A 255,888-nucleotide genomic window follows, 5' to 3' on the forward strand; every position below is an offset into this window, starting at 1 on the left:
TCCTCCCATTGGAAGGCAGGGATCTTTGCTCCCTGCTATCTCAGATTCTACAATGGTGCTTGGCACATAGATAACACTCAATATCAGCATCCTAAGACAGGAAAAAATGAAAAAGGAAAAGTACTCAATATATATTTTTGAATAAATGAATTAGTGTGTTTGTTACGACAATTTATGATAATCAAGGGGTTGGGTACTCATTACTGCTAAGTTAATTGAGCACTGTCTCAATTAATTGAGTTAATGTCTAAGCTTTCTGCATGTTTCATTTAATACCCACAATCACCTGTGATGTAGTTCATTATTTTTCCCATTTTGCCGAATAGAAAACTGAGGACTAGAAGCTGATTCCCACAGCACGTTTCAGTTGAGTTGGATTTTGTTTTCCTGGGCCTGCTTCTTCATAAAGGGACTGGACTAAGAATACTCTTGACCAGCCCGTAAGAACTTGGCACTCGTCTCAGTAATCTGAGATAGCAGGGTTTGGCGTCCATAGCAACCACGGCGACAGGACGCGCTCGAGCAAGAACCAAAAAGCGAGAACAGGTACAAGGCCAAACCTTCTACATTCACAGACACCTACCAAACCCCGAACATGGAACACCAAATTAGAACGCTGACCAGTCCCTGGTAATGTAGAAAATACCCAAGTTAAAACGGTAACAGAGTGACACAGCAGCCATTGAAGATGCCCCACTTCAGGCACCGACAGGCGTCACGTGACGGGTGGGGAACGCCAACCGCCTGGGCCTAGCGCAGCCTCCTCCGCCCACCACGGAAGTGGGGCGGGGATACTAAAGCGACGGAGCCCGGTGGACGGAAGTGGCTGTTGGAGGTTTTAAGGTAGCTTTAAATTCGTGCTGTCCTGGGAGCTCGCCCCTTTCGGCTGCAGTCGGGCTTTACGGTGCCGGATGGCTCTGGACGTGAAGTCTCGGGCAAAGCGTTATGAGAAGCTGGACTTCCTTGGGGAGGGACAGGTGAGGCTCTCTGGAAGGACGGGGAGGGCCGCGAGCGGACAGCCCCGCGCCGCCTCCACCTTTGCCGGTTTTCCCGTGGAGGCCGGAGGTCTGGCTTGGCTGCTCGTTCTCGTTGGGGGAAACCGCCCAGACGCACTTGCTGCCCCTTCTTTACATCCTGGGAGTGAATCCCTGAGCGGCCTCTCCTTGCTGAAGAGTACCTTGGAGCTGGACGGAGACTGACCCGCCACGTTTCCAGCCGCCGCGAGTCTGCTCAGGAACTCTGGGCTGTTTGCTTCGCGAAATGTAAAAATGCAAAAAGGCAAACACAAAAACTCCCATAAACTTATGTTATTCCTATTTTTCTTTCTAGTTTGCCACGGTTTACAAGGCCAGAGATAAGAATACCAACCAAATTGTCGCCATTAAGAAAGTGAGTTACCTTTTTATGTTGTTTTTCTTCAAGTCTCCTTGAAGATGTCTGTGTTATTAATTGACTGATAGCCATTTTATTAGTCTTGACCATACTCTGATAATGAGTTACTCATGTCATTTTCAGAGACAAAATGATTAATTAGTGCTTTGTGTTCCCAAACGGAACTCTAGGGTTGAACCCGTTTTAATTTCTATTGAAATGAAGAAGCAGCTCTATGTTATTTTCACTCCATAAACTCATATGTTGTGGGCAAGTACTGCCCATCTTTTCGGTCCTCAGAACTATTTGATACCATGATCTTTCTAGGTCACTGTTTATACCTCACCTGCATCCACTTAGTGTGTCGTATCTGTATTTTCTGTGTACGGATTTACCATGAAAGACTTTCACTAACATTAACAACATTGATGTGAAGTCTAAAATGAGTTCAGTAGCTTCTTACATTCATTCAAAAGACTTGGGACGGATTGAGTAGCTTCTTATATTCATTCAAAAGACTTGGGTCGGGCCGGCCGCGGTGGCTCACACCTGTAATCCCAGCACTTTGGGAGGCCGAGGTGGGCGGATCACTTGAGGTCAAGAGATCGAGACCATCCTGGCCAACATGGTGAAACCCTCTCTCTACTAAAAATACAAATATTAGCTGGGTGTGGTGGCACGTGTCTGTAATCCCAGCTACTCGGGAGGCAGAGGCAGGAGAATCACTTGAACCTGGGAGGTGGAGGTTGCAATGAGCCGAGATGGCGCCACTGTGCTCCAGCCTGGTGACAGAGGGAGACTCCATCTTAAAAAAAAAAAAAAAAAAAAAGACTTGGGTCATAATTACATAACTCACGTTCACCTACATTGTTTCTTTTAACCTTCAAAACAATCTGTAAAGTGGTTAAAAGTAACCCTATTTTATACTTGAGGTACCTGAGGCTGAGCGATTAGGTGATTTGTCAAGATCACACAGCTAGTAATTGCTGAAGCTGGGATTTAAATCCGGGTGTCCTGATACTGCTTTTGTTACGGTTGCTACTTTGAATCTGCTTCTCCTCCTTCAAAAACCCTAACTCCTTGGAAGTTATCCATATTTAACATTAATTCCCCCCTTTTTTGGTCATCTTCCAGCCTCTAGGCACTCTCTTGCATTCATTTAAAACCTGGCTGACTCCTTCTTCTCAATTATTCCTGCCATAATTTTTTTTATTTTTTATTTTTATTTTTTATTTTTTTTGAGACAGAGTTTTGCTCTTGTCGCCCAGGCCGGAGTGTAATTGTGCGATCTCAGCTCACTGGAACCTCTGCCTCCCGGGTTCAAGCGCTTCTCCTGTCTCAGCCTCTCCAGTAGCTGGGACTACAGGAACCTGCCACTACGCCCAGCTAATTTTTGTATTTTTAGTAGAGACAGGGTTTCACCATGTCGGCCAGGCTGGTCTCGAACTCCTTACCTCAGTTGATCCACCCACTTCGGCCTCCCAAAATGCTGGGATTACAGGTGTGAGCCACTGTGCCTGGCCTTTTTTTTTTTTTTTTTTTTTTTTACTTTTGTTATGTCCTTGTTTTCTAGTTTATGTTTTATGATCCACCACTACAACCACTCCCTTTAAAACCCCTAACTCTCCTGAATCTTTCGTCATCTTTCTTTCTTTTGTGGTGGTGGGGCGGGAGGAGGTCTCACTCTGTCACCCAGGTGGAAGTGTTGGAGTGTAGTGGCACAGCCATAGCTCACTGCAGCCACCAACTCCTGGACTAAAGTAATCCTTCCACCCCAGCCTCCAAGGTAACTGGGACTATAGACACATGCCACCAAGCCTGGCTTAGTCATCTTTTTAATTCTGTCTCTGGTTCACTATATCATAGCCACACTGACTTTTCTGTCCCTGTACAAATTAAATTTATTCCAGTCCGAGAATCACAGGATCATTGCATTTGGTCTGGCTTCTTGGTTGGTATATTTTCCCTCTAGAACATGGCATGGCTGATTCCTTATCCAGATTTCACTCAAATGTCTCCTCCATAGAGGCCTTCTTTGTTCATTCCAGCTAAAACAGGTATGCCTCCCTCCTTCCCTATGCTTTGCTATATTTCTGTCATCGATGTGGCATTTGTCGAAATTTGAAATCCTCCTATGAGCTTATTGTCCGTTTAATTCCATTCACACTGTACCTAGGGCCATGGCTAGTACATTTGTAGACACTGTTAAAAATGTATTGGCCTTTTGGCTGGGCGCGGTGGCTCATGTTTGTAATACCAGCACTTTGGGAGCTCGAGGCGGGCGGATCACCTGAGGTCAGGAGTTCAAGACCAGCCTGGTCAACATGGTGAAACCCCTGTGTCTACTAAAATACAAACATTAGCCAGGCATGGTGCCCCTGCTAGTCTCCTGACCTCAAGTGATTGTCCTGCCTAGGCCTCCCTAATTGCTGGGATTACACGTGTGAGTCACTATGCCTGGCCTACTTCTTGAGGTGTTTTTTCTCCCCCAGTTTTAGACGTTGTCTATACTTTCTACTATGAACATTGAGGATTTGGTGTTGTAGACCTTATTCCAACACTCATAATTTCTACTCCCATTCATTTGCTAGCATGTGTTTCATTTTATAAAAAGGGAAGGAATCATTAAATAAGTTACTCTGTACTCATTCACCTGTTGTGTCTTGGACTTTAGAAATACTGATTTATCTCATCCTTTTAAAAAGATTATGTGGAATTTGTTTCCCAATTTATTTAACCAATCCCCTACTGATGGCCTTTTGGGTTATATCTCATTTTTCAGTGTGTGTCTTAAATCTGTGTATCTCGAAACAATATATCGTATTGCATACTTTTTTTTCCTTTTTTTTTTTTTTTTTTTTTGAGACAGCAACTTGCTGTGTGTTTCCCTGGCTGGAGTGTAGTGGCTGGAGTGTAGTGGCACAATCATAGCTCACTGAAGCCTTGACCTCCTGGTCTCAAGCATTCCATCTGCCTCAGCCTCCCAACCAGCTAGGAGTACAGGTACATGCCACCATGCCCCACTAAATTTGTTCTTTTTTTGTAGAGACAGGGTCTCACTATGTTGACTAGGCTGGTCTTCAACTCCTGGGCTCAAGTGATCCTTCCACCTTAGCCTCCCAAAGTGCTGAGATTACAGGCGTGAGCCACTGTACTCAGCCAGTATTGCATACTTTAAGCTATATATGTATATTTGGTATACTCTTCTGCAACTTGTTATTCTTTTATTTTTTTTATTTTTATTTTTTTTTTGAGACGGGGTCCCACTCTGTCGCACAGGCTGGAGTGCAGTGGCTTGATCTCGGCTCACTGCAACCTCCACCTCCCCAGGCTCAAGCATTTCTCCTGCCACAGCCTCTCAACTGCTGACCTCAGCTGATCTGCCCACCTCGGCCTCCCAAAGTGCTGAGATTACAGGCTTGAGCCACCACACCCAGCCTGCAACTTGTTATTCTGAGTCAACATTATTTCTGAAATCCTCTATATCATATGATACATGTAGATCCAGTTGATTCATGCTCATTGATTATTAGATTCCATTATATGGCTACACTGAAATTTTCTATCCAAACTCTCGTTGATAAACATTTAGGCTGCTTTTTAATGTTTTCCTTTAATACATTTCTTCTCTGGATAGTCACCTGTGAGTCATCTTGTATGCAGGTTTGAGTTTCTCTAGAGAATGTATCTATAATTGAAACAAATTATGAATTGTTGCTTCAGAGTATCACAACCATCAGCTTTACCAGATATGGTCAAATTGCTCTCCAGAATGATTGGACCAGTTTACTGTCCCACCACATTCTCAACATCATTTGCATTGTCAGACTTTAAAACGTTTGCCAATTATGTAGATTGAAAATGGTATGTACTTACTGTTTCAATTAACATTTTTCTGATTACTGGTAAAGTTCATCATCTTTTCTTACACTTACTGGCTTCTTAGATTTTCTCCTGTTTTCTGTTGGATTATGTACTTTTTTTGTCCTATTGATTTATTGGACTTATTCATACTTTTTGTTTTTTTTTAATAGAGACAAGGTTTCACTTTGTTGTCCAGTCTGGTCAAACTCCTGGCCTTAAGCAATCCTCCAGCATCGGCCTCCCAAAGAACTGGGATTACAGATGTGAGCCATAGCAACCAGTCAGAATTCTTTTATATTCTGGATATTGATCCTTTGTCAGAAATATACATTGCATATATCATCTCCCAGTCTTTGGCAAGGCTTTTAGTTTATTTATGGTATCTTTGAGTTACTGAAAGTTAAATTTTAATATGATTGAATTTGTTAATTTTTTTGAAACCTTTAAAGGTTTCCTTTTTATGTGCTTTCCTGTTTCTGGATTACAAAGAATTCTGTATTTTCTTCTAAAATTTTTAAAATATTGATTTTAATACTTAGATCTTTATTCCATCAACAAGTTTTTTCTTTGTTGTATGATATGAGGATCCAGTATTTTTTTTTTTTTCCAATAGAGACAGGGTCTTTCTATGTTGGCCAGGCTGGTCTTGAACTCCTGGCCTCAAGCCATCCTCCTGCCTCAGTCTCCCAAAGTGCTTGGATTACAGGCATGAGCCACTGTGCCTGGCTAAGATTGAGTATTTTTTCTTCAGTTGTCCCAGTACTATATTAATAGTCTGTCCTTTTCCCAATGAGTTGTAATGCCAAATTCCCCATACCCTTGCAATACCAAGTTCCAGTGTTGGAACTTGGGTCCAATTTCTGGGCACACTATTCTGTTCCAGTGGTGGGTTTGTTTGTTTGTTTTCCCATTGCTATTGAAATACTACAGTGACTTTAATAAGTCTTAAAATCTGTCAACTCCCATACATCTTGTTTTTATTCTTCAAAATCATTTTGGCTACTCTATGAGACAGTTGGGAAATCTGAATCAGGAAAATTTGAATAGGAACTAGATATTAGATGCTACTGTGGCATTATTGTTAATTTTGTTAGGTGTCAAAATGGCATGGTTATGTAAGAATGTCTATATTTTAGAGATGCTTACTTAAGTATGTTGGAGTGAAATGACATGAAGTCTGAGGTTTTAAAATATTTTAGCCAACAAAAAGGAGAGGTTGGATGAATGAAGTAAGTGTGGCAAAATATTGGTCACTGTTGAATCTGGGTGATGGAGTAGAGGGCTTTATGAAATTACTCTATTTTTTATTATGTGTGGAAAATGTTAAGAATTTTAAAATCAACTGTTCTTAGCTCCTTCCTTTTCTTTTTTTTCCTTTTTTTTTTTTTTTTTTGAGACAGAGTCTCCCTCTGTCGCCAGGCTGGAGTGCAATGGCACGATCTCGGCTCACTGCAACCTCCACCTCACAGGTTCAAGCAGTTCTCCTGCCTCAGCCTCCCAAGTAGCTGGGATTACAGACACGTGCCACCACACCCAGCTAATTTTTTGTGTTTTTAGTAGAGACGGGGTTTCCATGTTGGCCAGGATGGTCTCTATCTCCTGACCTCAAGTGATCTGCCTGCCTTGGCCTCCCAAAGTGCTGGGATTACAGGTGTGAGCCACTGCGCCTGGCCTCTTTTTTATTTTTGAATGGTACTCTTTGTGTATATGCACCACATTTTCTTTATTCATTCATTTGTTGATGGACGCATAGATTGCCTCCAAATCTTGGCTATTGTGAATAGTGCTGCAATAAACATGGGAGTTCAGATATCTCTTGGACATACTGATTCTGTTGGCATATATACATGGCAATGGAATTGCTAGATCATATGATAGCTCTATTTTTAGTTTTTTGAGGAACCTCCAAACTGTCCTCCATGGTGGTTGTACTAATTTACATTCCCACCAACTGTGTACCTAGGGTTCCCTTTTCTCCACATCCTTCACCAGGATTCATCCTTATCTTTTGGATAAAAGCCATTTAAACTTGGGTGAGATGCTCTCTCATTGTAGGTTTTTTTTTTTTTTTTTTGAGACAGAGTCTTGCTCTGTCGCCCAGGCTGGAGTGCAGTGGTGCAATCTCAGTTTACTGCAACCTCCGCCTCCCGGGTTCAAGCAATTCTCCTGCCTCAGCCTCCTGAGTAGCTGGGATTACAGGTGCACACTGCACCACCACAGCCGGCTAATTTTTATATTTTTAGTAGAGACGTGGTTTCACCATGTTGGCCAGGCTGGTCTCGAACTCCAGACCACATGATCCGCCCGCCTCAGCCTCCCAAAGTGCTGGGATTACGGACATGAGCCACCGGGCCCAGCCCCCATTGTAGTTTTCATTTGCATTTTTCTGATGCTCAGTGATGTTGAGCACCTTTTCTTATGCTGTCTGCCATTTGTATGTCTTCTTTTGAGAAATATCTACTCAGATCTTTTGCCCATTTTTAAACTGGATTATTAGATTTTTTTCATATAGAGTTGTTTGAGCTTCTTATATATTCTGGATATTAATCTCTTATCAGATGGGTAGTTTGCAAATATTTTCTCTCATTCTGTGGGTTTTCTCTTCACTGTGTTGTTTGCTTTGCTCTGCAGAAGCATCTTAACTTGATGTGATCCCATTTGTCCATTTTTGCATTGGTTGCCTGTGCTTGTGGGGTATTACTCTAGAACTCTGCCCAGTCCAATGTCTTGGAGAGGTTTTCCACTGTTTTCTTTTAGTAGTTTCATAGTTTGAAGTCTTCAACTTAAGTCTTTAATCCATTTTGATTTGATTTTTGTATATGATGAGAGATATGGGTCTAGTTTCATTCTTCTGCATATGGATATCCAGTTTTCCCAGCACCACTTATTTATTTTGTTTGCAACAAAGAAAGAGTTTAATTGTCACAGAGCCAACCAAGTGAGGAAGACAGTAGATAATTCTTAAATCTGCCTCCCTGAGAATTCGGAGGCTAGGGTTTTTCAAGGATAGTTTGGTAGGCAGTGGGCTAGGGAATGGAGAATGCTGATTGGTTGGGTCTTGGATAAAATTGTAGGGAGTTGAAACTGTCTTCTTGCCCTGACTCAGTTCCTGAGTAGGGGTCACAGAACCGGTTGAGTCAGTTTCTTCATATGGGCTCCTGGTCCAAGTGGCACCAATTGGTCCATTAAAATGCAAGGTCTGAAAGATACCCCAACCAACAGTTTTACGTTTTACAATAGTGATGTTATCTATAGGAGCAAATGCGGAGGTTGCAAAATTCCTGTTACTCTTGGCTACATAACTCCTAAACAATAACCTTGTGTAATTTTACAAAGATGCTTTTAGTCTCTGAGCAAGGAGTGGGTTAATTTTGGGAAAGGACTGTTAATCATCTTTGTTTTAAAGCTAAACTCTAAACTGAATTTCTCCCATAGTTAGCATTGCCAACACTCAGGAATGAGCAAAGAGCTTGTGAGATTAAAAGCAAAGATACGGCCAGCGCAGTGGCTCATGTCTGTAATCTCAGCACTTTGGGAGGCGGAGGCAGGCGGATCACCTGAGGTTGGGAGTTTGAGACCAGCCTGACCAACATGGAGAAACCCCGTCTCTACTAAAAATACAAAATTAGCCGGGCGTGGTGGTGCATGCCTGTAATTCCAGCTACTCTGGAGGCTGAGGCAGGAGAATTCCTTGAACCCAGGAGGTGGAGGTTGCAGTAAGCTGAGATTGCACCTTTGCACTCCAGCCTGGGCAACAAGAGCAAAAACTCCGTCTCAAAAAAAAAAAAAAAGCAAAGATGGAGTCAGCTATATCACGTTTTACTCACTGTTGTAATTTTTGCAAAGGTGGTTTCAAAAATATGCCTTTTTGGCATGTTGATTATTGTGAGCTGGTTATCCTGAGAAACTGCAGATACAGGAGTAGTTCTGAAAAGTTGCCCTTTTTTAAGGGAAGTGTACGTTTGTAAAGGAGTATCTCTTTGACAGGGTGTCTCCCTCTCTGCACCAGGAAGAGAAGAAAGACTAGAAAGACTAAATCTCTAGAGACTATCAATGCAGAAGGCATCAACTTAAATCTGTCCAGCAAACCTAACCTCTGCTTAAGGCACAGCACCATTTATTGAAGAAACTGTCTTTTCCTCATTGTATGTTATTGGCACCATTGTTGAAAATGAGTTTGCTGTAGATGTATGGATTTTTTTCTGGGTTCTCTATTCTGTTCCATTGGTCTGTGTGTCTGTTTTTATGCCAATATCATGCTGTTTTGGTTATTATAGCTTTGTTGTATGAAGTCGGGTAATGTGATTCCTCCCTTTTGTTCTTTTTTCTTAGGATAGCTTTGGCTATTCTGGGTCTTGGTGGTTCCACACAAATTTTAGGATTGTTTTTCCTATTTCCATGACAAATGTCATTGGTATATTGATAGAGATTACATTGAATCTATAGATTGCTTTAGGTTGTATGGACATTTTAACAATATTGATTCTTCCAATCCATGAATATGAATTATCTTTCCATTTTTTTGGTGTGTTGTCTTCAATTTCTTTCACCAATGATAGTTTGTTTTTTTGGTTTTTTTTGTTTTTTTTGTTTTTTGAGACGGAGTCTCGCACTGTTGCCTGGGCTGGAGTTCAATGGTGCGATCTCAGCTCACCGCAACCTGTGCCTCCCGGGTTCACGCCATTCTCCTGCCTCAGCCTCCTGAGTAGCTGTGATTTCAGGCGCATACCACCGCAGCTGGCTAGTTTTTTGTATTTTTAGTAGAGACGGGGTTTCACTATGTTGGCCAGACTAGTCTCGAACTCCTGACCTTGTGATCTGTCCGCTTTGGCCTCCCAAAATGCGGGGATTACAGGTGTGAGCCACCGCACCCGTTCAATAGTTTTTATTTTAGAGATCTTTCACTTAATTTGGTTAATTCCTAGATATTTAATTTTATTTGTAGCTGTTGTGAATGGGATTACTTTCTTGATTTCTTTTTCAGATTGTTCACTGTGGCATATAGCAGGGCTACTGATTTTTGTATGTTGATTTTTGTATCCTGCAACTTTTGTGAATTATCAGTTCTAGTCGTTTTTTGGTGGAGTCTTTAGGTTTTCCCAAATATAAGATCATATTGTCGCCAGGCGTGGTGGCTCATGCCTGTAATCTCAGCACTTTGGGAGGCCGAGGTGGGCTGATCACCTGAGGTTAGGAGTTCGAGACCAGCCTGACCAACATGGAGAAACCTCGTCTCTACTAAAAGTACAAAAAAAAATTAGCCAGGTGTGTTGGTGCATGCCTGTAATCCCAGCTACTCGGGAGGCTGAGGCGGGAGAATTGCTTGAACCTGGGCGGCGGAGGTTGTGGTGAGCCGAGATCACACCATTGCACTCCAGCCTGGGCAACAAGAGCAAAACTCCGTCTCAAAAAAAAAAAGATCATATCATCTACAAACAAGAAGAATTTGACTTCTTTGCTTGTTCTTGCTAGGACTTCCAGTACTATATTGAATAACAGTGGTGAAAGTGGGCATCCTTGGTGTGTTCAAGCTCTTAAAGGAAATCAGTTTTTCCCCATTCTGTATACTGGCTGTGGGTCTGTAGTATATGACTTTTATTATGTTGAGGTATGTTCCTTCTATACCCAGTTTTTTAGAGTTTTTATCATGAAGGGATGTTGGATTTTATCAAATGCTTTTTCAGCATCAATTGAAATGATTATATAGTTTCTGTCCTTCATTTGTTGATATGATGTATCACGTTGATTGATTATAGCATATGTTGAACCATCTTTGCATCCCCAGGATAAATCCCACTTGGTCATGATGATCTTTTTATGTATTGTTGAATTCAGTTTGCTAGTATTTTTTGAGGATTTTTACATCAATGTACATCAAGGATATTGGCCTGTAGTTTTCTTATTTTGATGTCTTTGTCTGATTTTGGTATCAGGGTAATACTGGCCCCATAGAATGAGTTTGGAAGTATTTACTTCTCTGTTTTTTTGGAATAGTTTGAGTAGTATTGGTATTAGCCCCCTCCCCTCCCCCCTCCTCCCTCCTTTTCCCCTCCCTTCCCCCTCCCCTTCCCCTCCCTTACCCTACCCTCTTATTTTTTTTATTTTTTTCTTCTCGCTCTATTGCCCACCCAGGCCTGGAGTGCAGTGGCATCATCTCAGCTCATTGCAACCTCCACCTCCTGGGTTCAAGTGATTCTCCTGCCTCAGCCTCCCAAGTAGCTGAGATTACAGGCATGCACCACCACGCCTGGCTACTTTTTATATTTTTAGTAGAGATGGGGTTTCACCATATTGCCCAGGCTGGTCTCGAATTCCTGACCTCAAGTGATCTGCCTCCCTCGGCCTCCCAAAGTGCTGGGATAGCCACTGTGCCCAGCCTAGCCCTTCTTCAAATGTTTGGTAAAATTCAGCATTGAAGCCATCAGGTCTTGGGCTTTTTGCTGGGAGATTTTTTATTATGGCATCAATCTCAATACTTGTTACTGGCCTGTTTAGGTTTTCAATTTTTTCATGGTTCAATCTTGGTAGGTTGTATGTGTCTAGGAATGTATCTGCTTCTAGGTTTTCCAGTTTCTTGGCGTATAGTTACTCATAGTAGCCACTAATGATCCTTTGGATTTCTGCGGTATTGGTTGTAATGTCCCCTTTTTTCACATCTGTTTTTATTTATTTGCATCTTCTCTCCTTTTCTTTTAGTCTAAAGGTTGGGTAAGTTCTTTAGTGGTCAGGGTTTTTATTGGGACTGGTCATGCAGGCATTTTCTGCCTGGCATGTACCAAAAATCCAGACTTAATAATGGCGGAAGGTGAAAGGGAAGCAAGGCACCTCTTATGGTGGCAGGAGAGATTTTTTTTTCTAGAGCAGGAGTGGAAGTTTGTTTGTTTGTTTGTTTGTTTTTTGAGATGGAGTCTCGCTCTGTCGCCAGGCTGGGAGTGCAGTGGCGCGACCTCGGCTCACTGCAATCTCCGCCTCCCAGGTGATTCTCCTGCCTCAGCCTCCTGAGTAGCTGGGATTACAGGAGCATGCCACCACGCCTGGCCAACTTTTGTATTTTTAGTAGAGATGGGGTTTCACCATGTTGGCCAGGATGGTCTCGATCTTCTGACCTCATGATCTGCCCGCCTTGGCCTTCCAAAGTGCTGGGATTACAGGTGTGAGCCACCGCACCCGGCCGGAAGTTTATTAAAAAGCTTTAGAGTAGGAAAGAAATGAAAGTGCACTTGGGAGAGATCCAAGTGGGCAACCTGAAGAACATGTGTCCAATTTTGATGGTCTTTTCAATACACCGACTTGTTATTTTGTTGATCTTTTGTATTTTTTTGTTTCAATTTCATTTATTTCTGCTCTGATTTTTATTATTTTCTTCTAACTTTGGGATTGGTTTGCTCCTGCTTTTCTAGTTCTTTAAGATGCGTCATTGTTTATTCGAAGGTTTGTTTTTGTTTTTGTTTTTGTTTTTCATGTAGGCAGTTATAGCTATAAACTTCCCTCTGAGTACTGCTTTCCCTGTATCCCAAGGTTTTTGGTATGTTATGTTTCCATTATCATTTCTTTGAAGAAATTTTTCAATTTTCTTCTTCATCTGTCCATTCACCCACTGGTCATTCAGGAGTGTATTGCTTAATTTTTGTGTATTACATAGTTTCCAAAATTCCTCTTGTTATTGATTTCTGGTTTTATCCCATTGTGGTCAGAAAAGATACTTGATATGATTTCAGTTTTTTGGAATGTTTTAAGACTTGTTTTGTGGCCTAACATATGGTCTGTCCTTGAGAATCATTCATTTGCTGAAGAGAAGAATGTTTAATCTGCAGCCGTTGGATGACATTTTCTATAAATATCTATTAGGTCCATGTGGTCTGTATTGTGGATTAAGTCCAATGTGTCTTTGTTGATTTTCTGCATTGATCTGTCCAATGGTGAAAGTGGGGTGTTGAAGCCTCCAGCTATTATTGTATGGGGTCTGCCTCTCTCTTTAGTGCTAAAAATATTTTATATATCTGAGTGCTCCATTGTTGGGTGCATATATATTTTCAATTTTTATATCCTCTTACTGAATTGACGCCTTTATCATTATGTAGTGACTTTGTCTCATTTTACAGTTTTTGCTTGAAATCTATTTTATTTGATATAACTACTCCTGTTCTTTTTTGGTTTCCATTGGCAGTGAATATCTTTTTTCCATGTCCTTCAGTCTGTCTGTGTCTTTATAGTTAAAGTGTGCTTCTTGTAGGCAACAGATCATTGGGGCTTCTTTTTTTTTTATCCATTCAGTCACTCTCTGTCTTATGATTGAAGCATTTAGCCTATTTATATTCAGTGATATTATTGATAAGTAAGAACTTTTATTTCTGCCATTTTCTTACTTGTTTTGTAGTTGTTTGTGGTCTTTCCTTCCTTCTGTCCTTCCTTCCTGTCTTCCTTGTAGTAAAGGTGATTTTCTCTGGTGGTATATTTTAATTTCTTAATTTTTATTTTTTTGTGTATCTATTGTATGTTTTTAGATTCGAGGTTACATGAGGCTTGCAAATAATATAACCCATTATTTTAAACTGATGACAACACTGATTACATAAACAAACCAACAAGCAAAAAGAAAACTAATAAAACTCAACGTTTTAACTTCGTCTCCCCACTTTGTTGTACTATGTCTTGAAAAATTGTTATTGTTTTTGATTGGTTCATTTTTTATCTTTCTGCTGGATATGAGTAGTTTACATACCACAATTACAGTGTTATAATATTATGTGTTTTTCTGTGTACTTACTATTACCAGTGAGTTTTGTACCTTCAGATGATTTCATATTGCTCATTAACGTCTTTCTGATTGAGGAACTCCCTTTAGCATTTCTTGTAGGACAGGCCTGGTGTTTATAAAATCTCTCAGCTTTTGTTTGTCTGGGAAAGTCTTTATTTCTCCTTCCTGTTTGAAGGATATTTTTGCTGAATATACTATTCTAGGTTAAAAGTTATTTTCCTTCAGCACTTTATCATGCCAGTCTCTCCTGTCCTATAAAGTTTCTACTGAAAAGTCTGCTGCCAGACATATTGGGGGCTCCATTATATGTTACTGGTTTCTTTTTTCTTCTTGCTGCTTTTAGGATCCTTTCTTTTTCTTTTCTTTTTTTTTTTTTTTTGAGACAGAGTTTCATTCTTGTTTCCCAGGCTGGAGTGTGGAGTGCAATGGCATGACCTTGGCTCACCACAACCTCCTCCTCCCGGGTTCAAGCGATTCTCCTGCCTCAGCCTTCCCAAGTAGCTGGGATTACAGTCATGTGCCACCACGCCCAGCTAATTTTGTATTTTTAGTAGAGACGGGGTTTCTCCATGTTGGTCAGGCTGGTCTCGAATTCCCTACCTCAGGTGACCCACCATCCTCAGCCTCCCAAAGTGCTGGAATTACAGGTGTGAGCCACCGTGCCTGGCCTAGGATCCTTTCTTATTCCTTGACTTTGAGAGTTTGATTATTAAATGTGTTGAGGTAGTCTTCTTTGAGTTAAACCTGCTTGGTATTCTATAACCTTCTTTTCTTTTTTTTTTTTTTTGGAGACAGAGTCTTGTTTTTCTTGCCCAGGCTGCAGTGCAGTGGCACAGTCTTGGCTCACTGCAACCTCTGCCTCCTGGGTTCAAGTGATTCTCCTGCCTTAGCCTCCTGAGTAGCTGGGATAACCAGCGTGAGCCACCGTCCCCAGGCCAGTGTTCCATAACTTTCTTGTACTTGAATTATTGGTACCTATTTCTGCGTTTGGCAAGTTTCCTGTTATCCCTTTGAATTAACTTTCTTCTTTGCCTCTCTCTCTCTACCTCCTTTTTAAGGCCAAAAACACTTAGATTTGCCCTTTTGAGCCTGTCTTCTAGATCTTGTAGGCATGTCTCATTTCTTTTTTATTTTTTTCTTTTGTCTCCTCTGTTTTCAAATAGCCTGTCTTCAAGCTCATTAATTCTGCCTTCTGCTTTATCAATTCTGCTATTAAAAGGCTGATGCGGCTGGACACAGTGGCTCATGCCTGTAATCCCAGCACTTTGGGAGGCCGAGGTGGGTGGATCACTTGAGCTCAGGAGTTTGAGACCAGCCTGGGCGACATGGTGAAACCCCATGTCTACAGAATATAGAAAAATTAGCTTGACATGGTGGTTTGTGCCTGTGGTCCCAGCTTCTTGGGGGGTCTGAGTGGAGAGGATGGCTTTAGTCTGGGAGGCGGAGGTTGCAGTGAGCCGAGATTGCACCACTGCACTCCAGCTTGGGTGACAGAGTGACAGAGCAAGACTCTGTTTCAAAAAAGGAAAAAAAAAGGGTTGGGCATGGTGGCTGACACCAGTAATCCCAGCACTTTGGGAGGCCACGGCGGGTGGATCATTTAGGTCAGGAGTTCGAGACCAGACTGACCAACATGGCGAAGCCTCGTCTCTACTAAAAATACAAAATTAGCTGGGCATGGTGGTGCATGCCTATAATTCCAGCTACCTGGGAGGCTGAGGCAGAAGAATTGCTTGAACCCAGGAGGCAGAGGTTGCAGTGAGCTGAGATTGTGCCATTGCACTCCAGCCTGGGCAACAAGAGCAAAACTCCGTCTCCAAAAAACAAAGACTGATGCATTCTTGAGTATGTCACTTGCATCTTTCCACTCCAGAATTTCTGGTTAATTCTTTTTAATTCTTTCAAGTATTTGTTGAATTTACCTGATAGGATTCTGAATTCCTTCTCTGTGTTATCTTGAATTTCTTTGAGTTTTCTGAAAACAGCTATTTCGAATTCTCTGACTAAAAGGTCACATATCTTTCGCTGCAGGATTGACCCCTAGTGCCTAATTTAGTTCATTTGGTGAGGGTATGTTTTCCTGGATGGCCTTAATGCTTGTGAATGTTCACTGCCATCTGTACGTTGAAGAGTCAGGTATTTATTGTAGTCTTCACAGTCTGGACTTGTTTATACTATTCTTATTGGAAGGTATTCCAAGTATTCAAAGGGAATAGAGTGTTGCAATCTATGTCTTTGGTCACTGTAATCGTATCTGCATTAGGGGGTACCCCGAACCCAGTAATGCTGTAGTTCTTCTAGACTTATAGAGGTACCATCTTGGTGGTCTTGGATAAGGTCCAGAATTCTCTGTATTACCAGACTCTGTATTACCATTCTTTCTTCCCCTTTCCTCAGGCAGAGGAGTTGCTCCTATGTCTACCAGCACCACAGGCCCATGGGGAGGGGAGTATTGCCAGGGTACCACCAGTGTTCACTTAAGGCCCAGGGCTCCTCAGTCAGCTTATGCTGGATGCTGCCAGGCCTGGGACTCACCTTCAGGGTAGTGGGTTCCCCTCTGTTCCAGGGGTAGGTCCAGAAATGCCATCCAAGAGCCAAGGCCTGGATTCATGGACCCTAGTAGCCCACCTGGTGCTCTTCCCCAGGGCAACCAAGCTGGTCCCTAAGCTGCAAGACAGAATCCCCTTTACCTCTTCCCTCTCATTTTCTCAAACAGGAGTCTCTCCTGGTAGCCACTATAGCTGTGAATGTGCTGTGTCATACCTGAAGCCAATATGTCTCAGAGATTAACCTGAGGCTTATGGTGAGGCCCTGGTTACCACTGCTGATTATTCAGGGCCCAGGGGCTCTATAGTGAGCAAATCATGAATCCTAAATGGCCTACTTTAAGAAATTCTGTGGTTTTTGTTTGTTTGTTAGAAGTAGGATCGCCTGTTCTGTTGCCCAGGCTGGAGTGCAGTGGTGCAATCATAGCTCACTGCAGCCTCGAACTCCTGGGCTCAAGCAATCCTCCCACTTCAGCCTCCCAAGTAGATGGAACTACAGGCACATGCAACCATGCCCCAGTAACTTTTTTTTTTTTTTTTTTGTGAGACAGAGTCTCGCTCTGTCACCCAGGCTGGAGTGCAGTGGCACGATCTCAGCTCACTGCAAGCTCCGCCTCCTGGGATCAAGCGATTCTTCTGCCTCAGCCTCCCAAGTAGCTGGGACTACAGGCGTGTGCCACCATGCCTGGCTAATTTCTGTATTTTTTAAATAGAGACGGAGTTTCACTATATTGTCCATGCTGGTCTTGAACTCCTGACCTCATGATCCACCTGCCTCGGCCTCCCAAAGTGCTGGGATTACAGGCATGAGCTGCTGCACCCAGCCAGTGCCCCAGTAACTTTTTACATTTTTTGTAGAGACGGGGTCTTGCTGTGTTGCCTAGACTGATCTTTAACTCCTGTACTCAAGCGATCCTCCTACCCAGGCCTCCCAAAATACTGGGATTACAGGCATGAGCCACTTGTGTTTTTGTTTGTTTGTTTGAGACAGTCTCTCTCCGTTGCCTAGGCTGGAGTACAGCAGTGTGATCATGGCTCACTGTAGCCTGGGCTCAAGCAATCCTCCTGCTTCAGCCTCCTGAGTACTTGGGACTGTAGGCACGTGCCACCACTCCTGGCTAATTTTAAAAAATGTTTAGTAGACACAAGGTCTTGCTATGTTGCCCAGGCTGGTCTTAAACTCCTGGGATCAAGCGATCCTCCCACCTTGGCCTGTCAAAGTGTTGGAATTTACAAGTGTGAGCCACCACGCCCCGCCAGTCTTTTCTTGATTACTGACAGTTTTCTAAAAAAAACAGTGAGAGAATGTTCTTTACCCAGGTAATTTATTTTGTGTAAGACTAAACCTGTTAATGTAATTTGTTATGTTTATTCAGAGTAACAACATTTTAACCATCACAATTTGTAATTTTGCTTTTTGAAAAATGTGGTGTCTAAGAGCATATTATTGGGCTTATTACCAGCTATACAGCATGTTATTTTCTGTATCTTTCCTCCCAAGTAGGCTAATTTGAAGTTACATATTTGTTTTTAATCAGGATACCCTTAGTTATTTGATCCACATTGAACCTTGAAAAGGTAAAATAGATTTTTCTTAATTTTATTATTTGAATGTGTAGTTCAGAAACTTAAGGGACAAGGGTAGGTATTTGATTCTCTCTTATATTGTTAATTGTATCTTTCTGATCATGATTCCTACTCTCTTTTTGCCTAGTAGGTACATATCGGTTGCTAATTGTTTTTTTTTCTGTGGCGAAGTATTTGAAATATTTACACATTATTCATTGATTCTAAATATTTTAACACATTTTTAATATATTTGGGTTTTTTTCCCTTTCTATCAGATCAAACTTGGACATAGATCAGAAGCTAAAGATGGTAAGTATTTCATGTAATATGTAATCTGACAGATAGGAAAAGTTTTCTCCTTTTTTTTTTAAAAAAAAAAAAAAAAAAAGACAGGGTCTTGCTCTGTCACCCAGGCTGGAGTACACAGACACAATCGTAGCTCACTGCAGCCTCAAACTTCTGTACTCAAGCAGTTCTCCCACCTCAGCCTCTTGAGTAGCTAGGGCTGTAAACATGTGCCACCACTTGTGGTTAATGTTTTATTTTTTGTAGAGACGAGGTCTGGCTGTGTTGCTTAGGCTTCTCTCAAACTCCTGGCCTCAAGCTATCCTCCCAACTCGGCCTCCCAAAGTGCCTGGGATTACAGGCTTGAGCCACCATGCCCAGCATAAAGTTTTCATTCTCACTGAAGAAACGAGCAAAGTATGAATTAATAAGAGTTAGTAATGGTTCTGGATAGAGTTACTGCAGGGTCCCCAAAGAGTAAAGATAGACTCAGCATAGAGAAGGAGTATTTGGTGATTTTTACCTACCGGATATTCAGAGAAACATTCCAGATCACCCACATAAATGGAAGGCAGCAAGCTTAATTAGTTTGTCTTTCTGTCTTCATTACTGTTTTAGGTGTTACAAGCCATTGTTTTTTCTGTTTCTGAGTTTCTAATTACTTTGAAAATTCAGGATACATTTTCATGAAAGTACATAAAGCTTACTATGGAATAGATACATGAGGAAAAGATTTCATTAAACTTTCTTCCAAAGTCTTATTTATTAGGAGTCATCATAAAATAGCTCTTACAAAAGAGACCCATTGTCTGTGTAAATGCCAATACTATATCTTATTTTTATTTTGTTTATTTTTTTTGAGACAGAGTCATGCTCTGTTGCCCAGGCTGGAGTGCAGTATCGCGATCTCGGCTCACTGTAACCTCCACCTCCCAGGTTCAAGCGATTCTCCTGCCTCAGCTTCCTGAGTAGCTAGGATTACAGGTGCACACCACCATGCCCAGCCAATTTTTTGTATTTTTAGTAGAGATGGGGTTTTGCCATGTTGGCCAGGCTGGTCTCGATCTCCTGGCCTCAAGTGATCTGCCCACCTAGGCCTCCCAAAGTGCTGGAATTACGAGCCACCGCGCCCGGCCTGTATCTAATTTTTAATTTTGAAATCTGTCATTTGTATTGGAAAATGTACTATCTTATCACTAGTTTGCTTTTAGCACAAACAATATGCCACTAATATTTGTAGGGCAAGAGTAGGGAAGCTTATCACCTATATGCTGCACACTTATATATGTTGTTAGTCTAGTAGTGGTATTCAGATCCTGATACAGATAAAGTGAAATTTTTTTCACCATTTGTCATAGTCTTTGTTAAGCTATTTTAAAAGTAAAGCAATATAGGCCTGGTGCCATGGCTTACACCTGTAATCTCAGCACTTTGGGAGGGTGAGGTGGGTAGATCGCCTGAGCTCAGGAGTTCGAGACCAGCCTGGCCAATATGGCAAAACCCCGTCTCTAACAAAAATACAAAAAATTAGCCAGGCGTGGAGGCGCACGCCTGTGGTCCCAGCTACTCGGGAGGCTAAGGTGGGAAAATTACTTGAGTCTGGGAGGTGGAGGCTGCAGTGAGCCGAGATCATGCCACTGCACTCCAACCTGGCTGACAGGGTGAAACCCCATCTCAGAAAAAATAAATAAATAAAAATAAAGCAATGTAAAAGAACAACAGATTTGACATAAAAAGTGTCAAAGTAGCCCTTATTTTTGTGTGTAGTGTTCACTATTTTCTGAGATTACTAACCTTTCTTTAAAAATATGTGTTTGGGCTGGGTGCGGTGGCTCACGCCTGTAATCCCAGCACTTTAGGAGGCCAAAGCAGGTGGATCACGAGGTCAGGAGTTCGAGACCAGCCTGACCAACATGGTGAAACCCCGTCTTTACTAAAAATACAAAAATTAGCCAGGCGTGGTGGCGCGTGCCTGTAATCCCTGCTACTCTGGAGGCTGAGGCAGGAGAATTGCTTGAACCTGGGAGGTGGAGGTTGCAGTGAGCCGAGATCACGCCACTACACTCTAGCCTGGGCGACAGAGCGCGAGACTCCATCTCAAAAAAAAAAAAAAAAGAAGTGTTTGTAAGGTTTGAGATTTCAGAATTATTCACTTTTTGCTTTGCCTTTTTATATAGGTATAAATAGAACCGCCTTAAGAGAGATAAAATTATTACAGGAGCTAAGTCATCCAAATATAATTGGTGTGAGTATGATCAAAACTGTTACTGGGATTTGGAACTCTGCCTTTTCTTGATATAATGGATGTTGATTAAAGGCTCAGCAAGATGACTTGTTCTAGATGAGCCTTGCAGAAGCTTAAAGGAAATACATTTTCTATCCCAGTTGTTTTGGTAGGCATTGTCTTTAAAACTATACCACTGATTAAATAAATGAAATATTTGACATGTAGGCTAATTTTGTCGGAAATAATTTTGAAGTCTAGGGAGCTCTAGCATATAGTGGCTGAGGGTGTCAACCTGAATTCAAAACCTTTCTTTCTGCCTGTGTGAGACCTTGAGTGTGTTCACTCACAACTCCCCGGAGTCCCTGCCTCATAGGGTAGTTGTGAGACTAGCCAATTGAAAAGATGTAAAGTATCTGGAATATTGCCTACCATAGAAAATGTATCCATTCATTCAGTGATAGCTGCTGTTATTTAGAGGATTTCTTAAAAATCACATTTGGGACTTTTCTTTTGAATTGGAGACTGGAATGAAGTTTTCGTTAGTTAATTTCTTAATTCTAACTCCAAATATTTGGGGAAAGAGGTTGGGTATTTTTTTTTAAGTAAAATTTAATATTTTTATGCTTCAAAATACTAATTCCTTTAGTACTGTCCAAAAAAGGACAAATGTCAAATTTAATCAAATGATTTAAGCTTTATAGGGAATTACCAACAGTTTAAATGCTTTTTAAATTTTTAAAAATTGCCTCAGTTGCTATGATACTGTCAGGTATTAAATAGTGAATCACATTTTAATTTTTTAACTTTGCAGCTCCTTGATGCTTTTGGACATAAATCTAATATTAGCCTTGTCTTTGATTTTATGGAAACTGATCTAGAGGTAAGACTAAGATTCCTGGAGAAATTCCTTTGTCCCAGTTTATCAAACAAGAACCTAAATATTTGTTTTCTACCTAAGAAGATACTGTAGTAAAAGAAAAAAAGCTTAATTTTGTTGAAATTTGGATGTACTTTGAGTCAAAAGGATCTCTTGAGTTATTTTCTTCTAATCATTTAGTGATATTCCCAGTGTTACACACAAAGATTTGGATTTCATTGGCATTGCTGCCTTCTAAGTTCCCATAGCTAGTTGACGTCATTTTTGGAGAAATGAGCATTAAACCTATAAGATTTTTTTGCTTTTCTTTTTTTTTTTTTTTTTTTTTTTGAGATGGAGTCTCACTCTGTTCACCCAGCCTGGAGTGCAATGACGTGATCTCGGCTCTCTGCAGCCTTCACCTCCTGGGTTCCAGTGATTTGCTCACTTCAGCCTCCCAAGTAGCTGGGATTACAGGTGCCACCATGCCCGGCTAACTTTTATATTTTAAGTAGAGACAGGGTGTCTCCATGTTGGCCAGGCTGGTCTTGAACTCCTGACCTCAAGTGATCTGCCCGCCTCAGCCTCCCAAAGTGCTAGGATTACAGGTGTGAGTCACCATGCCCAGCAACCTATAAGAATTTAAAATTTATTTCTGGCCAGTGCAGTGACTTACGCCTGTAATCTCAGCACTTTGAGAGGCCAAGGCAAGAGGATTGCTTAAGCCCAGGAGTTCAAGACCAGCCTGGACCACATAGTGAGATCCTGTCTCTACTTTAAAAATTATATTAAAAAATAAAGAAACTTATTTCCATATAATCAGAGTAATGTCATTCTTCTGAAAGCCAAGTTTTGTTTGTTTGTTTTTGTTTTGTTTTTTTGAGACAGAGTCTTGCTTTGTTACCTGTGCTGGAGTACAGTGGCACGATCTCAACTCACAGCAACCTCTGCCTCCCAGGTTCAAGTGATTCTCGTGCCTCAGCCTCCTGAGTAGCTGGGATTACAGGCACCCATCACCATGTCTGGCTAAAATAGAGAGACGGGGTTTCACTATGTTGGACGGGATGGTTTCAAACTCTTGACCTCTGGCGATCCGCCTGCCTGAGCCTCCCAAAGTGCTGGGATTATAAGCATGAGCCACCGTGCCCGGCCTCTTTTGGATAAATACCTAGCAGTGGTATTGCTAGATCACAAGATTATTGATTAGTGGTATCGATCACAATATTAGTGATGCTGTTATAGATCACAATACTAATGGTATTGATGCTGGAGGGACCTATCACAATAGGCTATGGACTCACCACTAGGCTATGGATTGCACCACTGCACTCCATCCTGGGTGACAAGAGTGAGACTCCCATCTCGAAAAAAGAAAAAAAAAACAAAAACGTATGCCAGAATTCAGTTGGTACACAGATGTTTGGCTTTATTAATAATTGTCAAAACTGGAACAATCCAAACATCCCTCATTCTAACTGTACAAACAAACTGAAATACTACTCAGGAATAGAAACACACTATTGATAAATGCAACAACATAGATGAATCTGAAATGCATTATACTAAGTGAAAGAAGCCAGGCTAAAAAAACTATGTATTGAATCATTTCATTTATATGATATTCTGGAAAAGGCAAAACGAAAGGAACCAGAAACCAGATCAGCGGTTATGGGGGCTTTGGGGTAAAGGAAAGGAGTAAGTACAGAGGGGCCTCAGGGAATTTTGGGAGGTTACGGAACTATGCTTTGATTATAGTGGTGGTTACATGACTGGATGCATTTGTCAAAACTCATGGAACTATACACTAGAAAGGGTATGCTTTACCTTAAATCTGATTTTAAAAAAAGGGGAACTTTTAGTTCCTAACTGATAAATCTAGAATAAACTGACATTAGGCACAGCTCATAAATAATGCCATCAAAACTCAGTCTTACACTTTAACTCAGCTCCGTTTTCTTCTCTGTTGCATTCTTCATGTGTACAGTTCTCAATATGGTGTTCCAGATGCTTCTAGGTATATGTTTGTAGAGTTTAATAATACCTGAGGAACGAAAGTGCTTTCTTTTCTTTGATTCTAGCACAAGTACTTGGCCTGATTGATTGACTTGGCTTGTATCCCTGAACCAATCACTTGGCCGGGAGACTGCAGTGTGATAATGGGGATGCCTGGGTCATGTGCCTACCTCTGGAGGCCTTAGGTTGACTCAGTCCTACCTTAACCATGTGGACTAAGCTGAGAAGAGATGGCTTCCCAAAGGAACACTAACTGCTATTGTCAGAAGACGCAAGCAGAAACAACAGGTGTTTGCTACTTTCATGCGAAAGCAGTAGAGGACAAAGCACTGCTTTCTTTTCAAACCAGAAATGCTCTCCCTACCCATCTAACTCTGGAGATTCTGACAGGGCTTCCTGAGGAAACTTAGATAACCTCTCTTGAGAGTCTCCTGTATTGATACTTACATTTTAAGTCTGTAAATTGTTTTATGTGGTAGAGTTTATTTGAAATAATAAAGGGTACCTGTATATTGTATACTTGCTTTACAGGTTATAATAAAGGATAATAGTCTTGTGCTGACACCATCACATATCAAAGCCTACATGTTGATGACTCTTCAAGGATTAGAATATTTACATCAACATTGGATCCTACATAGGGTAAGGTTTTTAATACTGCTTCTTTATACTAGTCAAGTTTTATATAGCCAATTTGGTACATAATGGTCTGAATATGTAAATTGTTTAACAATGAATTTATAGCTGACCGTTTTATCCCATCTTTTTCCTATATATTGTTCCCTTCACCTGTTCCAGCAGTTGGTGCTGTGAGGACTCCATATTACTTTGTGAATTTAGAACTGGAAGAGATCCAGTCCCTCAATTTTTTTTTTTTTTTTTTTTTTTTGAGATGGAGTCTTGCTCTGTCACCCAGGCTGGAGTGCAGTGGCGCGATCTCTCGCTCACTGCAAGCTCCATCTCCTAGTTTCACGCCATTCTCCTGCCTCAGCCTCCCAAGTAGCTGGGACCACAGGTGCCCGCCACTACGCCCAGCTAATTTTTTGTATTTTTTTTTAGTAGAGACGGGGTTTCACCATGTTAGCCAGAATGGTCTCGATCTCCTGGCCTTGTGATCCGCCCATCTTGGCCTCCCAAAGTGCTGGGATTACAGGCGTGAGCCATTGCGCCCGGCCCCCTCATTTTTTAATAGATGAAGAGCTAAGTTGCTAAGTGACCTGCAATGGTTATATTTTTTTTCAAGGTTGGCTGCTGATAATGGACAGAGTATTAAAACATAGGTTTTGACCCAGGCATGGTGGCTCACTTTTGTGTTCCCAGCACTTTGGGAGGCTGAGGCAAGCAGATATCTCGAGCCCAGGAGTTCTAGACCAGCCTGGGCAATATAGTGAAAACTTGTCTCTACAAAAAATACAGAAATTAGCTGGGTGTGGTGGTGCACACCTGTAGTCCCCGCTGCTCAGGAGGCTGCGGTCAGGGGATCACCTGAGCCCAGGAGGTGGAGGTTGCAGTGAGCTGAGCTGAGACCTCACCACTGCACTCTAGTCTGGGTGACAGAGTGAAACCCTGTCTCAAAAAAATAAAAAATAAAAAATAAGTCTTTTGGCTTTAAGTTCAGTATTCTTTGTGCCACAATGTTGTTGTGGGGAAAAAATATAGTAATGGTCTTGGATTAACTCATACAATGCCAAAATACTAGAAAAGTAATGTTTCTTGTAGCTCTAAAATTCAAGGTACAAAATACAGTTTATGAAATAGTGGGAACATTCAGCTTTTAGAACAAAGCTGATAATTTAGCTAGGTAGGTGCTAGCTACCTAGCTTTTTAGATAAGTAGCTAAGAATATATAATTTATAACTAGTAATTCTCATATCATAAGTTTGGAATCCCTCTTAGGTTATTGCTGATGTCTTTTTAGCATAGATTTTGAAGAATGTCATCCTCATTCTTATACATTAACAAATGTATATTATGAAAGTTCATATTTATTATTAAATTAATAGTAGGAACTATTTATTTAGTGCCTACTATGAGCCAGTTATTACACTAGACTATAGAAAATATCAGATTTAATCCTCACAGAAACTCTATGAAGTATGTAAATTATGGCTTAGTGAAATTAAGTTCCTTACCAAGGTTATATATTATATTATAACTAATCCAATTTTGCTTTGATGGGATTTTGTATCAGTGGAAAAAAATTGATTGTTTAGATTTCAGGTGTTACCTTGTTTTTGCTAAGTTTAAAGTTATGCCAACTAAATGTAGCACTACAGTGTTCTCCCCTACCCTGCTTATTTGTTTAAAACTTCCATCATATAGGATCTGAAACCAAACAACTTGTTGCTAGATGAAAATGGAGTTCTAAAACTGGCAGATTTTGGCCTGGCCAAATCTTTTGGGAGCCCCAATAGAGCTTATACACATCAGGTTGTAACCAGGTAAGAATCCCTTAAAGCTACATGTGCAGGAGGTTGATCAGAAATGAGCATCAACTGGCTTCTCTGAACTATCTTGGCAGAGTTAAGGAATCATTGTTGATAGATATCCTCTTAAAAAATACTGCCATTTGGCCAGGCGCGGTGACTCATGCCTGTAATCTCAGCACTTTGGGAGGCCAAGGCAGGCGGATCACGAGATCAGGAGTTTGAGACCAGCCTGGCCAACATGGTGAAACCTTGTCTCTACTAAAAATACAAAAAAATTAGCTGGGCATGGTGGTGCGCGCCTGTAATCCTAGCTCAGGAGGCTGAGGCAGGAGAATTGCTTGAACCCGAGAGGCAGAAGTTGCAGTGAGCTGAGATCACGCCACTGCACTCCAGCCTGGGTGACAGAGAAAGACTCTCTCTCAGGAAAAAAAAAGTACTGCCATTTTTATGTTAGGTGTACTTTACCATGATGAAAAAATACATAGTCCCTTTTCAAACAGAGTCTAACTCAATCCTAAGATATTTACCTTGTAAATGGGAACAATTTATACTTTTACATTTTAGTTAGATAATCTAGAATTTCAGTGGATATTCTTCTACCTAATCATCTGATTTATTGGACCCATGTTTATTATGTTGGTCAGTGCTGATTCTGTGTCCTATGTAAATGAAAATTCTCTAAACAGAGCAATGTTTGATATTTGAATTTTTCATATTGGTAATTATATTTTCCATTTGTATTTTTGATGTGAAAAAACAGAAAATCACATTAAATAGGAATGATAGATTTTATAATTTTTGTCCCAGTGGCATTTTGTTAATTTCCAAGACCGTTTTAAGAATCTGCAAAGATTTTCAAATTCTGTATTTTTTCTTTTTCTTTTTTGAGACAGGATCTCGCTCTGTTGCCCAGGCTGAAGTGCGGTTGTGCAAACAGTACTCACTGCTGCCTTGACCTCCTGGGTTCAAGTGATCCTGCTACCTCACTCAGCCTTCCAAGTATCTGGGGCCACAGGCATGCCCCACCATGGCTGGCTAATTTTTTAAAGTTTTTATAGAGATGGATTTCGCCATGTTGCCCAGGCTGGTCTCAAAGTCCTGCACTCAAGCGATCCTCCCACCTCAGCCTCCAATAGTTCTGGGATTACAGGTGTCAGACATTGTGCCTGGCCCCAAATTCTCTATTTTAAATTATTTTGCCACCTTCTTCCAAATAGATGTCACTGAGTATAAATCACCTAAGCCCTGAGTAAGAAGTAGGGGATGTGAGTAATTGTTTATGTAATTGCTAGAGCTGTTAAGCTCAACATTCAGGAACTCATAGAAACAGGGACCTGTGTACAAGAGCATTGTTAACAGAGCTTTCTTATCTACCAGTTTCTCATATTTTCTATGTCTGTAAATCAAATGCTGCTGGTAAATCAAATTAAGATGAAGACTCTGGGAATTGACAATGGGATTTAGCAGTGTGGACATGACTGATAAGCTTGATAAGAGCAGTTTTGGTGGAATGGTAAGGATGAAAGCCTGATTGAAAAGGTCTTGTGTGTGTGTGTGTGCTGTTTTGTTTTGTTTTTGAGACGGAGTCTGGCACTGTCGCCCAGGCTGGAGTGCAATGGCGCAATCTCTCCTCACTGCAACCTCTGCCTCCCGGGTTCAAGCAATTTTCCTGCCTCAGCCTCCCAAGTAGCTGGGATTACAGGCACCTGCCACCACGCCCAGCTAATTTTTTGTATTTTTAGTAGAGACGGGTTTCACTATGTTGGCCAGGCTGGTCTCAAACTCCTGACCTCATGATCTGCCCGCCTCGGCCTCCCAAAGTGCTGGGATTACAGGCGTGAGCCACCACACCTGGCCTGAAAAGGTTTTAAGAGAGGATGGAAGAAAAGGAATTGGAGACAGTAAGAATAGACAATTCTTTGAACAAAGCAGAGAATGAGGAGGCACCTATTAGGGGAGGTAAGGTCCAGAGATGTTTAAGACTGGAAAAATACTAGTATGTTTGTACATTGTTGGGAAAAGTCTAGTAGAAAACAAAAGACTGATGCTGTAGGAGAAAAAGGGAGAGAACTGCTAGAGTGTTACTTTAAAACTTCATGAAAGAGTATGGTATCTAGTCCTTAAAGTAAGGGATTGGCTTTAAAAACAGACAAGGATTGTTCATCTCTAGAGATAGAAGTGCTATGATAATTTCATGCTAAAATGATACTAATTCTTTTTGTTCTTTAGGTGGTATCGGGCCCCTGAGTTACTATTTGGAGCTAGGATGTATGGTGTAGGTGTGGACATGTGGGCTGTTGGCTGTATATTAGCAGAGTTACTTCTAAGGGTAAGTCTAAATTAATGTACACACTTGAATATTGTTGTTGCAGTTATTTGTTCTTATAGTTTGTATAAGAATTCTTGTCCTAGGCCAGGCATGGTGGCTCACGCCTATAATCCCGGCACTTTGGGAGGCCGAGGCAGGTGGATCACTTGAGGTCAGGAGTTCGAAGTCAGCCCGGCCAACATGGTGAAATCCCATCTCTACTAAAAATAGAAAAATTAGCTGGGTGTGGTGGCGGGTGCCTGTAGTCCTAGCTACTCGGGAGGCTGAGACAGGAGAATCGCTTGAACCTGGGAGGCAGAGGTTGCAATGAGCCAAGATTGTGTCACTGCACTCCAGCCTGGGCAACACGGGCAACAGAGCAAGGCTCCATCTCAAAAAAAAAAGAAAAAAGAATTCTTGTCCTGCCAATGTCCTTACAACAAAAAGCCTACAAATAGTCCAATTTTTAAAAAGCCAAATGCAGCATTTTTTAATGTTAATATGAAATGAGAATATCTTCCATTTAGGACAATAAGAACTTTATTGTAGATAGTTTTATACTTCAGAACATAGAAATTCACTTGTAATATGGCAGTATCTCTATAACAACTAAATACGTTCAGATAAACTTTTGTCCTCCTGAGGGGTTTTTTGTTTGGGGCTGTTTTAAGTACGCTTTAGGAGATGTATAATACCAACCACTGCAGCTACTACTCTGTATAACTTAAACCTTGTGTGAGACCATTATTTTAGTTCTGTTGAAACAGAACAGATACAATGTTACTATAGCATTTCTGTGACTGAGACCATCATCTTACAGTAAAAAAATCCCCTGCTTCCCCTCACCAGAGAAAAAGATGCTGACTTGGAAACTTCTCTTTAGCTATGAAGTTTAGATCTCCAGAAAGACTAGCCCTTATGAATGATGAAGGTAAAGGGATACAGGGGAATCCTTCTGAAGCTAGGAGTTTTTTTCTGTCCATATTCCGACCCCTTCTCTCCCTCTCCTTAAGCCGTATGTATTTAAAGAAATTCAAACCAAGATTGAATAGCTTTTTTATCTCCTTGAACACAGAAAACAACTTCTATACACCAAAGAGGAAAACATTAAACTAAAAATGTTTAGTTTAAGCATAGTGGTGGCTCACGCCTATAGTCCCAGCTACTTGGGAAGCTGAGGTGGGAGGATCACTTGTACTCAGGAGTTTGAGGCAAGCCTGGACAATATAGCAAGACCCCAATCTCTTAAAAAAAAGTAAATTCTGTGCATCATTTTGAGAAACTTACCCAATGGGCATTTGTAGAAGAAACACACACATTCAAACTTGGAAGGCAATATGGGACTCACAGTGTTAACGGGGGGTCCTGTGAATCAGCTGGCATGATAACTCTGCTACTTACCTGAACACAGAGTATACCAGAAATTCACACTGAGAATTTATCAACCACCACAATCCATTCATGGCCAAGAAGAAAACAGAATTCCATAGCCCCTAATGTTATGACTGATCACTCCATTGAGAAAGCAAGTGAAGAGAGACAGCAGTTGAGAGTAGACAGATTAGAGATTGTGGACCTGTTAACAGTCATACTTGGAAATTTATTAGCCATTGGCATTGTTGCTGGAATCATCTTTAAAGTTATAAGGAAAATTACATTCAGACTAAAGAATTGTACTCTTCTGCCATACCTTTTGTCCTATTTTAAGCTGTTCCTGTGCTCAATTGAAAAGGTAGAAATGTTGCCCATATGAATGCTTAGCCAGCGATCATCAGATAGTTATTAAGGCTCTTCAGATAGTAATGAATACTTCCAAAATGAAAGGCAGACTGAAACAAATTAAAAAGAAACTTGGAAAAATTGGAAACAACCAAAGCAGAAGAAAATTCACCACCCCCAGCCCCCTTTTCAAATCTTCAGAGATCTAAGAGATTATACTGCATCTATAGAATAAGCACACCATACTTTTTTAAAAGGGGAACAATCAAATAAGAGATACTTGAACTATTAAAAATAGAAGATAGCCAAAGGCAAACAAAAGCAGTGAAAAGGAATGGGAAAGTAAGCTGCAAAACTCTTTCATTAAGTAAAATCAAAAGATGAAGAGATGGCCAGGCACAGTGGTACACACCTGTGGTCCCAGCTATGTGCGAGGCTGAGGCAGAATCTCTTGAGCCCAGCAGTTCAAGACCAGCCTGGATAACACTGTGAAACCCTGTCTCAATAAAAAGATAGATGGACTATAGTAGAGAAAAGATAAAATTAACAGATTGATCCAGGATTTATTCGGAATGTACCAAGAGAAAACAAAGAAAATGGAGGGTAGGAAATCTCAAAATAGTGAAGCATTGCTAGATGTGAATCATCAGACTAAAAGTGCCATGAAGAGTACAATTATGAGGCTGGGTGCAGTAGCTCATGCCTGTAATCACAGCACTTTGGGATGCCGAGGTGGGCGGATCACCTGAGGTTGGGAGTTTGAAACCAGCCTGGCCAACATGGAGAAACCCTCTCTCTACTAAAAATGCAAAATTAGCTGGGTTTGGTGGCACATGCCTGTCATCCCAGCTACTCGGGAGGCTGAGGCAGGAGAATTGCTTGAACCCGGGAGGTGGAGGTTGCAGTGAGCCGGAGATCACACCATTGCACTCCAGCCTGGGCAACAAATGTGCAACTCCGTCTAAAAAAAAAAAGGCCAGGCGCGGTGGCTCACGCCTGTAATCCCAGCACTTTGGGAGGCTGAGGCAGGCAGATCACGAGGTAAGGAGATCGAGACCATCCTGCTAACACAGTGAAACCCCGTCTCTGTTGAAAATACAAAAAAAATTAGCCAGGCATGGTGGTGGGCGCCTGTAGTTCCAGCTACTCAGGAGGCTGAGGCAGGAGAAATGGCATGAACCTGGGAGGTGGAGCTTGCAGTGAGCCGAGATCGCACCACTGCACTCCAGCCTGGGTGACAGAGTGAGACTCCGTCTCAAAAAATAAAAAAAATAAGAGTACAATTATGAAAATTACAAAGAAAACTTTCAAAAAAAAATTCTAAAGGCTCTGCATAAATACATGAAAAAAAACCTGTACCAAGACACACTGTTGTGAAATTTCAGAATATGAAGGGATAAGAAAAATATTTTATTTCCACAGAGAAGAAAAGCAGCATACATAGAAAAGAAAATAAAGTATTAGGAAAAAGAATGGCATGAGCCTTCTCAACAGCAGCACTGGAATCTGGAAGTGTTCACATTGTGAGGGAATATGATGCTCAACCTAGAATTCTTTGCCTGTTCATATTTTCAGTTAGCTCTGAGGGTAACTACAATTTGTTACATCAGAAATTTACATCTAGGCCAGGCGGGGCAGCTCACTCCTGTAATCCCAGGACGTTGGGAGGCCAAGGCGGGTGGATCACTTGAGCTCAGGAGTTTCAGACCCACTTGGGCAATGTGGTGAAACCCTGTCTCTACCAAAAATATACAAATTAGCCGGGCATGGTATTGAGTGCGTGTTTTCCCAGCTACTCAGGAGGCTGAGGTGTCAGGATCACTGGAACCTGGGAATTTGAAGCTGCAGTGAGGTGAGATCGTGCCACATCACTCCAGCCTGGGTGACAGAGCAAGACACTATCAAAAAAAAAAAAAAAAAAAATCAAGAAATTAGCCAGACATGGTAGTGCATGCCTGTAGTCCCAGCTGCTTGGGAGGCTGAAGTGGGAGGATTGCTTGAGCCTGGTTGTCAAGGCTGCAGTGAGCCACGTTTGTGCCACTGCATTCCAGCCTGGGCAGCAGGCTGGGGTTCACCTTTAATTCGGCTCTGCAGGCGCTTCCGTGCTTTCCACCTGGTGTGTATAGGGCATTTGGGGCCTTTAGAAGGCGCACTTGCGGTCAGCAGGCTGAAGAGGCTGCAGGGGCGAAGGCTGGGGAGCTGAGCTGAGCTGAGCTAGTACAGAGACAGCACAGGAGAAAAACAACCGAAAAACTCACACCGAATTAGAGGAGACAGACCTTGTCTCAAAAAAAAAAGTTTAGGGCTGGGTGCGGTGGCTTATGCCTGTAATCCCAGCACTTTGGGAGGCCGAGGCAGGTGGATCACCTGAGGTCAGGAGTTTGAGACCAGCCTGGCCAACATGGTGAGACCCGGTCTCTACTAAAAATACAAAAATTAGCTGGGCATGGTGGCGGGCGCCTGTAATCCCAGCTACTCAGGAAGCTGAGGTGCTTGAACCCACAAGGCAGAAGTTGCAGAGAGTAAACCAACAGGAAGACATGAGATGCAGGGAACATAAGATTCAACACAGGAAAAAGGCAATTCAAATTCTCATTTAATAGTGAAGGAAAGTTCTGGGAAAGCAGGTATGCATCAGGCCTAGAGAGTAGCTAGTCCAGATTGGAGCAGGTGGGGTGAGGACTTCAGCAGGGGTGGCTTCCAGGGGAAAAAAAAAAAAAGGAACCGATGGATATGATTGGTTTAGTCATATAGAAATTGATATTTAATAACTGGAATATTTAGCTTTTATATAAACCAAGTTGCCAAAGAGCAGGCATTAGGAGTTGGTGGCAGAGGGCTAGGAAATCATTACCTTTAGGAAAACCAAATTGTATAAGAAAGGGAATTAATCTTAATTTTGGCTCTGCACTGAGCAAAAGTTACGTAATTATCAAAAATGAGAGGGAGATGATGGGTCAAAGAACCAATTTTTATTATAAGTCTTTAGTACTATTTAGTGTTTTAACAAGGTTCATGTATTTAATACAAATAAGACATTTTAAATGCACAGCTTAAATCCCAAAGCAGTTCTTTCTTTAGGGAAAAATAGTTTTTTTAGTATGGATATTTTCAAACATGCAAAAGCAAAGACTAGTAAAATGAGCCTCTATCTATACTCATCAACCAGTTTCAATAGTTTCAACATATGATCCATTTTATCAGTACTCTCCCACACTAGATATTTTTGCCACAAATCCCAAACATGTAATTTTATCCATGTTTCTTTAGTATTTTTCTCTATAAGGATTCCTTTTTTTTTTTTTGAGACAGAGTCTTACTTTGTCGCCCAGGCTGGAGTGCGGTGGCGTGATCTCAGCTCATTGCAACCTCTGCCTCCCAGGCTCAAGCGATTCTCGTGCCTCAGCCTCCCAAGTAGCTGGAATTACAGCCGTGCACCATGACACCCGGCTAGTTTTTGTATTTTTTAGTAAAAATGGTTTTGTGATGTTGACCAGCTGGTCTCAAACTCCTAGCCTCAATTGATCCACCCACCTCACCCTCCTAAAGTGCTGGAATTACAGGAGTGAGCCACCACACCTGGCCATCTATAAGGATTCTTTAATCATAACCACGATACCATTGTCATCTGAAAAAAGTGAACATTAATTCCGTAATAAAATCAAGTCTGTATTCAGATTTTCCTACTTTTTCTCATAAATGTCTTTTACATAGGCTTGTTCAAATTGGAGTGTGAAATCCATACATCAGACAGCTTAGTTTCATTTTTACGTCATACAAAAGCACACCAATCCAATTCTTTTTTTTTAAATTTATTTTATTATTATACTTTAAGTTTTAGGGTACATGTGCACAATGTGCAGGTTAGTTACATATGTATACATGTGCCATGCTGGTGTGCTGCACCCATTAACTCGTCATTTAGCATTAGGTATATCTCCTAATGCTATCCCTCCCCGCTCCCCCCACCCCACAACAGTCCCCAGAGTGTGATGTTCTCCTTCCTGTGTCCATGTGTTCTCATTGTTCAGTTCCCACCTATGAGTGAGAACATGCGGTGTTTGGTTTTTTGTCCTTGCGATAGTTTACTGAGAATGATGATTTCCAATTTCATCCATGTCCCTACAAAGGACATGAACACATCATTTTTTATGGCTGCATAGTATTCCGTGGTGTATACGTGCCACATTTTCTTAATCCACTCTATCATTGTTGGACATTTGGGTTGGTTCCAAGTCTTTGCTATTGTGAATAGTGCCGCAGTAAACATACGTGAAAAGCACACCAATTCTTAAAATTTGTTTAAATTACAAACTTGTCCACAATTTGGCCTGCAAAGTGAGGGTACAGGTGCCCTACAAAAAACAAAAGATAATCCTTTTGGATTTAAGAAGAAAATTAGCATGTCTAAAAATAGTTGTAATATTATTTAATATCCTTTTAGGTTTTTTTTTTTTTTTTTTTTTTTAAGATAGATTCTTGTTCTGTTGCCCAAGCTGGAGTGCAGTGGCTCCATCTCTGCTCACTGCAGCCTCCATCTCCCAGTTCAAGTGATTCTCCTGCCTCAGCCTTCTGAGGAGCTGGGACTACAGGCGTGCACCACTACACCTGGCTAATTTTTGTATGTTTGGTAGAGACAGGGTTTCAGCATGTTGGCCAGAGTGGTCTTGAACTCCTGACCCATCTAGAGTAAGTTAGGTGCTCTTTCGATGTGGTCTAGGATCTTGTACTTACTCAACACACCGAATTGTAAATGCTTGTTTATGTGTATCAGTACTGCTTACCACCTCCACCTAAGGGGAGGGCAGGGAATGTCTCCTTTTCCTCTTTGAATTCCTGAGGCTTAGCATAGTGCCTGTTATATGGAGAGTGTTTATTAAAATTTGGAGTGAATAAAATGGATAGTAAAGGTGCTGTTTTGTTGGTTAGCAGTGGTAGGATCTAATAACATACCCAATACACTTCGTACTAAATTTTCAATATTTGTTGCAGAGTTTTTAAGTTTTTCTTATTAAATTTATAGTATTTGTCTAATAGGTATCAAAAACCACCTTGAAGGCCAGGCGTGGTGGCTGACGCCTGTAATCCCAGCACTTTGGGAGGCCAAGGCGGGCAAATCACAAGGTCAGGAGATCGAGACCATCCTGGCTAACACGGTGAAACCCCATCTCTACTAAAAATACAAAAAAAAAAAAAAAAAAAATTAGCCAGGCGTGGTGGCAGGCGCCTGTAGTCCCAGCTACTCTGGAGGCTGAGGCAGGAGAATGACCTGAACCCAGGAGGTGGAGCTTGCACTCCTGCACTCCAGCCTGGGCAACAGAACGAGACTCTGTCTCAAAAAAAAAAAAAAAAAAAAAAGAAAAGAAAACCCACCTCGAAGGCTGGCGTGGTGGCTCACGCCTGTAATCCCAGCACTTTGGGAGGCCGAAGTGGGCAGATCACTTGAGGTCAGGACTTTGAGACCAGCCTGGCCAACATGGCAAAACCCCATCTCTACTAAAAATACAAAAATTAGCCAAGCATGGTGGCATGCCCCTGCAGTCCCAGCTACTCGGGAGGCTGAGGCAGGAGAATCGCTTGAAATGAGGAGGAAGTTGCAGTGAGCCAGGATTGCATCACTCACTGCAGCCTGGGTGACAGAGCGAGACTCTGTCTCTCTAAAAAAAGAAAAAAATTAAAAAAAAACCCCACCTTGAAAAGTCTCCCTCTTACTTTCTTTCAGGTTCCTTTTTTGCCAGGAGATTCAGACCTTGATCAGCTAACAAGAATATTTGAAACTTTGGGCACACCAACTGAGGAACAGTGGCCAGTAAGCCTTTATGCATTTTCTTTGAAATGTAATTAGGACTCTGTAAAGTTCTTAAACTGTCATATACTTTATATAGTGCTGTCACGTGAATATTAAAGACATTCATTATAATATGTACTCAGAACACTTTAAATGATAAAGTATATAAAGTAAGAAGTTACAATTGTGATATACCATCCAACCTCTTGTATACATGTAGTCCTTTCCCCCCACCCCAATAATCCCAACCTCAGGGTAATCACTATTAACAATTGATTGTAAAGTCATGTTAGGAGTTTATACGCACACTACGACATAAAAGGGTTGCACATTCTTTCACTCCTTGACAAAAATGGGTTCATGTCGTATATATACACGGTGTGAACCCATTATATATATAAAACCCATTACACACACATGCACACATGTAGGTGTACATATATGTATATATGTTTCTCTTAGATTTTTAAAAAATTTATTATTTTTTTTTTTAAATAGAGATGGGGTTTCACCATGATGCCCAGGCTGGTCTCAAACTCCTAGTCTCAAGCAGTTCTGCCTTGGCCTCCCAAAGTGCTGGCATTACAGGCATGAGCCAGTGCACTTGGCTAACGTGATTTTCTAAATAGTAATTGCTTACTGATGTTTCTCTTCGATTTTTTAAAAATTAAACTTCTTGGCGGGTGGGATGGCTCATGCCTGTAATCCCAGCACTTTGGGAGGCTGAGGCGGGCAGATCATTTGAGGCCAGGAGTTTGAGACCAGCCTGGGCTACAGAGTGAGACTCTGTCTCCAAAAAAAAAAAAAAAAAATTAAACTTCTTATTTTAAGAATATTATTCACGTGCAATTGTGAATATATAATTCACAATTATATATTGTGGCTGGGCACAATGGCTCACACCTGTAATCCCAGCACTTTGGGAGACTGAGGTAAATGGGTTACTTGAGCCCAGGAGTTTAAGACCAGTCTGGGCAACATAGTGAGACTTCGTGTCTATAAAAAACAAAAATTAAAAAAAAATTAGCCAGGCATGGTGGTGTACGTATTATGGTCCCAGCTACTCAGGAGGCTGAGGTAGGAGGATTGCTTGAGCCCAGGAAGTCAAGGCTGCAGTGAGCTGTGATTGCGCCACTGCGCTTTACCAGCATGAGTAACGGAGTGAGTCCCTGTCTCAAAACGATAATAGTAATACTACAGACATATTTCATGGACCCTTTACCTAGCTTTTACAAGATGGGAGCATTTTATAAAATCAGTACAGTATCACACCAGGATGCTACAGTCAAGATACAGAATATCACCACAAGAATCTCTCATGGTATTCTTTTATAGCTATGCTTACTTTCCTTCTACCCACTCCTTAACTCTTGGCAATCACTAATTTGTTCTCCAGCTCTGTAATTTTGTCATTTCAAGAATGTTATGTAAATGGATAAATGTAATCACACAATATATAACTTTGTGGGATAAACTTTTTCATATCCATCATAAATGGAAGTTCATTCAGGTCATTGCATGTTAATAATTCATTCTCTCTTTTGTTAACTGCTGAGTATTGTGTGGATTTATTTCAGTTACTTCAACCATTCACCCATTGAAGGACATCTGTATTTGTGTTGTTTCCAATGTGGGGCTATTACCAATAAAACTGCTCTAAACATTTATGTACAGTTTTTTATATAAGAATATATTTTTATTTCTCTGGGATAAATGCCCAGGAGTTCAGTTCTTGAGTCATAGGGTAGTTACATATTAATTTTTAAATAACCTACAAAACTCCAGAGCAGCTATACTGTTTTACATTCTCATCAGCAGTAAATGAATGCTCCAGTTTCTTGGAATCCTCTCCAGCATTTGGTGTTGTCACTTTTTAATTTTAGGCATTCTAATGAGTGTGTCATGATAGCTCATTTTGATTTTAATTTTCACTGCCCTAATGGTTAATGGTGTTGAATATCTTTTCTTGTGCTTATTTGCCATCTTTAGTTAAATGTCTCTTCCCCATTTTCTGATTGGATTCTTTGATTTCTGACTGTTGAGTATTGAGAGCTCTTCATATATTCTAGATAGTAGTCCAAAAAGTATATGTAGTTTGCAGATGTTTTCCCTCGTGCTGCCTTTTCATCCTCTGCAAAATTGTAATCAGGTTTGTCACTTTTTCTTTAATTGATCATCCTTTTGTTGTCAAGTCAAAGAGCTCTTTTGCCCAGCCCAAAGATTTTTTGACAATTTTTTTTTCTTTTTTTTTTTTTTTCCAAGACAAGATCTGGCTCTGTTGCCCAGGCTGGAGTGCAGTGGTGTGATCTCAGCTCACAGCAACTTCCACTTCCCGGGCTCAAGCCATCCTCCCACCTCAGCCTCTTGAGTAGCTGGGGCTGTAGGCGTGCACCACCACGCCCAGCTAGTTTTTGTGTTTTTTGTAGAGACAGGGTTTCTGCATGTTTCCCAGGCTGGTCTGAAACTCATGAGCTCAAATGATTTGCCCGCCTTGGCCTCCCAAAGTGCTGGGATTACAGGCATGAGCCACTATGCCCTTGGCTGTGACGATTTTTTTTGTATTTTTTTCTACAAGTTTTGTAGTTTTACACTTAAGTCCAAGATCTGTTTAGAGTTTACCTTTATATGATGTGTGAGACCTAGGGCAAGGTTCAATTTTGTTTTTGCTTTTTTCTTTGAGATGGTCTCACTCTGTTCCCCAGGTTGGAGTGGGGTCTCACTTTCTTGTCCAGGCTGGTCTCGAACTCCTGAGCTCAAGTGACCCTCCTGCCTCAATCTCCCAAAGTGCTGGGATTACAAGCGTGAGCCACCACACCCAGCCAAGTTCAGATTTTTGCACATGTATGTCGAAGTGCTCCAGCAGTATTTGTTGAAATGACTGTCTCTTCATTGATTTAGTTTTTCACTTTTTTCAAAAATCCTTTTGGCAGATTTGTGTGGATTTCTAAGTCCTTTATTGAGTTCCATTGATTTATGTATCTCTCTCTCTGCCAATACAACACAGTCTTAATCAAAGTAGCTATACGTTAAATCTTGAAATCAGGTAAAATGAGTCCTCCCACTTTATTGTTCTTTTTAAAAATCATTTTAGCTACTGTAGTCCTTTGCCTTTCCATATAAATTGTAGAATAATTGGTCCTATATCTAAGATAATTTTGCTAGGATTTTGATAAAAATTACATTAAACTTGCAAATCAATTTGAGGATAATTAACATCCTTCCTCTGTTGAATATTCCAATATGTGAACATGGTATGTTTCACCATTTATTGAGATCTTTTGATGATTTTCATCAGCATTGTATAGCTTATAGTATATTACCCTATACCTGTTTTGTTACATTTTTCACCTGTTTCATTTTTCTTTTTGGGGTGATTATAAATACTACTGTGTTTTTAATTTTGATGTCCACATATTCATTGCTAGTGTACAAAATTACAGTTGATTTTTAAATTTTCAATTTATATCCTTTTCAGCCTTGTCTTACTATTAGTTCTAGGACTTTTTAGTAGATTTCTTGGAATTTTCTGTATAAACCATCATATCACCTGAAAATGATTTATTTCATTTGCAATCTGTATGCCTTTAATCCTTAAGTTTGAATTATAAAATTATTTTTACAGGACATGTGTAGTCTTCCAGATTATGTGACATTTAAGAGTTTCCCTGGAATCCCGTTGCATCACATCTTCAGTGCAGCCGGAGACGACTTACTAGATCTCATACAAGGCTTATTCTTATTTAATCCATGTGCTCGAATTACGGCCACACAGGTATTTTAGTGTATCTTTTTTATACTAGGAAATATAAAAATAATCTTAACTGTAGCATTGATAAAAATAGAATTTCATAAAATTAACGTTTTTTAAATACTGGAAAGATGTGTTTTTGTTTTAAGAAATAACAAACTTTGTATCTTTTCCCCAAACTACAAACACTATTAAGACTGAGATTGAATTATATGCACACAGAGATACCGGAGAGTTTACACTTATTAAACTTGCTTAGGGACATTTAAATACATGTCTATTTCATATATTTGGCTTGTAAATACTTAGAAAGAAAAAGAAAACCAAGGCTTTTTATTTGTTAAGAAACTGGTATATTTCAGTTGAGCTCTTACAAATTCATTTAAATCTTGTAGCAAGCCTAATGCTGAGTAGTTTGTTCAGCTTATTTTTTCTTCCCTGTATAATGCAATCCAGGTATGCATGCTGGTCATTTTCACATTCAGAACATGGTAATGGGGAGGAAATGGTATAGTCAGATATAATTGTATGCTTACAAAAGCTTGAAAAATATTTGAAATAAAAACTGAAACTAACTGCTGTTTAAAGGAAATAATAAACTCATGAAAAATTTGGAAGACCTTAGAATAACTTAGGGCAGAGCAGTGTACAACACAGTGCAGTGATTTTACCTCATGAAGGGAGAGACTAATGAAAGTGAGATCACAGGTCTTTATGGAAACATATTAATGTACAGTAATATTAAGCATACAAAATAGATTTTTTTCTCTTTAGGTTTGTTCCAGGCTACAAAATCATTGTTTAATGCATTTGCTTGTATAAGCCTTCTCTTTTTAGCAATATGTGCTATGTGAATATAAATGGAGATGAATGGATGGATGGATGGATAGATAGATATAGATGGATAGGTAGGTAGGTATATGCTGGGTATTTACCATTAGAATTATTCTTCTAATTTCTTTTTTAAAAACTTTTCTTTATTATTTAATGTCCATGTGTACACATACTCTTTTAATTTCAAACAAGTAATTTGTTGCCTTTTCACTCATACTTCTATGTATATTATTTTCATCATAATAAACTTGAGACCACATTTAATTATCTAGAAAGTTGTTTTCATTGGTAGTATAGTTTGACACTTAACAGAAAAATACTAGTTGTTGTATTTGGGTTGTATTTTAATAGAATGAAGTTTTTAAAGTGAGTTTTGTTTCATGGATGTCTTTATTAAAGTTAGAATGAGGTATTTTCTTAGATCTTTAGCCCAGAATTAGCCTAATTTGCATATAGAACTGCTGTGATTTAGAAGTAATGCTTTAAAAATGCAGCTGTAGGCTGGTGCATCGGCTCACACCTGTAATCCCAGCACTTTGGGAGGTGAAGGAGCAAGGATAGCTTGAGCCCAGGAGTTGGAGCCCAGCCTGGGCAACACGACAAACATCATCTCTACAAAGAATAAATAAATAAATAATGAAAATGCAACTGTTGAAGTAAGGAATCTCTAAATTACTGCAAATAATATTGGGAGTGGTGAGGAATGCTTGCAAAGTTTATATGGGCTTCATCTTTCTTAAAGGATTATCCTAAAGGAAGTATTTATTTATTTATTTTTGAGACGAAGTCTTGCTCTGTCACCCAGGCTGGAGTGCAGTGGCACGATCTTGACTCACTGCAACCTCTACCTCCCAGGTTCAAGCGAGATTCTCCTGTCTCAGCCTCCCTAGTAGCTGGGATTACAGGTGCACACCACCATGCCTGGCTAATTTTTGGATTTTTAGTAGAGACAGGGTTTCACCATGTTGTCGAGGCTGATCTTGAACTCCTGACCTCGGGTGATCCATCTGCCTTGGCCTCCCAAAGTGCTGGGATTACAGGCATGAGCCACCCCGCCCTGCCAGAAGTATTTTTAAATCATTGTAGCCACTGGACAGCACTATGCTGCTGATGTAAATAGACAAGAATGTGAATCCGGGAGGTGGAGGTTGCAGTGAGCCAAGATTGTGCCACTGCACTCCAGCTTGGGCAACAGGGTGAGACTCTGTATCCAAAAAAAAAAAAAAAAAAATAGACAACCATGACTTGACAAACTTGTCATTTAGGATATAATTATTTTTATCAGAATTGTGGACCCAAGTCAAGAAAATGTCGTATTATATCTACAGCACTATAGTAGGGGGAAAAAAAGAGAAAATGTATTATAGAACATTGGCCTGGTAATTAATAGAAATAATCTTGGAGAAGCCCTTCCAAGTAAAATTTCTGTCCATTTGCAATGGATTGTTGAATTAGAAACCATTGGTTCCAACCTACTGTATTTTTTAAAAAGCCTTATTTTTTAATAATTTATATTTTACATGACTTGGAATTTGAATATATATGGATAGTGTAGCCAACTTGTAAGTTCTTTTTAAGTTTCTCTCTTTGCATTTTGAACTGTAGAGCTCAATATGTAGAGAATGGAAATGTACAATATTTCACTAAGGATAGCTCATAATTAGTATAGGTTGAGCATCCTTAATCCAAATATCTGAAATCTGAAATGCCCCAAAATCCAAAGCTTTTTGAATGCTGACATGATGCCACAAGTGGAAAATTCTACACATAAGGACATTAACACAAACTTTGTTTTATGTACAAAATTAAAAATTTTGTCAAATTAAAAATATTTTATAAAATTACCTTCAGCCGGGCACGGTGACTTAGGCCTGTAATCCCAGCTCTTAGGGAGGCGGAGGCGGGAGGATAGCTTGAGCCCAGGAGTTCAAGACAAGCCTGGGCAATATAGCAAGACCCCATTCTCCACAAAAAATAAGTGTAAAATTACCTTCAGTTTATATGTATAAGCTGTATATGAAACATAAATTTCATTTTTAATCTTGGCTTCCATCCCCAAGGTACGTCATGTATATGCAAATATTCTACAGTCCAAAATCTGAAGCACTTCTGGTCCCAAGCATTTTAGATAAGAGATATTCAGCCTGTATAGGCTATTTAATTATGGAAAAATTAGAAGGGAGTCTCTTTTTCTTTTTTTGATATGGAGCCTCGCTCTGTTGCCCAGGCTGGAGTGCAGTGGTGCGATCTCGGCTCACTGCAACCTCTGCCTCTGGGTTCAAGCGATTCTCCTACCTCAGCCTCCCGAGTAGTGGGGACTACAGACGTGCACCACCACGCCCGGCTTATTTTTGTATTTTTAGTAGAGATGGGGTTTTGCCATGTTGGCCAAGCTGATCTCGAACTTCTGACCTCATGTGATCCACCCGCCTCAGCCTCCCAAGGTGCTGGGATTACAGGCATGAGCCACTGTGCCCGGCCAGTCTTTTAATGGAATTATCAGCCAATCTTAGGATCCTAGGTGTTTATTTGTAGTAATTTCCATTTGCAAATACTTGACATTAATTTTGTTTTGTTGGGAATGAGGGCATTCACATAGTAGTTTTAATGCTCCCTATAATCTTGAAGGTAAGATTTTCCTTAACACATTTCAGATACTCACCTACCTTACTTTTGGTATCTTTTCTTTTAAAAGGCACTGAAAATGAAGTATTTCAGTAATCGGCCAGGGCCAACACCTGGATGTCAGCTGCCAAGACCAAACTGTCCAGTGGAAACCTTAAAGGAGCAATCAAATCCAGCTTTGGCAACAAAAAGGAAAAGAACAGAGACCTTAGAACAAGGTAAGATTCCCACTTCTATAAGAAATTAAATGAATTTAGAAAACTCCAAATAGCTCATGTATGGCTAGCAACTGAACAACAGCAAAGAAATGTAGCTTGCTAGCTATTTAATTTTTATAAATGTAATTGTATAAAGTAGAGAGACTGTGCTGTTTTAGGTATGTTTACTTTCATTGTGAATACTTCAGCAACTTTTGTGTATACCTCAGAATTATGGGAACTATGTATGTGTACCTTGTTCCCTTCATAAATTCCTTCTGTAAACTGCATGCTAAATGTTTAACAAGTGCTACTGGAAAAATGTGTCAGTGAAATAATGTAGTTGGAATACAGTGACTGGTTAAAATTGCTATGAGAATGTCAACTTTGTTAAATGTGAACAACTTCTTTTTTTTTCTTGTTCTTTTTGTTTCCTAGGAGGATTGCCCAAGAAACTAATTTTTTAAAGAGAACACTGGACAACATTTTACTACTGAGGGAAATAGCCAAAAAGGCAAATAATGGAAAAATAGTAAACATTAAGTAAATGCTGTAGAAGTGAGTTTGTAAATATTCTACACATGTAAAATATGTAAAACTATGGGTTATTTTTATTAAATGTATTTTAAAATAAAAATTTAATTCTGGTTTTTCTGATTAGAGTGCAAAAGTGAGAAAAGTTCAATTCTCTTGAAATGTAGAATTGAAAATGCATTAGGGAAAACTTAATAAAAATTATTACCAGTTATTTGGAAGATCTGACCCATATAGTATCACAAATCTGTAGTAGCATGGGTAGTGTTTAAAAATAAAAATGTTGGCCGGGCGTGGTGGCTCACGCCTGTAATCCCAGCACTTTGGGAGGCCGAGGCAGGCGGATCACAGGTCAGGAGATCGAGACCATCCTGGCTAATACGGTGAAACCCCGTCTCTACTAAAAATACAAAAAAAATTAGCCGGGTGTGGTGGCGGGCGCCTGTAGTCCCAGCTACTCGGGAGGCTGAGGCAGGAGAATGGTGAGAACCCGGGAAGCAGAGCTTGCAGTGAGCCAAGATGGCGCCACTGGGTGACAGGGCGAGACACTGTCTCAAAAAAAAAAAAAAAAAAAGTAGTAGTGGTGTAGTAAATACTACCTAAACTTAATATACGGAATGTACTAAAAAAAGAAAACATTACAGATAAAATTGAGATTCCCCCTAGCCTTTTTTCTGAGGCGGGGGATCAAAGTCTCACTCTGTCATTCAGGTTGGAGTGCAGTGGCGCAATCCCAGCTCACTGCAAACTCTGCCTCCCAGGTTCCAGCGATTCACTTGCTTCAGCCTCCCGGGCAGTTGGGATTATGGGCACGCACCACTACACCTGCCTAATTTTTTAAAATATTTTTAGTAGAGACGGGATTTCACCATGTTGGCCAGGCTGGCCTCTAATTCCTGACCTGAAGTGATCTGCCCACCTCAGCTTCCCAAAGTGCTAGGATTACAAGCATGAGCCACTGCACCTGGCCAGAGGTTCCCTCTTAATAATTCACTTTATTTTATTTTATTTTTTTTTTTTTGAGACGGAGTTTCGCTTTGTCACCCAGGCTGGAGTGCAGTGGTGCGATCTTGGCTCACTGTAACCTCCGCCTCCTGGATTCAAGCAGTTCTGCCTCAGCCTCCCAAGTAGCTGGGATTACAGGCATGTGCAACCACGCCTAGCTAATTTTTTTTTTTTTTTTTTGTATTTTTCGTAGAGATGGGGTTTCACCATATTGGCCAGCCTGGTCTCGAACTCCTGACCTTGTGATCCACCCGCCTTGACTTCCCAAAGTGCTGGGATTACAGGTGTGAGCCACCATGCCCAGCCAATACTTCACTTTATTTCTATTTTTTTCCTTTTCACTTTCCCCAGAGGGAAATGACTCTATGAAATTGGTGTGTATCTTTCCATGATTTTATGCTAGTATTCTGTAAGAATGCATGTAGTGAGATACATAACAATGTACAGCATTGTTTTGGGTCTCAAAATTGTATATAAATTGTTAGAATCTCTCTCTCCTTTTTTTTTTGTGTGTGTGTGTGAGATAGTCTCTGTTGCCCAGGTTGGAGTGTAGTAGTGCAATCATGGCTCACTGCAGCCTCGAACTCCTGGGCTCAAGCCATCCTTCCACCTCAGCGTCCCCAGTAGCTGGGACTACAGGTGCACACCACCATGCCTGGTTAATTTTTTTTTTTTTTATGAGACAAGAGTCTTGCTCTGTTGCCCAGGTTGGAGTGCAGTGGTGCAATCTCAGCTCACTGCAACCTCTGCATCCTGGGGTTCAAGTGATCCTCCCACCTTAGCCTCCCAAGTAGCTGGGATTACAAATATGTACCACCATGCCCAGCTAATTAAAGTAACACAAATGTATTAGCTCACGGTTCTGTAGGCCATATATCTGGCTCAGCTGTGTTTTCTGCTTAGGGTCTCACAAGGCCAAAATCAAGGCGTTAGACTAGTTTTATTTGGAGGCCCCTGGAAAGAATCTGTTACCAAGCTCATGCAGGTTTTTTTTTTTTTTTTTTGAGATGGAGTCTTGCTCTGTCACCCAGGCTGGAGTGCAGTGGCACGATCTCGGCTCACTGCAACCTCCGCCCACCGGGTTCACCCATTCTCCTGCCTCAGCCTCCCGAGTAGGTGGGACTACAGGTGCCCACCACCACGCCCGGCTAATTTTTTGTATTTTTAGTAGATAGATACAGGGTTTCACTGTGTTAGCCAGGATGGTCTCGATCTCCTGACCTCGTGATCCGCCCGCCTCGGCCTCCCAAAGTGCTGGGATTACAGGTGTGAGCCACCACGCCCGGCCGCTCATGCAGTTCTTATAGTTGCAATTCTTGTGCTCCATTGCCATTTCCCTTTTGACTGTTAGCCCAGGGCCTCCCTCAGCTTCTTAAGGAAACTTCCATGCCTTTGTCTTGTGGCAGTCACCACAGGACAGCAGCAGTGCATCAAACCCACTTGTGCTTCAAATCTGTCTGATTTCCTCATCTCTGTGTGTGTGTGTGTGTGTGTGTGTGTGTGTGTGTAGACAGGGAGCTGCCAAGGGAGAAGCAGCCAAGCAGCTAAGAGTTCAGGAGATAATAGTGCCAAAGGCATCTGAGGACACTCATAAAATGTGTCTTAACACGTGAGGCAGGATAGGAGTGTATTATTCTGTTCTCACACTGCTATAAAGATACTACCCAAGACTGAGTAATTTTATAAAGGAAAGAGGTTTGATTGACTCACAGCTCCACATGGCTGGGGAGGCCTCAGGAAACCTACAACCCTGGCAGAAGGGGAAGCAGGCATGTTTTACATGGCAGCAGGAGAGACTGCCATGTATGAAACCATCGGATCTCGTGAGAATTCACAATCATGAGAACAGCATGGGGGATACCACCCCCATGATCCAGTCACCTACTACCAAGTCCCTCTTTCAACATGGGGGAATTATGGGGATTACAATTCAAAATAAGACTTGGGTGGGGACACAGCCAAACCATATCAGGTAGTCAAGGAAATGACCATGTTCTCATGACCATACAGCCAACACAATAAACCTCAGCATTCACATTGTAATTGAGCTCATTTAAGCAAAGCTATCTTCAGTAGGGACTTTCCCTTCTAGAGAGCATGCACATTTTGATTTTACCTGTCCTCAAACTGATCCTTTGCACATTATAATAATAATAAACACAACTCTAGGTGGAAATTTAAGATGCTATTGAGACATGTGATGCATGAACAAGCATTAACAGCTACTGCACCTGTGCAGAGGACCACCCAGGACATGATTACTAGCAACACCTCACCTCCTTATGAATAATAATGCAAAACTCCCATAAAGGGAGTTTCTCCAGCAATAATCAATGCTGTCTCACCCTTATGAGCAGCCGGCCCTGAATGCTGTCTCTCAGGTGTACTGTCTATTCTGCACCTAACTTTCAAAATACTCCTCCTTTTCTTTTGCAATAAATTATGCTGCATCTCCTTTGCTGTCTTGTTTAAATTCTTTTAAACCAAGAAGACAAGAACTGAGGTATCACAACAGCTGTCAACACATGCATTTTGCTTTATTCATTTGCTTTATCTTATGGATCTCTCCATTTTGTAGAGTATTCCATTGTATGGCTGTACAGTAATTTAGATAAACTTGTATTGATAGCCTTTTCTTTTGGAGACGGGGGTCTCACTCTGTCACTCAGGCTGGAGTGCAGTGGCACAATCACAGCTCACTGCAGCCTCAAGCTCCTGGGCTCATGCCATCCTCCTGCCTCAGCCCCCTGAGTAGCTGGGACAACAGGTGCATGCCACCATGCCTTGCTGAGTTTTTGTATAGATGGGGTTTCACCATGTTGCCCAGGCTGGTCTTGAACTCTGGACTGGTCTGGACTTGAGATTCAGACCAGATCTGTGAGCCACTGCACCCGGCCTTGATAGCCATTTGTTTTCATACACAGAGCAGCAATTAGTAGCCATTTAAGATATCTGTGCGCCAGCCTACAAGAAATACAAATGTACAGGGTAAAATCCTAGCTGGATCAAATACGAGCTTTGTAAATTTTTAAAAACTTTTTTATTGAGTTGTGGGGTTTACGCCTGTAATCCCAGCACTTTGAGAGGCTGAAGCAGGGGGATCCCTTGAGGCCAGGAGTTTGGGCCCAGCCTGAGCAACACAGTGGGACCCTGTCTACACACACACCCCACCCCCACACACCCCAATTCACATACCACAAACAAAAAAACTAGAAATCACCTTGGTTCAGGCAGCTTCTTCAGATTCCTGAGACCCCATTTCCTGGATCATCACAACCATCTCACAGGATGCAATGAAAAGAGCTGTTAAGCACTTTGTAGACTTGGCTACAAATCTGTGCAGATTTGGTTGCAAAATGTTACTACCCTGACAAGAAGCCATGAACATAGCCGGCAATGACTCAGTATACTTCTGCCAAGGTCCCACCATCATAACTGTCTTATTGAAGTTAACTTAAGGAAATTGTTATTTCTAAACTTTATATGGCAAATGAAAAATACTGAACAAGGCAAATAAAACAAGATAAATGAATTCCAGAAATTAGCATTCAGTCACTCCTAGGTATTGTTACTTTTTAGAGCATTAAGATACATTGCTATATTGTTGATTTAGCCAATCTAAGATCCCTATAGTCAATCAAAATAGTTAAATAATTTTTTGTTTTTCCCAAAAATCATTATTTTTTGTTTTAGGATGTTGGCAAACATTGTAATGTGTTTTTTTTTTTTGAGACAGAGTTTCGCTCTTGTTGCCCAGGCTGGAGTGCAATGACATAATCTCGGCTCACCACAACCCCCGCCTCCCAGGTTCAAGCAATTCTCCTACCTCAGCCTCCCAAGTAGCTGGGATTACAGGCATGCGCCACTACGCCTGGCTAACTTTTTGTATTTTTAGTAGAGACGGGGTTTCTCCATGTTGGTCAGACTGGTCTTGAACTCCAACCTCAGGTGACCCACCCACCTCGGCCTCCCAAAGTGCTGGGATTACCAGCATGAGCCACCATGCCCAGCCTGTAATGTAATTTATAAATAAAATGTCAACACAGAATACTAATTTCTTGTAGAAAATGTAGAAAATAGGCTGGGTGTGGTGGCTCACGCCTGTAATCCCAGCACTTTTGGAGGCCAAGGCAGGCAGATCACTTGAGGTCAGGAGTTCAAGACCAGCCTGGCCAACATGGTAAAACCCCGTCTCTACTAAAAATACAAAAATTAGCTGGGTGTGGTGGTACATGCCTGTAATCCGAGTTACTCGGGAGGCTGAGGCAGGAGAATTGCTTGAACCAGGAGGCGGAGGTTGCAGTGAACCGAGATCACACCACTGCACTCCAACCTGGGTGACAGAGTGAGACTCCATCTCAAAAGAAGAAAAAGAAAATGTAGAAAATATTTGATTTAAGCGACCTCCTAAAATTTAGAAATACCTAGGAAACGTACAACTTCTCAAGATGCAGCAAAATTTACAAAATCATTTTTCAAAGTATCTCAATATAAACAACTCTCAGTTCCAATTTCAACTGGCTTGTCTTTAAAATATGATACTTGATGGCAAAGAATGGGATCTTTTAAGAGTTCTATAGTTTGGATCTATTTGAGAGTGCTGGATTGAACAAATGCAGCCCACAGAATTTAAAATGCAGACACTTGAATGTATAGGATCACCCAAAACAGAGAGTTCTGAAGTCTTACGCCAGGGGTTGTTGAAAGGGAAATTCTCTTTTATAGGATTTTTTTCTTTATTCTCTTTTGAAGCAGTGTCTTTGTCTTCCAACGCCCGAGCAAGCATGTAGCTAACTTTTCTTTGATGAGCCAAAGCTTCTTCTTTATCATTAAGCTGCATGCACAGAAATTAAACATGTACAAGTTAATAAATCACAGAATATATTCAGAGAAAGGAATATTGTACTATTTTATCAAAATATTCAACCCTAATATTCATATTGATCTGTCCATCAGTATGAATAAATTAGGTATCACCTGATCCCCAAACATTATACTACATGTTATTCACGATTCTTTTTTTTTTTTTTTTTTTGAGACGGAGCCTGGCTCTGTCGCCCAGGCTGGAGTGCAGTGGCGCTATCTCTACTCACTGCAAGCTCCGCCTCCCAGGTTCACACCATTCTCCTGCCTCAGCCTCCCAAGTAGCTGGGACCACAGGTGCCTGCCACCATACCCAGCTAATTTTTTGCATTTTTTAGTAGAGGCGGGATTTCACTGTGTTTGCCAGGATGGTCTCGATCTCCTGACCTTGTGATCGGCCCACCTCGGCCTCCCAAAGTGCTGGGATTACAGACGTGAGCCACCGTGCCCAGCCAATTCTTTTTTTTTTAAGACAGGGTCTGACTCTGTTGCCCAGGCTGGAATGCAGTGATGCCATCTTGGCTCACTGCAGCCTCTGCCTCCCGGGCTCAAGTGATTCTTGGGCCTCAGCCTCCCGAGTAGAGTAGCTGGGACTATAGGCGTGCACCACCACACCTTGCTAATTTTTGTAGGCTGGTCTCGAACTCCTGGCCTCAAGTGATCCACCCGCCTCGGCCTCCCAAAGTGCTGGAATTACCAATGTGTGCCACCATGCCAGGCCGACAATTTTTTTTTTTTTTTTTGAGACAGAGTCTTGCTCTGTCACCCAGGTTGGAGTGCAGTTGCACGATCTTGGCTCACTGCAAGCTCCACTCTCCTGGGTTCACACCATTCTCCTGTCTCAGCCTCCCACATAGCTAGGGACTACAGGTGCCAGCCACCACACCTGGCTAATTTTTTGTATTTTTAGTAGAGACAGAGTTTCACCGTTAGCCAGGATGGTCTCGGTCTCCTGACCTCATGATCCACCCGCCTCGGCTTCCCAAAGTGCTGGGATTACAGGCGTGAGCCACTGCGCCCAGCCCCGACAATTATTTTTTAAAAGAACAGAAGACAGCATTGAAAATTTTGCAAGTCATCTGGAAATGAAGGGAAAATATAGATCTATATGAAGTGTGTATATATAGATAGATATATAATATCAACATATAAATATATCAACGTGCATATTTATAAAAGAATGTTGAAGTTATTTGTATATAAAATTGCTTTCATATATTTGTATGCAAATATATAACAGTCTAGAGATAAGTATGTTCATATAACCTGAGTCTCAGTGTCTTAGTTTAGTTGAGTCATCTGTGGAATGTGGGTAGCAGGACTGTAAAGGATATAATGTGTGAGGAAATGCCTTGAACACTTTAAAAATGCCTCAATAAACAGGCAGACTTGTCACAAACTGTATATATATAAATGTAGATGGCAGGCCGGGCGCGGTGGCTCACGCCTGTAATCCCAGCACTTTGGGAGGCTGAGGCCGGCGGATCACGAGGTCAGGAGATCAAGACCATCCTGACTAACACGGTGAAACCCTGTCTCTACTAAAAATACAAAAAATTAGCCGGGTGCAGTGGCGGGCGCCTGTAGTCCCAGCTACTCGGGAGGCTGAGGCAGGAGAATGGCATGAAGCCCGGAGGCGGAGCTTGCAGTGAGGCAAGATCGCACCACTGCACTCTGGCCTGGGCAAAAGAGCGAGACTCCGTCTCAAAAAATAAATAAATAAATAAATAAAAATGAATAAATGTAGATGGCAAAGCTGGCTGGAGTTAACTACAGGAGCCCCCTGTTTTCCAAGATGGAGCCTTTAAACCTGCACAGAAAGAATATGGATGACGAGAAAAGAGAAGCTGAGGGAGATAAAGATCTTGAAGGTGGAGTCTGGTACTCCAACTGGGAAAAGGACACAGAAGGCAAGTGCAAGTCTAGAGAGATAAAGAGTTGAATTAACAGGAAGCAAATAGATTAGCTTAACCTAGGGGTGTCCAATCTTTTGGCTTCCCTGGGCCACACTGGAAGAAGAATTGTCTTGGGCCCCCATAAAATACACTAACACTGGCTGGGCACGGTGGGTCATGCCTGTAATCCCAGCACTTTGGGAGGCCGAGGCGAGCAGATCACTTGAGGTCAGGAGTTCAAGACCAGCCTGGCCAGCGTGGTGAAACCCTGTCTCTACTAAAAACACACACACACAAAATTAGCCAGGCATGGTGGCATGCGCCTGCAGTCCCAGCTACAGAGGCTGAGGCAGGAGAATTGCTTGAACCCGGGAGGTGGAGGTTGCAGTGAGCCAAGATTGCGCCACTGCACTGCCCGCCTGGGCGACAGAGAGAGACTCTGTCTCAAAAACCAAACAAACAAACAAAAAAACAAAAAACAAAAAACAAAACAAAACAAAACAAAAAAATACACTAACACTAATGATAGCTGATGAACTAAAAAAAAAAAAAAATCAAAAAGATCTCATAATGTTTTAAAAAAGTTTACGAATTTGTGTTGGGCCACATTCAAAGCTGTTCTGGGCTGCATGCTGCCCACAGACCGTGGATTGGACAAGCTTGGCTTAACCATAACCTGCAAAAAAAGAAAGCAAAGACACTAACCAAATCTATGAGCATCTTAAGGACCTCTTGAGGACTGTCCTGGTCTTCCATCCTCTTAGAACTGTTTTCTGAAGGGAGCATACCCAACAGTCTCTGCCCGAAGGTCTTCTTACTCCTTGGAGATGGAAATCCTAAAATTGAACATGAAAATCCAGCTGAGACATTAAAATATCCTCACTGATATACTTCCAGAAAAAGAGGTAACTTGATCTCTAGGACAAGTGAGTCCAGGAGCACACAGTGGAATGTAATGAGCAGAGCACTGCCTTCAGAGCCAGGAGCAACGCAGGTGAGAGGCAGCAAGAGTGCTGCCCTGCCATGCGGCACAGCCACCCCTCTGTGCCAGCTGACACACAGGCCACACAAGAACATAGTCCATGTCACTAGATCATCACAGTCTTCAAGAGCAGCCAGAAATGCAGATCTGTCATGACATCTTCCAATTCTAAATGTCAGCCACTAGTCTTATTGTTTGAATACACTAAGCCAACCTAACAAAACATGTCTGCAGGCCACAGGGGGCCTCTGAGCCATGCAAACTCTGCTTCCGAACCTCAAAGACCTGGACTTGAATCCTCTTTTAGCCACTTACTAACTGTGTGACCTCGGGTGAGTTTTCTCAGCTTGATTTCCTCATCTCTAAAATGAGAATAGCATTACCTTCTTCTCAGGGAACGGTGCCATTAAATAATAAATCACACAGGCTGGGGAAGGGGAAGTGAGTTACTGTTTCATGGGACAGGGTCTCTGTAAAGAAAGATGAAAATGTTCTGGAGCTGGATGGTGATGAAGGTTACATTACAATGTGAATATGCTTAATACCACTTAAAAACAGTTCAAATGGTAAACTTTAGAGAGATATATACATATATATATATATATATTTTTTTTTTTTTTTTTTTTTTTTTTTGAGACGGAGTCTCGTTCTGTCGCCCAGGCTGGAGTGCAGTGGTGCAATCTCGGCTCACTGCAAGCTCCGCCTCCTGGGTTCACACCATTCTCCTGCCTCAGCCTCCCAAGTAGCTGGGACTACAGGCGCCGCCACCATGTCCGGCTAATTTTTTTGTATTTTTAGTAGAGACGGGGTTTCACTGTGTTAGCCAGGATGGTCTCGATCTCCTGACCTCGTGATCCACCCACCTCGGCCTCCCAAAATGCTGGGATTACAGGCGTGAGCCACCGCACCTGGCCAACTTTAGATATATTTTACCACCATCACAACAACAACAAAAAATACCACAATTGTCAAAGGCCCTGCCCAGGTATTAGCATAATATTTAATATTTCACATGCTGACATCGATGTCCTTCATCTATTGAAGGAAAGTAATTTGCAGAAGGTACAAAATCTCAGATTGTACAAGGAAAATTTCAAGAATATTTTTGGAATATTCTCCAAAGGTGGTTTAGTGGGAAACTGAGAGCAGATGAGGGGAGATCCCCTTCCCACCAATCCTGACAGACCACAGTGACAAGGGCAGCCCTGACCCCTTCCACGAGGAGCTGTGGCAAACAGAAGTCAGAGAAACTGACACTTTGATGAGTGGATGAATCTGTGTGCCTATTTTCAGTCTAAAAAAAGAAATAGCTCCGTATGATGGCTCAAGCTGGTAGTCTGGAGGATTGCTTAAGCCCAGGAGTTTAAGATCAAAAAAAAAAAAAAAACCCCAAAAGCAAAAAAACAAAGAAAGAAGTATGCTTATAAACTACTTCCGAAAACTTGTCTAAACTGCCATATCAAAAAGAAAGTTGATATTAAGTGTTACTAAACATAAAAATAATCTGTATCACCCTGTACCTCTTAAGATTACTGAAATATACTAATAAAATGAATTAAAGTCTTGTCACTGAGAAACTCAGAAAGAACTACTGAAACTTGTATAGATTTATAAAAGCTGTGAGAGATCAATCAATTTTTTTTTTTTTTGAGATGGAGTTTCGCTTTTGTCGCCCAGGCTGGAGTGCAACAGCGCGATCTTGGCTCACCACAACCTCTGCCTCCCGGGTTCAAACACTTCTCCTGCCTCAGCCTCCCGAGTAGCTGGGATTACAGGCTCGTGCCACCACACCCGGCTAATTTTGTATTTTTAGTACAGACAGGGTTTCTCCATGTTGGTCAGGCTGGTCTCAAACTCCCAACCTCAGGTGATCCACCCACTTCGGCCTCCCAAAGTGCTGGGATTACAGGCATGAGCCACCGCATCCGGCTATCAATTTTTTTTTTTTTTTTTTTTTGAGACAGGGTCTTGCTCCATCACCCAGGCTGGACTGCAGTGGTGGGATCATGACTCACTGCAGCCTCAGCCTCCCAGGCTCAAGTGATCCTCCCACTTCAGCCTCCCTAGTAGCTGAGACCACAGGTATCTACCACCACACTTGGCTATTTTTTTTTTTTTAATAGAGACAGGGTCTCCCTATGTTGCCCAGGCTGGTCTCAAACTCCTGAGCTCAAGCAATCCTCCTGCCTCAGCCTCCCAAAGCGCTGGGATTACAGGCATGAGCCACCATGCCCTGTCTAAATCAATTATTTAAAATTCTGCCTTCAGTCTCTCAGCGCCTTACTGGAACTCAGAGTTTGGGAGCTATACCCCTCTGAATTGTATTTTTTGTGGGAATCTTCCTCAGATTTGTCAAAAGCTGAGTGTGATATTGTAATATAAGAAATATATATCTGGTCTTTGCCCTCAGTTCCTGACGCAGAGCTCCTAAAATCCTAGTAGATAGGGGTGTTAGGTGAATCTTTTCTCATAGTTGGTATTTGACCCCAGTTCCTAACACACAATTCCTGACTGTAATTTCCTCAGTGCTAGGAGCATCTGACACGGAGCCCCTAAATCCCTTGGAATTTCCTGGGTAATAGGAGCATCTTTTGTTCTAATGAGGCTCTTGGTGGGCTCCTGGATAGCCTCAGGGTGGGGGCTGGTTGTCAGGGGAACCAATCTTGTGATTAGAAAGCTGGAACTTTCAGCCCCAGTCCCCAAACTCTGGGGAAGAGAGAGGGGCTGAAGGTTGAGTTGATCACCAATGGCCAATGACATACCATGTCCGTGTAATGAAGCCTCCATAAAAACCCAAAAGGGTCTGGGGAGCTTCCAGATAGCTGAGCACGTGAGGTTCCTGAGGGGCGGTGCGCCAAAGAGAGCATCCCTTCCCACGTGCCTTGCCCTGTCCATCTCTTCATCTGGCTGTTCATCTGCATCCTTTGTAAGATCCTTTATAATAAACTGCTAAACGGAAGTGTTCCCGGAGTTCTCTGAGGCGTCCTAGCAAATCAATGGAGCCTGAGGAGGGCGTCATGGGAGTGCCAATGTACATACAGCAAGTCAGTCAGGAGCAGCAGAGACAATCCCGTGCTTTTGACTGGCATTTGGAGTGCAGGCCACCTTGTGGGACTGAGCCTTTAACTTATGGGATCTGACTCTAACTCCAGGTAGACAGTGTGAGAATTGAAGGAAATGACAGGATACCCAGCTGGTGTGTGGGGAATCCCCCACCCCCAACATCTGGTGTCAGAATCGCTGAGCTGAGTGGTGAGTGCTGTGTGAATAGGAAAACACTTTGGTTTTTCCTGTCTCTTACACTGAGGAAGGTAGGAATTATGGAACATCAAATGCACATATTCTCAAGTGCTGCAATGAGTATGAATCTAGCTCTTGAGAAAAATGCAGCTTTGTCTACACTGCACTATCCTAATGGCCAAGCTCCACACAGGGTTGCAGGCCTTGCATGCAGGTGACAGGGTCTGACAGGCTTTCCTAAGATTAAGATTACTTTAACCCTGACTTTCCCCTTCGTCTCTTCTTTCTCCCATCACTTTTCTTTCCACCTCTACCAAAACAAACAAATATTTACAATCTGACTTTCTAAGAAGATTTGCCTTCAATTAGCACAAAACACCAGGGCTGTCCTCAAAGAGGATTTTACAATCCAGCTGCTATTAAGGGCTTAGCTGAGAAAGGAAGTGTCTGAGGAAGATTATCTACACATAGCTGTGGTCCATGGTAGAACCAGGTATTCTTAGTGTTTTCCACTGGTTGCTAAAAGGCTAAATACATGGACCATGTTAGCTTTTTCCCTGGCAAAATCACCTACCCTGGATTGAACATTAAAGTTGTACCTTCAGCTTTTATCAAGAGATTATTATAGAAAATGACCATATTATCTAAATACATTATTTTGTATTTATTATAAGACATTGTTGGCCAGGTGCAATGGATCACATCTGTAATCACAGCATTTTGGGAGGCCGAGGAGGGAGGACCGCTTGAGCCCAGGAGTTTGAGACCAGCCTGGGTAACATAGTGAGACCTCATCTCTACAAACAAATACAAAATTTAGCCTGGCATGGTGGCATGTGCCTGTAGTCCCAGCTGCTAGGAAGGCTGGGGTGGGAGGGTTGCTTGACCCCATGAGGTAGAGGCTGCAGTGAGTCATGATCACACCACTGCACTCCAGCCTGGGCAACAGGGTAAGATGCTGTCTCAAAAAAAAAAAAAAAAAAAAAAAAAAAAAGCTAAAACACTGTTGGGAATTTAGCCATTACATTTTCTCAAAAGTTTCGTGTCAGAAAACATTAATTTCAGGATAATATGAATGACTTTCTCAGAATAAGTGTTACAAAACATTATATTTTTGTGTTTTGCCCTGGCTTCCATCTAATGAGCACTCCAAACATGTAGCTTCTATGACCTGCATTTCCCTACTCTAGTTCTGATTTACTGCTTCTATTTCTATCATCCCTCTGCATCACTTCTTACCCTTTTCAGCAAAGAAAAGGAGGAAAGCTTAGTTAACGAAACTAAAATTTACAACAGCTGACTTCTATACTATTAGTAATATATACTGTTTGAAAAGAAATATTTCAAACAAAACTACTATAAAGCTTTCATTTTATTATTATTATTATTATTATTTTGAGACAGAGTCTCGCTCTGTCACCCAGGCTAGAGTACAGTGGCGATCTTGGCTCACTGCAACCTCTACCTCCCAGGTTCAAGCGATTCTCCTGCCTCAGCTTCCTGAGTAGCTGGGATTACAGGTGTGCACCATCACACCCAGATAATTTTTGTATTTTTAGTAGAGATGGGGTTTTTCAATGTTGGCCAGCCTGGTCTTGAACTCCTGACCTCAGGTGATCTGCCTGCCTCAGCCTGCCAAAGTGCTGGGATTACAGGCGTGAGTCACTGCGCATGGCCAGGTTTCTTTTTTTTTCTTTTTGTTTGAGACAGTCTTGCTCTTTCCCCCAGGCTGGAGTGCAGTAGTGCAATCTTGGCTCACCGCAACCTCCACTTCCCAGGTTCAAGCGATTCTCCTGCCTCAGCCTCCCAAGTAGCTGGGACTACAGGCGCCTGCCACCATGCCCGGCTAATTTTTGTATTTTTAGTAGAGGCAGGGTTTCACCATGTCGGCCAGGCTGGTCTCAAACTCCTGACCTCAAATGATCCACCCACCTTGGCCTCCCAAAGTGCTGGGATTACAGGCATGAGCCACCGCGCCTGGCCACCAGGTTCCATTTTAAATATTTTCTATGATGGTGTTCCCCTAAGATCATTTTAAATATTACAAGATGTGTATTAGTCTTTCTAAATTCACCCGAATATAAGAGATATTAGAATTATAGATCTGACAGATAAGAAAATATTTAGAAATACAGTCATCCTAGAATTTTTCTACAAAACATTTAAAATTCTTATAAACTTCACTTGATTCTTTCTCAACTGATAAATGCTTTCAAATTATAATTTGACATTTTAAATTGAAGCAATATGAATTCTACAGAATACTGATAAATAAAAATTGATATGAATTACTTAGAGAAACTAAGATTTCTAAAAAATAACAGCTACTTTGTTTATACTAGAAGATCTACTTTAATTGTCTCATGCTATTTTAATATATTTTTTAATACACAGATATAATAATACTCAATACTGATCATTAACTTTTTTTTTTTGAGATGGAGTCTCATTCTGTCACCCAGTGCAGTGGCACGATCTCAGCTCACTGCAACCTCTGCCTCCTGGGTTCAAGCGATTCTCCTGCCTCAGCCTCCCGAGCAGGTGGTATTATAGGCATGTGCTACCACGCCCGGCTAATTTTTGTGTTTTTAGTAGAGATGGGGTTTTGCCATGTTGGCCAGGCTGTTCTCGAACTCCTGACCTCAGGTGATCCACCCTCCTTGGCCTCTCAAAGTGCTGGGATTACAGGTGTGAGCCACTGCACCCAGCCTGGCCATAAACTTTTGATGGGTTCATGAACCAAAACCTAAACCTAAACTTCTGCTTCATTTTTTCTAAGAATATTTTATTAATTTGTCCAACTTAAGGTTTTTCCTCTATTTCTCAATTTCCTTCTCAAAAGCATATATTTCAATAAAGTTTAATTAGATAGATACATTTAATGTCATGTTTAAATGACATTTTTCACATTATTTCCTTCTTGGCAGTTTCCTTTTAATCACCTAGCACTTTTATTGTAAAGTTTTTTCACTAAACATGGTCTTATTTAAATGAAACAGACGAGTACTAGAAAAGAGATATTCCTGTTATGTTATGGTTTATGGATTCCAATAGTTCACCTGCACATGTAATATCCAATGACTCCTTTTTTTCCATAGTTGCTAAATTTTTAAGTAAACCACAACCATATGTGAAGTTTCAATTATTTTTGCCCACATTGGATTAAGTGTGCTTCATCAACTTGGATTATAAACAAAACAACTAAAATTACACCTACTTATTGCCATTATAATATATAGTTACCATCCTCTTTAAGGTGCTTCCAATTCATCCATTTTGTTGCTTTTTTATGCATTTTATCCATTTGTGTCAATTGTAGTGCCTGGTCATTTTTTCTCATTAATTGTTGCTCAAATGCAATTCTGAAAGCATCTGCCATCACGTAAGCTTCTTCTTTACTCTTCTGCAAAAGTTCCAACTGATTTTGAAAGAAAGTTTGGGAGGTGTCAGAGGCAAAACCAGAACAACTCTTGCTGAATGGGGAATCAAATTAACATATGCAATCTCCCTGCCTAGCACTGGTTTATTGCCTGTGTCTGATCTAGCTTATCTGCTTACGCTAATTAATACTTGCTATTTCTGCAGTAGCAACTTACTCTGATCCAGATTATCAGTTTCCCTTGTGGTACCTGTCAACTGCCTGCTAATCTAACCCCTGGACCTCACTACCCCATGTAGGCCCTGCGTGTGTGTCCTGCTCAAGTCCTGGGACAAAGGGCCCAGCATGAAAGATAAGAGGATGCCAAAGGCTGCATTTCAACTCAGCTTTGGGCCATTCCAGACCACACCACTGAAAATAATGATGAATACCACCTTTCAAATACGTCTCATAGATGACCTTGACTTTGATCAATGTAATCTCATGTTTTTCTTTTCTTTTTTTTTCTTCTTCTTCTTTTTTTTTTTTCTTTTGACAGAGTCTCGCTCTGTCGCCCAGGCTGGAGTGCAGTGTCGTGATCTCGGCTCACTGCAAGCTCCGCCTCCTGGGTTCAAGCAATTCTCCTGCCTCCGCCTCCCGAGTAGCTGGGACTACAGGCGCATGTTGCCACGCCTGGCTAATTTTTTGTATTTTAGTAGAGATGGGGTTTCACTGTGTTGCCCAGGCTGGTCTCGAACTCCTGAGCTCAGGTAATCCACCCGCCTCGGCCTCCCAAAGTGCTGGGTTTACACGTGTGAGCCACTGCGCCCAGCCTTTTTTTTTTTTGTTTTGGAGACAGGGTCTCTCACTCTGTCACCCAGGCTACAGTGCAGTGGTGTGAACACGGCTCACTGTAACTGTGATGTCTTAGGCTCAAGTGATTCTCCCACCTCAGCCTCTCAAAGTGCTGGGATTACAGGTGTAACCCATTGCCCCCTCATGCTTTTCTTAATGAATGGCTACTGTCCAAATGTTGGCTTTCCTATATACTTTAAAGACTTTATTTTGGCTGGGCGCAGTGGCTCCCACCTGTAATCCCAGCACTTTGGGAGGGCGAGGCGGGCGGATCACGAGGTCAGGAGTTCAAGACCAGCCTGGCCAACATGGTGAAACCCCATCTCTACTAAAAATACAAAAATTAGCCAGGAGTGGTGGCAGGCACCTGTAATCCCAGCTACTCACAAACCTGAGGCAGAGAATCACTTGAACCAGGAGGTGGAGGTTGCAGTGAGCCGAGATTGCACCACTACATTCCAGCCTGGGCGACAGAGCAAGACTCCGTCTCAAAAAAAAAAAACACTTTAATTTTTTAAATTTAATTTTGTCCTATTTTATTCTAAGTTCTAGGATACAGGTGCAGGATGCAGGTTTGTTATTTAGGTAGATGTGTGCCATGGTGGTTTGCCACACCTAAGGACTTTAAATTCCATACCTTCAATAAAGGTAAAACGTTTTAGAATTATGGTCCGTGTACTACTGTATTTGTAAGTAAAGACCAAATATAATGGCAGCTATCATTTGAATTAATGTCTGGCATGTTCATGGTGCTGTGCTAAACATTTTATGTCTATTTCCTCACAACAACCATCCAAGGTAGTTATTACCCTCCACTTAACATAGTAAGAAAACTGAGACCTACCCAGTCCAAAGCCACACAGCTAGTAAATGGTGGAGCAATGATGCAAACCTAGGTCTGGCTGGTACAAAGGTTCCTTTCACTGTGCCTTGCTGCTGCTCAAATACATTCCATGCTTATCTCTCCATTAATCAGTGTTGCTGATCCTAGTGATTTTAAGCATAAATGTACATTTTCCTTCTATTATGTAGTAATTTTAGGGACATGTATAGATAAGAACATATAAATTTTAGGAATATTAATTATGAACTCAGGCAAATGACTTTAGGTAGCTTCAAATATCATGTCAAGTACTTTTTTTTTTTTTTTTCTTTTTGGAGATGGAGTTTCACTCTTGTTGCCTAGACTGGAGTGCAGTGGTGTAATCTCGGCTCACTGCAACCTCCGCCTACCGGGTTCAAGCGATTCTCCTGCCTCAGCCTCCCAAGTAGCTAAGATTACCGGTGACCACCACCACGCTTGGCTAATTTTTTGTATTTTTAGTAGAGAAGTAGTTTTACCATGTTGGCCAGGCTGGTCTTAAACTCTTGACCTCAGGTGATCTGCCTGCCTTAGCCTCCCAAAGTGCTGGGATTACAGGCATGAGCCACTGCACCCTGTCGCAAGTACTATTAATATTTGTATTTTGGAACCAGGTAAACAAAATCCAGTTGATAAGTTGATGCTATCGCATAAAAACTAAGCATAAGTTCCATAGTCAATAACTACTTAAATGAAGTTAATTATTGCAAACACGTCCATTTATTCTACTATTAATAGAGAAACAAAACTAAAGCTTTTGCTGTTGCGATAACGCAATACCTCTCGTTTGAGCTGAAGAAGCAGTTTCCGAGTGGACGCTGCCATTCTGGCACAAGAACAGGGGTTCCCTCCGGGCCCATGACAAAGGCAGGCTCCGAGGACTGCAAGCTTTAAATTGAAAAGCATTGCTCCTGTTATTAAGTGTCACACTGTTTTAGCTGCACACAAACACAGGGGCATTTACACACATACCCATGCACACTACTACTCGGGCATCTGATCCAAAAAAACTGGAAAGGAAAAACAAAATAGAAGAAAGCTGAGATTGGGATCTCAGAATACAAATAGAAATTAACTACAAACGACGAAAAGAATGTCATGACTTGGAACACAAACAAAAGGGAATTTTACTTTCCTTCATCTCACTCTTAAAACCTTTAATCCTGGCGCCTTAAACTTTAAACCTAAAGTCCTTGGCAGGAGTTTAGCCTAACAATATGGTTAACGCTAACATCCACAGCACACCTTTCCTGTGACAGTGTTGCCCTGATGCCCGGCATTCACTATTGCCAGTTTCCTCTAAGCTGAGTCACCTACTCAGAAATGACGAGGGAATTTTAAAATATAATGAGAAAAACAGTCATCCCTCCACTCCTAAAAAAAATAAAAAAATACGATTGATTCCTGTGTAAAAGAATAAAACTTTAGCACCATCCAAACTTATGCCAAGGGTGAAGTTCAGCCCTGGAGACTGAGTCAGGTAGCATGTTTGAAATTCTGCTTCTAGATTAGAGAGTAACCCTCTTCCTCGTTGCTCTTGTTCTGTAAATCAGGAGGAGAGACCAGAGACCAGACCTTTCTGCTTCCATCACTGACCTCCGTTACAGATTAGCTGTCTTATTTTCTTATACCTAACTCAGACCAGATGACTTCGAAAAGAACCCCATGGCTGTTACATCTTCAGTGTGGAATGTTAAATATACCTTCCCCAAAAGAAAACGATCACCTCAACTAATAACTCTGTAACTATGCACTAAACCATACCATCAAAAGATGTTGAAATTCTGTTAAACTTCCCTAAACACTGTCCATATAAGCCAGCACAAACTTCTACACTTTAGAACACTGACTTCTTTTTTTTTTTTTTTGAGATGGAGTCTCGCTCTGTCACCCAGGCGGGAGTGCAGTGGCGCGATCTCGGCTCACTGCAAGCTCTGCCTCCTGGGTTCACGCCATTGTCCTGCCTCAGCCTCCCGAGTAGCTGGGACTACAGGCGCCACCACGCCCGGCTAATTTTTTTGTATTTTTAAAGTAGAGACAGGGTTTCACCGTGCTAGCCAGGATGGTCTCGATCTCCTGACCTCGTGATCCGCCCGCCTCAGCCTCCCAAAGTGCTGGGATTACAGGCGTGAGCCATCGCACCCGGCCTAAAACACTGACTTCTTTGGAATCTGTGGCTCCTTGGGTGATCCATCCTCAACTTTTGTGCTTGAATAAACTCTTTAAACTAGATTCTGGCCAGGCGCGGTGGCTCATGCCTGTAATCCCAGCACTTTGGCAAGCCAAGGCAGGCGGATGATCTGAGGTCAGGAGTTCGAGACCAGCCGGACCAACATGGTGAAATCCCGTCTCTACTGAAAATACAAAAATTAGCTGGGCGTGGTGGCTCATGCCTGTAATCCCAGCTGCTTGGGAGGCTGAGGTAGGAGAATCACTTGAACCTGGGAGGCAGAGGTTGCAGTGAGCTGAAATCATGCATTGCACTCCAGCCTCGGCAACAAGAGCAAAACTCTGTCTCAAAAATAAATAAATAATAAACTAGATTCTGATTCCTTTATTTTTGGTTGATACTTGCTTGACCACTGTAGTTGGAAGAAAAGTAGTATAATAATTTTACTTTTTAAAACTCCACTTTAAAAGCTAACCACAAGTGGGCCAGACATGGTGGCTCATGCCTGTAATTCCAGCACTTTGGGAGGCTGAGGCAGGTGGATCACCTGAGTTCAGGAGTTCGAGACCAGCCTGACCAACATGGTGAAACCTGTCTCTACTAAAAAATATAAAAATTAGCTGGGCATGGTGGTGGATGCCTGTAATCCCAGCTACTCAGGAGGCTGAGGCAGGAGAATCGCTTGAACCCGGGAGGCAGAGGTTGCGGTGAACTGAGATTGCACCATTGTACTCCAGCCTGGGCAACAGAGCAAGACTCTGTCTCAAACACAAAGCTGACCACAAATACTTTCCCAACATATTCCAGTATGTACCAATTTCACAGGGGCAATCTACACAACATAGTGTGCCATATATTTTATTTTATTCTTATTTATTTATTTTTGAGACAGAGTCTTGCTCTGTCACATAGGCTGGAGTGCAGTGGTGCGATCTCGGCTCCCTGCAACTTCTGCCTCCCAAGTTCAAACTGAGATTTCAGGCATATGCCACCATACCCAGCTAATTTTTTTTTGTATTTTTAGTAGAGATGGGGTTTCACCATGGTGGTCAGGCTAGTCTCGAACTCCTGACCTCAAATGATCCACCTGCCTCGGCATCCCAAAGTGCTGGGATTATAGGTGTGAGCCACTGCGGCTGGCATGTGCCATATTTATTTATTTATTTATTTATTTTTCTGAGACAGAGTTTTGCTCTCGTTGCCCAGGCTGGAGTGCAATGGCGTGATCACGGCTCACCGCAACCACCGTCTCCCAGGTTCAAGCAATTCTCCTGCCTCAGCCTCCCAAGTAGCTGGGATTACAGGCATGCACCACCATGCCCAGCTAATTTTGTATTTTTAGTGGAGACAGGGTTTCTCCATGTTGGCCAGGCTGGTCTCAAACTCCCGACCTTAGGTGATCCACCTGCCTCGGCCTCCCAAAGTGCTGGGATTACAGGCGTTAGCCACCGCACCTGGCCCATATATTTTAAAGTTTCATATGGGCTAGGCATGGTGGCTCACGCCTGTAATCCCAGCATTTTGGGAGGCTGAGGCAGGCAGATAGCTTGAGCCCAGGAGTTCAAGACCAGCCTGGGCAACATGAGACCCTGTCTCTACAAAAAATAAAAAAAAAAAATTAGCTGGGTGTGATAATGGTGTGCACCCATAGTCCCAGGTACTTGGGAGGCTGAGGTCAGAGGATCACTTGAGCCCAGGAGGTCTAAGCTCCAGTGAGCCATGATTGTGCCACTGTACTCCAGCCTGAGCTACAGAGTGAGGCCCTGTCTCAAAACCAAAACAAAACAAAAAAATAAATAAAATTAAATTAAAAATAAAGTTTTGTGTGGAATTTACTATACAATTGTTATCTAAGCATCTTCCTGTTGCTGTACTTTCACATGGATGAGCTGACATAAAATACAATCCTATTTTAGAGGCTTTTCAGAGAGGAAAATTCCAATGCCTCCCTTAGTGTAAAGGCCATTTCGGAACATTCTTTCTCACATCAGTGATAACCGTGAAGCACAGAGTGAGCTTTCAGTTGAGTTGAATGTACAAATGGTGGATCTGTGGCAGAAAGGTCTTTTCCTTTTTCATTTTCCTACTCCTGATAATCTCCCATGCCTAAGTTGCCATAAGCAACTAAGACCTAGGAAGGGCCAATATAAATCACAACAGGTTTCGGCCAGAACCCCTGACTCCTGGTGCTATTTCCTCACCTCAGTGCTCCCTTGTTCCTGCCTGGCTGGAGGTAAGGCTGGCCCATAGTCTACTCAAGATTATCATAAAACACCCTGTCCCTAAACTTTCTTTAAGCTGTTTCTTGTATTTTTCCTTTTTGCTATTACACTAGTTTTCCACCCATGGCAGCAGAACATGGTGCTCAAAAGCACAGACTCTAAGCTCAGTCTACAGGCTGCAAATCCCAGCTCCACCACGCACTAGCTGTGTGACACGAGGCAAATCACCTAACCCCTCAATGCCTCTGTTACCTCATTTGTGAAGTGGGGATTATAACAGTACCCACTTTACGGAGTAGTTGTGTAGACTAAATATGTCAATGTATGTAAAGCTCTTAGAACATCATCTGAACTTGCTCAGGACTATGCAGGTATTTGCTATTATTATTACCAATTTTTCTTAAGTTCTACAATAAGTGCATGGCTGCCCCCTATCACTCTACTGCTCCATTATTTTTTTGTGAGTCCCAGGCCCCTTCTGACCTCATTAGCCAAACTCCCACATTGCCAGATTTTTGTTCTGAACCTGGCTTTACCACAGATTGACCTTGCCACCTCAGGAAAGTAACTGAACTAATTTGAGCCTTGGTTTCCTCTTCTCTAAAATGGGGATAATACCTGCTTTGCAGCCCTCACAAGACTCCGATGAAGATCAGATACAACAATATGTATGAAAGCACTCAAACGGTAAGCCCCGACCCACATGTGAGACATTACCAACACAGCTTCTGCTAGAACTGTAAAGATGAGAAATAAACGGGGCAGAAGTGGCCAGCAGATTCCCTCATGTCCAAGAATGTCCTGTATGAAGGGCATGGAACCAGCAGAACTGGAAGAACCAACCTGAGCCCAGGGGTGTCTCTCACTCTCATCCTCAAATTGCTAAGTATGTGCTGTCCTAGAATGTGTACACAAGGGCAATGGGGGAAAGAAAAGGAAAGTAGCAAATGTCCCTTCTGTTCAGCTTTCCTGCATGCTTACCTACCTCAAGACCTGAAGCCTCTGCAAAGCCACTTTTATCACAGCACATGTTTTCCTGAGCCATCTTCTGCTGTTTGATATCAAGCATGGCAAGGGCCTCCAAATACCGTTGATTCAAAACTAGGAAGGGCCATATGAGAAAGTATTCATTATGAAGCCTAACTCCACCCTCATCCAATCTAGTTACCCCAACATTACATATTCATTTCGTACAAGCAATACACTACCCACAAGATCTGGCTCCATTCAGAAAACTTATCTGATAGAATAGTGAGTATCACGTAAGATCATATATATGTAAATACTAGATGAGATGGTGCCATTTTTAATGGAAAAGCATCTTAACTTTGTAACTGAAGTTGGATTCCTGTTTCCTCTTGGAAAATTTGTAGGATTTTCCAAAAGGGAATATGTAAAAGCAAATTATTCAGAGACTTTATGGTTAGTGAGAAAACTGGATGGTGAGATCTCATATATTGTATCCATATCAAACATACCAGCTATCCAAGCTCTATCAGGTTTTTGTATTAGGAGTTTTCACAAGAAGATCTCAAACCAAACATTTAGAAAGAGAGGGGTCCTGCTGTCTACTTGGAGAGCAGAAAACAGTATCTTTTCCCTGCCACTGCAGGGTGGAGTGGTAGGACAGAAGGAGAGGACTTATGATCGTGAGCAGCTTCTGTCCTGAACTTATCTAACACAGGAGACATCTTTATCAGCTGGAGTCCCTGGTGCTGAGAAACGCCAGCTGTGTGTGAAGATCTCAGCTGGAGGCGTTTATACAACTCAGCTAAGACACAGCATAAAGTGCCGCTCTCAGCCCCAGGGCCTAATTTAGAGCTTTTTTTTTGTCCTTTTCTTCCTTTTTTCCTTTCTTTTCTTTGTTTAAGAGACAGGGTCTTGCTCCATCACTCAGGCTGGAGTGCAGTGGTCCAATCATAGCTCACTGCAACTTCAAACTCCTGGGCTCCAGGGATCCTCTCACCTTAGGAAGTTGCAGTGAGGTGAGATTGCGCCATTGCACTCTAGCCTGGGTGACAGAGCAAGACTCCCTCTCAAAAAAAAAAAAAAAAAAAAAAAAAAAAACAAACCAGGTGCATGCTACCATGCCTGGCTAATTTTTGTTTATTTTTTGTATAGGAAGAGTCTTGTTATGTTACCCAGATTGGTCTCAGACTCCTGGCCTCAAGCAATCCTCTCCCCTTGGCTTTCCATAGCACTGGCCATTACAGGCATGAGCAACAGCGCCTGGCTTGTGTTTTGTCCTCTTCAAGCCACCTCTTCAATTTCTGCTAAGAAGGAAGAACTAGCCTCTTCTCTAAATTTTGGGGGCTGGGCGCAGTGGCTCACATCTGTAATCCCAGCACTTTTGGAGGCCAAGGTGGGAGGATTGCTTGAAACCAGGAGTTGAGCCCTCACAAAGTGAGTCACCCCCATCTCTACAGAATTTTTTTTTTTAATGTTGCACTTTGGGAGGCCAAGGCAGGTGGATCACCTGAGGTCAGGAGTTCAAGACCAGCCTGGTCAACATGGTGAAACCCCGTCTCTACAGAAAGACAAAAATATTAGCTGGGCATGATGGCAGGTGCCTATAATCCTAGCTACGTGGTAGGCCAAAGCAGGAGAATCCTGGAACCCGGGAGGAGGAGGTTGTAGTGAGGTGAGATTGCACCATTGCACTCCAGCCTGGGTGACAGAGTGAGACTCTGTCTCAAAAAAAAAAAAAAAAACCTGGGCATGGTGGTAGGTGTCTGCAATCCCAGCTACTCAGGAAGTGGAGGCAGGAGAATCACTTGAACCTGGGAGGCAGAGGTCATAGTGAGCCAAGATTGTGCCACTGCACTCCAGCCTGGGTGACAGAGTGAGATTCTGTCTCAAAATAATAATAATAATAATAATAATATATTTTTTAATTAGCTGGACATGGTGGAACATGCCTGTAGTATCAACAACTTGGGAGGCTGAGGTGGGAGGATCTCTTGAGCCCAGAAAGTGGAGGTTGCAGTGAACTGAGATTGTGTCACTGCACTCCAAACTGGGCAACAGAGCAAGACCCTGTGTGAAAATAAATAAATAAATAAATAAATAAATAAATAAAATATGTAAAAAGTTAACATCAGTTCGGACATGGTGACTCACGCCTGTAATCCCAGCACTTTGGGAGGCCAAGGTGGGTGGATCATTTGAGGTCAGGAGTTTGAGACCAGCCTGGCCAACATGGTGAAACCCTGCCTCTACTAAAAATACAAAAATTAGCCAAGCGTGGTGGCGGGCACCTGTAGTCCCAGCTACTTGGGAGGCTGAAGCAGGAGGATCACTTGAACTGGAGGTGGAGGTTGCAGTAAGCCAAGATGGTGCCACTATACTCCAGCCTGGGCAATAGAGTGAGACTCCATTTCAAAAAAAAAAAAAAGGCCAGGCGCAGTGGCTCATACCTGTAAATCCCAGCACTTTGGGAGGCTGAGGCGGGTGGATCACAAGGTCAGGAGATTGAGACCATCCTGGCCAACATGGTGAAACCCCTGTCTCTACTAAAAATACAAAAATTAGCTGGGTGTGGTGGCATGCACCTGTAGTCCCAGCTACTCAGGAGGCTGAGGCAGAAGAATTGCTTAAACCCAGGAGGCGGAGGTTGCAGTGAGCTAAGATTGCACCACTGCACTCCAGCCTGGCGATACAGTGAGACTCTGTCTCAAAAAAAAAAAGTTAACATCAAATATCTTAGTATCCTTGCATCAATTTTCATCGTAAGGTAGACCATTATATAAGAGATATATAACATATAAATTATATACATACATATATATCATTTCTACTTAGGTTCTTCAAATATCAGGTGCTCTACCATTTTGCTTTAAGTGAAAACTAAATAAAAAGGAGAAAATGGGGAGAAATTGCTTAATAGGTATGAGATTTTACTTTGGAGTACTGGAACTGTCTGGAACTAGACAGAGGTGGTGGTTAGGCAACTTTGTGAATGCCACTGAATTGTTAACTTATTTTTTCGAGACCGAGTTTCGCTCTGTCACCCAAGCTGCAGTGCAGTGGCACAATCATGGCTCACTGCAGCCTCAACCTCCTGGGCTCCAGCAATCCTCCCACTTCAGCCTCCCAAGTAGCTGGGACTACAGGCCAGTGCCACCACATCTGGCTAATTTTGGTTTTTCTGTTGTTGTTGTTGTTGTTTGTTTGTTTGTTTCTAATAGAAACAAGGTTTTGCTATGTTGCCCAGGCTGGTCTCAAACTCCTAAGCTCAAGTGATCCTCCTGCCTTGGCCTCCCAAACTTCTGGGATTACAGGCATGAGTCACTGTGCCTGGCAAGAATTGTTCACTTTTTTTTTTTTTTTTTTTTTTGAGATGGAGTCTCACTCTGTTGTCCAGGCTGGAGTGCAGAGGCACAATCTCGGGTCACTGCAACCTCGGCCTCCAGAGTAAAAGCGATTCACCTGCCTCAGCCTCCTGAGTAGTTGGGACTACAGGTGAGCACCACCATGCCTCGCTAATTTTTGTATTTTTGGTAGAAATGGAGTTTCATTATGTTGGCCAGGCTGGTCTTGAACTCCTGACCTCAGATGATCTGCCCGCCTTGGCCTCCCAAAGTGCTGGGATTACAAGCATGAGCTACTGCGCCCAGCCAGGAATTATTCACTTTTAAATAGTTTTATGTTATGTGAATTTCACCTTGACAAATTTTCTTAAATTTAAAAAACCTAAACGATACATTTCTTCCATTATACTTAATATATATTATTTCAAAATACTAGCATGTTATCTTTATTGATACATGTGCTCTTAATACAAAAATCATCATTACCTGCATTGTCAGACTTCAGCATTTTAATTTCTTCTGTTTTCACTTTCAAATTCTCTTTGAGGACTGCATTTTCACAGTTTAGCCTGGAAAAAAGTAGCCTTCAAATAACTAAAACATTAATATTTCCTTGCTGGGTGAGAATATTTTTATTGCCATAATTGGAACACAAAAATCTAAATATAGTTTTTCCTACTTCAAAATAGTCTGGAATTTACATGTATCACAAAAATAAAAACAATTTAAAGGAATGTGGTCAGATTTTTTTTTTTTTTTTTTTTTGAAATGGAGTCTCACTCTGTCGCCCAGGCTGAAGTGCAGTGGCACAATCTCAGCTCACTGCAACCTCCACCTCTTGGGTTCAAGTGATTCTCCTGCCTCAGCCTCCCAAGTAGCTGGGATTACAGGTGTCTGCCACCACACTTGGCTAATTTTTGTATTTTTAGTAGAGACGGGGTTTCACCATGTTGGCCAGGCTGGTCTCGAACTCCTGACCTCAAGTGATCAGCCCACCTCAGCTTCCCAAAGTGCTGGGATTACAATTGTGAGACATCATGCCCAGCCAAGATTTTAAACATACCCTTTTTTTTTTTCTTTTTGAGACGGAGTCTTGCTCTGTTACCTAGGCTGGAGTGCAGTCATGTGATCTCGACTCACTGCGACCTCTGCCTCCCAGGTTCAAGTGATTCTCCTGCCTCAGCCTCCTGAGTAGCTAGGATTACAGGCGCCCGCCACCACGCCCGGCCAATTTTTGTATTTTAGTAGAGAAGTGGTTTCACCATGTTGGCTGGGCTGATCTCAAACTCCTGACTTCAAGTGATCTGCCCACCTCGGCCTCCCAAAGTGCTGGGATTACAGGCGTGAGCCACTGCGCCCAGCCTAAACATACTCTTAACCCTTCTTAGCTGAGACATAATCAGAACCAGAAATATTTCTAAACCATCCATTTTGCATACTCATTCTCTTTACTTAATAACCATTTGAATTTCAACTATATGCTTAGGTCACCTTCAGAAACTTACATACATAGGTCCTCATGTAAACTATGGACTTCGGGTAATAATGATGTATCAACATTGGTTATAAAAAATGTACCACTCTGGTGGGGGATGTTGTCAGTGGGGGAGGCTGTGTATATGGGAAATCTCTGTACCTTCTGATCAATTTTGTTGTGAATCTATAACTGCTCTAAAAAAAAAAAAAACCAAGAAAGTATTTCATGGAAAAAAAAGATACACAGGGTACACCCATGTTCATAGCAGCATCATGCAAAATAGCCAAAAGGTAGAGTTAACTCAAGTTTCCATCAGGAATGAATGGATAAACAAAATGGCGTACATACATAACATGGAATATTATTCAGTCTTTCTGGTTTTTTTTTGGATACAAGGTCTTGCTCTGTCATCAAGGCTAGAGTGCAGTGGCCCAGTCTCAGGTCCCTATAGCCTCTACCTCCTGGGTTCAAGCGATTCTCCTGCCTCAGTCTCCTGAGTAGCTGGGATACAGGTGTGCGCCACCATGCCCAGTTAATTTTTGTATTTTTGGTAGAGACAGGGTTTCACCACATTGGCCAGGTTGGTCTAGAACTCCTGGCCTCAAGTGATCCACCTGCCTCAGTCTCCCAAAATGCTGGGATTATGTAGAGAGCCGAAATCCAGAGGATTGTGACCAACTTAGCATTCCACTGAGGCTATATGATCAAACAGCAAACTGTTTATCATGAATGCAGGATGTAGGCAAACTCACATCTGCACCTGCCACCAGAAGGTTTGCTGAGGGAAGTCACTCTCTGGTGCCGTGCTCCTTGAGGTTATCTACTGGAACATCTGGAGACCACTGTTCAGAGAATGCAGTTGTGCAAGCCTGCACCGAGTCAAGCAGCTGACTGACAACCACCTCCTCCCTATCTCTTTTACTCAATAAATACGAAGGGCGCTAAAAGCTCAGGGCCCTTGTTCACTAGAGCAAGGAGCCCCCTGACCCCTTCTTCCAAATATACTCTTTTGTCTTTATTTTTATTCCCACATTCGTCCCCCTTTGTTCAGTCCAACAGGGACTGGGGCCACGATAGGATTGTGTGAGCCACCATACCCAACTGAAATGACTGACTTTACAGTAAGTGTATAATTCAAAGTTATTAAATAAACTCACACAAATAAAAGAGTTGTTCCAAAGATATTTTTTCTCTCTTTGGAGCTGATTGTCAGAACATAAAAATTTACCATCTTAACCATCTTATTTTTCATCTTTTTTTTTTTAACAAGATGAGGATCTTGCTATGTCATCTAGGCTGGTTTTGAACTCCTGAACCAAAGCAGTCCTCCCACCTCAGGCTCCCAAAGTGCTGAAATTACAGGTGTGAGCCATCATACCCAGCCCCTTAAAAGATTTTGTTTGAAAAAAACAAATAGTTCCAATTCTAAAATAATTCTTACACTGTATTTCAAGATAGAGTTTATACTATTTTGGTTTTTGTTTTCTTGTTTTGTTTTATTTCTGAGACACAGACTCACTCTATCATCCAGGCTGAAGTGCAGTGGCACAATCATGGCTCACTGCAGCCTCCAACTCCCAAGTCCAAGTGATCTTCACACCTCAGCTTCCCATGTAGCTGGGGCTACAGGTGCAAGCCACTACACCCAGCTACTTTTTGTATTTTTGTAGAGATAGGGTTTCAACATGTTGCCCAGGCTGGTCTCAAATTCCTGGACTCAAGTGATCCTCAGATCCAAGTGCCTCAGAGTCCCAAAAGTGCTGGGATTAAAGGTGTGAGACACCACACCTAGCCTATGCTATTTTTTTTCTTTAAGGAAAATTAACACTAACAAAAATATGTGACTAGTAAGTGGATAAGCAATAAAAATTTTATAATCTTTTACACTTGGCTCAAAGAAGAAAGCATAAATTACTTTTGAATTACATAGATTTTAAAGGTTGTCAAAGAAAAATAATGGAGTAATATACAAACCTGTCATATTTTTGGATCCAAGATTCCTCTATATTTTTAAATCTATTATGATCAAATTCTATTTCCCACTGCAAGGCATTTATTTCCTATGGAAAGAAAATAGTACCTTCATGGCAAATTACTACAAATAAATCATTTCAGGACATTGTGAATAGCTGAAATAAATCATATAATCAGTTCTCAGAAATGATTTAAAGTGAAAAAATTAATTATTGCTCTAAAAGTATCTCTGACATTTGCAAACACATATAACATGCCTCTTTAGCACTCAAAACAACTCTGCCAAAACTCACTTAATACAGAAAAAATTTCACATTGTTTGCCTTCAAAATTTGCTGGACTGCTACACCTAGATTTCTCAGTGCCCACCTCCGCTGCATGTAGAGACCTCAAGCAAAATCCACTCCTGGAAATCTTAGCTCAATGGTCCCATCAAGGGAGAACATACCAAGCACAGGAGACATGACCATCTAGGATGATTCCTAATTACCTTTATAGTGAAGATGAGATGGTCAGAAAGACGTACGTCCTGCCAGGCAAGGATAAGGATTTAAAAAAAAAATTTTTTTAAGAAGAAAAATGGGCTGGGCACGGTGTCTCACTCCTGTAACCCAGCACTTTGGGAGGCCAAGGTGGGTGGATTACGAGGTCAGGAGATCGAGACCATTCTGGTTAACACGGTGAAATCCTGTCTCTACTAAAAATACAAAAAATTGGCCGGGCGTGGTGGTGGGCACCTGTAATCCCAGCTACTTGGGAGCCTGAGGCAGAAGAATGGCGTGAACCCGGGAGGCAGAGCTCGCAGTGAGTGGAGATCGCGCCACTGCACTCCAGCCTGGGCGACAGAGCAGGACTCTGTCTCAAAAAAAAAAAAAAACAGAAGAAGAAATGAGAAGTACCAATTTGGCAGGCCTCCTACTACCTTAACATGGGGAAATAAAAATAACCTGAATTCACTGTGCACATGACAATCTGTTTTAGATTGTAAACTCCAAAAGGGAAGATCATCAGAACTAAAGCACACCTAGTAGAGGGTATGCACAAATGACAGATCCATTAGTATGGTGAGTTTAGGGAAATTATATTTAACAGCTTATTGGATTCAATAAGTCTACACTAAAAGCACCAAATACCTTCTCCAAGGATCTGTTTTGTTCCATAGTTTTTTGAAGCACTGCCTGCGTATGACTTGTGGCTTTGCCAAGTATTGCCTAAGAAAAATAAAACTAGCATCAGTATAAATTAAATTTGTAATCACTCCTATGTACATCATGAAGTTCTCTTTTATTTTAAGGCAATGGAAAATTAAGATAAATTGAGATAAGAATTTCACAGTGACCACCTTTTATGGAGAGTCTGATAGTTCAAAAGTCAGGAGAGCTTGGTTTGGCTCTTTTCCAATGAATGTGGGAATTAATGGATGAATTTTCCACGCAAAGAAAGTGTTCAGAACAGTACTATTCATCAGTCAAAAAGTGGAATCCACCTGATATGGTTTGGCTCTGTGTCCCCACCCAAATATCATTTTGAATTGTACTCCCATAATTACCACATGTTGTGAGAGGACCCGGTGGGAGATAATTTGAATCATGGGGGTGGTTTTCCCCATACTGTTCTCATGGTAGTGAATAAGTCTCACGAGATCTGATGATTTTATCAGGGCTTCCACTTTTGCACCTCTCTCATTTTCTCTTGCTGCTGCCATGTTACAAGTGCCTTTCGCCTCCCGCCATGATTCTGAGACCTCCCCAGCCATGTGGAACTGTAAGTCCAATTAAACCTCTTTTTCTTCCCAGTCTTGGGTATGTCTTTATCAGGAGCATAAAAATGGATGAATACAGTAATTTGGTACCAGTAGAGTGGTGCATTGCTGAAAAGATACCCAAAAATGTGGAAGCTACTTTGGAACCGAGTAACAGGCAGAGACTGGGACAGTTTGGAGGGCTCAGAAGAAGACAGGAAAATGTGGGAAAGATTGGAACTTTCTAGAGACTTGTTGAGTGTCTTTCACAAAAACACTGATAATGATATGGACAATGAAATCCAGGCTGAGGTGGTCTCAGATGGAGATGAGGAACTTGTTGGGAACTAGAGCAAAGGTGACCCTTGTTATGTTTTAGCAAAGAGATTTGTGGCATCTTGCCCCTGCCCTAGAGATTTGTGGAACTTTGAACTTGAGAGAGATGATTTAGAGTATCTGGTGGAAGAAATTTCTAAGGAGCAAAGCATTCAAGAGATGGCTTGGGTACTGTTAAAGGCATTCCATTTTAAAAGGGAAGCAGAGCATAAAAGTTCAGAAAATTTGAGGCCTGACAATGCAATAGAAAAGAAAATCCCATTTTCTAAGGATAAATTCAAGCTAGCTGCAGATATTTGCATAAGTAATGAGGAGCCAAATGTTAATCCCCAAGATAATGGGGAAAATGTCTCCAGGGCATGTCAGAGATCTTTGCAGCAGCCTCTCTCATCACAGAGCCAGAAGTCTGAGAGGAAAAAATGGTTTCGTGGGCAGTGCCCAGGATCCCCGTGCTGTGTGCGTCTAAGGACTTGGTGCCCTGCGTCCCAACCACTCCAGCGGTGGCTGAAAGGGGCCAAGGTACAGCTCGGTCTGTGAATATAGAGGGCGCAAGCCCCAAGCCTTGGCAGCTTCCACGTGATGTTGAGCCTGCAGATGCACAGAAGTAAAGAATCAGGGTTTGGGAACCTCCACTAGATTTCAGATGTATGGAAATGCCTGGATGTCCAGGCAGAAGTTTCCTGCAGGGATGGGGCTCTCATGGAAAACCTCTGCTACAGCACTGCAGAAGGGAAATGTGAGGTTGGAGCCCCCACACAGAGTCCCTACTACAGCACTGCCTAGTGGAGCTATGAGAAGAGGGCCACCATCCTCCAGACCCCAGAATGGTAGATCCACCCATGGCTTACACTGTGCACCTGGGAAAGCTGCAGACACTCAATGCCAGCCTGTGAAAGCAGCCAGGAGGGAGGCTGTACTCTGCAAAGCCACAGGGGCGGAGCTGCCCAAGGCCATGGGAACCCACCTCTTGCATCAGCGTGACCTGGATGTGAGACCTGGAGTCAAAGGAGATCATTTTGGAGCTTTAAAATTTGACTGCCCTGCTGGATTTTGGACTTGCATGAGCCCAGTAACCCCTTTGTTTTGGCCAATTTCTCCTATTTGGAATGGCTATATACCTACATCCCCATTGTATGTAGGAAGTAACTAAATTGCTTTTGATTTTACCAGCTCATAGGCAGAAGGGACTTGCCTTGTCTCAGATGAGACTTTGGACTGTGGACTTTTGGGTTAATGCTGAAATTATTTAAGACTTTGGGGGACTGTTGGGAAGGCATGATTGGTTTTGAAATGTGAGGACATGAGATTTGGAGGGGCCGGAGCGGAATGATATGGTTTGGCTCTGTGTCCTCACCCAAATCTCATCTTGAATTGTACTCCCATAATTCCCACGTGTTGTGGGAGGGACCCAGTGGGAGATAATTTGGATCATGGGGGTGGTTTCCCCCATACTGTTCTGGTATGTGAATAAGTTTCATGAGATCTGATGGTTTTATCAGGGGTTTCCACTTTTGAATCTTCCTCATTTTCTCTTGCTGCTGCCACATAGGAACTGCCTTTCACCTCCCACCATGATTCTGAGGCCTTCACAGCCATGTGGAACTGTAAGTCCAATTAAACCTCTTTTTTTTTCCCCCAGTCTTGGGTATGTCTTTATCAGCAGCATGAATATGGACTAATACACCACCCAAATGTCCATCAACTGGTGAATGCATAAGCAAAACATGGTGCATCTACACAATGGAGTATTACTTGGCAATAAAAAGGAAGAAAGTACTGATATATGCTATGACATGTATGAACCTCTAAAACATGCTAACTAAAAGAATCTCAATGCAAAAGAATCCAGTCACATATCTTATGATTCTATTTATATTAAATAGAAAAGGCAAATCTGCAAACAGAAAATAGATTACTGGGGATAGGGGTGGGAATGAGGAATGACTGCTGATGGGCACCAAGTCCCTTTTTTAGTGTTGGAAATGTTCTAAAATTAGATTATAGTGATGGTGGTACAACTCTTGTATCTAGTAAAAATGAATTGTAGTGTACATTTACATGTGAACTTCATGATATATGAATTATAAAGCTCTTAAAAATATACATACCTAAAAAAACCCTCAACTATATTAAGTCCTTCTGCTTTGGTTTTAAAAGTTAAAACCATACCAACATTATTATTGGAATGTGTAAGTGGTGAAAGTTTAAAAACAACTTCTTACCATGCTTTGAAGAATTTTCAATGCTTCCTCTTTACCTCTGAGTTGTCTCTGAGATGCCTCAAGTTCAGTTTTTAACATTTCTACCTCCTGAGGACAGAAAGAAAATTAGTCTTCCTATCTGCAAGATATGCAACCCTAAAATTATCAGTTTGGCTAGTCTACATTTACCCTTGGCTCAAACCACTTACAAATGAGGCTGAAAATTCTTCAGACTTAGTGAGTGAACCAGACATACTAAAATTGAAAGCCTCAGCCAGGCGAGGTGGCTCACGCCTGTAATCCCTGCACTTTGGGAGGCCGAGGTGGGTGGATCACCTGAGGTCAGGAGTTCACGACCAGCCTGGCTAACATGGTGAAACCCATCTCTACTAAACATACAAAAAAATTGCCGGGCGTGGTGGTGCATGCCTGTAATCCCAGCTACTCTGGAGGCTGAGACAGGAGAATCGCTTGAACCCGGGAGGCAGATGTTGCAGTGAGCCGAGGCTGAGCCACTGCACTCCAGTCTGGGTGACAGCGAGACTCTGTCTCAATTAAAAAAATAAAAAATAGCTGGCCATGGTGGCTCACACCTGTAATTCCAGCTACTCCAGAGGCTGAGGCATGAGAATTGCTTGAACCAGGAAGGTCTCTGAGACAGAGTCTCACTCTGTCACCCAGGCTGGAGTGCAGTGGCATGATCTCAGCTCACTGCAACCTCTGCCTCCCAGGCTCAAGCGATTCTCCTGCCTCAGCCTCCCGAGTAGCTAGGATTGCAGGCACGTGCCACTACTGCCCGGCTAATTTTTGTATTTTTAGTAGAGACAGGGTTTCACTATATTGGCCAGGCTGGTCTCGAACTCCCAACCTCAAATGATCCACCTGCCTTGGCCTCCCAAAGTGCTGGGATTACAGGCATGAGCCACTGCCCCCAGCCCCAGCTGGCTTTCATGTTGTTTACATACTGAGGTTGCAGTTCCTTATGTAGGGACTCAAGGTGAGGAGGCAGCTGCAGGCCCCAATCCAATGACTAGTGTCCTTATAAATTGAGGGAAATCTGGACCCAGATTCATAGGGAGAAGGCTATGTGACAGGCAGAGGCTGGATTTCTGTAGCTACCAGCCAAGGAACACCAAGGATTGCAGCAAGCATCAGAAGCTAGGAAGAGGCAAAGGACTCTCCTCTAAAGCCTTCAGAGGGAGCATGGCCTGCCGAAACTTTGGTTTCAAACTTCAGCCTCCAGAACTGAAAGCAAACAGATTTCTGTTGTTTTAAGCCACCAGTTTGTGGTACTTTGTCTCGGCAGCCGAATACAGTAGCTTTCACGGGAAGAGTCCCAAACACACACTAAGGTGGGCTTCCTATTTCCCAAAGGACAGACACCCCTCGCAGAAACTGCTATTTCCACCAAGGCAGTGGGCTACTCAGGCCGCCTGAGACTCTGGGCTTCTGACTTTAATGAGGTTAAATTAAGTCAGATTGTTTGAAGCCACACATACGGGAAAGGCAGGTGGAAGGAAGTGATAACTTACTTTCTCAAGGAGGAGATAAGAGAAGTGGGGTGGAAAGGAGAACTGGTGGGCATGTTTACATAACTAGCTTCTTTTAAGAGATAAGGTTGATAAGAAACAGAGGAGGCCAGTTGAAAAAGATGAGCTCTCAAGTTCAGCAAGAATATCTGGAAAGCCAAAATTTGCCTTCCACACAGATTTGGTACCATTTAAACAAAATATCTGTCAATGGACTTTATTCACTTGAAAATTTTTTTTTGTAATTGAAAGTCTCTTACTGGTCCTGCTTCCATGAGTAGCAGTGACCAGGGGAAAAGGGAGAGGAACCAGCCAACACAGGAAGGGGTCATCTCCACAACATTCCATTTATACACAGAACTAAACAGACAAGCACACAGTCACTATTGCAGTTACAAGTCAGCAGCAAGGGAAGGAGGAGGAACAGGTGGGGAGTGGGGGTGTTGTTAAAGAAACTACGGCCCCCTCCAATAACTGGGGTGCCTGGGGGGAACTTGGTCTTCTTCAACCCAAGAGGAATCAGAAGATCAAAAGCAGTTTCGGAAGACCAGAACCATCAGGGATGGAGGGAGGAGGAAAATCCAGGGGGTGGGGGGTCTGTTTGGCAATTGGGGTGAAGGGATTGCCCTTCCCCTGCTGGGATTCCCCCAGCCCCTCCTATCTGGCAGGAAGGGGGCAGCCTGCAACCCCTGAGGACAAGTGTGAGGCTGCCAGATGCTCTAGGCAGGGGGCCAGAGGGGGCTCACAAAGGCTTGCCCTCCAGGGAGATGATGGCACTGCCCCCCAGCTTTCTGCCAGGGTGCAGTGGTCCTTGACCTCCTCTAGCAATTTGCTTGTAATTCTTGCTTGATTCCTGTCAGCTTCTTGTTGATGGCGTCCTTGGAGCTGGCACTGATCATTTTGCTCTTAAGAGGCGCAGACTCAGTGGCACAGAAGATAAACACCAAGTCCTCCTTCTTGCTCTCCTTGGTCTTGTAGGTTGCGTCATAGAGGGTAGAGGCAATCCTTATCTGGTAGCATCTTGACAAAGGTGGCATAGGGGTCATCGATGGTCTGGTCCACATCGCCCACCAGGATCTCCTTGCCCTCCCCTTCAGGATGATGTTCTTCTTGTCTTCACTCAGGCAGAAGAGCACCGCCTTCTTGCGCTTCTTCACCTCCTCTGGTGTTGAAGACTTACACACCTTCATGTCGTTGAACACCTTGATGACGCTATCAGAGACAGCCACACCAGAGGCCATGTTTCCAGAAGCGAAAAGGAGAGGGCATGGAGAGCCGCAGAAGACGAGAGCACTGCAGCCACTGCTGGGACCCAGCTAAACTGAGAATTTTTATATTAGCCAGAGTACCTACCTCTAAAGTTTCATGAAGACATTGCCTTAATTCTTCATTTGACAATTTTGAATTCGAATCTACTTGGGGGGGAGGAAAAAAGAATCTATTAGGGGAAAAAATTTGAATATTTTAACTAATTAAACATAGGACATTTGTTTACAAATTACCAAATACAGGTATCCCCTAAATTGTAAAGAGAAGAGAATTATAATAGACCACCAGGTGCAGTGGCTCACACCTGTAACCCCAGCACTTTGGGAGGCCGAGGCAGGCAGATCACTTGAGGTCAGGAGTTCAAGGCCAGCCTGGCCAACATGGTGAAACCGTCTCTACTAAAAATACAAAAATTAGCTGGGTGTGGTGGTACCTGCCTGTAGTCCCAGCTACTCAAGAGGCTGAGGCAGGAGAATCACTTGAACCTGGGACGCGGAGGTTGCAGTGAGCAGAGATCGTGTCACTGTGTTCCAGCCTGGGCAACAGAGTGACTCTGTTTCCAAAAAAAAAATTATAACAGACCAAATTATGGTAAAAATAGGAGTATAAAATATTTCACAAATGAAAAGACATATACTGTACTTTTGAATTAAAAAAATTTTTAAATAGACTCTACGGATTGCTTGAGGCCAGGAGTTAGAAACAAGCCTAGGCAACACAGACCTCCGTCTCTACAAAATATAAAATAAAAAATTAGCTAGACATAGTGATGTGCCGGAGTCCCAGCTACGTGGGAGACTGAGTTGGGAGGATCACTTAAGTCCAGGAGTTCGAGGCTGCAGTGAGCTATGACTGTACCACTATACTCCAGCTTGAGCAACAGAGCAAGACCATCTAAAAAAAACAAAAGAGGACTCTAAAATAAAACTGATGTTAATGAGTTGGTTAATTATTGTATTCAAACAAAAATATAGAAAAACATGAATACTGGTGAGTAAAATAAATAGATTTTGGTGTTTTGGCTTAAGCTTGAATGATGTAGTGGTATAAATATATAAGAAATAACTTTGGCCAGGCACAGTGGCTCACACCTGTAATCCCAGCACTTTGGGAGGCCAAGGCGGGTGGATCACTTGAGGTAAGGAGTTGAAGGCCAGGTTGGCCAACATGGTGAAACCCCATCTCTACTAAAAACACAAAAATTAGCTGGGCATGGTGGTGCCTGCCTGTAGTCCCAGCTACTCTAGAGCCTGAGGCAGGAGAATTGCTTGAACCCGGGAGGCGGAGGTTGCAGCGCACTGAGACTGCACCATTGCACTCCAGCCTGGGCAACAAGAGCAAAACTCCGTCTCAAAAAAAAAACCTAAATTTAATTTCTTTCCAAAAAGAATGACTAGAAGAGTCCTGTAACTTCAATTATTTGCTCCTTAATGTGATCAATTGAGAAGTTAAATTGAGCTTCCTAAGAGCTTCATTTTCCTTTCTGCCTCAATGGCAGTAAAAAAAAATTAAAGTGGTAAGTTATAAGCAAGAGTATAGGAAGTAAAAAAAAATTTTATTGAGAAGAATGTTTACTTTGAAAAAAATATTTCTCAAAACAACTTTCTTTGCTATTCTGAAATTTCATTAACATGACAGTATCTAAGGCAAAACCTAAATCATGTTTGTACTGTGATGGATGATACAGGCTTCCAAGGAGGGCAGAGTGACTCTGGGTTGGCAGTGACAAGTTCTGTTCTATTAATACTTGTGGTAGGCAGAATATGATGTCCACATGCCAATTCCCAGAAGCTGTGAACACATGGCAAAAGGAACTTTGCAGATGTGATGAGATTAAGGATTTTGAGACAGGAGAGTACTCTGGATTATCCAAGTGAGTTCAGTGTACTCACAAGAGTCCTTACAAATGAAAGAGGGAGACGAGAAGGTCAATGTCAGAGTGATATGATGTGAGAAAGACTCAGCCATTGTTGGCTTTGAAGATGGGGAGGGCGCCACGAGCCAAGGAATGCAGTAGCCTCTGGAGCTAGAAAAGGCAAGGGAGTAGAGTCTTCCCACTGAACCTCCAGAAGGAATGCACCCTGCCAACACCCGGGCTTTAGCCCACTGAAATTTATTTGGGACTTTTTTTTCCAGAGAGAGAGGGTCTTGCTTTATTGCTCAGGCTGCAGTGCTCCTGCATCAGCTTCTCAAGTAGCTGGGACTACAGGTGCACACTACTACACCTGGCTAATTTTAAAACATTTTTTTGTGGAGTGTGGTCTTTCTATGTTGACCAGGCTGGTGTCAAACTCCTGGCCTCAAGTGATTCTCCCACCTCGGCCTCCCAAAATGCTGGGATTATAGGCATCAGCTACCACATGTAGCCTGTTTGGGACTTCTGACCTACAGAACTGTAAAATAACAAATTTGTGTTGTTTTAAGCCACTGAATGTGTGGTATTTTGGAAATTATCTGTTAGTGATAGGGCCAACTTTAATAAAAAGAAAAGTTCATAACCCAACAAAATGGGAACTCATAGTATTACTATTTAAATCTTATTTATACCCCAGTGTTTCTTCATGCTGTTTGTTTGTTTGAGACAGAGTCTTGCTCTGTTGCCCAGGCTAGAGGGCAGTGGTGTGATCTTGGCTCACTGCAACCTCCACCTCCCAGGTTCAAGTGATTGTCCTACCTCAGCCTCCCGAGTAGCTGGGATTACAGGCACCTGCCACCATGCCCAGCTAATTTTTTTGTATTTTTAGTAGAGAAGGGGTTTCACCATCTTGGCCAGGCTGGTCTCAAACTCCTGACCTCGTGATCCACCCACCCCAGCCTCCCGAAGTGCTGGGATTACAGGTGTGAGCCACCGCACCTGGCCTCTTCATGTTTTTATAAAGGCATCTTAGCATCATGCTCAGTTTTCAACATTTTGCTTGCAAAACAGTATCCATTCTCCATACACAATAAGGAATTGGAAGAAAAATATAAAGATAATCCCATTCTAATTTCAAGAGGGGTTTTGAAGGATGGGGACGAACCCTGAGCTACTACATATTTTTGTAAATCTGAAACCATGTTTCTTAAATCACTCTCATGTTGTTCTAATTTGTGTCTGCTCAACTTTGAGGGGAAGTTTCAGAAGAGGAAGTTTTACAACATAGATTACAAAATATTTAGCCAGATAAGAGCTAGTGCCATGGTACAGGCATGGGCTTATCCACAGATTCCCGATCATTTTGGAGTTGTAACATTTTATCACAATATGATGCTAAATTTTATTATTTCCATAAGGTAAGGTATAATTTCTTTTTGGTTATGATAAATTAAGATGAACTGTTTTGACAATTTTTGAGAGTTTCATGACATCCTAAAACAACCAGAGGCATCTCCGTTCTTCCTGGAACACTCCTTTCCCAAAGATCTGCTGCCTTACTCTCCCCTTCATTCCGGTGCTCAGGCCAAGGTGGGAGGACTGCTTGAGGTCAGGAGTTTGAGACCAGCCTGGGTAACATAGTGAGACCTTGTCTCTAGAATCTTTTTTTTTTTTTTTTTTTTGAGACAGAGTCTTGCTCTGTCGCCAGGCTGGAGTGCAGTGGTGTGATCTCGGCTCACTGCAACTTCTGCCTCCCAGGTTCACATGATTCTCCTGCCTCCGCCTCCTGAGTAGCTGGGATTACAGGTGCATGCCACCATGCCTGGCTAATTTTTGTATTTTTAGTATAGATGGGGTTTCACCATGTTGGTCAGGCTGGTCTCAAACTCCTGACCTCGTGATCCACCCGCCTCTGCCTCCCAAAGTGCTGGGATTAAAGGCGTGAGTCACAGCGCCTGGATGAAAAAATTTCTTTTAAATTAGCCGGATATGGTGGAACATGCCTGTAGTCTCAGCTACTCAGGAGACTGAGGCAAGAGGATTGCTTAAGCCCAGGACTTTGAGGTTGCAGTGAGCTGTGAACATGCTACTGCACTCCACCTTGGTGACACAGTGAGACCCACTCTTTTTAAAAAAGAAAAAGGCCAGGCATGGTGGCTCATGCCTGTAATCCCAGCATTTTGGGAGGCCGAGGTGGGCGGATCACTTGAGGTCAGGAGTTTGAAACCAATCTGGCCAACATGGTGAAACCCCATCTCTACTAAAAATACAAAAAAAAAAAAAAAAATTAGCCAGGCATGGGGGCGGGCACCTGTAATCCCAGCTACTCAGGAGGCTGAGGCAGTAGAATACCTTGAACCCAGGAGGTGGAGGTTGCAGTGAGCCAAGATCGTGACATTGCACTCTAGCCTGGGCGACAAGAGTGAGACTCCACCTCAAAATAAATAAATAAAAAGAAAAAATAAAAAGAAAAGGAAAAAGAAAAAAAAAGTCACCTCCTTACAGAAGCCTTCCTAACCCTGGCCTGAAATACTAGCGCCCATTCCCCATAATCACTCACTATCCCTTCGCTTACCACTGCCCAATGTTACACATCTCTTGATTTGCAGGGTTTTGGTTTTTTTTCTTTTGTTTTTTTTGAGACAAAGTCTTGCTCCATTGCCCAGGCTGGAGTGCAGTGGTACAATTTTGGCTCTGCCTTCCGGGTTCAAGCAATTCTTGTGCCTCGGCCTCCCAAGTAGCTGGGACTACAAGCACGTGCCACCACACCCAGCTAATTTTTATACTTTTAGTAGAGATGGGGTTTTGCCATGTTGGCCAGGCTGGTCTCAAGCTCCTGACCTCAAGTGATCCACCCGCCTCGGCCTCCCAAAGTGCTGGGATTACAGGCATGAGCTACTGCACCTGGCCTGCAGGTTTACTTTCTATATCCTCTGTTAGAATATGAAATCCATGACATTAGGGCCTTTGTCTATTTTGTTTACTGACATTATTCTCAGAAACTGGACCTGTGCCTGACACCTAATGATGCCCAGTAAATATTTGACTGCAAAAAAAAGTACTTCACAAAAAAGGCAAGGTTGGTAATCATTTATAGATATCATTAACAAATATATTAGATGCATAACTACTGTACTGTACAATATTGAGAAATATAAACATCAACTACTTTTTTTTTTTTTTTTTGAGATGGAGTCTTGCTCTGTCGCCCAGGCTGGAGTGCAGTGGTGCGATTTCGGCTCACTGCAAGCTCCGCCTCCCGGGTTCATGCCATTCTCCTGCCTCAGCCTCCCGAGTAGCTGGGACTACAGGCACCTGCTACCACGCCCAGCTAATTTTTTGTATATTTAGTACAGACAGGGTTTCACCATGTTGGCCAGGATGGTCTCGATCTCTTGACCTTGTGATCCACCTGCCTCGGACTCCCAAAGTGCTGGGATTACAGGCGTGAGCCACCGCGCCCAGCTATCAACTACTTTTATACTACCACCAATCCCAAGAGATGAATAAAGATAAATTTCTAAAGGCTGGTGCGGTGGCTCATGCCTGTAATCCCAGCACTTTGGGAGGCCAAGGCAGGCAAATCACTTGAGGTCAGGAGTTTGAGACCAGTCTGGCCAAGATGGTGAAACCTCGCCTCTACTAAAAACACAAAAATTAGCCAGGTGTAGTGGTGCATGCCTGTAATCCTAGCTACTCCAGTGGCTGAGGCAGGAGAATCGCTTGAACCCGGGGTGTGGAGGTTGCAGTGAGCCGAGATCGCGTGCCACTGCACTCCAGCCTGGGTGACACAGCAAGACTCCATCCAGAAAAAAAAAAAAAAATTCTAAAATCCAATATGGTTATTTATTTTAGATTTTGGAAGGGTTATAGCTTTGATACTATGCACAGGAGAAAGAAAGGAGAGGAAATTCAGCATTCTTACCAGTGCTACTTTGTCGTCTGTAATTGGAAATTCTGGACACTCGAGGGAATGTATCTTGCAGGCTCTTATGCTTGGAATACTGAAAACTCGCTTCACTTCTTTCTTCTCCCTTTCTCGGAAATGGAGGAGGGCTAAAGTTCTTTCCATCTGATCTTTTTCTAGACCTATGTGAAAATTCTATTTCATAAATCCCACCAGGTTTCCTTCCGAGGCCATACCCTAAATCACCTTCTGTCATGTCATCCTCTTCTGTTTCCCAGAGCTGTACGTCTGACTCACTTGATGATCTCGCCACCTTGCTCATGAGCCAAATGCCGTCTTTATCATAAGAAAATACGGGCTGTCTGTAGTTAAGAAAAACAGTAGTTAGGAAACCATCAGTAGATCCAGCAACCCCACTTCTGGGTATTTACCCAAAACATTTTAAATCAGTATGTCAAAGAGATGTCTGCATTCCCATGTTTGCTGTAGCACTGTTCACAATAGCCAAGATATGGAATCAACCTAAGTGTCCATCAAAGATGAACAGGTGAAGAAAATATGGTGTGGGGTGTGTGGGGTGTGCGTGTGTGTGTGTGTGTGTGTGTGTGTGTGTGTGTGTGTGTACACAATGGAATACTAGTCAGCCTTGAAAAAGAAGGAACTCCTGTCACTTGGGACATCACGGATGGAACCAGAAAACATTATGCTAAGTGTAATACGCCAGACACAGAAAGACAAATACCACATGTTCTTCCTTATGTATAAAATAAAAAACAATCAGACTCAAAGGAGCAGAAAGAAAAATGGTGGTTACCAGAGGCTGGGGGATGGGAGGAATGGGGAGATGATGGTCAAAGGGCACAAAGTCCTAGTTAGACAGGAAGAATAAGGTTTTCTCCTTTGCAATACATTGCACAGCACGGTGAATATAACAAAAATGTATTGTACATTTCAAAATTGCTCATAGAATAAATTTCAAATATTCTCACCACAAAAATGATAAGTATTTGAGATGATGGATATGTTAATCAACTTGATTTAATTCCACATTGTATTCATAAATCATAACATCACTTTGTACCTCATAAATACAGGCAGCTATAATCTGTCAATTTTCAATTAAAAAAACAAAAAACCTAACAAACAAAATGAAAAAAACCCATCAGTAAAGTCATGTGTCACCTAATGATGGGAATATATTCTGAGAAATGTGTTGTTAGGCAATTTTTTCATTGTGTGAACACCATAGAGCATACATACACAAACCTAGATAGTATAGCCTACTATACCCCTGGGCTACATCGTATAGCCTATAGTTCCTAGTCTACAAACCTGTACAACATGGTATAGCACTGAATACTGTAGGAAATCGTTACACATGGGTCAATATTTGTGTATGTAAACATATCTAAACATAGAAAAGGAACAGTAAAAATATAATAGTATCTCATGGGACCACCACTGTCCATGTGGTCTGTCATTGACTGAAACATAATTTGGTGCATAACTGTATAATAAAGCTGAATTTTTCAGGGAAAAAAGTTTCTTCCTGTATTATACACAGGCATGAATATCCTAGCAATGCACTCGCACATAAATGCCCTTGCAATCCAATTATAAGTATTTAACATTTCAGAACTCTTTTTTTTTTCTTTTAGACGGAGCTTCACTCTTGTTGCCCAGGCTGGAGTGCGGTGGCGCAATCTTGACTCACCGCAACCTCCGCCTCCCGGGTTCAAGCGATTATCCTGCCTCCGTCTCCCAAGTAGCTGGGATTACAGCCATGCGCCACCATGCCCGGCTAATTTTCTATTTTTTTTTTTAGTAGAGACGGGGTTTCTCCATGTTGGTCAAGCTGGTCTCGAACTCCTGACCTCGGGTGATCTGCCCGCCTCGGCCTCCCAAAGTGCTAGGATTACAGGCATGAGCCACCGCGCCCAGCCGGGTTTTGTTTTCATTTGTTTGTTTGAGAGATGAGGTCTAACTATGTTGCCCAGGCTGGTCTCCAACTCGTGGGCTCAAGTGATTCTCCCAACTAAGCCTCTGGAGTAGCTGGGATGACAGGAGTGAGGCACCACCTGGGGGTGGGGAGCAGATATACTCTACGCTCAATAAATACTTGTTTAGTAACTGAATAAAGGAAGAGAGGAATAAAGAAACAAACTGAAATACAATCATCCCAAGGAATTCAAGGGGAACTGGTTCCAGGACCCCTGTGTATTTCCTTGGATCCTCAAATTCTTAGCCAGGCATGGTGGCTCACACTTGTAATACCAAGGCTTTGGGAGGCTGAGGCTAGAGGATTGCTTGAGCCCAGGAGTTTGAGACCAGCCTGAGCAACACAGTGAGAATCTGTCTCTACAAAAAAAAATTTTTTTTTTTGAGACAGTCTTGCTCTGTCACCCAGGCTGGAGCGCCGTGGCGCAATCTCAGCTCACAGCAACCTCCGCCTCCTGGATTCAAGCAATTCTCCTGCCTCAGCCCCCTGAGTAGCTGGGATTACAGGCGCGTGCCACCATACCCGGCTAATTTTTGTATTTTTAGTAGAGACAGGGTTTCACCATGTTGGTCAGGCTGGTCTCAAACTCCTGACCTCATGATACACCTGCCTCGGCCTCCCAAAGTGCTGGATTACAGGCGTGAGCCACTGCACCCGGCCCAAAAAATTTTTTTAAAATTAACTGGTGGCACACGCCTACTCAGGAGGCTGAGGTGGGAGAATTGCTTGGGTCTGGGAGGTGGAAGCTGCAGTGAGCTATAACTGTGCCTCTACACTCCAGCTTGAGCTACAGAGCAACACTCTATCTCAAAAAATTTTTCGTTCAGCCTGGCGCGGTGGTTCATGGCTGTAATCCCCGCACTTTGGGAGGCCAAGGTGGGCGGATCACTTGAGGTCAGAAGTTCAAGACCAGTCTGGCCAATATGGTGAAACCCCATCTCTACTAAAAATACAAAAAAATTAGCCGGGCACTGTGGCGTGTGCCTGTAATCTCAGCTACTCAGGAGGCTGAGGCAGAAGAATTGCTTGAACCTGGGAGACAGAGGTTGCAGTGAGCCGAGATTGCACCACTGCACTCTAGCCTGGGCGACAGAGAAAGACTCCATCTCAAAAAAAAAAAAAAAAATTTTGTTAATTTGTTAATCAAAAAGGTATCATATTTGCATATTATCTAGGCACATCCTCCTGTGTATTTTATATATATTTTCAATTGTCTCTAAATTACTTATAATATCTAATACAATGCCTATACATCACTTCATTCCCGTGGATTTAACCTCGTACTCTGAGTGCTGCAAATTCGTCTTTGTATTTGGAACACTGTGGATTTTTTTTCCAAATATTTTCAATACTGGTTGGTTGAATCAACCAATGTGGAACTCACGGAGCTCCTATCTAACAGGCCACGCAGAGCAGGTTTGATTAGACTGTACTTGCTTTTAGGGCAGAAAAACAAAACCAGCACCCTAGCAGGACTCCAGATACAGAGGAGTTACGCCTGCCTTTCTTCCCAGCAGAAAACTTCTGGCAAAAACGCCTACTGATCAACTAGTATCACTGAGCCCTCCCCATGTGGAGACCACCCCAGTCACCTACCTGGTGACACTGAAGCAGCCAGGAGAAGCAGAAATGCTCAACCTTGTGCCTCCAGTAGAGTGCAGTTAAGAGGGACTTTCACCACCAGGCATTTCAAAACAGTTGCTTTGCTATAGCTATTTAGAAATATTTCATCTTTCATGAAGCGAGAAGGGAAGTTTAGAGAAAAAAGAATAAAAAGAAACGAACAAAGCCTCCAAGAAATACGGGACTATGTGAAAAGACCAAATCTGCATCTGATTGGTGTACCTGAAAGTGACGGGGAGAATGGAACCAAGTTGGAAAACACTCTGCAGGATATTATCCAGGAGACCTTCCCCAATCTAGCAAGGCAGGCCAACATTCAGATTCAGGAAATACAGAGAACACCACAAAGATACTCCTCAAGAAGAGCAACTCCAAGACACATAATTGTCAGATTCACCAAAGTTGAAATGAAGGAAAAAATGTTAAGGGCAGTCAGAGAGAAAGGTCGGGTTACCCACAAAGGGAAGCCCATCAGACTGACAGCGGATCTCTCGGCAGAAACTCTACAAGCCAGAAGAGAGTGGGGGCCAATATTCAACATTCTTAAAGAAAAGAATTTTCAACCCAGAATTTCATATCCAGCCAAACTGAGCTTCAGAAGTGAAGGAGAAATAAGATACTTTACAGACAAGCAAATGCTGAGAGATTTTGTCACCACCAGGCCTGCCCTAAAAGAGCTCCTGAAGGAAGCGCTAAACATGGAAAGGCACAACCGGTACCAGCCGCTGCAAAATCATGCCAAAATGTAAAGACCATCGAGACTAGGAAGAAACTGCATCAACTAACGAGCAAAATAACCAGCTATCATCATAATGACAGGATCAAATTCACACATAACAATATTAACTTTAAATGTAAATGGACTAAATGCTCCAATTAAAAGACACAGACTGGCAAATTGGATAAAGAGTCAAGACCCATCAGTGTGCTGTATTCAGGAAACCCATTTCACGTGCAGAGACACACATAGGCTCAAAATAAAAGGATGGAGGAAGATCTACCAAGCAAATGGAAAACAAAAAAAAGCAGGGGTTGCAATCCTAGTCTCTGATAAAACAGACTTTAAACCAACAAAGATCAAAAGAGACACAGAAGGCCATTACATAATGGTAAAGGGATCAATTCAACAAGAAGAGCTAACTATCCTAAATATATATGCACCCAATACAGGAGCACCCAGATTCATAAAGCAAGTCCTGAGTGACCTACAAAGAGACTTAGACTCCCACACATTAATAATGGGAGACTTTAACACCCCACTGTCAATATTAGACAGATCAACGAGACAGAAAATTAACAAGAATACCCAGGAATTGAACTCAGCTCTGCACCAAGCGGACCTAATAGACATCTACAGAACTCTCCACCCCAAATCAACAGAATATACATTTTTTTCAGCACCACACCACACCTATTCCAAAATTGACCACATAGTTGGAAGTAAAGCTCTCCTCAGCAAATGTAAAAGAACAGAAATTATAACAAACTGTCTCTCAGACCACAGTGCAATCAAACTAGAACTCAGGATTAAGAAACTCACTCAAAACCGCTCAACTACATGGAAACTGAACAACCTGCTCCTGAATGACTACTGGGTACATAACAAAATAAAGGCAGAAATAAAGATGTTCTTTGAAACCAACGAGAACCAAGACAGAGCATACCAGAATCTCTGGGACACATTCAAAGCAGTGTGTAGAGGGAAATTTATAGCATTAAATGCCCACAAGAGAAAGCAGGAAAGATCCAAAATTGACACCTTAACATCACAATTAAAAGAAATAGAAAAGCAAGAGCAAACACATTCAAAAGCTAGCAGAAGGCAAGAAATAACTAAAATCAGAGCAGAACGGAAGGAAATAGAGACACAAAAAAGCCTTCAAAAAATTAATGAATCCAGGAGCTGGTTTTTTGAAAGGATCAACAAAATTGATAGACCGCTAGCAAGACTAATAAAGGAAAAAAGAGAGAAGAATCAAATAGACGCAATAAAAAATGATAAAGGGGATATCACCACTGATCCCACAGAAATACAAACTACCATCAGAGAATATTACAAACACCTCTATGCAAATAAACTAGAAAATCTAGAAGAAATGGATAAATTCCTCAACACATACACTCTCCCAAGACTAAACCAGGAAGAATTTGAATCTCTGAATAGACCAATAACAGGATCTGAAATTGTGGCAATAATCAATAGCTTACCAACCAAAAAGAGTCGAGGACCAGATGGATTCACAGCCGAATTCTACCAGAGGTACAAGGAGGAACTGGTACCATTCCTTCTTAAACTATTCCAATCAATAGAAAAAGAGGGAATCCTCCCTAACTCATTTTATGAGGCCAGCATCATCCTGATACCAAAGCCCAGCAGAGACACAACCAAAAAAGAGAATTTTAGACCAATATTCTTGATGAACATTGATGCAAAAATCCTCAATAAAATACTGGCAAACCGAATCCAGCAGCACATCAAAAAGCTTATCCACCATGATCAAGTGGGCTTCATCCCTGGGATGCAAGGCTGGTTCAACATATGCAAATCAATAAATGTAATCCAGCATATAAACAGAACCAAAGACAAAAACCACATGATTATCTCAATAGATGCAGAAAAGGCCTTTGACAAAATTCAACAACCTTCATGCTAAAAACTCTCAATAAATTAGGTATTGATGGGACATATCTCAAAATAATAAGAGCTATCTATGACAAACCCACAGCCAATATCATACTGAATGGGCAAAAACTGGAAGCATTCCCTTTGAAAACTGGCACAAGACAGGGATGCCCTCTCTCACCACTCCTATTCAACATAGTGTTGGAAGTTCTGGCCAGGGCAGTTAGGCAGGAGAAGGAAAGAGGAAGTCAAATTGTCCCTGTTTGCAGATGACATGATTGTATATCTAGAAAACCCCATTGTCTCAGCCCAAAATCTCCTTAAGCTGATAAGCAACTTCAGCAAAGTCTCAGGATACAAAATCAATGTACAAAAATCACAAGCCTTCTTATACACCAATAACAGACAAACAGAGAGCCAAATCATGAGTGAACTCCCATTCACAATTGCTTCAAAGAGAATAAAATACTTAGGAATCCAACTTACAAGGGATGTGAAAGACCTCTTCAAGGAGAACTATAAACCACTGCTCAATGAAATAAAAGAGGATACAAACAAATGGAAGAACATTCCATGCTCATGGGTAGGAAGAATCAATATCATGAAAATGGCCATACTGCCCAAGGTAATTTATAGATTCAATGCCATCCCCATCAAGCTACCAATGACTTTCTTCACAGAATTGGAAAAAACTACTTTAAAGTTCATATGGAACCAAAAAAGAGCCTGCATCGCCAAGTCAATCCTAAGCCAAAAGAACAAAGCTGGAGGCATCATGCTACCTGACTTCAAACTATACTACAAGGCTACAGTAACCAAAACAGCATGGTACTGGTACCAAAACAGAGATATAGATCAATGGAACAGAACAGAGCCCTCAGAAATAACGCTGCATATCTACAACTATCTGATCTTTGACAAACCTGAGAAAAACAAGCAATGGGGAAAGGATTCCCTATTTAATAAATGGTGCTGGGAAAACTGGCTAGCCATATGTAGAAAGCTGAAACTGGATCCCTTCCTTACACCTTATACAAACATTAATTCAAGATGGATCAAAGACTTAAATGTTAGACCTAAAACCATAAAAACCCTAGAAGAAAACCTAGGCATTACCATTCAGGACATAGGCATGGGCAAGGACTTCATGTCTAAAACACCGAAAGCAATGGCAACAAAAGCCAAAATTGACAAATGGGATCTAATTAAACTAAAGAGCTTCTGCACAGCAAAAGAAACTACCATCAGAGTGAACAGGCAACCTATAAAATGGGAGAAAATTTTTGCAACCTACTCATCTGACAAAGGGCTAATATCCAGAATCTACAATGAACTCAAACAAATTTACAAGAAAAAAACAAACAACCCCATCAAAAGGTGGGCAAAGGATATGAACAGACACTTCTCAAAAGAAGACATTTATGCAGCCAAAAGACACATGAAAAAAAGCTCATCATCACTGGCCATCAGAGAAATGCAAATCAAAACCACAATGAGATACCATCTCACACCAGTTAGAATGGCAATCATTAAAAAGTCAGGAAACAACAGATGCTGGAGAGGATGTGGAGAAATAGGAACATTTTTACACTGTTGGTGGGACTGTAAACTAGTTCAACCATTGTGGAAGTCAGTGTGGCGATTCCTCAGCGATCTAGAACTAGAAATACCATTTGACCCAGCCATCCCATTACTGGGTATATACCCAAAGGACTATAAATCATGCTGCTATAAAGACACATGCACACGTATGTTTATTGCAGCACTATTCACAATAGCAAAGACTTGGAACCAACCCAAATGTCCAACAATGATAGACTGGATTAAGAAAATGTGGCACATATACACCATGGAATACTATGCAGCCATAAAAAATAATGAGTTCATGTCCTTTGTAGGGACATGGATGAAACTGCAAATCATCATTCTCAGCAAACTATTGCAAGGACAAAAAACCAAACACCGCATGTTCTCACTCATAGATGGGAATTGAACAATGAGAACACATGGACACAGGAAGGGGAACATCACACTCTGGGGACTGTTGTGGGGTCGGGGGAGGGGGGAGAGATAGCATTAGGAGATATACCTAATGCTAAATGGCGAGTTAATGGGTGCAGCACACCAGCATGGCACATGTATACATAACCTGCACATTGTGCACATGTACCCTAAAACTTAAAGTATAATAATAATAATAATAATAAAGAAATATTTCATCTTTCTTTCAAGGCTCATTTAAAAAAAGAGTGGGGTGTGGGGGTATAAACACGTCTAACATTTTTCTCTAAATATCCTGCTGTTTAAGTAGTTGCTTCCAAAACTTCGAAAGACATTTAATCTCAATCTTGCATTTGTTGTGGAGATCTCTCTATTCTTCCACTATTAAACCTTATGTAGATATCAAATAAATCTGACCATGTATTAAGGAATTTCTGTCATTTTAGGGTCAAAATGCCATATATTTTCAATGTTAAAAACAAATACCCTTAAAAGATTTGAACAGATATGTCTAAAAGAAGATACATGGATGGAAAGATGCTCAGCATCATTAGTTATCAGGCAATTATAACTTAAACCACAGTGAGATTCCACCTCACCGCACTGACAATTCCAAGTGCTGCTGAGGATGTGGAGTAACTGAAACTCTCATACATTGGTGATGTGAGTAAAACATAGTACAACCACTGTGGAAAACAATTTGATAGCTTCTTATAAACATGTGACATGGCAACTGCATTCTTCAGGATCTACTCAAGAGAAACAGAACCCTATGTCCGTACAAAGATGTGTGCATGAATATTCATACATCACTCAATTTGTCAAAAATTGGAAACAACCCAAGTGTCCATCTGCAGTAAAACAAAGAAACTGTGGTCTGTCCATACCACAGAATATATTTGTCAGTAAAGAACAATGCATTTCTGACATATGCATTACATATGCAATGCATTTCCAATATATGCAATGAATTTCCCAGACATTACGCTAACATAAAAGCACATACTAGGCCAGATGTGGTGGCTCCCACCTGTAATCCCAGCATTTTGGGAGGCTGAGGTGTGAGGATCACTTGAGGTCAGGAGTTCGAAACCAGCCTGGGCAACATAGCGAGATCCCCATCACTAATTAAAACAATAAATAAATAAACAACAGCATATACTGTATGAATTACTGGCAAAACTAACATACAATGATGATAAACAAATTAATGGTTGTTTGGCATGGGAGAAATGACCCCAAAGGGCATGAGGGAAGTTTTCTGAGGTAATGGAAAACTTCTATATCTTCACTAGAGTGGCCACTTATCAAAACTCATTAGGCTAGGTGTGGTGGTTCACGCCTGCAATCTCAGCAGTTTGGTAAGCCAAGGCGGGCAGATCACCTGAGGTCAGGAGTTCAAGACCTGCCTGGCCAACATGGTGAAACCCCATCTCTACTAAAAAATACAAAAAATTAGCCAGGTGTGGTGGTGCATGCCTGTAGTCCCAGCTACTTGGGAGGCTGAGGCAGGAGAATGGCTTGAACCCAGGAGGCAGGGGTTGCAGTGAGCTGAGCTTGCACCACTGCACTCCAGCCTGGGCAACAGAGTGAGACTCTGTCTCAAAAAAAAAAAAGATGTAATAATACCTAGCACTTGTTGCCTGCTTTCCATGTGCTAGACAGTTTTAAGTGCCTTAGATTATATTTATTCTTTACAAACACTCTGCAAGACAATACCATTATTAAGTATGAAAATTAAACTGAAGCAGACAGAGATTGAGTAACACAGCCAACCAGAAGTGGAGATAGATTTTTTTTTTTAAGAGACAGGGTATCGGGCTGGGCACAGTGGCTCACGTCTGTAATCCCAGCACTTTGGAAGGTCGAGGTGGGCGGATCATGAGGTCAAGAGTTCAAGACTAGCCTGGCCAACATAGTGAAACCTCATCTCTACTAAAAATACAAAAATTAGCCAGGTGTGGTAGCAGGCGCCTGTAATCCTAGCTATTCGGGAGGCTGAGGCAGGAGAATCACTTGAAACTAGAAGGTGGAGGTTGCAGTGAGCCAAGATCATGCCACTGCACTCCAACCTGGGTGAAAAAGTGAAACTCTGTCTCAAAAAAAAAAAAAGAAAAAAAAGAGACGGCGTCTCACTCTGTTGCTCATTGCTTAGGCTGAAGTGCTAAGCAATTCAACCACAGCTCACTGCAGCCTCAACCTCTTAGGCTCAAGTGATTCTCCCACCTCAGTCTCCAAAGCAGCTGGGACTACAGATGTGTACCACCTTGCCAGGCTAATTTTTAATACATTTTGTAGAAACAGGGTCTCGGGCCAGCCAGTCTTGAACTTCTGACCTCAAGGGATCCTACCACCTCAGCCTCCCAAAGTCGTGGGATTACAGGCATGAGCTACCACCCCTGGCCCAGAGACAGATTTTTAATCCAGATATCTGATGTCAGAGCCAACACTCTTAGCCACTGTTTTGTATCATTTGGAGAATTTCAATGAAATTAACATCAGAGTATACCAAGTTTCTATTATTTATGACTGCAAATAGAACTTAAAGTAAAAGTCTAAAATACCTAGTTTGAGCAACATCTAACAGATTCTGGATCCATTTTTTCCAAGATTTTTATAAAATCACCTTGGTTCTTTTACAAGATTATTTCCTTAAAAAGGAGATTCATCTATTTTGTCAAGGTAGATAAGAAGATATTTATTGAATCAAAGAATAATCCCTTGGGAGGCTGTGTTTTACCTCTAGTGCAGTAGACTCCTGCTTATTAAGTGCAACCTCTGGCCTGCGTTAAGAAGGGTGTGGTCAGGATTAGGCAGGCAGCAGAGAAGAAAATGGAATTGGTCAACATAAGGGGAAAAAGCTGTAAAAGGAAAGAGTAAGCATTTGTAGAGTTAGCTAAGAATATTTTTCAATGCACCACATAAATTCAGGCATCATGGGTACGCCTTCCTGCTATTCAGAGTTGAATATAATGAGGTTTTGTTGTTGTTGTTTTGTTTGTTTTTTATCCCTGCCTACTGTTTCTTAGACTTAACTTCAGGCTGGGAATGGTGGCTCATGTCTGTAATCCCTGAACTTTGTGAGGCCAAAGAAAGAGGACTGCTTGAGCCTAGCAGTTCAGACCAGCCTGGGCAACACAGTGAGACCTCATCTCTACAAAAAAAGGAAAAAAAAGAAAATTGCTGGGCATGGTGGTGCACACCTGTAGTCCCAAGCTACACGGGAGCCTGAGGTGGGAACTCAAGGCTGCAGTGAGCTGTGATCATGCCACTGCACTCTAGTCTGGTCAACAGAGCAAGACCCTGTCTCTAAAAATAAATAAAATAAAATGTAACTTCAGGGACTGCTGACTGTATATATTCTCCCACTTTTTTTTTTTTTTTTTTTGAGACGGAGTCTTGCTCTGTTGCCCAGGCTGGAGGGCAGTCGCGAGATGTCGGCTCACTGCAAGCTCCGCCTCCTGGGTTCACACCATTCTCCTGCCTCAGCCTCCTGAGTAGCTGGGACTACAGGTGCCTGCCACCACGCCCGGCTAATTTTTTGTATTTTTAGTAGAGATGGGATTTCACCGTGTTAGCCAGGATGGTCTCGATCTCCTGACCTCATGATCTGCCCGCCTCGGTCTCCCAAAGTGCTGGGATTACAGGCATAAGCCACCCCACCTGGCATAGTCTCCCACTTTTTATATGCTGATAGTAAGGTAAGATGAAATATCACACAAATTAAACTTCACTTTTGAAACACATTACTTCCAAGGAAGTAAAAATATTTGAAGTCACTAAACTATTCAACCAATTTAATGTATTCAGGGTTGATGACCAGGGAAGCAGCAGGATGTGTTAACGGAGAAGGCACTGACTCGAGAGGTCTGGGTTCAAATCTCACTTCACCACTTGCCACTTTTTGATCTTGGGTAAGTCATTTAACTTCTTAGAGCCTGTTTTATTTCTTAACAGGGGTTTAAGCATAACTACTTTATCGGGACACTTTTGGGCACCACTGATATATTTGAAATCAACTATGGTAGCCAAATCAATGTTTATTGAATTTGAATACTATTTTCTTCAATTGTCAATTTAGGGGACTAGATTTTTGGTTCTTCAGAGCTCTAAAATTGTTTCTGTATCAGCATTTTCCAAAGTGTGCTCCATGGAAAATGTTCTCCAGACTATTAGGTTTTGCTAGGAATAAAAGTGTCCTTTTGGTTTTATCGAGGGCTTTTTTTTTTTTTTTTTTTTTTTTTTTGAGATGGAGTCTCGCTCTATCACCCAGGCTGGAGTGCAATGGCACAATCTCAGCTCACTGCAACCCCCGCCTCCCAGGTTGTAGCAATTCTCATGCCTCAGCCTCCCAGGTAACTGGGATTATAGGCACCTGCCACCATGCCCGGCTAATTTTTGTATTTTAGTAGAGACAAGGTTTCACCATGTTGGCCAGGTTAGTCTCGAACTCCTGACCTCAGGCAATCCGCTCGCCTCTGTCTGCCAAAGTGCTGGGATTACAGGTGTGAGCCACCAAGCCCGGACTTTTTTTGTTTTAATTTTTTAAATTAAAATGAGTCTGTATTTATGCCTGTTTTATGTTCAGTCCATTCAGCGATTTACTCTACCATTTAATTTCTAATTGGACAAAATTAGAAAATAATAAAATATGTTGAACAATAAAGAAATAGTTAAATATTGGTTCAACAACTTTATAAAATACTATGTAACTAAACAAAATTAACTAAATAAGTATTAGAGTTATAGTATATTTAACATAGTTTAAGAATAATCTCCAGCCTGGGCAACAAGAGTGAAACTCCATCTCAAAAAATAAAAATAAAATAAAAATAAAAATAAAAATACTATGTAGTACAAACTAGGCAGCAACATGATAAATGCTCACATACACAAGGGTAAAACATAAAAAGCAGAATTCAAAGTTGTCTGTACTAGGGACAAAGATTAGAAGAAAAACAAAAGATAAAAATAAATTAATAGGATTAGAGTATTTTTCCATATACCATTTTTACAATATTGTATTTTTTTAACAGTACCACAAAATCTAAGAATATCTACAGCTGATTCTGTACTATATGGTAATCTTGAATAGATAAACACAGAGGTTCCTTCGTACTTTATACCTTTGACTTTTTTTTTTTTTTTTGAGATGGAGTCTCGCTTTGTCACCCAGGCTGGAGTGCAGTGGCGCCATCTCAGCTCACTGCCAGCTCCGCCTCCTGGGTTCACACCATTCTCCTGCCTCAGCCTCCTGAGGCGCTGGGACTACAGGCGTCCACCACCACACCCGGCTAAGTTTTTGTATTTTTAGTAGAGACGGGGTTTCGCCGTGTTAGGCAGGATGGTCTCGATCTCCTGACCTCGTGATCCACTGGCCTCGGCCTCCTGAAGTGCTGGGATTAGAGGTGTAAGCCACCACGCCCGGCCTACCTTTGACTTTTAAAAGACAACTTGAACCAATATATGCTGTCTAAAATAGATGTGTCATCTTTTAGGATTAAAGTATTTATTTTTATATGGACAGAGTCTCAGTCTGTTGACCAGGCTGGAGTGCAGTGACAGCTCACTGCAGCCTCGACCTCTGGGCTCAAGTGACCCTCCCATCTCAGCCTCCCGAGTAGCTGGGACTAGAGGCATGTGTCACCACACCTGGCTAATTTTTTTGTTCTTGTAGAGGCTAATTTTTGTATTTTTTGTAGCGATGAGGTCTCCTTATATTGCCCAGGCTGGTCTCGAACTCCTGGGCTCAAGCAATCCTTCTGCCTTGGCCTCCCAAAGTGCTGAGATTACAGGTGTGAGCCACCATGCCCAGCCAGGATTAAAGTCTTTTTTTTTTTTTTTGAGACAGAGTTTTGCTTTTGTCACCAAGGCTGGAGTGCAATGGCGTGATCACGGCTCACTGCAACCTCTGCCTCCTGGGTTCAAGCGATTCTCCCACCTCAGCCTCCAGAGTAGCTGGGATTACAGGTGCCTGCCACCACACCCAGCTAATTTTTGCATTTTTAGTAGAGATGGGATTTCACCATGTTAGCCAGGCTGGTCTCAGACTCCTGACCTCAGATGATCCACCTGCCTCGGCCTCCCAAAGTGCTGGGATTACAGGCATGAGCCACCGAGCCCGGCTCGGATGTATTTTTTTCTATCCCAGTCCAGGCATACATGACTTGCCCCAAATACAATGGTAATTAGCAGCAGAGCCAGGACTAGAAACAATATTTCTGGCTCTTTGTCCAGTCCTCTGGCCACTTGGGAAAGGCTGTAGGATGAATAGGTTATAGTCTGTTAGCAGTCATCTCACTTTTCCACTAAAACAACTCTTTAAAAGATGACCAGTGACTTCCTCATAAATAAATCCAAGATCAAGTTTCATTCCTCAGTCTCCTCTACCTTTGCAGGAGCTGTGACACTAATGACTCACCAAGTCCAGGTCGACCTGACTCCTGAAGCCCCAAGAAATAGAAATCTGATCCTCCTTCTTCCCTGACTCATATCTTCTCATATCTGTCCTCTAAGGCTCTTTTTCTTTTTCCTGTCCCTTTTGTAAATGTTTGGCTTCTTTTACTACTCTTAAATACACATCTCCATCTGGACATTCCACCAGCAATTCAAGCACATCTTGCTCAAAAACAAATTCACACCTGGCACAGTGGCTCATGCCTATAATCTCAGCACTTTGGAGGCTGAGGCAGGCAGATCATGAGGTCAGGAGTTCGAGACCAGCCTGGCCAACATAGTGAAACCCCGTCTCTGCTAAAAATACAAAAATTAGCTGGGCACGGTGGTGTGCATCTGTAGTCCCAGCTACTCAGGAGGCTGAGGCAGAAGAATCGCTTGAACCCGGGAGGCAGACGTTGCAGTGAGCCGAGATTGCACCACTGCACTCCAGCCTGGGTGACAGAGCAAGACTCCATCTAAAAAAAAAAAATTCACTATCCTCCCAGCCCCTAATCCAGGTCTCCCTCTGAGTCCTCTATTCTGCAAATGCATCAACCATGCTCCAAAACACTCAGGAGCAAAACTTTGGAATTGTTTTTTCCTCTTTGGTCTTCACATGCCTTCAGTTGCTAGGTCTTCTAGACCCACAAAAATCTCCCCAAACCATGTCATTCTTTGCACATTAATTTCACTGCCCTGGTGGAACTTCCCTTTAATTCCCCAAGGCTAGCCTGATAATTCCCTAATTGGTCTACTTCAAGCCAACCTACATACTGCTGCCAAGTCAATAATATCCAAGTGCAAACCAAATGATGTCTCTCTCTTGCTGTAAAACATTCCATGGCTCCCATGGCATGCATAATTATAGTCAATGTCACCCTGTTTTCCTTTTTAAAAAAATTTAGGCTGGGCACAGTGGCTCACACATGTAATCCAAGCACTTTGGGAGGCTGAGGCGGGCAGATCACCTGAGGTCAGGAGTTCGTGACCAGCCTGGCCAACATGGTGAAACCCCGTCTCTACTAAAAATACAAAAATTAGCCAGGTATGGTGGTGGGCGCCTTTAATCCCAGCTACTTGGGAGGCTGAGGCAGGAGAATCGCTTGAACTTGGGAGGTGGAAGTTCCAGTGAGCTGAGACAGCACCATTGTCTGTCGCCCACGCTGGAGTGCAATGGTGCAATCCCGGCTCACTGCAACCTAGACCTCCTGGGTTCAAGCGATTCTCCTGCCTCAGCCTCCCCAGTAGCTGAGATCACAGGCGCCCACCACCATGCCCGGCTAATTTTTGTATTTTTGTAGAGATGGGGTTTCACCATGTTGGCCAGGCTGGTCTAGACCTCCAGACCTCAGGAGATCTGCCCACCGGTCTCCCAAAGTGCTGGAATTACAGGCGTGAGCCACTGCGCCCAGCTGAAACTCCGTTTCAAAAAAATAAAAATAAAAATAATGTATCCAACTGAAGTGTCACCCTGTTTTCTACAACAAAGCTACAGTTTTCACCTCCAGTTTCATCTGGCAGTACTCCGTGGATGTACTCTGTGCTTCCACGTAAGAGGAACTGCACTTGCTCCCAGGGCTCCTCCCTCAGCTTGGTCACCTGCAAGCCTCTGTTGGTGCCATTCTTCACCCCAGGAATGCTGTCTCCTCTCAGACCCCCCTCAGTTCAAGACAGCACTCCCTCCAATAGCCTTCCTGACTCCCTTGGACCAGATGTGATTTCTTTCACATCTGAGTCTTCCCAGTTCTGGGAGGTTTTACTGAATCTTTTTAATAGTGCTTACTTCCTACCTGACCTAGACTGACTGTATATTCCCGTGTGCAGAGACTTTGTGTGTCTCGTTTGCTTATGCACAACAGGTGTTCCAAAGATATTTGATAGAATCGAAAGCGAAAACCGATTCCTGCCCGGAAACCTTTGGACAGAAGAATCTACATTCAGTAGCCTGACAACTCTGCCTTAGCAAAAGCAAACAAGTTGGTCAAACATGCCTAACTCCCTGACAAAGAGGAACTAACTTGAGCCCTCCCTGGTGAACAATGGCCTGCTGCACTTTGCTTTAGGATTTTGCTTCTTAACTTTTCGTTTTAGAATAATTTTAGATGTACAGTAAATTGCAAAGATAGTACTAAGAATTCCTGTATACCTTTTACCCAAATTCCTCTAATGTTAACATTTGTGTACAATTTGTCAGATTTAAGAAATTAACATGAGTACGTGCTATTAACTAAACCACAGCCTTTATTATTTTTTCCACTAATGTTCTTTTTCTGTTTCAGGATCCAAACCAGGATACTGGCACTATAGTTTTGTAAGGCTCAAAATTAACAGAAGAGAAAAAAAATAAAGCAGGTGGAGAGGGAGAGAGAGAGAAATAGGGTCTCTGAAATCTATTTCTTATTTTTTTCTTATCAGACGAGGCCACTAAACTGGCATTCAGGGAAAAGGATTTGGGCAGTTTGTCCACAACATGCAGAGTTTCCACGAATCTGCGCATCCCCCCCGCGCCCTGGGTCCTCCCCACTCCCGGTTCCCACCTGCCAGGTCTGACCCCGGGTACCCTCTCAAGGTCCGTGGCGGGGACCGGAGCCCGGACTCCGGCTCAGCGAACAGCGCCCTTCTACCGCCCCGGCGCCCCAGTCAGCTCGCTCACCTGGCAAGGAGCCTCCTCTCCGTGCGCGTGCGCCCTTGCCGCCGCGCGGCCTCCGGGCCACCACGTGACCGCGTGGGCGCAGTCTCAGACAGGAAACGCCGGTGAGGTCGTCCCGGGCCATCGAGGCAGCTCGCGCTACTTTTTCGCGACCTCACTTGGTTCCTGTGTGCAACCTGATGTTAGCTCTGTCCACCTTCAGCTCCAAAGCCAACCACGGGTAACCAATATGCAAACAATGACATGAGATTTAGAAAAACAACAAGACGGGGAGTGTGTCAATACAGGTAAAATTCGGTGGTTCAAACACTGAGGCTCAGACCGGCGCGGGGTTTCACACCTGTAATCCCAGCTTTTGGGAGGCCAAGGCGGGAGGATCGCTTGAGGCCAGGAATTCGAGACCAGCATGGCCAACATAGTGAGACCCCGCTCTACAAAAAATTTAAAAAGTAGGGCCGGGCGCGGTGGCTCACGCCTATAATCCCAGCACTTTAGGAGGCTGAGGTGGGCGGATCACGAGGTCAGGAGATGAAGACCATCCTGGCTAACACGGTGAAAACCCTTCTCTACTAAAAATACAAAAAATTAGCTGGGCGTGGTGGCGGGTGCCTGTAGTCCCAGCTACTCGGGAGGCTGAGGCAGGAGAATGGCGTGAACCCGGGAGGCGGAGCTTGCAGTGAGCCAAGATCGTGCCACTGCACTCCAGCCTGGGCAACAGAGCGAGTATCTGTCTCAAAAAAAAAAAAAAAAAAAAAAAAAAAAATTAAAAAGTAGCGGGTGTGGTGGTGCGTACCTGTAGTCCCAGCTACTCGGGAGGCCGGGAGGCCGTCAGGTGGGAGGATCCTGTGAGCCTGGGAGATCCAGGCTACAGTGACCACTGCACTCCAGCCTGGGCGACGGAGCGGAGACCCTGTCTCAAAAAAGAAAGAAACCAAAACCAAAATATTAAGTCTCTAGGAATCCTGTAAGAGAAAGGTAGATCGGGCCGAGCGTGGTGGCTCACGCCTGTTAACCTAGCACTTTGGGAGGCCGAGGTGGGTGGATCACCTGAGGTCAGAAGTTTGAGACCAGCCTGGCCAACATGGTGAAACCCCATCTCCACTAAAAATACAAAAATTAGCCGGTCGTGGTGGCAGGTGCCTGTATTCCCAGCTGCTCGGGTGGCTGAGGCGGGAGAATCTCTTGAACCCGGGAAGCGGAGTTTGCTGTGAGGCAAGATCGTGCCACTGCACTCCAGCCTGGGTGACAGAGCGAGACTTTGTCTTAAAAAGAGAGAGAGGGAGGGAGAAGGGGAGGGGGAGGGGGAGGGGGGGAGAGGGAGAGGGAGAGGGAGAGGAAAAGAAGAAAGAGAGAAAGAAAGAAGGGAGGGGAGGGGAGGGGAGGGGAGGGGAGGGAAGGGGGGAGGGGGGAGGGGGAGGAGGGGAGGGGAGGGGGGAGGGGGGAGGGGAGGGGAGAGGAGAGGAGGAAAGAAAGAAAGGAATCTAAGCTGAGGTTCAGAGGTAGAGGCAGTCATTGAAAAACAGGCTTTTGGGGGCGGGCGGCGTCCACTGCAAGGATGCACTGTCTAGCTCCCTCTGGAGACGGGAGCACGAAGGAGCGACCACGGAGCCCTTGAGCCTGTGGATGGTGGCCTCGGCGGCCGGCAGGCCATGCTGGAGTATCTGCCAACCTGATGAAGACGAGGATGTCCCACAAGTTCCGGACAGACGTGGCCGCCAAATTAATGAGGAAGGAAAAGGAGTCTTTTTTTTTTTTTTTTTTTTTTTAAAGACAAGAGTTTTGTTCTTGTTGCCCAGGCTGTAGTGCAGTGGCGCGATCTCGGCTCACTGCAACCTCTGCCTCCCGGGTTCAAGTGATTCTCCTGCCTTAGCCTCTGGAGTAGTTGAGATGACAGGTATGCACCACCACGCTCAGCTAATTTTGTATTTTTAGTAGACAGGGGGGTTTCTCCATGTTGGTCAGGCTGGTCTCGAACTCCTGACCTCAGGTATTTGCCCACCTTGACCTCCCAAAGTGCTGGGATTATAGGCGTGAGGCACCGTGGCTGACCAAAGGTGTCTTAAGCTTAGAAAAATGATAAAAGATATAAAAGCTGGCTAGGAGTGAAACTACTGGGTCATATGAGGCTCATATGTGCCTTCAGGGTGAGCAAAGGCCTGGAAACCAGCATGCAGATAAGGAAAGAAAGAGACCATCAGTCCATGCAGTTGTCAGCTGGCTGGGAACTGAGGAGAGTCACTTGTGGAGGCACCTGGTCTTTGTCCCCCACGTCCCAGACAAACCAATATCTCACTTTCAGAACCAAGATGCTTGGGAAACCAAGACAAGGAACTGTGTATTGCAGACAGCATTACCCTAGAGAAGAGGTGGCAGGAGATGACCTACAAAAAAATGGAGCAATAGCCTAGAGCAAGAAACACAGAAAAAAAGAGAACTGAGACATTACACCACCTCCTGGAAGGTCACACAAGACAAGCACATATTCAGGGGCCTCCTAACAGACTAGACTTCCAGCACCTTCAGATGGGGCTAGACACTTTTTACACAGACATTCAAGACTAGAGAACTCAGGGACATCTGATTTATACCATGAAATACATACACAGCAGATGTGTGCCTGTGGAGCAGAATTCTGGAAAAGCTCACAGCCCAGAACATAATGCAGACTCCCCCAGCCACAGCACCTTCCAATCCTGAGAAGAGTGCTGATTCTCCATCTGAGCACCCATTCTCCTGCAACATCAAGGGAGAGGAGTTCACCTAAGGATCAGACCAGTGTCTCCAAACCCAGCTCCCCACCTCTGCCTGTTGGTGGCATTTGTGGGTGAAGGGGAGACGGTATGAAAAGACAACAGGAGTCACGTGAACAGGGTGGGGCTTGGTGGAAACTGACATTTGTTCCCGTTGGAGGCAAATGTGGAGTTTGTCTTGCCTTAGCATCAGACACATGAAATTCTCCAGTGCCCAGGACTTTTGACAGTGACTTCAAAGCACAGCTGGGAGACCCACGTGGCCCAGGCTCTACCCAGGCAGGAGCTCAGCTTCACTCACAGCAGGATTCCTAGTGCCAAGAACACCATGGGTGCATAGCAGGTGATCAAAATAATTGTATGTGGCTGAATCAGCGAGAGGTAAGAGAGAGGACTTGAGGCTGGGCACGGTGGCTCATGACAGTAATCCCAGCACTTTGGGAGGCTGAGGCGGGCGAATCACAAGGTCAGGAGATCAAGACCATCCTGGCTAACAGAGTGAAACCCCGTCTCTACTAAAAACACAAAACATTAGTCGGCGTGGTGGCACGTGCCTGTAATCCCAGCTACTCGGGAGGCTGAGGCAAGAGAATCGCTGGAAGTCGGGAGACGGCGGTTGCAGTGAGCTGAGATTGCACCACTGCACTCCAGCCTGGGCCACAGTGTGAGACTCCGTCTCAAAAAAAAAAAACCAGAGAGGGCTTGATCCTAGCGGCAAACTAAGAGACCTCATTAAAACCTAACATGTGAGGCCCAGCACGGTGACTCATACCTGTAATCCCAGCACTTTGGGAGGCTGAGGCTGGAAGATTGCTTGAGCCCAGGAGTTCAAGACCAGCCTGGGAAACATAGTAAGACCCTGTCTCTTAAAAAAAAATTAGATGAGCATAGTTATAGTCCCAGCTGCTTGGGAGGCTAAGGCAGGAGGACTGCTGGAGCCCAGGAGTTTGAGGTTAGAGTGAGCTATGATTGTACCACTGCAATCCAGCCTGGGCAATGGAGCGAGCCCTGTCTTTCTCTACAAAAATCATATATATATAAAAAATATATACATAATATATAATATACACATAATATATATAATATATACATAATATATAACATATATAATATATAATATCTACATAATATATACATTATATATTATATAATATGTACCTCATATATTATATAATATATACCTCATATATATTATATAATATGTACCTCATATATATTATATAATATGTACCTCATATATATTATATAATATGTACCTCATATATATTATATAATATGTACCTCATATATATTATATAATATGTACATATATATTATATAATATGTACATCATATATTATATAATATGTACATCATATAATATATACAATATACATCATATAATATATACAATATACATCATATAATATACACATTATATACATTATATAATATATACATTATATTATATATAATATATACATAATATATAATATATACACAATATATAATATATACATAATACATATAATATATAACATATATACACATAATATATATAACATATAATATATACACATTATATATTACATAATATATACATATTATATATTACATAATATTTATATTACATAATATATACATATTATATATTACATTATATATTACATAATATATACATATTACATAATATAGACATATTATATATTACGTAATATAGACATATTATATATTACGTAATATAGACATATTACGTAATATATACGTAATGTATATTACATAATATATACATATTATATAATATATACGTAATGTATATTACATAATATATACATATTATATAATATATACGTAATGTATATTACATAATATATACATATTATATAATATATACGTAATGTATATTACATAATATATACATATTATATAATACATACATATTATATAATATATACATATTACATAATATATACATATATTACGTAATATATACATATTACATAATATATACATATATAACGTAATATACACATATTACATTATATATACATATATTATGAAATATATACATATTACATAATATATACATATATAACATAATATATACATATTACATAATATATACATATATAACATAATATATACATATTACATAATAGATACATGTTATATATTACATAATATATACATATTATATATTACATAATATATACATTATATATAATATCTACATTATATATAATATATAATACATAATATATACTATATATAATATATAGTATTATATATAATGTATATGTTGCATATTATATATAATGTGTATATTGCATATTATATAGTATATAATATATAATGTATATAATGTATATATAATGTATATATTGTATATTATATATAATGTATATGTTGTATATAATGTATGTATTGTATATAATGTATATATTGTATAATGTATATAATATATAATGTGTAATGTATATATTGTATATATTATGTATAATGTATATAGTGTGTATAATATATAATGTATATAGTGTGTATAATATATAATGTATATAGTGTGTATAATATATATAATGTATATAGTGTGTATAATATATATAATGTATATAGTGTGTATAATATACAATGTATATAGTGTGTATAATATATATAATGTATATAGTGTGTATAATATATAATGTATATATTGTATAATATATATTATGTATATATTGTATATAACATATATTTTGTATATATTACATATTATGTATATATTATATATAATATATCTTCTATATACTATATACTATAGTATATACTGTATACTATATACTATATATAGTATATAGTATACACTATACACTATATATTATAGTATAGTATACACTATACACTATATATTATAGTATACTATACACTATACACTATATATTATAGTATAGTATATATAGTATACAGTGTATAGTGTATAGTATACAGTGTATAGTGTATAGTATACACTGTATAGTGTATAGTATACACTATATACTGTATAGTGTATACTGTATACTGTATAGTGTATACTGTATAGTGTATAGTGTATCGTATATACTGTATAGTGTATCGTATATACTATATAGTGTATCCTATATACTGTATAGTGTATCCTATATACTATATACTGTATAGTATATACTATATATAGTATATAGTATATACTATGTACTGTATAGTATATACTATATATAGTATATAGTATATACTATATACTGTATAGTATATACTATATACAGTATATAGTATATACTATATAATATATATTATATATACATAATATACAATATATACATAATATATATTATACAATATATGCATAATATATATTGTACGCCATATATGCATTATATATTGTACGCCATATATGCATTATATATTATACGCCATATATGCATTATGTATATTATACGCCATATATGCATTATATATTATACGCAATATATACATTATATATATTATACGCAATATATACATTATATATATTATACGCAATATATACATTATATATATTATACGCAATATATACATTATATATATTATACGCAATATATACATTATATATATTATACGCAATATATACATTATATATTATACGCAATATATACATTATATATTATACGCAATATATACATTATACAATATATACATTATACATTATATAATATATACATTATATACGTTATATATTATATAATATACATTATCTATTATATACTATATACATTATATACAGTATATATTATATACATTATATACAGTATATAGTATATACATTATATACAGTATATAGTATATACATTATATAGAGTATATAGTATATACATTATATAGAGTATATAGTATATACATTATATATAATATATACAATATATACATTATGTAATATATACTATATACATTATACGTAATATATACTATATACATTATACGTGATATATACAATATATACATTATACGTGATATATACAGTATATACATTATACGTGATATATACAATATATACATTATACGTGATATATACATTATATACATTATACGTGATATATACATTATATACATTGTAATATATACATTATATACATTGTAATATATACATTTTATACAGTATATACATTTTATACAATATATACATTTTATACATTATATGTAATATATACATTTTATATATTATATATTTTGTGTGTGTATGTGTGTGTGATATCAGAAAAAAAAAAACTATTCATCGTGAATTAAAATATAGCCTGACTTTGGAGGTATATAAGCATGGCATTGGGTTGAAATCAAGCTCTGACCATTACCAAGCTCAGCCTCAGCGTCTCTACCTGTGAAACTGGCTTGATTCGGTACCTACCACACAGGGCTGCTATACGAATTCATGTTTGTGAAATATTTAGAATGGTGCCTGACACATGGTTCACAGTAAGAAACAACTATTGCTATTATTAAGTGCTTTGCACTTTGGTTTTCACAGAGCTAATGGTTTTCACAGAGCTAACAATTTTTACTGTCTAGCTTTGTGTCTTTGAAAGATTTTTGAGGTCTAAGAATGACCTTTTAAAACCTCTCAACACTCCTGGAAGAGGTCACACTTTGAGCTTCAATAACTGCCTTTTTTTTTTTTTGAGATGGTGTTTCGCTCTTTTTCCCAAGCTGGAGTGAAGTGGCGCGATCTCGGCTCACTGAATCCTCAGCCCCCTGGGTTCAAGCAATTCTCCTGCCTCAGCCTCCCGAGTAGCTGGGATTACAAGTGCCCACCACCACGCCCGGCTAATTTTTGTATTTTTAGTAGAAACAGGGTTTCGCCATGTTGGCCAGATTGGTCTCAAACTCCTGACCTCAGGTGACCTGCCCACCTCAGCCTCCCAAATTGGTAGGATTACAGGCGTGAGCCACCGTACCCAGCCAATAGCTGGCATTTTTGTCAATTAGTTAACAGTGTGCTTAGAGCAAGTCCCTGTAGAGAGTGTCCACGGGCATGAGCCACAGGGAATACAGTGCAAGGCCTGTGGAGGTAGGAGCTGAGGATGTCAACAGGGAAAGCACAGTGTACCAAAGACAAAAGCCACCCAGGACAGTTCTTTGTTAGCTACCCGGTGGCATCCTGGACACCTGAAGATAGAGTTGAAGACACCTCTAATGCAAGAGGTGGATGCCCCGGAGACGTGGCTGATTCCTTCAGCCCGGCCATCGTGCAGCTTCGTGACTTCCTGGAGAGCCTTACATGCAAGCAGAAAAGTCCCAGAATAAAGCAATGTGGATATTGCACCCTTTTTTTTTTTTTTGCGACGGAGTTTCTCTGTGTCGCCCAGGCTGGAGTGCAGTGGCTCAATCTCGGCTCACTGCAAGCTCCACCTCCTGGGTTCACACCATTCTCCTGCCTCAGCCTCCCTAGTAGCTGGGACTACAGGCGCCCGCCACCACGCCCAGCTAATTTTTTGTATTTTTAGTAGAGATGGGGTTTCACCATGTTAGCCAGGATGGTCTTGATCTCCTGACCGTGTGATCCACCCATCTTGGTCTCCCAAAGTGCTGGGATTACAGGTGTGAGCCACCACGCCCGGCCAATTGCACACATTTTTAAAAGAACTGGATGGGTGAAGAGGACCAGCTGTCCCTACTGGGCCAGGACTGCCCTGGTTTTAACACTAAATGTCCTACATCCTGATAACACTTAATCCCAGGCAAATCAGGCCAGATGGTCATCTACTTGGAGGTTATCAAAGGAGGTGGGTTTTAGCATCCCTTCCCTTTCCTGTTACATTGAGACCATGGGGTGCTATTAACTTGATTTAGTTTCTTCAAAAATGCCAGAAATTGAGCTAATAGGTTTCCTTATATTTGTTAATTGAATTAGACTATATACAGTCTCATGTTTACCTTATTTTCCATTATATAATGGCACCAAATATTGCAATAATTTTTTTAAATTAATGTCTTTAGTAGTGGATTGCTAGGTGTTGAAATGCTTTAATATATTTATGAAAACATTTGTACAAATAATTTTATCCTCCACATGACATTTAGAAAAGTTTAGTCTGGCTGGGCACAGTGGCTCACTCATGTAATCCCAGCACCTTGGGAGGCCAAGGTGGGTTCATCATCTGAGGTTAGAGTTTGAGACCAGCCTGGCCAACATGGTGAAATCCCGTCTCTACTAAAAATACAAAAATTAGCTGCGCATTGTGGTGCGCAACTGTAGTCCCAGCTACTCGGGAGGCTGAGGCAGGAGAATCACTTGAATCACTCCAGGAGGTGGAGGTTGCAGTGAGCCAAGATTGCACCACTGCACTCCAGCCTGGGCGACAGAGTGAGACCCCGTTTCGAAAAAAAAAAAAAAAAAGAAAAGAGAAGAGAAAATAAGAAAATAAAAGGAAAGGTTTAGTCTGAAATTCCATTAGTGAAAGTTCTTGGGGTTGGGGCAGGTGGAAGGCAGTATGTTTTTGCTGTTATATTTCTTATACTGCAGTGTCAGTAAAACTACATCATCCTTTGTAAAATCAATAAAATCCCTGATAATTTAAAAAAAAAAAGAACAAAAGAAAAGCAGGCTTTCATTACTGAGAAACCAAGCAGGCATTGTAGGCCAAAGGAATTCCTGGAGCAAAGGCATGGAAATGGAAACCAACAAGAGGGAATGGCCCTGTGGGCTTAGAAAGCTACTACTGGGGACTGTTACCTATTCCTGGTGGTTTTCTGAGATGGGTGCTACCTACCTATATATAACCCCATGAAAACATGCTGGATCATAACTTCATTACCTTGGTGAAATAATTTTGGTTTTATTTCCTAATATCCTACAACCTTGGAATAACCGAAGGGACGTGGTAGTGGTCAAAAAACTGCTGGGTCTAAAGATCATTCTGCATTAACGACAAAGACAAGTAATAAGCACTTTCCTCGCAGTGACAAACCTCTTTATTCTTTCTCTTCTCCAGATCCAGCTCACATTTGCCTTAACCACTTATACCCCAACAGTAAACATATCTAGGTATACTGGGAAATATACGAGACTTAAAATTGAGGCTCTAAAATTTCTTCTGATTATAAATAAGATCAATGCTATGTGCACATTAGATGCTCAAGGATTTAAGATTATTTTAAAAGATTAATACATAGGCTGGGCGCAGTGGCTCACGCTTGTAATCCCAGCACTTTAGGAGGCTGAGGCAGGCAGGTCACAAAGTCAGGAGTTCGAGACCAGCCTAGCCAACACAGTGAAACCCTGTCTCTACTAAAAATACAAAAATTAGCCAGGCGTGATGGCAGGTGCCTATAATCCCAGCTACTCAGGAGGCTGAGGCAAAAGAATCGCTTGAACCCAAGAGGTAGAGGTTGCAGTGAGCCGAGATCACACCACTGCACTCCAGCCTGGGCGACAGAGCTAGACTCCGTCTCAAAAAAAAAAAAAAAAAAAAGATTAATACATTTATAATTTTAAAGTCAGTTTGCCTAGTATCTATTATGGTAGAGTAGGCACATCAAATAGCTTTTGCAAACCAAAAATAATTTTTCTTCACTTAAAACTCTGACACGTATTTAAAACAGCAGTCTTTACCCTAAAAATATTTCAAGGCTTACTCCCACCTGTCCCCCTTAAAAAAACTTTAAGATAACCTTTAAGATAACCCTAATTTCTTTGTCAGAACTTTTCCAAAATTTAGAACTGTGGAGGCATGGATATAAAATTTATTTTTGGACTGGGCACGGTGGCTTACACATGTAATCCCAGCACTTTGGGAGGCTGAGACGGATGGATCACCTGAGGTCAGGAGTTCAAGACCAGCCTGACCAACATGGGGAAATCCTGTCTCTACTAAAAATACAAAATTAGCCAGGCATGGTGGTAGGTGCCTGTAATCCCAGCTACTTGAGACGTACTCAAATTGTACATACAGCTTTTAAAGACTTTCGGCATATATTTGTTAAGCAATAGTTTAGTAGCATTGTACATGTATTTTTTGTCTTTTTTTGTTACCTGAGCACATGTTTTTTAAAAATAAATTTTATTTTAATTTTTTTTGAGACGGATTTTCAGTCTTGTCGCCCAGGCTGAAGTGCAATGTCACAATCTCGGCTCACCGCAACCTCTGCCTCTTGGATTCAAGCAGTTCTCCTGCCTCAGCCTCCCGAGTAGCTGGGATTACAGGCATGCGCCACCACGTCTGGCTAATTTTGTATTTTTAGTAGAGATGGGGTTTCTCCATGTTGGTCAGGCTGGTCTCGAACTCCTGATCTCAGGTGATCTGCCCACCCCGGCCTCCCAAAGTGCTGGGATGACAGGTGTGAGCCACTGCACCCAGCCGGTACTGCGTTCTTTTTATGGCCAAATAATATTTAGTTTTATGGACATACCACAATTAACTTATACCATTCAGGCCGGGTGCAGTGGCTCATGCCTGTAATCCCAGCACTTTGGGAGGCCGAGGTGGATGGGTCACCTGAGGTCGGGAGTTTGAGACCAGCCTGGCCAACATGGTGAAACCCCATCTCTAATAAAAATACAAAAATTAGCTGGGTGTGGATGAGTGCCTGTAATCCCAGCTACTCAGGAGACTGAGGTGGAAGAATCGCTTGAACCTGGGAGGTGGAGGTTGCAGTGAGACAAGATCATGCCACTGCACTCCAGCCTGGGTGACAGAGTGAGTCTCCATCTCAAAAAAAAAAAAATTATACCATTCATCAGTTGATGAACATTTGGATTGTTTCCAATTTTGGGCAATTATGAATAATGCTATAAACAGTCATGGACAAGTTTTTGTATGAGCGTATGTTTTCATTTCTCATGGGTATAGAACTAGGAGTGAAATTGCTGGGCCATGTAGTACTCTATATTTAACATTTTGAGGAACTGCCAAGTGGTTTTTCAAAGTGGCTACACCATTTTATATTAACACTAGTTATATGTAAGGGTTCCAATTTATCCACATCCTCACCAACACCTGTTATTGTTTGTCTTTTTGCTTTTAGTCATTCTAGTGGGTGTGAAACAATCTCTCATGATGGTTTTAATTTGCATTTTTCCTAATGACTAATGATGTTGAGCATCTTCTATGTGCTTATTGGCAATTTGCATATCTTCTTTGAAGAGATGTCCGTTAAATTTCATTGTCCATTTTTCAATAGGGTTATTTATCTTTTTATGATTAAGTTATAAGAGTTCTTACTACTACTAGACTCTAATCAGATATAATTTGCAAATATTTTCTACCATTGTGTAGGTTGTCTTTTCACAGTCTTAAGGGTGTCTATTGAACCACAAAAGTTTTTAAATTTTAGTGAAGTCTGATTTGTCTATTTTTTTCTTTAGTTGCTTATGCTTTTGGTGTCATACCTAAGAAGGTTCACAAAGGCTGATGAAGGTTTACTCCTATGTGTTCTTCTAAGAATGTATTGTTTTAGCTGTTACATTTAGATCTGTGATCCTTTAGAGCTTTAGAGTTACTTTTTGTGTATGTGTGAGGAAAGGATTCATCTTTATTCTATTTTTTTTTTTTTTTTTGAGATGGAGTTTTGCTCTGGTTGCCCAGGCTGGAGTGCAGTGGCACACTCACGGCTCGCTGCAACCTCCGCCTCCCACGTTCAAGTGATTCTCCTGCCTCAGTCTCCCAAGTAGCTGGAATTACAGGCATGTGTCACCACACCCAGCTAATTTTGTATTTTTAGTAGAAACGGGGTTTCTCCATGTTGGTCTGGTTGGTCTTGAACTCCCGACCTCAGGTGATTCACTCGCCTCAGCCTCCCAAAATCCTGGGATTACAGGCGTGAGCCACTGTACCCAGCATCATCTTGATTCTTTTGTGTGTAGTTATCCAGTTGTTTCAGCACTATTTGTTTAAAAGATTGTTCTTTCATAGCATTAGGAGAAATACCTAATGTAGGTGATGGGTTGATGGGTGCAGCAAACCACCATGGCACATGTATACCTATGTAACAAACCTGCACGTTCTGCACATGTATCCCAAAACTTAAAGTATAATTAAAAAAAGAAAAAGACAAACACACAAAAAACAAAAAACAAAAACAAAACACAACAAACAAAAAAGATTGTTCTTTCTACATTCAGTTGTCTTGGCAAGCTTATGAAAATTAATCGGTCATAAATATAAGGGCTTATTTTTGGTCTCTCAATCCTATTCCATTAATCTATATGTCTATTCTTATGCCAGTACTACCCTGTCTTAATGTGGCATTAGTAGTAAGTTTGAAAATCAAGAAACGTGAGTCCTGCAACTTTGTTCTGGAAGTTCTGAGTCTCTTGAATTTCCGTATGTATTTTAGGATTAGCTTGTCAGTTTCTACAAGGAAGCCAGCTGGGAATTATGATATGGATTGTGCTAATAATACCGTACATCAATTGGCAAGTATTGCCATTTTAGCAATGTTAAGTTTTCTGATCCATGAAGATGGGATAGCTTTCTTTTTTGTGTGTGAGATGGAGTCTTGCTCTGTTGCCCACGCTGGAGTGCAGTGGTGCGATCTTGGCTCAATGCAACCTCTGCCTCCTGGGTTCAAGCAATTCTCCTGCTTCAGCCTCCTGAGTAGGTGGGATTACAGGCATGCACCACCACGCTCCGCTAATTTCTTTTCTTTTTCTTTTTTTTTTTCAAGACAGAGTCTCACTGTGTTGCCCAGGGTGGAGTGTAGTGGTGCAATCTCGGCTCACTGCAACCTCCACCTCTCAGGTTCAAGCAATACTCCTGCCTCAGCCTCCTGAGTAGCTGGGATTACAGGCATGTGTCACCACGCCCAGCTAATTTTTGTATTTTTAGTAGAGACGGGGTTTCACCATGTTGGTCAGACTGGTCTTGAACTCCTAACCTCGTGATCCACCCACCTCAGCCTCCCAAAGTGCTGGGATTAAAGGCATGAGCCACCGCACCCGGCCAGGTCTTTTTTTTTTGAGACATAGTCTCATTCTGTCACCCGGCTGGAGTGCAGTGGGGCAATCTCAGCTCACTGCAACCTCCACCTCATGGATTCAAGCGATTCTCCTGGATCAGCCTCCCAAGTAGCTGAGATTACTGGCTCCCACCACCACACCCAGATAATTTTTGTATTTTTAGTAGAGATGGGATTTTGCCATGTTGGCCAGGCTGGTCTCGAACTCCTGACCTCAGGTGATCTGCCTGTCTCAGCCTCCCAAAGTGTGGGATTCCAGGCATGAGCCACTGTGCCCAGCCTTATTTATTTATTTGTTTATTTTTCAACTTAACAGCAATTCATCCTTTTTTTTTTTTTTTTTTTTGAGATGGAGTCTTGCTCTGTCGCCCAGGCTAGAATGCAGTGGCACAATCTCAGTTTACTGCAACCTCCACCTCCCGGGTTCAAGCAATTCTCCTGCCTCAGCCTCCAGAGTAGCTGAGATTACAGGCGCCTGCCACCATCCCCAGCTGATTTTGTATTTTTAGTAGAGATGGGGTTTCACCATGTTGGCCAGGCTGGTCTCGAACTCCTGACCTCAGGTGATCTGCCTGCCTTGGCCTCCCAAAGTGCTGGGATTACAGGCATGAGGCACCGTGCCCGGCCAACAGCAATTCATCCTTAATGTAAACTTTTTAATATGTGTTGGGGATTATTCCCTCATCTTCTATTTGTTGGGAGAAATTTTAAAATAATTGGTATTGGCTCTTTTTTAAACATTTAATTAAATTCACCACTGGCTCTCTCTTCTTCCTGCTCTAGCCATGTAAGACATGCCTGCTTCTCTTTGGCCTTCTACCATGATTATAAGTTCCCTCAGGCCTCCCCAGCCATGCTTCCTATATAGCCTGTGGAACCATGAGGCAATTAAACCTCTTTTCTTTATGAACAATAAAAAAAAAATCGCCAGGTGTGGTGGCTCACACCTGTAATCCCAGCACTTTGGGAGGCCAAGGTGGGCGGATCACCTGAGGCTGGGAGTTCAAGATCAGTCTGGCCAATATGGTAAAACCCTGTCTCTACTAAAAATACAAAAAATTAGCTGTGTGTGGTGGTGGGCGCCTGTAATCCCAGCTACTCGTGAGGCTGATGCAGGAGAATCGCTTGAACCCGGGACGTGGAGGTTGCACTGAGCCGAGATGGCACCATTGCACTCCAGCCTGGGCAACAAGAGTGAAGTTCCATCTAAAAAATAATAATAATAAATAAATTAATTAATTAATTTAAAAAATCACCAGTGAAGCCATCTGTGCCTGGACTTTTCTGTGTAGGAGGTTTTAAAATTACTAATTTATTATATTTTCTTGTTATAGGCCTATTCATAATTTGTATTTCTTCTTGAATCAGTTTCAGAAGTTTGTGAATTTCTAGGAATTTGTCCATTTAATATAAATTATCTAATTTGTTGGCATACAGTTGTTTATAGTTTTCCTTTATAATCCATTTGATTTCCATAGTCAGTAGTGATATCCCCTCCCTTCTCTTTTTTGTTAATCTAGATTAAGGTTTGCCAATTTTGTTGATTTTTTTAAATCAAGTTGTTTTATTATTTTGATAATTCTGTACATATTCTAGATACACATCTGATATCAGATATTCATTTTGCATTTTCTCCAATCTGTGGTTTGTGCTTTTCTTTTCTTTCTCTTTTTTTAAATTTGTAGAGATGGAGTCTTGCTATGTTGCCCAGGCTGGCATGCAGTAGCTATTCGCAGGCACAGTCATGCCTCACTACAACCTTCAACTCCTGGGCTCAAGTGATCCTCCTACCTCAGCCTCCCTAGTAGCTGGGAGTAGTTGGGACTAGGGTGACCACCACTGCCCTGGCTCTTTGTGCTTTCATTTTCTTAACATTGTCTTTTGAAGAGAGAAAGAGTTATGAATTTTGCTGAAGTCCCATGTATCAGTCCCTTTATGGTTTGTGCTTTTTGTGTCTTATCAGAAAAATCTTTTTTCTAATCCAAGACACTAAATTTTTTCACTTGTTGAAAGATTATTCTTTCCCCCATTGACTTGCCTTTGGACTTCCATCAAAAATTGCCACAGGGCTCAGTGGCTGTCACCAGTAACCCTAACACTTTGGGAGACTGAGGCAGGAGGATTGATTGAGCCCAGGATTTCCCGACCAGGCTGGGCAACATGGTGAAACCTTGTTTCTACACAAAGTTAAAAAATTAGCCAGGTGTACTGGCGAACACCTGTAGTTCCAGCTACTTGGAGGCTGAGGTGGGAGGATCACCTGAGCCTGGGGAGATTGAGGCTGCAGTGAGCAAAGAGCATGCCATAGCATTCCAACATGGGTGACAGAGCAAGACCCTGTCTCAAATAAAAAAATGGCCCATCAACTACTGTCAGCTTCAGGTGGAGGGGGGAAAAAACTTTAAAAAGAAAACATTAAAAAAAAATCATATGTGCGGATTTCTTTGCTTTTTTTTTTTTTTTTTTTTTTTTAAGACAGGGTCTGTCTGTGTTGCCCAGGCTGGAGTGCAGTGGCACAATCTCAGCTCACTGCAACCTCCACTTCCTGGGTTAAAGCAATTCTCATGCCTCAGCCTCCTGAGTAGCTGGGATTACAGATGTGCGCCACCATGCCCGGCTAATTTTTGTATTTTTAGTAGAGAGGAGGTTTCACCACGTTGGCCAGGCTTTTTTTTTTTTTTTTTTTTTTGAGACGGAGTCTTGCTCCGTCTCTGAGGCTGTAGCGCAGTGGCGTGATCTTGGCTCACTGCAACCTCCGTCTCCCAGGTTCAAGCAATTTTCCTACCTCAGCCTCCTGAGTAGCTGGGATTACAGGCACCCACCACCACGCTCAGTTAATTTTTGCATTTTTAGTAGAGACAGGGTTTCACCATGTTAGCCAGGCTGGTCTCAAACTCTTGACCTCAGGCGCCAGCCTCGGCCTCCCAAAGTGCTGGGATTACAGGCGGGAGCCACCGTGCCTGGCCTTTTTGAAAATTTTGAGATCTTGCAGTGAGCCGAGATCACGCCACTGCACTCCAGCCTGGGCAACAGAGTGAGACTCCGTCTCAAAAAAAAAAAAAAAAGAAAAGAAAATTTTAAGATGGTGTCTCACTCTGTCACCCAGACTGGAGTGTAGTGGTGCAATCTCAGCTCACTGCAACCTCAAGTTCCTGGGTGTAAGCGCTTCTCCCGCTTCAGTTTCCTGAGTAGCTGGGATTACAGGCACATGCCACCATACTCAGCTAATTTTTGTTGTTTTTTCTTTTTTCTTTTTTTTTGTGATGGAGTCTCACTCTGTTGCCCACGTTGTAGTGCAGTGGCACGAACTACTGGCCTAATTTTTGTATCTTTTGTACAGACAAGGTTTCACTAGCTACTCGGGAGGCTGAGGTCAGAGGATCACTTGAGCCCAGGAGGTTGAGGCTGCAGTGAGCTATGATGGTGCCACAGCACTCCAGCCTGGGTGACACAGCAAGAGCCTGTCTCAAAAAAAAAAAAAGAAAAAGAAAAAAAAATTAGTCTACTAAATGTTAAGTTTGTGTACAATTTGTCTTTGGGAATTTACTCAACAGATAAACTTGCTCATATGCATAACGCATATGCATTAGGGAACACAACTTAGTGAGTGAAAGCCTGCCTAAGATAGAACCCTGAAGCTAATACTTTTTAGCTATTATCTTGGATAAGCCACTTAACTCATCTGTGCCTTGGTTCCTGTAATGGAAATAATAATAATATCTACCTCAGAGAGTGGTCATGTGGATCAAGAATTCACTTTTGAAATGTGTTTAGAAGTTTGTGGCATAGCAATATATTTACTCTTTATTATTCTTCCATCATTGTAATAGTAAAAAACTGGAAACAACCTAAATGTCCACTAGTAGCGGACTGATTAAATCAAACTTGGCATGTCTTTTTTTTTGAGACAAGTTCTCACTCTGTCCGCCCAGGATGGAGTGCAGTGGCTCAGTCATGGCTCACTGCAGCCTCAACCTCCTCAGGCTCAGGTGATCCTCCTGCCTCAACCTCCTGAGTAGCTGGGACTATAGGCACATGCCACCACGCCGGGCTATTATTTTATTTTTTTATTTTTTTTTTTTTTTTTTTTTTTTTTTTTTCAATATTATTTTATTTATTTATTTATTTATTTATTTATTTATTTATTTAGACAGAGTCTCGCTCTGTTGCCTAGGCTGCAGCAGCCTTGAACTCCTGGGCTCAAGTGATCCTCCTGAATACCTGAGACTACAGTTGTGCACCACCACGCCCAGCTAATTTTTTGATTTTTTTTTTTTTGATAGAGATGGGGTTATGTTGCAATGTTCTCAAGCTCTTCTCAAACTCCCAGGCTCAAGTGATCCTCCTGCTTTGGCCTCCCAAAGTTCTGGGATTACAGGCATAAGCCACTGCATCCAGCCTACAATGCATGTTTTTTTTTTTTTTTTTTTTTTTTTAAATTTCTGAAGTATTTATTGATCATTCTTGGGTGTTTCTCGGAGAGGGGGATATGGCAGGGTCATAGGATAATAGTGGAGAGAAGGTCAGGAGATAAACACATGAACAAAGGTCTCTGGTTTTCCTAGGCAGAGGACCCTGCGGCCTTCTGCAGTGTTTGTGCCCCTGAGTACTTGAGATTAGGGAGTGGTGATGACTCTTAAAGAGCATGCTGCCTTCAAGCATCTGTTTAACAAAGCACATCTTGCACCACCCTTAATCCATTTAACCCTGAGTTGACACAGCACATGTTTCAGAGAGCAGGGGGCTGGGGAAAAGGCCATAGATCAACAGCATCCCAAGGCAGAAGAATTTCTCCTAGTCAGAACAAAATGGAGTCTCCTATGCCCACCCCTTTCTACACAGACACAGCAACAATCTGATCTCTCCTTCCTTTCCCCACACTTCCTCCCCTTCTCTTCAACAAAACCGCCATCGTCCTCATGGCCCGCTCCCGATGGTCGCTGTCTCTTCGGAGCTGTTGGGTACACCTCCCAGACAGGGCAGCCGGGCAGAGGCGCTCCTCACCTCCCAGACAGGGCGGCTGGGCAGAGGCGCCCCTCGCTTCCCAGACGGGGCCGCCCGGGCAGAGGCGCTCCTCTCCTCCCAGAGGGGGCGGCCGGGCAGAGGCGCTCCTCACTTCCTCCCAGACGGGGCCGCCCGGGCAGAGGCGCTCCTCGCTTCCCAGACGGGGCCGCCCGGGCAGAGGCGCTCCTCAGTTCCTCCCAGACCGGGTGGCAGCCGGGCAGAGGCGCTCCTCACCTCCCAGACGGGGCGGCCGGGCAGAGGCGCTCCTCACTTCCCCGACGGGGCGGCCGAGCAGAGGCGCTCCTCACTTCCCAGAGGGGGCGGCCGAGCAGAGGCGCTCCTCACTTCCCAGAGGGGGCGGCCGGGCAGAGGCGCTCCTCACTTCCTCCCAGATGGGGTGGCGGCCGGGCAGAGGCGCTCCTCACCTCCCAGACTGGGCGGCCGGGCAGAGGCGCTCCTCACTTCCCAGACTGGGCGGCCGGGCAGAGGCGCTCCTCACCTCCTAGACGGGGCGACCAGGCAGAGGCGCTCCTCACTTCCCAGACGGTGTGGCCGCTGGGCAGAGGTGCTCCTCCCTTCCCAGATGGGGCAGCCAGGCAGAGGCGCTCCTCACTTCCCAGATGGTGTGGCGGCCGGGCAGAGGTGCTCCTCCCTTCCCAGATGGGGCAGCCAGGCAGAGGCGCTCCTCACTTCCTCCCAGACGGGGTGGCGGCCAGGCAGAGGCGCTCCTCACTTCCCAGAGGGGGCGGCCGGGCAGAGGTGCTCCTCACTTCCTCCCAGACGGGGTGGCAGCCGGGCAGAGGCACTCCTCACCTCCCAGACGGGGCGGCCGGGCAGAGGTGCTCCTCATCTCCCAGACGGGGCGGCCGGGCAGAGGTGCTCCTCATCTCCCAGACGGGGCAGCCGGGCAGAGGTGCTCCTCACTTCCTCCCAGACGGGGTGACGGCCGGGCAGAGGCACTCCTCACCTCCCAGACGGGGCGGCCGGGCAGAGGCGCTCCTCACCTCCCAGACGGAGTGGTCAGGCAGAGGCGCTCCTCACTTCCCATATGGGGTGGCGGCCGGGCAGAGGCGCTCCTCACTTCCCAGATGGGGCAGCCGGGCAGAGGTGCTCCTCACTTCCTCCCAGACGGGGTGGCAGCCGGGCAGAGGCGCTCCTCACCTCCCAGACGGGGTGGCCGGGCAGAGGCGCTCCTCCCTTCCCAGACGGAGTGGCCAGGCAGAGGCGCTCCTCACCTCCCAGAGTGGGCGGCCGGGCAGAGGTGCTCCTCACTTCCTCCCAGACGGGGTGGCGGCCAGGCAGAGGCGCTCCTCACCTCCCAGACGGGGCGGCCGGGCAGAGGCACTCCTCACCTCCCAGAGTGGGCGGCCGGGCAGAGGCGCTCCTCACTTCCCAGAGTGGGCGGCCGGGCAGAGGCGCTCCTCACTTCCCAGAGTGGGCGGCCGGGCAGAGGCGCTCCTCACTTCCCATAGGGGGTGGCAGCCGGGCAGAGGCGCTCCTCACTTCCCAGATGGGGCAGCTGGGCAGAGGTGCTCCTCACTTCCTCCCAGACGGGGTGGCGGCCAGGCAGAGGCGCTCCTCACTTCCTCCCAGACGGGGTGGCGGCCAGGCAGAGGCGCTCCTCATCTCCCAGACGGGGCGGCCGGGCAGAGGCACTCCTCACCTCCCAGAAGGGGCGGCTGGGCAGAGGCGCTCCTCACTTCCCATATGGGGTGGCAGCCGGGCAGAGGCGCTCCTCACTTCCCAGATGGGGCAGCTGGGCAGAGGTGCTCCTCACTTCCTCCCAGACGGGGTGGCGGCCAGGCAGAGGCGCTCCTCACTTCCTCCCAGACGGGGTGGCGGCCAGGCAGAGGCGCTCCTCACCTCCCAGACGGGGCGGCCGGGCAGAGGCACTCCTCACCTCCCAGAGTGGGCGGCCGGGCAGAGGCGCTCCTCACTTCCCAGAGTGGGCGGCCGGGCAGAGGCGCTCCTCACTTCCCAGAGTGGGCGGCCGGGCAGAGGCACTCCTCACTTCCCATAGGGGGTGGCAGCCGGGCAGAGGCGCTCCTCACTTCCCAGATGGGGCAGCTGGGCAGAGGTGCTCCTCACTTCCTCCCAGACGGGGTGGTGGCCAGGCAGAGGCGCTCCTCACCTCCCAGACGGGGCGGCCGGGCAGAGGCACTCCTCACCTCCCAGACGGGGCGGCTGGGCAGAGGCGCTCCTCACCTCCCAGAAGGGGCGGCTGGGCAGAGGCGCTCCTCACTTCCCATATGGGGTGGCAGCCGGGCAGAGGCGCTCCTCACTTCCCAGACGGGGTGGCGGCCAGGCAGAGGCGCTCCTCACTTCCCAGATAGGGCAACAGGGCAGAGGCGTTCCTCACTTCCTCCCAGACGGGGCGGCCGGGCAGAGGTGCTCCTCATCTCCCAGACGGGGCAGCCGGGCAGAGGCGCTCCTCACTTCCTCCCAGACGGGGTGGCAGCCGGGCAGAGGCGCTCCTCACATCCCAGATGATGGGCGGCCGGGCAGAGGCGCTCCTCACTTCCCAGATAGGGCGGCCGGGCAGAGGGGCTCCTCACATCCCAGACGATGGGCGGCCAGGCAGAGACGCTCCTCACTTCCTAGACGGGGTGGCGGTGGGGCAGAGGCTGTAATCTTAGCACTTTAAGAGGCCAAGGCAGGAGGCTGGTAGGTGGAGGTTGCAGAGAGCCGAGATCACACCACTGCACTCCAGCCTGAGCACCATTGAGCATTGAGTTAGCGAGACTCCGTCTGCAGTCCCAGCACCTCGGGAGGCCGCGGCAGGCAGATCACTCGAGGCCAGGAGCTGGAGACCAGCCTGGTCAACACGGCGAAACCCCGTCTCCACCAAAAATACAAAAACCATTCAGGCGTGGCGGCGCGCGCCTGCAATCCCAGGCACTCGGCAGGCCAAGGCAGGAGAGTCACAGGAGCCCGAGGCAGGGAGGTTGCAGCAAGCCGAGATCCCGGCAGTACAGTCCAGCTTCGGCAACAGAGGGAGACCGAAAAAAGAAGGAGAGGGAGACCGAAAAAAGAGGGGAGAGGGAGAGGGAGAGGGAGAGGGAGAGGGAGAGGGAGAGGGAGAGGGAGAGGGAGAGGGAGAGGGAGAGGGAGAGGGAGAGGGAGAGGGAGAGGGAGAGGGAGAGGGAGAGGGAGAGGGAGAGGGAGAGGGAGAGGGAGAGGGAGAGGGAGAGGGAGAGGGAGAGGGAGAGGGAGAGGGAGAGGGAGAGGGAGAGGGAGAGGGAGAGGGAGAGGGAGAGGGAGAGGGAGAGGGAGAGGGAGAGACAATGCCTATTTTATTTTTATTTATTTATTTATTTTTTTGGAGACAGTGTCTCACTCTGTTGCCCAGGCTGGAATGCAGTGGCACGATCTGAGCTCACTCCAACCTCCGCTGCCTGGGTTCAAGCAATTCTCCTGCCTCAGCCTCCCAAGTAGCTGGGATTACAGGTATGCACCACCATGCCTGGCTAGTTTTTGTATTTTTAGTAGAGACGGTTTTCACCATGTTGCCCAGGCTGGAATGCAGTGGCACGATCTGAGCTCACTCCAACCTCCGCTGCCTGGGTTCAAGCAATTCTCCTGCCTCAGCCTCCCGAGTAGCTGGGATTACAGGTATGCACCACCATGCCTGGCTAGTTTTTGTATTTTTAGCAGAGACGGTTTTCACCATGTTGGCCAGGCTGGTCTTGAACTCCTAACCTCAAGTGATCCACCTGCCTTGGCCTCCCAAAGTGCTGGGATTACAGGCATGAGCCACTGTGCCCAACTTCTTTTTTCTTTTTTTAAAATAGAGACGAGGTCTCACTGTTGCCCAGGCTGGTCTCGAACTTCTGAGCTCAAGTGATCCTCCCACCTAGGCCTCCCAAAGTGCTGAGATTACAGGAGTGAGCCACCACGCCTCGCCTATTTTTTTTTTTTTTTTGCGACGGAGTGTGGCCCAGGCTGGAGTGCAGAGGCACTATCTCGGCTCACTGCAAGCTCCACCTCCCGGGTTCACGCCATTCTCCTGCCTCAGCCTCCTGAGTAGCTGGGACTACAGGTGCCTGCCATCACGCCTGGCTAATTTTTTTGTATTTTTAGTAGAGATGGGGTTTCACCGTGTTAGCCAGGATGGTCTCGATCTCCTGACTTCATGATCTGCCCGCCTCGGCCTCCCAAAGTGCTGGGGTTACAGGTGTGAGCCTCCGCGCCCGGCCTGGCCTATTTATTTAATTAATTTATTTATTTTTAGGAACAGCGTTTCACCATGTTGGCCAGGTTGGTCTCAAACTCCTGGGCTTAAGCCATCCGCCCACCTTGGCCTCCCAAAGTGCTAGGATTACAAGTGTGAGCCACAGTGCCTGGGTACTTGGCATATCATTAATGGCTTTTTTTTTTTGGGGGGGATGGGAGTTTCACTCTTATTGCCCAGGCTGGAGTGCAATGGTGCAATCTCGGCTCATTGCAACCTCCACCTCCTCGGTTCAAGCAATTCTCCTGCCTCAGCCTCTCAAGTAGCTGAGATTACAGGCACCCACCACCACGCCCGGCTAATTTTTGTATTTTAGTAGAAACAAGGTTTCACCATGTTGGTTAGGCTGGTCTCAAACTCCTAACCTCAGGTGATCCACCCACCTCGGCCTCCCAAAATGTTGGGATTACAGGCATGAGCCACCGGGCCTAGCCTCATTAATGCCATTTTATGCAAACGTTAAAAAGATGAGGGATCCAAAGAAGATAAACCAATAGGCACATAAAAAGATGCTCATCATAAATCATTAGAGAAATGTAAATCAAAACCAAAATGTGATATACTATTCACCCACTAGTATGGTTATAATAAAAAAGATGGGAGTTGCCGGGCGAGGTGGCTCACGCCTGTAATCCCAGCACTTTGGGAGGCCGAGGCGGGCAGATTACCTGAGGTTGGGAGTTCGAGACTAGTCTGACCAACACGGAGAAACTCTGTCTTTACTAAAAATACAAAATTAGCTGGGTATGGTGGCACATGCCTGTAATCCTAGCTACTTGGGAGATTGAGGCAGGAGAATCGCTTGAACCTGGGAGGTGGAGGTTGAATCCTTGAACCTGCGGTGAGCTGAGATCACGCCATTGCACTCCAGCCTGGGCAACAAGAGTGAGACTCTGTCTCAGGAAAAGAAAAAAGGCCAGGCGCGGTGGCTCATGCCTCTAATCCCAGCACTCTGGGAGGCCGAGGCGGGTAGATCACGAGGTCAGGAGATCGAGACCATCCTGCCTAACATGGTGAAACCCCGTCTCTAATAAAAATACAAAAATTAGCCAGGCGTGGTGGCAGGCGCCTGTAGTCCCAGCTACTCGGGAGACTGAGGCAGGAGAATGGCGTGAGCTCGGGAGGTGGAGCTTGCAGTGAGCCAAGATTGTACCACTGCACTCCAGCCTGGGCAACAGAGCAAGACTCTGTCTCAAAAAAAAAAAAAAAAAAAAAAAGATGGGATCAAGCAGTCATGGTGTTCTTGATGCTGGAGGGCCTACTAGACCCATCACCAGAAGGTGTTGCTGCTTTGTAACCAGGCACTGCACCACCTCAAGCCATGGTGCATCCAGAGATAAATAATGGTATATTTTGCCTGTTTGATGACAGCCCGGTTTGAAGAGCAGAGTAAAAAAAGGGTATGATGGAGGCTACCCCGCTGCTGAGGGAGGCAGAGGAATTCTGGTATCATCAGCATTCACAGCCATTCTCCTCCCTGACTCTCTGGGGGTACTTCCTATGAGAGACAGGAGTGATATGCTACAAGTCTCTGGAGTGGTGCTTAGATGACTGGAATCCTTCTGAGAAGGCAATGTACCCTGATTACTTAGCCAAGAGAGAGCAGTGGAAGAAACTGCAGAGGGAAAGCTGGGAGTGAGAGGTTAAGCAGCTGCAGGAGGAAATCCCACCTGGTGGTCTAGGACTGAAGCTTTGCCCCTGTGGTGGTATATTGTGACCAGACCCCCGGAGTGGCCCATGTAGAGAGAGAGACCTCACCCTGTCATGCCTGCAAGTGAAGTAAGTTACAGAACATACACACACCTACCCTAATAAAAATCGCTGAAATGGTAAAAATCAACAACAAAGATAGACTGTAACAAGTGTTGGCAAGAATGTGAAGAAACTGAGTCCCTAATACATTGATGGTGGGAACATAAAATGCTGCAACCACTTTGGAAACCAGTTTGGCATTTCCTCAAAAAGTTAAACATGGTTGCCCTATGACCCAGCAATTCCCCTCCCAGGTATATGCCTAAGAAAACTGAAAACATATATCCACACGGAATCTTGTACATGCATGCTCATAGTATGCTACTATTATGTATTCAACTTCACAATACCCAAAGTGGATACAACCCAATTGTGCAAGTGATAGAAACATAAGCAAAATGTGGTAAATCCATATAATGGAATATTATTCAACCATAAAAAGGAATGAGATATTGGTACATGCTATAACTTAGATGAACCTTGAAAACATTATGCTAAGTGAAAGAAACTGGACACAAAAGGCCACATACTGTATACTCCCGTTTATATGAAATATCCAGAATATGCAAATCCATAGAGACAGAAAGTAGACTAGTGACTGCAAGGGGATGAGGAGGAAAGAATAGAGAGTGACTGCTAGAGGGTATAGGATTTCCCTTTATCATCACTGCTTCCCCTACAGTGGTGACAGTTACATAACCTTGTTAATAAGCTAAAAACCAATGGATTATAAATTTTATTTATGTTTATTTTTAGAGTCTAAGTTCTCACTATGTTGCCCAGGCTGGTCTTGAACTCCTGTCTCAAGCGATTCTGCACCTCAGCCTCCCCATTTGCTGGGATTACAGGCATAAGCCACCATACCCGGTTCTGATTATACACTTCAAAATGGTAAATTTTATTGTATGATATGTATATCTCAACCAAAAAAAAGAATAGGGAGGTCTGTACTGAGATGATATGATCTTCAAATATATTAAGTGAAAAAAGAAAGGTACAGAATAGTGTGCACAATATACTGTTATATTCTTTAAAAAACATACACATGTACATATACACTGTGCAGGCATAAAACCTCTAAAAAGACATATAGGAAACCGGTAACATTATTTCCTAAAGGGAAGGAACCTGGGGTGCCTGGGGATGGGGTGGTCTGGAAGGGAGACCTAACTTTTCAACATGCTCTTTTGTACCTTTTGAACTTTGTATCGAGTACAACACTTAACTTTTTTTCTAATTTAAAGAAAGAAAAAAGGAATACTCTGTTGCTTTATCTTTACTTTTATTTTAAGAGATCATCTGCATTTTTTTCTGTAATAAACTTAAAAGATATCCACCCATTTTGTCAGATTTATTTATTCTTTAGCAATTTAAGTATTAAAATCACAGTTTTTGTCTCAATCCTTAATAATACTATATTCATTATATTTCATGTTTAGCTTTCTCATGGAGAAAAAGAAACACAGGCATAAACCTATATACTATCCACCTGCTGGTCCTGCAACATGATTTTAACAAAGTGTTACTGATACTTGAACAATTTCTATGATGTCGGCAGAGATATCAACAAGAGTGATTATTAAGTAGCTAGCCTTATAAGTCAAGAGTTATGATCTTTGATCCACTGCTCAATCCATTTCAAGATCTGATCTACATTATTTTCTAGCTCTTCTGGTTTATTACTGGGCAGCTGATGCACGATTTCTTCCTTGTAGGATGCCGTGGCTTCTTCATAAAGAACTTGAAAAATCTCACACTGAATATTGTCTGTTAGTTTCTTCTCATTATAACCCCTAGAAGGCAGGGAGGTTAAGCAAACAAAAAGCAAAATAAATGGCATTAACTGGAGTTTTAGAAACATACCAGAAACTGGACACTTTTCAATACATGAAAAATTACAGAAATGGTCTCTTTACCTAGAGAGGAGTGACTGGTACCTGTTTATATGACAGAGTTTCTTGACACTAGGGTTAAACTAAAGATCACCAAACCAGCATTTGGGTTTGTTTGAATTTTTCCCCCACAATTTGTCAGCTACTCAATAAATTCCCTATGAATTAGTAAATTAGCAAAACTCTCATAACTTAGTAATAAAAAGATTTGTAACCCAATTAAAACTTAAGCAAAGGATCTGAGTAAATATTTCTCCAAGGAAGATACACGACTGTCTAATAAGGACATGAAAAGATGTTCAGCATCTCTAGCTATCTAGCAAATGCAAATCAAAATTACAATGAGATATTACTTCACATCCAGTAGGATGACTACAACCAAAATATGAACAATAACAGCTGTTGGTGAGGATGTGGACAAATTAGAACCCTCATACACAGAGTGTGTGAATATGAGATGATGCAGCCACTACGGAAAACAATCTGGCAGTAATTGGAAGGGCCAAATACAAAGTTTCCGTATTACCCAGCAATTCAATTGCTAGATATATAAACAAGAGAAATAAACACAGGATGTCCACACAAAAACATGTGCAAGAATGTTTATGGATACAATATTCATAACAGCCAAAAAGTGAAACAACCCAAATGTCCACAACCTGATAAATGTATTTAAAAAATGATATATCCATACAATGGAATATTATTTGGCAATAAAAAGAAATGAACTACTGGTATATGCTACAACATGAATGAACCCTGAAAACAAACTAATTTGACAGGAGACAAGCATAAAAGTCCACATCCTGTATGATTTCATTCATATGAAATGTCTAGTATAGACAAATCCATAAAGATAGAAAGTAGATTATTGGTTGCCTAGGGCTGGGGAACTGAGGGTAAATGGGGAGTAACTACTGCTGGGTATGGGGTTTCTTTTTGGGGTGACAAAAATTTTCTTTTTTTTTTGAGACAGAGTCTCACTCTGTCGCCCAGGCTGGAGTGCAGTGGTGTGATCTCAGCTCACTGCAACCTCTGCCTTCCGGGTTCAAGCAATTCTCCTGCCTCAGCCTCCTGAGTAGCTGGGATTACAGGTGCACGCCACCACGCCCAGCTAATTTTTGTATTCTTAGTAGAGACGGGGTTTCACCATGTTGGTCAGGCTGGTCTCGAACTCCTGACCTCATGATCCATCCACCTTGGCCTCCCAAAGTGCTGGAATTACAGGCGTAAGCCACCGTGCCCACCCCCAAATTTTTCTAAAATTGGTTGTGGTAATGATTGTACAAGTTTTTGATATACAAAAAAAAACAAATGAGCAACTGATATATACACCTACTATGTACCCATAAAACTAGAAAAAAACCTGAATTATGTACTTTAAATGGGTGAATGTAAATTAAATCTCAATAAAGTGGATATTTTTGTTTTTTGGTTGCTTTTGAGACAGGGTCTTGCTTTGTCAACCAGGCTGGAGCGCAGTGGTGCAATCACAGCTCACTGCAGCCTCAACCTCCCAGGCTCAAGCATTCCTCCCACCTCAGCCTCCAAAGTAGCTGGGACCACAGGTGCACGCCACCACACTCGGCTAAATTTTTTATTTTTTTTTGTAGAGACAGAGGTCTTGCTATGTTGCCCAGGCTGGTCTCAAACTCCTAGGCTCAAGCAATCACCTTGCTCAGCCTCCCAAATTGCTGGGATTACAGGTGTGAGGTATGAGCCGTCCTGCCTCCCCCTCACCACCCAACTATGCCCAGCCTAAAGCTGTTACTTTTTTACAACCTTTTCAATAGTTAAAATACTAACTAGCTCTCTCATAGTTTTTTCATACCTTAGTCATACCCTTGGCTATATATGTAAACCAGTAATTTTTAAATCGAAATTTTAAATTGTCTTGATTGAAAAAAAGTGGGCACCTGTAATCCCAGCTACTCGGGAGGCTGAGGCAGGAGAATGGCATGAACCCGGGAGGCGGAGCTTGCAGTGAGCCGAGATAGGGCCACTGCAGTCTGGCCTGGGCCAAAGAACAAGACTACGTCTCTAAAAAAAAAAAAAAAAAAAGCATATGTACCATATAGTCTCTATTACTTCTCTGCCCCAAAACTTTTAATGGCTTTTCACTGCCTAAAAAAGATAAAAGTTTTAGGTTTAGCCACAATTTAACTTTTTCTATATGCATATTTGCTGCCATACTATTCTGTGCAAGGATTTACAAGTATCCCAAATAATAGTGGTTAGTCAGAGTTGACTATAATCAGTGAAAACCACACATTCTGACCCCGACCTTAAGCAAAATTCTGGAGCTTTCCTTTCTGAGATTGCTTTCTAATTTCTCTAGAATCCCCATATTCCCACAGCTTTGATCAAAAGACAGTGGGGATAAATAAGACTTCCCTAAAAGTTTCTCTTTCCTGGTTCTTCCACATTAAATCTGATGCTCTATTTGTGGGTTTAACTCGGTATCTACTAAAGACTGTGAAATGCTGGTTTATTTTGTTAGTTTTTCATAAGCTTTCCCATTCCTGATGCGGGGATAATTTGAGGGGGTAGTGTTCAGTCAATAAGCAAAGAATATGTTAGGGGCTTGGCTGTTTTCCTAGCAAGGGTTTACATCAAAGAAAAAGCATGGCTAAACAGGGTTTCTTTTTTTTTTTGAGATGGAGTCTCACTCTGTTGCCCAGGCTGGAGTGCAGTGATGCGATCTCAGCTCACTGCAAGCTCCACCTCCCAGGTTCACGTCGTTCTCCTGCCTCAGCCTCCAGAGTAGCTGGGGCTGTACAGGCGCCTGCCACCATGCCCGGCTAATTTTTTTTGCATTTTTAGTAGAGACAGGATTTCACCATGTTAGCCAGCATGGTCTCGATCTCCTGACCTCGTGATCCTCCCACCTTGGCCTCCCAAAGTGCTAGGATTACAGGTGTGAGCCACCGTGCCCGGCCGACTAAATTGGGTTTCTACACAGTACATTTTACTCAATCAGATTGTCAGTTGAGATATTAATTTACTCAAAAAGTACTGCCCATATTTTAGTCATATTTTCAAATAAAACTATTAGCTGGGTGCTATGACTCACACCTGTAGCCCCAGCACTTTGGGAAGCCGAGGTGGGCAGATTGCTTGAGCCCAAGAGTTCGAGACCAGCCTGGGCAACATGGGAGACCCCATCTCTACAAAAAATACAAAAATTAGCCAGGCAAGGTGGCATGTGCCTGTGGTCTCAGTTAGTCAGGAGGCTGAGGCACAAGAATTGCTTGATCCAGGGAGGTGGAGGTTGCAGTGAGCCAAGATCACACCACTGCCCTCCAGCCTGGGTGACAGCCAGACTCTGTCTCAAAAAAACAAAACAAAAAACAAAAATCTTTTATCATGGCCAATTTCAGGAATCTGAAAAAAAGTTAGTATTATGCTTTAAGAATCTGATGTTTTTCCTTTCTTACCTTGTTTCAAGTCTTTCGTACAATACGTTGGTATCTGTTCTCAGCACAAAAACTATATGAAACCAGCGTTCAGGGAAGAAATCACAACCATGGTAATCAACAATAACTCCACCTTCTCTCATTTGGTTATCTAACTCATCAACTACCTGTAAGAAAAGTTTAAAAAAAAATGCTTCTTAAGAAAACTGAAGTCAACTTTCCTATGAAATTCAACAAATGCATACTTTATGAAAAAGTCATACTTACTCTGTCTTCATCTAAAATGGGACAATCATACTCTTCATCATAGCCATCATACAATTGCTCTAAAAGAGATTTAGAATTGCTTGTTGAAATATTTTCTAAGCAACTTTAAGTAATTTTCAATTAATTCTATACTTTAGGAAAGGAAATGTATCATCAATTATTCTTTTAGATACAAGGGTGGATACTAACAAAATAAATGTCACATAAACACCAGATATAAAGGAGCCATACTAACTGATAAATTGGAATTTTGTCTAGAGGGAAACTTGGATAGTAATATATCTGAAACTGCTTTAAATATCAAAACTGAAACCAAATAAAAAGAGTGAATAACCAACTTCAGAATTTGTGGGGCTATTAGAAGAGGACTATACTATTTTTATTGAACTACAGATTGGTAGGAAGAGGAAGCACCTGAACAGATACAAACACACTCACATACATTTAAAAGCAGATTAATTTATCAAAAGCAGTAACAGGCCAGGCGTGGTGGCTTTGCGCTTGTATGCACTTTGGCAGTACGAGGTAGGAGGATCTCTTGAGCCCAGGAGTTCAAGACAGCCTGGGCAATATGTTGAGAACCTGTCTCCACAGAAAAAAAAAAACAACAAAAAAACAACCCAGGCATGGTGGCACACACCTGTAGTCCCAGTTACTTGGGAGGCTGAGGCGGAAGGATTGCTTGAGCCTGGGAGGCGGAGGTTATAATAAGCCGAGATCACACCACCGTACTCCAGGCTGAGCGACAGAGCAGGACCCTGTCTCCAAAAAAAAAAAAAAAAAAAAAGAAAGAAAGAAAGAAAAAAGCAATAACAGATTCTTTATTCCAGAAATGAACCCTCTGTCACTGAGCTCACATCCTCATGGGGACAGAGAAGGGTCAGGACCCAGATGCTCCTGAACAGTATCTTTACTTCTAGATTTCCAGCATCCCAAACTGATGTTCCTCGTAAGAGTTAAATAGTCTCATTTCAGAAGGCAAAACAAAAATAATGTTCAAAGTTACAAAGGAGGCAAATTTAAATTTAACATAAGAACTTTCCAACAAATCATAGCTGGTTTTCAAAAGAACTATTCTTTCAGGAGGTAAGACATACCATCTTACCCTTAGCCCCAGCCCTTAGGAGGTATTAATCTAAGGCAACCTTAGATCATCCATTAACCATCTCTGAGATCATGTTATATAGCAGTCTTCCCACCTCTTTCCCCTTAATATTTTGGTACGGGTTGAAATGAGGTTAAAATGAACACAAATTCTGAAGGGACACAGGAGTAGTCTGATGGTCACTGGGGGGCAGTCTGATGGTCACTGGAGGGCACAGAAGCAGTTGTAACTCCTTGTCTTGCCTGGAGGGTCTGTGGACTGATTCTGGGCACATAAACCACCTTTCTAGCACTCTAGTGTGGCCTCTGCCTCCTTGGGCTATTGCTCACCTACCAGAAACTCTACCAACCTAAAAAATTAAACTGTCTTGGTATGAAGAAAACTGGTTAACAATTTAGAAAACAATCTAAATCCTTACTTTATACGACAAACCCCAGATGGAGCTATAAAGGAATGATTCATTTGAGTTTGTTGAGTGGCAGAAGAAATAAAAAGACTGATCCAGTTATTTAAAGTGTTGACTCTCTGTTCCTTGAGAAATAATCAAATTCTAAGAAAAGTAACAGAATGAGAGAAATAACAAAGGACTGAAATGTATATAATATAAAGACCTTAAAACCAAAATAACAATTGCTCAATAAACAAGAAAAGAATTCACACAAGATGGAAGAGTGGAAAAAAATCAGTAAACACACATGAAAAAGTATTGAACTTTCCTAGCTATTAAAGTGATGCAAATTAAAATGAGTCTGTATTTATGCCTGTTATATGTTCAATCCATTCAGATATTTACACTACCATTTAATTTCTAATTGGACAAAATTAGAAAATAATAAAAAATGTTGAACAATAAGAAAATAGTTAAATCTTGATTTACCAACTTTATAAAATATTATGTAATTAATTTTGTAAAAATTATGAATTAAAATTAAGTAAATAAGTATTAGAGTTATAGTATTATAGTTAACATAGTTTAAAAATGCTATGTGGTATAGACTAGGCAGAAACATGATAAATGCTCACATATACAAGTGTAAAACACAAAAAGCAGAATTCAAAGTTGTCTTTACTAGGGACAAAGATTAGAAGAAAAACAAAAGTTTTGGAGTATTTTTCCATATACTATTTTTACAATATTGTATTTTTTTTAACAGTACCACAAAATCTAAGAATACCTACAGCTGATTCTGTACTATGTGGTAATCTTGAATAGATAAACACGGAGGTTCCTTCATACTTTAAATCTTTGACTTTTAAAAGATGACTCTGGCCGGGTGCAGTGGCTCGTGCCTGTAATTCCAGCACACTGGAAGGCCGAGGTGGTTGGATCACCTGAGGTCAGGAGTTGAGACCAGCCTGGCCAACATGGTGAAACCCCATCTCTACCAAAAATACAAAAGTTAGCCAGGCGTGGTGGCGGGTGCCTGTAATCCTAGCTGCTTGGGAGGCTGAGGCAGGAGAATTGCTTGAACCCGGGAGGAGGAGGCTGCAGTGAGCCGAGATGGCGCCACTGCACTCCAGCCTGGGTGACAGAGCAAGACTCTGTCTCAAAAAAAAAAAAAAAGAAAGAAAGAAAGATGACTTGAACCAATATACGCTGTCTAAAATAGATGTGTTAACATTTAGGATTGAAGTCTTTATTTATTTATTTATTTTGAGACGGAGTCTTGCTCTGTTGCCCAGGCTGGAGTGCAATGGCGCCATCCGGCTCACTGCAAGCTCCGCCTCCTGGGTTCATGCCATTCTCCTGCCTCAGCCTCCCGAGTAGCTGGGACTACAGGTGTCCGCTACCACGCCCGGCTAATTTTTTTGTATTTTCAGTAGAGACGTGGTTTCACCGTGTTAGCCAGGATGGTCTCGATCTCCTCACCTCGTGATCTGCTCCCCCCTTGGCCTCCCAAAGTGCTGGGATTACAGGCGTGAGCCACCGCGCCCGGCCAATTTTTACATTTTTAATAGAGACAGGGTTTCACCATTTTGGCCAGGCTGGTTTCAAAACTCTTGACCTCAAGTGATCTGCCCGCCTCAGCCTCCCAAAGTGTTGGGATTACAGGCGTGAGCCACCGCGCCCAGCCATGTTAATGTATTTTAATAAAATAGTGTAATCTAAACTTTTATCTTTTATTTTTGAGTCAGGGTTTCACTTTGTCACCCAGGCTGGAGTGCAGTGGTGTGATTTCAGCTCACTGCAGCCTCAGCTTCCCGGGTTCAAGTGATCCTCCTGCCTCAGTCCCCTCAAGTATTTGGGACTACAGGTGTGTCCTACCATGTCTGGATAATTTTTGTATTTTTTTTAGAGACAGGGTGTCACCATGTTGCTCAGGCTGAATCAAACTCCTAAGCTCAAGCGATCCGCCTGCCTTGGCCTCCCCTAAAGTGCTGGGAATGCAGGCATGAGCCACTGCGCCCAGCTGTAATCCAAACTTTTAAACACTCGTTCCAAAAAACATTTACCAAATACCATATACCAGTGATCTAAGGGATAATGAGGACATAATTTATAAAGTGAACAAGTGGACAAACAATCCTTCCCTCAAAGAGTTTAAAATAAAATGGGAGAGGACCGACAAGTCACCTGGAAATTATAATATTTTAATGTTATGGTTCATGGTGATATGGGAGCAATAAAGATAGGCACCTAACATAAACTTGGGATATTGAGAGGCTTCCTGGAGGAAGTGATGTCTAAACAGAGATTTGCAGTAGTTATACACATAAAAAAACACTAGGGAAGACTCTTCTAAATAGAGAAAACAAGATATTCAAAGGTAGAGACTAGGAAGGGGTAGGCCCTTTCAAGGGAGGGAAAGTCAGAACAATGAGAAAATAAGTGGTAAGGGGTAAGCTGAGGCCAGATCAAAAAGGGCTTGAAGGCTGCATGAAGGAGTTCAGACTTTATCCCAAGGCCAAGGAAAATCATTAAAGGATTTTCAGCATTAAATGACATGATAAATTCCAAATTCAAAAAAATTATTATTTTTTTTAATGCAGAATGAGTTGGAAGGAACCAAATCCAGAAACAGGGACTTCTTATCAAATCTACTGCAGATTTTTAGGTAAGTGATGATTGTAGCCTGTACCACAGAAACGAACGGATTCTAAATTTCATTTCAAATTTCAAAAAAGAATAAATTTTATGCTACTTTAGAAAGTTTCAATTGGAAGCCAAATTTATACTTGCCTATACATAGGATCTTAAGCAAAGATCAAAAAGGCTGATTTGGTTAAATGACTGAGAGATGAGAAAATTAAATCAACTTTCTAAACAAAGTTTTGCGGTTTATTTTTTTAAATTCCAGGTACAGATATATTGCTTGCAGAAAAAAAATCAACTGTGGGGCCAGAGTTAAAAGGCTGAGCATAGTGGTTCGCGCTTATAATCCTAGCACTTTCAGAGGCCAAGGTGGGAGGATCGCTTGAGCCTAGGAGTTCAGGATCACCCTGGATAACATAGCAACACTCCACTTCTACCAAAAGAAAAAAAAAAAATTAGCCCAACATGGTGGTGCCAGCCTATAGTCACAGCTACTCTGGAGGTTGAGGTGGGAGGACTGCTTGAGGCTGGAGTGAGCCAGGATTGCACCACTGTATTCCAGTTAGGGTGACAGTGATACCCTGTCTCAAAAAAAAAAAAAAAATTTTTTTTTTTTTTTTTTAATTTTGAGACAGAGTTTCACTCTTGTCACCCATGCTGGAGTGCAATGGCATGATCCTGGCTCACTGCAACCTCCGCCTCCTGGGTTCAAGCAATTCTCCCGCCTCAGCCTCCCAAGTAGCTGGGATTACGGGCACCCGCCAACACGCCTGGCTAATTTTTGTATTTTTAGTAGAGATGGGGTTTCACCATGTTGGCCAGGCTGGTCTTGAACTTTTGACCTCAGGTGATCCACCCGCCTTGGCCTCCCAAAGTGCTGGGTTTAGAGGTGTGAGCCACTGCACCAGGCCCCACAAAAAATTTTTTTAAAGCTCATTCTTACCTTAAAAAACCTTCCCAGCTGCTGCTGTTTGTCAAACTGTAAAATCATGACATTATGTTTAACTGCCATCCTAGAACTTACATACGCTCAAGTGAAAGTTGTTCTTTAATCATATTGGGATGCTAGTTGTTTTGACACTGCTGCCAATACTTAAAATTTTTATTTTCATATTTCTTCGTTTGAAAACATATTCACCACATTTACCTCAACTCAACAAGAAGCTGATAACTCTAAAGCAATTAGAACAAGAAATTAACTGGTTTAGAGTGATTGGGTGCCTTTAAAATACCTGGCTTTTTATGCAAAAAGGGCAATTAATTCTGCATAGTGAAGTTAGAGAGCCAAAGATATGACATTGGAGTTGGGCCTCCAAGGAGTTGTAAGGAAGATAAGGGAACCTATAAAGAGAACAGCATGCATAAATACTCAAGGTGGAAAATTCCTAGTGTGAGAACAGGGTACGATGGCTGCACTGAAGGGGACATAGGGGAAAGAATGGCTGCAGGTAAACTGTGGCCATTTTATAAAGAATCTCCTATATTTCCTTAAGGAGAATGGACTATGTGAGTAAAAAGTTCAAATCATGTCATTCTCCTTCCCCGCTTTTAAGAAAATGATAGTGTAGAAGAGGGAAGAAAGAGATACTGAAGAAGTCAAACAGGAGATTCTAAGTAGGATCCTAGGCACAGCTCCAGGGGTCTTGATGAAATAGGGGTACTGTAGGGATGTGTCAGAGAAACCATCAAGATTTAAAGGCCAAGTGGATCTGTGTGGAGAGAGTGAATGTGTATTTATATGCTTGGGAGGTAGAAATCAGAGGAGTGGGCAAGTATAGTCAAGGACGCTTTCAGAGCACGTGCTTTAAACATACTAATTTAGAGCTGTAAACATCTGGGAACTATCCAGATGGTTGTCTAATAGGTGTCTAGAAATTGGGCTGTTTTAATTATAAATTTAAGTCATCAGCACAAGGGAGTGAATAGTCCTGAATGAGTGAGATTACTAGTGGGAGGGGCAGAATTACAAGATGGCTGCAATGAAATCATGGGGGAAACAGGTGGAAGGGGAAAGACCAGAGGCAAAGATGGGGAGAGAGCAGTGTCAGAGAGGTCAATACAGGAGTTAGTTTCCAAGGCTTCCAGTGGGAGTTGATAAGGGGAGAGAAAAATGGGATTCAGAAAAGGATAGAACACGGATCAGCATTTTTTTTTTTCTGTAAAGGGCCAGATAATACCTTACGCTTTGCAAGCTAGTCTTTAGCTCAGAAGTCATACAAAAACAACAGTAGCTTGCCAACCCCTAGGTTAGAGATATATCAAGATTCTAAGTGTTCAAAGCCAAGCTATGCTTTACAATTTCTACTGGAAATGGATCCAATGTCAATATATTACTTCGTCTAGACCTATGGGTATCCTGCAGTTAGGATCAGAGGCCGAAGACTGAAAAACTGCTGCCAGGAAAATTAAGGATGCTAGTAAGAGTATAAAAATGATTGTATATAGGAAAGGATATCAAGTGAGGAGTCTTGAGACTGGAAGAATAGCAATAAGAGAAGCATTCTTATAGTCATACCACAGTAAGACTCTTTTTTTGAGACAGAGTCTCGCTCTGTTGTCCAGGCTAGAGTGCAGTGGCGTGATCTCGGCTCACTGCAAGCTCCGCCTCCCAAGTAGCTGGAACCACAGGCGTCTGCCACCATGCCCGGCTAATTTTTTGTATTTTTAGTAGAGGTGGGGTTTCACTGTGTTAGCCAGGATGGTCTCAATCTCCTGACCTCGTGATCTGCCCGCCTCGGCCTCCCAAAGTGCTGGGATTACAGGCGTGAGCCACCGCGCCCGGCCCACAGTAAGACTCTTAATAGTTTTCTTTTTTTGTGAGACGGAATCTCTCTCTGTCGCCCAGGCTGGAGTACAGTGGCACGATCTCGGTTCACTGCAACCTCCAACTCCCAGGTTCAAGTGATTCTCCTGCCTCAGCCTCCTGAGTAGCTGGGATTACAGGCACCCTCAGCAATGCCAGACTGATTTTTTTTTTTTTTTTTTTTGATACTGAGTCTTGCTCTGTCTTGCCCAGGCTGGAGTGCAGTGGTGTGATCTCGGGTCACTGCAGCCTCCGCCTCACGGGTTCAAGTGATTCTCCTGTCTCAGCCTCCCAAGTAGCTGGGATTACAGGGGCCCACCACCATACCTGGCTACTTTTTTGTATTTTTAGTAGAGATGGGGTTTCACCATGTTGGACAGGCTGGTCTTGAACTCCTGACCTTAGGTGATCCACCCGCCTCGGCCTCCCAAAAGTGCTAGGATTACAGGCATGAGCCACTGTGCTGGGCCAAAGTGCTGGAATTTACAGGCATGAGCCACCACCCCCGGCCAGTTTTCTTAAACTTAATTCCCATCTAATTTTTTTTTTTTTGCCTTGGTTTTGGGAGTGAAGATGACCTCTCTCAACTACTACTGCAATTCCACATGATCACCAGGATGATACTAAACTTTTAGAAATATGTTTAAAACTAGGGTTTTCTTAAAAGCCTCGTTTCTTTTTTTCTGACTTTAGTGAGCATCAGAATAAGCCTTATTTCTTTACAGCAAGATTTCTCAACCTTATTACTAATGACATTTTGAGTGTGGTAATTGTTACTAAGGTAGACAGGGGACTGTCTTGTGAACTACAGGATCTTTAGTAGAATCCCTGGCCATCATCTCCCCCTCCAATGTGACAACCCAAAACGTCTTCACACATTGCTATACCCCCAAAGGGCAAAAATCACCTAGTTGAGAATCACTGCATTATAGATGATTGCCTGGTTTCCCTTAAAAATATATCCCCACTTGAAATAAAAATGAGGTTGGTTGCCTCAGAATATTTCCAGATATATTCGAACAGGATCTGGGTTAAAAAATCTGGTATGTCAAACCTTACAAAGTACCTCATCAGGCCGGGGCGCAATGGCTAACACCGGTAATCCCAGCACTTTTGGGAGGCCAAGGTGGGAGGATCACTTGAGCCTGGGAATTGGAGACCAGCCTGGCCAACACAGTGAGGCCTTGTGTCTGTAGTCCCAGCTACTGGGGAAGCTGAAGCAGGAGATCACTTGAGCCCGGGAGGCTAGGGTTGCAGTGAGGGGAAACTGTGCCACTGCACTCCAGCCTGGGCCACACAGCAAGACCCTGTCTCAAACAAACAAACAAACAAAAAAACCCCACAAAGTACCTCCATCAAACTCCATGTCAAGTCAGACCAGAAATCTTTTATCTGGCATTACAGGAGGGGGAAAAAATACTTTTCCTTTAAGACTTAGATCCCATTTCATGAAATAATCTCACTAATAACAAAGAGGATGGTTGGGACTATACACAACTGACTAAAATGGTGTTGAGTACTCGAGATACAGTGGCTCTCGTCTGTAATCCCAGCACTTTGGGAGGCTAAGGCAGAAGGATCATTTGAGCCCAGGAGTAAACCAGCCTGGGAAACAAAGCCAGACCCTGTCTCTGCAAAAATAATTTTAAATTAGCCTGGCAGGATGGTGTGTGCCTGTAGTCCCAGCTACAAGGGAGGCTGAGGCAGGATGATCACTTGAGCCCAGGAGTTCAAGGATGCAATGAGCTATGATCAGGCCACCAAACTCCAACCTGGGCAACAGAGCAAGACTCTGTCTCAACCAAATGAAATGGTGTAAGTACTGGTAGGCGAGGACCCAGAGAAGAGGAAGACAAGTGCCTTATACCAGATTGTCCTTGGTCTGATGTTACCGTTGCTCTCCATGCTATTAATGCTCTAATTAGTTTAGAAATGTTAAATTGAGTGAAAGTAACATTGGAATGCAAGAATGAAATTGACTATTATGTGACTCAGAAATCACTTGTCAAAAATGGTGGTGTTCAACAGTGAGGAACAAAACCACATTTCATATAGATATAAAACGGAAAGGCCGGGCTGGGCGTGGTGGCCCACGCCTGTAATCCCAGCACTCTAGGAGGCCAAGGTGGGCGGATCACGAGGTCAGGAGATCGAGATCATCCTGGCTAACATGGTGAAACCCCGTCTCTATTAAAAATACAGAAAATTAGCTGGGCGTGGTGGCAGGCACCTGTAGTCCCGGCTACTCGGGAGGCTGAGGCAGGAGAATGGTGTGAACCTGGGAGGCAGAGCTTGCAGTGAGCCGAGATTGCACCACTGCACTCCAGCCTGGGCAACACAGCGAGACTCCGTCTCAAAAAAAAAAAAGAAAGGCCAGGTGCGGTAGCTCATACCTGTAATCCCAGCACTTTGGGAGGCCGAGGTGGGCAAATCACTTGAGGCCAGGAGTTCAAGACCAGCCTGGACAACACGGCAAAAGCCCATCTCTACTAAAAATATAAAAATTAGCCAGGTGTGGTGGTGCACACCTGTAATTCCAGCTACTTGGGAGGCTGAGGTGCAAAGATAGCTGGAACCTGGGACATGGAGGTTGCAGTGAGCTGAGATTGTGCCACTGCACTGCAGCCTGGGCAACAAAATGAAATTCTGTCTCAGGAAATAAAATAAAATGAAATGGAAAATGAGTAGTAGTATGATAGCAAATAAAAATCTAGGTTTTAGAAACTATAACCTTGATAAATTGATGTTCTTTTGGACAAAAAAATTCTTTGAATTAAAAAAAATATATATATATACATATAAACACTATAACCTAATTATCAGCCCTGGATCAAAAATGAACATGATACTGGCTTATAGTATCAGGAATATGAAAAACAAAGATGCTCAAAATTAACCTGCAAAAAGAGACACTTATAAATTTTTTTTAAAAAAGTGGAGACATACTGGGACGCACTAAGGGTCCTTAATATAACCAAAGGGACAGAAAAATGGGACCTAGGAAGTTGGGCAATTGAGGAAGATAATCAAAGCAGGTTAAGAATTCACTATGAATAAAAATCCTGACCAACTGGTCTCTCCAAAGGGGAGTCATGGTTATACTTCAGCAATCTGAGAGAACAGATCACAAGAGTGACGTACACACCAGAGATCATACTATGATCTGTATATCTGAAGACGCTTAAGGTGACATTCTAGTGGTCAAAAATAGACTGCAGTACTGCAAATTGCTGCAACTGCCAACTGTTACTCCTCTTGGTGACAACAAGGAGAAAATTGCTTTTAAAAACATAACTGCCAAAGCACCAACAATCGAATGAATGACAACTTTATTTTTCTTACACTTTTAAGGCTTATGAAAAACCTTCATTTCAATTGAAAAGTATGGTAACTGTGTTTACTCATTATTATTAAAGTTTTCTAAAACACAACTTGAAAACATCCAGCATGCATGTTTAATATCAGTACAATAAATTCAAGACCAAGTATACATGTTACATTCAGCAAGGCTAGATTACAAATTATCATAGTCATCATCATCATCGTCATCATCATCATCTTCGCGTTTTCTTTTCAATGCATTTGATGATTCATTGGCAGTATTTTGTGATGACACCATATTAGTGGTAATAAGAATGTTTTTGGACCCGATTAATGATGGATTAATCAAAACATTCTGAACTGCTGAGGTTGCAGGAATTGAAGCTTTTACAGCTGGAGACTGAGAAGCAGGCATCTGTACTGTAAACCTTTGACCTGTGAGGGACATGGGAGTCCCTACTTTAGTTGAAACAGACATGGTCTGTGGGGTTGGTGTGCCTAGTGTGGGAGTACTTGGTCTGCTAGTAACTGAACCAACACTTAACCGCGGGACTGTTATTCTTCCCGCAGAAGTTGATGCCTTTTTCTGTAAAGATTTCAGCCTATAGTTTGGAGCTGTTAAGCAATATCTATCAGGTGGCAACCTAGGACCTGAATATGGCTTGATCAATGGCAAAGGGGTTTGATTTCTTTGCCTTGCAATATCTAATAAAAAATCTCTTGGGGGAGGAGAGGTAAAAGACTGATCAGCGCGGCACTGGATTGCCAATCGCACATCATCTGCATCAACAGTAGCTTTCTTAGCATGGCTTGAATAAATTTTTGCATCATCTAGAATTGTGGTCACATATCGGAAGGCAAACTCCAACATCTGATTTATAACTCTTGGCTCATATTCTGTAATCCCCATATCCTTCAGGATTTGTGCCATCATCTGTGCATCTTTCGGCATGCTCTTGGGAGAAGCCATCTTGCCAGACTCCATGATATCCGATGATCAGACTTTAGATCATTTGAAAAAAATATGTACATTAGATCAATCTGAAATAGTTACTTTAGTAGCAACTGTCAGGAACTTAAAAAATTTTAAATCTATGTTAAACTGTAAAAATTTTTTAAAAATTTAAACCATATGTTTTCTTAATTTTAATGAGGCATACTTAAGGTCGCTTTAATTTATTGAGTTCCTACCATGTACAAATCATTGTTGACTGTAAAAAGATGACACAAATAAGGGAGCGATAAAAGATTAGGGGAAAACAGGGTAAAATAAATAAAAACAATGATCATCTTAGAATATATGCAGTTGCGTGCAAATCTCACACTAATCTAAGATACCATAGCATAGTCAGGTCCTACACCTGAGCTCAAAACAGTCTCTTTCCAGTGAGACCAATATACTCACTGTGCTCATATATATGTTTAGCAGTACCAAACCTTTGTTTGCTCAACCAAACCTTTGTTTGCTCAACCTATCCAAAATCCAGTCTCTTTATAGGAGCCTTCCCAACTAGTCACAAGAATTGCCAGCCATTTTGAAGGCGGAAGGGAAAATGGTCAAAATAACCAGGACATAGCATTAGACACTTAATATTTTTGTGGATTCCCTAACAGAGTATATATTCTTTAATGGCAATCTCTGTTTTTTGTACCCTATGACAATACCCAGCACTAACACTCCACTTATCAGACTTTAAAAAAAAAACAAAACAAATCTAACACCAAAGTGTCCCTTACCTTCTCGAGCTAAATCACCCACATTAATGTATTTCAGTCCTGATTTTGACGCAAGTTCTTTGCCTAGTGTGGTTTTTCCAACCCCTGGTGTACCTGTAAGACAAGCCACAGAAAAATACTGTTTGTGAAATACTACTTATCACACTGCAGTCCACCTTCTGCCCTTCCTTTACTTTTGAGACAGAGTCTCACCTGGCCTCTGCCCTTAAAGTTCTTGACGACTGAAATGAAAAATTTCCTAATTAGCAATCATATGTAAAATTTTTTTCTTTTGAGACGAAGTTTTGCTCTTGTCACCCAGGCTGGAGTGCAGTGGTGCAATCTTGGCTCACTGCAACCTCCACCTCCCAGGTTCAAGCGATTCTCCTGCCTCAGTCTCCTCAGTAGCTGGAATTACAGGTGTCCACCACCATACCCAGCTAATTTTTGTATTTTTAGTAGAGACAGGGTTTCGCCATGTTGGCCAGGCTGGTCTCAAACTCCTAACCTCAGGTGATCCGCCCGCCTCGGCCTCCTAAAGTGCTGGGATTACAGGCGTGAGCCACCATGCCTGGCCATATGTAAATTAGCATGTACTACGATCTAATAAAAATTTTCCAACGCTAACTGAATGTCAGAATATTACCCAGTGTATTGATTCTCCAGGGGTGGGGCTCAGCAGATTCTGACGCCAATTCAAACTGCCTGCTGCTACCGGGGAACTACTGAGAATAAAATTAGCCACCTCCTGCTGGGTGCAGTGGCTCACGCCTGTAATCACGGCACTTTGGGAGGCCGAGGTGGGCAGATCACGAGGTCAGGAGATCGAGACAATCCTGGCCAACATAGTGAAACTCCATCTCTATTAAAATACAAAAATTAGCCGGGCGTGGTGGCACGTGCCTGTAATCCCAGCTACTCAGGAGGCTGAGGCAGGAGAATCCCTTGAACCAGGCAGTTGGAGGATGCAGTGAGCCGAGATCGCGCCACAGCACTCCAGCCTGGCGACAGAGACTCCATCTCAAAAAAAAAAAAAAAAAAAAAAAGAAATAGCCACCTCGAATCAATTACAATAATTTATTTACCTTTTTCTTTTTTTAAAGACAAGATATCTCTTTGTTACCTAGGCTGGAGTGCAGTGGAACTTGGCTCACTAGAGCCTCCACCTCCTGGGCTCAAGCAATCCTCCCATCTCAGCCTGTCCGGTAGCTAGGACCACAGGTATGCACCACCATGCCCTGGTTAATTTTTGTAGAGACGGGGTTTGGCTATGTTGCTTAGGCTAAGCTCAAACTCCTTAGCTCAAGCGATCCCCCCACCTCCACCTCACAAAGTGCTGGGATTTACAGGCATGAGTCACCCACCTGGCCTATTTGCTTTAATTTATAAAGATTTAAAAACTGTTCATGGCCAGGTCTGGTGGCTCACGCGTGTAATCCTAGCAATTTGGGAGGACAAGGCGGGAGGATCGCTTAAGCTCAGGAGTTCGAGACCAGCCTGGCCAACATAATGAGACTCTGTCTCAAACAAAAACAAAAACAAAAACTGTTCATGTTAAAATTAAGCAGTCTGAAAGACACCGTATTACCTCTACTGACCCCTTGCACCCTTCCCTAGAGATAACCACTGTAAACCAGTTTCCTTTCCCAAAGAAACCCTATTTATATTTGTATATAAATGTACATGTATGTACATACTCTTTGTAATATATATAAATACAACATATATTCCCTTTTACATAAATGACAATACTATATACATTGTTCTTTACCTTCCCCTTCTGATACCTATTAAAATTACATTTCAAGATCATCAAATTCATAATTTTCAATAGGTTTAACATCCCTGAAATTAAACTTGAGCATAAAGATAACAGGGATAATCCAGTTCCCATACCCAGGAGAGTAACAGTCACCTCAAGTCCACTATAATACACCAAGTCTGAACCCTGGACTCAACATGTTTTCAATAAAATGTTCACTTTAGAGTTTTGACAATGACTTAGTAACCAGGGCACTATGTTTGATCCATGCAAAAAGATGTAAAATCTTCCGCTTAAGGAATCTAAAATTCTAAACGTTATTTGTGGAGTGGTTAATCTGCACCTCTCAGAAACAGACATGTCTTGTGCGCTGCCAACAATTTTACGTTTGGGTGAATGATATAACTTTACTGTTCCCACAAAGAGTCTTAATTTTTCTGTACGTTGCAATAAAATCTACATGCATTAGATTTTTCCACGAATGGCCTACAATTTGATAAACACTTTCAGGACTAAAAGGCAAGCAAAAATATTCGTTAAAGTCGTTACGCAGCATTTTAGTTCCCTTCACTGATAACACGCACTCTGAGTATGGCTTCAAAGACCCACTCCTACGCGAGAAACGACCCGAAATGCTCACTATATGCCTTCCTTTTAAGGGGCGGGGGGAGCCTCTGATGTAACTCAACAAAAGCATACAGTTAATTTCGTCACGTCACAAACATCTGAACTCGTTTACCGAAATCTAATCTGAGGCGTTTATCAGAAGCAAAGAAAAAATAAAATACCGCCCACGGAGGCCTAAGGAGTGAGGCATCCACCATTAATGGCTCTATCGGGAATCAGATATGGCCTTACATTATTTCGCTAAAAATCCCAAGGCCAACCCTGCCAAAGAATCAACAACCCATTTTACAAACGAAATACCAGATTCAGAAAGACTAAGCAGGTTGCCAAGCTGGAGAGCTGGATCTGCCGACCTCTCTCCACCTCCCCCGGGAGCCTCAGGCCAACGGAATTAACGTTCCGCGTCCCCTCCTCCGCCTCCCGCAACGCCCGCGAGGGTCGGCTCCCAGGGCGCTGACAACCGCCTCGTGGCCCTCGGCCGGCCTCCGAAGAAGGCAGTAAGGGGCCCCCACCTGGGCGCCCGATGCCCAGAGCACTCTGCGCCCCCAGCCTGCCCCAGCCCAGCCCCTCCCGGCCGCGCGCCCTGACCGGTGAGCAGGATGTTCGGAAGCAACATGGTCCCCGCCGCGACGGCTTCGGGCGCCTCGCTCACGTGCCCTTTGCACTACGGGGAGGAGCCGGAAGGGGCGGGCGGCAGCAAAAGCCCACGGCCCCAAAGGCCTCGAGGCCCACCGCGGCGCCCCTAGCCTGCCCCGGCGGCCCAGCCGCGGCCCACTGGTTACCTGGCTTTCGATGACACATTTCCATCGCAAAGTTGGAGGGTGGGCATAACTCGGATCGGTACTTCGGGTCAGGCAGTGCGCTGGATGCCTAAGTCACACACTCCTTCGGCGGTCCCCGCCCTTCGCTTGCGCCGACCAGTCTGGAAGGCCCCCGGGAGGCCGTACCTCCGAGAGGCTCGGCGTTGAGCCCGGGTAGGGCCAGGTGGCTGCCCTTTCACCTAGGGTAGACCCTGGCCGCCTCCGCTCTTCGCCCGAAAGGGAATGCAGCTCTGGGAAAGTAAGGCCGCCGCGGTTGCGGCTATATTATGTATATGTCTTAGAGACGCGAGTTTATCTCTGCCTTCAAGCTTTCCTGGGCTCTCGTCGCTCCTCCTCCCGACCCGCCCATCCCATCTGGGGATGAGAAGATTGAGGGTGCAGAGCCCTGTCCTGCAGCGGGGATTTGCGAGCTCAACCCGGCACCCCACTGATTACAGGATTACATTGGACGAATATTTGAGCTTAGTATTCCCTGTTCACTGTGTGGGGTGGTGGTGGGTCGGCTAGGAATAGTCTTGAAGGTCTACCTCTGACATCTCATTTCAGGAACCTGGCATCTTCAGGGACAGTTATCTGCTTTTTAAAGGAGGTAATTGTCAATCTTGTTTTCAAAAGTGAATAGAGCCGTGACCGTGACAACAGTCTGCATCTTTTTTTTTTTTTTTTCTGAGACGGAGTCTCACTCTTGTCGCCCAGGCTGGAGTGCAACCTCCGCCTCCTGGGTTCAAGTGATTCTCCTGCCTTAGCCTCCGGAGTAGCTGGGATTACAGGCGCCCACCACCACGCCCGGCTAATTTTTGCATTTTTAATAGAGACGGGGTTTCACCATGTTTTGGCCAGACTGGTCTCAGACTCCTGACCTCAGATGATCCGCCCACCTCATCCTCCCACAGTGCTGGGATTACAGGCGTGAGCCACCGCGTCCGGCCCCTGGTCTGCATCTTTTATTTCTAGCTACAAACTATATTTACTCAAATAGGTGTTTTTTTTTCCACCTGTATACCTTTTGAAATGTCACAATCTCTAATCGTGAACGATTTGGGGCGGAGGGCTGAACAATGTGTTTTCTAGTGTGTCGGGGTGTTTATAGGCTATGTGTGCCTCCAAACCGTAAAGTAGTCCAGTATACTTTCCAGTGTATAAGTTTGTAGGCCTTAAAATTTTCTTCTGGTTAACTTAAAATCGTTGATTCACTAGTTTGCATAAACATTTAAGAATTTGAAAACATGGTTGAAAAACACAGGGTTACCAAGAAATTTTCTGATAACATGTTCAAATGAAAACAAAAATTTTACAGTAAGACTTAAATTCTTCGTCCACAGCAAGTGAATTCATGGTATTTTACTTTTTTGGGAAATATTGGAAATGAAGAACTGCAACTGTAATTTCAAATAAGGAAAACTTTAATTTTCAGTATAAAAATTGCTCAAATAGAATTGCCTAATTTTAATGACAAAAGGTAAGTACATAGTATGTGTGGGTTTTTTCTGTTTTTTTTTTCTAATACATCATTGAGTTCATGTGAAAAACTCCGTTTGTAACACCACAAGCAGATTATTTGATACAATTATAGTCATTAAAATAAAATTATTTTAGAATTTTGATTTCTTGTATCACTTAAATTTACTGTTCTTTTTCACTAGTTCTTGAGCCTTTATTGTGTTGTTGATTATATCAGTGTACATTTATTATTATAATTCTGCATTTACAGTTTTTTTTTCATTTGAGGGCTTCTTTCTTTTTCCCCCCCTAGGTGAATTATAGTTTAATGTACTACAAGTCCTAAACTACGGATGGGAACTATTACAGTTTATAATGTCAAAAACTTTTCTTAGACCAAAGGTATCTTCCACAAAGGTATGATACACTAGAATGGCCATGTAATAATTGCCTTAAAATAATTATAAATTTTTATATATATTCTTAATAACTTATTACTGCTATCAAAGTAATAGAGCCCAGTATCTATTGTAATTAATGATTTAAGCAAGTCTGGTAATAAGTTGTGAAACAAGTGTTCTCTAAAAGCACAACCTTAATTTTGAAAAAGTGTTTTACAGTCCCAGTCACAAAGGCTGAAAACATTTGAATGAAAGAACATAGAAGAGAGAAATATGAGTGGTAGTTGGTGTTATAGCTTAACCAAAAGCACTACTTCTTAGAAGTAATGTGATTCAGTGTGTCAGTTCTCAGCAAGATAGGGGTTAAGGTGGGATGGGGGTCAGACAGTTTCATGCGTGCAGGGTAGCTATTTCCCTAAGTGGTGGCTCTAAATTTTCTTTGCTGTTAAGTAAGTTACTTAACTTTGCTGTTTATCTTTCTCTTTTTTTCAGTATATGGGAGTCCACATTTATGTAAGAAATGAAACTATAAAATGTATAAATAATTTGCAAATCAGAATTGCTGTCGAAAGTTTTTCTATAATGAAAGATATTTTCATACTCTCAAAAATATAGAGGAAAGGGGCCAAAATTATAGTACCAGTCACAATCTTTTGATGAGGACGAAATGAATCAGGTAGCTATGACTGAAATTTTTTCCAGTGGTCTTCCTTTTTTAATCCACTGCCGATAATATTCCTAACTCTCTGTCTTAAAAGAAGAGTGAAATGTGACTTAGCATTCATAAAGTATTTATAAGCCCCAAATTGTCTCCCCTAAGCCTACTTTCAGCTCCAACTTCTGGTTCATTTTCTTCAAGAGAGAAACATTGTCTAATAAATAGCTCACAACTATGGCTGAGTATTCTTGAAGGAAATATATAACTTGGTTTCTTTTTGTTAGCCAGGCGGTAGATTCTACAACCAGATCTGAAGCTATATTTTTCTAGATTTATGCTATTAGAGTGTTAAAAAATCTAGTAAAAATTTCTAATTTCTAATTATTTGTAATTATTAGCAAAAAAAATTTTTTTTTTTTGAGACAGGGTCTCACTCTGTTGCCCAGGCTGGAGTGCAGGGGGATGATCATGGGTCACTGCAACCTTGACCTCCCGGGCTCAAGTGATTCTCCCACGTTAGCCCCCCAAGTAGCGGGAATACAGGCGTGCGCCACCATGCCTGGCTAATTTTTTATTTTTTGTAGAGCTGGGGTCTCCCTATGTTATGCTAGCTGGTCTCAAACTCCTGGGCTCAGCAATCCTGCTGCCTCTGCCTCTGAATGTGCTGGAATTATAGGTGTGAGCCACCACACCCAACCATTCCTAGGCATTTCTGAGTAACAGTTCCCCCTCTGGAAAGCCTGCCTCAATTATAAAAATATTAGTTGCTTCATACACTGAAGAAAAATATAATCCAGTCATAATTACAGATTACAACGTTATGATCTTTGGCCTGTATCTTCACTAAGTCTTCAAGCTGATACGGATTATTTGGATGTATGAAATGGTTCTTAGTTTGTGAATGTATTAACCTGGCCAAGGCAGATGTGTTACTCTTATTGCTATTTCTGTTAAAATATTATCATTTGTTTATTTTGTTTTGCTTTTTTTAATAGGTAATTTTAATATTTATGTTTCAATCCTACAGAGAGTTAAAAAAAATCATTCTAGTGTTTATGCTGGGAAGATTACAATTAATAAAAATAAGTTTATGTTCTTTACTCCTTTAAGGTCAAGTAGACAAGTATGCACTTGCACTTACTGTAAAGTAGAAAAACAACTATTACAGAGAGAATTTTATTTAAAAAGAGTTAACTTGTAAGATTTTTAGGCTGGGTAAGGTGGCTTATACCGTTAATCCCAGCTCTTTGGGAGGCTGATGTGAGAGGATCACTTGAGCCCAAGAATTGTTTGAGACCAGCCTGGGCAACATGGCAAAAACCCATCTCTACAAAAAATACAAAAAAATTAGTTGGGCATGGTGGTGCATGCCTATAGTCCCAGTTATTCAACAGGCTGAGGCTGGAGGATTGCTTGAGCTGAGATTATACCACTGCACTCCAGCCTGGGTGACAAAGTGAGACCTGGTCTCAAAAAAATTTTTTTTTTTTTAGTTTTAAAGATTATAAATTTATGAATATGTTGTTTCCAGAGTAGTTCAGTTATTTGGGGGAATAGATGGGAGAAAATGTGATTATATTTGCATGATTTCTTTTTTTTCAGGTAACAGACTGGGTTGACCCATCATTTGATGATTTTCTAGAGTGTAGAGACGTCTCTACTATTACTGCCACATCATTAGGTGTGAATAACTCAAGTCATAGAAGAAAAAATGGGCCTTCTACATTAGAAAGCAGCAGATTTCCAGCGAGAAAAAGAGGAAATCTATCTTCCTTAGAACAGATTTATGGTTTAGAAAATTCAAAAGAATATCTGTCTGAAAATGAACCATGGGTGGATAAATATAAACCAGAAACTCAGGTACTGAAAAGCATGCAGACATCTACATAATTTAATTTCAGGGTGCACAAGGGTGGATGGGAAGCAGAGGGATGTACATTTTCAGATTTTTTACTCATAAGAATCTCTAAGTGTTAGAAAAAGTTCTGGATTTTTTTATTTTCCAAGGCTCAGATTTTTCTCAATAGTTATTCTAAAGTTGTATGATTAGTTGTCTTAGATTTAATTTAATCCCAACACAGAATTGATCTTTTTAAAAATTTTTGTACTAAATGTAATACTCCTCTCTACTGTCTTCTCAAAATGTATTTCTGAATTTTAAAAAATGTTATAACTGCAAACTTGCCAAAATTATCATACAGAGGTATCAACTTAAGAATATAATTTTTCCATAAGTATAAAAATTCAAGTATAATCAAAAGGATCATTATATTATATAGATTGTTACTGATTTGCTACTTCTTTTCGTTAATAATGCTTAGGTTCATATGTGCTGATGTACCAAAAAATCTTCAGTTAAGAGGTTTTGTTTTAAATTTGAAATTTTTGTTGTAGCATGAACTTGCTGTGCATAAAAAGAAAATTGAAGAAGTTGAAACCTGGTTAAAAGCTCAAGTCTTAGAAAGGCAACCAAAACAGGTAACTAAGAAATGTGTTTTTAAATATTTAACATCAAATATTTTTCTGACTTACAGTGTGTTGTTAGAAGTTAAAGTTTTATGATGATTTTGCTCAAAGTAAGTCTAGATCTCCTCCAGTAGAAAGCTCCCAAGTGGGGCATGGTGACTCATGCCTGTAATCCCAGCACTTTGGGAGGCCAAGGCAGGAGGATCACTTGAGCCCAGGAGTTCGAGAGCAGCCTGGGCAACATAGGGAGACTGTCTCTACAGCTAATTAGCTGGGCATTGTGGTGCATGCCTCTGGTCTCAGCTACTTGGGAGGCTGAGGTGGGAGGATCGCCTGAGCCCAGGAGGTGGAAGCTGCAGTGAGCTGTGATCACACTAGTACACTCTAGCCTGGGCAACAGAGCAATACCAAAAACCGTAAAAAGCAAAACAAAACAAAAAGCGAAAAAGAAAGCTTCCTGACTTTACTACTTCCAACTTGACTAAAAGACTCAGAGACTTTGAGTTTTCCCCTTTATTTGTAACTCTTTTTCTTTATGTCTTATTGTTAGCATAAAGAATCAGTAAACCAATTAGGATGCTAGTGTATTTAGCACATCAAATTATCTGAGGCTGAGGAAAGCAGGCAAATTACATGTTAGTTTCTCTACTAAATATAGCCAAAAACAGTCATTATTTATTTTGGACTGGTATTTTTTGTTTCACTTCCTTACTGCACAATTACCTTGAACCCCCAAGGTAGAATATTCTCTCCTTCCATCAGTCTCCCTTTTTAAATGTTTTTATTTTGAGATTTTTCAAGCATAAAAGAAAATAGAATAATAAAAAAAATATATAGAATATACTCATTGTTTCCCCCTTAAGTATTTTAAAGTAAAATATAAACATTGTGACATTTCAGTTAGACTTTTAGATACTTCAGTATGTCTCTGTGTTTTTTTAAAAAAAATGATTTTCCTAATTAATTATGCATACCATTATTCTCTCTAACAAAGTTAACCAGGATGCCCTAATGCTGTCTAATGATCAATTCATATTCACGTTTCTGCATTTGTCCCCAAAATGTCTTTTGTAGCTAGTTTGTTTCAAACAGGATAGGCTCACACGTTGCATTTGGTTGTTATATATCTTAGGCCTTTTTTTTTCCCCTGAATCTAATAATAGTTTACTAACCCTTTCTTTTCTCCAAGGCACTGACTTATGAAGGAGACCAGGCTGGTTGACTTGTAGAAGTCTCACACTGGATTTGTTAGGTTGTTTCCTCCTAATGATGATTAACTTGTTCTTCTATCCTGCATTTCCTGTAACCTGAAATTTTGAATCATGGGCTTGATTAGACTCAAGTTGAACATTTTTGCAAGAATAAAGGTCATGTTGTATGTTGTATAGGGTGTCAAATTGGAAAGTATTTGTGGTTCTCCTTCTGTCTTAAGTTTGGTCACTAGATCAAAGAGATGAAAGTCAAAAATCTTCATTGTAGAGTAACTTTCCCTCACAACTGGCACATAATCCATGGGGAGATACTGTGGCAGCATGTGAGTGCCCAGTTCTCCATCAGTCGTCCACCTAAGTGCTGTAACTTCAGTTTTTCAATCCTTGCCTGAATCACTTATTTTATTAGAGTTGTACAGTAGTGACTTTCTTATAGTTCTGTTATTTCTACAGTTATTACTGGCATTTTTCTACAAAGAAAAGTTTGCCATTACTAGCTAGGGTTGTTTAGTTACCTTGAAATACATTTCCAACTAGAAAGGCAGGATAAGTTTTGTATCTTTTCCTTTTTTAAAAAATAGACTTATTTTTGGAGCAGTTTTAGGTTCACAGCCAAATTGGGTAGAAGGTACAGAGATGTACCTCATATGCCCTGCCCCCATACATGCATAGCCTTCTCCCATTACTAACCTTCCCTCACCAGGGTAGTACATTTGTTAAAATTGATGAACCTACGTTGACACATCACTAACACCCAGAGTCCATTGTTTACATTAGGTATTTCCTTTAGTTTTCAGCCTTGAGATGAAGGAGTTGGTGTTTTAGTCGCTTTGATGGTAACAGATCCTTCTCTTTTTTTTTTTTTTTGAGAGAGTCTTGCTTTGTCGCACAGGCTGGAATGCAATGGCATGATCTTGGCTCACTGCAACCTCTGCCTCCTGGGTTCAAGCGATTCTCCTACCTCAGCCTCCCGAGTAGCTGGAATTACAGGCATGTGCCACCACACCCAGCTAATTTTTGTATTTTTAATAGAGACAGGGTTTCACCGTGTTGGCCAGGCTGGTCTTGAACTCCTGACCTCAGGTGATTTACCCGCCTCGGCTTCCCTAAGTGCTGGGATTGCAGGTGTGAGTCATCACACCCAGCCAATCCTTTTCTCTTGAACCAAGCTCCTTTCTTTCTGGCCTGTGGATCTAAACCTTTTGGTTTAGGGCTAAGATCATGAATTCAAGATGGATTTTCAGTGTCAGCATTGGTATTCCTCTGATGTTTCATAGAAATCTCGTCTCGTCTCTGAATACAGATTTTTGGGCAGTCTATCTGACACACCTCTTACATCCAAGCTTTTTCTCATTGATTTGTTTTTGGTCAGCTTAGCTAATAGTTTTTATTTTTCAGTGTCCATTGTGTTTTCTCAGTTAGCAATACTCTGTCAGTATAAACATTATCACGTCATAAACCTACATTGGTGTTACTATTATTAGTCTACCAGTTGGATAAACTTAGGTATATATGTACATATATATATATATAGGTATTGGGAAAAGTATTTATGGTTTCAAAAGTTTCCCCCTAAGGAGTTGGACTTTAATCATATACTCTATTTATTTGTTTATTTAATTTTTTAGAGACAGGGTCTTGCTAGAGACGGTTGCCTACACTGGGTTGCAGAGGTGCTGTCATAGCTCACTGCAGCCTTGAACTCCTGGGCTCAAGCAGTCCTCCCACCTCAGCTTCCTCAGTAGCTGGGGACTGCAAGCCTGTGCCACCACATCTGGCTAATTAAAAAAAAAAATTTTTGTAGAGATGGGATCTTATGGTGTTGCCCACGCTGGTCTTGAATTCCTGACCTCAAGTAGACCTCCCACATTGGCATCCCACAGTGTCAGAATTAATAGGCATGAGCCACACCATGCCTGGCCCAAATCACTTACCCTTTATTTTACAGAAGTTTCAGTGATGTCAGTAATTAGAAAATGTTCCTATTCAAAAAAGGTGGTAAGATCTAGATTTATCAATGGGCAAACTAAATTTACTTTTCAAAATTTATTTTAAATACAATATACCAAATATTTGGAGAGTTTAATTTTTCAGGACAGCTTCTTTCCTTCAAAATTCAGTAAAACTCTGTTACAGTGTAGACAAATGGGATTAACAAAATTCTTCACATTATGATGTCCTGATAAGAAACTACCTCCTAGTTCTCTTACTGGAAGGGAAACTTGCTATGTAGCTATACCCAGTCTGTCAGAAAACAGGCACTTAAGTATATTATTACATGAGAAAAATGTATAATACCCGTGCATAGGCTTCTTTTTCTTTGTAAAGAAGTGATCTGTCTGGTATTATAGTTCTCATTATTCAAGGTAGTTACGTTCTGTAAAGTTGCTGAATTAGCAAATACTGAACCATTATTTCTAAGAAAAACACTAAATTAGGTTTTTGCAAACCTCTGGTAACAACATTTTTGTCAACCCATCAATATATAGCCTTGTTTTATATGTGTTTTTATTTAAAGTTATTTAATGTTCAGTCATGCTTCAATTAATAATGGGGATACATTCTGGGAAATGTGTCATTAGGTGACTTCATTGTTGTGAGAATATCATAGAGTGTACTTACATAAACCTCCACCTAGGCTATATGGTATAGCCTCTTGCTCCTATGCTACAAACTTGTATAGCTTGTTACTGTATTGAATACTGTAGGCAATTATAACACAGTGGGAACTATATGTGTAAATAAACATACCTAAAGCATACCGTTAAAAAGTATAGTAAAAAGGCCGGGCTTGGTGGCTCAGGCCTATAATCCCAGCACTTTGGGAGGTCGAGATGGGTGGATTACCTGACGTCAGGAATTCGAGACCAGCCTGGCCAACATGGTGAAACCCCATCTCTACTAAAAATGCAAAAATTAGCCAGGCATGGTGGTGTGTGCCTGTAGTCCCAGCTATACGGGAGGCACAAGAATCACTTGAAACTGGGTGGCAGAAGTTGCAGTGAGCTGAGATAGTGCCACTGCGCCCCTGCCTGGGCAACAGAACAGAGACTTTGTCTCAAAAAAAAAAAGTTTGATAAAAACATGGTTATAAAAGATAAAAAAGTGCTATTATACATTTATATAGGGAACTTACCATGAACGGAGCTTGGACTGGACGATGGTTAAGTCAGTAAGTGTGAGTGGTTGGTGACAGTCTAAGGACATTACTGTGCACTATTGTAGACTTTTATAAACATTGTACACTTAGGCTACAATAAACTTAAAAAGTTTTTTATTTAATAAATTAACCTTCACTTACTGGAACTTTTTGTAAAGGCCATGTGAGGACTTTCTGTAGCTTTTTTACTTTATAAACTTTTAGATTCTTTGATAATAACACTTAGCTTAAAACACAAATAAATGGTACGGCTGTGCAAAAATATTTTGTCTTTATATCTTTATAAACTTCTTTTCTATTAATTTAAAAAAAATTTTAAGCTTCTTTTAAAATTAGAAATGAAGACACAAACACACCTATTAGCCTAGGTCTACACAGGATTAGGATCATTAATAGCACTGTCTTCCACCTCTACATCTTGTCCACTGGAAGGTCTTCAGAGGCAACAACACGTAAGGAGCTGTCATCTCTTATGACAACAGTGCCTTCTTCTGCAGTACCTCCTGAAGGACTTGCCTGAGGCTGTTTTATAGTTAAATTTTTTTTTTTTTTTTTTTGACAGAGTTTCACTCTTGTCGCCCAGGCTGGAGTGCAGTGGCGCGATTTTGGCTCACTGCAACCTCTGCCTCCCAGGTTCAAGCGATTTTCTTGCCTCAGCCTTCTGAGTAGCTGGGATTACAGGAGTGCACCACCACGCCTGGGTAGTTCTTGTATTTTTAGTAGAGATGAGGTTTCTCCATGTTGGCCAGGCTGGTCTTGAACTCCTGACTTCAGATGATCTGCCTGCTTCGGCCTCCCAAAGTGCTGGGATTATAGGCGTGAGCCACCGTGCCTGGCCAACTTTTTTTTTTTTAAGAACAAGTAGATTCTAATAATAAAGATGGGCACTGTAAATACATAAACTAGTAAGATAGTTGTTTATTATAATTATCAAGCATTATGTGTTACACATAATGAGATATACGTGTTACACTTTTATACAGCACAGTAGGTGTGTGTACACCAGCATTACCACAAACGTGAGTGATGTTTTGCATTATTGTTACTAGGAATTTTTCAGCTCCATTATAATTTTATGAGACTGCTGTTTATATGTGGTTCATCATTGACTGAAAGTTGATTATCTGGCACATGACTGTATATTGTTGATCAATATAATTTGAACTCATGGTGAATAGCACTATAACTCATGCGCTATGGAGCATGAGTTATAGCAGAGCAGGCTCTCTTTGTCCAAGTACATAGGTTCTTATTAAAGGAAAACAAACAAGAATTATAGCCTACCATTGTATGTAGGAAATCTTTTGATATTTCTGTAGCTTTAAATTTTTTTTTTTTAAAATCAAATTTACAGTATGCGGGAATGTTACTGGGATCCACAACCTCTAGTTTCTTGTTAGAGTCCTATCTCTGGTAAATATGTTTCTTTTTTTTCCTTTTTTTTTTTTTTGAGACAAGATCTCACTCTAATGTGCAGGATGGAGTGCAGTGGCACAATCTTGGCTCATTGCAGCCTCCACCTTCCAGGCTCAAGTGATTCTTCCACCTCAGCCTCCTGACCAACTGGGACTATAGGCGCACACCACCATGCCCAGCTAATTTTTTGTATTTTTTTTGTAGAGACAGGGTTTTGCCATGTTGACCAGGCTGGTCTCAAACTCCTGGGCTCAAGGAATCTGCCTGCCTCAGCCTCCCAAAATGCTGGGATTTCAGGTGTGAGCCGCCATGCTCTTCCCAAATATGTGTCTTAATATGCATTTCTTAAAGAATCTAATAACCAAACTGAGGTCTTTCCGTAAGAATATTTTATTTGTATAACAGTAACTTATATCATCCAATGAGATGTCTGTATTAAGAATAAATTTTGCTGGGAGCAGTGGCTCACACCTGTAATCCCAGCACTTTGGGAGGCCATGGCGGGCAAATCACGAGGTCAGGAGATCGAGACCATCCTGGCTAACACAGTGAAGCCCTGTCTCTACTAAAAATACAAAAAAATTAGCCGGGCGTGGTGGCGGGCGCCTGTAGTCCCAGCTACTCGGGTGGCTGAGGCAGGAGAATGGCATGAACCCAGGAGGCGGAGCTTGCAGTGAGCCGAGATTGCACCACTGCACTCTAGCCTGGGTGAAAGAGCAAGACTCCGTCTCAAAAAAGAAAAAAGAATAAATTTTATGAGTTCAGGTAACCTCTAAAAATCTTTGTTTCAGACATCACCTCCCTAATTTAGCCAAAGTTTAGTATTTGGCTACTAAATGGTCCTTGGAAGGGACATAATGCAAAAATTGAGAAATTATCAGAAGCGGAATTTAGAGTTGAAGAATTAAGATTCTCTTATTTCCATATTTGCAGATGTTTTTGTATGGAAAAGGGGGGAAAAAGGCAATTTTAAAAAAAGAAAAAAATAAAGCTGGTTTATTCCAGCAAGCATTATTATGAAACTTAATGTGCTTATATGAGACAGTCAGCAAATATTTATAGAAGTAAATAAATAATATTTAGAATGAAGAGTCAGAAATAATATTCTAGCATTCCAATAATTTTGGTTTTTAATTAATATTTGTATTTGATTTTAGGGTGGATCTATTTTATTAATAACAGGTCCTCCTGGATGTGGAAAGACAACGACCATAAAAATACTATCAAAGGAGCATGGTATTCAAGTACAAGAGTGGATTAATCCAGTTTTACCAGACTTCCAAAAAGATGATTTCAAGGGGATGTTTAATACTGGTAAGATTTGCTGTGAAGGTAGTGGAAGTAGCGGGGAAAACCTGTGCTTAAGGGAGCTTTCAGATAAAGTTCTATGAGTGCATTTTTTCCCATCCTTCTCGCTTTCAGAGGGATGGAATTTCACAGGCCAGGTGCGATGGCTCTCACATGGGAGGCTGAGGCAGGAGGATTGCTTCAGGCCAGGAGTTAAAGACCAGGCTGGGCAACATACAAAGACCCTGTCTACAAAAATAAAAAAATTAGCTAGGTATAGTGTTGTGCACCTGTAGTTCTAACTACTCAAGGGCTGAGGTGTGAGGGTCACTTGAGCCCATGAGTTCAAGGTTGCAGTGATCTATAGTGGTGCCATCGTGCTCCAGCCTGGGCAACAGAATGAGACACTGTCTCAAAAAATAAATAAATAAAAGTTATTTCAGGAGAAGGAAAGAAAGCATGTGTCCAATGGAAGAGAATGGAATTTTTTGAAGATTAAGTCTTAACTGTTTTGTTAACATATTCTTCTGTTTGCATTATTTATCTACTTTTTTTCTAAGATCTGGCTAGGAGGTTAGACAGTATTAACTAAGATATTTTATTTGTTAAATCAAGCCTTAAGATGTGTTAAAAAGAACTTGCCCCTCAACAAGATAGCTTAGATCAGTAAGTACCTGTTAGAACAATATCAAATGAAAGCAAAAGGCAAAGATGAAAGCAAAAGGCAAAGGTTAGACAGTATTAACTAAGATATTTTATTTGTTAAATCAAGCCTTAAGATGTGTTAAAAAGAACTTGCCCCTCAACAAGATAGCTTAGATCAGTAAGTACCTGTTAGAACAATATCAAATGAAAGCAAAAGGCAAAGATGTCTTTGGAATTTGGAAGGAGGCCTTAAGATAACGATTTAAAAATTGATAATAGTAACAATTTTATTTATTTATTTTTATTTTTTTTGAGACAGAGTCTCACTCTTGTCGCCCAGGCTGGAGTACAACCTCTGCCTCCCAGACTCAAGTTATTCTCATGCCTCAGCCTCCTGAGTAGCTGGGATTAGAGGCATGTGCCACCACACCCAGCTAGTTTTTGTATTTTTAGTAGAGATGGGGTTTTGCCATGTTAGCCAGGCTGGTCTTGAACTCCTGGCCTCAAGTGATCCACCTGCCTCTGCCTCCCAAAGTGCTGGGATTATAGGCGTGAGCTACCATGTGTGGCAATAGTACCAATTTAAAGATGTAATACGTTATAAGTTCATGCATATGCTTATGTACCTTAGCACTATCATTTTTATCTTTCATAGTTTTTCATATTGCAACTCTAGGTGGTGAAACTAGGGATAGCCAAATCTCCTAGGCCATTTTGAAGGGAAAAGGGTTCTGTAGAAGGATGATTTTAATGTGGAGTTTCCTCAAAATCCCTTCTCTGGACTCTTCTTTAATGCACTCCCTTGTGCTACTAGTATTCCATCCTGCTGGGGCTTTTACTGTTTTCTTTTCTTTATTATTATTATTACTATTATTATTATTATTATTTGAGATGGAGTCTTGCTCTGTCACCCAGGCTGGAGTGCAGTGGTTTGTCTCACTGCAAGCTCCACCTCCTGGGTTCAAGCGATTCTCCTGACTCAGCCTCCCAAGTAGCTGGGATTACAGGCGCCCACCACCATGCCCAGCTTATTTTTGTATTTTTTAGTAGAGATGGGGTTTCACCATGTTGGTCGGGTTGTTTTCGAACCCCTGACCTCAGGTGATCCAACCACCTCAGCCTCCAAAAGTGCTGGGATTACAGGCGTGAGCCACCACGCCCGGCCCATTATTATTATTTTTTTAAGAGACAAAGTCTCACTGTATTGTCTAGAATGAACTTCTTAAGCGTTTAAGGGATTCTCATGACCCAACCTCTGGAGTAGCTGGGACTACAGACGTGTGTTCCTGCATCTGGCTTTTACTGCTTTCTAAATAGTGGCATTACTTTTGACAGTCTGATAAGCTTTAACTTAAACAGTCTTCAATATGAAACATGCCTTCAGAGAGCTTCCCTCATTCTCAAGTTCACTAATCAGTTATTCTGTTTTTGTTGTTAAACCTTTATCACTCCAGCCTGACCAACATGGAGAAACCCTGTCTCTACTAAAAATTCAATAATTAGCCAGGTGTGGTGGTGCGTTCCTGTAATCCCAGCTACTCAGGAGGCTGAGGCAGGAGAATCGCTTGAACCTGGGAGGTGGAGGTTGCAGTGAGCCAAGATTACGCCACTGCGCTCCAGCCTGGGCGACAGAGCGAGATTCTGTCTCAGAACAAACAAACATCAAACCCTTATCACTGAAGGTAATTCATTTATAGGCTTGAACTCATTTAGAGATTCTTCATTGGGTAGGCCACAGTCATAAATATTTTTACCAATTATATGAATGTTAAACTGACAGCTGTGTTCTTAGGTCAGTTAACTCCATATTACACAGGGTCTCACTCTGTCACCCAGGCTGGAGTGCAGTGACACAATCTTGGCTCACTGCAACCTCCACCTCCTGGGCTCAAGCTATTACCCCCACCCCCTGCCTCAACCCTGCAAGTAGCCAGAACTACAGGCACAAGCCTCCACACCTGGCTAATTTTTGTATTTTTTTGTAGAGACCGGGTTTCACCATGTTGCCCAGGCTGCTCTTGAATTCCTGAGGTCAAGCGATCCACCCACCTCGGCCTCCCAAAGTGCTGGGATTACAGGCGTGAGCCACTGCGCCTGGCTACATGTTGACTCTTGTCTTTTGAAAGGAATATCCTACTTTAAATTTAAATGATTTTTCCTAATTAGGAAACAGTCTACAGTATTGTGAGATGCATCAAGTATGTGTGTGTGTACATACAGATGTATAATATCAATGTATATAATTTGTTGAAAATAAAAGTGGTTATGTGTTTCCTTTCAGAATCAAGCTTCCATATGTTTCCCTATCAGTCTCAGATAGCAGTTTTCAAAGAGTTTCTACTAAGAGCGACAAAGTATAACAAGTTACAAATGCTTGGAGATGATCTGAGAACTGATAAGAAGATAATTCTGGTTGAAGTAAGGACAACTTTCAAAATCTTTTTTTTTTTTTTGAGACGGAGTCTTGCTGTGTCACTGTCACCCAGGCTGGAGTGCAGTGGCGCGATCTCAGCTCACTGAAAGCTCCGCCTCCCAGGTTCACACCATTCTCCTGCCTCAGCCTCCCAAGTAGCTGGGACTACAGGCGCCCGCCACCACGCCTGGCTAATTTTTTGTATTTTTTAGTAGAGATGGGTTTCACTGTGTTAGCCAGGATGGTCTTCATCTCCTGACCTCATGATATGCCCGCCATGGCCTCCCAAAGTGCTGGGATTACAGGCGTGAGCCACCATGCCTGGCCTAAAATCTTTTTTTTTGAGACAGAGTCTCGCTTTAACCCCTAGGCTGGAGTGCAGTGGTGTAGCCTTGGCTCACTGCCACCTCCGCCTCCTGGGTTGAAACAATTCTCATGCCTCAGCCTCCCCCGAGTAGTGGGGATTACCGGAACCTGCCACCATGCTGGCCTAATTTTTGTATATTTAGTAGAGATGGAGTTTTGCCACGTTGGCCAGGCTGGTCTCAAACTCCTGACCTCAAGGTAATCCGCCCGCCTTGGCCTCCCAAGTGCTAAGATTACACATGTGAGCCACCACACCCAGCCAACTTTTAAAATTTTGCTGTAGCTATTGACTAAACAATTGTGAGATGTATCTTACATGATAACGTTAACTGTCTCTGTAGTAGTGATATTGGTAAAATACGAAACAAAGACTTTGTAATAGTAGAAACCTAAAGTCTCTTTTAGTAAACTTGAATGGAATAGCTGTAGGATAAGGAATGTTATAAATTTTAATGGTTTAAGTATAGAAAAACAAAAGAAAAGTTTGGAAAATTACTTCCTAGTGAAAATACTGTAACTGGAAAGCAACCCAAAGAAATTTGGTCTAAAAATTGGGATCCCCATTGATGTATATTACTGTTTCAGATATCATCTATTTCATGTTTCCTTTCACTTCTATGAAAGTTCTGTTTAAAATACATTGAATAAATATATTTTTGCCTATCTCAATAAATATAAATTTGAAAAATAAATTTGCAATGGAATAAAACTATACTATTATTTATTTTTTGTTTTCAATAGGATTTACCTAACCAGTTTTATCGGGATTCTCATACTTTACATGAAGTTCTAAGGTAGGTTTCAGTGAAGTATTCTAAAACTCCAAATTAAATGAGAAGTGGCTTAAATTGCAACATTGCTGTATTTTGTTATTTTAGGAAGTATGTGAGGATTGGTCGATGTCCTCTTATATTTATAATCTCGGACAGTCTCAGTGGAGATAATAATCAAAGGTTATTGTTTCCCAAAGAAATTCAGGAAGAGTGTTCTATCTCAAATATTAGGTAAGAAAGAAATTTCTGCTTATAAAGGTCACATACATATTATGTTTTTAAATTAATCATTTAACTGCTGTCTTTCTTTATAAAACTTTTAGTTTCAACCCTGTGGCACCAACAATTATGATGAAATTTCTTAATCGAATAGTGACTATAGAAGCTAACAAGGTAAGTCTCTGATTAATTAAACCTTACTTGATAACTGTAGAAAGCCTAGCTTAAATAGTATTGTGTAAACTGAAGGAGTATTATTTTAATTTTTTAGAATTAAAACATCTTATTATACTCATAAGGCATGTCATTTTAGCAAATGTAGGAAATACTGATTTTAAAAATCTTTAACATTTTTCTACTATTAAACTTTCACTTTCACATTGAGGTAAATTTTTCCTTTGCTTGGTTTACTGTTCTAAATTGTGTCTGTCATCAAGAAAATGTTTTCTGGCATGTAGGTATGGTAGTTATCAACAATTCAACTCTTCCTGTTGTCACTTTTTTATTTTCGCATTCTTTTTAATTGTGGTGAAAAACATGTATCATAAAATTTATCATCTTAACCATTTTCAAATATACACTTCAGTATTGTAAAGTCTATTTACATTCATATACAGCTGTTGTCACTTTTTTTTTTTTTTTTTTGGAGACAGGGTCTCACTCTGTTGCTCAGGCTGGACTACAGTAGCATAATCATGGCTCACTGCAGCCTCGACCTCTTGGGCTCAAGTGTTCCTCCCACCTCAGCCTCCCAAGCAGCTGGGACTACAGGCTGGTACCACCATGCCTGGCTAATTTTTTAATTTTTTTCAGAGACAGGGTCTCTCTGTATTGCCCAGGCTGGTCTTGAATTCCTGGCTCAAGTGATCCTCCCTCCTCAGCCTCTGAAAGTGCTGAGATTTCAGGCATGAGCCTCTGTGCCCAGCTTCTTTTCACTTTTAGTACGTCATTTTTTCTATATTTCAAATCAAGATAATGTTAAAAAAAATTGATGGACCTTCTGCTCCCAGCGTCATGGTTTTAGGGAATCCTATTGGTATAAATCAACCAAATCTTGCATGAAACATAATTTTTGTTGCACTGCTAGGACCACAGGAACTGAGGGAAATCTCCAAGGGAGAGGTTGTTTTGAGGATTAAACACGTTAGTGTAGAGCACCTAACTGAATAAATAACAGATATTAATAGTGAAAAATGAGAAACAAACTGAGTCCAATGATATAGGAAGCAATTACTGTGATGAATTATTATGCCATTAGTGTTTTGAAAATATTTAATGGGTCAGGTGTGGTGGCTCAGGCCTGTAATCCTAGCACTTTGGGAGGCCAAGGTGGGTGTATCACCTGAGGTCAGGAGTTCGTGACCAGCCTGGCCAACAGGCGAAACCCCATCTCAAATAAAAATACAAAAATTAGCCGGGTGTGGTGGCAGGTACCTATAATCCCAGCTACTCAGGAAGCTGAGGCAGGAGAATAGCTTGAACCCAGCGGGTGGAGGTTGCAGTGAGCCAAGATTGCGCTACTTCACTCCAGCCTGGGCAACAAGAGCGAAACTCTGTATCCCGAAAAAAAAAAAATTACCTGGGCATGGTGGTGTGCTCCTGTAGTCCCAGCTACTCAGAAGCCTGAGACAGGATGATCGCTGGAGCCTAGAGGAGTTTGAGGCTGCAGTGATGTAGATGACATGACTGTAGTCTGTCATGGACAGAGCTAGACCCTGTCTCTAAAAAAACATCTACATTCTCTGCTATAAGCATGAGAACTGCAAATTGAGCCATGGTGCATGCCTGTAGTCCCAGCTACAAAGGCTGACAGCGGTGGTAGGATTGGTTGAGCCTGGGAGCTCAAGACCAGCCCAGGTGTGATATAATAGACCTTGTGTCAAAACAAAAATTTTTTTTTTAGTGAATTGATGAGTTCAAGTGGCTCTGGTTTAAAAAAGAAGAAGAAGAAGAAATAATTTGTGTAACTGTGGTTTTTTCATCCTCACCAGACTGTATAATGTGTTGAAAACCCTATTAAAGGAATTTTCATGTAAATTTCATAAATTTGTTAGATTATTTTGTGTATATTTAATTTTATCACAGTCTGTTGCATTTTGAGGGTTTTTTTGTGTGTACACATATATGTTGTTATATATCTGTGTGTATGTAGTGAGAAAGAGTAAAAACTTCAAAATACAACCTGGTCAAAGTGAAAAAGTAAAATAATACAGTATTTAATATTTCCTGAAAGTATACCTTAAACTGTAACAAGTCATTGAAGCTTGTACCATTCATAGATCAGTGTTTAGCATGAAGGCTTTTTAGTTTTTTATTATTATTTTAAGATAATTTTTTTTTCTGGCTCTATTGCCCAGGCTGGAGTGCAGTGGCAAGATCATAGCTCACTGCAGCCTTCATCTCCAGGTCTCAAGTGATCCTCCCATTTCAGCCTCCCAAGTAGCAGGGACTACAGGCGCATGCCACCATGCCCAGCTAATCGTTTTGATTTTTTGTAGAGAGAAGTTCTTACTACCTTGCCTAGGCTGGTCTCAGACTCCTGAGCTCAAGTGATCCTCCTGCCTCAGTCTCCCAAATTGTTGAGATTATAGGAATGTGCCACCGTGCCCAGCCCTTTTTAGTATTTAAGTTTAAAAGAATCTAATTTACTTTAATTAAGTTTAGAAAATAGGTTGGGGTTTTTTGTTGTTGTTATTTTTAAGAAAATACTTTTTTTTAAATTTAATTTTCTTATTTTAGAATGGAGGAAAAATTACTGTCCCTGACAAAACTTCTCTAGAGTTGCTCTGTCAAGGATGTTCTGGTGATATCAGAAGTGCAATAAACAGCCTCCAGTTTTCTTCTTCAAAAGGTAACTATGGAAGATACAGTCATGTGGCATTATATAGATGACTGACTTTCTCTTAATTCATTCAATGAAATCAAACATTTTAACTTACATTTGGTCTATACCTATTTATCCTTCTTTATTACTGAGACAGTGGCTTAAAATTAAATATATACACATCCATACATACCCTTCTATGAATATGTCTTAGTATATATCCTTGTTTCTGTTTGAGATAGTTAACCTTTCAAAGTTAATTTAGAACGAGATTTCCTGGATAAAAATTCTGCCTCTGCCACTTACAGTTATATAGGCCTATGCAGGTGACTCTTATCTTTCTGTGCCTCTGTTTTCTCACCTTTTATGTGAACACTTACCTCTTAGGGTTCTATGAAGAATATGTGAGGTGATACCTATAGAGTGCTTCTTACAGTGCTTGATTCATATTAAGTGTTCAATAAATGGCCAGCCATTTATCAGTTTAATAATACTGTGCTGAGGTAGGTTTACTTTTGACATTATTATTATTATTATTTATTTTGAGACGGAGTCTCGCTCTGCCGCCCAGGCTGGAGTGCAGTGGCGTGATCTTGGCTCATTGCAAGCTCCGCCTCCCAGGTTCACGCCATTCTCCTGCCTCAGCCTCCTGAGTAGCTGGGACTACAGGCAGCTGCCACCACGCCCAGCTAATTTTTTTGTATTTTTAATAGAGACGGGGTTTCACTGTCTTAGCCAGGATGGTTGCGATCTCCTGACCTCGTGATCCGCCCGCCTCGGCCTCCCAAAGTGCTGGGATTACAGGCGTGAGCCACTGCATCTGGCCTGAAATTATTTTTACAATAATTTATGAGATATGTTTAATAAATTTATTTCCTGTTAATATTAAAAAGTATAAATTTATGAGATATGTTTAATAAATTTCCTGTTAATATGTAGAAAGATGTAGTAAAAAGATAGTTTCACTAATGGCAGTGAGTTACATTTTTACTGTAATGATCATCGTTTACTGCATAGTCCTCCTTCAGAAGGCATTTAGCAGACTACTTAATGCTTAACGTTGACAATTGACATCAAAGAGTGGGCCAGGAACTATGTTAGCAATTATGTTTTTTTCATTTAATTCTCATATCAACCTGATGAGATAGACAGTACTTTGATTCAAATCCAGATCCTGTGCTCTTTCTGCTGTTCGAGGTAGCTTTTAAACCATGCACTCTTGAGTTCTAAATAGTAGACTTAAAAATGAAACTTGGGGCAGGCATGGTGACTCATGCCTGAAGCCAAGGTGGGTGGATCACTTGAGCCTAGGAGTTTGAAACCAGCCTGGGCAACATAGCAAGACCTTGTCTCTACAAAAAAATTAAGGAAAAAAATAAAAACCCAAGAAATTTGATCACATGCATATTCATAAATTGGATACTCTCAACATCAATAGAGAGGTTGTTAAACATAGATTGCAGAACCAGGCTGCCTGGATTCCAGTCATTCACTCACTGATGACCTTGAGCCAATGACTTCACCTCTTTGTATCTCATTTCATTAACTGTCTAATAATAATTGGTCAGGTACAGTGGCTCTCCCCTGTTATCCCAACACCATAGGAAACTGAGGTGGAAGAAAGCTTCAACCTCAAGAGTCTGATACCAGCCTGGGCAACATAGCGAGGCCTCATCTCTAATTAAAAAAAAAAAAAAAAAAAAATATATATATATATATATATATATATATATATATATAGCCAGCATGATGGTGCATGTAGTGCCGGCTACTTGAGAGGCTGAGGGGGGAGGATCACTTGAGCCTGGAGGTTGAGGCTTCAGTGAGCTATGATTGTGCCACTGTACTCCAGCCTGGGTAATAGAGCCAGACCGTGTGTCAAAAAAAAAAAAAAAAAAAAAAGGCCGGGCATGGTGGCTCATGCCTGTAATCCCAGCGCTTGGGGAGGCCAATTCATGTGGTTGGGAGGTCGTGACCAGCCTGACCAACATGGTGAAACCCCATCTCTGCTAAAAATACAAAAATTTAGCCAGTCATACGCCTATAATTCTAGCTGCTTGGGAGGCTGAGGCAGGAGCATCACTTGAACCCAGGAGGCAGAGGTTGTGGTGAGCCAAGATCACACCACTGCACTCCAGCCTAGGCAACAGAGCGAGACTCCATCTCAAAAAAAAAAAAAAAAAAAAAATTCTCCCTTCACAGGGTTGTTATGAAGATTAAATTCGTATGTATCACATGCCAAGAACAGTACCTTGCACATAACACGATGAGAAACCAAGGCAATGTGACTGTACAGGTTGAATATCCTTTATTTGCAATTTTTGGGAATAGAAGGATTGCAGATTTTTTTTAGATTTTGGAATATTTGCATTATACGAATTGAAAATCCCTCGTCTGAAAATCTGAAATACAAAGTGCTCCAATGAACATTTCCTTTGAGCATCATGTTGGCACTGCAAGTTTCATATTTTGGAGCATTTTGGAGTATGAATTTTTGGATCAGGAATGTCAACATATATTAGAGATTGGGCTATTGTGCATGTGAAAGTTTGAAATCTGCATTATGAAATAACTTTCAGATAATACTTTATTCCATTTTAATGTTAGTAACCCAAAGAGGATGCCGACTCAGTTAATGTCATTTATAATTTTTGTTTATTTGGAAAACATATTGTAATTAGAATATTTAGTGTAACTATATCTGAAGTGTTCTTAGTTTTAATTCTCGTATTTTAATTTAAATATTGTCACTTGGACGTATGTTACTCAGGAGAAAACAACTTATGGCCAAGGAAAAAAGGAATGTCTTTAAAATCGGATGCTGTGCTGTCAAAATCAAAACAAAGAAAAAAACCTGATAGGGTTTTTGAAAATCAAGAGGTCCAAGCTATTGGTGGCAAAGATGTTTCTCTGTTTCTCTTCAGAGCTTTGGGGAAAATTCTATATTGTAAAAGTAAGAAATTTTTACATTTTTAAAATCTGTTGGATATCACATAGTCTTAAAATGGAAATAAAATGTCACTTTAAAAAAAATGTCATGTATTTTGGTTCTGCTCTAAGAGTTAGAGCTAGGTCAGATACTGTTTGCCTAGGCCTAAGACATAGTAGGAAATCAGAATATTTTCTGACCATAAGCAGGATTAAAAGTAAAAACATGCTATTGCAGGCCATATCCATGTGTGTAAATCTTTAAAATTATAGTTTGCTGAAGGTAAGAGGGCAGATCATCTAGACTTTTAGTGGCAAGTGTTGGTAGCCTAAAGCCCTCTTAACACTGGGCTCCAGCCAACAGAGCCTTAGACAAATTACCAGGTAGTTTAAGGTTTCTTTCGATCCTCTTGTATTTCTCTAATTTACAAGCTTTCTGTCTCCCCAACCAGAGATGTTTATTGCCTTTTCTGTCTTTTTTGATGACTGCTCCCCTCAGTTTTCACTCCCTCTTGCCCATTTTAGTGTCCCAAATAGTCCCTCCTTTTGATAGCAAATGCCTGTTTTCAGTCTGATGACCCTAAAGGAAAGAAATTGGGATTTCTAAATGGAAACCTTCATACCATCTGAGGAAAATGGGCATCACTTAGGTGGCAGTGAGGATACTCCTCTGTCACTGGATCCTCTTACTTTGAACCTGAGTGACTATTCCCACCTGATTCTTTTCTTTCTCTCCTTTCTTTTCCTCCCCAATATACGTTTATCGTCTCTTGCATTAGTGAATGGAATTCGTATTCTTTCATGTAGAGAGCAACATCTTCCTACATAGTAAATAAAAGAGTAAAGACCACTGTATTGAGAGGAGAAATCAAGGGAAGAAAGCAACCCAAAGTTGAAAAAGGTGAAATGGGAGTGCATTAGGAAATGGAATATTTTAAGTCTAGAGAAACCATAATCTAAGCATCAGAATTGTTAATTTAGTTCTTGCTAATAAGGAAAAAATAGGTGCTTGCTTCCAGTTGTTTTTTATTTATTATTTTTTAACAGTTTGCTTACTGTGTTGGTATTGTATGTCTAAAATTTTCAAACTCTGCAAATGAGAGGTGCTATATAATTATAAAGAAGGTATTATCTTTAATAATTCCAGAAATTTTTTATAGGAGCATCTTTAACAGAATTAGACTCACCTCGGTTGCCCTCTCATTTATCAGAATATGAACGGGATACATTACTTGTTGAACCTGAGGTAAGTTCTTTGATGACAGTACAGGTTACAAAGGATATATTATTTGTGTGCATATATATTTGACCATTGCATTTTTACCAAATTTATGTATATATGCTTCTTTTTATAGGAGGTAGTAGAAATGTCACACATGCCTGGAGACTTATTTAATTTATATCTTCACCAAAACTACATAGATTTCTTCATGGAAATTGATGATATTGTGAGAGCCAGTGAATTTCTAAGTTTTGCAGATATCCTCAGTGGTGACTGGAATGTAAGACCATTTGACTTAAAATGTTTATGTTTATAGTATTTCCTTAGAATTAAGAAAAGAAAGTTTACTTTTATCCCTAATTGCCTGACATTATTTTATGTGACCCTTCTTCATAACTATGCTAAAGTTAATGTAACCAACTCAGTGTTTATAATGAACCTTCAGTAGCAAATCTGATTTTTCTGCTGATAATATAGCACCAATTGTTTCTAAAGTTATTTTCTTTTTTTCTTTTTTTTTCTGTGTGTGTGTAGAGACAGGGTCTCACTATGTTGCTCAGGCTGGTCTCAAACGCCTGGGCTCAGACAGTCCTCTCACCTGAGCCTCCGAAAGTGCTGGGATTACAAGCATGAGCCACCACTCCTGTCTCTAAATTTTCTGGTTTTGTGTTATGATTTTTTTTTTTTTTTTTTTTTGAGAAGAGGCTCTATCTACAGCTATGTTACCCAGTCTGGTCTTGAACTACTGGGCTTAGGGGATCCTCTCCTGTCTGCCTTCCAAGTAGCTAGAAATACAGGCACACACCGCCATGCCCAGCTTATTTTCTTTTTTTTTTTTTTTCAAGACAGTATCTTACTTTTTTGCCCACGCTGGAGTCCAGTGGTACAAACACGGTTCACTGCAACCTCGACCTTCTGGGCTCAAGCAATCCTCCAACCTCAGGCACTCCCCCGTCGAGTAGCTGGGACTACAGGCAAGCACCACTATCCTTAGCTAATTTTTTTTTCTTTGTTTTTAAAGACAGGGTTTCACCATGTTACCCATGCTGGTCTCGAACTCCTGAGCTCAAGCGATCTGCCTGCCCTGGCCTCTCAAAGTGCTGGGATTACAGGAGTGAGCCACCATGCCCGGTCCCAGCTTATTTTCTGATTTTAAAATTAATACATACTCAAAATATGACAACCATTAAGAAGTAGATACAAGAGAAAGAACTGTACATGTTGCTACACTTTCTGCTAGTTTTTAAAATTTATTTCTTTTACATATTTGAAACTATTTACCATAAAATTTGTATTTTGTTCTTAACATCTTAACACTGCCCTTACCAGTACAACAGCCACCAACCACATGTAGCTATTTACATTTAAATTTAATTAAAAATTCAGTTCCTCAGTCATACTAGCCACATCTCCAGTACTTGATAACTGCATGTGGCTGATGGCTACTTTATTGAACAGCCCAGATACAAAACATTTCCATCATTGCAGGATGTTCTGTTGGACAACACTGTTTTTATATGTTAATATTTCTGTGTGTTATAAATATTAAAATAAGGCCAGGCTCAGTGGGTCACACCTGTAAACCCAGCACTTAAGGAGGCTGAGGCAGGTGGATCACTTGAGCTCATGAGTACGAGACCAGCTGGGGCAATGTGATGACACCCCATCTCTACAAAAAATACCAAGAAAATTGCTTGGGTGTAGTGGTCCCAGCTACTCGGGAGGCTGAGGTGGGAGGATGGCTTGAGCCCGGGAGGCAGAGGTTGCAGTGAGCTGAGATCACGCCACTGCACTCCGGCCTGGGCAATAGAGCCGGACCTTGTCTCAAAAAATTAAAAAATTGAAGTAGCAGTAATAAGTAAAATTAGGAAAGACACAGAAAAACCATTTATGATATAGAGCTTCATTACTCAGCAGTTGAATTTGCTTAACTTTTAAAATAATTGTTTCTTTCTTATTTTGAAATTGTCCAACCTATAAATAAATTAAAAGGATAGTACAATGAGCCAGGAGCGGTGGTTCCTGCCAGTAATTCCGCACTTTGGGAGTCCAAGGCAGGAAGATCACTTGAGGCCAGAAGTTTGAGAACAGCCTGGGAAACACAGCAAGACCCCATCTCTAGAAGAGATTTTAAAAATTAGCTGGGTATGGTGGCATGCACCTGTAGTCCTAGCTACTTGGGAGGCTGCAGTGGGAGAATCACTTGAGCCCAGGAGTTTGAGATTATAGTGAGCTGTGATCATGCCATCACATCCAGGCTGGGCAACAGACTAAGACCCTGTTTTAAATAATAATACAAAATAACGAAAAGAGTATAATTGACTTGTTTGTGACACCAAGGATAAATGCTTGAGGTAATGGATGCCCCATTTAACTTGAGGTAATTATTACACGTTGTATGCCGGTATCAAAATGACTCCTGTACCTCATAAATATATATAGCTACTAGGTACCCACACAAATTAAAAATTTTAAAAAATGATAGTACAATAAATAGCTGCATATCCTTAACTTTTGTTACCAGTTTGCATATTTTGCCACTTTTTCTTAATCCCTCTATATATTTACATATTTGTTTCTGGCTGAATAATTGGAAAGTAGTAGTAATTGCAAACATCGTGAACTTAAGCAGCATAAGGACATTGTTCTATTACAGCTACCATAGCATTATCATACCCCATTGAAACTAAAATATAACTAGTTAATATAACTGGCCTCTCAAAGTGTTGGGATTACAGGTGTGAGCCACTGCGCCCAGCTGCATAGTCATATTTTAGTTTCAATTATATTTTAGTTATATTAACTAATTAGTTACATTAACTCATTAGTTATATAATTAAGTTAACTTTCCAAAGAAACTTGACACTAATCTAGCAATATATTGTCCCTATTCAGATTTCCTCATTTGCCTCAAAAATGTATTCAAAGTTGTTTCCCCCACCCCTGTCCAAGATCCAGTCAGGGTTTACACATTTAATTTGATGGATATGTCCCAGTGGAATTTGCTTTAGATAAGTTTATAGTGCTGTTATTTATAGGGCTGTAGTGATGTTGAAGAAAGTGAACATATAGGAACTAAATACGGTCAGTATTTTTGTATATATCAGGAATACCAGTAATGCTCTTTTATAAATCTATTTTCTTTCACATCTTGTCTCATTTGTTAGACACGCTCTTTACTCAGGGAATATAGCACATCTATAGCTACGAGAGGTGTGATGCATTCCAACAAAGCCCGAGGATATGCTCATTGCCAAGGAGGAGGATCAAGTTTTCGACCCTTGCACAAACCTCAGTGGTTTCTAATAAATAAAAAGGTAAAAAAAAAAAAAAAAAAAAAAGAATTCTGTACTTTCAATATGTGAACTTTATGGTATGTGAATTATAACTCAAAGCAGTTATTTTCTTTAAAATATAACAAAGGAAAAAATATTTCATTTTTAATAAAATAGTTGCTAAGGTCCACAATTAGATTCTGAGTTTTTATAAAACATAAAAAGGTGACTCTTAAATGCTTGTACAATTTTTTAAGGGAAAAAAGACCATCAAAATTTGAAAACATTAGTTCAGTTTTATTGGAATCAAAGTGTAGTTACATTTTATTTTATTTTTTGTTTTTTTATTTTTTGAGACGGAGTTTCGCTCTTTTTGCCCAGGCTGGAGTGCAATGGCATGATCTCGGCTCACTGCAACCTCCGCCTCCCGGGTTCAAGCAGTTCTCCTGCCTCAGCCTCTCAGGTAGCTGGAATTACAGGCGCCAGCCACCATGCCTGGCTAATTTTTTGTATTTTTAGTAGAGACAGGATTTCACCATGTTGGCCAGGATGGTCTCGATCTCTTGACCTCATGATCCTCTTGCCTCGGCCTCTCAAAGTGCTGGGATTACAAACGTGAGACACCATGACTGGCCATATTTAATTTTTTATTTATATTTTTTATTCAGACAGAGTCGTTCTGTTGCCTAGGCTGGAGTGCAGTGGTGCCATCTCGGCTCACTGCAACCTCCACCTCTAGGTTCAAGCAATTCTCCCACCTCAGCCTCCTGAGTAGCTGGGATTACAGGCATCTACCTCCATGCCCAGCTAATTTTTGTATTTTTAGTAGAGACGGGGTTTCGCCATGTTGGCCAGGCTGTTCTTGAACTCCTGACCTTAAGTGATCTGCCCGCCTTGACCTCTCAAAGTGCTGGGATTACAGGCATGAGCCACTGTGCCCAGCTGCGTAGTTATATTTCAGTTTCAATCAAAAACAAACTTTAGGGCCAGGCATGGTGGTTCACACCTGTAATCCCAGCACTGTGGAAGGCCAAAACAAGAGGATCAGTTGAGCCCAGGAGTTTGAGACCAGCCTGGGCAACATAGTGAGATCCCATATCTACAAGAAAAAGAAAAAAATAGTAAATAAATAAACCCTAGTTCAACCTGAGAATGCTGATTGGAAAATAGAAATCCCTAGTATATAAAATTTCAGTTAGGCAGGAGGAATAAGTTTTTTTTGTTTTTTGTTTTTGAGATGGAGCCTCGCTGGCCAGGAGGAGTAAGTTTTAAGTTCAAGAGATATATTGTATAACATGGTGACTATTAATAACAATGTGTCATGTATTTGAAAATCATGGCCGGGCATGGTGGCTCACGCCTGTAATCCCAGCACTTTGGGAGGCTGAGGCGGGCAGATCACAAGGTCAGGAGATCGAGACCATCCTGGCTAACACGATGAAACCCTGTCTCTACTAAAAATAAAAAATCTTAGCCAGGTGTGGCGGCGTGCGCCTGTAGTCCCAACTACTCTGGAGGCTGAGGCAGGAGAATGGCGTGAACCCAGGAGGTGGAGCTTGCAGTGAGCTGACGTTGCGCCGCTGCACTCTAGCCTGGGAGACAGAGCAAGACTCCATCTCAAAAAAAAAAGAAAATCACTAAAACAGTAGATTTTAAGTGTTCTTACCACACATAAAAAATATATGTATGTAAGGTAATGCATATGTTAATTGGTTCGATTTAGCCATTCTACCATATATACATATTTCAGAACATCATGTTGTATACCTATAAATACATACAGAGCTTATTTGTCATTTTAAATTAATCAAAGAAAGGAGAAGAAATCTTGGCCTTGCCTCTATGTGGACAAGGTATTCACCTAATGTGTTCTTATTCTCCACAGCTAAAAATGTAGATGATTGAATTATTTAGAGGTAAAAAATGGGAGGCACACAAGTTGAAAACAAAATACACAACAGAGTTTTCAAAATGAATTGCCAATCTTTAAAAAAATCAGACTAATGATTAAAAGTCAGATATGAATTTCGGCCGGGCACTGTGGCTCACACCTGTAATCCCAGCTACTCAGGAGGCCGAAGCAGGAGAATCGCGTGAACCCGGGAGGCAGAAGTTGCAGTGAGCTGAGATCATGCCACTGCACTTCAGCCTAGGCAACAGAAAAAGACTCCGTCTCAAAAAAAAAAAGTTAGATATGAATTTCTAGCTTCAGAATTTCTGGAATCTCCTGGTTAAAAAAAAAAAAAAAAAAAAAAAAAAAAGGCCAGGTGCGGTGGCTCACACCTATAATCCGAGCACTTTGGAAAGCTGAGGTGGAAGGATCACTAGAGCCCAGGAGTTTGAGACCTGCCTGGGCAATATGGTGAAACTCCATCTCTATAAAAAAAAATAAAAATAAAAAAATTAGCTGGGTGTGGTGGCACACACCAGGAATTTGAAACCAGCAATATAGTGAGATCCCACATCTACAGGAAAAAGAAAATTTTTTTTTTTGTTTTTCCTACCTAGTCCCAGCTACTTGGGAGGCTGAATTGGGAGGATTGCTTAAGCCTGGGAGGCAGAGTTTGCAGTAAACAATGATTGTGCCACTGCACTCCAGCCTGGGCAACAGAGTGAGACCCCCATCTCTCAAAAAAATAAAAGGAAAGTGAAGTATAACACTGGCTCATATTTCTGCCGTAGCAGCAATCACCTCGCCATGTAGCATCTGCCCCTTTGAGATGAGAGTAGTAGGCACCACTGTCCCCAGCTGGTTCATTCACTTATATTGCCTGCTTAACTTCTGTAATATCTGAATTCATGACCCCTGGACTGGGTCATCTCTGAGATGTCTTCCAGTTCTAAAATCATACAGCTGAAAATTACCCTACTATAATTTATTACCTAGGACATTTTTTCCAGCAGATTTCTTGGAGAATTTAATGACTTTTAAGCAATTTATATCTCATTGACTTGCTTTGCCTTTTATAGCATATATATTAATTTTTTATTATAGCTGCATATAAATTATCTAAGACTTAGCTTCTTGAAGGCAGGGATTGTGCTTTTCTCTTGCTCAGCATAACATTGTGTTGACTAAAGAAAACAAATTATTTCATTGAAAACTATTTTCATGTAATTTGTGATGTGTATGTGCTCATAAACAATTCCTTTGAGTTTTAAATTTGGTTTTCTTATACATTCAATGTCTTTTAAAAATTCTTGTTTATCAAATGTGGAATAGTTGTGTAGGTAAAATACTTTATTAAACGATGCTAAAAAAACTATAAAGGACTACTTAAATAAGCTATTAAAAGTATATTTGTGGTATATAAACCCACAAGTTAATATAAACTTATCGTGTAAGTTTATATAATAAACTTAGTTTGTCTAGGAATACATATTTTTAATTTCATTTTTCCTTTCATCTTTTTTTTTCTTTTCTATACAGTATCGGGAAAATTGCCTGGCAGCAAAAGCACTTTTTCCTGACTTCTGCCTACCAGCTTTATGCCTCCAAACTCAGCTATTGCCATACCTTGCTCTACTAACCATTCCAATGAGAAATCAAGGTAATAACATAGGTTTTTCTTTTCTTTTAAGAAGTAGGGTTTTTTAATTAATTTATTTATTTTATTTTTTTAGATGGAGTCTCTACTGTCCAGGCTGGATTGTGGTGGCACGATCTCGGCTCACTGCAACCTCTGCCTCCTGGGTTCAAGCAATTCTTCGCTCAGCCTTCTGAGTAGCTGGGACCACAGGCACGCGCCCCCACACCTGGCTAATTTTTGTATTTTTAGTAGAGATGGGGTTTCACCGTATTAGCCAGGATGGTCTCGATCTCCTGACCTTGTGATCTGCCTGCCTCAGCCCCCCAGAGTGCTGGGATTACAGGTATGAGCCACTACATGCAGCCAGAAGTAGGGTTTTATAGCAGTATCTTTTTGTGGGCCAATTTATTGCTATATGCAGTGAGATACCTTTTTTCCTTTTATTTTTTGATCCAGATAATTCTGGATCCTTTATGTTTGTTTTTTTTTTAAAAAAAAAGCATCAAACAGGCCAGGTGCAGTGGCTCATGCCTGTAATCCCAGCACTTTGGAAGGTCAAGACAGGCAGATCACTGGAGGTTAGGAGTTCGAGACCAGCCTGGCCAACATGGCGAAACCCTGTCTCTACTAAAAATAGAAAAATTAGCCGGGCGTGGTGGCATGCACTTGTAATCCCAGCTACTCGGGAGGCTGAGGCAGGAGAATCACTTGAACCCAGGAGGTGGAGGCTGCAGTGAGCCAAGATCACACACCTGCACTCCAGGCTGGGTGACAAAGTGAGGTCTGTCTCAAAAAAACAAAAAGCATCAGATGATATAGAAATATATAAAGAGCCGAGCATGGTAGCTTATGCCTGTAATCCCAGCACTTTGGGAGGCCAAGGCTGGGAAACCCCCTTTCTACTAAAAATACAAAAAATTAGCCAGGCGTGGTGGCACGCGTCTGTAACCCAAGCCACTCGGGAGGCTGAGGCAGGAGAACCTTGAACCCGGGAGGCAGAGGTTGCAGTGAGCCAAGATCAGGCCATTGCACTCCAGCCTGGGTGACAGAGTGAGGCTGTCTCAAAAAAAAAAAAAAAGGAAGTTTCTAAAGTAAAAATTGAAAGTACTTCCCCTACAACCACAGGTTGCTTTGACAGATTAATGGAAATTCTTCCAGATACTCTTCTGTGAATGTAGAAACATGCATAATTTGCTTATGTCACTTACTGTGGATAGCCTTTCATATCTTACAAGTTAATGTCAGAGCAGCAATCTAACTCATTTTTTTCCAATTTATAAACATTTTATTTAACCTTATGATGGATATTTTGGTGGATTTCAGTATTACAAAAATGCCTATTAATAGTATATTTTCATTATATTTCTATATTATGAAATTATAATGCTACAAACATTACTATGCCTGTGGCAGTATACATCTGCACAAGTTTTGAAAATGTTACGCATTCACAGGCAAAAATGGCATAACTTTTGGGCAGTGGTCATGATTAATCTGTTGATCAGAATCCAGAGATTGCCCTTCTCCTTGCCAATTGCTTTAAGAGTACACTAGTTTTTGGCCGGGTGCGGTGGCTCATGCCTGTAATCCCGGTACTTTGGGAGGCCAAGACGGGCAGATCACAAGGTCAGGAGATCGAGACCATGCTGGCTAACACGGTGAAACCCCATCTCTACTAAAAATACAAAAAAAACCACAAAAAACAAAAAAAAACAGGCCTGGTGGCGGGTGCCTGTAATCCCAGCTACTTGGGAGGCTGAGGCGGGAGAACAGCATGAACCTGGGAGGCAGAGCTTGCAGTGAGCCGAGATCGCACCACTGCCCTCCAGCCTGGGCGACAGAGCGAGACTCTGTCTCAAAAAAAAAAAAAAAGATTACACTAGTTTTTAAACTTTTTTTTTTTTGAGATGGAGTTTCACTCTTGTTGCTGAGGCTGGAGTGCAATGGCATGATCTCGACTTACCACAACCTCTGCCTCCCAGGTTCAAGCGATTCTCCTGCCTCAGCCTCCAAAGTAGCTGGGATTACAGGCATGTGCCACAACACCCGGCTACTTTTTTTTGTATTTTTAGTAGAGGTGGGGTGTCACCATGTTGGCCAGGCTGGTCTCGAACTCCTGGCCTTAAGTGATCTGCCCACCTCGGACTCCCAAAATGCGGAATTACAGGTGTGAGCCACCGCGCCTGGCCACTAGTTTTTAAACTTTATTTTGAAATTATTTCAGGCCGGGCGCGGTGGCTCACACCTGTAATCCCAACACTTTGGGAGGCCGAGGTGGGCAGATCACGAGGTCAGAAGATCAAGACCATCCTGGCTAACACAGTGAAACCCTGTCTCTACTAAAAATATAAAAAATTAGCCGGGCACGGTGGCAGGTGCCTGTAGTCCCAGCTACTCGGTAGGCAGAGGCAGGAGAATGGTGTGAACCCGGGAGGTGGAGCTTGCAGTGAACCGAGATCACGCCACGGCACTCCAGCCTGGGAGACAGAGCGAGACTCCGTCTCAAAAAAAAAAGAAATTATTTTAAATGTAAGGATGCAAGAATAGTACAAAAAGTTCTTTTATATCCTTCACTAAGTTTCCTCATTATTACATTTTTTACCATATTTGTCTGATTATATTCTCTCTCTTTATAAGCATGCACATATATGTATTATTTTGCTAAACTAGTCTTGAGTAAATTGCAGGCATGATAGCCCATTATTCTTAAAAACTTAAGTCTGCACTTGCTAAAAACAAGGACATTTTCCTGCATAACTACAGTGTGCAATCAAATCAGGAAATTAACATTAATACCGTTTATTTTATAGTCCCCATTCAGATTTTTCCAATTGTCCTAATAATATCCTTTTTTTATTATTTTTAATTAATAGAGACGGGATCTCGCTATGTTGGCCAGGTTGGTCTTGAACTGCTGGCCTCAAGCAATCCTCTTGCCTCAGCCTCCCAAAGTGCTAGGATTATAGGCACAGGCCACCGCACCCGGCCCTAATAATCTCCTTTGTAAAATGATAACTCCCCATTTCTTGTCCAGAATCCAATGAAAGATAACCTGATGCATTTAATGATTTAGTTTCTGTGTGTTTTTAGTCTCCCTTGATCTGGAACAGTTTTGTAGTCTTTCTTTGTCCATGACATTTTAGAGGGATATAGGACAGTTACTGTGTATACTATCCCTCAATTTGGGTTTGTCTGGTGATTCCTCATTATTGGATTCAGGATATGTATTTTTTTGGCAGAAATACCACAGAAGTGATCTTAGAAAAAATTGGCAAGGAGAGGAAAGATATCTGGATTCTGACCAACAGATTCATCATGTCCACTGCATAAACGTTATTTTTGCCTATGAATACACAACATTTTAAACACTTCAAGTATCAGTACTTACAAAAGCTGTAAGACAAAACACTTCATTGTATCAAAGTAGATATTTACTCTTTAATCCTTTCTTCTGATCACTGATAAGGTCAACTCTATCTTTAAAATTTCTGGGCCAGGCATGGCGGCTCATGCCTATAATCCCAGCACTTTGGGCGGCCAAGGTGGGAAGATCGCTTGAGTCCAGAAGTTTGAGACCAGCCTAGGCAACACGGTGATACCTTGTCTCTACAAAAAAATTTAAAAATTAGCTGGGTGTTGTGGCTTGCACCTGTAGTCCCAGCTACTCGGGAGGCTGCAGTAGGGGGATCACTTGAGCCCGGGAAGTGAAGGGTATAGTGAGCTGTGATCACCCCACTGCACTCTAGCCTGTCTAGCTTGGGTGACAGGGTGAGACCCTCTCCAAAAAAATAAAATAAAATTTCTGAGATGTTTTGGTAAGTTATATGGTATATTACTAATATTTTTAATATGACACAAATTCTGTTTTCTGTTTTGAAGATTAGCACCACAGACAGGTGATCATTAATGAAATATGGCCCTTAAAATACACATTACAAAAGAGAAACTGATGGTAAAATTGCTGGTGAAGGTAACTTTTATCATTTATCCACTAATTAAAAATTCAGATTCTGGGATCACATCTCTAAGCTGTTCATATCAAAGAGCTATTTTTTAAAGATCCTGATTATAGGCAACAAAAGCAAAAATAAACAAATAGGATTACATCAAAACTGAAAAGCCTCTGCACAGCAAAGGAAACAACAGAATGAAGAGCCAACCTACATAATGGGAGAAAGTATTTGTAAATTATACATCTGATAAGGGGTTAATAATCAAAATATATAAGGAACTCAAAGAATGCAATAGTAAGAAAACAACCCAATTAAAAAACAGGCAATTCCAGCCTGGGCAACATGGTGAAACCCTGTCTCTACAAAAAATAGATAAAATTGGCTGGGCGCGGTGGCTCACGCCTGTAACCCCAGCACTTTGGTTGGCCGAGGTGGGTGGATCACCTGAGGTCAGGAGATCAAGACCAGCCTGGTCAACATGGCAAAACCCCACCTGTACTGAAAATACAAAAAATTAGCTGGGTGCAGTGGCGGGCACCTGTAATCCCAGCTACTCAGGAGGCTGAGGCAGGAGAATTGCTTGAACCCGGGAGGCGGAGGTTGCCATGAGCCGAGTTTGCACCATTGCACTCCAGCCTGGGCAACAAGAGCAAAATTCTGTTTCAAAAAAAAAAAAAAAAAAAAGATAAAATTAGCCGGGTGTAGTGGCACACACCTGTAGTCCCAGCTACTTGGAGGCTGAGTGGGAGGATGGTTTGAGCCTGGGAAGGGAAAGTTGCAGTGAGCCGAGATCACGCTGCTATATTCTAGCCTGGGGGACAGAGTGAGATGCTGTCTCAAAAGACAAAGGACCAGATAGACATTTCTTAAAAGAAGACTGGCCAAAAGGTATATGAAAAACTGCTTAACATTAAGGCTTAACACTAATGATCGGGGAAACACACTTAAAACCACAATGAGATATCATATTACACCAGTTAGAATGGCCGTTACCAAAAGATAAATGATAACAAGTGTTGGCCAGGGTGTGGAGAAAAGAGAATCACAGAGTTAGTTAGAATGTAAATTAGTACAGCTGTTTTGAGGAACAGTATGGCGGTTCCTTAAAAAACTGAAAATAGGCCGGGCGCAGTGGCTCACGCCTGTAATCCCAGCACTTTGGGAGGCCGAGGCGGGCGGATCACGAGGTCAGGAGTTTGAGAGCAGCCTGGCAACATAGTGAAACCCTGTCTCTACCAAACACACACACACACACACACACACACACACACAAAACACCAAAAAAACTAAAAATAGGCCAGGCGTGGTGGCTCACACCTGTAATCCCAGCACTTTGGGAGGCCGAGGTGGGTGGATCACCTGAGGTCGGGAGTTCGAGACTAGCCTGACCAACATGGTGAAACCCTGCCTCTACTAAAAATACAAAAATTAGCTGGGCGTGGTGGCACATGCCTGTAATCGCAGCTACTTGGGAGGCTGAGGCAGGAGAATCGCTTGAACTTGGGAGGCAGAGGTTGCGGTGAGCCAAGATCATGCCATTGCACCCCAGCCTGGCAACAAAAGCAAAACTCTGTCTCAAAAAACAAAAAAACTCTAAAAATAGAACTACCATATGATCCAGCAGTCCCACTACTGGACATATATACAAAGAATATGAAGTCAAGGCCAGGCGCAGTGGCTCATGCCTGTAATCCCAGCACTTTGGGAGGCGAGGCAGGCGGATCACTTGAGGCCAGGAGTTTGAGACCAGTCTGGCAAACATAGTGAAACCCCGTCTCTACCAAAAATATAAAAAATTAGCTAGATGTGGTGGTGTACTCCTGTAATCCCAGCTACCCTGGAGTCTGAGTCAGGAGAATTGCATGAATCCAGGAGGTGGAGGTTACTGTGAGCTGAGGTTGTGTTGCTGCACTCCAGCCTGGGTGACAGAGCCAGACTCCATCTCAAAAAAAAAAAAAAAAAGAATATGAAGTCAGTATGTTGAAGAGATATCTGCCCTCCCTCCCATGTTTTATTGCAGCATTATTCACAATAACCAAGATATAGAGTCAGTCTTATTGTCCATTGGATGAGGAAAATGTGGTATATATACACAGTGGAATACTATTCAGCCATAAAAAAGAACAAAATCTTGTCATTTGCAGTAACATGGATGAACCTGGAAGACCTTATTTGAAATGAAATAAGCCAGGCACAGAAAGACAAATATTGCATATTCTCACTTATATAGGAGCTAAAAAAGTTGATCTCATAGTAGTAGAGCACAGAATGGGATTACCATGGGCTTGGGTGGTAGGGGAGATGTTGATCAAAGAATATAAAATTTTGTTATGTAGGAGGAATAAATTCAAGAATTCTATTTTACAACATGGTGACTATAATTAATAGTATTTTGTGTGTGTGTGTGTGTGGTTTTGTTTCTTTTTTTGAGTCAGAGTATCACTCTTGTCACCCAAGCTGGATTGTGGTGGTGTGATCACGGCTCACTGCAGCCTAAACCTCCTTGGCTCAAGTGATCCTCCCACCTCAGCCTACTGAGTAGTTGGTAACCACAGGTGCGCACCACCACACTTAGCTAATTTTTGTATTTTTTTTTTTTTTGTAAGGACGGGGTTTTGCCATGTTGCACAGGCTGGTCTTGAACTCCTGGGTTCAAGCAATCCTCCCACCTCAGCCTCCCAAAGTGCTGGGACTACAGGTGTGAGCTACCACACCCAACCAATATATCGTATTCTTGAAAAATGCTGAGAGTGAACGTTAAGTGTCTTTGCCACAAAAATAATAACTCTGTGAGGTGATATATATGTTAGCTATAGTCATTCTACAATGTATATATTAAAACAATATGTTGCCCACAGTAAATATATACAATTTTGTTTGTTAATTAAAATAACTGTTTGTAGTAGATTTTTTTTTTTTTTTTTTTTTTTAATTTTGAGATGGAGTCTTGCTGTAAGTGCAGTGGCACCATCTTGGCTCACTGCAACCTCCACTTCCCAGGTTCAAGCGATTCTCCTACCTCAGCCTCCTGAGTAGCTTGGATTACAGGCGCATACCACCACACCCAGCTAATTTTTGTATTTTTAGTAAAGATGGAGTTTTACTATGTTGGCCAGTCTGGTCTCAAACCCCTGACCTCAGGTGATCCGCCTGCTTCGGCCTGTGTAGTAGAATTTTTAACAAGTAAGTATCCAAAGGTCCTCATAGTGTTAGATGTGCAAACTTTAAAAGGTTTGTAAAAATTAGTAAAAGTAGATGTTTTGGTTTTTCTTATCAATTTTTATACCGTTTCTTCCGCTTTTATTTACTATGTCATTTTCAGCCATTATTTCTTTAAATATTTTTCTGCTTCTTTCTGTCCTTCTAGTCATTCATTAGGGTATGTTCACTTGAAAGTGTTCCACGTTTTTCTGAGATTTTGTTCATGTTTCTTCTGTCTTCTATATGTCAATCTATGTCCAAGTTTTTTTTGTTTTTTTTGAGAAAGAGTCTCCCTCTGTTGTCCAGGCTGGAGTGCGGTAGCACCATCTCAGCTCACTGCAATCTCCACCTCCCGGGTTCAAGCAGTTCTCCTGCCTCAACCCCCTGAGTAGCTGGGAATACAGGCACGTGCCGCTATGCCCGGTGGGGTTTCGCCATGTTGGCCAGGCTGGCCTTGAACTCCTGACCTCAGGTGATCTGCCTGCCTCGGCCTCCCAAAGTGCTGGGATTACAAGCATGAGCTACCACACCTGGCGTATGTCTAAGTATGATGATACTTCTGGTTCAAATCTACTGTTGAGCCCCTTTAGTGAATTTTTCATTTTAGTTATTGTACTTTTTGACTCCAGAATTTTCATTTGGTTCTTTTTATAATTTTTGTGTTTTTGTTGATACTCTTTTTCATGAGACATTGTCATTACAGCTTTCTTTACTACTTTAAGCATGATTTCCTTTTCTACTTTGAAAATATTTATAATGGCTTATCTGAAGTCTTTTTCTGTTAAATTTAATGTCTGAGCCCTCGCAAAGGCAGTTTCTTTTACCCACCTTTTTCTTGTGTGTAGGTCACACTTTCCTGTTTCTTTATATGTCATAATTTTTTGTTGAAAACTAGATAGATGTTTTAGGGAATATATTGTAGCAATTTTGGAGAATATTGATTCTCTTCCTCTGGGGCTTGTTTTTATTGTTGTGTGCTTGTTTGTTTAGTGACTTGGCTAAACTCATCTAATGAAGTCTGTCTTTTGCAATATGAAGCCTTCCTCCCTCTTCAGAGAGCTCATCCTTGGCTGTGCCCACAGTTTACTTGGATGATGGTGGTTTTAGCAGAGCTTACTTTGTCTCTTTCCCTGATATCTCTGTATAGCTCTTTGCTTCCTTTGTTATCACACTGTTGGCTACCCAAATTACTTTTTTTTTTTTTTTTTTTTGAGGAAAGGGTCTCGCTTGCTCTGTCACCCAGACTGGAGTGCAGTGGTATGATGGCTCAGTGCAACCTCCGCCTCCTGGGCTCAAGCAATTCTTATGCTTCAGCCTTCTGGGTAGCAGGGACTACAGGCACGTGCCACCATCCCCAGCTAATTTTTCTGTTTTTAGTAGAGATAGCATTTCACCATGTTAGCCAGGCTGGTCTTGAACTCCTGACCTCAAGTGATCCACCCACCTTGGCCTCCCAAAGTGCTGGGATTACAGACGTGAGCCACTGCACCTGACTACTCCCTAATTACTAATTGCTCTGTTTTCAGCAGTGCCCTAGGACAAAAATTTCTCCACAGTCTGATCCAATTTAATATGGGCAGGTGTGGGCTTTCAAGCCAGTTTCTGAGGGTTGTTCTGAAACCAGGAGGGCCCTTCTTAGTTGTCTCTTTCCCTGGTTGTTTCTTATGAACTAGTAGGCTTATGTTTAGCTTGTTCTTATTTAAGAGGAGCTGGTTTCCGGGGTGCCCTTTAGGCATGAACTTCCCCACACTATGTTTCAAATAAAGTGAGTTCCTTTGGGGAAGGCTTCGGAGCTTTTTCCTATGGACTGCCTCTCCTCTGGGCAAAATCTCGAAGCCATTTATTTTGGGTAAGTGCCCAGCTGCAGAGGTAGCCTCTGATTATTTTGGCTTGCCTCTCCCAGTGTGGACCCTCTGCTATGTAACAAGCTGGGTAAGGGAGACTGCAGTTGGGACAGGGGACAGTGCCTTTGGGTTAGAACCTCTTATCCTATGAGTAGGGCCGGGTGGAGAAAGGAAGCCCCAAACACCCTGCTGCACTCCAGTAGGAAGGAGTCCTTAGTTCTTGGCTGTACCCACCTGGAATGAAATGTTCATCAAGCTGAGCCCTCTCAGCTCAGGGTTGGGAATGGGAGGGAGGAGATAGTGGCTCAAATGCCTCAGATTCTTCCTGTTTGATTTTACTGAATAGATCTTTTCTCATTTGCTGTATGCTATTAGGACAGTTTCCAGAGACTTCAAATGATTGATTTTTAAAAGTTTTCACCGATTTTGCTTATCTTTGGGAGTGGGTACACAAGAGCTTATGCTGTCATCCTGAAAGTTTACTATGACATTCTTTTTCTTTTTGCATTTTTAATTGTGATAAAGTATACAAAGCATAAAGTTTATCATCTTAACCATTTTGAATTCTACAGTGCAGTAGTGTTAAGTATATCCACCTTGTTCTGCAACCAGTTTCCGAAACTTTTGCTTCTTGCAAAACTGAAATTCTATAACTATTAGCATTAATTCCCCATTTTCCCTTCCCCCTGGCAGCCACCATTCTACTTTCTGTCTCTATGAATTTATGACTCTAAATACTTAATATAAGTGGAATCATACAATATTTGTTCTTTTGCGACTGGTTTCACTTAGAATGATGTCACCGCAGTTCATTTGTGTTACAGCATGTGTCCTTTTTAAAGCTGAGTAATATTCCATTACATGTATATACCATATTTGGTTATCCATTCATCTGTTGATGGACACTTGGGTTGCTTCCACCCATTGATTATTGTTAATGCTGATATGAACATGGGCATACAAATATCTTTTTGAGACTCTGCTTTTAATTATTTTGGGTATATACTCAGAAGTGGAATTGTTAGATCATACAATAATTCCATTTTTAATTTTTTGAGGACGCACTATACTGTTTTCCACAGCAGCTACGCCATTTTACATTCCCATGAGCAATGCACAGGGTTCCAGTTTCTCCACATCCTTACCCACACTTCTTGTTTTCTGGTTTTTTATAACAGTCATCCTAATAGATGTGAATTGGTATCTCACTATGGCTTGGATTTGCATTTCTCTAAAGATTAGTGATGTTCAGCATCTTTTCATGTGCTTATTGGCCATTTGTATATTTTCTTTGGAAAATTGTTTACAACTTTTAAAAAATCTGTTTCAGCTCAGATTTCTTTTATCCAAGATATTGGAAGGCTCCCTCTGAAGCGACACTTTGGAAGGTAAGTTGATCATCTCAATTTCCAAAAAGCTAATAGTGAAATGTCTACTGAATATGTTCAATATGAGTCAATAACTGTTATCTGTAACATCCAAGAAAGACATACTGTACCTAGTAATTTATAAACATAATTGTATTATAGACCCTTCCTTTTCTTAAATATAACAGCATATTTTCACCCACTCCCAATGGACTATACCAGATTAAATGGAAGCGTGGAATCACAAAGGCAGAGGAATCTTTAAGATCCTCCAATTCAACAAATCTAGAACCCCTTTCCAGCTTTCCTGTTGAGAGATGTTCTTAGCCTATGCTTGAAGACCTGCAGTGACTAGGAACTGCCTCAGAAAGTAGAAGAGTCCTTCATATTTTATTATTTTAGAAAATTTAAACAAGCGAAAAGTAGATGTCTATCTATCTATCTATCTATCTATACACTATTCATTTTATTGGAAAGTAGCTTCTGTGCCATTATCAGTGATTAACACAAAACCTATATTTCAGTTTGACTTAGCTTATTTGTAAGATCGAATTAAGCACTCAGGAATTGTTTAAAGATTTTAAAAATGGCCGGGTGTGGTGGTTCATGCTTGTAATCCCAGCACTTTGGGAGCCCGAGGCAGGTGGATCACCTGAGATCAGGAGTTCAAGACCAGCCTGGACAACATGGTGAAACCCCTAGTGAAACCCCATCTCTACTAAAAATACAAAATTTAGCCAGGTGTGGGGCACATGCCTGTAATCCCGGCTACTCAGGAGGCTGAGGCAGGAGAATCACTTCAACCCAGGAGGTGGACGTTGCAGTGAGCCAAGATCACACCATTGCACCCCAGCCTGGGCAACAAAAGCAAAACTCCATCTCAAAAAAAAGATTTAAAAAATCTTGCTTACTGAATGCATGGACAAAAGTAAGTGATAGAAGTGGCACCTCTGACTCCTCCTACCTTTTCTCCTATTTCTGGTCCCAAATGGAAAACTCCTGTGATGTGAGCTTTTTTCCCCCTCTTTACCCTCAAAGATTCATTAAGGCCTTTGTAGTGTTAATGTTTTTTTCTGTATACTGGCTTAGCTATGTGGAGCCCATCTTTCCTATCGCAGAAAGACCATGATGGATGGATCTTGAAGCATCGTCCCACTGGGATGTGATCAGGGCTTACACATTTTCATAAACACTGCTTTTCTTCTCACTTCCCTCTGAATGAAAGCAGGACCAAGTCTCTTTGATGGCTCCTCTCCCCCAACGCCTAAGATTATGGCATCAAAATAAAGACAAGTATGTTCTATTGTATTTTTGCTCCTGAGATGTATTGGGTTGCTGCAATTTACACAAGCCTAAATTGAATGAGAATCTTCACTATTTTATTATTGGTTCAACTACCTACTTGATGTGACGTGAGAGGCAGTATTTTCTTTTTTTTTTTTTTTAGACAGAGTCTAGCTTTATCGCCCAGGCTGGAGTGCAGTAGCATGATCTCAGCTCACTGCAAGCTCCGCCTCCCGGGCTCACGCCATTCTCCTGCCTCAGCCTCCAGAGTAGCTGGGACTACAGGTGCCCACCACCACGCCCGGCTAATTTTTTGTATTTTTAGTAGAGACAGGGTTTCACTGTGGTAGCCAGGATGGTCTTGATCTCCTGACCTCGTGATCCGCCCACTTCAGCCTCCCAAAGTGCTGGGATTACAAGCGTGAGCCACCGTGCCCGGCCACGAGAGGCAGTATTTTCAGTGCTATATATTACAATGACTGGTACTATCTTTTATTTATGTTGACCATATTTAAAACCATCGTTCATATGTTTAGTATTTAGTATTAAATATTAGTACTTAATATTTAATAGATGTTTAATTTCCCATAATTCAACCTACACGTTATTTTTGCCCATTTAGCTTTTTTTCAGCTTTTACTATCCCAGCCTTATAGATGAGTCATCATGCACTTCAAATACTATTTACTTAGGATGAATTCCTACAAATGAAATTGCTGGATCAATAGGTATATACCTTTTGGGGCTTTTCCTCTTTATTGCCAAATTGTTGGCAAGAATATTTTGCCAATTTTATATCCACTTACAGTGTATCAGTATGTTCTTTTCTCCTAACCCTTGCCACCACTGGGTTTTAAAAGTATCTTTGCCAGTTTAGAAGATGACAGTAATAGGCCGGGCGCAGTGGCTCATGCCTGTAATCCCAGCACTTTGGGAGGCTGAAGGTGGTGGATCATCTAAGGTCAGGAGTTCGAGACCAGCCTGGCCAACATGGTGAAACCCTATCTCTGCTAAAAATACAAAAACTAGCTGGGTGTGGTCGTGCCTGCCTGTAATCCCCGCTACTCCAGAGGCTGAGACAGGAGAATCGCTTGAACCTGAAGCAGAGGTTGCAGTGAGCCAAGATCGTGCTACTGCCCTCTAGCCTGGTCGACAGAGCAAGACTGTCTCAAAAAAAAAAAAAAAAAGATGACAGTAGTAGCTCATTATGTTAATTTTCATTTTTTAAATTACAAATTAGATTTAACAATTTTAGTAACCATTTGTATTTGTTTTATAAGTTGTCCACGTTTGTGCCCATTTTTCTATTATATTTCATTTTTTCCTTTTTAATTTGTAAAAATTCTTTACTGAAGGCTGGGTGTGGTGGCTCACACTTGTAATCCCCGCACTTTGGGAGGCGGAGGCAGGTGGATCACCTGAGTTCGGGAGTTCAAGATTACCCTGGCCAACATGGTGAAACCCCATGTCTACTAAAAATACAAATTAGTTGGGCATGGTGGCATGTGCCTGTAATCCCAGCTACTTGGGAGGCTGAGGCAGGAGAATCGCTTGAACCTGGGAGGCAGAGGTTGCAGTAAACTGAGATTGCACCACTGCACTCCAGCCTGGGCGACAGAGCAAGACAGTCTCAATAAAAAAAAAAAAAAAAAAAAAAAAAAATCTTTACTGAAGACATTATTTCTTTTTATTTTTAGGTGTTTTTGTTGTTGTGGTTTGGTTTGGTTTGTTTGTTTTTTGTTTGGAGACAGAGTCTTGCTCTGTCGTCCAGGCTGGAGTTCAGTGGCACGAGCTTGGCTCACTGCAACTTCTGCCTCCTGGGTTCAAACAATTCTCCTGCCTCAGCCTCCTGAGTAGCTGGGATTACAGACGCGTGCCACCACACCTGGCTAATTTTTCTATTTTCAATAGAGATGGGGTTTCGCCATGTTGGCCAGGCTGGTCTTGAACTCCTGGCCTCAAGTGATCTGCCTGCCTTGGCCTCCCACAGTGCTGATAGTACAGGCATGAGCCACCGTGTTCAGCTCCTTTTTGTATTTTAAGTTGTAGGAACTTATTCACAGTTTGTCATTTACCTTGTAGTTTTGTTTTTATAGTTAAAGGGACTAGCTAAACAGCACAATGTAGGTAAATGAAAGATGGCTTCATAATCATCACACTCATGGTGTAATTTAAAAATCTCCTCTTTTGGTTCTTATTAATGCCTGCACTGTGAATCTGACAGATTGAAAATGGAAGCCCTGACTGACAGGGAACATGGAATGATAGACCCTGACAGCGGAGATGAAGCCCAGCTTAATGGAGGACATTCTGCAGAGGAATCTCTGGGTGAACCCACTCAAGCCACTGCGCTGGAAACCTGGTCTCTTCCTTTGAGTCAGAATAGTGCCAGTGAACTGCCTGCTAGCCAGCCCCAGCCCTTTTCAGCCCAAGGAGACATGGAAGAAAACATAATAATAGAAGACTATGAGAGTGATGGGACATAGAAGCCAGCCTGCTATTCAGATTGCTACTTCACAGCTTCATTTTTGTTTCATTCAGTGGTACTTCAGCAGAGTTAATATGCTTTTCTGATGAATTACACAACAGTTTGTTAATTCTTCCTTCTTGTAGTATTTCATCACAAGAAACCTCTTCTGTCATCTTGAAGTAAATAGAAGATCAAGCCTTCAAATCTCTTAATTTTTTCTGTATTTATTAAATCTGTGAGTGGTTTAAGGAGCGGTCAGTGTGTATGAAGTGTGTTTGAACATTATGCCAAATATCAAAATGTGAAGGACTAATTCAGGATGCAAAAACGTTATGGGGAGTTGTAAATATCAACTATTCAACAGTTTAGGATGCAATTACGAGTGTAAACTGTGTGCCTTATTTACACTTTATTGTCTCCAGCTTCTCAGATAAAGTTTTGACGTGTTGTACAGTGGAATATCTTAGATACTTTTTGGAAAGTATTTACATAAGTTATATCACAATTAAAATGTTGAATTTAATTTTGTTTCTCCTGTCTTTTAACATTATCTAGCATGCACTGTCTGCCATGGGTCCTTAGGCACAGTGCACCAATCTCCCTCCCCCAGTGTCAAACTTTTCAAAAGATAGGGAAGAGGATGGCAACGTTGCGATGAGAACTGTAAACTATCTTTCCAAAAGAGCCCAGTGTGTAGTCATTGCCGCGAGGTGCCGGCTGGTGGCACCGAGCAGCCTGGGCCCAGAGCGGGAGTCGGGCGGACAGATCCGGGCGGGGCAAAGCCGGGCGGGGAAAGCTGGGCTCGTCCCGTCCCGGCCCCGCCCCGACCCCGGGAGCCCGATACCGGTTTCAGAGTCCCGGCCGGCGTGCGCGCTCTTCCTGGCGGCTGCGCAGGTAAGTGGGACCGGGGTGGGGCCACGTGACCGGGAGAGGAGGACCCGGCGGCCCCCGGCCCAGGTGTGCGGGGACTGAAGGGTGCCCGCGCTCGGCGCTCAGCCTGCCATAGCCCGCGGGGGAGGCCCGCGTCCCTCCGGGTTTCGCTCTGCGGACGCAGGTGCGGCCGAGCCGCCGTCCTTCCGGGCGCGGGGCGGGGCGCGCACCTCGGGGCGATCTCGGTGCTCCTTACCTGGGAGGTCTCCCGGCTTAGTTTCGGCCTCGTTGGGGCGGAATCTCCAAAGACAGTGGGTTTCAGCCAGAAACGCGAAGACGAACGCCTAGCCGGCGCGGGCAGAACCGAGGACACAATGAGATTTGTGGGACCGGGCGCCCAGAGGCTGGCGCGGGGGAGACCCCACAGCGAAAATGCTCGGTACCCCCGGGCAGTCGTGGGTTAGTTAGAACCGCGGAGCCTTTCCCGACCCCTCGGAAGCGCAGAAGTATCCGAAATCTACCCGTTTCTTGGGTCCCGCAAAACTTTTAAGCCAGGTAAACCGGTGGTTCTGTTTGTGTAAAGGTGACTAGGCATGATTCCTGTGACACTTTGCTGGGGGAGCCATTTCTCCTGCCACTGCCGCGGCTTTCCAAGATGAGTGTCCAAGAGTAGAGTAAGGGTCCGGGGCCTGAGCAGGACAAAGACACACGCTGCCACGACCTGCGGGACCAGAACGAACTCTCAGTGACATCCTGAAAGATATTAGGGGTATCCAGATATTTAAGATGTAATGAAATACAGCTAACCATTCCCTTCTAAAAATCACATTATCTTGCTTTTCCACAACTCTTTAATAATTGCTTGTTTTTTCTTTAAAAATGGATAAGGTGGTTTGATTCAAATAAGCCACTTCACAGGTGAAGAGTTAAATCCATTACAGTGAATCGTATTTTTACCAGTGAGTTGAATTAAGCATAGCGTATCCTGTAAATGCTGTGTAAAACTTGCTAAAATCATTTGTTGTGCTTTTGCTTCTACATTTCTTAGGAATGTGTTTCAAAAACTAGAGTCGTAATAGCATTTCTAGAACGTACACTTTTTTAGAGAAAGAGAAAGGTACAAAAATAACTGATTGTTACAATATACAGAGCCGCTTTGCATTGGGCACCCTGCTGGGGCCATCACAGTTAATCTTCTAAGGTCGGAGTGCCCTATTAGAAGACCCTGGGTTTCCACCCCATTCCCTTGTCTCCAGTCTGTACATACCCTCTGTGCCTTGCTTGCCCTCTTAACATCTCTACCCGGATTTTTAACGCATCTGAAACACTCTTCAGTCTGCTGCTCCCCAAGGCTAAGCTGGAGGGGTGGAGAATGAAGTATAGCTAGATAAAATGATCAGATGTCTGGAGTTTACTTCAGAGGACTCTATTGGCAGAAGAAATAGTATGGGGAGTATAAATGAAACAAGTTTGGCCATAAATTGATAAGTGTAGAAGCTGGATGTGGGTACACAAGGGTTCATAATGCTATTCTTTCTACTTTTTATTATGTTTGAAAAATTCTATAATAAAAATTTTAAATACCTGTCTAGCATTTGACCTCTTCTCACGATCTCAGTGATCCATTGGATTATTTCAATGGCCTAGCCAGTCTTCCTGTTTTACCTCTTGCCTTCTGGAGTGTACTCTCAACACAGCATCCATAGTGATACTGTTAAAACAAGTCAAATCATGTCACTCCTCTATTCAGAATCCTCCAGTGGCTTCTCATCTCACTCCTAGCAAAAGACAAAGTCCTTTCTTTCCAGTGGTTTTCAAGGCCCTACATGATTCAGATGGCCTCAGTTCTACTATTCACCTTCTTACCCACTTTGCTGCTGCCACAGTAGCCTCCATGCCTAAATATTTCTTGAACATACCAGGCACTCCTGCTTCAGGGCATTTGCACTAGCTGTTCCATCTGCCCGAACATTTGTCCCTGGTAATCGCCTGGCTTCCTCCTTCACCTTCAGTTCTATACTCAGATATCCCTTTCTCTATGAAGATTTCCCTGGCCACTCGGTTTAAGATTGTAACATCCTGTCCCCATTGCAGTCTTTACCCCATTTCTCAACTTTGTTCTTTAGCATACTGTATATTTCATTTATCTATCATCTGTCAATCTGCCCAGCACTCCCCCAGTTAAAGCATCATGAAGGCAAGGATTTCAGTCTGGTTTGTCCACAGTATACCTTCAGCATGCCTGGTGCAAGGCAGGTTAAATGAAGGGTCTTCGTTTTCCAAAGTAAAATAAAATAAAGCCTTAGGAATTTCCAAATTGTTCAACAGTATAAAGATGGGGTTATCAGACCAGGTGCAGTGGCTAATGCTTGTAATCCCAGCACTTTGGGTGGCCAAGGCAGGAGGATTGCTTGAGCCCAGGAGTTCAAGACCAGCCTAGGCAACATAGTGATACTTAATGTCTACTAAAAATTTTAAAGAATTAGCAGCCGAGCCTGGTGGCTCACACCTGTAATCCCAGCACTTTGGGAGGCTGAGGCGGGTGGATCATGAGGTCAGGAGATCAAGACCATCCTGGCTAACATGGTCCCTATCTCTACTAAAAATACAAAAAATTAGCCGGGCGTGGTGGCGAGCGCCTGTAGTCCCAGCTACTTGGGAGGCTGAGGCAGGAGAATGGCGTGAACCTGGGAGGCGGAGCTTGCAGTGAGCCGAGATGGCACCACTGCACTCCAGCCTGGATGACAGAGCGAGACTCTGTCTCAAAAAAAAAAAAAAAAAAAAGAATTAGCTGGGTATGGTGGCATGCACCTGTAGTCCCAGCTACTCAGGAGGCTGAGGCAGCTGGAGTGCTTGAGCCAGGGAGATTGAGGCTGCAGTGAGCTATGACTGTGCTCCTATGCTCTGGCCTGGGAAACGCAGTGAGACCTTGTCTTGAAAATATTAAATAAATAAACAAAACAATAACAAAAAAGATGGGGTTATCCATTTTAATTTTGAGACCTTCATAGTATCAAGTACAATACCATGTGCCCAGTTTAAGTCTTCAATAATGAGACTTGGCAGGGTGTGAATGAAAAAAATTTTTTAAGTCTTCAAGCAAAATACTTATAAACAATTTGAGAGAGAAATTCAGCGTACCTTAAAACTAGTAGTTAATTCACAAATGGTTTCCTTCTTTCTGTATATGGGTGCAGAGCATTGATTTCATGAATCAACAGGCTTAGTAAAAGTGCATTTTCTATGCTTTATTTTTGAGGTGGGTTGAATACCTTCTGAGATACTTGAGTCTATCCTTGGGAACAGTAAATCACCTGAATTGCTCTGGAAAGAGTAATAGTAATGGTAATTGCTGTCATTCTCTATTGTGGCTTGGGGGAGCCTTAGCCTTTGGTGATGTTGTCTCTGAGATTCAGTTTTTTTACATCTAGTTTCAATTGTTAATGTTTTAGACTGGAAGAAGCAAGTCCTCTAAAATGACTTTGTTGATTTAGGAAGGGGAAGGGCTGTGCACTCCCTGCGTTTTAACAGACTGCCTCTCCTAGGCTATTCCAAGTGAAAATGAAGAATATTTGCTGACCCATCAAATTTCGCTACACTCAAACTCTTAGTATTTTGATTTAGATGTTTGAGGAAATGACTCTACTTGGGAGTGTGTTCACGTTCTGTTTTGTTAAAGTTTTGTCACTTTTGTTCTTTATTTTATTGTTTAATAGGGCTCACAGATAAATTAGATATACAAATATTTCATTTTTCATTTCTTTTTTTTTTTTTCTTTTTTTAGAGACAGAGACTCGCTGTGTCACCCAGGCTAGAGTGCAGTGGTGTAATCATAGCTCACTGTAACCTCAAACTCCTGGGGTCAGGTGATTCTTTCCTTCACCTCAGCCTCCCAAGTAGCTGAGACTGTGGGCACAGCACCACACATGGCTAATTTTTAAAAATTTTTTGTAGATACAGGGTCTCACTATGTTGCCAGGCTGGTCTTCAACTCCTGGTCTTAAGTGATCCTCCTGCCCTGGCCTCTCAAAAGTGCTAGGATTACAGGCATGAGCCATCATGCCCAGCCTAAGATTTTAAATCTTGATTGCACTTAAAATGGCATAGAATGATGACTGTATCCCTGGGTAATATAATTGTTTAAAATATACAAAATCTATAGTTTTAAAATATACTTTTTTTTTTTTTTTTTTTTGTTTTGAGACAGGATCTAGCCCTGTCACCCAGGCTGGAGTGCAGTGGCACAGTCTCGACTTACTGCAACCTCTGCCTCCTGGGTTCAAGCGGCCTATACCTCAGCCTTCTGAGTAGCTGGGATCACAGGCGCATGCCACCACACCTGGCTAGTTTTTGTATTTTTAGTAGAGATAGCATTTCACCATGTTGGTCAGGCTGGTCTCAAACTTCTGACCTGAAATGATCCGCCTGTCTTGGCCTCCCAAAGTGCTGGGATTACAGGCATGAGCCACTGCGCCCGGTCTCATATTTATCATTTTTGTATATCATAATAATTAGACATGATCCTGTTGGTCTCCTAAATACTTTTTGCTACTACATGAATAAAATCAGCATCATTGAGAGGATAAGTAACTAATCATAAGTGATAACTTTAAATTTGGCCACAGGTGTGAAAATCACAAATGTCGTCAAATGATGGAAGATCCAGGAATCGGGACAGGCACTACGATGAGGTCCCAAGCGACCTGCCCTATCAAGATAGCACCATAAGAACCCACCCAACTCTTCATGACAGTGAGCGGGCAGTGAGCACTGATCCCTTGCCACCACCCCCTCTCCCATTACAGCCACCATTTGGCCCAGACTTCTACTCAAGTGACACAGAAGAACCAGCTATAGCGCCAGATCTCAAACCAGTAAGGCGCTTTGTCCCCGACTCCTGGAAGAACTTTTTCAGAGGGAAGAAAAAGGACCCCGAATGGGATAAGCCGGTGTCTGATATCAGGTACATCTCCGATGGAGTGGAGTGTTCACCACCAGCCTCTCCAGCAAGACCAAACCACCGTTCGCCCCCCAACTCCTGCAAAGATCCCTACGGAGGGTCAGAAGGAACCTTTAGTTCCCAGAAAGAGGCTGACGCAGTGTTTCCCCAGGATCCCTATGGATCTCTAGACCGACACACACAAACAGTTCGAACATACAGTGAGAAGGTGGAGGAGTATAACCTGAGATACTCCTACATGAAGTCGTGGGCAGGCCTGCTGAGAATACTGGGTGTGGTGGAGCTGCTTTTGGGGGCCGGTGTCTTTGCTTGTGTCACAGCTTACATTCACAAGGACAGTGAGTGGTACAACTTGTTTGGATATTCACAACCGTATGGCATGGGAGGCGTTGGTGGACTCGGCAGTATGTATGGGGGCTATTACTACACTGGCCCTAAGACCCCTTTTGTACTCGTGGTTGCTGGATTAGCTTGGATCACCACCATTATTATTCTGGTTCTTGGCATGTCCATGTATTACCGGACCATTCTTCTGGACTCTAATTGGTGGCCCCTAACTGAATTTGGAATTAATGTTGCCTTGTTTATTTTGTATATGGCCGCAGCCATAGTCTATGTGAATGATACCAACCGAGGTGGCCTCTGCTACTATCCATTATTTAATACACCAGTGAACGCAGTGTTCTGCCGGGTAGAAGGAGGACAGATAGCTGCAATGATCTTCCTGTTTGTCACCATGATAGTTTATCTCATTAGTGCTTTGGTTTCCCTAAAGTTATGGAGGCATGAGGCAGCTCGGAGACATAGAGAATATATGGAACAACAGGAGGTAAGTGATTTCATAATCCCTCATTTGTGTGTGTATGTTTGTTTTTTCTGTTATTTATTTGCTCCCTTGTTAAAAAATGTATAGTGCTCAAAACAGAAAGCTTTCATAGAAATCTTTTCTTTCTTTTTTTTTTAATGATCTGAGATTCAAAAGTCCTAGTGCAATATCTGACATGCTTTGACTGGGATAACCCACTCTGGTGTTTGGCTGTTATATAACATTGCAAATAGACACCAGATGTGTAATACATAGTTTATTGGCTGCATTATTGTGTCTGTCTGAAGCTTAAGAGAAAGATACAGCTACTGAATTTTTGCAAAGAAGAAGAATATACTCAGTAAAATAAGTGTCTCATCATTAAAGTAAGTTTGAGAACAATCTTAATTCTTTAATAAAAACTCCTAATTTTTCATTTAAATGTTATGATTTACTTTCTCCCAGTGAGTTGAATAAAGCCAAATAAGAATATGGTAAACCATGTTTGATTTTTTTAAGTATTGAGAGATTGAATTGTAATGAATATACTCTGAAAACTTGCCCAGTGGTTTTGATAATTTGTCTTTATTTGAGGAAGACGTATGGTCCAAAATGAGAATGGAAGTCCTACATTGTTTTTATATTTCTAGAACTTAATAGGATAGTAATGAGAATAAATAATAATGAGAACAATAAGAAGAATAAAATAATAATAACTGAAGGATGAGATAAAAGCCCTACCTAAAATTATTTTGGTTGAACAATAGCAAATGTTAGAGTATGTTCCACTGGCTACATTATTCTCTGAAGTAAGTTGATATTTTGCTTTCTTCCAAGGAGATGTGTGTAGTTGACTCTCCTATGCCACTGAAATTTTCAGTATTTACCTTAAATTTTTTTGTAATTTTAAGTTAACTATATTATGAATTTTTGCTTTTCCACTTTTCCTAAGACTTCTTAGATACTATACAATTGCACATGGTATATGTTGGGCAAAACTATAAATAAAAATTAAATCCTGTCCTTATAACAGCACACACTGACATATGTATTTTGTTTTTAATCTTTTGCTTGAATCTGATGCATAACAACAAATAGCCCTTAGGTTTTAAAATTTTTTTAATTTTTTTTTTTCTTTAGAGATGAGTATTTGCCATGTTGTCCAGGCTGGTCTCAAACTCCTGGACTCAAGCAATCCACCTGCCTTGGCATCCCAAAGTGCTGGGATTACAGGTGTGAGCCACCATACCTGGCCCAACTTTTGTTTTTTTTAATTTTCATTTCTTTTTTTTTTTTTTTTTTTTTTGAGATGGAGTCTCACTGTGTTGCCAGAGTGCAGTGGCACTGTTGCAGGAAGTCAGGGACCCCGAACGGAGGGACAAGCTGAAGCCATGGCAGAAGAACATAAATTGTGAAGATTTCATGGACATTTATTAGTTTCCCAAATTAATACTTTTATAATTTCTTACGCCTGTCTTTACTGTAATCTCTGAACATAAATTGTGAAGATTTCATGGATACTTATCACTTCCCCAATCAATACCCTTGTGAAGTCCTATGCCTGTCTTTACTTTAATCTCTTAATCCCGTCATCTTCATAAACTGAGGAGGATGTATGTCGCCTCAGGACCCTGTGATGATTGCATTAACTGCACAAATTGTTTATAAAGCATGTGTGTTTGAACAATATGAAATCTGGGCACCTTGAAAAAAGAACAGGATAACAGCAATGTTCAGGGAACAAGGGAGATAACCTTAAACTCTGGCTGCCTGTGAGCCGGGTGGAACAGAGGCATATTTGTCTTCTTTCAAAAGCAAATAGGAGAAATATCACTGAATTCTTTTCTCAGCAAGGAACATCCCTGAGAAAGAGAATGCATCCCTGAGGGGAGGCCTCTAAAACTAGCTTTGGGGATGGCTGTCTTTTACAATCATAGATAAGGGATGAAATAAGCCCCGGTCTCCTGTAGCGCTCCCAGGCTTATTAGGATGAGGAAATTCCCGCCTAATAAATTTTGGTCAGACCGGTTGTCTGCTCTCAAACCCTGTCTCCTGATAAGATGTTATCAATGACAATGCATGCCTGAAACTTCATTAGCAATTTTAATTTCGCCCCGGTCCTGTGGTCCTGTGGTCTCGCCCTGCCTCCATTTGCCTTGTGATATTCTATTACCTTGTGAAGCACGTGATCTCTGTGACCTACACCCTATTCGTACACTCCCTCCCCTTTTGAAAATCGCTAATAAAAACTTGCTGGTTTTACGGCTCGGGGGCATCACGGAACCTGCCGACATGTGATGTCTCCCCCGAACACCCAGCTTTAAAATTTCTCTCTTTTGTACTCTTTCCCTTTATTTCTCAGACCGGCCGACACTTAGGGAAAATAGAAAAGAACGTACGTGAAATATCAGGGATGAATTTCCCCCAATATCTGGCGCCAGGCTGGAGTGCAGTGGCACAATCTTGGCTCACTGTAACCTCCGCTTCCCAGGTTCAAGCGATCCTCCTGCCTCAGCACCCCTAGTAGCTGGGATTACAGGCACATGCCACCATGCCCAGCTAATTTTTGTATTTTAGTAGAGACAGGATTTCGCCATGTTGGCCAGGCTGGTCTTGAGCTCCTGACCTCTGGTGATCCATCCGCCTTGGCCTCCCAGAGTGCTGGGATTACAGACGTGAGCCACCGTGCCCAGCCTTAGATTGTCTTTTTACACCTAGTGGAATGGGAAACAAATCGTTTTGTTGTTGATGGTTTGTTTTGAGGAAGGGTCTCACTCTGTCACCCAGCCTGCAATACGGTGGCACGATCATGGCTCACTGCAGCTTTGACCTCCCAGGCTCAAGCAATCTTCCCACCTCAGCCTCCCAGGTAGCTGGGACTACAGGCATACACCACCACACCTGGCTATTTTTTAATATTTTTTGTAGAGACAGGGTATCACTATGTTACCCATGCTGGTCTCGAACTTCTGGGCTCAAGCAATCCTCCTGCCTCAGCCTCCCAAAGTGTTGGGATTATAAGTATAAGCCACTGTGCTTGGTGGAAAAAAATAGTTTTATAACAAGTACCTACATGTTATACAAAGAACTTTGACGTGTCCATGTGCTCTCTCTATATATATATTTTAAATTTTTTGTAGAGACGGGGTCTTGCTATGTTGCTCAGGCTGGTCTCAAACTCGTGGCCTCAAGCAATCCTCTCCCCTCAGCCTCCCAAAGTGCTGGGATTACAGGCATAAGCCACCGTGCCTAGCTTGATTGTCACAAAATAATTTATCTTGCTAGAATTCTACTTAGATTCAAGTTATTTCTAAAAATTTATCTTAGCACTTTAAGCATATTTCTTACATTTTTGTTTTTTTATGTAACAAACCTTCACATGTATTAAATTTTTGTTTCTTAAAGTTACAATTTATTTCTTAAATGTACATCACTGTGTACAAAGTAAAAAATGTTAATTCTAATCAATATGAAATCCAGATAGTGAAACACATACTTCCTTATAATTTTATGCTAGTTGTGTAAGTTATTAAATCTTAATATTTAAAAATTCTATGTGAATAGAATGATCAACGTAATACTTTTATTTCTTCTTCCTTTCTCAACAAAAACTTGTCTATGAGACTTCATAATGCCTAATTAGACTTCAGTCACCTGATGTTGAAAGTTGTGCCTGTCTGTACGTTGCTATAACTTCCTAAAGGTTAGAAGATGTAATGGCCTAGGGATTTTTTTCTATTAATTTTATAGAGTAATTGTCCTAACTCTTTAATCATGCAAAGTAATGGGAGGCAAGAATAAATAAAATTTGAGGGTAATTCAGAGTGGTTTATCTAACAGTTTCCACCATCCCCATATTCCCTACTCCCCTCTAGGCCCCTGATTGACAGGGAATTACAGTTATCCCTCTTCTCAGTTCTCCACTGGCCCTTCAAAACCTAGGCAAAAAGAGGATGAGAAACACCCATCAAGTAGAGGATCGACCTATTAAAATTGAGATTGAGCTATAAATGCAAATGGATGAATATTTGCAAAGTAGCTTCACATGCGTTTGAAAAACTATTCGAACTCTTTTTATTCCAGATAAATGAGCTATCATTGTCATCGAAAAGGAAAATGGTAAGAATAAAGTTTACTTCACATTATACTTTAGATTTGTTAATACTTTTCTCTTAGGTCTATTTATCTACATAGTAGTTTCATACATCTATGAAATGTAGCTATTGGCCAGGCGTCGTGGCTCACACCTGTAATCCCAGCACTTTGGGAGGCTGAGGAGGGCGGAGCACTTGAGACCAGGATTTCAAGACCAGCCTGGCCAAAATGGTGAAACCCCGTCTCTACCAAAAACACAAAAATTACCTGCACGTGGTGGCACACGCCTGTAATCCCAGCTACTCCGGAGGCTGAGGCACGAGAACCACTTGAATCTGGGAGGTGAAAGTTTCAGTGAGCCAAGATCACGTCACTGCACTCCAGCCTGGGTGGCAGAGTGAGACTGTTTAAAAAGAAAAGAAAGTGTAGCTATTACATCGAGTTCATATTAGGACTTTGAGCTTTTTTCCAGATACTAAAAGGAACAAATTAAACAATCATATCTATAGCTTCTTTTAATTTTGTTAGATGAAAATTTATGCAAGTAAACAAACCAACATATGTTTGAAATTTAATTATTTTTTAAATGAAAGTGATTCTCCCAAACTTTCTTCACTTGTATTTAAAGTTCTGTGCTGTTCTTTGTATCCTTCTCACCTTGCTTTCAGATGCCAAATTTTTTACTACACTGACAGGACAGTTAAAAAAGAAGTTAATAATACTTTTTTTTTTTTTTGAGATGGAGTCTCACTCTGTCACCCAGGCTGAAGTGCAGTGGTGCTATCTCAGCTCACTGCAAGCTCTGCCTCCTGGGTTCACACCATTCTCCTGCCTCAGCCTTCCGAGTAGCTGGGACGACAGGTGCCCGCCACCACACCCAGCTAATTTTTTGTATTTTTAGTAGAGACGGGGTTTCACCGTGTTAGCTAGTTTCACAAGGTCAGGATGTTCTTGATCTCCTGACCTCGTGATCCGCCCACCTCGGCCTCCCAAAGTGCTAAGACTACAGGCGTAAGCCAGCATGCCCGGCCAATAATACTTTTTTTTAAAGATGCCAAATTTTGTAGTGTCAGGGAATTTCTATTCCACAGTTTACCAGCTGTGTGGCAGTAGACAAATTATTTAACTTTTCTATGCCTTCATTTCTTCATCTGTGAGATTGCAATAATAATAATTCCTACCTCAAAAGTTTGCTGGGAGGACTCAGTGAGATGCTGTTATCATTATTTACATATATGTAGTAATTTATTTTAATAATCATAATTTTACCCTCATTGAAAATTTTACCCTCATTTTTTGAGATACTGGACATTATTATTATTTTTTTTTTTTTGAGACAGAGTCTCGCTCTGTCACCCAGGCTGGAGTACAGTGGTGCAATCTCGGCTCACTGCAACCTTCACCTCCCAGGTTCAAGCAATTCTCCTGCCTCAGCCTCCTGAATAGCTGGGATTACAGGCGCCCGCCACCACACCCAGCCAATTTTTGTATTTTTAGTAGAGACGGGGTTTCACCATGTTGGTCAGGCTGGTCTCGAACTCCTGACCTCATGATCCACCCACCTCGGCCTCCCAAAGTGCTGGGATTACAGGCGTGAGTCACCGTGCCCGGCCTGGACATTAGTTCTTAACAAGGAGTTGAGAATTCAATCTTTGGATTTGTGTCTCTGAAAAGAGAGCATATTTACTTGGTTGAAAATTCAAAAGGGTCTGTCACCCAGGGTGAGGGCAGCCACAAACTCCTGGGCTCAAACAATCCTCCCACCTTAACCTCCCAAGTAGCTGGGACTACAGGCATGCACCACCATGCCAGTTAATTTTTAAATAATTTTTAGTAGAGGAGAGGTCTCACTATGTTGCCCGGGCTGGTCTTAAGTGATCCTCCTGCCTCAGCATCCCAAAGCACTGGGATTACAGGTGTGAGCCACCTCACCCAGCCAGCAAGTGAGCTTTAGAATCAGACAATCTAAATTTGAATACTAGGTCAGCTACTTACTAGCTCTGCGATCCTGGGGAAATTGCTTACTTTCTCTGAACTTCAGTTTCCTGTCTGTTGTTTGGTCTAATACTAGGGGGTGCCTTCTTATTTTGTGTTTTAATTAATATAATTTTTAAAAGCAAATAAGACCACTTTTAAAAGAAATCATAGATATAAGATAAGATCACATAGAGACAGCAACAAATTCTGAAGGCTGTGCTTTAAGTGCTGTACAGGTTTATATTATAAGCTAGAAAACTAGAATCTAATGTGGGCATGGAACGTGATGGTATGGGTTTGAGGTCAGAGGCCTGTGCATTATTATATCATACACTCAAAGGGAGAGAGAATCAAGAATTGGAGAAATAAATGCATACTGAAATATATAGCTAGTTCTCCCTATATCTTTTCCTTTTTTTTTTTTGTTTTTGTTTTTGTTTTTGTTTTTTTGAGATGGGGTCTCGCTCTGTCACCAGGCTGGAGTGCTGTGGCACAATCTTGGCTCACCGCAGCCTCTGACTCCCTGGTTCAAGCGATTGTCCTGCCTCAGCCTCCCTTAGTTCTCTCTATTTCTAACCTGACAGATACTCATTCAGCCCATTTTTAAGTTGAAAAGTTTAATAATTATATTCATAACATTATTTAGACTAGTTTTTGCTGGAAGCAAAGAACGGTCATGTTACTCTGGGGCACTGGACCATTTTCCCCCTTCCTTTGACATGTCTGTCATCAAGAGTACTGTCTAAGAGTACTTTCCTGTGCTGGAGCTTAATGCAGTCTTCCCACAGAAGCCTAACGAGGATTTAATTCTTTGTCTCATATGTGGTTTTAGATTTCTTCCCAATAGAGAACAGGTGCAGTGGCTCACACCTATAATCCAAGCACTTTGGGAAGCCAAAGCAGGTGGATCTCTTGAGGCCAGGAGTTTGGGACCAGCCTGGCCAACATGGTGAAACCCCATCTCTACTAAAAATACAAAAATTAGCCAGGCATGTTGGTGCATACCTGTAATCCCAGCTACTCGGGAGGCTGAGGCAGGAGAATGGCTTGAATCAGGAGGCAGAGGTGGCAGTGAGCCAAGATCGTGCCACTGCACTCCAGCCTGGGTGACAGAGTGAGACTCTGTCTCAAAAAAAAGTTTTTTCCCAATAGAGTTTTCCAAACTGATGATCAGGAAGGTTCATCCAAAAAGAGCAGAAAAAAAGTTAAGACCATAAAAATAAAAAAAAATTAGGCCGGGCATGGTGGCTCACACCTGTAATCCCAGCATTTTTGGAAGCCAAGGTGGGTGGATCACCAGAGGTCAGGAGTTTGAGACCAGCCTGGGCAACATGGCAAAATCCCATCTCTACTAAAAATACAAAAAATTAGCCAGGTGTGGTGGCGCAAGCCTGTAATCCCAGCTACTTGGGCGACTGAGGCGAGAGAATGACTTGAACCTGGAAGGCGGAGGTTGCAGTGAGCTGAGATCGAGATCATTACCACTGCACTCCAGCCTGGGCAATAGCGCGAGACTGTCTCAAAAATAAATAAATTAAGTAATTAAAATAAATTTAAAGCAGATGAAATGTCTACATGGAAATATTCTGATTTCTTCAGGCTCCCTTTCTATATTAAAAGGTAAGTCTTAGAATTAGGGATGGGCAAGTAAGAAAAATGATTAGTTCTTCCTTAAAAAAATTTTATGTAGAAAACAAATTAATGATGGACCCTCTGCCCAAAGCAGCTTTGACCAGGAGATCTAAGATTGATGCTGGGACTGCTGCTGAGATCCAGAGGATCAACAAGCTCATAGCAGCTTCCTCAGCACCATGAGATCTGGATTGTTAAACATTTAGGAGTTAAACCATGTGTCCATATGGGGGTCAAAAAAGAGAAAACAGAAGTTAAAGAGAAATAGAAATTCATTTATTCAAGCCAAAAATCTCCCCCTAAAGTTTAATACCATTATTCATTTTCAAGACTAAATATATAGGAATTCATTAGGATAAGAAATGGCATCGTAATCAGCAAGAAATACAGCAGAATAAATACTAACTTCAGAATGTGTTGCTTAAAAATATCCTGGCTTAATTTCGTTTCCTCAGGGTACTCTGCTCACCACTCATGTTTTTGCAGATTTGGAGACCAAGTGGCGACGCATGCTTTCTGCATCTAGGTGATCTGGCTTCTGTCCCACCTAGAGCCATGGTTGGAGAGCTTTTCCTTTTCATAACCTTCCCCTAGGGCTGATTAACAGCCTCCACACCTAATCCAATCTAAAGGGTGTGCTATTTGGTGAGTTAAAGTGTTAGTGGTTTTTAGAATGAGCTAATATTAAACCAAAGCCAGTTTCAGGGTAAGGAAATCAGAAAACAAAGGATTTTTAAAGCTTCCTGGCAAGATGAAGATTAAGGTTTTAAAATCCTGTTTGGTTTTTTATTTGTAGTGAAGTAGAGGCCCTCCCAAGCCACTCTCAGTTTAGTTCAGCAAGCATTTCTCGAAGACTTAAGGGGTCAGTAGAGGGGAAGGAGGTTACTGCTCCAAAGAGGAATCATGTTCCCAAGCACGATCTTACTTTCCAGTAGCAGTATGGCATTGCTTGCCCTGTCCATCACAAGCTCACTTCTAGTGTGCTACTAGAACTTCATGTAACTTTAGGATATGAACAATATACATTTAAGTTAACAGGTTTCTTTATGTTATTCATTTAAAGTGTCAATGAACCAGGCCGGGCACCGTGGCTCACACCTGTAACCCTAACACTTTGGGAGGCCAAGGAGGGAGGATAGGTTGAGCCCAGGAGTTCGAGGCTGCAGTAAGCTATATGATCTCGCCACTGCACTCCAGCCTGGGTGGCACAGCGAGATTCTGTCTCAAAAAAAAAAAAAAAGTATCAATGAACCAAATAGTTCTGGGTTATTTATTTATTTATTTGTTTGTTTGTTTTTTGCGACAGGGTTTCACTCTGTCACCCAGGCTGAGTGGAGTGGCATGATCACGATTCACTGCAGCCTTGACCTCCTGGGTTTAAGTAATCCTCCCACCTCAGACTCCCAAGTAGCCTGGACCACGGGTGCATGCCACCACACCCAGTTAATTTTTTTATTTTTTGGCCAGGCATTGTGGCTCATGCCTGTAATCCCAGCACTTTGGGAGGCCGAGGTGGGTGGATTGCCTGAGCTCAGAAGTTCGAGACCAGACTGGGAAACATGGTGAAACCCCATCTCTACTAAAATACAAAAAATTAGCCAGTCATGGTGGTGTGCACCTGTAGTCCCAGCTATTCGGGAGGCTGAGGCAGGAGAATTACTTAAACCTGGAGGCAGAGGTTGCAGTGAGTCGAGATCGTGCCACTGCACTCCAGCCTGAGCAACAGAACGAGACTCTGTCTCAAGAAAAAAATATATTTTTTTAATTTTTTTGTAGAGACAGGATCTCCCTATGTTGCCCAGGCTGGTCTCAAACATCTGGGCTCAAGCAATCCTCCTGCCTTGGCCTCCCAAAGTGCTAGGATTACAGGAATGAGCCACTGCACCTGGCCTAGTTCTGGGTTTTATTTATTTATTTATTTATTTTTGAGACAGAGTCTCGCTCTGTCACCCAGGCTAGAGTGCAGTGGCACAATCTCAGCTCCTTGCCACCTCCACCTCCCAGGCTCAAGCCATTCTCCTGCCTCAGCCTCCTGAGTAGCTGGGATTACAGGTGCCCACCACCATGCCCGGCTAATTTTTGTATTTTTAGTAGAGACAGGGATTCACCATGTTGGCCAGGCTGGTCTTGAACGCCTGACATTAAATGATCCACCCCCCTCAGCTTCCCAAATTGCTGAGATTACAGGCGTGAGCCACCTCGCCTGGCCCAGTTCTGGGTTTTAATTGTGGCTTTTCTACTTAATAGTTACGTGACCTTGGAGAATTGACTTGACCTCTCTGAACCTCACTTCTGTTTTTAATTTTTTTTTTTTTTTAAGAGACAGGGTCTTGCTCTGATGCCCAGGCTGGAGTGCAGTGGACCATTCACAGCTCCCTGCAGCCTCGAACCTCTGGCATCAAGTGATCCTCCCACCTCAGCCTCCCAAAACGTTAGGCTTACATGTGTAAGCCCCTGCGCCTGGCCTCAACCTCACTTCTTTTCTTTTTTCTTTTTGAAACAGAGTCTTGCTCTGTTGCCCCGGCTGGAGTGCAGTGGCGCGATCTTGGCTCACTGCAAGCTCTGCCTCCTGGGTTCACGCCATTGTCCTGCCTCAGCCTCCCAAGTAGCTGGGACTACAGGTGCCCGCCACCATGCCTGGCTAATTTTTGTATTTTTAGTACAGACGGGGTTTCACCATGCTGGCCAGGCTGGTCTCGAACACCTGACCTCGTGATCCGCCGACCTCGGCCTCCCAAAGTGCTGGGATTACAGGCGTGAGCCACCGCGCCCGGCCAACTCGTTTCCTTTTCTAATCCACTCAGTGGTTACTTACAATTAAATCATCCCATATTGCCAGTACCATTACTTTCTCTTTCCATTTAAGTAGCCTTGTTCCATTTTTATCCTTGAATTTATTTTGAATTACATTTTTTATTCTTTTACGGTTAGTTGGGGTGTAAATTCTAAATAGGTAAGTTCTTAAGACTGTGTGTGTGGCATTGCATCATCCACCTTTGACATGTACACGACTGGGGCTGGAGTGTGTTTTACCTAGTGTGTATTACCATATCCCAAATGTGATTCTCTTAGCTATTACAGAAACATTCAGAACAACTTTGTGACTATAAAACATGTAATTGTGATGTGAAATGGTAACTCTTATTTCCACTTTTCTTCCTCCTGTCTTCCTCCCCATTTTCTTCTTCTTTTTTTTTTTTTTTTTTTTGAGCCAGAGTCTCTCTCTATTGCCCAGGCTGGAGTGCAGTAATGCAATCACAGCTCACTGTAACCTCTACCTCCTGGACTCAAGCAATCCTCCCACCTCAGCCTCCAAGCCTCCCAAGTAGCTACTAGCAGACTACAGACACGCACCACTGCATCTGCCAGATTTTTTTTTTTTTAAGACAGAGTCTCAGTCTGTCTCCCAAGCTGGAGTGCAGTGGTACAATCTTGGTTCACTGCAACCTCCGCCTCCTGGGCCCAAACGATTCTCCTGCCTCAGCCTCCGGAGGAGCTGGGATTACAGGCACCTGCCACCACTCCCAGCTAATTTTTGTATTTTTAGTAGAGATGGGGTTTCACCATGTTGGCCAGGCTGGTTTCAAACTCCTGATCTCAAGTGGTCGGCCCACCTCGGTTTCCCAAAGTGCTGGGATTACAGGCGTGAGCCACCGTGCCTGGCCTTAAACTTTTTATAGACAGGGTCTTGCCATGTTGGCCAGGCTGGTCTTGAACTCCTGGCCTCATGTGATCCTCCCGCTTTGGCCTCCCAAAGTGCTGGGATTATAGGTTTGAGCCACCCCACCTGATCTTCCTCCTCATTTTCTAAGAATAAATTCAGAGGGTTTTTTTCTACCTATATTTATTAACAAATCCTCTTTTTCTCCCTAACTGCAGTGTGAAATGGCCACCAGTGGTGACAGACAAAGAGACTCAGAAGTTAATTTCAAGGAATTGAGAACAGCAAAAATGAAACCTGAACTACTGAGTGGACACATCCCCCCAGGCCACATTCCTAAACCTATCGTGATGCCCGACTATGTGGCGTGAGTGTCAGTCTGAATTCTTCCTCAAGATAGATGTTGAGGGGCCCCATTTGGTCCCTTCATTTTCCAGTTTGTCTCCAAGTTAATACCCTGTGCTTAAAATCATGTATGTAAATAGTTGTTATCTGAGAGGTAATGTATTGAATTGAAGGTACAATGTGATCAGTAAGGAATAAGATAAGCTGATTTCCCATTCAGCTTCTTTTAGTGAAACAATTATATCTTTGGCTTATGTTTTTCCCCCAGGAAATACCCTGTGATTCAGACAGATGATGAGCGAGAACGCTATAAAGCTGTGTTCCAAGACCAGTTTTCAGAGTACAAAGAGCTGTCTGCAGAAGTTCAGGCCGTCCTGAGGAAGTTTGATGAGCTGGATGCAGTGATGAGCAGATTGCCACATCATTCGGAAAGCCGACAGGTTAGTGTGTGCAGCTGCCTAGGAGGAGCACTGAAATCTAGAGGATGAATAAAATCTGGCTTTTTTTTTTTTTTTTTTTCCTCTGTGAGACAGAGTCTTGTTCTGTTGCCAGGCTGGAGTGCAGTGGCACAATCTTGGCTTGCTGCAACCTCCACCTCCCAGGTTCAAGCGATTCTCCTGCCTCAGCCTCCCGAGTAGCTGGGATTACAGGCACATGCCACCACACCCAGCTAATTTTTTTCTATTTTTAGTGGAGATGTGGTTTCGCCATGTTGGCCAAAACTGACCTAGTTTAGAGGCCATCAAAGGAGTGCAGGAAGGCATGAGGCCCCAGGAATCTGGATCAGCACAGGTTGGGAAAGGCAAGCTTGTTGGGAGAAATAATGCAGAAAATCCTGACCTGTAAGGCCAGGCATGGTGGCTCACACCTGTAATCCTAGCACTTTGGGAGGCTGAGGCGGGCAGATCACCTGAGGTTGGGAGTTCCAGACCAGCCTGACCAACATGGAGAAACCCCATCTCGGCCAGGCACAGTGGCTCACGCCTGTAATCCCAGCACTTTGGGAGGCCGAGGCTGGTGGATCACCTGAGGTCAGGAGTTCTAGACCAGCCTGGCCAACATCGTGAAACCGCGTCTCTAATAAAAATACAAAAATTAGCCAGGCATGATGGTGTGTGCCTGTAATTCCAGCTACTCAGGAGGCAGAGACAAGAGAATTGCTTGAACCTGGGAGTCGGAGGTTGCAGTGAGCCGAGATCATGCCACTGCTCTCCAGCCTGGGCGACAGAGCGAGACTTCATCTCAAAAAAAAAACAAAAAAACAAAAAAAAAGAAACCATCTCAACTAAAAATACAAAATTAGCCGCACATGGTGGCGGGCGCCTGTAATCCCATCTACTCGGGAAGGCTGAGGCAGGAGAATCGCTTGAACCCAGGAGGCGGAGGTTGTGGTGTGCCGAGATCGTGCCATTGCACTCCAGCCTGGCAACAAGAGCGAAACTCCGTCTCAAAAAAAAAAAAAGCTGGGCGCAGTGGCTCACACCTGTAATCCCAGCACTTTGGGAGGCTGAGGCGGGCAGATCATGAGGTCAGGAGACCGGGACCAGCTTGGCCAACATAGTGAAACCCCGTCCCTACTAAAAATACAAAAAATTAGCCGGGCATGGTGGCGGGCGCCTATAATCCTAGCTATTCGGGAGGCTGAGGCAGGAGAACGGCTTGAACCTGGGAGGCGGAGGTTGCAGTGAGACGAGATTGTGCCATTGCACTCCAGCCTGGGCGACAGAATGAGACTCTGTCTCAAAAAAAAACAAAGAAAATCTTGACCTTGACCTGTAATCTTCGAGCCAACACCCAGTGGTATCTGGTTTGTGTGCTTTGTATGAATGGACAAGGGCTGCAGCATGTGGTCTGCAGTTGGGAAATCAAGAGGGTCCTGATGACAGTACAGGTTGAGAGACCAAGTCTTCCCATGATGTTTCCACACAATATCAACAACAGCCATTACCTGTGATTTTTAACAAGACAGGGCTTGTAAGTAACCCAATGGCAGGCCCATGGTTATTATTATCAGTGTATCCTCCAGTCCTTATCTAAAGTAGAAATATTAACCATATTACAAAAGTTAGCTTCTCCTTGGCCACAGGCTGAGCTTTGTCCTGGGCAGGAGTCCACAGGCTCATTCATTTTCCCACCGTGTCCCCATGGAAGCATGTGAGGCATTTCAAAGCCCAGTGGGCCTCTTTGGAGGCAGGTTCTCTCATAGACATGGTTGTGCACCACTGAAAAATAGTCACATGACTTTTCTGAGCCCATAAAGTAGAAATATTGCCCCAGACAATCCCTCTGGTCCTCACCACTCCTTAAATTCAGTGACAGACTCTAGATGGATGTTACAGCTCATCTCTGCCTGCATCTCCAGCACAGCAGTACTAACCCCAACAGCAAGTTTATTCCTTGTCCAGGATCTGTTATTACAGATTACAATTAAATCACCAGGTTTATCTTCACTGCTGGCAAGCATTCAAAACACAAACATACTCACGATCTCAGTATGTAAAAGAGATTGAAGAATTAAAATAGTTCAGGCAAGGGGGCTCATGGCTGTAATCCCCACACTTTGAGAGACAAGGCAGGAAGAGTGCTTGAAGCCAGGAGTTCAAGATGAGGTTGGGCAACATAGCAAGACCACGTCTACACACAAAAAAGTAAAAATTAGCAGCCAGGCATGGTGGCTCACTCCTGTAATCCCAGCACTTTGGGAGGCCGAGGTGGGTGAATCACAAGGTCAGGAGTTCGAGACCAGCCTGGCCAACATAGTGAAACCCCGTCTCCACTGAAAATACAAAAAATTAGCTGAGCATGGTGGCGGGTGCCTGTAATCCCAGCTACTTGGGAGGTTGAGGCAGGAGAATCACTTGAACCTAGGAGGCGAAGGTTGCAGTGAGCCGAGATCGCACCACTGCACTCCAGCCTGGGCAACAGAATGAGACTCCATCTCAAAAATAAATAAAAAATAAATAAATAAAAATTAGCCAGGCCTGGTGATGTGCTGTATAATCCCAGCTACTCAGGAGGCTGAGACAGGAGGATCACTTGAGCCCAAGAAGTTTTGGTTACAGTGAGCTATTACACCACTGCACTCCAGCTTGGGCAACAGAAGACCCTGTCTCAAAAAAAAAAAAAAAAAAAAAACCCAGGAGAAGGATATGGATCAGTGACAGAAAAAGTTCTCAGGCCAAGCTTTTATTTTATTAGTATTTTTATTTATTTATTTATTTATTTTCGAGACAGAGTCTCACTCTGTTGCCCAGGCTGGAGTGCAGTGGCGTGATCTTGGCTCACTGCAACCTCCGCCTCCTGGGTTCAAGCGATTCTACTGTCTCAAACTCCTAAGTAGCTGAGATTACAGGTGTGAGCCACCATGCCTGGCTAATTTTTGTATTTTTAGTAGAGACGGGGTTTCGCCATGTTGGCCAGGCTGGTCTCAAACTCCTGATCTCAGGTGATCCACCCGCCTCAGCCTCCCAAACTGCTGGGATTACAGGTATAGGGCAAGCTTTTAGAACTATAAATTACTGGCTGGGCACAGTGGCTCATGCCTGTAATCCCAGTACTTTGGGAGGCCAAGGTGGGCTGATCACTTGAGGCCAGGAGTTCGAGATCAGCCTGGGAAACACGGCAAAACCCCAGCTCTACTAAAAATACAAAAATTAGCTGGGCATGGTGATGCACACCTGTAGTTCCAGCTACTTGGGAGGCTGAGGCTCAATAATAGCTTGAGCCAGAGAGGTGGGAGTTGCAGTGAGCTGAGATCACGCCACTGCACTCCAGCCTGGACGACAGAGGGAGACTGTCTTAAAAAGAAAAAAAAACACTGTAAATTATTATATTTATTTATTTATGAGGTTTGCATTGTCTGACAATCTCTATGCATAGGTTTCCATGGATGAATGAGGGCATTGCTATAGTAATCTGTTCCCTTTGGATAGGCCATTCAACTCCTTAACAAAGTTCGTATTTATTATAAAACTTAGAAAAAAGTTACAAGGAGCCTTATATTAGCTATTTTCAAAAGTTGCATACTCTTAAACTTCTTAATCCCAACACCTAATAACTCGAAAAAGAACTTTCCAAAGGGGATGAACTTTCCAAAAAGGATGAATGTAATCATAGCTAATATGGTTATTATGTGGCAAGCACTTTATAAGGATCATTTCAAATAAGTGAACCTTCTTACAACCCTTTGAGGTCATTATGGTTTTATTTCCATTTTACCAATAAGGAAACTGAGCTTGCCGGCTGTATGACCCTAGGCAAGCTGTGTATCCTCCCTAAGGGCCTGGGGCTTGGGTCTGGTTGCATGTGGTCAGGGCCCCTTTCTCTCTTTTATCGCCTGGGCCTAGCAGATAGTAAGCCTTCAAATATTTGCCTGTGAATTGAATTTTTGTGTGTGAATGTTTTCATTATTTTCTTAGGTAAAAATTGTTTTTTGTTCTAATTCTCAGTGTGGTTTGAGATATGATTTGAGTAAATGCAAATGTTTTAAGTATACAATATATTATTTTTAGGAACATGAGAGAATTTCAAGAATCCATGAAGAGTTTAAGAAAAAAAAGAATGTGAGTAAAACAGTTTTCTTTTTCAGACTGTATTCTTATCCAGGTACATATGTGATAATTGACAGACTCTAGATTCTGTTAGCTAAAATAGTTCCTTTTTGTATTTCATGAGATGCTCCTTTTAAGGGAAAATGGCTGCTGGATGCCATTTCTTCTCATGTCTGTTCTGAATACATTTTGCTGTGTCCTGATTTAGCAACCTAGAGAAATGAGCATTGATCCGGAATTCTCCACCTGTTCCTTTAAAGAGATGAACTGATTTTACATCTTTCCAACTCTAACTTAATCTCAAAATCAGTAGAGGTGGCTGGACACTGGCTCAGGCCTGTAATCCCAGCACTTTGGGAGGCCAAGGCAAGTAGAACGCTTGAGCCCAGGAGTTTGAGACCGGCCTGGGCAACATGGCAAAACCTTGTCTCTACAAAAAAATACAAACATTAGCCGGTAATGGTGGCACATGCCCGTAGCCCCAGCTACTTGGGAGGCTGAAGTGGAAGGATCACTTGTGCCTGGGAGGCAGAGGTTGCACTAGGAGACAGTACGCCGCTGCACTCTAGCCTGGGCAACAAAGTGAAACCCTGTCTCAAAAAGAAAAAAAAATCAGTAAAGGCTGGAGAGACCGTTTATTAATATTTTCTATACTTATTACTTTTTTTTTTTTTTTTTTTTTAAGAGATGGGGTCTTGGCATGTTGCCTAAGCTGGCCTCAAACACCTGGGCTCAAGCAAATCCTTCCACCTCAGCCTCCTGAGTTGCTGGGACTACAGGCACATGCCACTGTACCTGGCTTTATCAGATATTAAAATGAAAGGTGCCTCAGCACTTTGTACTTCTGCTTGATTTTGCTGTGAACCTAAAACTGCTCTAAAAAAAAAAGTACATTTAAAAAATGTGTAGAGAGCTTAACTGTTACCCTGAGTTCAGAATCTGCTGTAGAGACTTTTGCTATGTATGATCATTTCCTGGGTGACAATGTATGTTTCTGTGTTTTTCACTGAGGAAGCCAGGAGCCAAAATAATACTTATATTTCTTTTACAGGATCCTACATTTCTGGAAAAAAAAGAACGCTGTGATTACCTAAAGAATAAACTTTCTCACATAAAGCAAAGAATTCAAGAATATGATAAAGTAATGAATTGGGATGTACAAGGTTATTCTTAACCCTTATTTGAAACCACTTTTTATTTTATTTTATTTTATTTTTTTGAGATGAACTCTCGCTCTGTTACCCAGGCTGGAGTGCAGTGGCATGATCTCGGCTCACTGCAACCTCCACCTCCCGGGTTCAAGCAATTCTCCTGCCTTAGCCTCCCCAGTAGCTGGGATTACAGGCGTGCGCCACCACGCCCAGCTAATTTTTGTATTTTTAGTAGACACGAGGTTTCACCATGTTGGTCAGGCTGGGAAACTACTTTTTTTTTTTAAATAGCAAGTTTACTATTTACTGCCTTTTTAATGCCAGCCTCTGTGGTAGAGAAGCAAGTGCTTCCCAAATCAGCTTCCAATTGTTTTAGCCAGTATGCAACATTAAAGATTTTACTCAGATGCTTTTAAACGAATTCAAATGTACCAAGGGCCTTTACTAAGAATGGAAAACATCCTGTGTTCATCTTTCATCTGTGACCAATTTCATATTCGTCTATCTCATTTAAATGTGTCATCATTTTAGAGATCGTATCCTGGCGGTGGGATGGGCAGGTGGACTGTCAATTCTGGTGCTACTTTTTCCTTTTTTACTCAGGCAGGTTCCTAGGATTTTTCTGGGACAAATTTCTCTTCCTAGAGAAATTCCTAGGGGATTTCTAAAGGATTTTTCTAACGGAAAAAGGGTGACATCTTTCAAAGGTGTCATTTATTCCCTTGAAAGGTGTTTGAATCTCAGATCAACATTTTCAGACATCCTGATCTTGGGCAAATTGCTTAATCTCTCTGTGCCTGTTTCCTCTTCTGTAAAATGGGGCTAATAATAGTCCCTTCCTCATAGAGTTGTTAGGATTAAACGAGTTACTAATATAGTAGGAACTATATTAGTGTTTATGAAGTCTACAGAAGTGTTTGTGAAATGAATAAATTATAAAGAATGAGTCTCAAGAAAAGGTCCTTAATGAGCAAGCCCAACCACTTAACCAAAAGCCCGTGTCTGGTGCCTTTCTGTTTTGTGGTGTTAACTCATGGCCTTAGCCTGATGCTTCACTGTTGCTCTGTGACCCCTGGGGTTCCACATGGCCTCCCTGTCTTTCATCAGTGTGACTGTACATCTCTCCATCTCCCCACAGTCCAGCCTGCCTTGGACACATTGAATTGTATGAATGGTATTGCTTTTTTTTTTTTTTTTTTTTTTTTTGAGACAGAGTCTCGCTCTGTTGCCCAGACTGGAGTGCAGTGGCATGATCTCAGCTCACTGCAAGCTCCACCTCCCAGGTTCACATCATTTTCCTGCCTCAGCCTCCCATGTAGCTGGGACTACAGGCACCTGCCACCACGCCCAGCTAATTTTTTGTATTTTTAGTAGAGATGGGGTTTCACCGTGTTAGCCAGGATGGTCTCAATCTCCTGACCTCGTGATCTGCCCACCTCGGCCTCCCAAAGTGCTGGGATTACAGGCGTGAGCCACCACGCCCGGCTGATATTGCTTTTCTATCCCCTTTGGACATACATGCTACAGTCCCACAATGTAGCATTTCCTTAGAAACTCCCTTTGAATTTTTGAATTTTTGGGATGCTTCATCTTTCTTTTTTTTTTTTTTTTTTTTTTGAGATGGAGTTTCACTCTTGTTGCCCAGGCTGGAGTACAGTGGTATGATCTTGGCTCACTGCAGCCTCTGCCTCCTGGGTTCAAGCGATTCTCCTGTCTCTGCCTCCCAAGTAGCTGGATTACAGGCACCCACCACCATGCCCAGCTAACTTTTTGTATTTTTAGTAGGGTTTTACTATGTTGGCCAGGTTGGTCTCGAGCTCCTGACCTCAGATGATCCACCAGCCTCGGCCTCCCGAAGTGCTGGGATTCAGGTGTGAGCCACCGTGCCCAGCAGGGATGCTTCATCTTTCTAAGAATTATCTTGGCTTTGGACTTTATTCATAAGAAATGTTTTATTTCTGTTAGTATGAACAATAGACTGCCTTAACAAAGTTTTTTTTAAAACAAAATCGTTCTTGTTGGATTTTATTCAGCAGCATCTATCATGTAGATAAATTCCCAGGTGTAGCATTACAGCTTCTGACTAATATAGCTGCCATTCAGACAATTAATGTTCAAAGAGTTTTCTAAAGTGAGAAAACCAAAGAAAAGCATGTGGAAAAGCAGCAGCTTAGAAAGTTGTGGTCACTGAATGCACTCCCTGGTTTTTATTTGTCAGTGAAATCTTTATGCATTCATTGTTAATATTTTAATTCCATGGCTTCCTAGGCTGTGCTGTGTCTGAAGGGGTAACACCTAGGGAAGCATGAGGCCCCTTATGGGACCCCCCAAATGGAACAACTTCACTTTCTCTTTTATGTATTGAGCCCTGTGTTAACATTTCACTTAAGAAGAGCACCAGTGCTTTAAAAAAAAAAAAAAGAGGTAAAATATTACCATTTTGATAGACTATAAAGAGTTAGATTCCTGTTGAAGTGTTAAGGAAATTTAACTTTGTGAAACTTGTAAAATAAAGTTTATAAACATAGCTAATCTTTGAAAAACCAATGCAGTAACACTGATTTGTAAATGTTGTGGTCAATCCCTAGGTGCATTAAAGTTTCAGTCACCTGCCGTGTGTGTGTGTGCCCTTTTATGTTTCCCTTCCTAGCATTCCTGTGTTCACTGTGCATGTTCTTGAAAATATTTTCACTTGTCAGAAAATAAACTGGAAAGTCATTGAAAACCTGTAGGTCACGATGCTCAGGTGACTCACTGTTTCTCCTTCCCCCATTATTTGCAATAATTCAAAGTCCAGGCCACTGTATTAGTTTCCTAGGACTGCCATGACAACGTACTACAAACTGAGTGGCTCAAAACAACTGAAATGTGTTGTCTCACAGACCTGCGGCCTAGAAGTCTGGAAGCAAGGTGTCAGCTGGGACATGCTCCCTCAAAAACCTGTAGGGGAGTCCTCTTCTAGTTTCTGATGGTTTGCTGGCCATGTTTGACGTTCCTTGGCTTGTAGATGCATCTCTCCAATCCTCCATTCTTGTATGGCCTTCTGCCTGTCTTGGCCGTACCAGTCATATTGAATGAGAGGCCCACCTTCTCCAGCACGACCTCCTGTGAACTCATTACATTTGCTAGGATGCTATTTCCAAGTAAAGTCACGTTCTGAGGTACTGGAGGTTAGGAACTTCAACGTTAGCTTTTTGAGAGGCCACAGTTTAGCATGTAATAGCTACCTTTGGCAAGTTACAAGATTCAGCAGGAAAAGTACTTCCCTGTACATTTTCTTTCTTCCATATGATTTTTTCTTTTATTTTTTGTGATGGAGACTCACTCTGTCACCCAGGCTGGAGTGCAGTAGTGTGATCGGCTCACTGCAACCTCCGCCTCCTGGGTTCAAGCTATTCTGCCTCAGCCTCCCAAGTAGCTGGGATTACAGGCATTCACCACCACACTCACCTAAATTCTATATTTTTAGTAGAGACGGGGTTTCATCTTATGTTGGCCAGGCTGTTCTCGAACTCCTGACCTCAAGTGATCTGCCCGCCTCGGCCTCCCAAAGCAATCCCCCTGCCTCAGCCTTTCAAAGTGCTGGGATTATAGGTGTGAACCACTGCACCCAGCCCTTCCATATTATTTTAACATGTATTCTAATTTGGAAATTAATATGAGGATATGTCAGTATATCTAAAACTTGAAAAAAGTATATGCCAGTTATACGTCAAATGCTTTTATTGTGCCAGATATGTTAGCATTAAAGATACTGAAATCAGTGAAACAGGTAGAGACTTTGGGGGTGGTAATGAAGTACATATTTCTAGAAATTGTTTCTGATATTCAGATGCACCGACGTTTGAAAGATACAACACAGGAAAAGTCTACAATTTTTTCTGACCATCTGTTTTTAACTATTATAATTTTTTAAAATAATGAGTATAAAAGCTTAGAAAATAGAAAACAAAAGTCCTACCAGTACCAATTCTATTCCCTGGCAGTATATACTGTTTGGAGTATACCCTCCCAGACCTTTGTGGTGTGTATAGTCACTTTTATTTATTTATTTTTACAAAAATGGCTTTAGACATTTTATTTTATTTTTGAGATGAAGTATTGCTCTGTCGCCCAGGCTGGAGTGCAGTGGCATGATCTTGGCTCACTGCAACCTCCCCCTCCTGGGTTCAAGTGACCCTCCCACCTCAGCCTCCTGAGCAGTGGGGACTACAGACGCACACCACCACGCCCAGCTAATTTATGTATTTTTAATAGAGATGCGATTTTTGCCATGTTGGCCAGGCTGATCTTGAACTCCTGACCTCAAGTGATCTGCCCACCTTGGCCTCCCAAAGTGCTGGGATTACAGGCATGAGCCACCACACCTGGCTGTAAAATCACTTTAAAATTGTCTACTTTAATGCTTTCAATGGTTTTTTTGGGGATTGTTGTTGTTGTTGTTGTTGTTTTGATATGGAGTCTTGCTCTGTTGCCCAGGCTGGAGTGTAGTGGTGCTACCTCCGCTCACCACAACCACCACCTCCTGGGTTCAAGCGATTCTCCTGCCTCAGCCTCCTGAGTAGCTGGGATTACAGGCGCACACCGCCATGCCCAGCTAATTTTTGTATTTTTAGTAGAGACAGGGTTTCACCATGCTGGCCAGGCTGGTCTTGAACTCCTGACCTCAAGTGATCTACCTGCCTTGGCCTCCCAAAGTGCTGGGATTACAGGCATGAGCCACCGTGCCCGGCTGCTTTCAATGGGTTTTTAAAGGAGAGTATGACAGATCTGCTTGAGCATGTAATAGACCACCTGTCCTATAATAGACAAACTGACTGGGGATAAGCAGAAGGTAGGAGGGATGGTTTAGCCCCGCAGAAGGAGAAGAAGGTGAACTTCTGAGCTCATCACAACCAAGACTCCATTTCTTACTATGTGGCCTTGACAAATTAACATCTCCAACCATCAGCCTCCTTAACTGTGACGTGGCAATAATAATACCTGATGAAATTGTTGTGAAAATTAAATAATGTAAAACACCACGAAGATACTTGCTCAATAACTGGTGGCTAGATACTCAAAATATACTTTTCATTGTGTTAAATAATAATTAGGTGGCTATAGACTATCAAAATGACTATTCTTTTGAATAATAAAAGTTATAAAAAGCTTTTTAAAAAAGTATATAGGTAATATATTTCTTATAGAAAATTGATTAGGTCAGGGGTGGTGGCTCACGCTGGTAACCCCAGCCCTTTAGGAGGCTGAGGTGGGTGGATCACTTGAAGCCAGGAGTTTGAGAACAGCCTGGCCAACATGGCAAAAACCCTTCTCTGCTGAAAATACAAAAATTAGCTGGGCGTGTTGTCGCACACTGTAGTCCCTGGAGGTAGTCCCGGGAGGCTGAGGCACAAGAATCGCTTGAACCACAGAGGTGGAGGTTGCAGTGAGCCTGAGATCGTGCCACTGCACCCCAGCCTGGTTGACAGAGCAAGACTCTATCTCAGAAAAAAAAAAAAAAAAAAGTACAAAAATTAGCCTGGTGTGGTGGTGCACGCCTGTAATCTCAGCTACTCAAGAGGTTGAGGCATGAGAATCGCTTGACCACAGGAGGTGGAGGTTGCAGTTAGCTGAGATCATGCCACTGCACTGCAGCCTGGGTGACAGAGTAAGACTCTGCGGAAGGAAGGAAGGAAGGAAGGAGAGAGAAAGAGAGAGAAAGAAAGGGAGAGACAGAGAAAGAAAGAAGGAAGGAAGGAAAGAAAGAGGAAGGAAAGGAGGGAGGGAGGGAAAGAAAGAAAGAGGAAGGGAGGGAGGGAGGGAAAGAAAGAAGAAAAGAAGAAAGAGAAAAGGAAGGAAGGAGAAAGAGAAAGAAAGAAAGAGAAAGAAAGAAAAAGAAAGAAGGAGAGAGAGAAAGAAGGAAGGAAGGAAAGAAAGAAAGAGGAAGGAAGGGAGGGATGGAGGGAAAGAAAGAAGAAAAGAAGAAAGAGAAGAAAGAGAAGAAAGAGAAAAAGAAGGAAGGAAGGAAGGGAAGAGAGAGAGAGAAAGGAAGGAAGGAAGGAAGGAAAGAAGAAAGGCCGGGTGCGGTGGCTCACGCCTGTAATCCCAGTACTTTGGGAGGCTGAGGTGGGCGGATCAAGAAGTCAGGAGATCGAGACCATTCTGGCTAACATGGTGAAACCGCGTCTCTACTAAAAATACAAAAAAATTAGCCGGGCGTGGTGGCGGTCGGCTGTAGTCCCAGCTACTCGGGAGGCTGAGGCAGGAGAATGGTGTGAACTCGGGAGGCGGAGGTTGCAGTGAGCCGAGATCGTGCCACCGCACTTCAACCTGGGCAACAGAGCAAGACTCAGTTTCAGAAAAAAAAAAAAAGTTATTTTAAAACTCCAACCTCTGATGATAGAATTCAGAATAGGGGTTACCTGTGAGAGATGTTTATTGGCTGGGAAGGAGCATGAGGGAGCTTTCTGGGTACTATACCTTCATCTGGTTCGTTGCTTACCAGGATATATACATATTTAAAAATCCATCAAGCTAAGCATTTAAAATTAGTGCCTTTTACTGTACATATATTATACATGTATTTTACCTCAATTTTTTTCTTTCTTTTTTGAGATGGAGTCTCTCTCTGTCGCCCAGGCTGGAGTGCAGTGGCGCGATCTCACCTCACTGCAACCTCCACCTCCAGAGTTCAAGTGACTCTCCTGCCTCAGCCTCCCGAGTAGGTGGGATCACAGGCGTGAGCCACCACGCCCGGCTAATTTTTGTATTTTTAGTAGTGATGGGGTTTCACCATGTTGGTCAGGCTGGTCTCGAATTCCTAGCCTCAAGTGATCCACCCACCTCGGCCTCCCAAAGTGCTGGGATTACAAGTGTGAACCACTGTGCCTGGACAGGGTCTTGCTCTGTCTCCCAAGCTGGAGCGCAGTGATGTGATCTCAACTCACTGCAACCTGTGCTTTCCAGGCTCAAGCAGCCCTCCAGCCTCAGACTTCGGAGCAGCTGAGCAGCTGGGCAGCTGGGACCACAGGAGAAAGCTACCACGCCCAGCTAATTTTTTTTTTTTTTTTTTTTTTTTTAAGAGATGGGGTTTCCATGTTGCCCAGGCTGGTATATCTCAAAAATTTTTTTTTTTTTTTTTTTGAGATGGAGTTTTGCACTGTTGCCAGGGCTGGAGTGCAATGGCACGATCTCAGCTCACTGCAACCTCTGCCTTCCAGGTTCAAGTGATTCTCCTGCCTCAGCCTCCTGAATAGCTGGGATTACAGGCACCTGCCACCATGCCCGGCTAATTTTTTGTATTTTTAGTAGAGACGGGGTTTCACTATGTTGGCCAGGCTGGTCTTAAAGTCTTGACCTCCAGATCTTCCCGCCTTGGCCTTCCAAGTGCTGGGATTACAGGCGTGAACCACCATGCTTGGCCCTCAATTTCTAACAATTATACTGTATACATGTTTGAACAAAAGTATGTTCCCAGTTTTTTTTTTTTAAGTAATGTTGTTGTTGTTGTTGTTGTTTTGAGACACTGTCTCACTCCCTTGCCTGGGCTGGAGTGCAGTAGTGTGATCTTGGCCCACTGCAACCTCTGCCTCGTGCGTTCAAGTGATTCTCCTGCCTCAGCCTCCTGAGTAGCTGGGATTACAGGTGTAAGCCACCACACCCAGATAATTTTTGTATTTTTAGTAGAGATGAGGTTTCACCATGTTGGTCAGGCTGTTGTCAAACTCCTGACCTCAGGTCATTCACCCACCTCAGCCTCCCAAAGTGCTGGGATTACAGGCGTGAGCCACCACGCCTGGCCAAAAAAATGTAAATTTAAGAATACAATGCTTTCATAAATTGGGAACTGCCTGTAGTGTTCTAGTGATCTTTGGAAAACATTTACAAAGTTCTGAAGAAACAAAAATCTTACAACTATTGGCTTCATGAGCCATATTTGAAACCCAGGCCTGTGTGTGTGTGTGTGTGTGTGTGTGTGTGTGTGTGTGTGTATGACTTTAAGCCAAACCCCACATCTAAGATGGTAGATATAACCATTTTGTCCCCTTTTCCCCTATGAGTGATTCTAAAACAAAAAGTCTGAAAGTGAATGGGCCTGATTTATACCTGTTTAAATGCTTTTATTCAACATAATTGCATTCATGCCTATGAATTCCCTTTGTGTATAGGGCAGGAGGCTGAAGGATGTATGACACGTGGGGAAAATGCTGTTAGTTAATGTGTGAACCATAGTAGCCCTTCCCAATTTAAATCTTGTTTGTGACCAGTAAGCCTGCCAGTGTTAATATTCAAGGGTTTGCTATTGCTGAAGGGCAAAGCCAAGTTAAAAGACAAAGTTACTCGGAACTAGCTTCCCAAGTATTTGGAAGGTGCCTGCCATGTGATATAGCTGCCCAGATGCAACAATGCGGTGGAAACAGTCAGCCACTGTTCTTAGAGTTTATAGTGATATCCAGGATTTTCTTAAAAACCCTCAGGGTTGGCCGGGCACGGTGGCTCACGCCTGTAATCCCAGCACTTTGGGAGGCCGAGGCAGGCGGATCACAAGGTCAGGAGATCGAGACCATCCTGGCTAACACCGTGAAACCCCGTCTCTACTGAAAATACAAAAAAAAAAAAAATTAGCCAGGCGTGGTGGTGGGCGCCTGTAGTCCCAGCTACTCAGGAGGCTGAGGCAGTAGAATGGCATGAACCCAGGAGGTGGAACTTGCAGTGAGCTGAGATCGCGCCACTGCACTCCAGCCTGGGCGACAGAGCAAGACTCCATATAAAAAAAAAAAAAAAAAAAAAGAAACCCTCAGGGCTAAGGGTTTGAAATTAGAGAATATGAGAGATTACATACTGTAAGAACAACATTATGGTAGGTGTTTGATGTCAATGTGCCAAATGTCCATAAGTAACTCATGAGTCACTTTCAGAGAGTCACTGTTTCCCTACAGTTCCTTGATTTCTGCCTATTCTCAAGAGGAGGAATTGGTACTGAATGACTGTACTGTAGAAATTCCTCTTACTATTTGTGACATTCCCGCCAGCAATGCATGCAGGTTCCAATTTCTCCACATCCTTGCCAACACTTGTTATTTTCTCTTTCTCTCTTTTAATAAATAGCCATACTGCCAGGTGCGGTGGCTCACACCTGTAATCCCAACACTTTGGGTGGCCGAGGTATGTGGATCACTTGAGGTCAGGAGTTTGAGACCAGCCTGGCCAACATGGTGAAACCTCGTTTCTACTAAAAATACTAAATTAGCTGGGCATGGTGGTGCATGCCTGTAATCCCAGCTACTCAGGAGGCTGAGGCAGGAGAATCACTTGAACCTGGGAGGCAAAGGTTGCAGTGAGCCTAGATTGCGCCACAGCACTTCAGCCTGGGCGACAGGGCAAGACTGTCTCAAAAAATAAATAAATAAATAGCCATCCTAATAGATGTGAAGTGGTATCTCATTATGGTTTTGATTTGAATTTCCCTAATGATTAGTGATGTTCAGCATTTTTTTCATGTACTTATTGGCCATGTGTACATCTTCCTTGAAAAATGGCCATTCAAATCCATTGCCCTTCTTTCTTTTTTTTTTTTTTTTTTGAGGTGGAGTCTCACTCTGTCACCCAGGCTGGAGTGAAGTGGCACGATCTTGGCTGACTGCAACCTCCGCCTCCTGGGTTCAAACGATTTTCCTGCTTCAGCCTCCCGAGTAGCTGGGCCTGCAGGTGTGTGCCATGACGCCTGGCTAATTTTTTGTATTTTTAGTAGAGATGGGGTTTCACCGTGTTAGCCAGGATAGTCTCGATCTCCTGACCTCGTGATCCACCCGCATCGGCCTCCCAAAGTGCTGTGATTTATAGGCGTGAGCCACCGTGCCTGGCTGGTCATTGCCCATTTTTAAATTGGCCTGTGGTCATTTTGTTGTTCAGTTGTAGGAGTTCTTTATATATTTTGAATTTGATTTAGTTTTGAACTTGGCTAAATCCATCTGTTTGTTCATCAGAAGAGTTGTAAAAATATATTCCAGAAAATAATCTCAGCTAAATTATCTTTGGATACAAAAATAATATAATCTGATAGGGGGCTTAATGATGGTGGAGTTTAGGTCAACAGATGTTACTGTTGGACTGCTGATTGGGCTGGCCAGATAAGTATAGTAGGTCACAAAAAAATTAAAAGTACAGAAGTCAAGCAACAAGGCCAAGACTCCTTTGAGACCTGCAGCTGTGTTTTCTGGGTACCCAGTACCCAAGCCTTGTGCTTGGTACTTGTCCTCTGTACTCCAAACCTAGGTGTCCATAAATTGGGTAGAAAATGGCAGAAACAGCTGGGCATGGTGGCTCACGCCTGTAATCTCAGCACTTTGGGAGGCCGAGCCAGGTGGATCACCTGAAGTCAGGAGTTTGAGACCAGCGTGACCAACATGGTGAAACCCCGTCTCTACTAAAAATGCAAAAATTCGCTGGGTGTGGTGGCAGATGCCTGTAATCCCACCTACTCGGGAGGCTGAAGTAGAAGAATCACTTGAACCTGGGAGGCAGAGGTTGCAGTGAGCCAAGATCATGCCACTGCACTCCAGCCTGAGAGACACAGTGAGACTCCATCTCAAGAAAAAAAAGAAAGAGAGAGAGAGAGAAAGAGAGACAGAGAGGAAGGAAGGAAGGAAAGAAGGGGAAGGGAAGGGAAAGAAGGAAGGAAGGGAAGGGAAAGAAGGAAGGAAGGAAGAAAGAAAATGGAAGAGACAGGTTTCACACGTGTTTTTGGTTTGTAGCAGTGGGGAGGGAGTGCTTCAGTGAATCATTCACAGATCCTCTAGGTCAAAAGATTGTGAAGAAAATAGAACACATGCTTGGTGAAACTGTTGTGGGACATGTGAATGAAATTAGGAGTATATGACGGGAGAGCTCATTCAGAGAACTGGGAGAATGGGGATTCAGGTATAAATATTGAGTAAGAGAATAGGAAAGTAGTTATCAGAAACAAATACTTGGAACAACGGTATTAAAATTATCATAAAACAAACCTCCTGATTATATTTTCCATCTCCAGAGCTGGTTTCGGTATCACTATTTTACAGGAATATTGCACCTGGCAGAGTTAAGAGGCAATCGAAATATTTACTTTCATGCTGCAACCTTTGCCCTGTTTGCAGTCTAGTTTCCCTGAGCCTTTAGAAGACAAGATACAAGCATTTGAATTTTGAGATAGTTTCATAAATATCGCAAATAACTGAAGCACCATGCTAACAAAACCTGACCTTTTCAAAACAGCAACACAAAGATTGGTTATATCTAATGTTATAGAAAATTATTTTTATCTAGTTATCTCATTATAATAATTCAACATATATTCTGAATAAGAGGAAGGAAAACTACTTAAAATTTTACCAAAATCAATCAGTTAATAAGCCTTTTAGCTTTTTTTTTCTTTCTTTGTTTTTGTTTGTTTGTTTTTGTTTGTGGCTATTTCAACTCCAGATAAGCCCTTTAAATAAAATAATAAACACTTTTGGAGGCTGAGGTGGCAGGATCACTTGAGCCTAGGAGTTTGAGACTAGCCTGGGCAACATGGCAAGACCCCATCTCTAAAAAAAAAAAAATCATTAAGGCCGGGCATGGTGGCTCACTACGGTGAAACCCCATCTCTACTAAAAAAACCCAAAAAATTAGCCAGACGTGGTGGCGGGTGCCTGTAGTCCCAGCTACTTGAGAGGCTGAGGTGGCAGAATGGTGTGAACCCAGGAGGTGGAGCTTGCGGTAAGCCAGCATTGCACCACTGCACTCCAGCCTGGGCGACAGAGCGAGACTTCCTCTAAAAAAAAAAAACCATTAAAAATAAGCAGGGTGTGGTGGCGCATGCCTGTGAGCCCAGCTACTGGGGAGACTGAGGCAGGAGGATCACTTGAGCCCAGGAGGTCCAGGGTGCAGTGAGCCGTGTTCATGCCACTGTACTCCACCCTGGGTGACAGAGGAAGACCCTGTCTCAAAACAAAAAACAACAAAGAAACCAAACTTTGTTATGTTGCTTACCTTTCTTTTCTGAGGGGCTAGGTTGGTGTGCATTGGAGGGGTGGCCCACAAGTTCAAAAGACCAGGAGGGATGTTACTTCCTTTTCTTTTCTTTTTTTCTTTTTTGAGACAAAGTCTCGTTCTGTCACCCAGGCTGGAGTGCAATAGTGCAATCACGGCTCACTGCAGCCTCAACCTCCTGGGCTCAAGTGATCCTCTCACCTTAGCCTCCCAAGTAGCTGGGACCACAGGTGCACCTCACCATGCCTGGCCAATTTTTAAAAATTTTTTGTAAAGACATCGTCTCCCTATGTCAGCCAGACTGGTCTTGAACTCCTGGGCTCAAGTAACCCCCCGCCTCTGCCTTCCAAAGGCAGGCATAAAAGGAAGATGTGGCTTCAATCTCTTAATATAACTTTGAGGCAGGACCAGAGAAGTTGGAAGTGCTAGATTCAGTCTATAATTATTATTTATTTATTTATTTATTTATTTATTTATTTATTTATTTATTTTTGAGACGGAGTCTCACTCTGTCGCCCAGGCTGGAGTGCAGTGGCGCGATCTTGGCTCACTGCAAGCTCCACTTCCTGGGTTCACGCCATTCTCCTGCCTCGGCCTCCTGAGTAGCTGGGACTACAGGCGCCCACCAACACGCCCAGCTAATTTTTTGCATTTGAAGTAGAGACGGGATTTCATCGTTTTAGCCAGGATGGTCGGTCTATTATTATTTTTAATCCCGGAAGAAGGAAGAGGGAAGAGTCCATGGCTCTGATTTGCAGCTCTGAATTTCCAAGGACATAACCTAACAAATTCAGCCACCATGCTCTTCCTTCTGCCGTGAAATCTGTTTTATTTTCAACTGGCTTGTGGCAACTGACTCTGCCTCCTCTCTTCCAGGCTCTGAGATGCCCCTTTTCCCGGAATGACTGCCTTAACCCCATTCAAATACTCAAAGAGGAGGGTGGAGCGGTCTCAGAGAAGCTAATTTTTCGCTTAAATTGAAAAACTGGGGTGGGGTTGGAGCTATTGTTCTTCCTGAAGCTTGCTTCTGCTAGACTTTGGAATTGTCCTCCCAGTGAAAATGTTTTAAGTTGTAAAAGCCACCTCAGCAGAGCCCCACCCACATGAATAAAACATTCGTGCAGAAACATAGCCTCTTGTTTTCTTCTCAGTCAGAAACCTATGCATGTACTTCACTCTCCCCAGCATCCAATTCACCACCAGGTTCTTTCTTCCTAAATAGCTCTCAAACACTTATCTCCAGGATGCCTTCCATTCATTTTTTTCAACAAATTTGTTGCCCATGTACTATATGTCAGGCACTGCGCTAGCTATTGGGAACACAGCAGCAAGCCAAACCTAGTGAAAAAGGCAGGGGAATTTACCATCTGGCTAACCCCTCCCCAATCAAACCAAACCAAACCAGCTGGGCCAACCCGTACAGCACTCCTCACTGCTCCCTGCTAACTCTCAGCATTTATTTTTTTTTGAGACAAGGTCTTGCTCTGTCACCCAGGCTAGAGTGCAGTGGCGAAATCACAGCTCACTGCACCCTTGACTTCCTGGGCTCAAGCGATCCTCCCACCTCAGCCTCCCTGGTTGCTGGGACCACAGGCACATGCTGCCGGCCCCAATGGCTTTTTTTTTTTTTTTTGAGACAGGGTCTCACTGTGTTGTCCAGTGAACTCCTGGGCTCAAGCGATCCACCTGCCTCGGCCTCCCAAAGTGCTGGGATTACAAGCGTGAGCCACTGTGCCTGGCCTCAAATGGCTTTTAAACATAAGAAAATGTGCTCAGCTTCACTCATATAAAGTAAAATGCAAGTTAAAATTATACCAAGGCCAGGCGCAGTGGCTCATGCCTATAATCCCAGCACTTTGAAAGGCTGAAGTGGGAGGATTGCTTGAGGCCAGGAGTTAGAGAGCAGCCTGGGCGACAAAGCAAGACCTTATCTCTACAAAAATTGAAAAAAAAATTTAAATTAGCCAGGCATGGTGGCATGTGCCTGTAGTCCCAGCTATTCAGGAGGCTGAGGTGGGAGGATCGCTTGAGCCCAAGGAGGTCAAGGCTGCAGCGAGCTGTGATTACACTACTGCACTCCAGCCTGGGCAACAGAGCAAGACCCTGTCTCAAAAAAAAAAAACCAAAGTCTTGCTCTGTCGCCCAGACTGGAGTGCAGTGGTGCAATCACAGCTCGCTGCAGCCTTGACCTCCTTGGGCTCAAGTGATCCTCCCGCTTCGCCCTCCCAAAGTGCTAGGATTACAGCCATGAGCCACCACGTCTATATTATATATAATGACCACATTTTCTTTCTGGCTACATTGTATATAGAGAGCACATATTCTTCATCCTTTCATCCACCGATGGACGCTTGGGTTACTTCCACTTTAGCTATTGTGAGTAATGCTGCTATGAACATGGGTGTACAAATATCTTTTGGAGTCCCTGTTTTCATATATTTTTTTTTTAGATGGAATTTCGTTCTTGTTGCCCAGGCTGGAGTGCAATGCGCAATCTTGGCTCACTTAAATCGTTTGGAAGTCATTTAATATCACCATATCTAGATCAATGTTGTTTTTGAAATTGTTGCATATTTCAGGGATAATTATGGTTTATATAACCAATTGCTTCCTGTTGGATATTTAAGATTTTTGTTTTTGCTATTAACAAATAATGCTTATATCTATATTTTTGAACATTTGTACAAGTATAAATGCATGGTAAATTCCTAGAGGTAAAATTACTGAGTCAAGAGTTTTACATGTTTTTTGAATTTTGATAGCTATTGTAAAGTTGTTCTTCAAAGAAGTTTCATTTATTGTTTTCCCACATTTAGCCAACATTAGGTATTATGAAACTTTTTTATATTGGCCAAAACTCACAGGCAAAAAAAAAAAAGTCTCATTGTTTTAACTTGGTATTTATTTGCTTATGGTTGAGGTTAATTATAGTAGAAATGAAAAACCCAGTACTATAGAAGATAGAGAGGAAAAAATATTCCAGAAGGTATAATAAAAGAGTAAAATAAAGAAGTTCAAATAGGAGAGTAAAGATAAGAATACTGGTGGATTTTTCCAGAAGGTCTAATATGAGAATGATACGAGAAAAAAAGAAAAAAGAAAACGTAGGATAAAAAAATAATCAGACATAGTTCAAAGAAATTTTCTATTGAAGGACAGAACTTTCTAGATTGAAAGGGCCTGTTGGCTGGGAAGGGTGGCTCATAGCTGTAATCCTTGCACTTTGGGAGGCCGAGACTGGGGGATCACTTGAGGCCAGGAGTTCCAGGCCAGCCTGGGTCACACAGCAAGACCTCATCTCTACAACGAAGATAAAAGAAAGGGACTGCCAAGTGCCTAATGTATTGAAGGAAGGCAGACCCCATAATTGTGAAATTTCAGAATACACAATAAATCATTAACCCTAAACATTTCCAGAGAGGAAAAACTAGGTCACACACAAAGGATCTGGAATTAAAATTGTTTGGTTTCTCATTAGCCACACTGGATGCAGAGAGGGAGCAGTCACCTTCAAAGTTTGTAGTGAAAATTGTTACCAACTTAGATACCCAGCCAAGCTATCAGTTAAGTGTAGGTAGAATAAAGACATTTTCAGACTTGTAAGGTCTCAAAAAGAGATTTTTCTGGGGAAGGTCTGGAAGAGGTAGGTGATTCAAAGGAACTGAGAAAGAGAATGACATGGGATCTGGTAATATGAATATAATTCAAAACAGGCTAAAGAACGGCCTAGGATGATGGTAAGGAGAAATTCCAGAATGATACCTGTGTGTCACATATGGGGAACCGTCCAGTTTGGAGACAGTCAGAATGCTCCAGGAGAGAGATCACCAAGGGGATGAAAACTGCAGAACTCCTGATGTATTTGAACATATTGAGAGGACAGTTAGACTATTCCGGAGAAGACTGGGCCTGAATTAGTGTCAATTATATAGGAAACTAACCTTGGGAATAGCAACACTGTATTTCCAGGGAAAAAAATGTTTTAAATAGGGGAAAACTTATGGTTTAGCTGAGAATATTTTTATAGGCATAGTAAACTAAACACTGATTATTGTTCTATCCAAAAGGAAGACTTAACGTGTAGAAAGAATTGAGAATGATACTAGTTACATATTTATGCATTACTGGGTTCAAGATGGTTGAAAGATAATTAAATCCTCTTCTTTCGTAGTTGGAGGTTCATAGCCAATAACTGTGAAGAACCACGAAGTAGCACTTATTAGAATAAGTGACTATCAAACAAAAATTTGAAAGTGCTTCTGGCTGGGCATGGTGGCTCATGCCTGTAATCCTAACACTTTGGGAAGCCAAGATGGGAGGATTGCTTGAGCCCAGGCATTTGAGACCAGCCTGGGCAATACAGCGAGACCCTGTCTCAATAAAAAATTAGCCAGGCATGGAGATGCATGCCTGTAGTCCCAGCTACTCAGGAGGCTGAGGCAGGAGGATCACTTGAGCCCAGGAGGTTAAGGCTGTAGTGAGCCGTGATAGCACCTCTGCACTCCAGCCTTTGAGACAAAGCAAGACCCTGATGTGAAAAAAAAAGAAAAATAAACCATGCTCACATTTAACCTTAATGAAAATAAAAACTAATGATGACGTTGTATATACTGTGGAATTTAAAAAAATTATTGGTATTCTTTTTTTTTTTTTTTTTTTGAGACAGAGTTTTGCTCCTGTCGCTCAGTGTGTGGAGTGCAATGACACCATCTCGGCTCACTGCAACCTCCGTGTCCTGGGTTCAAGCAATTCTCCTGCCTCAGCCTCCCAAGTAGCTCGGATTACAGGCGCCTGCCACCACACCCAACTAATTTTGTATTTTTAGTAGAGATGGTGTTTCACCATGTTGGTCAGGCTGGTCTCGAACTCCTGACCTCAGGTGATCCGCCCACCTCAGACTCCCAAAGTGCTGGGATTACAGGTGTGAGCCACCGCGCTCAGAGCCTGCTTTCACTTCTTTTTGGTACAAACCCAGAAGTGGAATTGCTGATATATGGTAATTCTATGTTTAATTTTTTGAGGAGTCAATATACTTTTTTCCACAGTGGCTGCATCATTGTATATTCCTATCGGCAATGCAGGAGGGTTCCAATTTTTCCACATCCTCACCAATACTTATTTTCTGTTTTGTTTATTTGTTTATTTAATAGCAGCTATCCTAACAGGTGTGAAATTGTATCTCATTGTGGTTTTTTTTAATCTGCATTCTCCAGTGATTAATAATGTTGAGCATCTTTTCATCCACTTACTGGCCATTGTATATCTTCTTTGGAGAAATGTCTACTCAAGTCCTTTGTCTATTTTTGAATTGGGTTGTTTGCTTTTTTGTTGAGTTGCAGGAGTTCTTTATGTATTGTGGATAAGCACTGCTTATTAGATATACAATTCATAAATATTTTCTCCCATTCTGTGGGTTGCTTTTCCACGCTGTTGATAGTGCCCTCTGATGCACACAATTTTTAATTTTGATATGGTCCAAATTACCTATTTTTCCTTTTGTTGGCTGTCCTTTGGTGTCATATCCATGAAATCATTGCCAAACTCAATGTCACGAAGCCTTTCTCTATGTTTCCTTCTAAGAATTGTATACTTCCAGCTCTTACATTTAGGTGTTTGATCTATTTTGAGTTAATTTTTGTATATGGCGTGTGTTAGGGTTCTCCAGAGAAACAGAAGCAATAGGATAATCATAGACAAATAAGAGGGGATCTATTATGGCAGTTGGCTCATGCAAATATAGAGGTCATGAAGTCCCAGAGTGTGGTGTCTGTGGGCTGGAGCTGGAGAATCAGGAAAGCCAGTGGTATAATTCAATCTGAGTCTGAAGGCCTGAGAACCTGGAGCTTTAATGTCCAAAGGCAGGAGAAGATGGATATCCCAGTTCCAGAAAAGAGAGTAAGTTTGCCCTTCCTCTGCCTTTGTGTTCTATCCAGGTCCTCAACGATGGGAAGATGCTCATTCACACAGGTGAGGGTGATCTCTACTCAGTTTGATTCAAATGCTAATCTCTTCTAGAAACACCCTCACAGACGCATCCAGACATGATGCCAGCTATCTGGGCATCCCTATGTCCAGTCAAGTTTAACACATAAAATTAACCACCACATGGTATAAGTAAGGTAAGGGTCCAATTTTATTTTCTTGCATGTGGATATCCAATATTCCCAACATCATTTGTTGAAAAAAACTGTCCTTTCTCCATTGACTGGTACCCTTGTTGAAAATAGCTATATATTTTTAGCAAAACAATAAACATGTTCTCAATGTCATGTCACAATATGATACCACGATGTACACTAGGGATACAATTGATACGCTTTTACCCATAAACAAATTGGGGTGGATATGTTGCTGGATACAAAATATACAATCACTTAGTATTTACTTGATAAAAAGAATATGAGCTTGTCCACGTGGTTTTATATTGTACAAAGTGTCTTACACATTTAAAAATAACCCAGTCATCGGCCGGGCGCAGTGGCTCACGCCTGTAATCCCAGCACTTTGGGCGGCTAAGGCAGATGGATCACTTGAGGTCAGGAGTTCAAGACCAGCCTGGCCAACATGGTGAAACCCCATCTCCACTAAAAATACAAAAATTAGACAGGCATGGTGGCACATGCCTGTAATGCCAGCTACTTGGGAGGCTGAGGCAGGAGAATCACTTGAACCCAGGAGGCAGAGGCTGCAGTGAACCAAGATCGCGCCACTGCACTCCAGCCTGGGTGAGACAGCGAGACTCCCTCTCAAAAAATAAATCAATAAATAAAAAAGAATGCAGTCATTTCATTACACCTACCTGGCTTCCATATTATGTAAATAGCACAAATTCATGAGAAACACATAACCAATGAAGTGTCATAGTGCAAGCATATTTTTAGGAAATTATATAAACTTCTGATTTAGCAATATGGATATAGAAGAATCCTATTAGAATATCAAACCGGCTGGGTGTGGTGGCTTACACCCGTAATCCCAACATTTTGGGAGGCCGAGGCGGGCCGACCACCTGAGGTCAGGAGTTCGAGACCAGCCTGGTGGTGGGCGCCTGTCATTCCAGCTACTCAGGAGGCTGAGAAAGGAGAATCTCTTGAACCCGGGAGGCAGAGGTTGCAGTGAGCTGAGATCACATCACTGAACTCCAGTCTGGGAGACAGAGCAAGAGTCCGTCTCAAAAAAAAAAAAGAATATCGAACTAACACATCCTGAAGTCGAATTCCTTGAAAATTATGGCCTAAAAAGACTACTTGGCTGGGCCTGGTGCTCACGCCTGTAATCCCAGCACTTTGGAAGCCGAGGCAGGTGGATCACCTGAGGTCAGGAGTTTGAGACCAGCCTGACCAACATGGAGAAACCCCATCTCTACTAAAAATACAAAAATTAACTGGGCGTGGTGGCACGCACCTGTAATCCCAGCTACTCAGGAGGCTGAGGCGGCAGAGTCGCTTGAACCCGGGAGGCGGAGGTTGCAGTGAGCCGAGATCATGCTATTGTACTCCAGACTGGGCGACAGAACAAGACGCCGTGTCAAAAAAAAAAAAAAAAAAAGCTCATGCAAATGAGCATCACAAAAATTATACAGTTGGCTAAAGGAAACACCAAATTGATAATAATAAGCTAAACTAATAAATGACATTTTAAAGGAAAGACTAAGCTAACCTAATACTTAACGAGCTGTCTGAGTCAACACATAAAGTGCTGATAACAAACCTATCTAACTAGAAAATTGAGGAATCCCAAGGATGTAGGTATTTGCATAGTGGGAGCTTCACATAGTTACCAGCAACTCAACTTTTCTTTCCTTTTTTTTTTTTTTTTTTTTTGAGACGGTGTCTCCCTCTGTCACCCAGACTGGAGTGCAGTGGCATGATCTCAGCTCACTGTAACCTCCGCCTCCTAGGTTCAAGCAATTCTCCTGCCTCAGCCTCCCGAGTAGCTGGGATTCCAGGCGCCCGCCACCACGCCCGGCTAATTTTTGTATTTTTAGTAGAGACAGGGTATCACCATGTTGGTCAGGCTGGTCTTGAACTTCTGACCTCAAGTGATCCGCCCACCTCGGCCTCCCAAAGTGCTAGGATTGCAGGCATGAGCCACCACACCCGGCCAACTCAACTTTTCAGTACAATGCCTAATCAATTCCTCTGTCAACCTGATTTAAGTGCTAATACCCCAGGGTTTTAGTTTTTGTTTTTGTCTTAGAAACGGGGTCTTACTATGTTGTCCAGGCTGGTCTTGAACTCCTGGGCTCAAGTGATCTTCGCAGCTTGGCCTCCCAAAGTGCTGGGATTGCAGGCATGAGCCACCACACCCGGCCTAATACCCTAGGTGTCGGATAGCAAAGACATGTTATCCTTAATAACTTCTGAAGAAAGTTACTAGGAGTCCTTAGTGCAATATAAAAATTTACTTATAGAAAAGAAAAAACTCCTGCAGTTGTTCATAAGAACCAAGGAAAGGACTTCCAATTTGGAATCAGTGGGCTGCCCCTTGGGAGGTGCACTCGGAGAACATAAAGCTAACCCTGAGAAGGATGAGGGAGGTGCATCCTCCAAGATTTTGAAATCTGAGTGTACAATGTGAGGAGAGGTAGCAGAGGATGTAAGAGGAGAGGGATGACTCCACAGATCCTTTGAGAGAGAGGAAAGTGACCTACATTTTCTTAGCAAAAGCAGAGCTATCTTCAGCCAAGTTGGAAAGACTGTGAGGACCAGGGCAGTTTGAGATTTATGAAGTGCTCTTTAAAATTTTTAAATTTTTAAAATTTTTATTATTTATTTATTTATTAAAATTTAAAATTAAACAATTTAAAAATTTTTAAATTTTTAAAATTTAAAAAACATTTTTGACTCTTGAGGAATTTTCTGCTGCATTAAAGACAAGGGAATAGTTACATTTAAATAACAACTCAAGAAATACTAAGGCAGGGCACAGTGGCTCACATCTGTAATTCCTGCATTTATGGGAGGCCAAGGCAGGGGGTTCGCTTGCGCCAAGAGCTTGAGACCAGTGTGGACAACAGAGCAAGACCTAGCTCTACAAAAAATGTTTTAAAAATATTAGCCAGAGGCCGGGTGCGGTGGCTCACGCCTGTAATCCCAGCACTTTGGGAGGCTGAGGCGGGTAGATCACGAGGTCAGGAGTTCAAGACCAGCCTGACCAACATGGTGGAACCCCATCTCTACTAAAAATACAAAAATTAGCTGGGCGTGGTGGCGTGTGCCTGGAATCCCAGCTACTTGGGAGGCTGAGACAGAAGAATCGCTTGAACCCGGGAGACGGAGGTTGCAGTGAGTCGAGATGGCACCACTGCACTCCAGCCTGGGCGACAAAGCAAGACTCCATCTCAAATATATATATATATATATATATATATATATATATATATATATTAGCCAGATGTGGTGGAGCAAGCCTGTAGTCCCAGCTATTCTGGAGGCTGAGGCAGGAGGCAGAAGGATCACTTGAGCCCAGGAGTTCCAGGTTGCAGTGAGCCATGATCTCACCATTGCACTCCAGCCTGGGCAACAGAGCAAGATCCTGTGAAAGAAAGAGAGAAAGAGAGAGAGAGAGAATGAGAAAGAGAAAGAAGTACTATACTTTTACATGTATATAGTCCTTAGTCCTTATCCTATTTTTTTTTTTTTTTTTTGAGATGGAGTCTCGCTCTGTCACCCAGGCTGGAGTGCAGTGGCACGATCTTGGCTCACTGCAACCTCTGCCTCCCAGGTTCAAGCGATTCTCCTGCCTCAGCCTCCCAAGTAGCTGGGACAACAGTTGCCTACCACCATGCCCGGCTAATTTTTTGTATTTTTAGTAGAGACGAGGTTTCACCATGTTGGTCAGGATGGTCTCGATCTCTTGACCTCGTGGTCCACCTGGCTCGGCCTCCCATAGTGCTGGGATTACAGGCGTGAGCCACCGCGCCCAGCCCTATCCTTTCTTAAATACTTTTACATAACTCATCTCAGGATTGACAGACCTTGATAGCACCTTAAATCCTGGAGAGAGAGAATTCTGAAGAGGCTACAATAGGATGGAATGGTCAGAACATCTTTGAAAAAAAACAGGTAAGACTGCAACCAGGCATGGTGGTTCATGCCCGTAATACCAGCATTTTGGGAGAGCAAGGCGGGAGGATCACTTTAACCCAGGAGTTCAAGGCTGTGGTGAGCTATGATCACACCACGGCCCTCCAGCCTGGTTGACAGAGTCAGACTCTGTCTCTAAAAAAATAAAAATAAGGCCAAGGCGGGTGGATCACCTGAGGTCGGGAGTTCGAGACCAGCCTGACCAACATGGAGAAACCCTGTCTCTACTAAAAATACAAAATTAGTTGGGTGTGGTGGCGCATGCCTGTAATCCCAGCTACTCGGGAGGCTGAGACTGGAGAATTGCTTGAACCCGGGAGGCAGAAGTTGCGGTGAGCCGAGATCAAGCCATTGCACTCCAGCTTGGGCAACAAGAGTGTAACTCTGTCTCAAAAATAAATAAATATTAAAAAATAAAAATAGGCCAGGGTGCAGTGGCTCACGCCTGTAATCTCAGAACTTTGGGAGGCCAAGCCGGGTGGATCACCTGAGGTCAAGAGTTCAAGACCAGCATTCCCAACATGGTGAAACCCTGTCTCTACTAAAAATACAAAAATTAGCCAGGTGTGGTGGCGTGCCCCTGTAATCCCAGCTACTCAGGTAGCTTAGGTGGGAGAATTGCTCGAACCCAGGAGGTGGAGGCTGCAGTGAGCCGAGATCTTGCCACTGCACTCCAGCCTGGGTGACAGAGTGAGACCCAGTCAAAAAATAATAATAAATAATAATAAATAAAAATAAAGGTAAACAAATACCTCATTTAAGTGTACTCTGTTACCTAATATATTAGAAAGTCTTATCTTAAAGTATTGTTGTCTTGAATCTTTTATGTGGGGTCATAATTAAAATAAATCTTCCAACCCCTAAGTAAGTTCATACCTCCTATTGTTCAGGTAAGATAATTTTGAAGTCAACAGATTGTTGCTCTCTTACCTGACACAGCTGGGATCAGTAATTAGAATGTCAATTCAAAAAAGTAGATTAAAGCTAAACGTCAAAAAGTAACATATGGGTGCCATAGTTTGTCTTAATTTTTTTTCATTTTTCATTTTTAATTAATTAATTTTTTTTAGAGATGGAGTCTCGCTCTGTTACCCAGGTTGGAGTGCAGTGGTGTGAACACAGCTCACTGCAGCCTTGACCTTGTGGGATTAAGTGATCCTCCCACCTCAGGCTCCTGAGTAGCTGGGACCATAGGTGTGTGCCACCACGCCTGGCTAATTTTTAATTTTTTCATAGAGAGGGGGTCTTGCCATGCTGCCCAGGCTGGTCTCAAACTCCTGGGCTCACAGGATCCTCCAGCCTCAGTCTCTGAAAGTGTTGGGATTACAGGCGTGAGCCACCCCACCTAGCCAACATTTTTTTTTCTAAAGCAACACCATTATGAGTCTTTTAACAATTAACTTGATTTTTATAGAAATACCTTTTTGTTTGTTTGGGACAGAGTCTCACTATGTTGCCCAGGCTGGAGTGCAATGGTGCGATCGTAGCTCACTGTAACCTCTCCCTCCCGGGTTCAAACGATTCTCCTGCTTCAGCTTCCTGAGTAGCTGGAACTACAGGTGCGTGCCACCACACCTGACTAATTTTTGTATTTTTAGTAGAGACAGGATTTCATCATGTTGGCCAGGCTGGTCTCAAACTCCTGACCTTGTGATGCACTCACCTCCACCTCCCAAAGTGCTGGGATTACAGGCATGAGCCACCGTGCCCAGCCTAGAAACACCTTTCTGTTAGGGGTCATCATATTTTATTTTATTTGTGTGGTTTTTGTTTGTTTGTTTTTATGGCAGGGTCTCACTCTGTAGCCCAGGCTGGAATGCAGTGGCATTGAGAGGTGAAGCCAGCTGGGCTTCTGGGTTGGGTGGGGACTTGGAGAACTTTTTCTGTCTAGCTAGAGGATTGTAAACACACCAATCAGCACTCTGTGTCTAGCTAAAGGTTTGTAAATGCACCAATCAACACTCTAAAAATGCACCAATCAGCGCTCTGTGACTAGCTAAAGGTTTGTAAACACACCAATCAGCACTCTGTAAAAATGGACCAATCAGCACTCTGTAAAATGGACCAATTAATGCTCTGTAAAATGGACCAATCAGCAGTACGTTGGCAGGGCCAAATAAGGGAATAAAAGCTGGCCACCCGAGCCAGCAGCAGCAACCCGGTCAGGTCCCCTTCCAGGCTGTGGAAGGTTTGTCCTTTTGCTCTTCACAATAAATCTTGCTGCTGCTCCCTCTGGGTCCACACTACCTTTATGAATTGTAACACTCACTGCCAAAGTCTGCGGTTTCACTCCTGAAGTCAGTGAGACCACGAACCCACCGGGAGGAACAAACAACGCTGGATGCGTCACCTTTAAGAGCTGTAACGCTCACTGTGAAGGTCTGCAGCTTCACTCCTGAAGTCAAGCTAGACCACGAACCCACCCGAAGGAAGAAACTCCAGACATATCTGAACATCTGAAGGAACAAACTCCGGACACACCATGTTTAAGAACTGTAACACACCGCGAGGGTCTGCAGCTTCATTCTTGAAGTTAGTGAGACCAAGAATCCACCGTAAGGAACCAATTCCGGACACAGCATGATCTCAGCTCACTGCAACCTCCACTTCCCAGGTTCAAGTGATTCTCCTGCCTCAGCCTCCTGAGTAGCTGGGTTTACAGGTACACACGATCATGCCTGACTAATTTTTGTGTCTTTGGTAGAGACAGGGTTTCACCATGTTGGCCAGGCTGGTTTTGAACTGCTGACCTCAGGTGATCCACCTGCTTTGGCCTATCCAAGTACTAGGATTATAGGCCTGCGTCACAGCAGCCGGCCTGCATCATATTTTATCATTTAAATAATATTTAATTAAATCATACACACACATACACACATATAGTAGCAAGTACAAGTGGGAATAACAGGTTTAGGTACAACATAACATTGCTAACCACCCAACTCCACTATTGCGAGCAGAAGTAGTGTTCTCTAGAAACAGGCCTTTTAGGGTGCTGAGGGCATCATAAGATGCTTAAACTGAGCTTGTATGTTTCAGAATTAGCTGATATTTTTTAAATGGTCTCTATTATTAAGTAAATAACTATCAAATTTCATAAGATATGAATTAATTTGAGGACTGAAACTGTATTAGTCAGAACGGCTTTGGTCTCTAATAACAAACTCAAATCAGCTTATGCATACAAGGGAATCTTTTGACTTAGAGAACTGAGAAGTTCAGGAGCTGACTTGGCTTCAGGGTTCCCTCTCAGTCTGTTTCTCTCATCTTCGCTGCTTCTCGCAACATATTTAGTCTCATGCTCTCATGTTTAGACTTTCTCTGTGTAACTGCGGAAGATGGCTGGTGTCAGCTCCAGTACATAAGCACATAGTGGGTTACAGGGAAGTGGATCTCTTCCAGCAGCTTTCTATCATGTCTTTGGAAGCCTCTGATAGGCCTTGGTTTGGGTTATGTGTACATCTTTGAACCTATCACCACATCAGATGAGCCAGCCTGGATCTCATATCCGCTAATGTGTGGGCAGAACACAATCCCCTCAGGACCTCATGGAGTGGAAGAAAGATAAATTTTTTTTCTCTCTTTTTTTTTTTTTTGAGATGGAATCTCACTCTGTTGCCCAGGCTGGAGTGCAGTGGTGTGATCTTGGCTCACTGCAATCTCTGCCTCCCGGGTTCATGCCATTCTCCTGCCTCAGCCTCCCGAGTAGCTGGGACTACAGGCGCCTGGCACCACGCCTGGCTAATTTTTTTATATTTTTAGTAGAGACGAGGTTTCACCATGTTAGCCAGGATGGTCTTGATCTCCTGACCTCGTGATGCACCCACCTTGACCTCCCAAAGTGCTCCACTGCTCTGGGCTGAAGAAGGGTGAGTTATAAATGAAAAGCTGCATGTGTGCTCTAATAGAAGCTAGACATGCAAAAACCACAGATGCCTCCAGCATAGACCATGCCTTTGTTACCAAAATACCAGGTATTCAGTCTAAGTCCTGCTTCTCATAGCACAGAAAACCAATCACTGAGACAATGAGTATTGCCAAGGAAGAAGGCTTTAATTGGGTGCTGCAGCTGAAGACATGGGAGCTAGTCTCAAATTCATCTCCTGACTGACTATAATTAGGGGTTGATCTAGCAGGGAAGAAATGTAACTATGCATGGGAAAACAGGAACTCAACTTGAGAGGGGTAAGGAAGCAATCATGATGAATGAAGGGCCTGGTGTCTCATTGTCTGGGTGCAACGATCTGGTGAGTTTCAGTTCTTTTTCTTCAGGTACTTTTTGAGAGGCTTTTGAGGGTCCTTTGCTGAGGAAGGAACTCAGATAATACAAATGTAAGGTTCAAGCTTAAGACCAGAAATGTCTATGGGACTATTGAGTTGGTTTCACCTCAGCTATTCTTTAATTCCCTCCTAAGACCAAGCCCACGGAAGCAGCTTACCCTTAAATATTGAATGGCTCAACTGCTAGTAGCACTTTATTCTTCCAGACATTTTCACAGACTGATAAGGTTTGGATGTTTTGTCTCTTCCAAATCTTATGTTGAATTGTGATCCCCACTGTTGGAGGTGGGCTAGTGGGAGGTGTTTGGGTCATGGGGGCAGATTCCTCATGAATGGGTTAGTGCTGTCCTCACAATAATGAGGGAGTTCTCGCTCTGAGAGCTCTTGTGAGCTCTGGTTGTTTAAAAAAGTGTGGCACCTCTTCCACCTCCACCACTCACTCTCACCATGTGACATGTCTGCTCCTGTTTTGCCTTCTGCTATGAATAAAAGCTCCCTAAGGCCTCACTAGAAGCCAAGCAGATGCTGGTGCCATGTTTCCTGTACAGCCTGCAGAACGGTGAGCCAATTAAACCTCTTCTTTTTCCTCTCTCCTTTTTTTTTTTGAGATGGAGTTTCACTCTTGTCGCCCAGGCTGGAGTGCAGTGGTGCAATCTCGGCTCACTGCAACCTCCGCCTCCCGGATTCAAGCAATTCACCCGCCTCAGCCTCCCAAGTAGCTGGGATTACAGGTGCCCGCCATCACGTCCAGCTAATTTTTGTATTTGTAGTAGAGATGGGGTTTCACCATTTTGGCCAGGCTGGTCTTGAACTCCTGACCTCAGGTGATCCGTCCACCTTGGCCTCCCAAAGTGCTGGGATTACAGGCACGAGCCACTGCGGCTGGCCACCTCTTTTCTTTATAAATTACCCAGTCTCTTTCCAGCGGTGACGACCTACCCATGAGAACATGCCTCTCACAAAGGATCTCCTTCATCCCTCTCCAGAATGGGGGAAGAGGAAACACAAGAAGCAGTGCTTGGTGCAGATCCCCAATTCCTACTTCATGGGTGTAAATGCCCAGGATGGTATAAAGTCACCACAGTCTTTAGCCATGCACTAACATGCACTAACAGAAATTTTGTGTGTTGGCTGCTCCACTGTCCTCTGCCAGCCTACAGGAAGAAAAGCAAGGCTTACAGAAGGATGTTCCTTCAGGAGGAAGCAGCATTAAAAGCACTCTGAATCAAGATGAGTGAGAAATCATCTCAATAAACACTTTTTTTTTTTTTTGAGACTGAGTTTCACTCTTGTCGCCCAGGCTGGAGTGCAGTGGTGTGAGTTTGGCTCACTGCAACCTCTGCCTGCCAGGTTCAAGCAATTCTCCTGCCTCAGCCTCCTGAGTATCTGGGATTACAGGCATGCGCCACTATGCCCAGCTAATTTTGGGGTTTCATCATATTGGCCAGGCTGGTCTTGAACTCCTGACCTCAGGTGATCTGCTCACCTCGACATCCTACAGTGCTGAGGTTACAGGCGTGAGCCACTGTGCCTGGCCTCAATAAACACATTTTGGATAAAAAATAAATAAATAAATTACCCAGTCTCTGGTATTTCTTTATAGCAATGCAAATGGACTAACACAGAGACATTATTTTATTGTGAGTGGTAAAGGCAGATTAAATGACTTGCTTAAAATCACACAGCTGCTACTTGACTTGAAATTATACTATGAGACTACAGTAACCAAAACAGCATGGTACTGGTACCAAAACAGAAATATAGACCAATGGAACAGAACAGAGGTCTCAGAAATAACACCACACCTCTACAACCATCTGATCTTCGACAAACCTGACAAAAACAAGCAATGAGAAAAGGATTCCCTATTTAATAAATAGTGCTGGGAAAACTGGCTAGCCATATGGAGAAAACTGAAACTAGACCCCTTCCTTATAGCTTATACAAAAATTAAGATGGATTAAAGACTTAAACATAAAACCTAAAACCATAAAAACCCTAGAAGAAAACCTAGGCAGTACCATTCAGGACATAGGCATGGGCAAAGACTTCATGACAAAAACACCAAAAACAATTGCAACAAAAGCTAAAATTGAGAAATGGGATCTAATCAAACTAAAGCGCTTCTGCACAGCAAAAGAAACTATCACCAGAGTGAAGAGGCAACCTACAGAATGGGAGAAAATGTTTGCAATCTATCCATCTGACAAAGGTCTAATATCCAGAATCTACAAGGAACTTAAACAAATTTACAAGAAAAAAAAACCCCATCAAAAAGTAGGCAAAGGATATGCACAGACACTTCTCAAAAGAAGACATTTATGCAGCCTACAAACATATGAAAAAAAGCTCATCACTGGTCATTAGAGAAATGCAAATCAAAACCACAATAAGATACCATCTCATGGCACATGTATACCTGTTAGAATGAATCATTAAAAAGTCAGGAAACAACAGATGCTGGAGAGGATGTGGAGAGAAATAGGAAAGTTTTCACACTGTTGGTATGAGTGTAAATTAGTTCAACCATTATGGAAGATAGTGTGGCGATTCCTTAAGGATCTAGAACCAGAAATAGCATTTGACCCAGCAATCCCGTTACTGGGTATACACCCAAAGGATTATAAATCACTCTATAAAGACATATGCACATGCATGTTTATTGCAGCACTATTCACTGTAGCAAAGACTTAGAACCAACCCAAATGCCCATCAGTGACAGACTGGATAAAGAAAATGTGGCACATATATACCATGGAATACTATGCAGCCATAAAAAAGAATGATTCATGTTGTTTGCAGGGACATGGATGAAGCTGGAAACCATCATTCTCGCAAGCTAACACAGGAACAGAAAACCAAACACCGCATGTTCTCACTCATAAGTGGGAGTTGAACAATGAGAACACATGGACACAGGGAGGGGAACATCACATACTGGGGCCTGTTGGGGGTGGGGGAGAAGGAGAGGGAGAACATTAGGACAAACACCTAATGCATGCGGGTCTTAAAACCTAGATGACGGGTTGATGGGTGCAACAAACCACCGTGGCACATGTATACCTATGTAACAAATCTGCATGCTCTGCACATGTATCCCAGAACTTAAAGTATAATTTAAAAAAAACTACGCAGCTGATTTCTGACAGAGCTGAGTTCATAACTGGGTTTCCCTCGGATCTTTCCCTCTTTTCTTCTCTTGTGTTGCCAGAACTGATATCAAAGGGAAGGAATACAAAAGAAATATTCAACTTCACTACTTCTTTGACAGTTTGATATGTTGTCCCTAGAAGGCCATGATAATGATATGTCATCTCTAACTTTCAGGCTAATTATAGGTACAGTAATGGGTGGTTATTTGGACTATTTTAAAAAATAGAGACAGGTTCTCACTATGTTGCCCAGGCTGGTCTCGAACTCCAGGGCTCAAGTGATCCTCCCACCTTGGCTTCCCAAAGTGCTGGGATTACAGGTGTGAGCCACCACGCCCAGACTTTTTTTTTTTAATAGGTTCTCACTCTGTCACCCAGGCTGGGGTGCTGTGGTGTGATCATGGCTCACTGCAGCCTCAACCTCTCGAGCTCAAGCAATCCTCCCACCTCAGCCTACCAAGTAGTTGGGACTACAGGTGCTTGCCACCACACCCGGTTAATTTTAAAACTTTTTTCGTGGAGATAAGGTCTTGTTGTGTTGCCCAGGCTGATCCTGGATTCCTGGGTTCCAGTGATCCTCCCACCTCGGCCTCCCAAACTGTGGAGATTACAGGCATGAGCCATTGCACCCAGTCTATTTGTCCTATTGATTTATTGAGTTGTGGAGTTTGCTAAAGGAAACCTCGCCTATGTTTTTGTTTCTAAGGCTAATATTTTCCCTTATGTTTGACAATACATTGATGTGCTAAGACTCTGCAGTGAAGATAGTTTCTTTTTTATTTTTTTTTTGAGACGGAGTTTCGCTTTTGTTGCCCAGGCTGGAGTGCAATGGTGCGATCTTGGCTCACCGCAACCTCCGCCTCCCGGGTCCAAGCCATTCTCCTGCCTCAGCCTCCCGAGTAGCTGAAATTACAGGCATGTGCCACCATGCCCGGCTAATTTTGTATTTTTAGTAAAGACGGGGTTTCTCCATGTTGGTCAGGCTGATCTCGAACTCCCGACCTCAGGTGATCTGCCCACCTCGGCCTCCCAAAGTGCTAAGATTAGAGACGGGAGCCACCGCACCTGGCCTGAAGATAGTTTCTTAAAGGCAGTGTAGTATATTGGACATAATGTAAGATATACAGTCAAACTGTGTTTGAATCTCAGGTCAATTACTTGTATCCTTGGGTAAGTCAGGTAAGCTCCATGAGCCTCTGTGTCCTATTAAAAAAAGGGTGATAGCACCATCTATCTACTATACATACTTCACAGGATTGTGGTGAATATAAAATGAGGTAATTGTAGGGAAAGCTTTCCGTTGGCCCTCTGAAGATTTGTTGAACAATAACTCATAGCCAGGCGTGGTGGCTCACACTTGTAATCCCAGCACTTTGGGAGGCCAGTGGGGGAGGATCACCTGAGGTCAGGAGTTTGAGACCAGCCTGGCCAACATAGTTAAACTCCTGCAAAAATTAGCCAAGTGTGGTGGCACACACTTGTAGTCCCAGCCACTTGGGAGGCTGAAGCGGGAGGATTTATTGAACCCAGGAGGTGGAGGTTGCAGTGAGCTGAGATGGCGCCACTGCCTAGTTGACAGAAAGAAAAGGAAAAAAAGAAAACTCACAAAAGGAGATTAATTGGAGAAAAGGCATATACACATATTAATGTGCACAGAGTGGTTACTTCCAAGCTCCCAATAGGGTGTGGAAGTTTATGTATCATCTCGAGGTTCCGTAAAGAATGGGGTTTGGATAGTGGCAAAACAGGTTATGGGAGAGGGAGAAGAGGAGGCCTGGCGAAACCTCACAGGTAGCAGCCTTCACGGAGAATAGATGGTGAAGGTTTTTTTCAGATCTTTAAAACTGCCGGACTCTCAGTTAACTTGTTTTAGGTCAGAGAAGGGAAGGGCCTCAGAGAAAACCTAACTGTACTGATGTAGACTTTATTTTTATAAATGTAAATCTCCTCCACAACAAACAGCCTTTCAGCTATTCTATTTCTAGCCCTTTTGAATAGACATCTTGAACTATGTCAAGGAAATAAATATGTTTTGGGGTGAAACATCTTGGTTTCCTTCATAATGTTTGTAAAAATACATTTGTAAAGTGTTTTGAAGGGCTCCATGAAATTTGCAAACTATAAGTTTTAAATAACTATGAGGTTTTTTTTTCTTTTTAAGACAGGGTCTCGCTCTGTCACCCAGGCTGGAGTGCAGTGTCATGATCATAGCTGCCTGTAACCCCAAACTCCTGGGCTCGGGATCCTCCTACCTCAGCCTTTTGAGTAGCTAGGACTACAGGCATGCACCACCACACCTGGCTAAATTTTTTATTTTTATTTTTCATAGAGACTGGTTCTTGCTATGTTGCCTAGGCTGGTCTCAAACTTTTGGGCTCAAGAGATGCTCTGGCCTATGCCTCTCAAAATTCTGGGATTGCAGGCGTGAGCTATCATGCTCAGTCACTATGATTTATTTCAAGAATTAGTATTAATGCAGGCATATTCTACTATGTATGACCAATTATGTGGTTTTTACTGCTGTTCACAGATGAGATAGCCGGTTTTCCTCTCCTTCCCTTCACATGGAAGACTGTGGCTGGGTGGGCCATCTGTCTAGTTCTGGCAATTTTTTGTGAATGGAAGTGATTTGCATCACTTCTGAGTCAAAGTACTGAGTTTCCAGTGTGAGACCCTCCAGAGCTTTCTTCTCCTTTGAGATATAGATATATGTGTGTGTATATATATGTATATTAGATATATGTGTGTGTGTGTGTGTGTGTGTATATATATATATATATAGATAGATAGATATATAGATATGCCTGGTAACATTTGAAATGTTGTTTTCTCTAACAACCTGGGTCCAAGAGTGACAAAATTATGAAGCAGTGCCCTAGTCAACTCTCTCTGGACATGGCCATGAGAAAGAAATAAAGTTTTGTTGTTCTAAGACATCAAGATTTGTTCCCTCAGCATAACCTAGCCTATCCTAATGAAACCACTGTGATTAGCTTGGCCATTTTGGACATGGATGTTTTGGTCTATGTCAGTGAAGGTATATGGAAATGTCTGTTTAGTAAAAGAGACATAAGAAGATAATCTTGGCAAGTAATGGTCTTCTGACTTCCTGCATGTTTTTCCTTAAGTAAAAGAATGTCACAGGTCAGGTATAGTAGCTTACACCTGTAATCCCAGCACTTTGGGAACCCGGGAGGTGGAGTTTGCAGTGAGCCGAGATCATGCCACTGCTCTCCAGCCTGGGTGACAGAACGAGACTCCGTCTCAAAAAAATAAAATAAAAGGACAGATAAGTGGCAGATGAGTGGCAGTGATAAGGCCACTCTCTCTCTCTTTTTTTTTTTTGAGATGGAGTCTTGCTCTGTCGCCCAAGCACAATCTCGGCTCACTGCAACCTCCGCCTCCCGGGTTCAAACAATTCTCCTGCCTCAGCCTCTGGAGTAGCTGGGATTACAGGCTCCCACCACAATGCGCAGCCAATTTTTGTATTTTTAGTAGAGATGGGATTTCATCATGTTGGCCAGGCTGGTCTCGAATTCCTGACCTCAGGTGCTCCGCCCACCTCAGCCTCCCAAAGTGCTGGGATTACAGGCATGGGCCACCGCGCCCGGCACACTCGCTGTTCTGAGTGGAACTGCTCACCTGGCTGCCCATCTGTCACTCCCACTCTAGTCTCTGTGACTTGCCTTTTGCTCACACTAATTCCTCTACCTGGAACATTCTCTTCCCAACTTTGCATCTGGAAGTTCATGTTCTAAAATATTGCCAGTGCTTCAAGACTGAGCTGAGATACTATCTCTTTCATTTATTATTATTTTTTAAAAGCTCCTTTAGGCCGGGCGCGGTGGCTCACACCTGTAATCCCAGCACTTTGGGAGGCCAAGGCGGGCAGATCACCTGAGGTCAGGAGTTTGAGACCAGCCTGGCCAACACGGTAAAACCCCGTCTCTACTAAAAATACAAAAACTAGCCTGGTGTGGTGGCACACGTCTGTTATCCCAGCTACGCAGGAGGTTGAGGCAGGAGAATGGCTTGGACCCAGGAGGCGGATGTTGCAGTGAACCCGATATCACGCCATTGAACTCCAGCCTGGGCAACAGAGCAAGACTCCATCTCAAAAAAAAAAAAAAAAAAAAAAAAAAAACTAGGCTGGGCGTGGTGGCTCATGCCTGTAATCCCGGCACTTTGGGAGGCAGAGGTGGGCAGATCACGAGGTCAGGAGATTGAGACCATCCTGGCTAACATGGCGAAACTCCATCTCTACTAAAAATACAAAAAATTAGCTGGGCGTGGTGGCATGTGCCTGTAGTCCCAGCTACTAGGGAGGCTGAGGCAGGAGAATCACTTGAACCCAGGAGGTGGAGGTCACAGTGAGCTGAGATCACGCCACTGCACTCCAGCCTGGGTGACAAAGCAAGACTCCGTGTCAAAAAAAAAAACAAAAAAAAAAACTCCTTTAATTTCTCTTCTTCTCTAAGAAGTGGCTTCCCCCTATGCTGCACATACTTCAAAAACAATTTAAATCAGCCAGGTGCGGTGGCTCATACCTGTAATCCCAGCACTTTAGGAGGCTGAGGCTGGCAGTTCACCTGAGGTCAGGAGTTCAAGACCAGCCTGGCCAACATGGCAAAACCCCGTCTCTACTAAAAGTACAAAAAAATTAGCCGGGCATGGCCTGTAATCCCAGCTACTCAGGAGGCTGAGGCAGGAGAATTGCTTGAACCCGGGAGGCAGAGGTTGCAATGAGCCGAGACTGTGCCACTCTACTCCAGCCTGGGCCACAGAGCGGGACTTCTGTCTTTAAAAAAAAAAAAAATTAATAATTTTGACCCCCTGAAGTTAAATCACTTTCTAACTTGTATTACATCAATCGTGTGTGGGTCCCTCCACCTAGATTGTATTATCTCTGAGAGTGCCCCTCCATCTGATTCCTCTGCCCCTCCTGGGACTTTGCACTTCTGTTACTTTAGCTAAGTAAATGAACAGTATTCAATGCTTCAGTACTATCCCTAAGTACTTAAGAGTTGAATTATGCTGCTAATGATATTAATGAGAAACTCACTTGCTTTCCGTGTTTATTTTTTCAAATGTGTTCCTTATAGTAGCAGTTTAACAAGGAAGTTTTCTTTACTCCTTTCCCCTAGACAGAGGGAAAAAATAACAGGAAACCAACCCACAAAAAACAATGAAGATGAATATCAAATATTTGTTCCTTTCTATATAAGAGAAGTTAGGCACAAAATTAGGTCATCATACTAACACTTAAAAGAATCAGAGTTTCTTTGAGTTTTAAGAATTTCCAGGAGAGAAATTTGGCTGTTTTTATTGAAGTGGAGTTGAAACATAGCTGCTTAACAGAAATTAGTAGATATTATTCCAAATATCCACAAGCGTCATCTAGAAGCTACTTTCAAACTTATGATCCAGGAACTTGGTCTGATGCTGCAGGCAGTTAAGTTGCTTTCTTGTTGTGCTTACATAGACATTGTACACCGTAAAAAAATAAAATAAATAGAAGATGCTACTTATTGAGTACCATCTATGTATCACAAACACAGATGTTTTATACAGTTGTCACTGCAACATCTTAAATATTATCTTCATTTCATAGACAGGGAAACTAAGTTTCATAGATGTTAAAAATGTGCCCCAGGCCGGGTGCAGTGGCTCATGTCTTAATCCCAGCACTTTGGGAGGCCGAGGCAGGCGGATCATGAGGTCAGGAGTTCGAGACCAGCCTGGCCAACATGGTGAAACACCGTCTCCACTAAAAATACAAAAATTAGACAGGCATAGGGGCACATGCCTGTAATGCCAGCTACTCAGGAGGCTGAGGCATGAGAATCACTTGAACCTGGGAGGCAGCTGTTGCAGTGAGCCGAGACTGCGCCAGTGCACTCCAGCCTGGGCAACAGAGCAAGACTCCATCTCAAACTGGAAAAAGAAAAAAAAAAGTGCCCCAAAGTATACAGTTAGCAAAAAATCAGGATTCAAAAACCCATGTCTTTCTGACCCCCACACCCATGCCATCATAGACTTGTTTATTTAGGTACCTGCCTCCTACACCGAACTGTGAGGTCCTTATGTCCACATCACTTACCCCAGTGCTTGGTGCATGAGTATTGAATACTACTGAATACCTTCCAGCTTCCCTTACCCCTTTCATCTTACCTCACTAAATCCTTTTTTTTTTTTTTTTTTTTTTAAGACAGAGTCTCACTCTATCACCCAGGCTGAAGTGCAGTCGCGCAATCTTGGCTCACTACAACCTCTGCCGCCTGGGTTCAAGCAATTCTTCTGCCTCAGCCTTCCAAATAACTGAGATTACAGGCGCCTGCCACCATGCCTGGCTAATTTTGTAGTTTTAGTAGAGATGAGGCTTCACCATCTTGGCCAGGCTGGTCTTGAACTCCTGACCTCGTGATCCACCTGCCTTGGCCTCCCAAAGTGCTGGGATTACAGACATGAGCCACCTTGCCCGGCCACCTCACTAAATCTTACCTCACCAAATTTTATGTTTGTATTCACTCTGTACTTCCATTTATGTGAGACAATACATTGCCTTATTATTTAAACTACTTTAAACTTGTTTTTTGTAGCATTGAGCTGAAATCATCTTGATGTAGGAAGCATAGGCAGCTACTAAATATCCATTGAATAATATTTATTTTGTGCCAGGAATAAGGCCATTTTACATACAACCCTTGCAAGATGGGTATTACCATCACTTCCACTTAATTTTCACTTAAAAACTTTTTTAATGGGGGTCTCATTATATTGCTCAGGCTGGAGTGCAGTGGCTATTCATAGGCACTATACCACTACTGATGATTGGCACAGGATATACCACTACCGATTAGCACAGGATATACCACTACTGATGACTGGCACAGGATATACCACTACTGATTAGCACGGGAGTTTTCAGCTGCTCCGTTTCCAACCTGGGCCAGTTCACCCCTCCTTAGGCAACCTAGTGGTCCCCACTCCCAGAACATCACCATATTGATGCAGAACTTAGTGAGGACACCCAATCAGCCTAGGCTCAAGTGATCCTCCTGCCTCAGCCTTCCTAGTAGATGGGACTACCAGTACCCCCACATAGGCCCCACTGGGCCTGGCACCATCTCCACTTTATAAATAAGGAAATTAAGCCTCAGAAGACTAAGTTATTTGTTTAAAGTGTCATAGAGCTGGTAAATACTGAATTTGGGAATCAAAGTAGAATCTTTTGATACCCTGGCTCCCTTACCCACTATACTGATGAAGGGAAGAAGGTGAAGGTGCTCACTCTGTGCTGTGATGATTTTTTTTTTTTTTTTTTTTTTTTTTGAGGCAGGGTCTCACTCTGTTGCCCAGGCTCTGGAGTGCAGTGGCACCATCATGGCTTACCACAGCCTCGACCTCCCCAGGCTCAGGTTATCCTCCCACCTCAGCAGCCCTCTTGAGTAGCTGGGACCACAGGCACCCACCACCATGCCTGGCTAATTTTTTTGTAGAGACCGGGTTTTGCCACGTTGCCCAGGTTGGTCTCCAACTCCTGGACTCAAGCAATCTGCCCACCTTGGCCTCCCAAAGAGAAATTAAAGGAGTTTTTTTAATTTTGTTTTGTTTTTTGAGACGGAATCTTGCTCTGTCGCCCAAGCTGGAGTGCAGTGGCGTGATCTCAGCTCACTGTGACTTCTGCCTCCTGGGTTCAAGTGATTCTCCTGCCTCAGCCTCCCTAGTAGCTGGGACTACAGGCACATGCCACCACGCCCAGCTAATTTTTTGTATTTTTAGTAGAGATGGGGTTTCACCATGTTAGCCAGGATGGTCTCGATCTCCTGACCTCGTGATCTGCCCACCTCTGCCTCCCAAAGTGCCGGGATTACAGGCATGAGCCACCACGCCCAGCCTAGTTTTTTTTTTTTGTTTTTTTTTTTTGAGATGGAGTCTTGCTCTGTTGCCCAGGCAGGAGTGCAATGGCATGATATCGGGTTCACTGCAACATCCGCCTCCTGGGTCCAAGCCATTCTCCTGCCTCAACCTCCTGAGTAGCTGGGATAAAAGACGTGTGCCACCACACCAGGCTAGTTTTTGTATTTTTAGTAGAGACGGGGTTTTACCGTGTTGGCCAGGCTGGTCTCAAACTCCTGACCTCAGGTGATCTGCCCGCCTCGGCCTCCCAAAGTGCTGGGATTACAGGTGTGAGCCACCGTGCCCGGCCTAAAGGAGCTTTTAAAAAATAATAATAAATGAAAGAGATAGTATCTCAGCTCAGTCTTGAAGCACTGGCAATATTTTAGAACATGAACTTCCAGATGCAAAGTTGGGAAGAGAATGTTCCAGGTAGAGGAATTAGTGTGAGCAAAAGGCAAGTCACAGAGACTAGAGTGGGAGTGACAGATGGGCAGCCAGGTGAGCAGTTCCACTCAGAACAGTGAGTGTGCCGGGCGCGGTGGCCCATGCCTGTAATCCCAGCACTTTGGGAGGCTGAGGTGGGCGGAGCACCTGAGGTCAGGAGTTCGAGACCAGCCTGGCCAACATGGTGAAATCCCATCTCTACTAAAAATACAAAAATTAGCTGGGCATGGTGGTAGGCGCCTGTAATTCCAACTATTCCAGAAGCTGAGGCAGGAGAATTGTTTGAACCCGGGAGGCGGAGGTTGCAGTGAGCCGAGATCACGCCTGGGTGACAGAGCAAGACTCCATCTCAAAAAAAAAAAAAAAAAAAAAGAAGAGAGTGGCCTTATTTCTGCCACTCATCTGGCACTTATCTGTCCTTTTATTTTATTTTATTTGAGACGGAGTCTCACTCTGTTGCCCAGGCTGGAGGGCAGTGGCGCGATCTCGGCTCACTGCAAGCTCCACCTCCCAGGTTCACGCCATTCTCCTGCCTCAGCCTACCAAGGAGCTGGGACTACAGGCGCCTGCCTCCACGCCTGGCTAATTTTTTTGTATTTTTAGTAGAGACAGGGTTTCACCATGTTAGCCAGGATGGTCTCGATCTCATGACCTCGTGATCTGTCCGCCTCGGCCTCCCAAAGTGCTGGGATTACAGGCATGAGCCACCGCACCCAGCCTTTTCATTTTATTTTTAATTTTTATTAGTGTATGCCTCATCTTCTAGACAAGTGGTCCCCAACCTTTTTGGCCTAGGAATCGGTTTTGTGGAAGATAATTCCTCCATGGATCAGGGCAGAGGGGGATGGTTTCAGGATGATTCCAGTGCATTACATTTATTGTGCATTTTATTCGTATTATTATTACATTGTAATATTTAGTGAAATAATTATTTAACTCACCATAATATAGAATCAGTGAGAGCCCTGAGCTTATTTTCCTACAACTAGATGGTCCCAAATGGGGGTGATGGGAGAAAGTGACATATCATCAGGCATTAGATTATCAGAAGAAGCTGCAACCTAGATCCTTTGCATCCCCAGTTCACCATAGGGTTCATGATTCTGTGAGAATCTAATGCTGCTGCTGATCTGACAGGAGGCGGAGCTCAGATGGTAAACTCAGAGGGACGG

At 42.3% G+C, this 255,888-nt stretch overlaps 6 protein-coding genes and 2 pseudogenes across 49 annotated transcripts; 4 read left to right on the forward strand and 4 right to left on the reverse strand.

Annotated features, from left to right (window-relative positions):
- The first annotated feature begins 506 nt into the window (after positions 1 to 506).
- Positions 507 to 43,774, forward strand: CDK7 (cyclin dependent kinase 7). 6 transcript variants are annotated; one of them, XM_009240771.4, is made up of 12 exons: positions 507 to 977; positions 1,330 to 1,389; positions 18,384 to 18,417; positions 20,571 to 20,638; positions 21,432 to 21,500; positions 24,021 to 24,131; positions 25,812 to 25,930; positions 28,148 to 28,247; positions 35,668 to 35,754; positions 39,356 to 39,505; positions 43,011 to 43,158; positions 43,576 to 43,774. In XM_009240771.4, exons 1-12 carry the CDS (start codon positions 912 to 914, stop codon positions 43,602 to 43,604), a joined length of 1,041 nt encoding a protein of 346 aa, XP_009239046.2. In that variant the 5' UTR covers positions 507 to 911; the 3' UTR covers positions 43,605 to 43,774. The 6 variants fall into 6 exon arrangements, with proteins under 6 accessions (XP_009239046.2, XP_024103229.1, XP_054411583.1 ...); XM_054555608.2 differs by having other exon boundaries at positions 706 to 843; XM_054555609.2 differs by lacking the exons at positions 507 to 977; positions 1,330 to 1,389 and adding an exon at positions 4,260 to 4,374.
- Positions 43,775 to 47,192: 3,418 nt separating this feature from the next.
- Positions 47,193 to 103,153, reverse strand: CCDC125 (coiled-coil domain containing 125). 13 transcript variants are annotated; one of them, XR_010139890.1, is made up of 13 exons: positions 102,944 to 103,069; positions 85,741 to 86,084; positions 80,045 to 80,103; positions 77,184 to 77,270; positions 74,018 to 74,095; positions 72,885 to 72,970; positions 69,920 to 70,002; positions 66,109 to 66,224; positions 61,512 to 61,619; positions 58,900 to 59,074; positions 52,140 to 52,270; positions 49,081 to 49,510; positions 47,193 to 48,495 (listed from the first exon to the last, which is right to left on the reverse strand). XR_010139890.1 is itself a non-coding variant. In XM_009240767.3 (12 exons), exons 2-12 carry the CDS (start codon positions 86,042 to 86,044, stop codon positions 49,205 to 49,207), a joined length of 1,533 nt encoding a protein of 510 aa, XP_009239042.2. In that variant the 5' UTR covers positions 86,045 to 86,084; positions 103,060 to 103,153; the 3' UTR covers positions 47,193 to 49,204.
- LOC129059419 (cofilin-1-like) lies at positions 77,752 to 80,033 on the reverse strand (annotated as a pseudogene).
- Positions 103,154 to 128,957: 25,804 nt separating the features above from the next.
- Positions 128,958 to 148,607, reverse strand: AK6 (adenylate kinase 6). Of its 2 annotated transcripts, none has more exons than XM_002815622.5 (5): positions 148,418 to 148,607; positions 145,268 to 145,360; positions 133,268 to 133,326; positions 133,022 to 133,167; positions 128,958 to 129,485 (listed from the first exon to the last, which is right to left on the reverse strand). In XM_002815622.5, the coding sequence occupies exons 1-5, from the start codon at positions 148,440 to 148,442 to the stop codon at positions 129,293 to 129,295; spliced, it is 516 nt and encodes a 171-aa protein (XP_002815668.1). In that variant the 5' UTR covers positions 148,443 to 148,607; the 3' UTR covers positions 128,958 to 129,292. The 2 variants fall into 2 exon arrangements, with proteins under 2 accessions (XP_002815668.1, XP_009239061.1); XM_009240786.4 differs by lacking the exon at positions 148,418 to 148,607 and adding an exon at positions 148,224 to 148,408.
- On the reverse strand, positions 143,522 to 145,360 carry TAF9 (TATA-box binding protein associated factor 9). The gene is made up of 2 exons (XM_009240785.3): positions 145,268 to 145,360; positions 143,522 to 144,532 (listed from the first exon to the last, which is right to left on the reverse strand). Exon 2 carries the CDS (start codon positions 144,513 to 144,515, stop codon positions 143,724 to 143,726), a length of 792 nt encoding a protein of 263 aa, XP_009239060.1. The 5' UTR covers positions 144,516 to 144,532; positions 145,268 to 145,360; the 3' UTR covers positions 143,522 to 143,723.
- Positions 148,324 to 193,332, forward strand: RAD17 (RAD17 checkpoint clamp loader component). 24 transcript variants are annotated; one of them, XM_054555241.2, is made up of 19 exons: positions 148,324 to 148,456; positions 149,003 to 149,045; positions 149,779 to 149,915; positions 150,210 to 150,313; positions 152,558 to 152,815; positions 153,350 to 153,433; positions 160,366 to 160,522; positions 163,422 to 163,558; positions 164,661 to 164,713; positions 164,798 to 164,923; positions 165,016 to 165,085; positions 167,651 to 167,762; positions 170,506 to 170,688; positions 171,824 to 171,909; positions 172,019 to 172,165; positions 175,053 to 175,202; positions 178,591 to 178,711; positions 189,019 to 189,076; positions 192,564 to 193,332. In XM_054555241.2, exons 4-19 carry the CDS (start codon positions 150,272 to 150,274, stop codon positions 192,823 to 192,825), a joined length of 2,046 nt encoding a protein of 681 aa, XP_054411216.1. In that variant the 5' UTR covers positions 148,324 to 148,456; positions 149,003 to 149,045; positions 149,779 to 149,915; positions 150,210 to 150,271; the 3' UTR covers positions 192,826 to 193,332.
- A 79-nt stretch (positions 193,333 to 193,411) lies between these two features.
- Positions 193,412 to 219,468, forward strand: MARVELD2 (MARVEL domain containing 2). Of its 3 annotated transcripts, none has more exons than XM_002815625.6 (7): positions 193,412 to 193,703; positions 198,305 to 199,468; positions 203,528 to 203,563; positions 211,028 to 211,176; positions 211,423 to 211,594; positions 215,666 to 215,716; positions 216,756 to 219,468. In XM_002815625.6, the coding sequence occupies exons 2-7, from the start codon at positions 198,320 to 198,322 to the stop codon at positions 216,876 to 216,878; spliced, it is 1,680 nt and encodes a 559-aa protein (XP_002815671.2). In that variant the 5' UTR covers positions 193,412 to 193,703; positions 198,305 to 198,319; the 3' UTR covers positions 216,879 to 219,468. The 3 variants fall into 3 exon arrangements, with proteins under 3 accessions (XP_002815671.2, XP_002815670.2, XP_054411586.2); XM_054555611.2 differs by lacking the exon at positions 193,412 to 193,703 and adding an exon at positions 193,740 to 194,234; XM_002815624.6 differs by lacking the exon at positions 203,528 to 203,563.
- Positions 219,469 to 244,161: 24,693 nt separating this feature from the next.
- LOC112133440 (small ribosomal subunit protein eS27-like) lies at positions 244,162 to 244,481 on the forward strand (annotated as a pseudogene).
- Positions 244,482 to 255,888: the final 11,407 nt, after the last annotated feature.

The sequence above is a fragment of the Pongo abelii genome, chromosome 4 (genome assembly GCF_028885655.2).
Source record: "Pongo abelii isolate AG06213 chromosome 4, NHGRI_mPonAbe1-v2.0_pri, whole genome shotgun sequence".
In the NCBI taxonomy this organism is placed as follows: Eukaryota; Metazoa; Chordata; class Mammalia; order Primates; family Hominidae; genus Pongo; species Pongo abelii.

Coding starts and splice junctions, on each gene's coding strand:
- CDK7 (XM_009240771.4), top strand. CDS start 912: ATGGCTCTGGACGTGAAGTCTCGGGCAAAGCGTTATGAGAAGCTGGAC. Junction 20,639..21,431: donor GTCATCCAAATATAATTGGT/GTGAGTATGATC, acceptor TTAACTTTGCAG/CTCCTTGATGCTTTTGGACA. Junction 35,755..39,355: donor CAACTGAGGAACAGTGGCCA/GTAAGCCTTTAT, acceptor TTATTTTTACAG/GACATGTGTAGTCTTCCAGA.
- CCDC125 (XM_009240765.3), bottom strand. CDS start 86,044: ATGAGCAAGGTGGCGAGATCATCAAGTGAGTCAGACGTACAGCTCTGG. Junction 70,003..72,884: donor TGGATCCAAAAATATGACAG/GTTTGTATATTA, acceptor ACTTTTTTCCAG/GCTAAACTGTGAAAATGCAG. Junction 59,075..61,511: donor TTCTTCAGCTCAAACGAGAG/GTATTGCGTTAT, acceptor TTTCAAAATCAG/TTGGAACTTTTGCAGAAGAG.
- TAF9 (XM_009240785.3), bottom strand. CDS start 144,515: ATGGAGTCTGGCAAGATGGCTTCTCCCAAGAGCATGCCGAAAGATGCA.
- AK6 (XM_009240786.4), bottom strand. CDS start 148,251: ATGTTGCTTCCGAACATCCTGCTCACCG. Junction 145,361..148,223: donor TCCGAACATCCTGCTCACCG/GTCAGGGCGCGC, acceptor CTTGTCTTACAG/GTACACCAGGGGTTGGAAAA. Junction 133,168..133,267: donor CCATTTTAGATGAAGACAGA/GTAAGTATGACT, acceptor CTTTTCTTACAG/GTAGTTGATGAGTTAGATAA.
- RAD17 (XM_054555241.2), top strand. CDS start 150,272: ATGTCAAAAACTTTTCTTAGACCAAAGGTATCTTCCACAAAG. Junction 164,924..165,015: donor TGTTCTATCTCAAATATTAG/GTAAGAAAGAAA, acceptor TAAAACTTTTAG/TTTCAACCCTGTGGCACCAA. Junction 178,712..189,018: donor CATTCCAATGAGAAATCAAG/GTAATAACATAG, acceptor AATCTGTTTCAG/CTCAGATTTCTTTTATCCAA.
- MARVELD2 (XM_002815625.6), top strand. CDS start 198,320: ATGTCGTCAAATGATGGAAGATCCAGGAATCGGGACAGGCACTACGAT. Junction 211,177..211,422: donor GTGATGCCCGACTATGTGGC/GTGAGTGTCAGT, acceptor TTTTTCCCCCAG/GAAATACCCTGTGATTCAGA. Junction 215,717..216,755: donor AGTTTAAGAAAAAAAAGAAT/GTGAGTAAAACA, acceptor TTTCTTTTACAG/GATCCTACATTTCTGGAAAA.